Below are 288,358 nucleotides of genomic sequence, written 5' to 3'. Positions count from 1 at the left end.
AGAGAACAGAAGGAAACTAAAAAAAAAAAAGAACTTAGCACAGCCCAGATTCTTCCATGTAGCTCTTTTATTTAATGTGGTAAAAAAACACATAACATGAGATCTACTCTCTTAAAAAATATTTAAGTATATGCTACAGTATTGTTAACTATAAGCATAGTGTTCTACAGCAGATTATAACTTCTTCAACTTGCATGACTAAAACTCTATACCCACTGAATAGCAACACACCATATCTCCCTCTCCCCACAGTGCATTGCAACTATCATCCTACTTTCTGTTTCTGAGTTTGAGCACTTTACATGGCTAATATAAGTGGGATCATGCTATATTAGTCCTTCTGTGACTGGCTTATTTCACTTTAGCACAGTATCTTGAAGGATCATCTATGACATATGGATCATTTTCAGATGACAGGATTTCCCTTTTTTTATGGCTGAATAATATTCTGTTGTATGTATCTACCACATTTTCTTTATCCATTCATTCCTTGATGGACATTTAGGTTGTTTCCATTTCTTCCCTAACATGAATAATGTTGCAATGAACATAGGAGTACAAATATCTCTTTGACATCCTGATTTCAATTCTTTTGGATAAAGACACAAAAGTGGGATGTTGGGATCATATGGTAGTTCTATTTTTAATTTTTTGAATAATTTCCATAGGGTTTTCTGTAGTGGCTGCACCATTTTCATTCCCACCTACAGTGCATGAGAATTCCAATTTCTCAGTGCCAGCCCAATGGCGCAGCAGTTAAGTGCGCATGTTCTGCTTCTCAGCGGCCCGGGGTTTGCCAGTTCCGATCCCGGATGTGGACATGGCACCACTTGGCACGTCATGCTGTGGTAGGCACCCCACATATAAAGTAGAGGGAGATAGGTACAGATGTTAGCTCAGGGCCAGTCTTCCTCTGCAAAAAGTGGAGGATTGGCAGCAGTTAGCTCAGGGCTAATCTTCCTCAAAAGAAAAAAAAAAAAGAATTCCAATTTCCTTACAACCTCATCAACATTTGCTATTTCCTGTTTTTTGGGTTTTTAAATTATAACATACATCCTAACAAGTGTGAGTTGATACTTCATTGTGGCTTTGATTTGCATTTCATTTATGATTGGTGATTTTGACTACTTTTTCACATATCTGCTGGCCATTTAGATGTCTTTAGAGAAATGTCTATTGCAGATCTTTGCCTAGTTCTAAACCAGGTTATTTGATTTTTGCTACTGAGTTGCAGGGGTTCCTTATTTTTTTGTATGTTAACCCCTTATCAGATACATGGTTTGCAAATATTTTCTTGCATCCAGTAGGTTGCCTTTAACACTGTTGATTGTTTCCTTTGCTGTGAAGAAGCTTTTTAGTTTGATATAGTCCCACTTATATATTTTTGTTTTTGTTGCCTGTGTTTTTGAGTCATATCCAAGGAATCATTGTCAACTCCAATGTTATGCATCTTTCCCCTATATTTTCTTCTAAGAGCTTTATATTTTTGAGTCTTATGTTTAAGTAATCTATTTTGAGTTGATTTTTGTGTATGGTGTAAGAGAGGGTCCCATTTAATTCTTCTGCATGTGAATATCCAGTTTTCCTAATACTATATGTTGAAGATACTATCCTTTGCCGTTGTGTAGTTTTGGCACCCTTGTCAAAATTCATTTGACTATATATTTAAAGATTTTATATCTAGGTTTTCTATTCTGTTCCACTGGTCTATATGTCTCCCTTAGTGCCATTAGTATGCTGTTTCGATTACTGTAACTTTGTAATATGTTTTGAAATCAGAAAATGTGAGGCCTCCAGCTTGGTTCTTCTTTTTCAAGATTATTTCAGCTATTTGGGATCCTTCATGGTTTCATGTCAATTTTAGGATTATTGTTTTTATTTTTGTAGGAAAAATGCCATTGGAATTTTGATAGGATTGCATTGAATCTGTAGGTCATTTTGGGTAGTGTGAACATTTTAAGAATAAGTCTTCCCATTCGTGAACATGGAGCGTCTTTCCATTCATTTATGTTTTCTTTAGTTTCTTTGATGAATGTTTTCATTGTACAAGGCTTCCATCTCTTTAGTTAAATTTATTCCAAGTATTTTATTCTCCTCGATACTACTCTACAGGAGATTGTTTTCTTAATTTCCTTTTTGGATTGTTCATTTTTAATGTGTAGAAATGCAACTGATTTTTGTATGTTAATTTTGTATCCTGTAACTTTACTGAACTCATTTATTAGTTCTAACAGTTGTATGTGTGTGTGTGTGGAATCTAGGGTTTTCTAAATATAACATCATGTCATCTGCAAACAGAGACAATTTTAATTCTTCCTTTCCAATTTGGATGCCTTTTATTTCTTTGTCTTGCCTAATTTCTCCAGCTAAGACTCCTGGTATTATGCTAAATATAAAAGATGAGGTCATTCTTGTCTTGTTTCTGATCTGAGAGGAAAAGCTTTCAGTTTTTCACTGAGGAGTATAATATTAGCTATGGGCATGTTATAAATGGCCTTTATTATGCTGAGGTAATTTCATTCTATCCCTAGTTTGTTGAGTGCTTTTATCATGAAAGTCTTTAATTTTGTCAACTTTTTCTGCATCTATTGATATGAGTATGTGATTTTTATTTTTTATTCTGTAAATTCTGTTAATAATCAATCACAATGATTAATTTTCATATATTGAAAACACATTGCTTCCCAGGGAAACATCTCATTTGATCATGGGGTATCATCCTTTAACATGCTGTTAAATTTGTTTTGCTAGTATTTTGTGGAGGGTTTTTGTATCTATATTTATCAGGGATATTGGCCTGTAGTTGTCTTTTCCTGCAATATCTTATTCTAGCTTTGATATCAATGTAATGCTGGCCTCATAGAATGAGTTTGGAAGTATTCCCTCTGTCGGTGTCGCAATCCAAAGTACACATCAGGATAGATGTGGAGAGGGCTGATGGCCACTCTGAGTTTATTATAACCAGCGTTTCAATATATACATAGCTTACGTCTGTTAAACATACACAGGTGTTCTGGACAATGTAATTAGCGAATGCCAAGAATTCTTAGTGATTTCTCAAGGAACCTTCCCTTGGCCTCTGTTTTGATATTATCATGTTATTGCTGTGCTGGCACATTTTATCTCGGAGCAAGCAAGGCCTCCTAGGCAACGGCTCCTCCTGCTCCCGATATCCTGTCTCCACCTGTAGCACCGGGCGAGCGATCCCTGGCTTAGGTTGCCTCCCCTTGGAGGTCTTACCAGTCATTGGCTAACCGGCCTTCTCACCTCCGGGTCAGGTCACAGTTTGCTGGCAAGCCTTTTCCCATGATTATTAACCCTTCCTGTGTCAGGGGCGGCTACACCCTCCTCTTCAATTTTTTTGGAAAAGTTTGAGAAAGAATTGGTGTTAATTCTTCTTTACATGTTTTGTAGATTTCAATGAAGCCATCATCCTGGGTTTTTATTTTGGGGGAGGTTTTTGATTACTGCTTCAATCTCTTTACTTATTATTGATCTGTTCAGATTTTCTGTTTCTTCATGATTCAGTCTTGGTTGATTATATGTTTCTAGGATTTTATCCTTTTTTTCTAGGTTATCCTTTGTTGGCATCTAATTGTTAATATTAGTCTCATTTTATAATCCTTTATATTTCTGTAGCATCATTTGTAATGTCTCCTCTTTCATTTCTGATTTTATCTATTTGAATCTTCTCTCTTTTTTCTTAGTTAGTCCAGCTAACATTTTGTCAATTTGTTGATCTTTTCAAAACATAACTCTCAGTTTGTTGATTTTTTCCTATTGTTTTCTCTTTTCTATTTTATTTCTTCTCTAACCTTTGTTACTTTCTACCTTCTGCTAACTTTTGTCTTAGTTTCTTCTTTTCTACTTGCTTGAGGTATAAAGTTAGTTTTTTACTTGAGATCTTCCTTCTTTTCTAATGTAAGAGTTTATCCTTATAAATCTCCCTCTTAGTATTGATTTTGCTGTATCCCATAAGTTTTGCTAAGTTATGTTTTTGCCTTTCTCAAAATATTTTCGAATTCTATTTTAGATTTCTTCTTTGTCCTTTGGGTTGTTCAAGAATGTTTTGTTTAATTTCCACCTTTGTGAATTTTCCAGTTTTCCTTCTGCCAATAATTTTGTGTTTCGTTCCATTGTTTTTCGAAAATATACTTAGTATGATTTCAATCTTTTTAAGTGTTTTCAGAGGTTTTTTGTGACTTTTCATGTGATCTATACTGGAGAATGTTCCATGTGTGCTTGAGAAGAATGGATATTCTGTTGCTGTTCTGTGGAATGATCTGTATATGTCTAAGTCCATTTAGTCTACAGTGCTGTTCAAGTCTACTATTTCCTATTGATCACCTATATGAATGTTCTATCCATTATTGAAAGTAAGGGTTAAAATCCCCTACTATCATTTTATTTCTGTCTATTCTCTCATCAGTTATGTCAATATTTGCTTCATATATTTGGGTGTTGTGATGTTGAGTGCATATGTAGTTATAATTGTTAAATTCTCCTGTTATACTGACAGTTTTCTAAGTATGTAATGACTTTCTTCATCTTTTGTGGCAGTGTTTGACATAAAGTCTATTTTGTCTGATATAAGTATAGTTACCTGTACTTTTCTTTGGTTACCACTTGCATGGAATACTTTGTCCTATCCTTTGCTTTCAGCTTATGTATGTCCTTAAATTTAAAATCCTTAAATTTAAGGTGAGTCTTTTGTAGACAGCATGTGGTTGGATCTTATTTTTTCTTTCACATTAAGCCACTTTATGCCTTTAACTGAGGAATTTAATCTATTTACATTTAAAGTAATTATTGATAGGTAAGGACTTACTGTTGGCATTTTGCTAATTGCTTTTTTCTTGTGGTTTTTGTAGTTATTTTTTCCTTCTTTTCTTCTCTTGCATTATTCCTTTCTGGTTTTTGTAGTGCCATGCTTTGCTTCCTCTCTCATTTTCTTTGTGTCTCTTCTATAGGCATTTTCTTTGGAGTTACCACAGGGCTTACTTAAAACATCTTATAGTTATTGCAATCTGTCTTAAGCTGATAGAAACTTAACGTTATTCACATACAAATATTGTGCACTTTTATTCCTCCCACCACACTTTGTTGTTGATGTGGCCAATTCCATTTTTATATTTTGTGTATCTATTAACATGTTTTTATAGTTATAGCTATGTATATGCTTTTGCCTTTTAACTTATGTACCAGATTTAAAAGTTAATTGTACACCATCATTGCAGTATTGCTAATTTGTATTTGCCTATGTATTCACTTTACCAGCAAGGTTTATACTTTCATGTGCTTTTGTTTTTTTGTTCAGTGTCCTTTTTTTCAACTTCAAGGACTCCTTTTAGCATTTCTTCTAAGGCAAGTCTACTTGTGAACTCTCTCAGCTTTTGCCTGGGAAAGTCTTTACTTCAATTTAGAAAGATCATTTTGCCAGATATAGTCTTCTTGGCAGATTTTTTCTTCCAGCACTTTGGATGTATCAGTTTTCTTCCTGCTAGACTGCAAGATTTCTGTGGGGAAATATGTTTATAGTCTTAGGCTTCCCTTGTATGTGACAAGGCACTTTTCTCTTGCTGCATTCAAAATTCTCTGTTTTTCTTCAAGTTCTGATGATTATTTCTTTAAGTAAGCTTTCTGTCATTTTTCTTTCTTCTCTCCTTCCAGAACTCTCATAATGTGAGTACTGATCTGTTCAATGGTGTTCCATAAGTTCGTTGGGGTTTTTCACTCTTTTTGTTACTTACACTAGCTAATTCCTAATGACCTGTCTTCGAATTTGCTGATTTTATCTTCTGCTTAATCAAGTCTGCTCTTGAACTCCTTTGATGAATGTTTTGGTTCAGTTAGCATATTCTTTAGCTCAAAAATTTCTGTTTGGTTCATTTCTATATTTTCTATCTCTTTGTTTATATTCTTATTTTTGTTCATGAATCCTCTTCTTGAGTTTGTTGAACATCTTTTGATGGTGTTTTTGAATTGTTTGTCAGGTGGTTCACATACCTCCATGTCTTTAGGATCAATTTTTGCATATTTTTTTTGTTCCTTTTTTGGGCCATGTTTCTTAACGTGTCTCAAAATTACATGTTGGCTTCCATTCATTTGATGAAAAACCCACCTCTCCCAGTCTTTATGGATTGGCTTTGTACAGGGGAAGACCCTCACCAACCATCCTACCTCAAGATTTTTTGGGTCTCCGAAACGTTTCTTTCCAGGATGGGGGGGAATGCAACTTCTCTTGGCCTGTGAATGCAATTTCTCAATTAGAGAGGCTTACATGTCTCTTTTTCCAAGAGCTTGTAATCCTTGCTCCCTCTGGTGCCTGTCTTCAGCTCTGAAAGTTCTTTAGTTCTACAGCACTAAGCCACCACACTTTCCCTTGCTTCAGCGACTACCAACCATCCAAAATATGTTGACTTCTCATCAACACTCTGAATCAAGTAAGATAGACACCAATTCCTCAGGCAACTCTCTAAAAACCTGGAAGCGGGGCACTACTCCAGCCCCAAGCCTTCTCCCCTGAGGGAGGGGCCTCAAAAGTGTGCTCCTTATCTTGATTGTGCCAAGGCTTGGTGGCCACAGCAACCTTCCCCCAATCTTCTTTTTTTCTCCAGACAGTCAAAGTATACTTGTTCCATCAGCACTATGAGTGGGGCAAGAGAGAATCCAGGCCCGCAGGCAGCCCTCTAAAAAGCCCAAATATTGGATGCACTTTCTACTCTTCTCTTTTCCCCCAGGGAGAAGTGAAGAGCTGAGTGTTCTCTCTTGGCATTGAACTGTGCTGGCTTGGGGGAGGGATGGATGTGTGTAAAGTGAAATTGCATTTCTTAGAAATTTCAATGTGACTTTTCCTGGCTTCTGCTTGCCTGGAGTACCGTAACTTCTTAATTGGATTCTAGAATTCTCTTAAAGGTATTTTGATCTTTATGTTGTTGTTAAATCAATATTTTTATGGAGGAGAAAGATCCTGGACATCTTATTCTGGTATCTTGTTGATGTCACTTCTGCTTAGTTCTTAAATCTTGGTAATGACTATGGCATTTAGATACTCTTTAGGAGATGACAAATTAAGATTGCCATACTATTGATTTATTTAAGCTTTTCTTGTTGAGGTGATTACAAACGTGATAAGGGCAAAATTTTAGATTATAAATATGCCAAATCACTACAAGAAAAAACGGTTGCATAAGTTTAGGTTAAAAAAAACAAAGCAAAGCAAATCTTCTATACTATAAACTGTCCCAAATAAATAGCAAATAAATAAATTGTAGAGAAAATGCCATTGCCCAATGAGAAGCATTGAAACTTTATGCTTCAGATGTTGAAAAGTACCGTGCACATATCAAATAATTGGAACAAAATGAATTAACAGGCCTTTAGAGTGTAATACACACATTCTCTTCTCGATAAAGTAGTGCAAATTAGGGGAAAATAGTAAAAGATAATATGAAAATCACCATTACTCTGATACGGAGAGAGTAGAACTACAGATTTATGCAAATCAGAGAAAAGATTCAGAATGTCTCTGTCCCATAGATTTCTTTCAAAACGTACAACACCCCTACAAAGAAAAATTATTCACCCACATTTTCTTTCCTTTGGTAGCAAAGGAGGAAAATCACATGGCTATGTAAAGCAAGGTTTAGCAGTAGCAAACAAAGTCTACTGAGTAAAGGGAAAATTACACACTGGTACAGCAACCCAAAAGCTTATGGTTTAAAGGACCACACTTTAAGATGGTTTCTCACTGCAGTGATGATTTACCCTAAAAAAGGAGAAGAAAACTCAATCTTTGAACTCCACAAGAAAGTATAGGTCTCTAGTTGGTAATGCTAGACCCATTACAGAGGGGTTTATTAATTTATAAATTGAGTAGACCTGAAGTCCCTGTTTGTAGATGATGCTGTCTCTTTTCTAACCATACCAGCAGATAATAGCTGAAAAGAGAATTTAAAGCACCCAAATCCTATGTTCTAAATTGGAATTCATTTATTGCCTAGGTAAATATTAAATAGGTCAGTAAGAATTCACTCATCCTATTTTCAGTAAATGGCATGTGTTGAACTTAAATGAGACAAAACACTTTCTTCAAACCGATGAGTGCTATAACACGCTATTAGCAGATAGTTAAATATTGCTTCCTATGAGTCAGACATTGTTTTGCGCTGTTTTACATTTATGAACTCCCATAATCCTCAAAACAAGCTTGAGATAGGGAGTATTGTTAACATCCCCTTTCAAAGATGAGGATAAGAATAACAGTGTTGTTCGTGAACATACTTTAAAGCCACAGAGCTACAAAGTGACAAGACCACAATTTGAAAGCACTTAGTCTGGCTTAAAAGCAGCTTTATTATTATTAGTTTCCTTAGCTTAAGTATCTTAAAGTGATTGCAAATATCATAACATCTGATCCCTAAATCATTTAGTATTTATTTTCTAAAATATAGAGCCATTTCCTTCTTAGACAAAATGATATAATCACACCTACTTAGCAATAATTCCTTGATGTTATCTAGAAGCTAGTTCATGTCTCTAGTTATCTCCAAAATGTCCTTTACAGTGGGTTTTGCCAATCCAGCAGCATGAATTGTGCCTGGTTGTTATATTATTTAGATGTCTTTTAATTTAGAAAAGTCATTTATTAATGGCACTGATAAACTGTGGAGACCAGTTTAACAGAAAATCCATTTTTTTTTATTTCTATAATTCTTTCCTCCTGAGATCATTTATCTTATCCCCTAAACCTCTACTATTTCCTGAAAACAGGAAGCTATACCTAAGACTTGGAAAGATTCAAGTTAAAATTGTTTGGCAACATTAAGTAATTAATGATATTGTACAGTTCACATTGTATAGTTTATATCAGGAAACTCATTCCATCTGGTTGTCTTACCATCAATAGTACTAAAGATTAACCAGTGATTCCAGGTAGGACCAATACCATCCTTCTTTTGTTATTGAATTGTTTATTTGAATATCCAATTCCACATCAACCATTCTCCTAATGATTTTAACATCAACTAATGAAACTTGTCTGAATGAATTTTCTTAGAGTTGTATATTAATAATTTTCTACTTTGATTGTTTCTTGCACATTTATTAGCTAGCAATTTTTATGTTTAAGTCTATTTTTCCTTTAACAGCTTGAAAAATATGATCACCATGAAGCACGATTCCTACTAGAAAGGAGATTATGTTAAATTTTTTCCCTTTTCTACTTTTCGAAATGAAACATTGGATATAAACATTTTATGTGATGAGAAAGATATTTTTCTGATTTTCTCTTTTTGGAATATCATTTGAAACTTCTGGATATTCATAGAATTTAAAATTTTTCAATCAATTAAAATCCTTGTTCTTTTCTTTTTCAATTATTTTATTGAGGTCGTAATGGTTTATAACACTGTGTAATTTCAGGTGTACATTACTATTTATCAATTTCTGTATAGACTGCATCTTGCTCACCACCAGTAGTCTAATTTTTATCCATCACCATACATGTGTGCCCCTTTACTCCCTCCAGCCACCCCCCAAGCCCCTTCCCCTCTGGCAACCACTAATCTGTTCTCTTTATCCATGTGTTTGTTTATCTTCCACATATAAGTGAAATCATGCAGTATTTGTCTTTCTTTGCCTGGTTTATTTCACTTATCATACCCTCAAGGTCCATCCATGTTGTTGCAAATGGGACGATTTTGTCTTTTTTAAGGCTGAGTAGTAGTCCATTGTATACATATACCACATCTTCTTTACCCATTCATCATCTAATGGGCACTTGAGTTATTTCCATGTCTTGGCTATTGTGAATAATGCTGAAATGAACATAGGGGTGCATAAATCTCTTTGAATTGTTGATTTCAAGTTCTTTGCATAAATACCCAGTAGTGGGATAGCTGGATTGTATGGTACTTCTATTCTTAATTTTTTGAGAAAACTACATATTATTTTCCATAGTGGCTGCATCAGTTTGCATTCCCACCAGCAGTGTATGAAGGTTCCCTTTTCTCCACATCATCTACAGCATTTGTTATTTTTTGTCTTGGTAATTATAGCTATTCTGACAGGTGTAGGTGATATCTCATTATAGTTTTGATTTGCATTTCCCTCATAATTAGTGATGTTGAACATCTCTTCATGTGCCTGTTGGCCATCTGTATATCTTCTTTGGAAAAATGTTTGCTTATATCCTCTGCCCATTTTTTGACCAGGTTTTTTGTTTTGTTGTTGTTGAGTTGTATGAGTTCTTTATAGATTTTGGAAATTAATCCCTTGTCAGATATATGATTTGCAAATATTTTCTCCCAGTTAGTAGGTTCCCTTTTCATTTTGTTCATGGTTTCCTTAGCCTTGCAGAAGCTTTGTAGACTGAAGCAGTTCCATTTGTTTATTTTTTCTCTTGTTTCCCTTGCCTGAGTAGCCATGGTATTTGAAAAGATGCTGCTAAGACCAATGTCAAAGAGTGTACTGTGTATATTTTCTTCTAGGAGTTTCATGGTTTCAAGTCTTACATTCAAGTCTTTAATCGATTTTGAGTTAAATTTTGTGTATGGTGAAAGACAATAATCTACTTTCATTCTTTTTCTTTGGCTGTTCAGTTTTCCCAATACCATTTATTGAAGAGATTTCCCTTTCTCCATTGTATATTCTTGGCTCCTTTGTCAAAGATTAACTGTCCGTAGATGCATGGTTTTATTTCTAGGTTTTCAATTCTGTTCCATTGATCTGTGTGTCTGCTTTTGTGCCAGTACCATGCTGTTTTGATTACTATAGCTTTGCAGTATATTTTGAAGTCAGGGATTGTGATGCCTCCAGCTTTGTTCTTTTTTCTCAGGAATCCTTTGGCTATTCGAGGTCTTTTGTTGTTCCATGTAAACTTTAGGATTTTTTGTTCTATTTCCATGAAGAACGTCATTGGGATTCTGATTGAGATTTCATTGAGTTTGTAGTTTGCTTTAGGTAGTATGGACATTTTAACTATGTTTATTCTTTCAATCCATGAGCATGGAATATCTTTCCATTTCTTTATGTCTTCTTCAATTTCTTTCAATAATGTCTTACAGTTTTCAAGGTATAGGTCTTTCACTTTTTTGGTTAAATTTATTCTTAGATATTTTATTCTTTTAGTTGTGATTGTAAATGGGATTGTATTCTTGACTTCCCTTTCTGCTAGTTCGTTATTGATGTACAAAAATGCAACTTATTTTTGTAAGTTGATTTTGTACCCTGAAAATTTTCTATAGTTGTTGATTATTTCTAGTAGGTTTCTGATGTATTCTTTAGGGTTTTCTACATATATAATTATGTCATCAGCAAAGAGCAAGTGTTTAATTTCTTCCTTTCTAATTTGAAATCATTTATTTCTTTTTCTTGTCTAATTGTTCTGGCCAAAGCTTCCAGTATGATGTTGAATAGGAGTGGTGAGAGTGGGAACCTTTGTCTTATTTCTGTTCTCAGAAGGATAAATTTTAGTTTTTCACCATTAAGTATGATGTCGACTAGGGGTGTGTCACATATGGCCTTTATTATGTTGAGGTATTTTCCTTCTTTATACCAATTTTATTGAGAGTTTTTATCATAAATGGATGTTAAATCTTGCCAAATGCTTTTTCTTCATCTATTGAGATGATCATGTGATTTTTATTCCTCATTTTGTTAATGTGGTGTGTCACATTGATTTATTTGCAGATGGTGAACCATCCCGAAGTCCCTAGTATAAATCCCTCTTGATCATGATGTGATCTTTTACTGTATTCCTGTATATGGCTTGCCAATATTTTGTTGAGGAATTTTGCATCTGCATTCATCTGCAATATTGGCCTGTCATTTTCCTTCTTCATGTTATCTTTGCCTGGTTCTGGTATCAGGGTAATGGTGGCCTCATAGAATGAGTTAGGAAACATTCCTTCTTCTTCTATTTTTTGGTATAGTCTGAGAAGAATAGATATTAAATCTTCTTTGAATGTTTGTTAGAATTCTCCAGAGAAGCCATCTGGTCCTGGACTTTTGTATATTTGATTACCGTTTCAATCTCTTTACTTATGATGGGTCTATTCAGATTCTCTATTTCTTCTTGATTCAGTTTTGGGAGGTTTTATGAATCTAAGAATTTATCCATTTCTTGTAGCATATCCACTTTGTGGGCATATAATTTTTCATAGTATTCTCATATAATCTTTGGTATTTCTGTGGTATCCATTATAATTTCTCCTCTTTCATTTCTAATTTTATTTATTTGAACCTTCTCTATTTTTTTCTTAGTGAGTTTGGTGAAGGGTTTTTCAATTTTGTTTATCTTCTGAAAGAAACAGCTTTCAATTTCATTGATCCTTTCTCCTGTATTTTTAGTCTCTATTTCATTTACTTCTGCCCAATTTTTACTATTTCCTTCCTTCTGCTGACTTTTTTTCTGCTGGGCTTTTTTGGTTCTTCTTTTTTCAGGTTCTCTTAGATGTAGCTTAAGATTACTTATTTGAGATTTTTCTTGTTTGTTGAGGTCGTCCTGTATTGCTATGAATTTCCCTCTTATAACCACTTTTGCTGCATCCTGTAAGAGTTAGTATGGTGCATTTTCATTTTAATTTGTCTCCAGGTATTTTTTAATTTCTCCTTTGGTTTCTTCTTGATCCAATTGTTGTTCAGTAGCATGTTGTTTAGTCTCCACATATTTGTGAACTTCCTAGCTTTTTTCTTTGAGTTGATTTCTAGTTTCATAGCACTGTGGACAGAAAATATACTTGAGATGATTTCAATATTCTTAAATTTATTGAAACTTGCCTTGTTTCCAACATATGGTCTATCTTTGAGAATGTTCCATGTGCACTTGAGAAAAATGTATACTCTGCTGTTTTTGGATGGAATGTTATTTATCTATTTAGTCCATCTCGTCAACAGTTTCATTTAAATGTACTTTTTTCTTGTTGACTTTCTGTCTAGATGATCTATCTATTGATGTAAATAGGGTATTGATGACCCCTACCATTATTGTGTTGCTGTTAATTTCTCCCTTTAGGTCTGTTAATAGTTGCTTTATATAATTTGTTGTTCCTGTTTCAGTAGTAAATATATTCATAAGCGTTATGTCCTCTTGATGGAAAGTCCCTTCACTTATTATATTCCACCCCTCTTTGTCTCTCCTTGTTTTTTTTATCCTGAAGTCTACTTTGTCTGGTATGAGTATGACAACGCCTGCTTTCTTTTGTTTGCTGTTTGCTTGGAGTGTCATCTTCCATCCCTTCACTCTGAGCCTATGTTTGTCTTTAGAGCTGAGATGTGTTTCTGGAGGTGGCATATTGTTGGTTTTTGTTTTTTAATCCCTCCAGCAACTCTGTCTTTTGATTGGAAGTATCAATCCATTTACATTTAGAGTGATTATTGATATATGAGAGCTTAATACTGCCATTTTATCTCTTGTTTTCTGGTTGTTCTATATTTCCAATGTTTCTCCTCCTTTATATATATGACTGCCATTTCATTTTAGTGGTTTTCTGTGATGGTTTTCTCATTTTTTTATGAACTGTGGCTCTGCAATGATTTTTTCTTAGTGGTTACTGTGAGGTTTGTAAAAAAGATCACAGAGATGATATAGTCCATTTGCTGATAGCCTCTTATCTCCATTAGCCTAAGGAAGTTCCATCCCCTCTCTCTTTCTCTTCTGAGTTATTGTTATCATAAATTATTCTATTTTTTGTTGTGAGGTTTGTGACTAAGTTGAAGTGCTTATAGTTACTTTTGATGCTTTCCTTCCTTTTATCTTTTAAGTTATAATTAAGTATTTGCTGCCCTGTTCTGAAAGACAGATGCAGTTTTCTGATTTTGTCTGTCTATTTATCTCCTTGCTCAAAGCTTTGTAGACCTTTGTCTTTTTGTTTCAAGTATGAGGGCATCTTTGATCCTTTCCTGTAGGTGAGGTCTAGTCATGAGAAACTCTCTCATCTTTGGTTATCTAGGAAAGCTTTTATTTCTCCATTGTACTGGAAGGATAGTTTTGCTGGACAGTATTCTTGACTGAAAATTTTGGTCTTTCAGTATTTTAAATGTATCATTCAATTTTCTCCTCACCTGTAAAGTTTCTGCTGAGAAATCTTCTGAAAGCCTGACAGGGGTTTCTTTGTAGATTATTTTCTTCTGCCTTGCTGCCCTTAATATTTTTCTTTATTTTTGGCTTTTGCCAGTTTTACTATTGTATGCCTTGGAGATAGTCTTTTAGCATTAATGTAATTAGGAGTTCTATTGGCTTCGTGTATTCGTAAGTCTGGTTCTATCCGCAGGTTTGGGAAGTTCTCAGCTATTATATTTTTGAACAAGCTCTCTGCTCCTTTCTACCTCTCTTCTCCCTCTGTGATACCAATAATCCTTATGTTGCTTTTCCTAATTGATTCAAATATGTCTCAAAGGCTTCTTTCATTTTTAAAAAATCCTAGTTCTCTCTCCTCATGCACCTGAATCATTTCTATGTTTCTATCCTCTAAATAACTAATTATTTCCTCCATATTGTCAGCTCTATTTTTTAAGGATTCTAAATTATTTTTTATCTCATTAATTGTGTTGTTCATATTCAGAAGTTCTGCTTGGTTTTTATTTATAGTTTCAATCTCTTTGGTGAAGTAGTCCTTCTGCTCATCAATTTTATTCCTGAGCTCATTGAACTGTCTTTTTGAGTTTTCTTGTAACTCTTTGAGTTTCTTTATGACAGCTATTTTGGATTCTCTGTTGTTTAGATTGTAAATTTCTGTGACTTCAGGATTGGTTTTTGGAGACATGTCATTTTCCTTCTGCTCTGAATTGTTGCTGTAGTTTCTCATGGCGTTTGATGAATTAATCCTTTGCTGTTCATTTGTGATAGTATCAGTTCACAGATTCCACCTGCTACTGCTGGCAGGAAGCAGGAGATGTGTTTCTGATCCTGCCTCATGTGCTGGAAGTTGTGGAGTTATGGTGGGCGTTCCCACCAGCAGGAAAGCATTCACATGTGAGCTCAGGGCTACCACTGCCTCTTCTTACAGTCAGGCTCAAGCACATTCCCACTTGTGGGGCTGCAGCAATATGATGGTTGCTCCTGCTGCCTGGGAAATTGTTCACTCATGCACATAGATCTGCTGCCACCTCTTAAGGTTGCACCAGATGCTGTGTTTTGTGGGCATGGCTTCTTCTCAGGGTCCAAGCCTAGGCCACTTTTTGGGACTGCAGAGGCATAATGAGCTCTCTTGATGGCTGAGAAATTGTTTACACATGGGCTCAGGGCTGCTGCTACCTTTTCTTACAGTTGCACTGAGGTATATTCTCACTTGCAGGACCACGGTGGCACTATAGGTGCTCCCACTGGCTGGAAAAAAGTATTTGCATGTACCCACAGGGCTGCCAGGGAAGGGTAAGGAGTACTCATCTATCCCCACTACTTCCCAGGGGCCCAGTTCATCCACCTTCAGATGTATAGCTGTGTGGGTCTCTCAGGCATCCTGTTGTGCTGTGTGGGGATCCTCCACTGGTCAATGAATGTCTATTTAGTTGTAGTTCAAAGGGGGAAGAGATAAAGGGAACAGTTCACTTCACTATGCTGCTGACATCACTCCCCAATCCTTGTTCTTTTGATGATCAAATTGTCACATCTTTCTTCACTCTGGGTCCCTTGAAGTTGGCTTATGGATCCTTTTATCATGGTCCCATTAATCTTTAAAAGGTCCCTTGTTTTCTGTGACAATAAGATATCCCAAGCTGTTGTTCTTTTCCTTACAAAAACCTACTTATTTTTATCTGTAAATGGTTTTGAGGTCCAAAATATGACATTTCAGGTACTAATTCCAAGGGAATGTAGTTTCTAAGCCACTTTAATGTTCAAAGTAAGAAATATGTATAGTTAGAAATTATGTTTTTAATAATATTTTCAGTTTAATTTTAGCACCCAGCATAACTACTTTGATTGCATATTTTTTTCTATTACTGAAAATATTGATTGACAGCATTAGCTTATTTATTTTTTCCTAAAATGTAGAAAACGTATCAATTCCTACATACAAATAAACTGGAAGTTAGAAATGTAGAATGACGTTTAAAAATTTTTGAAGATCGTTTTTGTCCTTAGAATATATCTACATAAATATATACAACTATAGTACTGCCTCATTTACAAAGACTACTTTCTCTGGTTTAGTTTCTAATTTGATGCATAGTTAGCTTCAGATTTGGGGGAATTCTTTTGTGCTTAAGGGATTTCTTTATGTTTGGATTTTTGCCAGTTGAATAGTTGAGAAATGTTATCTTAGTGCTTTTAATCTGTATTTCTCATGTGATGACTGAGTTTGAGCAGCTTTTCATATGTTTAATATCATTTGTATCTCTTTCAATGAATTTCTGTAAATATCAATTATCTATATTTGTATTGGGCTATTCAGAATTTCTGGCTTTTTTATTTTGGGGTGATTACCTTTGTCTGTGATGTAAACGGTAAATTGTTTCCAAGTTACCATGTATCTTTTGACATGTTAATATTTCATGCTTTTGGCAATGTAGAAATTTTGATTTTAGCTAGTCAAATTAATTTTTTTTCTCTTAATACCTTCTGAACTTCAAGTTAGAGAGACCATATACACTTCCAGGGTTTAAAGCAATTTATCTGTACTTTGTTTTACTAATGGTATGATTTTATTTATTTATTTACTTATTTTACTTTTTTTGGATCTGTATGGAATTTATCTTGTTATACATTATGTGGATCAAAATTTACGTTTTTTGAGATGGCTATTAAAGGTTGCAAAATTTTTTATTAAAAAGTTCGTCTTTAACCCAGTGATTTGAGATGCATTGACCATGATCTTGACCAATATTCCATACTGACTATCATAATGAAGATACGCTAGCCGTAAACTTTAATACTTGAAATTAAAATCCATTACCATTTTTAAGTCAAATTTCAGAATTACACCTGCAAATGGACAGATTCCCAACCATAGTGGGAGATTTTTGACCGCCTTCTTTCAGTCTTTAGATTTTCCAGTACACACACACTTAAGAACCTGAAAAATTTAAAACATAAAAAATATGTTCTAGAAGTGGAATACTTTGGATTAATTTTTTTCTCCATTATATATTTCTGGGCATAGTTTTATTCTTACAAAAACAGGCAAGCATTTATATTTATATATTCACAAAATAAAGCTATTTATATTTAATATTATACACACGTAACTTCTGATTTTAAATTATTATTATTATTATTATTATTTTGAGGAAGATTAGCGCTGAGCTAACTACTGCCAGTCCTCCTCTTTTTGCTGTGGAAGCCTGGCCCTGAGCTAACGTCCGTGCCCATCTTCTTCTACCTTCTATGTGGGATGCCTACCACAGCATGGCTTGACAAGTCATGCCATGTCCACACCTGGGATCTGAACCGGTGAACCCCAGGCCGCCAAAGCAGAATGTGCGCACTTAACCAATGCTCCACCGGGCCGGCCCCTGATTTTAAATTATTTTATTGTCTAAAACCTTGGATCAAATATATAAAATTTTTCTTCTATGTGAACATGACTAAGTAATTTTAATAGTAAATTGGAATCTGTGCCATACTTTGGTAAGCCAAAAACAAATGTTTCACTTCCAGAAAAGTGTTAATTGAAAATATTTTAGTTTTAAGGAATAAATATAGATTAAAAATAAGATGCTCACACTTCATTAACTTGGACTGAACCAAGTTAAATTAGCCAAACACCTCAAGGACTTTATGAAAGTCAAGTAATTCTTAGTCACCAATTGCTAAAATTAGGATTTAAAGTAAATCATTTAAAACAGGGAACCTATATTCCCCCAAAGTCTTATCAATGAAGAACTAGGTGACCTTGATGTCCAGTTTTCTTGTTTTTAATCAGTCAGTATTATATCTGGTGTTATGGGATAACTATTTTAACTTGTTCTTTTAGGTTTAGTATTTATAGTTAGTGAAATAGATCTCAATAGGAATGTAATCAAGTGTACCTTTTATTATTAAGGAATTAGTTCAGGAGGAGTTATAAATTTTTTTCTTGAGATTTAACAGAAAATGGTCAATTTCCAAAAGAACAAAGAGAAAAGAGCAGGCTGGAATGCAATGTGAATGCTATGCTTATTTGCATACTGGAATAATAGAAATAAGTAGTATCTGTTTGCAAAAGGATGCAGTGGAAGAATGCCCCTCTGAATTTTGCACTCAAGTTCATAGGAAATTTATGAGTAATAATTCTAAGTTGAAAAACTTATTAAAGAAAAAATTAAATCTATTTCTGTCATTTGAACAAGTATTCTGATAGAAAATCTAACACACATAGGAAATTGTGGGATTTATAGGGCATATTCACAAGTATAAGAAAATACTTGATCTTTGTTTTCTCTCATTCTGTAACTTTAAAAAGTAAAGATGAATTTTTTCTGTCTTCAAATATTAAATAAATAAATGATTTGTAGGTTCATGTGAGGTATAGCCCTGTAGGTTCATGAGAGATACAGTTTATCATTTCAAGTTTTAGAAGGTAAGGCAAGATTATAATGCAATTATTAAAAATCTTGTTTATTATGGTGAGTCAAAGGCAAATGTTATTATAAATATTTGCTAAGTTTTCTGACTTGGAGGCAATTTGAGGCAACAAGATAGATATGTACATAAATAATTGTAATTCATTGCAGAAAAAGAGAAAAACAATGGAATTGTGATCACCAAAAATGGAATATTTGATAATTATTGTTGAATATAAGGAACATTTCTTAGAAATGACCTTTTACTTTGTCTGTGATGCATAAGTTGGATTTCAAAGCTGAAAATGAGACAGTGTGTATATTTATGAGAAAGGGGAAGAGTTGGGTTCTAGCATCAGAGATAAAGAGGATGTGTAGGAAAGGGAGAGTATTTCAATCTTAAAAACAGGTCAAGTAAATATATAGAGACAGGAAAGTTGAGGATGTAATTCCAAGAACGTATGCTGTGCTTGTTATGACCATGAAACAGAGGTATGGGGAAATCTTAGAGAATCTTTCAAGGCTGAAAATGAGGGTTAAATGGTCTTGAAAGTTGACTTTATTGTTATTAGATTATTATCGCAAATGAAAGATCTCAGAGTGTGTTAGTCATGGTTCTCCAGAGAAACAGAACCAATAAGATATATATAGAAAGAGACATTATAGGAGATTGGCTCACATGATTGTGAAGGCTTAGAAGTCCCACCATTGGCTGTTTCCAAGCTGGAGCCCCAGGAAAGCTGGTGGTGTAGTCTAGTTCAAACCCAAAGGCCTGTGGACAAGGGCAGCCAGTGGTGTAAGTCCCAGTTTGAGTCTGAAGGCCTGAGAACCAAGAGTGCCGATAGCCAAGGGCAAAAGAAAGTCAGTGCCCCATCTCAATCAGAGAGCAAATATGTCCTTCCTCCACCTTTGTCTTTTATTTGGGCCCTCCATGGATTGGATGATGCCCACCAGCATTGGTGAGGGCGGTCTTCTTTACTCAGTCTACCAATTCAAATGTTGATCTCTTCCAAAAAGACTCTTACAGACACACCCAGAAATAATGTTTTACCAGCTATCCTGGCTTTACTTAGACTAGTCAAGTTAACATAAAATTAACCATCACACAGAGGTTTTTTTTTTTAAAATTGTAGTAAAATATACATAACATAAAATTTACCATTTTCACCATTTTTAAGTGAAAAATTCAGTGGCATTAAGTACATTCATGACGTTGTACAATCATTACACAATCCGTTAGGTGAATAATTAATAGTGCTATTGTATATTTTAGATATTATTTATAATCTTTCAAAACACTTTGATTATGTTTCTTATTCTCTCTCTACGTATGAAATTTATTTAGCTTATGGGATGTCTTCACATATATTTTAAGAAAAAGCAACACCAGATTTATTTTGAAGGCTGGAACCTAGGATGTTCCACATCCTCATACCTTCTGTGATCATGGATGAGCCATTTAACTTCTCTGGGTTCGTGCTTCCCCATTTGTAAACTGGGAATATTAAAGTACGTAATCGATAAAATTCTGTATATATACAAACAGAGTGTATGACCTGTGCAGTCACAAAAGGCTCCAAGCTTAGAAGGACCTTGCAGTTGGATTAATGCCACCTTAAAATTTTTAATAATTTTGAATAAGAGGTCTTGCATTTTTATTTTGCACTGGGTCCTGCAAATTCTGCAGTCAGTTCTTTATGAAAATAGGTATGAATTTTAGGATTAAATGAGATCCTTAACCTGGGTGAGATCTTTAAACATATCCTCCCTATTATCTTTACCATATAGAAAGTAAATTTTCTGAGGAAAGAAGTGAAAAGAAATAAAAATCTGAAAAATTCAGCTCCTGCACCTCTATTTCTACACACACAGCACTGTATTTAGGACTGAAATTATATCACTTTGATTGGCTGCCGAAAAAAGTGAAGCATTTTGATTTACCAGCCCAAGAGCTTTCTAAATGTTCTTTTCAAGCAGTATCTTTAAAAAGCAATACAGTTATGACAGGTTGGATTACAGCATTTAGCACTTTTCCAGGAGTTTTTAGATTTTACATGCTTTCTGCCTTTCAGAAAGGTCTGTGCCAGACATCTCAGATATGAAATAAATATATTTTATTGTGTATTCTGGAGTGTGTGATGTCACCCAAGCATTGACGGCAAATCTATTTTCTCCTAGCAAGAAAACTTGAGTAGTCAAGTGATCTCAAAACATTCAATTCTCTCTACACATGAAAGTGTAAAATAATCAGTCTGAGAATGTATATTCATTGGCAGAATATGAGCATATACATAGTCTGTATTTTGAAAGTTAGATTGAAATAAGGCTTGTGATAATTTATATCTTGGAATTTGGTAATTAAAGGAACAGTGCTAAACTAATGTGCTAATGAGTAAATAATAGCTTTTGCATGCCTTAGTGAACAGGGAATTATCACGAGTTTCTGCTTGCGATATGAAAGCTGCAGATGGTTAATTACTATTAATACAGAAAGACTTGTTATAATAAATCTGTTATTTTAAATTTCACAAACTTCTTCCCACATTGCTATAGTCACAATGTTTTGAAATAAGTGAGATCTAAGAACATTCACAAACATGTTTCTACCAACTCATTTTGCCTCTTGATATTTCCACCATTTTGAGCAATTTCTTCCCTCCCTCTCTTTCAAGACTACCAGAAATATAGAATAATCCAATATTATTACCACAACTCTTTAAATCACATCCTCCTCCTTAGAAAGCATGATCTCCTTAATGTTTGCAATCTAGCTTAACTATGATTTTCTCTATGACAAGAATGTTCTTTCATTATTTCTATAAAAATTTACTAGGCACTGACCATATGCCATATTTCATGCTAGATGTCAGAAAAATAATGTTGTACATTGTAATCATAGTCTCTGCTCTCAGGGAGCTCACAGTCTAGTTTAAGCACATACAAATCTTTCAAATAGTCCATGACATAATTGCCCTTTTGAAGACACTGTGCAAAAGTTCATGGTAAAATTCCATGTCTTACAAAAACTTTGTGCATGAAATATTAATGTTCTTCCTAATTATTTTGTACATTCATAAGGATGTGCATTCTCTGAATTTAAAATCTTGTCCACTACATTAAATATACTTATTGGTTGACTGATTAAAAATACATACAGGTTCAATATGGCAGAAAACAAGTACTTTGTGATATTTTCAGGTCAGTCTCACTTTAAATAGCTTCCCACTGTGATGGCAAAGTTAATTTATGACCAGTGCAGTATGACCTAGGCATGTCATAACTTCTTAAGACATGTTATACCTTCTCTTCTAAAAGAGTTTAATGGTTGCTGCTGGTCATGTGATCAGAGGGAAATTTTATAGTTTTCCCACAAATTAGATAATCTTGCTGATAGTATATTCTCTAAGGATATTTATTAATAAAATATGTACATTATTCAGATATACCAGACATATTGTAATGAAAGAGTTAGAATGTAGATTTAAAACAGAACCAGTAAGTGAAAATGTATATATTGAATTATGTAAAACCTCAGCTCTACTTTTCTTCCCTGATCCCATCACATAACTTGCCAAGCATATGCTCCATTTTCTCCCACCTTCAGTTAAAGTATAGAATGATTCTCTTCTGGAGAAGTAGAATGACCTCAAAGAAAACTTATACACATCCTGTTAGCTAAGAGGGCTCTAATGAGAAAGTACATGATTACCCTATAATAAATCCCAGGAGTTGTCAAGCCTTACCGTGTATCTAGAACTCCCAATTATCTTTTTAATTCCCAACCACATTGGTGGAATTACCTCAAAATTTGTGATAGAAAAAGCTATTGTGAAATATTCAAAACTCAATTGTATATCATTTTATATATGTATAAAATTTGTATCAGTCAAAGAATATTAAAAGACTATTTGATTCCATCAAGTTAAATAGAAAATTAATTTACATATTTTAGGATATCATAGCATGCACAATTTTTTGCATCATTTGAAAAATATTTTATGTACCTAAAGAGCTGAAGAAATGCAAAAATCTAGTAAAGTAATCAGTCCGAGTGAGAACTTCAGGCTTCTTAAGTGGACAGAAGAATTACGTATACAGTCATGCACTGCATAACGTATTTTGGCCAATGATGGACCACATATATGATGGTGGTCTTATTAGATTTGTACCATGTAACTTAGGTGTGTAGTAGGCCATACCATCTAGTTTGTGTAAGTACACTCTATGATGTTCGCACAAGGACAAAATCACCAAATGATGCATTTCTCACAATCTATTCCATCATTAAACAATGCATGACTGTATATGAATGTAAAATTGCCTAATAACTATAGGGACACCGATTTTATAAACTCCAAGACCAATCCCTCTTGAAATTTGGAAGCCTGAAACAAAGCAACCACAATTTAGAAAGCAATTTCAATTAACTGAGAACTGTTTTTGTTAGTATATAAAACCATGGTAAAGATACATTTGTGTTAATAAGGAAACTGTGCATTGATATTATTACTAAAGCCAATAAGGTTTATTGGAGTATTGTTTACATGCAGAGAACTCTGTAGCAAAGTGCACATGATTCTTTGAGTTCTCATTATCCCACAGAAAACCTTGCCTAAGCCTGTCAGAGAACGAATATGGAAGAGAAGCAATAAAGGGAGCCCATTCCTGTGTCCATGTGTATAATCCTAAGGGGACTGAAAAGGGCAGGGAACACCTAATTGGCTATACAAAAATAGGAGCTCCTTGATGGAGGAAATATCCTTGTTGGAAAGGTGGACATCTAAGGAAACTTGAGTTTTTCTACTGTGCTGCTTTAGACCTGCTGAGCTTTGTATTTGCAAAGATGCAGAAAGGGGAAAGGAAATGAGTCTCCTAGGCTATTTTGGTTTTAACTACATTTATGGTATTTTATACACTTGTAATCATTAAGAGAATTTGGCCTAGTAGAGTGACAGCCTTCTAATTACTATTAAATAACTGATTTAATTTTTTTGATTTAAAGATGTAATCTTATTAAGTGTATACTCAGTATTAAACTCTGAGATAATTTTAGATTAATCATATTCATAAGTTTACTTTATTAGATTTACGAATCATTTAAATACACACAGAGATTTTGTTGGAATCAGACACTTGAAGTAAATTAGAAGGAAATTGAAAATATTACATGTATAAATGCAATTTAAAGTTTACAATTAACTTCATTTGAAATTGAACACATTATTCAAAGATTCCTTCTAAATTTATAATTGATCTATAAAATGTATTTAAAAACTTAAAGAAATTAAAATAACATTAATAAATTGAATATTAATTCTTAAAAATAAAATATTTTCCTTAATAGGCTTTTATGAATATAAAATAACCTCTAGGTCATAAAATCCTCATGACCAGAAACATGGATAACAAGATATTTGAGGGACCCCTCCAACATGAAAATAGGCACAAAACAAGCAAGAAAACAAACAGAAAAAAAGAAAAGAGAGAGAAAAGACAAGTAGCAGAATCACACCTTAAAGAAACCATAAATGAAATCATCATAAAGAAGAACAAGGTATTATGGGAAAGGAAAAAATAATGAATAGAATATGAGAGATCCTTGTGAATTTAAATATGATAGTCAAATTTTTTTACATACAGTTAAAATATAAAGCAGGACAATTAGACATAGAGATGAAAAACATGAGAAAAGCAGAAGCAAATCAAGGGAGTAATTATGAAAATATAAAAATTATATCCATAAGACTTCTACTTCTGGCAGACCTGTGGGTTCAGCACAAGAAGGAAGCAAAGGCTAAAGCAGACTTGTAAATGGCCTGGCTAAGCACTGAAGGATGCTCCAATGTAGAACCAATCTGCAAAGACAAGAAGAGACTTTTTTTTTTACTGTTTTTTAATTTTTGACTCCAGACATTCAAGAAAATCTCTCTCAAAACATTGGCTGACCACAAGCTAAAGGAACAAAGACTTCAGTGACAACTCATCACAATGAATACAGATTTCACAAAATAGTTTAGAAAAGTCATTAAACAAACCACTACAATCACAGCAAGCAACAAAACAAACCCTAAGAGGGGGGGGAAGAATCTGATTTCTCTAGTTAGCATATTGTAATATTAAAACTGTTCAGTTTTCAACAAAAAATTAAAAAGCATGCAAAAAAACAAGAATGTAGGGGCTGGCCCCGTGGCCGAGTGGTTAAGTTCGCGCGCTCCGCTGCAGGCGGCCCAGTGTTTCGTTGGTTCGAATCCTGGGCGCGGACATGGCACTGCTCGTCAGACCACGCTGAGGCAGCATCCCACATGCCACAACTAGAAGGACCCACAACGAAGAATATACAACCATGTACGGGGGGGGCTTTGGGGAGAAAAAGGAAATAAAATAAAATCTTAAAAAAAAAAAACAAAAAAAAAACAAGAATGTATAGCCAACTTATAAACATCTTTATTGAGATATAATTGGCATATAACATTGTGTAAGTTTAAGGTGTGCAATGTGATGATTTGATACAGGTTTCTATTGCAAGATGCCTTGACTTCTGAAGGGATATAAATGCAGTTTTGCAAGCAAGATGCTAGTTGCATGTTAATTTCTCCAAGATCACAGGTATGACAGTACCTTGATAAGATCCTCCTCTGAAGAGTTTCAATTCACACACTTATTCAGAACATATGAATACTCACAAAGGAGCTCACAAAAAAGGAGATGCGCCATTGGCTCACACATAATGCAAGCCTCTATCATCTAGGTTAAGTTTCTGAAAATTATTTGATAAACTGAGGGCATCTTCATCTCTGACACCATCAAGAAACAGTTTTGACCCTCTCAGCACGCACAACATCTTTTAAGCCTTTCTGGGTTTTGGAGGCAACATTTTCCACAATTATGTTTTACTTAAGCCATCTATGCTGTTGAGCCCAACTTGAATGGAACCCTCCAATAAAAGGCTCTAGAATCTGTCCAAATTGAAATACAACAGGCACACCTGATAGTGCCTGAAGGAATCCCAGATACTCCTTCATTTTAGAAGATTTAGTAACAACCTCTCATGCCTCCTGTAATCTCTGGACTTCTCATTATGACCGTAATTTGCCCATGGTTTTCTGAGGAAAGAAACTGTCCACATTTGTCCCATGCTATGTGCCATTAGAGTGGTAATTGCTGTGCATATAGTAGACTTTCCTGGAAATAGAAGCTCTCATAGATTCTAAGCCTGTGACTGTCCCCACCTAGCTGCCTATTACATGTTGGGTCATAGAAGCAGCACTCTATAAGCTCAGCATGGCTACCAAGGCCTCTTCACTACATGATGGAGCCAAACCTGGGTGCTCTAGCATATCCCACCTGCAGGAGGGGACAGCTTCCCCTGTATTCAGTCCTTTGCCAGAAGCATTAGCATTGGAGGACTCTTTAGCTAAACAGACAACTCCTTGGGATTTACTGAGTAACTAGCAAGGGGAGTTCATGTACTTATACGTAGCATCATCACATGTGATGGAACTCAGTAGAGAGTTGCTGTTTTTCATCCCTAGGAAGTCCCTGATAAAGGATGAGACTCAAGGGGCAGTACGAATGGCCTAACTTCAGGCAATCATCTCAGCACTGGGACGTTACAAATAGTTTAGCTGTTGGGTCCAGCCAAATGCAGTAAAACAAATTCTTGTCTAAATTTTCCCTCTTTGGGGTAAAGAGTTTGGGAATTCCTTGCCTCACAGATACTCCAAATGTAAATCAAGGTCACACATGCCTCTCTATATATTAAAGCCATAATACAAGCTCTCACTAAGACATTCCTTATCCCCTTCGGGATTTCAGACATTAAGATCATGACCAAGGCACTCATTTCACTTCTCAGAATACATAATGTTGGGTGCTTGAACAAAACCTTCAATGGAACTTTCACCTACTTTATAGGCTTCAGGCTGAAAGCCTCATAGAGCACCATAATGGCTTAAACAAGTTCAAATTTAATTAAATAAAACATGGCATATCTGGTCATCAGTAAACATCAGCAGTGTAATAAAGAATCTGACTCCATAATTTAATGTTTGACTGCTGACAGCTTTACTCTTCCCTCTTCACATTCTGCCCCACATCTAGACAAGATGATAAGAAAGGCTGCATGCTCACTCTTTTGGTATGAGCAGGAGATTCAAGCCATGCAAGCCCCTGCCCGCATGTGGGAACACTCACCCTGGCCTCACCCCCTAACTCAATAAAAACCCCAAGCAAGTCTCATTTCCTCACTCCCTCAAGCCATTATGGACGTGCTTGGGAAACCTGATCTGATCTTCTCAGAAAGCATCATTATGCAAGTAATAAACATTTTCATACACTCTTGTTATGTGTGTGACATCATAAGTGTTGCATGCAAAACCAAATTTTGGGTGTGGGTCCATTCTGCTTCTGCAGAGTGGCCCAAATACTTACCAACTATAAAGTTGTAGTATTTAAGTCAATGGCATTGGCAAACAGATGCAAAATTAGAGCAAATGAAATAATAGGAGACCTAGAAAGAGATCCACGTAGACATGAATACCTAACACCTCAGAGAGATAGTGCTGCAGATCAACGTGGACAGGACAACGTTTTCAATAAATTTTTTTATTAAAAAAATAAAACCTGCCCTAAACCTCTTATCATAAATCAAAATCAATTTCAAGTAGATTGAAAATCTTAATTGTGAATGGAAAAACTAGAAAGCATTTAGAATGTGATATGGTTGAATAAATATATGAGAAGATGCTCAATTCATTTATAATCAGGTAAATGGAAATTAAAACACAATGAGATAGCATTACATACCCACCAGATTGGCAAAAATTAAAATATCTAAGAAAATTTAGTGTTGGCAAGATTGTGGAACATTGGATACTCAAACAGTTGACTTTAACACATCATTAAGATACACTTTGGCACTAGCTGGAAAAATTGAAGATTCACATCCTCAACACCCAGCAATTCCACTCCAAAGTTCTGCATATATTTAAGAGGATATATAACAAAATTATGTATAAAATCTTCTATCTAAAAATATATGTTTATGTGTATATATATTATATATAAAATATGTGTGTGTGTATATATATATACAAGAATATTTCTTCTATCACTATTTTTATATGGAAAAAATAAAATCCCATCAGTAGTAGAATGAATAAAGAAATTGTGGTATATTAAAACATGTAATAATAAATAGCAATTAAAATGAACAGATTACAAGTACATCCTTCAACATAGATAAATCTCCAAAACAAAACAATTTTGAGCAAAAGAGTAAAATATTCAAGTCACAAAAGACTAACATACTTTATGATTCCATTTTCAAAATGTGATAAAAAATTAAACTATAACTATAATGATTAGCAATACATACACGGATTGTAAGACAAAAGAAAATCAAGAAAGTGATTATGAAAAAATTTTATATAATGGTTACCTCCGGGGAAGGACTATACAGTAATTAGGGAAGGGCACATCACGATTTCTGGAGTGCCTGGTATTGAAGGGAGTGTATAGGACGTGGCTCAGAGTAGGAACTCAATGAGCATTAAATGAATGAAACTGACTAGAAAGCTAAAGTGAAGGATGAGTTTAAAAGTGAGGAAAAAACAGACATTTAAAATGAAAACTTAGATTTTATTCGTCAGGAAAACAAATTGTGCAAAGATATTTCAAATCTTGATTTACATTTATAGAAAGATAGATGTCCTGCATCATAGGAATTCTACTGATTGTTTCTACTTCTTAACTATGATGACCTAAAACAAAGCTAAATGATGTTGAGTGTACTCCTGTTAACTCTAGATAAGAGGCAGTATGATGAAAAAGAATATCCTAAGTAACACCGAACCTCAGTTAAAATTCACTGAGATCTTAAAAACTTATTAACCGTGGCTAGGGCAGGGATTGTTCAAGGATATGGTCAAGATAAGGACATATTTTAGAAGGGTCCACTAATTATATAAAAGATAATTACTACTTATTTCTTGTCATACTTCCTAAAGGAGAAAAGTCATCTTTGAGTAGGGCAATAAGCAGAATATCAGGCAAATATTAATCAAGATATTTTCATAATATCTTGTTTCCTATCAAAGCAGGAAGACTTATTTGTTAGTACTTGTTTCTTTCTATTGGCTAATCAACATACAGGTGTAAGTTTGATTTAGTAATTTGAAAATAAAATTTATACAGAGTCACACTTTAAAATAGGGAAATATTAATTCGGCTTCAAGCCTGATTACAAACCTTACTCAAATTATATAGATTATGGTGTACCTTGGCCTTGACAGCTATTTTCAGGTATTCTAACATGTTTGTCCTTAATATTTTTATTCTCTAATAGGCTATCCCTACTGTGATTTTGTTGACAGAATAAATCAACATTATTTTTTTCTTCTCAATGGTTGGGAAATACACAACTTATTATGCATGATTGGTTCATTTATAGTTTTTGGGAACTCTGATTAAAGGAAACAACTTGCACTTGATTGAAAATGTAAATATACGTAGGAAGCGTGTCCTTTGCAGAAAAGGTGGAAGGGCATTTTATGATGGAATGGATGCAAAACTCTGAGAAGCCCTGTGGTGGCACACGTTTATCCAGTTGATAGAAATCACACACGGGAAATATTGGATTAAAGTATAAATTCAACATGTGGCCTAGGCCATTCCTTTTATAAGCAGATATCTTTGGCTTTTCGCTTTTTCCTTTATTTTAATGTCAATATTTCAAAGTCTCAAAGTTCAACTCAAGTTATACGATAACTTTTAGGTATATTTAGGGAACTAAATAACAAAAGACTTGAATTTTCATGCAGAAATTGAAAGAGTCTATATTTTAAATAAAACACAGTCAAATCAATGGCACAGCAAGTCTGCAGTACAAATCATCCATTATCTTGTCTTTTTCTTCTCCCATAAGGCTCCCTATCAACTCTAATTCTTTATCGAAGCCTATGCTTGAAAACTAAATACTATCTTGGGCCCTAAAAGCCACTAAGTGGAAAAAATGTCTTGGAAGAGTGACAAGGTGATTGGCTACCTCGGATCCAAATTTTTGCCCATTAGAATCCTATTTCACCCTGTCTAGACCTTGCAATCTTGCTTCTAAAATAAACCTAAATACAGTCTATATATTTTCAGGATCTTGAAATTTGTATTATAAGATCTCCTGTCTATGGCAGCTTGCAATTTACCCAGCAATATAAAGTGTTGGAAATCCATTTCCTAACATATTATTGTAATGAAATATAAAAAGTAACCAATAAATACATAACAAGTTGAACACATTCTAACCATCCTACAAAAACACATTCAGTAGCAATTGTAAAAACCTTGATGAATAAACCTTCTTAAAGCTGCAAATCAGAAATATATCTTTTTTACGTTGTCCTTGCCTTTTCTTTTTATGGACTCTTGGGTTACATATAAAATCTGTCTTCAGGTTTCAACCTATTCTGCATTCATATCACTGTTTTGATATAGTTCATGCTTAATCAAAATTATAAAATATTTAACTTGAGTTTCTTAAGTAGAAATCTTAGTTCATGTTTTGATTAATTTTATGCCTCCCCATACTCTTTCATTATCTATTGTCTTGTTTTACTTTTTACTCTGACTTTTAAAAATTCCATTATTTTGACTTGCTTTTCTAGCAGCTGACATCTGGCGCTGTCAGTATATCTGGAAATGGCCCAGAAAATATAGCTGCTAGAAAAAATGGTATATAAGAACATTGTCTCTCTTTTGTAAAGGTTAGGTTCTGATCCTTTCCAAAACTAACTAACCTTTCTACTAGTCCCTTCTTAATAAAGTCATTTTATTGATAAAAATGGCCTTCCTTTAGGCTCCTGTAACTCTTAAAAAAATTGATAGAACATGCGTTTATTATCATTTATTTAATGTTATTAAGATTTAAAACATTATATATTGTTACATAAAAATCTATCCATATCTACGAATTTTATATTTAATGTCTGTTAAATTATGCACAACTAGTATATCCATCAGTAATGTCTGACTTCAGATTCTACGACACCTGCGATGATAGAAATAAAGAGGAATCTACGGTAATTTCTTGCTATAATGACCCATCCATGACATTTCACTTTCAAAGCCAAAGTACTGAATAAAAAATGATTCTTTTAGGCCTTTCATAATAGTACTAAAATATATAAAAAATGAAAATACTTTAGAAAATGTCTTTAATTCTGCATAATCAGCAGAGACTCAAGAATTAAACTTGAGAAACTCTATAGCTGTCAGGGATCATTTCAGGAATCATTTTATGAATTGCTACCATTTTAAACAGAAAGTTATTTAATATAAAGAATTGAATGACTATAAAATAACTGGAGGAGTGGGAGGAGGCTCTAGATTGGTCCCCAAGAACATTCAGAAATGTATGCTGCATCTACCATAGGAAGTGGAATCTGAGGCTAGTACTGGAACCGATCAGTTCAAGAGTATCCCACCATAGCTACAATCCAAGTATTAGAAACCACCACCACCCCTGCTGCAACTTCCTCTTGATACCTACATGGCCACTGACCGTTCATTAGGAGGCTGAATCCTGTCATCACTGCTGTTATACGTGCCTTTATTACCCATGAAGCTGAACACTGGAACATTGCAACACAACTGAACACATCCATGAACTAATTTAGTAATAGCAGTAGACGAAGTGGCAGGAAGTTAGCTCCCAACTTATTTTTACCTTCCAAATATTGTGTTCAGCTATTTAATTGGTGGGAACTAATTAGAATCCAGAAGTCTGTCTGAAGAGGGTCTCAGAATTCCAAGCTTTCTAATGTTGGAACCACAGAAATTCAAACCGAAAGAAATCTGGGGTGAGAACTTGCAGAAGGACTGAAACGTGTTTCTGAGGTTCCAAGAAGGCAAATGGCAGGTTCCCAGAGGATCTTGCTGTAGAGTTAATTGATACAGATTGTTTACAATTGCACCTTACAATTAACCGAAAGAAATTCTGTTATAAAGCATGTCAATAGATTGAAAGATCTTTCCATGTTAGATAAACATTGTGAGAACAAATCAAAGGTGTGATGTTCAAGCAAACTTGATTAGCCAGCCATTTGAAACAGAACTTTTTTCCTGTACTAAAATGATGTGTTTTATACCTGTAATGGAAAAAAGTAAATTTATTTAACACCAGTTATGCAACAGGAACTGAAGTTGTTTTTACCTTACTTCTCAGTACAGTGAGAAACAAGGCAGATTTCTAAATAAGCCAAAAAAAAAAAAAAGAGACTCAATTACATTTGTCATATGACAGCTACTGAAGTAGAAATATAAGCATCTAAAATAGATTTTTTTAAACCACAAATGTGGGGACAAAAAGTATTCTTAAAAATTCTTAAAAAGTTAGGGGCTGGCCCCGTGGCCGAGTGGCTAAGTTCGCGCGCTCCGCTGCAGGCGGCCCAGTGTTTCGTTGGTTCGAATCCTGGGCGCGGACATGGCACTGCTCATCAGACCACGCTGAGGCAGCATCCCACATGCCACAACTAGAAGAACCCACAACGAAGAATACACAACTATGTACCGGGGGGCTTTGGGGAGAAAAAGGAAAAAGAAAAAATTCTTAAAAGTTAGATGTGGATTTTGGGGGTAATGGTTAGAAATTTAATACTTAACCATCCTGTTTACCCATCTGGAGTTTAGAACAAACTGACAGAATTAGGAGTCAGGCAAATAGAGATCAAATATACCTTTCTTATCAAAACTGTTTCTGGTGAACATGATTCAGGTTTGAATTTTTGTTTTTTTCTTTTTAACACCATGAGGGATCCCCATGGGCTTGCCGGGTGCCTGGTCGGGTTGATGGAGTGCGGGGTTTCCTAGGAAGGTAAATAGGGCCCAGGTGGAACCCATAGGGTGTGCTGTGTGACTTTGGGTGTGTTGGGGGAGCAGGTGCAGGTCCTGATGGAGTGGCAGTGTTACAGGCGCTTAGTTAATATCAGCCTTGATATTGGTTTCCCCAGAGTGAACCTGGCATGTATGGGGTTAAAACTAAAAGCATACATTCCCAGTTCCCTGGGTCTTTAGTTACAGTCATATGTAAATATTTGTTTCTTTAACCTCTGGCTCCCTGAGCTTTTCAACCAAATAGAAGTTACAAACTGTTAAAGCCTAGATGGCCTCAAACTGGGCTCCCACTAAAGTTATAGCTAGTCCCAGGACCTTGAAGTTCTTTTACAGAGAAACTAATGTCCAGAGAATATCAAGAAACTGAAGCTTTCCAGGCCCAACTCCTTGGCTTCCTTACATCAGAGTCTACCTTCCATCATGGAGATAAACAGCCCAGGACACTCATCTGAGAAATCCTTTGTCTCTTCCACTGGAAGCAGCCCCAGACACAGGCCGATGGGAAAATGCTGACCAAGAAAGCCCTGGCCCCCCTGCCCTACCTAAAACCCCAAATAAAAACACCTACCCATTTCTCAGTGGGGAACAAGCAATTTGGGGGGCACTGGCCCTTGCTTTGCTCCCTCTGCCTGGCAAAGTAAAGCCCTTCCTTTGCACCAAGACTCTGTTCTCGTTGTTTGGATTGGCATTGGGATCAGAGACCGAACTTTCAGTAACAGCAGGAAGGGTAGGAGCTGGGAAGCACTGAGTGTCAAGGGTGGCTCAGAAAAGGGCAGAATCCGGCCTGAGGTGCTGTAGCTGTGACCTCTATTGCCAGAGGAAGCCTGATCTTGCAGGATCTTGGAAGATTACTCAGCCAGCAAGGGAGTCCAGGGATCAGAAACATTTGGGTGCTCTGGGTGTTGGAAGCCCCTGTCACAGACTTGTCAGTAAGGAGAATGGCTCACACCATCTATCATGCAAACCCCAATTTTTGTGGATGCCTCGTCTCCCGTCACAATAGTCAGAGTAACAATGCAGATGGCAGAGGCACCTCAACCAAAGGCCATGCCAGGTGCTAGCTCTGGCCCAAAGCTATGCAGAGGAGGAACTGCCTGAGGCCGTGAATCGTGGACACCAAATGGGTTTGCTAATCTTTCTGTCCCACAAATTTAGACCTTAAGGCAGCCAACCAAATGGAAAGATTGAGTGTGATACGTTATTGGTATAGTGGAAGAAATGGGTACTAAGCAAATCAAGAAGCACTCAGATCTCACCAATCAGTCAGAAGGCAATAGAGAAATGAATTGAAGATAAGTTCCACTGGGAGTGGCTAAATTAAGTGGGATGTGTACTATATGAATTATGGTTTTCATCCATATTGAAATTGAATGTATCAATTAACTATGTAGGAAAAGAAGGCTATAGTGTATAGGAAACACCCCTTAAGACAAGAGAGTAGATGAGTGAATTTTAAATTGTGTAGTTTAAACCATGAAATACATGAAATTTCAAATATAGGAGACATCACTTAAAGTATAATAATATTGGATTATAATAGAGATAATTCAGTGACTATGTTAGATGCTTTCTACACCTTTTTCCTGTCATTAAAAACTACAGTAGTATTTTTAATTCTCATAATAATGCAGCTGTGAAGGAGTTTTTCTATCCTCATTTTTCAGGTGAAGAAACAGTACTAGAAATTGTAAATGAATTAGGAAATAATTTAAAGTGGTGATTAAAATCTCGTATGTAGAGTCAGACCACCTGGATTCACATCCCAGCTTTGTTATGGACTAATTGTGTCACATTGGGAGACTTATTCACCTCTTTAGATCGCAGTTTCCTCATTTGTACAAGAGAGATCATAATCATAGTACCTATCTCATTAGTTTATTATGAGAATTAAATGATATAACCCTTAGCACATTGTCTGGTAATTAGTAAACCTTCAACAAATATTCATTATTATTCTTATTATTAGCAGAGCTCATGTAGCTAATGTGTTGAGGCATGGATTGAAGCCAAAATTTGTATCTACTACTTATGACCACATTGCTGTTATACAAACTTGCTTCAGTGTATGCCAGGTGATAGATGACCAATAAGTATTTCTTGAACTGTATTAAACTCTGGAGTTGCTGAGAACATCAGTTGAATGAGTCATTTCATTGCAGCCCCTTCCATACACTGTCAACGTAACTGAGGATACCCTCCATGTTAGGATGTCTTGCTCTGACGAGTAGTAGCTTTTTCTGAGTTGCATTATCTGTCACAAAATATATAACCCCATGTATGAGGGCAAAGAGGGCACAGAGGAACGATGTCTGATTTGCAGCAAATCTATGGACCATCCTCTTCCATCATCAACTCTATAGCAGTTTCTGTGGAGAAAAGTCTGTTATAAAACTTAGTTTTATCCAATTGTGCATTTTTGCACTTTTTGGGACTTTTTCTTAAATATGAACCTTTGTTAAGCACGCCTTTCTTTTATCCCTAAGTTTTGCCCTGAGGCTGGTTTAAATTGCAGCTGTCACATTTACTTCCTTAAATGCCACAGCTCTATTAATACGTCTAGCAGTCTCATTGTCCTACTGCCACAGCCTCAGAGAATTTTGAAGAAAATGCCGAGGAGCTGCATTCTACTTAGACAGCGGCCCTTAGATACTGTCACTCTGTGACTTTGACCATATGTTCTGCCTCTAGCTATTGGTCCTTCTTCAAGACCCTGATGTCTTTACTACTCAAGGTCAATAGCCCTGTTTTATTGAATAAAAACATAGATTTATATTTGGTCAAATTATCAATTACTATGATTATTTTACATTTACATCTAGTGAAATTATTTATTTTTATTTCTCTTTCCATGCACAAAAATCTTTGAACATCCACCAGATAGAAGATACTGAGTTAGGCTTGGAGAGATGCACAGATTAATTTAAGACCCAGTTCCTGGTCCAGTGAAATCACAGAATTGTAGGGGAGGCTGAGAAGATGCTTGGATACCTTACTTTGCACCATAAAATTTTCTCACCAAGTGTTTATTTAGTGCTAGCTTTACTGTAAGAAAGGAATTTAATGTAAGAAAAGTATTGAACATTCTCAGTGCATGCCAAAAAGTATTTAAAAAATGTTGCAAAGGCTAACACTAGAAAGACAAGTTGTGCAAAGTTTTGAAGGGCTATATTCCAAAGATATTGCTATAGAGAGTTGTAAAAGAGAGTTGCCAAGAATTGTTCCGGAAAATTCAAGAAAATAAGAGCAGGTTCATTTTTTTTTTAATTCAACAGCAGCAACATTTATCCATGTGTTCATGCACTTACCATTCCATAAACATGGGATGAGCACCTACAAGCTGATGGGTATATAATGGTGGATATAATAGATCTGACTCTGCACTTGTGGAATTTGTAATGTGATGACAGAGAAGAAAAAAAAAGTGAGATGAAGCAGAAAAGTTTTATCTCATCTACAAGTTGAATATCATTTTTGACTCCTTGTCAATTTAATCATCAAAAATTTAGGAGGAATGTTTTAATTTTGAGGCCTTGATATTTTATGAGAGTGTTTGTAGTGAAATTCTTCCTGATAGAGGCTGAGAGGTAAGCCTTGGGAAAGTCTGAAGGTTATCGTAAGAAACTGTTAGTTCTAGTCATGGTACCTGCTGCTTGGTGTCAGATGGGACAGGGGAATACTGACAGTTTAGAGTGCTCTGGACAACTGGATGAGAGCCCACTGTTCATCCCAGACTTCTTCAGTTGTATGTATTAAAGTCCTTCTTTGAGAAGCTTCAGCCCACCCAGTGCCTGGGTTAATGTAAACCAAATTCATACTATATCTGGACTTTCATACAGCGTTTGTAGGCATCACATGTACTTTGGAATTTGGTTTCTCAACCACACCAGTATTTCTGCACAGGCTCCTTGGAGCTGAGTACCTGTTTCCCAGTTCTGGATTTGCATCTAACTTACTGCTAAGCTAGAAGCTGTGCCATGAACTTTAGCCACATCTCTAAGACACTGACCACCAGCCAATTCCTTACTAGCTAACCTACAGGATTTAATTTTTTTGCTAAATGACCTATTTGGGTGTACATCTACTTCAACTTGGAAGAATTCCTTAAAGCTGAAACAATCCCAGCCACCTGTGAGTGCTTACCTCCACTTCAGAGAGATTCTCTTTCCATGTCCCCATCCCACAGATTAGACCCTTTAGACATGAATTCTATCCCTGGTCATATACTCTCTTTACTTGGATATTGTAATGTGAACTGACCATGTCCTTGAGAATACATTACTCGTGGCTAGTGAATCTTGCACCAATTTTCCCAGTTTTTTCATGATTGCCAATTGAGTTTTCATGAAGTTATCTGAACACCAATGAAGCTAAGGATTTGTATTTAGGAAACAAATAGGTCAGGCAATTTGTGGACTTTTATGTCAACCTTTGAGCCTTCTCAAAATTCTGGAGAAAATAATTAACATTTATTGAGCACAAGTGTGCCATTTACTTTGTCATTGGACTGAATTACCTCTTTTAATTTCCCTCAGATTTTTTTTTTTGCAAGGCAGATAAACAAATGTAAAACAATGAAATCATCATAGGCATTTGAAACAACTTCTGAAGGTCATCTATCCCTTTTTACTCTATCTTTAAATAGTATGTTACTGAAGCCATTTGAAAAAAATGTGGGTTTCTTTGAACCGCTGCAAAGTCTGATGTTTGAATATCAAGTTTAGTAAGCTATTTCAAATCAGCAAACATGTGATGTTTTGACCATGATTCCTCTTTGAAATAACTGCACTTGGTTCATTACCAGCAGATTTCAATTGACACTGTTTAAAAATTCAATTTTATATAAGAATATATATAATTCATGGAGATTTAATTTTGAAGTTATTTTCTCTGCTCAAGTCTCAAGGTTAAAGCTGCTGTTCCCAAGCAGTCTGATTCAATGAATACTGCTGTGTATAGTGTATGGTACGCAGTAGACCAATAAAAACAATCTGATTGATCTATCTCGTTATGGACTTGATGGCTTCCAAAGCACTAGCTATAAAATAAGCTAACTGGAAAATCAAAGCTTTAGTGACCTCAGAGGACTCTTCATCACGTAGCGCAGTTTAAATCATGTTACTTTAAATTTAGATATCACATGCACAACACATTTTATGTAACAAACCAGAGAAAACTTGTAAACAGCATTTTATTTTCCACCTTTCCAGGCTGGAACACTTGCACTAGTAAATAGCTTTCCAAGTACCAATCTTCTCTATGTGTTTAAACTTTAGTTTTGGCTGGATTTTCAGACTCTTGAGCCCAATTTTCCAGTACTTCTACTCTGCTTTAAATGCGTCACTCCAAAGAGAACCACTAGTCCTCTCTATATAGTGAGCTCTCTAGTCAATTTATTTAAATCTAAAAATCATTAGTCTAATTCCCAGATTCCAATTTGGCAAACGTGACTGACAGATTTCTTTTCTTTACTATTTGTAACTGACTATCCATAGGCTAGCGGAACAAAGAAAACAGTTTAGTGTAGTGAGATGGCAGTGACCAGTTGGTTTCATTTCCCAGGAAAGGTAGTTATTATTGTAACAACAATAGATAGTTATTAAGTTCTTAGTTGAATCCATTTGATCCTATCAGACAAAACCATGAAATTTACATCATCTCTTAGCATCTGATTTTTAAGGTATCTTTTTTGTCTCTCATAGTGTTCTCACCTCCATCTCCCTCCTCTGATATCCAGTGTCCTAATGGTGTTCTCTACATATCTAAGAACTGCCTTTGCCTATATTTCAACAACTGGGTAGATTCCCTACGCTTAGTGACTTTCTCATACTTCTCTTATTTTCAAAATTCCTCTATTATGTACCCCATTTTTAAGGACCACCTTATCTGCTAGATGGCCATGAAACTGAGTTGTAATGAAATAGCAATGAGTGATGGTGGTATTTATTCATTAATTTATTCTTTTAAATGATGTATTATGAACCAATTGTTACATGAGGCACTGGGATATAGAGATGAAAGACAGATTTCCTCCTTTTAAGGAATTCTTAATGTTAAGGGGGATATAAACAAGGGAACGTGATGATATAGAGGGAATTATTTTAATAGAGGAAGTCACAGACTGATAAGGCACTAATAGACACCAACATCAATTGGGAGATTTCCTAGAGGTAGACAAAATGGACTTTGACAGTCTTGAAGGGCAAATAAGCTGTAACTGGCTGACAAAGGGTAAGAGAGACATTACTGCTAGAGGGACCTCATGAAAACGGCATGAAAGATGAGCGCAAGATGTCAGCAAGAGACCTAAAATATATTTAACATAACCTGAGAGTGTGATATAAGAGAAATGTTTGAGAAATGAAGGCTGGGAAGATTTCAAGGGGCAAGACATGCAGAGACTCGTATGTTGTACTAATAAATTTGAATTTAGTGAGTGTTGACTCTGGAGTCAGATTAAATTTAAATCCTATCTCTGCCACATACTGGCTGTATACTTTGGGGCAAGTTACTCAAGCTCTCTGTGCACCAGTTATCTCATCTGTAAAGTGGAAGTAATATAACTTACCTCTTATAGTCAATATGAGAAATGGTTTAATGCATACACAACTCTTAGATCAGGAACCATCCTATAGCAATCATTCAATAAATCACCATCATCGACATGACAATTATTGCTATTACTATTATTAATCAACTTGGCAATGGAGACACATTGAAGAGAATTCCCCATAATAAAATATGTCTAAGCATGAATCCTTTTTGATCAGATATGTTTTTGAAAGTTCATTGTGGCAGCAGTAAGGAAAATGGACTGTATGTGGCAGAGCGGAAACTAGAAATAGGAAAATCAGGGGCATTTGCAGTGTATCAGTTGAGAGATGATGATGGAAAGAGAGCCTGACCCAATGGTATAACAGTACAGGGAGAGGAAAGAGATGAATACAAGAGATTTTAATGAGGAAACTTTACGTGGTACAGTTACTGATTCAGGATATAGAGTAAGCAAGGCTACCTACAAGGTTTCTGACTAGATGGCGTATCATTCATTAAATCAGGGAATGTAGGAGGGGGAGTAGGTCTGAAGGAGAAGATAATGAGCTGAGTCTATGCAGATATATAGTGACCGCTAGATAATGGGTTTGGAGCTCAGAAGAGATCCTCGGGAGTCATCAGTAAATATATGTTAGATGAAATCATAGGAATGGATTATTAAAGGAGAGCGTGTACTGCAAGAAGATTAGAGGGTCTACAATGGAAACCTTATGAAGCACCAGTAATGAAGACAAGGGCAAATAAATGCTAAAATAATCATAATGTTAGGCCCATTTTCTAAAGGGACATGGAGAAGAGGAAGTGCCAGTTTCACCTTAAAAATGTGAATTAGAAAACCCCACTGGCTTTGATCAGGACACTCCAATAGCTTTCTATTATAATTGGCATAAAATCCACACTCTTTATGTTATCTTGCTTTCACCAAGCTACTCCTTGATCACTCTGCTTCAGTCACTCCATTCTTCTTTCTCTTCTCCAAACACATCATGTTTGTTCGAAGTCTGGGCATTTGACATTGTTGCTCCCTTTGCCAGAAGTGTCTTCTACTAGACTTTCTGCCATTTCTTAGTTCAATAGAATTAGAATAGAATAGAATAGAATAGAATAGCAAATAGAACCTTCTCAGAGCGGCCTTCTCTGACCTACCTATCTAAAATAACCCATACCATACTGGGAAATAGTCTTTCCCAGTCATTCTCTGTCAAGCTGCCCTGTTGTGTTATCGTCATATTATTCAACACTTCCTGAAACTGATTTTTTCGCTTATCTGTTGCTTCATTGTTGTCTGTTTTCCCACACTTGAATGCAACCTTCATGAAAACAAGGACCTGCTCTATCTTGCTCACCACTGGATCTTCTGCCCCCTAGAAAGTATCTGGTGCACAAAAGAAATTCATTAAATATTTGATGAATAAATGTATGTTTGAAGTAGTGGGAAGGGTAGGCAGTAGATAGAGGAAAGCCAGGAAAAAGCTATATTACAACATTCAGAAGGGAGACTAATGGTGCAAAAAAACCATAGAAACAATAGTTTTTATTGAATTTAGCAAAAGGAGTCACAGGCAACACTTGTAGGAGTAGTTTCAGTAGAATTTTAGAAGCAGAATTCAAATACATAGGCTTGAGGAATAATAGAAAACAGATGAGTGAAGAAAACAGATGGATTCTATCCTTTCAAGAAGTTGGACTGTACAAAAAGGAAGGAGATGAAGAAATATTTAGAAGGGTAGCTGTTTAGAAGTAAATACAAATAAGCAAACAATCCAAAAACGACTGTCATAGTGTTAGAGGCACATTCTGAAAGGTATAAGGTCAATGTTTTTGTTTTGTTTTCTTTGAAACATTTTTGAACTTCAAAAATTGCAAGAATGTTTCAAAGAACTCCCATATATTCTTCAATTAGCATCCTCATTCAAGTTTCACCAATTATCCCACATAGTCTTTACAGCAAAAGGATCCAATCCAGGATTTCATGTTATACACAGTTGTCTTGTAATGCTAGACTTTTTTTTATGAAATAGTTCCTCAGTCTTTCCTTGACTTTTATCACTTTGGTATTTCTGAAGACTGCAGAACAGTCATTTTGTAGAATGTCCCACAAATTGGTTTATCTGCTGTTTCTTCATGACTAGACCCACACAGTACCATTTGGCTGGAATATCACAGAAGTGATGCTGTCTTTTTCTCATTGCCTCCTATTGAGGGATACATGATATTGATTTAGCCAATTACCGGTGATTTTAACTTTCATCATTTGACTTTGTAACTATAAAGTCACTTTTTACCCACTTTTGTGTCATGTTTAATTAGAAAACATTTCGTGGGAAGGATCTTTGTAATTGTACAAAATTCTATTTCTCTTCCTACGTTCACCCACTATTCTTAACATTTATTGGAATTTATTTCTTGAATTAATCATTATTTCAATGGTTGCCAAAAGGTGATTTTTCTAATTCAAACTTTCCTTCCTCATTTGTTAGCTGTCATTCTACTGTAAGGAAGAGCAGACTTCCTCCCATTTCTTTCTTTCTTTATATCAATGCACACTCATTAATTGCTATTTCATTTGGTTGTAAATATTACTATCATTATTTATTTTGATGGTTAAATTGTCACAGATTTGGGCATTGGGGTGATTTTTTAAAATAAATAGAGGAATAATTTTGAATGCTTTGTGTTTTGGGAAAATGAGCCAATTAGAGCAGTGGTTTCAAATCTTGACTGCACATCAAAATCACCTGAAGAGCTTTTAAATATTCTGGTGTCCAGGAACATTTCCTACCAATTACATAAGCATTTTTGAAAGTGAAACCTAGCAATAACCGTCTCTTAAGCTCTCCAAGTGATTCCAATTGTAAGCCAAGTTTGAGAGCCACTGCAGGAGAAAGTGGCATCTTAGGAATTCGGGAGAGATAAGAGATAACTGATAAATGAAATGTCTGTGAAGATTGGAGAAAACGAAATTCATATGACAGGAGGAAAAATTTGCCCTGAAAAAGAGGCTATAAGGACATAAATATAAGAGAAGTTTCCAATTGGTTTTCAGTAGAGCGACATTAGGAAGTTGAGGGATATCCCACCTAGTAGCTTCTATTTTCCTGAAGAAGCAGGTGAAATTGTATGATAAGATTTAAAGTTAATGATGATGGAGACTGGTGAGGCTTGAAATAGCTGTTGTGAGGAATTAGAAAATAACATGACCACACCACGGTGGGATCCTATTGAGATGTTGGAGAGCCTTTCTTGGGAGCTAACACAAAATTACTGATACTTTTGCCTTGAATTTGCATTTAGTTAAGTAGATGCAGAATGATAAGAGATCCAGAAACCAAAGGGCTATGTTGACTTACAGGCACTAAGATTCACAGAGAGGAAGTGAGTATAGGAGACTCAGTGTGGGAATATAGGCAATGTCAAGAACATGGACATCTAAACGTCTTTAACAAGAATGGTTGGATTTTCACGCATTGTGACAGGAATTGGATTTTGGGCTACAAGAGTTATTTTCAGCAGCTTTGAGTCACCTTTCTCTTCAATAGACTGAAAGTGGAAAAGAGGTCAGTGTTATCCCATTTGCATATGCTGTGTTCAGGGATCTGCCATGTTTAGAACATCTGAGGTATGCCATAGGCTTTACCTGGCCTTCTGCCTGTATGACTTGTGATTTCATATTTTTGACATCTAAGATTTCTTAGCTTTATCCTTTTATAGTTCCAGCTGGCCCTAATCTGGTTATTCAGCTTTTTGAATTCAGTGTGTCTTTGTTTTTATCATGAGTGGGTATATACTGCCTAAACCTTTCCTGGTAGGTAAACTCCATGGGTAGGCTATTTTAGGAAAACTGCTATGCAACCAACTCTAATGACAATCCAATTGAACAAAAAATATTCTTTTTAATTATTCTTTTTTTAATAAGCTTGTCATGAGAAGACTGATTTTATTTTCTTAGTAGAAAATAAACATTACAGTCCAGGTCTGGGCCACAGTCTGCAGATATAAGATTTCCAGTGTGAGTAGAGCCATCACACTAGAGTTTTTCAATATTTCTTTACAATTTTGTATTATTTATGGATGTCTTGTAAAAAGATAACAGTTCTATTCTGGCTAAATAGAATTGTTTTATGGTCAAAACAAAATCACTTTTTAGCTGCTTTTTAAAAATTTTAAAGCAATTGGTGAGAAGAAATAAAAATGAATAATCACATATATAACTATTTAAACAAAGGAAAATTTATTAAGATCGATATTGGAGAAAACTTCTAAAACTTAGTATCCAAGAATGTGATGAAAAATTACTGTGGCAATGAAGCCACAATATTACTACTGTAGGTAGTTATAGTGCTTCTGTACTACACATAGCTCTGGCTGCTTTGACTTGAGAGGGCAAAGGTACAAACCAAGCTGGACTCTTGAGAGTTTAAAGGATGGAGAATTGCAGAAAGACATGAGCAGCCAGAAAAGACATTGTCCAACTAATGAGGTTGTACAATTAAAGCAGCTGGTTGCCCCAGGGCAAAGAGTCTAGAAATGCTACTATTGATCTGTACACATAAATCTTTTAGAGTGAGTTTTTTTTAAATAATGCCATTTTTCTATTCTCCTTACATTTGACTCTTTTCTTTGGCATTTCATCTGTCAAACATCAAGCAGACTTATCTCAGGAAAATTATAACTGTCATTGGTGAAAATCCAACCTGACCAGATTTTGTAAATTTCTTTTCTGGGTATACGTGGAGTGGTAATTGGGAAGGTAAGAGTATCAGTTATTCTGTAACCATTTTCTGTATTTTGGAAGTAGGACAATGGATAGTCAAGTGTACTCCTATTTTAACATAGTAATGCAAATATCAAATGATGATAAATAGTGGTAGGGCATTTTTCCCTACTAGAGATTTAATCATATATAAACAAAAATTTTGGAGAAAAGATCTTGCTCTGTTGCCCAATTTTTCTCCTTTGTAACCCATCATTTTAATGAACTTCATAGAAATGTCTTTATTATTTTATCCTTTGATCAATAACATCAATAATGGATATGGAAAAAATTTTACCTCCTTAATGTACCAGATCTTATAATAGTAGCTAATACTAATATCATTTACTATGTGATATGCAGTATTCTAAGTGTTTGACGTATGTTCACTCACTTAATCCTCACTAGAATCCAACAAATTATTATTATCTCCATTTTACAAATGAAGAAATTGAAGAATAGAGAGGTTAAGTAATTTTCTTATGATCACAGAGCCCAGACTATATTTTATATGAGATTCTACCAATGGGCTACACGTTGAGTAGGATTAACCAATATTGAAAAAGTATCAGATCATATTTTCATTCTATGATGTAAGAGATGTGCTTGATTTTGATTAATTGGTATTTAATGATGTGTAACTTAGACACAGAGCTTTGAATTGGTGCTTAAATTATTAACTGACGTAAAATATAATATTCATATCCACTTAATATAGTGTGCACAGCTTTCCTCAACGCCTTTTTTTTTTTTGCCAAGGAATATTCACCCTGACCTAACATCCACTGCCAATCTTCCTCTTTTCGTATGTGAGGTGCTGCCACATATGGCCACTGACAGATGAGCAGCGTAGGTCCGTGCTCAGGAACCACACCTGGGCTGCTGAAGTGGAGAAGCCTGAACTCAATCACGAGGCCACTGGGGCTGGTCCCTCAAGGCCTTTTCCTTCTCCCTTTATTCCCTTCAATCCAGTTATTGCTATAAATTGTACCCCTCATCCAAATAGAACAGATAATAGTTGATTTGAACTCAGCATATGGAGAACAAGACCTTTACCTAGTTCCAAGATTAGTTCCCACAAAGAATAAAATGAGCTAACCAGCTTCACAATGATAGAAGACTTCTGAATAAAGAAAGCAGCATGTACAGCTGTAGCTAATTACAAATTTGGGCTTCACTTTTGTTAACAGCAGACTAATGTTTGCATACAAAGCACTTGTTGTAAATAAATAGCTTTAATAAGAGGGGAAAAAAGACAGTAAGCAATACAATGCCAGGGGTAATTACAGCTATGTTTGCAAAAGCCACAAATGCAGTATATAATTATCTTAGTAAGAAAAATGGAGATTATTTCATATTTTAAGCTCTTTATTAGCAATAATTCTAACATTTGAATATTTTAGTATTTGAGCAGTTGTCTGATCCTGACAATTTTCTTGATATGCTACTTTATGTAACACCTAGGAACACAAAATAACATAGCTTTAATGAATAAATCCTTATTTATGAAATATGATATTTCAAAGCACATTTGATTGCATATTTACAGCTTTTAGTTTGATATGATTTAGTTTGCTATGATTTACACTTAACCCAATTAAGTGTAGTATTGAAAGGCTGTAGAGAGGTCATATAGCTCATCTCAAGTATCCCCTCCATTATTCTCCCCTCCCAAATAAAGGTAATGAACACTTTTTATTCTGTCATAATAATAGCAGTGTAGAGCTATTGCATTTCATGGCAAGACTGATAGGGAAACCAAAGACCGCACAATACCTGTGGAGTCAGAGAAAGGGATTCTGTAATCCTCTGAGTTAGCCTCTATCCTGAGAGGCAAACTAGAATTAATACAGAAGATAATTATACATTGACCATCATGTAATAGTAATCATAACTGAATTCGACATTCTGGTAAAAGAAGGAAAAACAAATAAATCCAAAATTATTGGTAAAATCTTATGATTATCCACACAACAACCTCCACAGGAATATTTATAGCAGCTCTATTCATAATTTCCAAAATTTGGAAGCAACCAAGATGTCTCAAGAGGTGAAAGTGATAAAGAAATTTTGATACATCCTTACAATGGAAAACTATTCAACAATAAAAAGAAATGAGCTACTATCTAGCCAAGAAAAGACCTAGAGGAACCTTAAATTCACGCTGCTAAGTCAAAGAAGTCAATAGGAGAAGGCTACATAATGTATGATTCCAACTTACATGACATTTTGGAAAAGACAAAATTATGTAGACAGAGAAAGGTCACTGGTTGCCAGGGGTTCATGGAGAGGGAAAAAGGGATGAACAGATGAAGCACAGATGACTTTTAGGAAAATAAAACTATTCCGTATGATACTGTAATATTGGATACACATCATCCTATGTTTGTCAAAGTCCGATAGAACATTCAACACAAAGAGTGAACCCTAATGTATTCTATGGATTTTAGTCAATAATAGTATATCAGTCTTGGCTCATCAGTCGTAACAAATGTGCCACACTAATGCAAGATGTTAATAATAGGGGAATCTGTGTGTGTGTGCAGGGGTGGGGAGGGTAAGTGTGTAAATATGAGAACTCGCTGTATTTCCACTCCACTTTTCTGTAAACCTAAAACTTCTCTAAAAAAATTGTCTATCAATTTAAAAAACTGTGACTAATATTTTAAAAGATGGAAAGAGATTGTTTAAAGCTCAACAACAGGAAGTCTGAAGTTACCTTATTATGTAAGGTAAAATTAATTTAAAATCATTTCTAGTGACAGTGCCTAACGTTTTCTCCTAAACTCACACTAAAATATTTTCAATAGAAAAAATATTAATGTATAAAACACTGAAAATGAGTATTGACTTCAATCAATGCTCTATTGATTCTGTTAATACTCATCTATTACCGGAAACTGTTATTACTTTTTGTCAGGTATAAGTTCCATGGAACTGGAATGAGAAAAAATTGTACATTTATTATTTTTGCCTGGAAGCAGAGAGGCAAAGGGAAGAGGACACTACTGATAAAACTAATGGATATATTTCAAATTAGACACATAAATCAAATAGTATTAAACAATGCCTTTAAACAACAACAATTACATAAAAAACTAGATAATAAAGAGGAGAAAATTTAGACTTAGGGAAACAGAAATACCATTAAACAGAACTAAAGGTTTGCCTTAATTTTTAATAGGAATATGGTAAAGAAAAATTTCAGTTCAAAAGCAGCCTTTGAAACAAATAGGGTTGCAGCATTAGATCACAAATTAGTATACAGACTTGCTGTTCTAGGCCTAATTAGTAAACTAAATGAAGACAGATTACCTGAGCTGTATGATACCTTTCTCAAAGCTTTAAAGGAAATCTTTTGCTTGATAATATAACATTATTCTCTAAAACAGCAAGAAGCACACTGGGCTACAGAATACCAATTTGTAGGGCTGCTAGATAAAATTCAGGATGACCAGCGAGATCTAATTTCAGATAAACACCATATATTTCTTTTTAATATAAATATATCTCATGAAATATTTAGGGGATTTTTATGCTAAAATTTATTCTTTACTTAAATTAAAATTTAGATGGACTTATTTTTATTTGTTAAATCTGACAACCCAATACTTTGCCAACCTTATACATTTGCAGTTCTTGAAGAAGGTACAATTTTACCATTTAGTCTCATTTGCGCACGTATTCATTTTTGGAATTGTCAAAAATAACGATAATGAAATACTTAAGCACTGATTTTTTGAATGCTTACTTGTTGTAAGATTGTGCATTAAGCTAGGTTGGTAAACAAAGATTCTGTCTCCATAGAGGATGTAAAGATGAAACACAGGAAGATGATTATAACAGACCTATTATTTTTAACTTGATGTAAAATTGCATATAAAGAGGAAACTATTGCATATGATTGATACAGACTTTCAAGAAATCTTTGATAAATGTCTATAGCAAAGGCTATTTAAATAAAAATAGCTGTCAGAAGCTAGGGGAGAAAATCTCACCAAAAAGAATCAAATAGGATAAATAGACACTTCTCTGGCAGGAGCAACATAAATATCAACAGAGACATTCACCAGAGATAAGGATTTGGCCAGTTCCATTTAGCATTTATAGGCACTATTTGTTAGAGGAAATGCACAGTGAAATTCCCAACTTTGATTGAAACGCCAAGCTGAGTAGGATGAACAAGGTATTTTCAGGATACTGTTGAGTATAGTCAAAACATGTGGTAACTGAATTCCAGTGTTGGATATTTCAGTGCAATGCCTTATATAAACACAGATTTAAGTTGTATTTTTAGGTTGGTGCTCTCCAAATTATTTGTTTTGCAAGGTTGCTGGGGAAGAGTCATTGTGATTTCCTGAAAAAAATCAGACCTCTATGTCGCTGTGAACAGAAATGCCCAAGAAAATTCTTAATACCATAAGGTGAGTTATTATAAAGAAAATTAAAAATATTATTCTACACTTACATTAATTCATAGTACATTTATCTCTGGATTTTGATTTAGACTAATGCATCCAAAGAAAGATTTAATAAGATTGGAGTTTGTCCAACAAATTGGGGATGGTCCAAGAACAGGATATTGTTGTCACAAATGACAGGATTTCCTTCTTTTTCCAGGCTAATATTCCATTCCATTTTCTTTATCCATTCATCCCTTGATGGACAGTTAGGTGCTTCTGCGTCTTGGCTTTTATGAATAATGCTACAATGAACATGAGCGTTTGGATATCTTTTAAAAACCTTGATTTCAATTCTTCTGGATATACCAAGAAGTGAGATTGCTAGATGACATGGTAGTTCTGTTTTTAAATTTTTGAGGAACTTTCATACTGTTTTTCATACACACCAATTTACACTCCCCCCAACAGTGTATAAGGGTTCTCTTTAGTCCACATTCTTGCCAACACTTATCTCTTTTATCTATTTTTTTACAATAGCCATACCAATAGATGTAAGGTGATATCTCACTGTGGTTTTGATTTGCATTTCCGTGAAGATAAGTGACATTGAGCATGTTTACAAACTCCTGTTGACCGTTTGTATGTCTTCGTTGGAAATGTCTATTCAGGTCCTTTGCCCATTTTTTTTGAGTTATTGGGTGTTTTTTTTGCTATTAAGTTGTGAGAGTTAATATAATATCTGTTGGATATTAACCTCTTATCATATATATGGTTTGCAAATATACTTGGGAGAAATCCCATTCCATAGGTTGCTTTTTAATTTTGTTGATTTTGTCCAAAAGCTTTTTAGATTTATATAATCCCATTTTTCTAGTTTTGCTTGTGTTGCCTGTACTTTTGGTGTCATATCCAAGAAATCATTGCCAAACCAATCTCAAGAAGCTTGTTCCCTATGTTTTCTTCTAGGAGTTTTACAGTTTCAGGTCTTACATCTAAGACTTTACTTCATTTGAGTTGATTTTTGCGTATGGTGTAAGATAAAGGTCCAATTTAATTCTTTTGCAAGTAGATATCCACTTTTCCCAACACTATTTTTTTGTTTGTTTGTTGGTGAGAAAGATTCGCCCTGAGCTAACATCCATTGCCAATCTTCCTTTTTTTTGGTTTGGGGAAGATTAGCCTTGCACTATCATCTGTGCCCATCTTCCTCTACCTTGCAAGTGGGATACTTCCACAGAATGGCTGAGTAGTAGAGTAGGTCCACACCTGGGATCTGAACCCATGAACCCAGGCCACCAAAGCAGAGCGCATGGAACTTTAACCACTCAGCAATGGGGCCGGCCCCTCTAAACACCATTTTTTGAAAATACTATCCTTTCCCGATATGTAGTCTTGCATCATCATCAAAATTCATTTGACCATGTATTTCGAAGTTTACTTATGGGTTCTTTATTCTGTTCCGTTGGTCTATATGTTTGCTTTTATTCTAGTACCATACTGTTTTGATTACTGTAGCTTTGTAACATGTTTTAAATCCGTAAGTGTGAGGCTTCCAGCTTTGTTCTTCTTTCTCAAGATTGTTTTGACTATTCAGGGTTCTTTGTGGTTTCACATAAATTTTAGAATTGTTTTTTTCTATTTCTGTGAAAAATAACAGGGATTTTGACAGAGATTGTACTGAATCTGTAAATGACTTTGGGTAGTGTGGACATTTTAACATTATTAAATGTTTCAATCATGGACATGAGATGTTTTTCTATTTATTTTTATCTTTTTAAATTTCTTTGGTGATTGTTTTCTAGTTTCCAGTGTATAAGCCTTTCACCTCCTTGGTTAAGTTTATTCCTGTTTTATTTTTTATAATACTATTGTAAGTGGAAGTATTTTCCTAATTTCCTTTTCAGATTGTTTTTTATTTAGTACTGACTTTTGTATATTGATTTTGAAACTGCAACTTTACTGAATTCATTTATTAGTTCTAACAGTTTTTTTAGTGGAATCTTTAGAGTTTTCTGTATATAACATCATGTAATCTGCAAACAGATAATTTAAATTTTTTCTTTGGATTTAGATGTCTTCACATCTTTTTCTTGCTTAATTTCTCTGACTAGGACCTCCATTACTATGTTGAATAGATGTGACAAGAGGGGCATTCTTGTCTTGTTCATGAATGTAAAGGAAATATTTCAACTTTTCACTGGTGAATATGATGTTACCTGAGAGCATGTTATTTGTGGTCTTTATTATGTTAAGGTAATTTCCTTCTGTTCCTAGTTTGTTGAGTGTTTATAATGAGTATTTAATTTTTTCAATTGCTTTTCAAAAAACAACTCCCAGTTTTGTTATTTTTCCATTCTTTGTTTGATTTATTTCTGCTTTAATGTTTATCACTTCCTCTGTTCTGCTGAGTTTGGACTTTTTGTTTTTTTCCTATTTCCTTGAGGTGTAAAGTTAGGTTTGTATTTGAGGTCTTTCTTCTTTTTTAATATAGGCATTATAGACATTTATTGCAATAAACATCACTCAATAATGCTTTCACTGTATCCAATAAGTTTTGGTACATTATGTTTTCATTTTTGCCCCAAGATATTTTCTAATTTCCATGTATATGTGAATTTTCCCATTTTCCCTATATTATTGATTTGAAATTTCATTCTTTTGTTGTTGGAAAAGATGCTTGAGATAGTTTCAATCTTCTTGAATTTACTAAGACTTCTTTTGTGACCTGATAGATGATCTATCCTGTAGAATGTTCCAGGTGTGCTTTAGAAGAAAGTGTTCTGGAGCTCTGGGGTGGAATATTCTGGTAAGTCTGTTAGGTCCATTTGCTCTATACTGTTGGTCAAACCTATTGTTTCCTGATTGATTTTCTCTGTGGTTGTTCTATCCACTATTGCAAGTGGGGTGTTGAAATCTCCCACTCTTACTGTGTTGCTATGTATTTCTCCCTTCAGATCTGTCAATGTTGTTTTATATACTTAGATACTCTGATGTTGGGTGCATATGTGCTCATAATTGTTGTATCTTTCTGTTGAATTCACCCTTTTACCATTATATAATGACCTTCTTTCTCTCTTGGGACATTTTTTACTTAAACTCTATTTTGTCTGATATAAGTATAGCCACTCCTGCTCCCTTTTGGTTACCATTTGCATGAAATAACTTTTTCTCTCTCTTCACTTTTAGACTATGGTGTCCTTAAATCTAAAGTGAGTCTCTTGTAGACAACATATAGGTGGATCTTATAGTTTTATCCATTCAGCCATTCTATTTCTTTTGATTGTGGAGTTTAATCCATTTATATTTAAAGTAATTATTGATAGGTAAGAATTTGTTATTGCCGTTTTGTTATTTTCTGTCTGTTTTGTGGTTCTTTTGTCCCTCTTTTCTTCTTTTGCTGTCTTTTGTGATTTGGTGATTTTTTTATAATGATATGATTTGATGGCTTTCTAGTTTTCTTTTGTGTATCTTCTTTGGATATTTTCTTTGTGGTTCCTCTGAGACTTACATAAACTATCTTATAATTATAACAGTCTATTTCAAGCTAATTATAACTTCAATTACAAACAAAAATGTTACACTTTTACTTCTCCCCTCTCATACACACTTTGTTGATGTCACAATTTTCAGTTTTTGTATTTCATATCCATTAACGCATTTTCATAATTATAGTTATTATTAATATTTTTGTCTTCTCTTATGCTTGGATTAAAAGTGGTTACAAACCACGTGTACAGTGTTACTTTATTCCGTATTTGTCTATATCTGTGCCTTTAACAGTGAGATTTATACTTTCGTATGCTATTGCATTGCTATTTAGGATCCTTTTGTTTCAACTTGAAGAACTCTCTCTAGAACTTCTTGTAAAACAGGTCTAGTGGTTACAAACTCTCAGTTTTTATTTCTCTGGAAAAGTTTATTTCTCCTTGATTTTTAGAGGACAATTTTTACTGAGTATAGTATTCTTGGTTGGCAGCTTTTTTTCTTTCAACACCTTGAATATATTATCCATTGTTTCCCGGTCTGAGAGGTTTCTGCTGAGAAATATGGTAATATGAGTATGAGCCATACGAGGGTTTCTTTGTATATAACCAGTCTCTTTTCTCTTGTTGCTTTCAAAATTCTCTCTTTGTCTTTGATTTTGACAATTTGATTATTATGTATCTCAGTATGGATTTCTTTAGATTCAACGTATTTTGAATCTTTTGCACTTCATAAATCTGTATATCTATTTCTCTCGCCAGATTTGGGAAGTTTCCAGCTCTTATTTTTTAATAAGCTTTCTGCTTCTTCCTCTTTCTCTTCTTCTCCTGGGACTCATAATATGTATGTTAGTTCACCTCTGATGTGCTGTAAGTCTCATAGGCCTTCTTCACTTGTTTAATTTGTTTTTCTTTTTGCTCTTCTAACTGGATCATTTCTAACGATGTATCTTATAGTTCACTGATTCCTTCTTCTGATTGATCAAGTCTGTGGTTGAATCTCTCTGTTGAATTTTTCCATTCAGTCATTGTACTTTTCAGTTTCAGAATTTCTGTTTGGTTCTTTTTTTATGGTTTCTATCTCATTGTTGAACTTATTTTGTTAACGTATTGTTCTTCTGATTTTATTTAGTTGTCTCTCTGTTCTCTTGTAGCTCACTGAGCTTCTTTAAGACCACTATTTTGAATTCTTTGTCAGGCAATTTGTAGATCTCCATTTTTGGGGGGGTCAGTTGCTGGAGTTTATTTTATTCCTTTGATAGAGTCATGTTTCCCTGCTTCTTCATGTTCCTTGTAGCTTTGCATTGGTGTCTATGCATTTGAAGAAGTAGTCACCTCTTCCATTCTATATGGACTGGCTTCAGGAAAGAAAGACTTTCACCAGACAGCTTGACTAGATATCCTGGGGGGGGGGGGTCTCTCAAACCTTCTGTATGGATATAACCTCTCCACTCCTCTCACTGCCTCCTGGGGGACAAGTCTTAGGACTATGTGCCTTCTCTCAATCCCACAGAGCTGTGCTGACTCCTGAGATCCACCAGCTCTTTTTCCCTAGGGCAGTGCTCTGAAATGCCAAGATGTGGGTAAAAGCTCCATTTCTCTCCTTTCTTTTGAAGGAGATATCTTAGGAATGTACATCTTCTCCCTATCCTGTAGAGCTGTGCTCAATGTTGAGAGTCACCTGCTCCTTTTCCTTAGGGCAGTGCAGCCAAATGCCAAGATGATGGACTCAAGCACCACTACTCTCCCTCCCTCCTGAAAGAGCTTTTTCAGAGTTGTGCTCCTTCTGCCAGTTCTACAGAAGTTAAGCTGACTGCAGAAAGCCATACTGGCTGCTGAGATGCACATGCCATCTGTGGGAGTACACACATGCCAACTGTAGGGGCACATTCAGTCTGGTTACTGGGGTCCATGGGTGGGCTACCTTCTGTGGTACTCAGGCTATCCAGCTGGTGGAGTCCACAGGTGGTCTGGCAGGGTCCACAGGCTGGTTGTTGAGATCTGTACAGTATTTCCTGTGAGTTCTCACCTCTTTTCTTTGTTCTTGGCTCCTCTAGATGACCCCGCCATGTCTATTTCCTTGGCATTCTGGATGAGGTGAGACAGAAGAGGACCTCTCAGGCAATACCCTGAAAGACTGGGGAAATTGAATACTCACCTCACTGTCTTTCTCCCCTGCAGGTAAAATCACTGGATAAGCAGGTCAGTCTGAGCCTTGTCCTGTGCTAGCTTGAGGGAGGCTTGATATGGGTAAAGTGAAACTGTTCTTCTTACCCTTTTCAGTGTGGCTGTTTTTGGATTATGTGTTCCACAAGCATGTTGCAACTTCTAAACTATACTTCAGAACTCTCAGAAAGCTATTTTCATCTGTGGGAGTTGTTAAATTGGGTTCCTGTGGGAGAATAAGTGCTGGGACCTCTTACTGATTTTATTCCCTTGCCTGCTTTTCAATTGGGTTGTATTTATGCTTAGCATATTTCAGTGATAATCATTTGCCAAAATATATATATATGTTCTCTTAAATCTATCATTTGTCTTAATAATTCATTTATAATTTCTTTTGTTTATTGAAATTTTGAACTTATTAAAATCAAATTTATCAAACTTTCTTTCTTATCACTTTTTTTTTTTTTTTTGCTGCTTGTGTTCTGTTGAAACCTTTCACCATCCTAAGATATCAATTTATAAATTGGTTCTAATTTCTGTCACAAGTTTGAAAATTTTAGGTCTTTATTCACCTAGATTTTATCTTTGTGAATGTGTATGGAAAGCTACACAACATAATGCATCCAAACAGGATGGCTAAGACTTCCTAGTAAACTATGTCTTTTTATATTATCATTTCTTAAGCCTAAAACTGCTTTTGTACCTTAAATCTGCATCGTCATCTGTGAATGCTGTAAATGTGCTTATAACTATTTTCTTCTACTTAATGTTTGCCTCATATATCTTTTATATAGCTCATAACTGGATTCTTCCCCTAGCAAATCTTCTATGTTTTTAGGCTTCAGTAAATAATAATATAATCTGGAAATATGGATCTTTTAAGAGGTGAGCTTAATCTATTTTCATTTATTGTGATTATAGATAATTTTATTTTATTCTTTACTTTCTTTGTGTCTTTTTTCCTTTTTTTCCAATGAATTAATCAAGTTTTCTTTATTTCTCACCTTTGCCTGCAGATAGATTGGAATATATGTATTTTATTGGTACTTTAAAAAAAAACTGGTTATCCATAATTTTAACTCAAATTTGGCTGAAAATAAATTAATATTGTTGACTCCCAAATGATATAAAGTCTTTGGAACTTTTTAATTCCAATCTTCTGTTACATTGTCACTGTAATCTTATTTGTTATTGTTTTCTAGCATTTTGTTTCCAATTTTTTTCAAATTGCTCAAGATATTTACTATTATTATTTTATAGAATCAATTTTTAGTTATAACAACTCAACTCATACTTACTGATTTCTTTACTCAATATTGCATTTTTGGCCTCATTTTTTCCTTTTGAGTTGAAATTCCTTCTTACTGAAGTTTATCCTTTAGCAATTTTTCCAGTGACAGTTTGTTAGTGTCAAAATCTTTCTTCTTTTGATTGTCTAAACATGTCTCTCATTTGCTGTCTCTATTGAATTATTGTTTACCTCAACTTAGAATTTGGGTTAACATTCATTTTCTGTCATTACTTTGTTAATTTTATTCCATTGTCTTCTCACTTATGCTTTTGCTGATGAGTTTTTTTGTTTGGGTAATTTTATTTTTAAGGTACAGTGATTTTTAACTCCATTTCCCTGAAGATATTCTCTTTGTGGTTTGTATTCTAAAGTTTTGCTGTGATCATCTAGTCATGGATTTATTCTGTGCATCCTATTCAAAATGCCTTGTAAATCCTTAATATGAAAAGTCTCTGCTTGTTCTCTTCAAATATTACCTTTTCTTTCTCTATTATTTGTTTTCAATTCCTTCTATCATCTATTTAATCATTTCATGCATGACAGATAATTTACTATCTAATGATCATGGTAGTTTAATATTAATGTTATTTGTATCTTAGAACTCTCACTCAAGGTTGACAGTTTCACTGTGTGTTTTGAAATTATAGATGGCATCATCTTATTGGGAATTGAAGTGAGAATACCAGGCAACTGGTGGGGAGGGTGCTTCCTTTCACAATAGTTATGCATTTGCTTCTATTCCAAATACTTTAAATTTTTCAAGGGCCTGAGTCTGCTATTTTTGTTCATTTCTTTGCCTGGAGGGTCGCAGACCATGTAGTGTTTAAAATTTAACCCCAGATCTGTTATGGTCAAGTGTATGGTTTTAAAATCTCAGGAGAAGTGTGTCAGAGCACAGCCAAAACAGGCTACCTTCCTGGTCCTTATTTTACCAGAGCGCAGATATTTTTCAGTCTTTCATTAAAGTTGCACCCCTTTGAGGATCCTGCTTTATATGAGAATCTCAGTCTTAATTCCTTGTCTTAACTTGCTCCAATGTTTCATCTCCTGTCCACATCTTGGCATTAAAACATAAGCTCCTGGGTTACTTGGGATAGTGATTCTCAAGCACATTTGTTACCACCCTCTAAGCAAGGTTTGGTTGTCACAATGACTGAGGCCATGGCAGGTGTTCTGAAATTGGGAGACAGAGATGTTAATCATCCTAAAGTCCAATGACACATGACACAGAACCACAAATTGAAGAATTGACCTGCCCTAAATATCACTAGCACCTCATTGAGAAATATTGACCTTAAACCAACAAGTCTTCCAGGATAATCACTGTGTCAGCTCATACTCTTAACACCTTCATTTTTAGTTCTGTCTTCATTTCTGGTCTTTAGTAATATCTAGTAATATCCCTTACTTTCTTGTAAGCTCATCTAGTCACATAAATCATATAAGAAAAAAATTTATAGTGTAATACTTATTATACAACTTGAGCTTTTTCCAACTTGTCTAATCTGGTAGATACCAAAATCAGATTTATGAATGTATACACACACACACACACACACACACACATATGTAGAAATACAGATGAATGAATGCAAACATACATATGAATATACACATATATAGTGTATGCGTGTGTGTTTATCTACTTATATTTTTATCTGTCTATATATCTACATATTTACCTATTTATGTCATCTTGTCTTCCTATTTTTCTGCTTTTAACTATGCATTGAAAAATACTTGTACTTATATTGACCTAATGCTAATAATGGTTATTTATGAGTTGTAAGTTTTCTTGTGATTTCCTTGAGAATTTTGGAGTTTTTTACAATGCTTAAATTCTTTATAATATTTACACATTTTTTTCTTTTAAGACTTAACACTAGTCATGCTGAATGAATATATTGGTTATAATTGAAGACTATAAAATCAGGAAAAGATATGGTGAGCACGGCTATTCATTAAATTCCAGAAACCCAACATTAAAGATATAGAGAAATGCAGTGTGTCCTTTGGAAATGGACAGGGAACAAATAATGGCTCTATCTTTAACTCAAAAAGGCAGTCTTCAAATTTGCCCACCAAAACATCGTTCACAACCACTTCTTTTCCTTGCCTTCCACTCTAGATAGGCCAGGAAACTGAAATCTCAACTTTCTATCATCTCTCACAACTAGGGGATCTCATATGATCTGATTCTGGCCAAAGAGATTTATGTGAAAAATTTCCTGGTAGAATTGAGGGGAGTATACAGAAGTCTGTACTTAAAAGCTAAAGATTGCCAGGCTTAAAGGTATGCCTAGATGATCAGTTTGACTGTGTTTACATGTAAAATGAATTGACCAAAAGCATAAAGACTGCAACCTGGCTATATTTTCGACAGCAGAATTTTTGAAGAAACTCCAGGCCTGGCCAGCTTCAGACTCTGGTTGTTCAATCCCTAATATGAATACTGTATCACTGAATTTACACAAATTGGGAAAAAGCTGATGTAGCGAGTCAGGTCGCAGGAAGGCTATCTCCATCCCCTTTGCCCAAGGTGTTACCTTGAAGGATAACGTAAAAGGAAGACTTTTGCACAGAGGAGACGTGAAAGCTTCTAGTATGTCTCATCAGAAAAATTTTCCATTATAGACCAGAGAGTCTCAATAATCCTATCAGCTAGTTCTGATACATGTTGATTTTTATATGTGATATAGATTGAATACTGTATGTTTTTCATGCTTCCTTTTTTCAAATGGAATTTTTTATTATAGTTACTTGCTTTTCAACTATTGTATATTGTGGATGCTGTGGGCAGATAAGTTATCTTTTAAGCATGCAATCTAGATTCAGTGACTGGATGAAGTTTTAGCTGTCTATCTTGAATAGTGGATGAGAGTGTTCTATGTGATGGGGAAAAGGATATATATGAATTTTGAATAAACAGGATGTAAATAGGTGATCAGCCTCCTGTGAAGTCAGAATTGGGTAGACTTGTTCCAAGTTTGGGTGAAGTGGATGTATCCTGAGTGTAGCTTCTTTGAAAACTTGCTTGATGTAAAAGGATAGACTCAATAGACAGGGTCTCATATACCCTTTGGCTTTTATTTATTCTTTCCTTTAGTTAAGATATGTTATCTGGATATGCAGTAGTCTTGCTGTGAATTTTAGGTAATTAGCACAAGGATAACATCATGGTCTCTTGATGCCATCATTGCACCACTGAACCAATTCTAGTCTCTCTACCTCTGGACTATTAGTTAGGTATTCTATTACATGCAGATAAAAGTATTCCTCATTGAAACATCCTAAATGGAAAGTTTTATTAACTTAATATTATTACTTTTTATTTTGGTGAGGAAGATTGGCCCTAAGCTAACATCTGTTGCCAATCTTCCTATTTTTGCTTGAGGAAGATTATCCCTGAGCTAACATCTATGCCAATCTTCATCTGTCTTGTATATGGGACACTGCCTCAGCATGGCTTGATGAGCAGTAAGTAGATCCATGCCCTGGGCCGCCAAAGTAGCCCCTATCTTAACTTCTTTAGGAGCTCATAGCATGAAGATGGAAAGTATTCTTGGATTCCCAAGACCTATGTCCAATATTCACCTGAAGTTTGAATAGGACAATCACTGAGTAGTGATTGATGCCACTTCTATCCCTTTTGTCTTTCTTCCTTCTTTGTGCATTTCTTTCTTACCCAGTTGAAATATTTATTCACTTAATGATCATCTGTTATCATCCATTATATTAAAATGGTATTTTATAAAAGCATTTTGCTATGGACCTACTTTATCACATCTAGCTCAGATTTGTTGTGAGGATATACATATAACATAATGTATTCTGTTACTTTGCACTTACTTTTGTGTTCCAATTGTAGTCATAATTATTTTTATTGTTAGAGTTTCAAGGGTTATATAGTACCCTTCTTTAATGTATGCCTAACAAATTTGTAAATGAATGATACTCTGAAAATATCATGTATTCCAACTTTAACTAACACTTATTGAATGCTACTTATATGCTACATACTATGACAGAGATTTTTTGCATGTACATTTCATTTAATCTGTGCAACATTCTGAAGGCTGATCTCTCTTGTATATATTATGAAAATAAAATTCAGGAAAGCTGTGACTTAATCAAGATTCTATTCTCTGTTATTGTCAATGTACTAATCACTGTGGGAACAGAAAAAGATTTTGTCCCTGCTCTGTGACCTCATAGTTTAAAAGGGAAATTTGTAGGCAACATGAGGGGTGCAATGGAATCCAAGAGGAGGAGGATCTAATTAGTCTACTTGGAGGAGACTCAGGAAAGGCTCTTCAATGGAGGCAATATTAGAGCTTAATTTTAAAGATGGTGCTACAATTTTACCAGATAGAGGAAGGACAAGCCCTCTCTACAGAAAGAGAGCCATTCACATGCATGACATATTCAGTGAATGGGTAGTGTTTCCATGTAATTAGAGCACGAATGCCAGGGAGGCAGAATGGAGGCAGGGTGGTAACAGAGTACTATAAACTAAGCAGAATGGTATTTTGAACTCCATTCTAAAAGATTTCTATTTGACTGTGTAAAAAAATGTGGTAGTATTGAAAGCTTTTAAAATGAAGGTTGGGAAAGGTACATGATGAAATTTACATTTTAGAAAGAGTCTGGTAATGGTGCAAATATTGAATAGAATATGGAAGAAATGAGAAATTTGAAGACTAGATAAGCTGTTGCATTACTTCACAGAGACCTTTGCAGAGGTACAGTCAATAGGACTGAGAGTGAATGCTTGAGGAAAGTGAGAAATCCAAGATGACCTGAGGAATCCAGAGAGAAAAGCATTTTTAGAATAGAGATGGAAGAAAATGGAACACCTAGATATTTACTACACAGATCAGAATAGGTTCTTTTTTAAGTTTCTACTTTAGAAATAGCTTCTAAATTACCTGCCTTGAACACTACTAGGATTTTACATTTGTAAAATAATATATTCAATTACGTTATGCTTTCTTTTGTGTTTCAATTTTAATCATAATGTATTTTTGTTCTTTGAGTTTTGAGGGGATTTTAAATATACCAAAAATGCATGAGTTCTGACCCAATTGAATAATAAGACACGTACTTGTGATATTAAAAACAAAATATCACTTCATTACACCTAAAGGCAAACAGAGAATGCAATACAGCGTCAAAATTCGCTTGTAAACACTTCTTCAGTTGAGAGCTACCAACAGTCTTCTAAGGGTAAACTGTCTATAGATGAGAAACTCTTTGCCAGATGGCTGAGACCACTGGTCTTTTGGCAAAAGAAGGAGGAAAAAGCCCAATCTTGTCATGCTCTGGGCCTCTGTTAGATTAATTCTATCCACTAGAAAACCATGGGCTAATTGCTATATGCCAACTAAGTAGGAGATTAGTCGCACTTCTTGGAGAAATAAGAGGAGTAGGATTTTTGGGGGGAAATTAATCCTCATAGAACAAAACAGGTGTGAGGCAGGAGCATTCCCTCCTAATGGTTCTCCTGTGGTACTTTCTACTATTTTTAAAAATCTTGGCACATATTGGTGAGCATTCAAATGAAAGCTGTGGTTCAGGAACTTGCTGGATCACCAGGATTACCTGAGGAAAAAATTTAGATATCCTACCCCAGACTTAATGAATCAGAATTTTAAGTGGTACTCGGAAGATCTATAGTTTTAAAAGCTCCTCAGAGACTTCTGTTTTGGATAATCATCAATTTCATATATCAATCTCCAGTCATACAAGAAGAGTGAAAACCTTTGCCTCTCATTATCATTGCAATCATTGGTTCTGCCTGTAATTATCACAATCACTATTGTTCTATAATTCACCTTCTGCCCATTGATAAGAAGTATTGGAATTTCCTCTCTCAGAGTTCTCCTAAGAGTGGACAGAGGAAGCCCAATTCCAAAGAAATGCTTTGAAATTTGAGCATTTGCACATATGTCACCGAATGTGCCTAGTAGGGCTTCAAGTAGAAATGATATTATTCTGGAAGAAAGAAAAACAATAAGTAGAAAACTCAGCATTCCTAAAATTTCAGTTGTTTGACCAGTTTTCCATACTATCTCAGCAATAAATTAATCAAGTTTAATTTTATGGATCAATTCTTGAATACGAATTTAAATTAAAGACAATTTCACATGAAATTTCCCTATTTGTTATCCTAAACTATATTTCCAAGATAATTAACATATGTTGAAAGGAATGATTGTTGATACATTTTAACCTAATACTGTGTTTAATCTTGGAGCTTCAAATTTGAGATATTGACTACATCATTAAAACAATGTATTTTAAAGAAAAATAAATATTAAGGATGTTGTTGGAAATAACATTAAAGATTCATATGGCATTCTTTAATTCCCTTTTTGTTTAACATAATGATATGAGTTTGTCAAGATCAGTGTTTTCTCAAAAAGATGTCCTTTCTGCTATATTTTTCCTGTCCATACTATATCGTAAAATGTCTATGTTATGAAAAGAAAAATTCTACTTACAAGCTAATGCAAACTAAAGAAAGGTTCACTTTAGGTCTTTCCTGACATAAAGAGAGAAAAAAGCAATCTAAAAATCATCAGTCTGAATACAAAATTCTAAGAAGAAATGTACAGTCAAGTAATTATGAGTGGAATTTGAGTACTTGCTCTGCTTAAGTTCCAGGCAAGAATCTGTTTTTAAAAATTTCATTTGGAATCAAACTATCTATTAGAAAGCTAATTCTTCCTAGGTAAGCAAAATTTTTTAAATACAAATAATCTTTTGAGTACTAAAATAAATTCAACTATAGTAGGTAGTAAAAATTTACTAATACTGGCTTTGGCTTCATCTTGGCAATAAGCCCATAGGATAAGATAAACTGTACATCTGAAAAAAAGGTAATATGTTATCTTCTCTAAAGCTAGTAAATTATGAGGATAAGGTACTGATTTGAGTGAAAGGGAGAGGGGAGGGCAACCAAGAACAAACCATAAGAAATTAAAGCCTCGGGAGAATTTAATATACAACTTTCATTGAAATAAAGATATAACTTTTTAAAAGCCAACAAACTCAGAATTTAGGTGTAATTTAATATTCCTCTTTGCATTTGTTCAAGGAGTTGAGACTCTGGAATTGCACTTTGGTCCTTTTTATTGGTTTTTGAATTTTCTAAGATTTTAAGGAAGGGTGCATCATAAAATGGTGACATTCCATGATTTAAATGTTCTCTGCTCTCTGAGGGGACTCAGGTACCTATCTTAGAGAACTTGTCTATTATTCTGGACCAGGGTGTCCATTCCTGAGGCCAAAGAAAGAATGTGGGAGTCTCACAGGAAGTCCTAGCCCTTTCCTTATTTCATCCAGGATTCTTGAATGCCTATATTCCTTAATTTTTAGTAAATCTGGATATCTGGTAAGTTCTCTGACCTATGGGAGTCTGATTTAACAAGCTGATTGTTTGTGTTAGCTCAACTGTCAAGAGCAAAATGACAAGGAGCAAGTCTTGGAGCATAATTTGTATTGATATTTCTACTGATGCAACATTAGGTTTGTTAGCAATAATAGAACTTATTTAGAACCAATAAGGGAGCACAAGATTCGCAACTAATGATATAGCATAGTTGACATTTCTAGACTTATTAATAGAACATAGAAACAACCTTGAAAAATCTATATCCTCTTGCTGATTAAAATTTAGTGAGAAGCATATTATGGTTGCAGATGTATGGTCCTTCAAATTTAGCGTTTTTATTTCTTGATGTTGAGTGTTACAGTACTTTTGAGGAGGAGATAAAAGAGTTCAAATTCTCTTACAGGGAGAAGGGCTATTGCTCCCCCCGCAAAAAAAGAAAAATAATTCCAAACTTTCTTTTCAAAATCTTATTCATTTTCTTCTTCCTTTTTTTTCTTTCAAATTCTACAACCATCAGAAGCGTAATTCTTTGAGTAAGATATTCTGAAATCTGCACTCCGGCACCACAAGGTGAGGCAGGTGTCAACAGTACAGGCACCATGCCTCGACTGGGGACTCATTTATAATGTTTGCCAATCCTTGATTTAAGCTGGTCGACACACCGCAAGGTCAGCTGGAATTAGATAAGCCTGTTTCTGAAAAAAACGTGGTGATCTACCTTCAAAGATAATCTATAAGTTGTTAAGCAATTCTTATTCTGACTTTCAAAGGCATAGACCTTTCAAAGAGTTAGAGAGGAAAGTGAAATAACAACTCCGACAGTAGAATTTTCAAAATAATTTACACAAAATGATTGGAAACTGCAAAAGACTTCTTTTTTTCTGTTCTCACATGTTAGATATTTATACAGCAAATCAAAAGAAACATCTTGGGAAAGAAAAAGGGCATATTATTGAAAAGGCTTTTCCCTCAGCCTCAAGAGTCTGCTCAGAGGAGGCCTGTGTTAGAAATTCCTCAAGAGGAGAGTCCTTTTGAGGTTGGTCTCATCTTCTTAATTCATTTACAGCAAACCTCTTGGAACTTTGGTAAGTAACAGGGTGAGTAACTTCATCGATAGGTCCTGAAATTGTCTACAGGCTGCTGAATATGTGCTTAAGCGGTTTCATCAGAAATTACTTCCTTGGAAAATACTGAGGCGCTTGACTGGAAATCTTTGATATGTTTTTTCCCATTCTGAGAGAGTAGGAAAAGTAACACTGTATTCATAATTGAATATTCTGTTTTAAACATTTGTTTTAAGAGTTTTCTATTTAAGAATTCTGTTTAATATCAGAATAAGACAGATTTGGTTTGAATCCCAATTTGACTGTATGACTTAGAGTAAATGATCTTTCTAGGATTAATTTTCCTCTTCTGAAAATATAGGCAGTTGAAAGACTACCTCATAGGTTTGTTTTGAGATTATAAGAGAAAAATTAATGAAAATAATGTATCAACTACCTTAGCACATGGTAAGAACTCAGTAAACATTAACAATTAAAATTACCATGAAAAATGCCTCCTTGGTTAGGGTTAACATGTTTAATACAGAGTAGAAACCCTGTATTAATTCAGAGTATTCTTATCTTGGAAAGCCAACATGTGCTGATCACCTTGATTTCAGGGAGGCAGTTTAACACAACATAGATATCATTTATTTTATTTTCACTTTTGAATAGTGTTAATAATCCATTGATTATCCCAGTTACCAATAGTATACAACATGAATGTGTATAAATATAGCAATGTATATCATATACAGCAACAACAATCCTTTATTAATGGAAATTGTTTTTTCCTAATCTGGGCTAAAGGATCTTGACCTGATATAGGTACAGACCATACCTAAAGGGACTTATTATAAGGAATTTATTTCAGCAACCTAGTTATTCATTTCTTTTTTCAATCAAATATACTTATCCTGTACCTATTGTTAGTCATATATTGGGGAGGCAATGATTGGCAAAACATGAGAATAATTTGTTAAGGATAAAAAAAACCCCAAAACATCCAGACCATCTTATTATATACATATACAATATACATAAAAAATGTGGTGGTCTGGCATCAATTCTTGTACATACTCATAAAGAATTAATAACGATCTTCACCAGTGTGTTAGGGAATGGCGTTATGATGTTCAATATGTATTCTCTTCTGTATCATTTTTTGTTATGGCTTGAAGTGATACAGTCTCAATTTGTATGTAGCCTGTCTATATTACCACCCTTTGTTTCAATTCCAAAGAGTTAGTTTTGTTTGCCAACCAGAAAAGGCTGCGTAATTGGGTACTTCTGACTCTAACCTACGATTTCTGTCTCTGGCAATTGTGTTCTCTTAGTCATGGGAATGTTTTTGGGTCAGAAAACTGTTATATGATTATAGTCATCTTGATTATAGTTTTAAAGTCATGTGTATTGGGAAGGGATTATTCATTCTTCGTGTCTGAGCCAAAAATGAATTTCACCTTTATGAACACCTTAAGACGACCAACAGTCCTGATTTTCCCAGGACTAAGGAAGTTCCTGTGATGTAGGACTTTTAGTTTTAAAACTGGGAAAATTTGGGGCAAACTGGGATGATTTAATCTTCCCAGAATCACTGTGATACTTTTTGTGTAACATTAAACGTCCTTCTGGATATGAAAGATGTACCCTATATGATAAGTACTTTTCTGCTATATTCATAAAAACTTGAAATAACCCTGTGAAGTAAGTGTTAGAATATTTTAAAAGTGAGAAACCTAAGCTTTGAGAGGTTAAATAACTATCTGAGATCTATCTTTATATATCTAACTACTGTCATGCTGTATATGTTTTTCCTTCCGTAAAGTCTTCTTATTCATATTGAAATTATATGTTTTCAAGTTTGGCTGTTGCTTTTTCATAAAGTCATGGTTTTAGAGTTTTAAACGTTCTTCTTGCCTGAGTACCTCAGTTAACAGAATAGAAAATGCATTATATATACAAATTGAGACTGGATTACTTCAAGCCACAACAACAACAAAAAAAGAAGAGAATACAGACTGAACATCATAACACCATTCCCTAACACACTGATGAAGATCATTATTAACTCTTTATGAGGATATACAAGAACTGATGCCAGCTATTTATATAGGGTTATAAAATTACTAAATAGCATAGCTGGGACCCATATTGTCTTAGCCTAGTTTCCCCAGAAGAAAGGCCAGAGAAAGAGGCTTGATGAGGGTAGTTTATTTGGGAGGTGATTCTAGGGAGTGGGAGAAAGAATTGGGGAGTGAAAGATTGAAGGGTAGAAAGCCACGCTACATTTCATTACCCACTTGGCCACTGCTACGGATCACTGATTCTTGAGCCCAACTGTCTACTCAGGGGCAAATGGGGCACGTATTTATCCATTGGCCTTTATACCCCAATGGTCAAATGTGGCCCTAAGAATTTAACTCCCTCTTATTTCTGTGATGCATATCATGAATGCCAAATATTTTCCCACTGATGTCTCATGCCAGTGTGTCAGAGATTCCTGAGAAAAATGTGCAAAGTAGGTGGCTCATGCAGACGTGAAGCATAGACTTGATCTATCACTCAGAAGCTGATTAAAACGTATGCATAACTGGTGACTATAAACCATGGTTTGGAGAAAGAGGTAAGGCTGAGAAGATTTTAAGTGGTATGTAGAAGCATCTGATCATCATCATGGGTGATTTAATATAAATATAAATCTATATATATGAGTAATCTACTTGTCAATTAAAACTCTTCTCTAGTATATCATGCTGCATCTACTGGATTCCCCAAAATCATTTTCATTTCGCATATTGACAATTCAGCCCATTTTCATTTTGAAATTTGGAGTAGAAATTGCAGTAGTTTTAATGGAAGTCCTGAAATCCATGATGGAAGTCCATGAAATCATAGAATGTTTTGGAATTTTCATTGTGTATTTTTCCTAGATTTCAAAATTTGTATCAAATATGGCTGCACACACTTTTAAATATCCAGTGAAATACTTCACTTATTTTTAACTTACATTGCATTTGTTTTGCCAATCATCCCAAACATTTAACATTTCTTTGTTTCTCACTGACTTCTGCATATGCTTTACTTTTGCACAGGAGAGAAAATGCTAAATTAGTACAGTCCTTCTAAACAACAGAAACTGAAGATCTTTATCTATTCCAATTACAAATGCTTTATCTGTCTAGAGGTTCAAATTGTTCAAACAGACAAAGAAAATTTTCTGATCAAATTCCATATGCAAAGGGTAACCAAGAGCACTATGCTCTATTAGAAATGCAGGTGCTTGACACTGTTTAATGGAACACAGTGGTGTCCCACAACGTCTTGACAACCTGAAGTGTGCCTCCTGAATAGACTTGTGAAAGTTTAATTGGATAGGAGACTACTCCATGAGGGACTGCTAGCACTTTAATAGCTAGCTGCAGACCCCTAGTGAGGTTGAATAATTACAATCAAGGAGCTATAGCCGTTTCCATGACTGCACTTATACTTCTGCGGAAAGGCCCATTTTCCCCTACATGACAGTTCACTTTGTATTAATTATAGATTACATGCTTCAGTCCTCTATCATTATGCTAGCATATTCTCATAAATGATGGTACATTAACCATGAAATACTGTGTTCATTGCATGTATGACTGTTCAACTCCCTGCACTGGGTGTGTGTATGTGGAAAAAAGGGAAAAAGAGGTTACTATATAAATGTCAATGGCACCAGATGTGCAAATAACAAATCAAAAGGTAGCGAAAGAGAGGATGACACACTCTCAAACTAAAACGGAGCTATCACGTGTACTTTACCCTCTATTTCCATTTTCCAACACATGTTGATTCAGAATGCAGCAGGCTTGAAATACAGTTAACATTAGATAATTGAATTATTCCAATTCATTGGGAGTTAAGAATTATCTACAAAGTTACTCCTAACTGTCATCTTCAAACGTCTCTTTCTGTGAACAGTGACCATAGATCTTGGTCTGGGGAAGGAAACTCACGGAGACAATTTACTCTGAGCCCATCACTGAGATAAAGGCTGAGCCTACATAATTTCATTATGAACAACTCTCTCTAAACGGGGAATTATTATACTCACTATACAGTAGGACTAAAGGGAAGCACATCTGAGTTAAACTACATTCTATGTCAGGGGTGAGGAGAACTGGATTCAGTTTCCAGGCCATGTAATGGCAGCATCTGTGCCCATTTTACTGCACCATCATTTGTCCAGGAATAATAAGATTGAGGGACGTAGAGCAGTGTTGACAAATTTTCCCTTAAGTTAGTAAAACAGGCTCTATGCATGATAAAATTGCATCATGATTTCTAAAAATGGAACTCAGTAGATCAATTGGGTTTTAATACGAATGTTTTAAATGTACTGTGTCACAAGTATTTCAAATGTATCTTAGCTATCTCAGTGTAAAAAGTATTAACATTTCCTCAAACTTTTCAAAAAAGTTTACCCTAATGCTGTTTTCCTCTAATAACATATCATGTTGAGGGTTAGGCAGGTTGCTAGGTATTTTCTATCAAGTTTTCTATATCTGTCTTTATCTTTCTTATTTCTGAATAACCATTTTCCAGAGAGGTGTCAAAATCAGATATTGTAGCTTTTGAGCAAAATATAGTTTGGTCAGCCAGCCATTATAATTTTATAACAAGATCTTGTTTTCTACATCCAGAAAATTTCTGTAACTTTTTATTATAAAAAATTTCAAAAGCAGAGAGAATATTTCAATGCTGATTTTCCCATTTACCAATTTTACCAGTTGTAGAATAACAAATTGATTCATTAATGTTTGAAAGTAATACTATAAACCCATAGATTTATAATTATAGATAGATTTCAATACGTTATAGCTATGTCTTTAATGATGCTTGAAATGTTCTAACTTTGGCCTGTGGAAGCTCCTCAAGTTATATCAAAAGCCCCCTGGCCATAAAATCAGTACTCTTTTATAATTTCCTTGGTTTCTGGAATAAAAACAGAGTCCAAGCTTGTACTGTAGATTCTTGCCACAGACCTGGGTCAACCATTTCCCCCAGAAAGCCCTGGCAGAGAATGGTATTTGGAGACTACAACCCTGGCCATAGAGATGATGTTTGCTCATGAATTTATTATTATTTCTTCATCTTTTGAGTTGCCAGCAATAAGAAATCTGTATTATTTAAAGGAAAATGTATCATGAGTTCCTACAGATATTTTCAGTTCAAATTTACATTTATGGAGCTTTTGCTTAATTTTGTTGAGTTTTTCAATTGTATTTCTTGTCCCATATCTGAAAATTTTTGTTTCTAAGGGCATTGGTGTAATTCTTTATCACAATACAATATCATTATCAGTATTAATGATATAATTACTGAAAAAAATGTAAGGAATTTGAAGTTTTTGAACTTTAAAAATCTCACCATGTGGCCACAACTCCCCTCTGTGTGATTTGCTACCAACTCTGTACACTATAAGGCTCATTTGTTTCATTTTTCTTTAATTTTATTGTATTTTATGGATAGACATATGTGTGTGTGTATGTATATATTTCATATATACGTTTATATTTCACAAAATGTAGACATTTATAGGTTCCGAATTTAAACCTACAATATAAGTTAAAATTAAAAAGAAGTCTCACTTTTTATACTCATCCCCCTTCACTTGTACCTATTTATTCCCAACTCCAAGGTAACTTTTTTTTACAGTTCTTATGTATCTCCACACTTTCTTAGAAAAATAGTAGCTTACTTGAACTTACTACACACATTTTCCTCCACCTTGATGTTTTTCACGTGTATATCAGGGAGGATCTGTATAGCAGTAACTAGAGATGTTTCTTATTTCTTTTTACAGCTGCAGAATACTTTATTGTGTAAATATTTCATAGTTTACTCAATTAGCCTCTTATTGATGAGCTTCTGGGTTGCTTTTAATTTTATCTGTAATGGTTAGTTATTCTAGCAAATTTTAAACATCAACTTCTTGACTCAAACTCATCTAGTTGTTTGTAAAGGCAATGGTTGGATGAGGTCATCTATAACAGATTTGTTAGATAGTTCAGCTCATCCTGGATTGATGACTGATGAAATTCAGTAAAACATGTTTCTGTAATAGTTGTTTGTTTTTACATTTATATATTTAGTATACCTGATGGGCAAGTAATGCAGAAATAAAAGCTACAGAATTTGTTGGACGGTCTGTCTTTATCACGATCAGATTTGCATAGATGATTGCTAAAAGAGTGTCTTTCCTTTGTTTAATTTTATAAAGCAAAAGAACGTGAATGTTAGGAAGGGCAACTATATTTTTCCTTGATTCTGACACTGTTTCTATTTCCTGAGGGAAGAGTAAAGGGATATTAAAAAAATCAAATTCCTCCTGTCTTGAAGAAAGGTTAGGCAAAGTGTTTCTTGCAGCAATGGATAACCAAACACTAGGGAATCTCTTCTTTCTTTTTGGGGGGCGGGGATAGGGGCTGAGGAAGATTGGCCCTGAGACAACATCCATTGCCAATCTTCCTCTTTTTGCTCGAGGAAGATTCTCACTGACCTAAAATCTGTGCCAATCTTCCTCTATCCTGTATGTGGGATGCTGCCACAGCAAGGCTTAATGAGTAGAGTGTAGGTCTCTGCCTGGAATCTGAACTGGCAAACCTCAGGACACCAAAACAGAGCATATGAACCCAACTACTATGCCACTGGGCTGGCCCCAAGTTCTTCTTTCTTGAGATGAAATTTTTCACTAATGGGGTTGCAAACTGATCATCTGATTGCCAAATTCAGCCTGCAGACATGATTTGTGCAGCCAAATCCCGTTGTTTTCATTTCTCTTCATTTTTACCCACAGCCCTCACCCTTCCCTATTACTTGCATTCTTGCTGCTTCATGTGTTTATTATAAGTATCTGTCCTTTACAGGCATTTGAGTTTATAAAGTATGCTTGAAAGAATTAGAGTTTCCCTCAGAAAGTGTGAAGTTAAGAAATTATAAATTTAGATTCTACTTTTGAAAACTTGATGCAACTTATGACACAGGATTTAGTGGTGGAACTTAGTGTATAACTGACATAGTACTTCATAGAATTAGATCCTGAGGGTGATTCTCATTAAGCATGATGTATGGACATTTAGAAAATTCTCTAGGTATTTGGTTATTGGAATAATTTGAAGATTTACTAATTAGGTAAATGTTATTTGTGAAACTTTTTTTTATAATAATAGCTCAATATAATTTTATATGTAAGCCACCATTCTAAGAGCTTTACCTAAAATAGTATTCAATTCTTTCAACAACCCTATGGGGTACTATTATATTCCTTATTTTATAGCTGAGGAAAATAAAGTATAGAGAAGTTAATTAACTAGCTCTCAGTTGACACAGCTACATAAAAAGGGATTTGAACTCAGGCATATTTGATTGAGAGTCCATGCTCTTAGCACATCACTATGCTGCCTCTTCATTTATTTCATAGTCTCAAGTTGAAACAATTCTGGTTAATTCTCCAAACATGCCAGTATTCTCTTTTTATGGCTCTGCTTGTGAAAACATTGCTATAGCAACTGTGAGGTACGTGATAGGAGAAACTTCACAGATTTGACTCCGTTAATCCCTTCCTTCTGTTCATGGCGTTAACATTTTAAAAATATTTCCATTAAGAAAACTTAAGTGTTAGCAAGATCAAAGAATAAGAATTAGTCACTGCCCTTTCAGGAATTGAGTTATTTTACACAAGCTTCTTGGAAGAAGCAAATTTTATTATGGCTCTCCTCAGAGTGCTTTCAAGACTTTCTAATCCAGGGAACTCAATGTAACTTCCCAACATGAGCCTTCTATCTGAGAAGGCTGGCTCCTTATTTCTCTTTTGACTCACTTTCTCACCATGTCTCCGTGCCATCCACCAGACACTGCCTCAACCTGAAGTGCCCTTTCTCTCATTTATATGCTTATCAATATCTAAAACCATGTTTTTAAGTTCAGGAAAGTCTGAACTTTATTCTTCTTAAGTCTACATTATTTTTCCTCTTCAAAATATTAGGATACATATTGTTTATTTTATTCGATTATTCTGTGTCTTACAAACATGCTTCTCACATTTTTATTTAACTACTCTCTGGATGAATGTCTCATCTCCTTTGTAGGCATCTTCAGGTGATTAGATATATCTTATTCTTTTATCTGTGCCTTACCCCATAACTAGTGTAGTTACCGTGATGAGGATACATTCGCTAAAACATTAACTTTAATTGAAAGGAAGATTATTTCTCAGTGAGTTGAATTAATTCCATTTCCAGGCCATATGTGGAGCAGATATGAAAGTCATGACCGTAAACACCAGAAGATTTGCTTTTCAGAAGGTGTAGTGTGTGAGTATGGAATTATTTGGCTATTATTTATATATATTATATATAAATTCACTTTTCAGAAAACATGTATTATGTATATCTACCACACACTCCCTCAGCATCCACTCCTTCAGAAAAGGTATTTACACATATATCTACCATACACTGTGTGTGTATTTATACACATGTGCACATACACACACACACGCATATTCAAAGAGTAGTAAAGCAGAGTAGGGATTATGCCAGAACAAAGCCCGAGCAACTAAAAACAAAAAAGAGCTTTCATAACCTCTTATGTTGGCTATCTGAAAATACCACTCTTTCCACTCACAGCTGCATTGCTAATTAAATTGAATGGGTTCAATTTTAGCTGAACATTAATGGTATAATTGCATTGCTGTAAGTAATTAAAACCTTATCCTACTTATCCTGACAGATGGTTTGGTTGAAAGTTTCAATTGCAAAGGATGAAATTTATATAAGTGGATTCTAGAGAATAGAATCATTTGCTCATATTTTGATTGCCTGGGAAACAATTCCATAGACTTTCATCCCACTGAACTTTGCTATAGGAGGTAGTTAGATTAAAACTCCTCAACCAGTAAGACTCTACGGATAATCGTTTCTTTACATGAATTGATTTTACCTGTTTTGATAGCTTCACTTATTGTGATGGCTCAAGAATTAATTTACCATGACACTAAATTTGAATCTTAGAACTCAGTCTAAGGGAAATGTTCTTGTTTAGAGGAACAAGCATTTTATTTCACATTACAAACACCTCTTTGACTCAACTGTTCTTCCAAACTTGTTTATTTTAAACATGTTAAATGGATTAAAGGAAAATTAGCCCTGTATTATATTAATGGAATGTTCCAGTCTCTGTGGAATTTATTCATCAATTGCACATGGTACCAAATTTGCACCATCTTATTAAAAATGTTCTACTCTATCACACAGTTATTTTACAAAAATCTTGTTATTTTTGAACGGGAGATTTATTTTCCTATTATATTGAAAATGAGAGCTAATAATTAGATTGAAGTATATAAAACCTTAGAATTACTTTATTCAGTGTGTTGTGCGGGACGCGTGTAATACAGCCCATGGCGACTTCTCGCTCTATCCTTCTTCTCCTTCCCCTGTCTTTCTCTCTCTCTCCTTCCCTCCTCTTTCTTTCTTTTTTTTGATTTACTTTAATGTACTGCATCAGTATAAATGCTGAGAGACAAATCACATCTACCCAGAGGTTTCCAGATCTGTCCTGGAATTTGAAGTGTGTGAGAAAGGGTCTGAAACACAAAGAAACCCATAGCAGAAAGATAGCCAAACTGAATAAGCACAAAAACTATCGAGTTCTCTTCCAGGTCATTTCACATTTTTGTCTAGTGAAATCTCCTCTAGATCTGGATCTTGTTTTTTAAAATTTGGTAAAACTTTCTTCTTCTCCTTTAGATACCTTTTAGAAATCTATTATAAAAATTCTGAATAACATTGCTGATTTTTAGTCATCACCAGGAACATAAAGTTTAAAATCAACTATGAAAAAATGGGGTGATTTTAAAATATATATAATATTTCTCTCTTAGTAATCGTATTGTAAATGAGTCTTTTATAATTAACTTCCTCAATTTCTGTATAGACAAAAACTGCAAAATTTTTCGCTATTTTGCTAGAATTATAGGGATTAATATAGTTTCTGGGTATATTTTCTTGTGATTGTCATCTGAAACATTTGAAAAAACACTAGCAGATATCATCAAGAGCTTTGGAAAAACTAGCACATTCTTAGATGTTAGCTCAGCAACAAGCTTCCTCAAGCAAAAAGAGGAAGATTGGCAATGGATGTTAGCTCAGGGTCAATCTTACACACACACACACACAAAAACAAAAAAATTAGTGCATTCTTTCCAAAGTATTTCAAAAATGAACTTTGGAATACCCATAGTATAGCTAATAATATCTAATTTGCTCTTCTTGGAATTGTGCATAAAGTAATTGAATTTAAGCTTTTTCTGTTTTGTTTTTCTGACAAGTTGCCAAACTATTCCATGTAACCAGATGATAACTGCAAGAGAGACTTTAGTAATGGGGAATCATTCACATTTAATATTCTGATAAGGGCACAAAAAGTGTGTAAATTGTCCCTGCTATAGTAAAGCATCTCAATTAAGTCCAAGAACAGAAATTCAGGCATACTTTTATGATGAAATTATACTAGCATCTGAAAGACCTCCAATCACCTATTAATTATTGCAATTATACATGAACTGTTAAAATAGTCTTTCTGACAGGCACAAATAATATGCATGCATGTATTCTTTTTTCTAGAAATATAAATTTCTTGACTGCCTGTCATGATTTGTAATCTTTCCATGAGCAGGTTTACTATTTTAACTATGTCCATTTACTTAACTGTTGGGCACTCAAAACTTTTACTCCCATACAAATATGAAGATCAAAAATATCAGAGGCTGGCCTGGTGGTGTAGTGGTTAAATTCATGGGTTCTGTTTTGGCGTCCAGGATTTGCAGGTTCCGATCCCAGGTGCAGACCTACACACCACTCATCAAGGCACGCTGCGGTGGCATCCTACATACAGACTAGAGGAAGATTAGCACAGACATAACCTCAGGGACCCTCTTCCTCCAGCAAAAAGAGGAAGATTGGCAGCAGATGTTAGCTCAGGGCCAATCTTCCTCACCAAAACTAATGTATATAAAGATATATCGGAATGTTAGTGTTTGTTCTTCGTTCCAAACAATTGTGCTACACTTATTATTAAGGCAAAATAGGAAGTTTTCTTTTAACCCTTTTATTCTTGAGTTGAACTGGATTTATCACAGTGACTACCCTACTTTCCTCCAAAAATGATTTGTAATAAATGTAAGAGTCAGTTTAAGGAAACATTATCGTCTTAAGATTATTTACTATCCATCATGAAATAAGTCTTTTTTTTGAGTACCTACTGTGTGAAAACCACTGGTATTTAACTGAATAATATGAAGATCAAGGCTTGGACTATTGCTTTTAGAAGAATTATATACTTCATTTGAAACGAGTTGATCAAAATTCTATCCCCACATGAATTTCACACATACATATATGACTACTTGATATTTGTGCTTTAAAAATATGTCATTTGAAATTCATGGTGCAACCACAGGATATGATCAATTATAAGAGGGTAGTGTTATCTTACTACTGCCCACATTCACTGACCCATATAACTAATATTTACTAAACACTTACTATATGCCATATAACTAATATTTACTAAACACTTACTATATGCCAGGAACCTGGATGCCAAGAATAAAATGAGAACAAAACATCCAAGGTCACTGCCATAATAAAACTTACCTTCTAGTGGAGAAGACAAGTACTAGATGTAAGCAAACAAGAGCTTAAGATAGAAAATAATGAGGGAAGAGTTCCCTTAGATGTCTATATGGTAATGAAGGAGTTCTTTCAGGGTGTTTGGTAAGATGAGTGACATGTACCAGTACTAATAATGTCTGTGGGCAACTATCTACAAGAAGTTTGAAAAAGTTGCTTGCTCTGAGTAGGTGAAGTAAAATGCAGTTCTCACTCTGAAAATGCCTACTAGAGCCCGAATATTTTTACTCAAATGCTAAAAGTAATGGTTAGGAAATAAGGTGGATATAGGGGAAAGTAATTTGATAGAGTGTGGAAAGACTGACTAGGGAGTTTGAAAACTGTTTTCAGAGACACTATTGATTTGTTTCACAAAGGAAAAGAGTAAAACCAAACACAATCATTTGAGGAACAAACGAATCAAGAAAATAGTGGGAAATGAAAAGACAGCTATTATCAGCGTATAATTCTCCTTCAATAATACAAAAACCTAATCTTTCTTTTTTAAACATGATTGGATGGGTAATTCTATTTGTGATTCTTTCTCTCAAAGAGTGCTCCTCCAAATCCCAGAAATAAATGTCTTTAAAGAAATTTCGATATCTATAATACCTTATTTGCAAGTTGGGATAAATTAACTTAAATTAGCCTACATATAATAAACCTATTGTAATGCAAGTTGCCCTAAATATCTTGTTGCAAAGATATTTATGTATGCTGACCAGTAAATTATTTAAAATTGTTTAAATGTGAGCATAATAATCAGAAATAAAATGGAAGAATATTTTAATTGGGCGGACAAACTGAGAGAAATCTACACCTGGAAGTCATCACATTTACTAGATACGGAAAGACAATTCACTTTTACAGCCAGAGTTTTTACCCATATTGAAATGGCAGCGGTAGGATCAGTTAGACACGTGTTTAATAATAGAAGTACATAATGTGACCATAGGAGATCCTAAGAGGAGACAACAGAGCAATTATTATATGGGTCACTCAAATTAAAAATTGAGCTAATTAGGCTCTCTTCATCAGGAAAGCCTGTCTACAGGTATTGGGGCTCCAAATACCACAACAGAGATCAGAGATAAGATTTCTATCCCTTAGAGAGAAACTGGCAAGAAAATCAGAGGGGCTGTTTCAACATTTTGTGCCCTCAGGAACAGGAGTCTGGGTATGAAACTTGGACCATAAACAGAACTATTAGCAGAACTAGATTAAGTGCTGTGCCAAAAGTGGTAGTGATCTTAGAATACTAAAGAAAGTTACAAATTAAACCAAAAGCAGAAAACAAATTATTGAGATTTGGATTCAAGTTTGGGAGTAGGTTAACATTTGACACTAATTCCTAGAATGTGTAGCTAAAGGATCTTAAATACCTGTGCTTTCAGGTCAGGACTGGTCCTAGGAAGTTGTCATAGAATACTCACTCTACATAGTCTCACCCAGCAACTTTCATCTGCTGTGCAATACTCTTGGTAATAAGGATGCAGAGATAAAATAAGTTGGTCTCTACAGACTAACAGCCTATACATAATAAAATACAAAACCGGCTCTTATTTTGTGTAATAACCATTTTTGTTCGTGTGTCCTGGTTATTACTTATCTTAGTAGCTTGGGCTGCTATAACAAAATGCCACAGACTAGTTGACTAAAACAACAGACATTCATTTCTCACAGTTCTACAGGCTGAGAAGACCATGATCAAAGTTTCTGTGGATTAGGTTCTTGGTGAGGGCCCTCTTCCTGGCTTGTACACACTGCCTTCTTTCAGTGTCCACACATGACACAGAGAAAAAGCTCCAATGTCTCTTTCTCTTCTCTTGAGGGCAGTAATCTCTTCAGGGAGGTTCCACTCTCATGACCTCATCTGAACTTTATTAACTCCCAAAGGCCCCATGTGCTAATACTATCACATTAGGGGCTAGGGTTTCAACATATGATTTTTGGGGGGATGCAAACATTCAGTTCATCACATTACTGGAAACCCACATGGTAGACAAAGACATTATACATCACCAAAATTCAGTACAAAAGGACCAACTCAATGCATACATAGAAAAAATACTCCACTTATTAATTCTCACCATACTGTGTTTAAAAAACAAGAGTTCTCTTGCTTTGATTGATCAGCACTGCGTTTTGGGGGAGATGGTTTCTACATCTTATGTAACTTGACATGGTAGCTAAAATATCATGTTGCACTCAGTTGGAGCTCTGTAAATCCCTGAATAATTATAACTTTTATATCCTTTGATTTCCTAGCAAATATGCATCTATGTGCGTAATAGTTCCTGGGTAATTTCATAGCATTTATACAGCTTCAAATACTTAGGAAGAAAGTCAAAAGAAATATTCTCTAGGAAAAGTTCCTTTAAAGAAAAATATTTTCTCTCCTGGAAATAGAGAATTCTCTTAGACAGGATTGGCTCAGAATTTTGTGTAGGGAAAAAAATGAATACTGAGATAATGATTCTTTTTCTGCCAATAAGATTTTACAGAGTACAAGGTAATGCTATACTTTTTCTGACTTCTCTGATTCCTCAATACACAGAGTGCAAGAGTGCATTTGGTTTCTTAAAAAAAATGTTAAGAGGCTGGCCTGGTGGTGCAGTGGTTAAGTTCCCACGCTCCGCTTTGGCAGCCTAGGGTTTGCCACTTTGGATGTTGGGCGCGGACCTACGCACTGCTTGTCAAGCCATGCTGTGGCAGGCATCCCACATATAAAGTAGAGGAAGATGGGCACAGATGTTAACTCAGGGCCAATCTTCCTCAGCAAAAAGAGGAGGATTGGCAGTAGATGATAACTCACGGCTAATCTTCCTCAAAAAAAAAAAGTTAATTCACATTAGGTTCAGGATCTGAACAAATGCAGTCTTAATTATAAGTCCCAGGGATACGTTAGAAGGTGAGCTTACTTGATATACAGTGTAAGAAATGGGCAATCACAGAAGGGAGTCTTTTTTATCCCCTCTGACTCAGGAAAAGGGGAGAAAATCCTTTAAACGTATCCTTTAACTGTGATGAGGGTACCAACTGTTCAGATTTGCCTGAGACTGAGTGAGGAAGAGTGTTTTTGTGAAAACGATGACTGGATCAATTGCCTATTGTTGCAGTGATTCTGCATAACAAACATCGACAACATTTTAGTGGCATTTAACATTACACACTTATTCCTTAATCACAGGTCTGCTAGTCAGCTGGAGTGACTGTCTCAAACTGTGGGTCTCTCGGCTTAGCTCTACCTGTTTCATTGCACAGGAACATATTCTTTTCCTAGCAGAGGGTGGATTCTCCCAAAAGGATAAGTAAAGGCATTCTCAACTTCTTAAGACCTAGGCTTTGTCACAGTGGAACTTGCACACATATGGCATCAACCAAAGAAAGTTAACTGCTCAAGTCCAACTTCAAAGAAATGGAGCTGTGAATATCTGCTAAACAACTATCTAATTTACAACAATGACAAAACAGATATCCTAATTCAAAAGGAGATATCTTTGTTGTTTTATTCCCTAGTAGATTAGTATACCAAAATGTTTTGTGCTTCTTTAAGCAGTAATTCATTTTTTAATTTACAAGATTTCGCTACTCCTTACATGTATTATTTCTAACTAATGTATTATTTCTGAGTTTAAATGATTTCTTGATGTAGTTATCTGAATTCAATTGCCTTGAAGCTATCTAAAATTTTTCCCTCTCAGTTAGCACTGCCAGATAAAATATAGGACACCCTAGTTAAATTTGAATTTCAGATAAATAAGGAATAAATTTTTCATATAAATTATGTACTGAATTTGTGGTGTATACCTCAGATTCAAATTTAACTGGACATCCTGTATTTTTATTTGCTAAATGGGGCACCATACTCTCATTTAACCAATGTATTTGACCAACATCCTTTCGATTACTTAAGTTCTCACAAAAAGTCAGATACTTCCAAGGATACAGAGAGTACAAATTTCTGACCTCAAGAAACTTAAACTGAGAAATCCACGATTACACTACTATGCTTGTGATAAAGTCTGTGAATGGCTTAAGTACATTATGCTATCAGAGCACATGAAGAGGCACTTGACCAAGAGTGAGAGGTTAGGTAAGAGTCTTTTTTCGTGTATGTATTTTGTGAAACACATAGGACAAATTAAATATCAGGTATAACCGGTACGTGAGCCTAATAGGCAATTCAACTGTCCATGACAATAAAACAGTTAATGATTTATGCTGTAGAAGGTGTCACTACATGTTTATATGGCAAAAATATTTTATTACTAATTGTTATGTAGAATGTTGCTTTCTTAAATTGTCAAGATTGAAAATTTTGTTTGATTGAGTTCCAGAAATCTCAATTTCTCCTTCCTCTGCTTCTTCTTTGAGATTGTCATCTTCTTGGGGTTTTGTCATTGTTGTTACAGTTTACATTACCATGACCGTTGTTCACTTTTTACTGGTATAATATTTTAAAAGTGACTTTCATTTACATTATTTAATTTAACTATGAAATAACATCTCTGTGAAGAAGCAGAGAAGTTGAGTATTGTTATTGCCATTTTGTACTGAATAAGCCAGAAGCCCAGATAATCTAAAAAGTGTACTTTTATTCACAAAACAAATATGTCTTAAGCCTTCATTTTAACTCAAATCATCCGATTTAATTAACTTTGTCCTTTAAGTTACGTTATAAGATCTTGATTCTCCCTCAGCTCACAGTATGATAGTCCTACAAATATGAATCATATGAATTTGGGGATATTAGTCAGTGAAGAGAATAACCAAATTTCTTTTGCAAAATTTGGTTCCAGACACCAAACATAGTATGCAGCACTCATCAAAATAATTGGACTTTTATTATTTTCAGCTGTCAATCTCAAAGCAGCTTAGTTGGTACAAATGTAAGAAAGGAGAAAAAGGTTTGTGATCTCATCAAATTTAATTCTTTGCTGGGCTGGGATTATTACATTTTACCAACCCTATTGCATTTTTATTCCCCTCTTGGATTTTTGTCTAATATATTTTATGACATTACTGTAGAATCAAGATCTAAAGAAATTATCGGAAGACTACATGTAAAAACCAATTTTGAGTGGACTGTGATACATTATCTTAAAATTTCATTTTAATTGTTAACTGCCTTAAATGAAACTGAGTTCCTCAACTTACAGAAGTAAAATCTAGAAATATTATCTAATGTGTTTAATATTCAGAATGCATAACCCAGTTTAATCAGTTGTGAATGCTAGACATTCAAATGAATAAACTGCACATACATAATCAACAATATATTATTTCTAATTGACTTAAATGCCAAAATGAGTTTAGCTTATTCTGCAATGTTGAAAATGTTTGTAATTTACTTTGAAATGAATTCTTCTTTACTATGGGCAGAATTATGAGAAACTAGATTTTGGCTAATCATATGGCACTTCTATTTTTTCAGAGTTATTTAGTTAAACTACAGGAGCTTCAATCGTGCAGAACACTGTACAGTACTTCTATACATTAAATTGACACCTTACTAAAAGCATACATTTTAATTGAGATTCTTTAGTTCTTTTATGTTCATTCGGGCTTCACTAAATTTCTCTTCTTTCCTTCCTTCTTCTTCCTCCTCCTCCTCCTCCTCCTCTCCTCTCCCTCCCGCACCGCACCGTCTCCCTCTCTCTCCTTCTCTTTCTCTCTCTCACTCTTGCTTTTGTTTTCAAAATGTTGGGTTTTGAAATATGAAGTGAGTGATTACACATTGTGACTTGGTTAAAGTTTATTACCTCAATATTTGTTTTTAACTTTTAAGATTGCAATATGTCCCTATAAAACCAGAAAAATTAGATGGCTGAATCGATCTCCCTCTTGAGAAAATATTAATGTCTATGATTTTATCATTTGCAATCATTGTCCTCAAAATATTGAAGTGGGGCAAACATTTCTTATGCTGTTAACAAAATAGTTATTAGCATTACATTATTAAGGGATGATTCATTCATGTGCAAAATGTTATGAGCTTCTCTAATGTTAAGAGCACAGTGGGAAATATTGTAAGGAACTTAAAAATGAATAGGACATGATCCTAAATTCATGAAACTCACATTCATTGTTCCAGTAAGGGCTTCTGCAGTTTGAAAAAGAAACGTAAACACGGAAAAAGACCAGACATGCCAATGGTAATAATTACTGAGTAGGATAAAGGAGCTTAGTGGAAAGGGGGTAGTATATATGATGTAGCCTAGAGAATAAAATGTACAGCATTTTTAATTTCACTGAGAATATTTCATAAGTAATGAGTAATGTTAATCAGGAAAAAATCATCCTATGAATTGTGAGATATTGGACTCCATTTTCAAAAAACACTATGAAATTTTCTTTCAAGAACTTTTACAGGTTTATGGCTGATTATTATATTTGATAATTAAAAGCTATTCAGTTTAAAAATCTATTTGAGTAATACTAAGTTGAATGCTTTGAGAAGTGTAAGAGAGACATATAAAAATGTCCTGTTATGACCTTAAACATTCATGATGTCACTTAAAAATACAGAAAATGAAAAATACAAAGTAATTTACCACTGAGTTCCAATAAGTATGGTAAAGAAAAAGCTGTAGGAGATCAGGGTATGGAAAAAAACTGAAAACTATTATTCACAAAATATTTGTTAAGTATATACTAAGTGCAATCATTGAGATAGATGAAAAGGATTTTTAAAATCTAATGCACTCTCATTTTATAGATGACTGACTCAAAGATCTTTTTGACAGTCTCCCTATAATAAAAAAAAGAAATAAAACTTTTGTGTTTTGCTATTAATGATAATATTCAGCCATATTTAGACTCTCAAAATCCCCACTGGACCTAAAATCCTTAGACCAATTAGTCTTGCAGTCTTTCACATTATGTGATATGATAGGAAGAGATGTCTGTAGAAAAAGCTCTCCTATAGTTATCGTCACAGAACAATTTCTCTGGTACAGCAAAAGCACTGAGAACATACTAGTGATATGGTCTAATTCCTGTCAACAGAGAATTCGCCTTTCATTAATAGTCCAGCTTAGAATTTGTGAACTTGAGGGATGGGCAGTAAGAGATCTCTTCTTTAGAAACTTCAGGGAAATATCACTTCAACTATCAGAGCTCAAAATGAGTCATCTTCAGATCTCTAATATCAGAGTTTTTTCTGTTGGAGACCGTGATTTTTCTCTGATTAGATACTTGCATACACACTCACTTTTTCCATAGGTCTATTCTGAAATATTCATCAGTTCTCTTTGGTATTCTAGCCTGAAGAATGCACCAAGCGAAGTGACCTGTTTCAAGCTTAGTGGAGTGAAGTAGTGATGTAGACCTGATCGAAAATATACTAAATGTTAAGTCTCATATTTGTTCTACCTCTACCTGAGTAGCGTGCCATTAATTGCTCTTTGAAATAATGACCCTTTAATAATAGATTACCATTTAACAGAATTAAAATAAAATTTGAAAATGTCATCATAGTGACCTTATAGATGTAAAACAACTATTCCTGAGATTCTTTCTTATTTTTAGACAGTTTACCTAGGCATAATCTGGTTACTTGAGCACTGTTTGTTACACTAAACTACTAGTTCTATGCATTTTTACTGAAACTTTGTTACATGACTACAAGAAAACAGAACTCAAAATAGTGTTCTGCACTTGGACTTCAGCAAAAGGAAATTCCCTGAATAGAATAACTGACATAACAAAGTAATTTCATCTACAATATTAGAAAGTCAATGAGATTTGATGGTAGGTGTAGTTGACTAGAGTCAGGACTGGGTTCCAACTCTTACTAAATTTATATTGCTAAGTAATTCTTGTAGGCTTCCCCTTTCATCAAGAGTAATACCTTCATAGCTCAAAGAATTCTGAGTCTCAAATGACATGGTGTATGTTGACTTGAAAACTGTAAAGTACATCAAATACACATTACTGCCATCCATATTTTTACGGAGAATCTCTGTTGCGTAGATCTCGAGGAAAATTTCAATGAATCTTGAACTTGTTTGATGAGAAAAATTACTAAAATCTAAAATGTGTGAACACTTTATATTACAAATTCATTATTTATTTCCTGAATGCTACTAGTTATTTTATTTTCTTTCATGATATTAGCTTCCTATCCACTGACATAGGAAGACTATAGTTTAGTTCTGTAAAACAGATGGAATAGAGATCAAACTTTCTTGGACTTTGCTTCTCTTAACTATTTCTTAATACCATACAATGTACTAAAAAAGAAACAAACAGTGACCACCTAGCATTAAACAACAATAATGAGCAATGTTGAATAGACTCTAAACCAAATTGCATTTGTCTTTTTCTCTTGTGGTAAAATGGGAAGATTCCTCAGGGTGGAGCCATTTCCAGGATTGAATGCGAGTTTCATTATGTTGACTTATAAAATAAGGCACCTGTGAGATTAAGTGGGTATACACACATACACACATATTCACACACATCAAATGTAAGTTAATAATTAATTATTTTAAATTTTGGGAAACATAAATATATAATTATAGCATCATATAAAGTAATACCCAGAGCATTAAACAATACCAAAATCTCTATCGGATCCAAATTGTGGAGAAACTTGTAAGTAATATTGAGATTGGATAAACCCACACACAATATTGAGTTTAATCTGCAGAGTCTGACAGTAGTAGTTGAAATCCCTTGACTTTGATGCTCAGATTTCTCTTTTTTGCCTTTCCTTCCCCTGTGTACCTCTATCCTTTGATCATCCCTTAAATGATGATGTTTGAGGACTCAAACCCTTTTTTACTGTTCTGTTCACTCTACATGGTGCCTTTAGATGAGACAGTTTTAAAAACTGTGTCCTCCCCAATGACTTCTCTGCTGTCTTTCAGACCAATATGACCCAAGTTCTTAATATGTCTTTTAAAATATTCTATAGGCACATTTACGTGTCTAGAATGAGTGAACTATCAACCTTCCTCTACTATTTTCTCTTTCTGTATTCATAGCTTCATTGGTGAATCCAATGTAGTGGTATTTACCCTCATGTCTTTGGATAGATTCATGGAACCCACGAAATAGCATGAATCCATTTTAGTCATAGGACATGGGTTAATCATATTCTTAAATAAGTCTATGACCTGCAAAATATTAAGAACAGCTGTGTTATAGAAATAAACTAGAAACATGGAGCTATTCTACTATACTCCATATCACTAAATCCTTATATTTTATCAAGTATCAACATCTATAGATTAATATCTGAATCCTCTGCTATATTCCTATCATCACAGTCTTAACTGAAACTATCAGTACCTCTCATTTGAATTAGTGCAAATGTCTTCTGACCAATCTCTCTACTGTCTGCTTCTTTGATCTATTCTCATGCTATAGCTAAAATGCCCTTTCTAAATTTCATATTTGACTATATCATTTCCCTGCTCAAAAATCTACCAATAGGCCCCATTTAGCTTTCTGAAAGTACTTTAAAAATCAGAAGCTCTGTAGTGTCTGAGATTTCCTCCTGTAGAATCATTGCTATAACGAGATGCAGGTACTAATTGAAGTATGTATTTTTCAGGTGAGATATACTGGATAAAAAATGAAAGATAAGGTTACTCATATTATTGGCCTCTGCCCACCTCTGTAGCTTTATTTCTCACCATTTCTCACCAGATTTATGCATTCTTTCATCCAGTCACATTGAACTTAGTAAAGTTCTTCAAATTGATCATATTTTTTCACTGCCTTTCAATGTGTTGTTTCCTCTGGGCATGTCCTTCCCAAGATTATTTATCTACCTAATTCCTAATGGTTCTTTACATTTCAGCTTATGGTTTTCTTCCTTCTCTAGTCCTCAGTATTATTTAGGTCCCCACTTATGTGCTCCGAGAATAATGCCTGCATACTTGTACCACTGCACTTATTACTGTGTTGTGATTGTGAATTAATATTCTTTGTCCTTCAATAGACTGTAAGCTGAACAGAACAGAGACCTTGGTATCTGCAGTAATGTTAGCACTCAATAAATTTTTGTTGAATGAATGAATGAATTTTGTTTTATCATTCATTGACTATATAACCTTAGGTAAAAACCTAAATTCACTCAGTGTTATCTTTCTCAATGCTATTTTTCTTATCAGTCATATGGAAATAATAATAATATTTGCTTTAAAGAGCTATTTTAAAACAAATTAGATGATAGCAATCTATTATGAAATGTCACACCATCACTTTCTAATAATGTTTGCAAGTGATTTTTACTACAAATTAGAATAGATTCAAGATAATCATTAGATATTTTGTCTTCTCATTCACACATTGTTATTTGGAAGGTGGATGTAGTTAAATACTAGATGTTCCTGAAATGCACACCAGAATGAGCCACATAGGAACCTTTTCCATCTCCTGCAACATAGCAGGGGAAAAAACGATAACTGCTTATCTGCCTTATGATTGTGCTCCTTAAAAGTGTGTTATTTCCTCCTGTCCTTTACAGCCTTATTTCACTTTCTCGAAAAGTTTTATAATGAACAAAATATGTTAAATGATTATTAACACTGCAGAAGCATTTGTGAGAGTGGAGAGGGTTATGTTTGAAAAGCAACTGGAAACTGATGTTAACAATGATGCTTTTCTTAGCTCTTAAGTTGCATACTTCAAATTTCAACACTTTAGCCAGATAAGGAGATCCTACAAACTGGTCCAATTACTTTAGAATATTTGAATCTCCTGATAGTTTTTTTTTTACTCAGCTTCAAGAACAATGAACAGATTTTTTTTTTAACATTAAGTATAGAGACATAAAGAGAAGACAGATAAAATGAAGGAGTTGGGTGAAATATAACATGAGATAGGAATAGGAGTGAGAATTTTGTGAGCCTTGTAAAGCATTGGTACCTTGACATAGACCACAGTGGAAATACGTACATCATGAAAATTGGCAAATACTACAAATCAGGAATTCCCTTTCTCTTTCCAAGAGCCAGTTTACCAGCACCACCACTGACAATTAGGAGAAATGGAAGGGACATTCTGAAGAAATAACAACCATGGCTAAATCTTGAAGAATCTGAATTCCAGCAAACTTCATTATGCCAGATATATACTCTTGGCTCTTCCCACCTAGAGTTTTGTTTATAGAGGTTATATGAGCTTCAAACTCAGGAGTTGTTTGCCTAATAAGTATACCGTAACTCAACTAAGACTACATTATGCTTTTATGCGTATGGATGGAAAATAAAAGCTACCCATTTCTGAAGAGTTACCTAAGAGGAAAGGATAAGAAGACAAACTCGAATGATTTATCTTGACCTATGTTACTAGTAATTATCATCTTTATAACTTTATTTTTTATAGCAGCTTTAGGTTTACAGCATATTGAGCAGAAGTACAGAGAGTTCCCACATACTACCAGCCCCCAAACAGGCACAGGCTCTCCCACTATCAATATCCCGCACCAGGGTGGTACATTTGTTACAATCCATGAACCTACATGTATTATCACCTAAAGTTCATAGTTCACATTAGGGTTCACTCTTGGTGGTGTATGTTCTATGGATTTTGACATATGTATAGTGACATATATGCCCCATTATAGTATCATACAGAATATTTTCACTGTCTCTGAAATTTGCTGTGCTCTGCTTGCTCTTCCTTCCCCCCCACCATCTAACTCCTGGAAAACATTAACCTTTTTACTGACTTTATAGTTTGCCTTTTCAGAATGTCATATAATTGGAATTATACAGCGTATGTAGCCTTTTACGATTGGCTTCTTTGACTTATTAATATGCATCCATGCCTTTTCATGGACCAGTAGCTTGTTTTTTGTTAGTGTTGAAAGTATTTCATTGTCTATATATACCACAGTCTATTTATTCACTCACCTACCGAAGGACGTCTTGGTTGCTTCAAAACTTTGGCAATTATAAATAAAGTTGCTATAAACATCTGTGTGCCAGTTTTTGTGTGGATATAAATTTTCAACTCATTAGGGTAAATACCAAAGAGTGCACCTGCTGGATTGCATGGTAAGACTACATTTAGTTTTATTTGAAACAGCCAACCTGTCTTCCAGAGTGGCTGTACCATTTTGCACTCCCACCAGCAATGAGAATCTCTCCTGCCCCAAATTCTTGCCAGCATTTGGTGTGGTCACTTTTCTGGATTTTTGGAATTCTAATAGGTGTGAAGTGGTATCTCATTATTGTTTTAGTTTTTATTACCCTAATGACCTACGACATTAAGCATTTTTCCATATGTTTCTTTGCTATCTTTATATCTTTTTTGGTGAGGTATCTGATCAGATCTTTTGCCTTTGCTAAAAGTAGGTTTTTCATGTTTTTATTGCTGAGTTTTAAGAGTTCTTTGTTGATTTTGGAGAGCAGTACTTTATCAAATACGTCCTTTGCTAATATTTTCTCCAAGTCTGTAGCTTGTCTTCTCATTCTTTTAATCCCTGATACATTTTACTCTGCCTTCAAAGATTATATATTTCTTCTTGTTACAAACAAAAAATATCCAGCGTATAATTTAAAAACGATATTGAATACTAGAGTTCCTAAAGAAATATTGGTTTGAACCATATTAGTTTGCTCTTTTTGTAGGTCAAAAAATGATAGAAAGTCTTAGTGTTTATGAATTTAATTCTCTAAGGTTTGGAATTTTGGATTTCTTAAGTAAACAGACTAAATTTGAGGTTTGGATTAAACATGAAAGAAGAAAATATTCTAAAGTAGACTTTCTTTCCCTTGGCATTATTGACATTTTGGACTGAATGATTCTCTTTTGTGCAGGGTTTTTCTGCACTTTGTAGGAGGTTTAGCTGCATTCCTGGCCTCTAGGCACCAGACACTTCCCACCCAAAGTTCTAACAACGAAAAAGAGTTTACAGAAATTGCCAAATGCCTCCTGAGGGATAAAATCATCCTCAATTGAAAACTATTTTTCTAAAGATAACCTATTTTGATAATGACTTATTTTTAGAAACATATTCTTATCTATCACACACTTACAAGGGCATTTCTAAACAATTTTTTGAGCTCTTTTAGATCTTAACCAGGAGTTCTCAATTTTTAGGAGTAAACTAATTAAAGCACTTATCTCATCAATGTCTTTAAATCGAAAGGAGACTAAAGGAGTTGGTAAATTTTGACAGTTTTGGTCTTTGGCTTTTTTCCTATAATACATATTGTTTATTTTTTTCAGCATTATTAAGGTATAATTGAAAAGTAAAATTGTGATGTACAATCACTAATTTGCAACATGACGATTTGATATATACACACATTTGGAAAGAATTCTAACCATCGAGTTAATTAACACATCCATCACAGTATTATCAACCACAGTAAACATGTTATACATTAAATGCTCAGACCTTATTCATCTTATAACTAAAAGTTTCTACCCTTTTACTAGCCTCTTCCTATTTCCTCATCCCCCAGACCCTGGCAACAACCATTCTACTCTCTGTTTCTATGTGTTCAATTTGTTTTTCTAAGATTTCACATATAAATAATTCCATACAGTATTTATCTTTCTCTGTCTGATTTATTTCTCTTAGCAGAATTCTCTTCGGTTTCATGCATCTTGTCACAAATGGCAGTATTTTCTTCTTTTTTAAGGCTGTGTACATATATATTCTTCATACACACCATTGAGTATGATGTTTAGTGTGGGCTTGTCACATATAGTCTTTATCATGTGGAGGTAATTTCTTCTATTCGTAGTTTATTGAGCTTTTTTTCTTTTTAAATCATGAAAGGGCATTTGATTTTGCCAAATGCTCTTTCTGTATTAATTGAGATGATCGTATGATTTTTATCCTTTATTTTGTTAATGTGGTGTACCATATTTATTGAATTGCATATATTGAACCATCCTTGCATCCCAGGGATAAATGTCACTTGTTCATGGTGTATGATCCTTTAAATTTTCTTCTGAATTTGGTTTGCTGGTATTTTGTTGAGAATTTCTTCATCTATGTTCCTCAGGGATATTGGCCTGTAACTTTCTTTTCTTGTGATGTCCTTTTCAGGCTTTGGTATCAATGTGATGTTGGTCTTGTAAAATGAATTTGGAAATGTTCTTCTATTTTTTGGAAGATTTTGAGAAGGACTGGCATTAACTCTTCTTTAAATGTTTGGTAGAATTCACCCATGAAGCAATCTGGTCTTGGACTTTTCTTTGTTGGGAAGTTTTGGTAACTAATTTAATCTCCTCATTAGCGTGGTCTGTTCAGATTTTTTCTGTGCTGTACCCGCGAGTATAGCCTTGGGGGGGTGCCTCTGCACACATTTAAAAACTGGTCCTTTTTTATTTTCTATAGTCCTTGGGACTTGTGAATGAAAGCCCTGTTGACTGTCAGAGTTTGGTGATTTTGGAACCCATCCCTCAGATGGCAGTCATAAATATTGGAGCTCTAGACACATAAACGTGCTCTTTCCAGGGGGATACTGGCAACCTGTTTTTGTCATCTGAGCAAGCTGGAGGGAGAAGGCAGGGAAAGTGTCCATCAACTCTTTTGTACTCTGGGAAAGAAGGCTTACAGTCGGGACCTAGATGCATGCTAATTAAAAGCTGGACCCTAAGGAGCAGTTTGTAAAATATGCAGTCAAATCTCTTACAAGGAAAGCTCCCTCTGTGCTGCCATGATGAGTATTCATGCCCCATTAACAATTGCTTCTTTGCTATAGTCCTGTGGGACCATGAACACAAGCCTTGTTGGCTTTCAGATCTCAGTGTTTTACGGGCCATCCCTTGGCTAGGAGCCTTAAAAGTCAGAGTGTGAGGTGTGTGGTCCAAATCTTTCACTCCTCAGGGAGAAACAAAAGTCGGGGGTTCCCTTGGTGCTGTGCTGGGGGTGGGGTTTGCGGTGATATCGTGTCTCAGCCTTTCCTACCCATTTCAATGTGGATATTTTCTCACTTTCCCTCTGTGTAGAAGTTACTAGTTAGTTCCTGGATTTCTCTCAGAGGAAATGTTCCACGTATACTGTATATTTGGTGCTTCTGTGGGAGGAAGAAAATTCAGCAGCCTCCTATCTGGCTATCTTGACCCAAAATCTGATAGTTTTGATAATAAGTGCTTTATCTTCGTAATAGAGAATTCTCTATTCTTCACCTAGCCTGTTTTCTAAATAATATCTCTATAAATAATTTTGCATGAGTCTAAAGTAAGAAATCAATACAACTAAAATGAAATAAGAACTTACCACTTTTTTAAACTCAACACTAAAGAATTTACTCTTAACTTGATGGCAATCTAAATTCTCTCTTTCTATCTGCTATTTGCCATATATAAGAAAAATATATGGCCTGTTTCCTCATTGTTAGGAGCCCCATACATTGTCATTGATATTTCAAACTATATATAGGTGTATACTATGAGACTTGGGGTTTTAACTATTTCTTTAAAATCTGCGAAATCTTTTAGAGATAAGGATGCTGCTTTGTGGTCATTACTTTCAGTCCAACTAGGCATTAATTTCTGAAAATTCCCATTACCAAACACAAAAAGACAATGAGAGATAGGAAAATAATTTAAATGTTCCTGTGGTGCTTGTAGGATGGCAGTGCTGTGCATCCTTATTTCACTGCAGACAACAATTCTAGATACCAAGAGGATAATTTTTTTTCAGGAGACTCCAGCAGATAAATTTTTACTGGTGTAAATAATTCAGCAGCTTGTTATAATGAAACCACTTCACACTAAGCATTTCCTTGCTCTGTCTTAAATGACACAGAGATATTCCACTGGATACTACTAATATCTGGTGCAAACTGGAGGTTTCCCAGTTTATGATGAGTTGTAGCTCTTCAAGGAACTGAGCCCATTGCTAAGGGACTTGGTTAAGCATTTGCCAGAAAAAGAAAAGCTAAGCAGACTGTAGAATAAAGGAACAAAGAAAATAATAGAGCTTTGTTGGTCATTATGTTGATCTGAGAGATTTCACGGGCACAGCACATCTGGAGGTTAGTTTTCAAGTTGGTCCTTTAGGGACCATGAAGGAGATTAAAATTTATATAAGACAAATATAATTCTCAATAAAATTTAAGGGACAGTAACAAGTATCCATATTTGGTAACTCTCTTCTTAATGCTATCATGTATAAAATGGACAATATACAAAAGCAAACTTTTTTCTTCTCATATATAAAGAAGAGTTCATTTAAAATCTGAAAAACATGTTTTTACGGTAGTCTATAGAGTTCTTCCTGATTAGCAGCTTAATCCTGTAAATCTTTTTCTGAGAACTTTTTCTCTGAGGAGGTAGCACACTTGCCTAGTGACAAGTTCTTCTTGGCTTGAGTTGCTCTCAGCTTTACTGGCAGCATTCAGACACTGATCCTGGAGGATCTATTGCCAAACTTTCCCCAACAAGCCTGTCCCCTCCCTACTTTCATCACCACTTTTGACTTACAACAGGCTTCATACTGATTCCTGGCATACTGTAATTTGAGTCTTGTTTAATATTTTTGTACTTGTCTAGTTATCACAGGAGACTCTCAGGATGAATTCCCAAGGGGGACATTTCAGCAAATTCAAATACACCTCATAAATATTTTATTCAACTTGTGATTTAATGTGATATCTGGCTTGCAGCTCTTGATGCCGGCTTCCTTGACTTTCCATAAGAATACATTAAAAAGAGAAAAGATATCAATATTCCTAAGACTGACAGTTTACCTAAGGCTGATATCTGGGAGAAATATAAAATACATTGAATGTTCGTGAAGCCAGATTGAGAAAAGCATGTTCACACCACCTGAGAAAAGATAGATGTCAGAATCCTCCTCTATTCTCTACACCCTGACTCAGCGTCTTCATCAACCAGAACATTAAGCAACTGTACCTATGCCCCTCAGGACCCAATTTCTGAAGCAGTCTGATTAGTATGGACCTCCCTGGCCAGCAGTTATTTTTAATTGCGTTAGTAATAGACAAAATCTATTTTCATTTATGAATTCAATGTCTATTGGTAAAAGAAAAAGATTAACTTGTCTCTTCAACCACATTCTCCCTGAGGTAATCCCTGTTACTAATTTGGTATGTCATTGCACATCATTTTACTCTGCATTTACATATATATGAATATGTGTACATAAACAAAGATACAATAGTATGTTTTTATATTTATATACGTACATATATATACACAACAATTCTTTGTTTCATAAATAAAACCATATAGTATGCATTACTTAGTATCATTTTCTTTGCTGTTATTTTTTATTAATAACATATTTAATGTCTTGGGGAATCTTTTTGCCAATAGAAAAGAACTTCTATCAATGTCCCATGGTTTCTTTAACTACTGTCTCGTTTACATAAAGACTTTAAGTTGCTTTCTAATTTTTTTAAATTACAAAGATATAATGCCTAAGTCAAGACTTTTAGTTTGCATGCATAAATATTTCTGTAGGAAAAATACCTATAAGCTGCCTTGTGAATCTACCTTCACCCCAGAAATGAATGAGAATATCCATTTATCTGTATACTTACCAAAATAGAATCTAATGAATATTTTTCTACTTTTGCCAGTCTGAAAGCAATAATACATGTTTTAATTTCTTTTTTGTCAATTTATAATGAAGTTAAGCATCTTGCCATTCGTATCTTTTTGTGTGTTTGCCTGTTGATATTCTATGTCCATTCTTTGATTAGATTATTTGTTTTTTTCTTACTGATTTATTAGGATTCTTTTTAGATTCTGCTGGTTATCTTTTATGCCAATCAGAAATAGTAATTCCCAGAAAACAACTAACAGGAAACGCGGATGGGGGTAGGGATTGGCAATAACACATTATATTCTGGGAATTTTAGCTCCACAAATAAATCATCACAAGTGGGGGTTCAGATGAACCACAGTACCAACTAGACCTGGAAATGAAATGTTTTATGAATTCAATTTATTCAGTGTATGAGAAAATCAAACAGGAGTGAAGGAGAAGACCCACCAAGCAAAACATATTTGTTCATGAGAATTGGATGAGGTACTTATTATACATATCCATTTTCCCTCTGGCCATAAACCTGAGTGGAAAAGTCAGCTTTCATGAGTTGAGACTAAAACAAAGGGTGACCCTTCTTATTTGTAGATTGATAAATAGAAAAAGTTTATGTGAGCAGAGAGTAAAAACACATCATGACAACAGGAATACTAAGAACTTGAAATTTTCATAACTAAAATTGGATTTAATTCAATTAATATATTAGGGACCACTGTTGACTGTATCATGATACAATTAATGTCATCCATACAGGGGGAAAAACAGCATTGTTTGAGTCATTTTGTGCTTTTAAATGATAATGTAGAGAACTGTGATAAAGATGATAACATATAAGGAGGACTGTACTAATGATTGTGGTAATGGTGAGAGGAAAGAAAAGCAGTATCGTAAATAAATATACTCACAAGAACCGATTTTCTCTCTTAGCTCTGATGGTCAGAGCAGAGATTCTCAAACACTAGTGTGTATTAGCGTCACTTAAGAGCTAATAAGAAACACAGAAACACAGGCTCAATGAAATAGGATGGAGGCTGGATCTTTGTATGTTCACCAAGTTTCCTAAGTGATCCAACACTTACCAAGGTTTAAGAAACACTGAACTAAAGGAATATGGTTTTTAAAAATCATTTGAAAATCTTAAAAGAATGTGGCCTGGCCTCCTATTTTCTAATATCCCACCCATGAAGTTTACACAGAGGAGAATATTCTGAAATCTAGAGGAGCCTCACTACATACATTTGGGGAGCTTAGGGTTTATGTAAAAGTAGCACAAGTTTATGCAAGGCATCCCTTGCCTATAGTTAATCTCATGCTGAGGAAAAGATCTTTTTTCTGGATGTTCATCTTGTCCCTTTCGTGGAAGATACTACTCCCATTTATTCATTATGTGGATGCTGTGGTCAACTGACATCACCGGTGCTGAAACGGATACAGTAGTTAAAACAATGAATGTTGTAGATTAAAGCCTTTTAAATGTTGGTTTGCATAAGAGTCTCTGGGTAGACTGTTAACAAAGCAAATTTCAAGATTCCATTGTCAAAATTCTCATTTAGTAAGTCTAGATGGGGCTCTCCATAATTTGCATGTAAAAAAAAAATCATTTTCTACAGAAGCTTCTTTGAACCAGGAACTTCATAAACCAGTTTCAGAATCACTGTAATAGCAATTCATCAATACAGATGAGCACCTAATGATGGTAACATAGCAACAAAGTAATGTCAATGACTTGCTATAAAAGTATTTTTGAATTAGGAAATTGGGAATTCCAAGCACCAATTCAAAGAAAATTTTGCTTTTTGTTTATTTTGTTTTTTAACACTGTAACAAAATATCAAGAAAGAAAAGAAAATCTTAAAGCCCAGCCTTAGAATACTTAATTTCTTTTTTAATAGAAGCTCTGGATCTATACTGCCCAATGTGGTAGCCAATAGATAGGCACATGTGACTATTTCAATTTAAATTAGTTATTGAAAGAAATTAAACATTTTAATTAGTGGCACTATCACATTTTAAGAACCCATTGCCATATGACTAGTAGCAATTTTATTGGAGTATTTCTGTTATCACACAAACTTCTGTTGTATAGCACTGCAAAAAGAGAAAGGAATAATTAAATCTGAACAAATAATACAAGAAAATATTTCTGAATGGAAGAAATTTTGAGAGTTTCAAATCAAATAATTCAATTTTATGTCTAATTACTTCAGTAAGGTATACTCTAAATGCATGCAAGCTTTTTCTTGAAATTAACGTTGTTTAATATGAAAAAAGCACAAATATTAAAAAATTAAAATGACTCACATTTATCATTGACAAACATGAGATTAATTTTGCGACTGTATCATTATTTATCTTGTAATTATGAAGTAATGAAACTGAAGGCAAGAAGCCACAATGGAATTTGTCCTATTGCACTATTTCATAGTTTTATGTCTGTTATAAATTTGCTTTTCTGATCAGAGCAGACTATGACCAATTTTTAAGAAAGCCTTTATTAAATATATGCCAGAGAGAAAAGTACACAAATCAAAGAATAAGAATTTACGAATTTTTGCATAAAGAACACATCCATGCATCAGCACCTGGATCCACAGCTCAGCATCTGGATCTATGCATCAGCACCTTCATCCACGATTCAGCATCTGGATCCACGCATCGGCACCTGGATCGGCACCTGCATTAGAAGAGTGTCAGCAACTTGGAAGTCACTCTCACCCACTTGTTCAGTCATCATCACCCAAAAAAGGGTCACCACTAATATTACTTCTAACACCATTAGTTTTGGCTGTTTTATACTTTTATGTAAATATACTAATAGTTTTCTTTGGTTTAATATTATGCTTTTGAGATTCCTCCATAGCATTGCTTATAGTAGTAGTTTATATATTTCATTGCTTCATAATACTCTATTGTATGACTAGATCACAATGTATCCATTCTACTATTGGTGGACATAAATGTTAGGGCAGTTTTTCATTTTTAGCAGTTGTGGATGGTCCTGGTATGAACATTCTGGGTCATGTCTTGTAGCTAGGAGTAGAATTTCTGGGTTAAAGGGCACGTATAAGCTTAATTTTAGGTAGATATTATTTTTCCAATATTTACCCTTCCACTAGCAGATACTTGGAATGGTTCTATGTACTTCCTACCATTTGATAATGTCTTTGCTATTCTTGATCGGTCTTGCTAGAGGATAAAAATTGTATTAATCTTTTCAAGTACCACCTTTTCACGTTGTTAGTTTTCTCTCTTTCTTTTTCTTTGAGGAAGATTAGCCGTGAGCTAACATCTGCTCCCAATCCTCCTCTTTTTGCTCGGGAAGACTGGCCCTGAGCTAACATCCGTGCCCATCTTCCTCTACTTTATATGTGGGATGCCTACCACAGCATGGCTTGCCAAATGGTACCATGTCCGCACCTGGGATTGGAACCCTAGAACCCCAGGCCACGTAAGTGAAATGTGCAAACTTAACTGCACACCACCAGGCCGGACCCTAAAGTATTCTATTTTTTAACAAAATCATTTTGAATTATAAATTTATCATTAAATTCTTTTTTTCTAAAGCCCAAAACTTCTGATATGGTGTCTGTCTGTTTGCTTTTCCTTCAACTGATATATTTTTTAATTGCCCCAAAGAATTCTTCTTTTATTCATGGATTTTTTTAGAAGACTGTTGATCTATTTTTAAATATTTTGGGATTTCTTTGATATCTTACTGTTGTTGAATTTTCATTTAACTCTCGTGATCAGAGAACATTCTCTGATAACACTCTTTGACTTGAATCAAAATCTACTTTTCTAATAATAAAGAGTAGCCATGTCAGCTTTCTTTTTCTTACCTTTTGCTTGGTTTATCTTTTCCTAACTTTTTACTTTCAAAGCATGTCCCTTATATTTTAAGTGCTTCTTTTTGAAAAGCATATAGTCGGACATTGTCTTGTTTTGTTTTTTCTTTTAAATTCCAATCTGATATTCTTTGAATTTAAATGGAAATGTTCCGTCCATTATCTTAATGTGATTATTTATGACTGAGAATAAGACCACAATCTTGCTGTTATTTTCTATTTTTTCTAACTATATTTTATCCTCTGCTCTTAGTTTCCTGAATTGTTTCCAATCAACTTAAAATTACTTAGTATTCAATTTTCTTTCATCTATTGGCTTTTCACTAATACCTATTTTTATTTTTTTTAGTGTTGTACTAGGGATTACCATATGAATTCTATCACATTCTACTTAGAGTTAATATTGGACTTCACACTAAATGGAAGAACTTACAGAAATACACTTCTGTCTTAACCCCGTTCTTTTTGTTATTGTTGTCAGACATCTTTACTTAGACATACATGATGACTCTCACAATAAGATATCAATGCTTCAAACAGTCAGTTGTCTATTGAGCAAATTAAGAGAGGGGGAAAAATAAAAGCAAAGATAACCTTTCAGAGTTATCTATGTATTTACCATGTTTGGTGTTCTTAATTCCTTTCTGTACATCTGAGTTTGCATTTGGTATTACCTCTCTTCAGCTTGATGAACTTTCTTTGGCATGTGTTATAGTGTACATCTGCTGGCAATGGATTATATCAGGTTTGCATATTCTGAAAAGTCTATATTTCACCCTCATTTTTTTTGAGGAAGATTAGCCCTGAGCTAACTGCTGCCAGTCCTCCTCTTTTTGCTGAGGAAGCCTGGCCCTGAGCTAACGTCCATGCCCATCTTCCTCTACTTTATATGTGGGTTGCCTACCACAGCATGGCTTGCCAAGTGGTGCCATGTCCGCATCCAGGATCCAAACCAGCAAACCCCAGGCCGCCAAAGTGGAGCGTTGCGCACTTAACCGTGGCGCCACCGGGCTGGCCCCTCGCTCTCATTTTTGAAGGATGTTTTTGCTAGCTATAAACTTCTGGGTTAGAAAGATATTATTTTCCTTTCAGCACTCTAAATATTTTGCCTGTTTGTCCTATGGCTTGCATAGTTTCTCAAGAGAAGTTAGTCGTTCTGCTTAGAGTTGTTTCTCTCCATATCATATGATTTTTTTCTCTGATTGTTTTTACTATTTTCCCTTTATCTTTTGTTTCCAAGAGTTGAAATACTGTATGTATGTGTGATTCTTCATTCTTAGGGATTACTTCTTGGCTCTATAGATTGTTTCTCTGAACTTTGGGAACTTTTCAGCAAATGTTGTTTTATCAAGTATTTCTTTTGTCTAATTCTCTCTTCTTCTTCTGAAACTGACTCGCATTTCTTATTTTCACTCTATTTCTCATGTCTCTTATGAATTTTATGAATGTTCTGATTTTATTTATTTATTTGCATCAGTTTGGATATTTTCTATTGATCTATCTTCTAGTTGTATAACCCTTTCTTAAACACAGCCAGTCCTTTCCTAATATTATATATTGTGTTTTCTCATTATATAATATTCATTTTGTTCTCTTGCCTTCAATATTTTTATTAAGGTATAATTTAAATACAGTGAAATGCACAGATCTTAACATATAGTTCAATGAGTTTAGAGAAGTCCACACATTCATGTAAACGGTGCCCCATCAAGATATAGAATAACATCATCTCCTCAAGAAGTTCCCTTATGCCATTTCTGATGCATCTATGTTCGTGTGGGTTAAAGTATGTAATTTTCTGTTTATTTTTTTAGATGCAGTTCCTTGTGAAATACTCCAACTTTTCCTTTATATAGTCCACTTTTTCCTCTATTCTCTCCAGCAGATTCTATTAAAGTGCTTCTCTGCTCATTCTTACATCTGGACCACTTGCAGTCTGTTTGTAGTTTATTTATTTCTCTTTGTATGGTCCTGTCTCTTAGCATGCCCATTATTATTATTTTTTTTGTTGCCAGATATATGTTGAATATAAGAAAAAATTGCAGAGGCTTCAGATGGTCTTCTGATTTTACTAGAGAGTATCCATCTTTTACTCTGCTAAGCAGATAGATAGAGACTGATTCCCTTAATCCAGTTAGAGGTAGAACTGATTTGAGGGGGGCTTGCAGTTTGGGTAAGGCTCAGTTTCTCTCTCTTTTAACCTTGTTTCAAGGTCATAGCCCCACAGACCTTTCAACTGAAGGCCTGACTTTTTCACTTGGTCCCTTTCCTCTGGCAAGTCCTAAACCTAAATCTTTGTTTTGACAGCACTACAAGATTGCCAAAAGTTCAAATCTTTATTTTTTCAGAGTATGTCAGTTTAGTCTTCAGCCTTCCTTGTCCTTATGGCTTTAGAATTCCACAAATGTCTTCAGAAGGAAAAATGTTCAAGGTTGAGACCCCCATGTGTCCAATTTTATCTTCCTCCCTGTTAGAATGCCAAGATTAAGGTGGTCTCTGTTCTTCAGGAGTCACCACTGTTTAGTCAAAGATTGATTTCTCAGCCTCTTGCCTTTTGCTTGGAATTTGCAAATATTCCCAGCAAATAATTATAGAATACCAGCTTCTCTCACATATCTCCACCATCCAGAATCTTGTTCTCTGTAGTCTTCTTTACTTTCCTGCCTTTAAGTATTTTGTATTGTACTTTGAGAAATATTGGTCTGCTACAAAGTAATCCATCCTATGTTGTCCAGTTGAAGTTTTAATATGGAGATATAAAAACTAGTGTAACTGGGGGCCAGCCTGGTTTTGTAGCGATTAGGTTCACGCTCTCTGCTTCCGCAGCCTGGGGTTCATGGTTTCAGATTCTAAGTGCCGACCTACACACCACTCGTCAAGTCATGCTGTGGTAGCGTACCACATACAAAATAGAGGAAGATTGGTGCAGATGTTAACTCAGGGCCCGTCTTCCTCATCAAAAACAACAACAAAACTACTGTAACTGTTGTTATTATAATATTGTAAGTTATTAGACAAAAATTATACCAATGAATGGCAGACTGGCAACAGAGCTCTGATCAGAGTACAAATTCTTGAAAACTAGCTTTATGAGAGATACGAATTATGAATATAGAATTATATATCCACTTATTTTTCTTTGAATATATATGAAAAAATATTTTACTATGCAAAAATCCATAAAATATGTGGGAATGTGTAATGCCTCTGAAGAGAATAAAATTAGGGAGACACCCCAGCTGAATGAATAAAAAGAAAGAATGAAATACTAGAACAACAGTATGTTGAAATATAAATGAGCAATAAAACTTGTAAAACACAATTCTATATAGTGTTTAGTGATATACGTGTAAAGGTAAAAGTGATGGTTAAGAGATTTTTATTTTATTTTATTTTCTGTGAGAAATATTGGCCCTGAGTTAACATCCATTGTCAATCTTCCTCTTTTTGCCTGAAGAAGATTGTCAGTAAGTACCAATCTTCCTCTAACTTATATGAGATGCCGCCACAGCTTGGCTTGACAAGTGGTTTGTAGGTCCATGCCCGGGATCCGAACCTGAGAACTCAGGGCCGCCAAAGTGCAGCACGTGAACTTAACCACTACATCACTAGGCCGGTCCCAAGAGATCACTTTTTAAATCAAAGTTATATTACAGGGCAATTTTTCATGATATCAAAACACAATTTTATAATATAAAGAATACAGAAGTCAAAGGGAGGACGTAAGTTAGGTAAAATTATTCTTCAAGTATTGTTTTCTGGAGGGAGAAAGAAGGGCTTAAAATGTATTGAATAGTCACAGTGATAGGAAATAAAAACAGTGATTTCCATTAAAATTAAAAACAAATGTGCCACCAACAGCACTCTTCTTCCTTTTCCTATTCTTTCTGTTCTTCCTCCTATTTATTACTATTATTATTATTGTTATTAAGGTTTCTTTCATAAATCTTTATTCTAACAGGGAAAAAAATAAAATTGTCTCTAATTATGGGCACTTATAAAGAATTCAATTATTTCGTTGATATATTATTTTTTCTTAATGAGAATCAACTGAGAGTTATTAGCAATGATAATATCAGTACAAATATAAAAGATTTTTAAACACATGGAAACATACAAATTAACAGCTTTGCAATTTACCAGAAATAAACCAATACTATTAATTTGAGGAAAATGCTTAGCATTATAGAAAGAAAAAAAACCCTTACAACAATTAGAAATAAACCTTATAATAAATGTAACAGAACCATGTATTATAAAAATTTATTAAAGTATCTTACATAAAACAGAGATAAATGGAGAGACCTACCATTTTACTGAAAAAAATTGTTTGAAGTCAATATTGTGGAAAAAACTCGTTTGTGATTGATTATCCCATATGGTCAATTCAATTTAGGGATGAGTTGTATAACTTAACAAATTGACAAAGTTCATCTGTAATTTATCAAGAATATCCAATAAATTGGAAAAACAGACTAATTAGGGACATCAATGAAATACCACTAAAGCTATAGTTAAAAATAACTAAAAAAACTCCTGACACAATAAAATATGCAAAGCAGAGGGTTTTAGTGCAAGAATGTAAAAACAAATGGAAAGACCAAAAATAGAGCAAGCGTAGTTGAAAATTTGGTGTGTGGGAAGGGTAGCATTTTGTCTTTTGGGAAATGTTGGCATTCCCCAAAGTGTGATTTATATAACAGCAAAGGTAAACAAGATTGTTTTATGTGGTTTAGAGGAGAATAATTTAAATTTTAAAAACCATTTGTCATTTTAACCTATATAAGAAATTTATATAAGTGTCTCAGCTCACCTGTCCACCCAAAAATCATGAACACTATAATTTAGAGCAAAGCTATATGAAAAAAGGAGTTAAGTTAAAGCTGATTTACAGAAAATATTAAATAAGTTATTGTGCAGATGAGATGCAGATATATTAAAATGGTAAATATGTATATAATGATAAAGTTTTAGAAGACTTGCAATATTTACTGAAAAATGATGAGCAGCCACCATTTGGAGAAATTTTGATTTATGTACATACTTTAGAGCGTATATCAAATTTGGTCCAGAAGCAATAAATTTCAAAATATATTGATAATATACTACAAATTAACAAAAAATACAGGAGACTCTTTTTATGGTCTTGGGAAAGACTATATTTCAGACAGACCTGAAACTCATGTGCCATATAGAAAATAATTGCCAGACTTTACTCCAAAAACATTTAAACATATTATCTGAGGAAAAAGATGAGCGTAGTTAAAAGAAAAATATAAAACTGGGATAAAATAATTGCCATATGTAAACAGAAGAATGAGTAATTGCTGTGCTATATAAAGAGTTCTACAAATGAAAAAATACATAATTAACCAAATGGAAACATGGACAAAGCCTTTGAAGAGGTTATTTACACAAAAAATACCAATGACAATAAGCATACAAAAGATGTTCTGTCACACAAATGATAAAAAATGCAAAGCAAAGTAAGAAGATACTATTTCACTAATAATATTAGGGAATATTACATTCTTAACAAAACACAGTGTTAGGAATGGTGTGGAAACAGGTGATCTAATACAATGTTGATAGAGTGGATAGATTATTACACGCAAAGCCAAGGGTCTTAAATTCTTATATTAAATTACTCTCAGAAGCTGGCATGGGTGTACACACCCAGGATTTAACTTTTTACTTCATACATTCTGTATCAAGGTACTTTCAAAATTGAGATTTTTTTTTTGGTAATTAAAAATTCTAAGTCTGATAAAGAAAAAAGCTAAGAAAAAATGGCTAATACATGAACAGGGTATTCACAAAAGGTGAACTTTGTAGTAAATATATGAAAAGGGGGCAATACTTCACTAAATATCAATTAAATGCAAATTAAAACAAATATAATTTTCAAGTAGCAGTTTCTCAAAGACATGTAAAATTGAGAATATGCAATATTCTTATCTTGGTGGAAAGAAAGTAATTTCATTAAAATGAAAGAGTAAACTATGCCTCTATTTCATGAAGGCAACTGGCAACATGTATAAATGAGTTTTATTAGATTGACTTTTAAGCTATGTTTTACTTATGCAAAAGAGTACTAGGAAAACACAGGGATGTCCAGTGTAGCATTTTTGTTTGTTTTTCTGTCATAAAATTTACATAACATAAAATTCACCATTTTAATCATTTTAAAGTGTACAATTAAATGAGTTTTAGCATATTCAAACTGTACAGTCACCACCTCTATTTAATTCCAGAACATTGCTATCGCCCCAAAAAGAAAACTTGTATCAGTTAACAGTCAATCCCAATTTCCCCCTCCCTCCATTTCCTGTCAGCTACTAATCTACTTTCTGTCTCTATGGTTTGCCTATTTTGTGCATTCATAAAAATGGAATCATACAATATGCGGCCTTTGTACCTGGCTTCATTTATTTAGCATAATGTTTCCAAAGTCTTTTCATATTGTGGCATGTATCAGAGCTTCATTCCTTTTTACAGCTGAATAATATTCCACTGTGTGGATACAGCTCATTTTGTTTATCCATTCTTCAGTTGAAGGACATTCGGGTTTTTTCCACGTTGGGCTGTTATGAATAATACTGCTATGAACTTTCGAGGAACTGCTTAACTGTTCCCACAGCAGCGTCGCCATTTTACATCCCCAACAGCGATGTATAAGGGTTTGTATTTCACCACACCCTTGTCAACAGTTGTTATTTTTGGTTTCTTTGTTTCAATTATTATTATACTTCATTTGGTGTGAAGTGGTCTCTCATTGTGGTTTTGATTTGTATTTTCCTAATGGATAAAGATTTATAATATCTTTCCATATGCTTATTGTCCATGTGCATATCTTTCTCGGAGAAATGTCTATTCATGCCCTTTGCAGATTTTACAAATTGGGTTTGTCTTTTTATTGTAGAGTTGTAAGAGTCCTTTATATATTCTAGATACTAAACCTTTATATGAATTGCAAATATTTTCTTTCATTCTGTTGGATGTCTTTTCACTTTCCTGACAGGGTCCTTAGACACTCAAATGCTTTCACTTCGATGAAGTCCAAATTATCTTTTTTCATTTGTTGCTAGTGGTTTTGCTCTAACGTTGAAGAAATTTTTCCCTAAGATAAGACGATGAAGATTTACATGTATACTTCTTTCTAGGAATTGCATATTTTCAGCTCTTACATTTACATCTTTGATCCATTTTGAGTTAATTTTGGTGTCAGGTCTGAGGTAGGTATCCAACTTCATTCTTTTGCACGTGGATATCCAATTGTTCCACCACCATCTTTTCAAAACATCATTCTTTGCTCATTGAATGACCTTGGCAATCCTCTCAAAACTCAATTGACCATAAATACATGGGGTTTTTTTCAGATGACCAGTGCAATTCCATTTATCTGTATGTCTATCCTTATATTAGCAACCACACTGTTTTGATTACTGTAGCTTTGTAGCAAGTTTTGAAATCAAGAATTGTGATTCATCCAATTTTGTTCTTCATTTCCAAGATTGTTTTGACTATCTGATGTTCCTTACATTTGCATTTGCATTTCACGATCAAATTGTCCATTTCTGCAAAACGGCAGTTGGAATTTTGATAGGGATTGCATTGAATCTGTAGGACCATTTGGTTTCTGTTGCCATCTTAAAATGTTGAGTCTTTTACTCCATGAACACGGTCTGTCTTTGCATTTCTTCTTTTAACAAAACTTCATAGTTTTTAGTGTAGAGGTGTTTCACTTTCTGATTAAATTTATTCTCAAGTATTTTATTTATCTTCATGCCATTTTAAATGGAATTGATTTATTAATTTCATTATTAGATTGTATACTGCTAATGCATAGAAATACAATTGATTTTTGTTTATTGATCTTGTGTCTTGCAACTTTACTGAGCTCATTTATTAGCTCTAAGTTTGTGTGTGTGTCTGTTCTTCAGAATTTCTATATATAAGATCCTATCATCTGTGAATAGAAATAGTGTTACTCCTTTCCTTCCCCCTGGATAACTTTATTTCATTTTAGTGCCTAATTGCCCTGGTTAGAACTTTCAGGACAATGTCAAATAGAAGTGACAAGAACAGATATCATGTCTTGTTTCTGATCTCAGGGCAAAATTTTCCATCTTTTATCATTAACTATGATGTTAGCTGTGAGTTTTTCATAGATGTTCTTTATCACATTGAAGAAGTTACCTTCTATTCCTAATTTTTTCAGTGTTTTTAATTCACTTAATTTTGTGTATTTCTGTGTTTATTGAATGCTTTTCTGTATTTATTGAAATGATTGCTTTTTCTTCTTTTATTTTATTAATATGGTGTATTACATTAAATATTTTTCATGTCTTGAATAAACCTTGCAAACTAGGATAATTCCCGGAAGGTCATAATCTCTAATCCTTTTGATATGTTGTGGGTTTCAGTTTGCTATTGATTTTAAGGATTTTTGTATCAATATTGATAAGGAATATTGATCTGCAGTAGTTGTTTCTAATTTCTCCTGTGACTTCTTTTTTGCCCCATTCATTACTCAGGGTGTGTAATGAGAAGAATAATATCCCTCAAAAAAACAAATGTTGAAATCCTAACAGCCACTATTGCAGAATGTGACCTTGTTGGCATGTAGAGTTGTTGCAGAGGTAATTGGTTAAGTTAAGATGAGGTCATACAGGAGTAGGGTGGGCCCCTAACCCAAGATGACCAGTGTCCTTATAAGAATACAGCCAGGTGGAGAGAAACACACGGGGAGAATGCCTGTGAGAATGTGGCACTGATTGGAGTTATGTAGCTGCAACTAAAGGAACACCAAAGATTGCCAGGAGACTGACAATAACTAGGAAGAGTCAAGGAAGAATTCCCCTACTGGTTTCACAGGGAGCATGGCCCTGCCAACACCTTGATTTCAGACTTCTACTTTCTAGAGCTGTGAGACAATAAACTTCTGTTGTTTTAAGTTTACGACACTCTGTTACAGCAGCCCTAGAATGTGTGTAATACAGACTGTGTTGTTTATTTATTTTTATAACTTTATTGAGGAATAATTGAAAAATATAATTGCATATATTTGAAGTGTATGATATGATGATTTGATAGAGATTACACTGTGGAATAATTACCAAGATCAAGCACCTCACATAATTAACATTTGTGTGCATGTTATGTGTGCACGTGTGTGTTGAGAACACTTAAGATCTACTTTCAGCAACTTTCCATTATACAACACTGTATTATTAACTACGGTCACCATTCGGTACAGCAGATCATTGGAATTTATGCTTCTTATAACTGGAAGTTTGTACCCTTGACCTAAATTTCCCCCCTCCTCAGCCCCTGAATCACCATTCTGTTCTGTTTCTCTGAAATAGGCTTTGTTTTTTAGATTCCACATGTGAGTAACACCATACAGTATTTGTCTTTCTCGAATTGGTTTCATTCACGTAGCATAATGCCCTCCAGTTTCATCTATGTTGCCTCAAATTTCTTCTTTTTTATAGCTTAATAATAACACATTGAATATATATATATCACATTTTCTTTATCCATTCATCCACTGAAGAACATTTATGTTGTTTCCACATCTTGGCTATTGTGAATAATGCTGCAGTAAACATGAGAGTGCAGAATCCACTAGAGAGATTCTTATTTTGTTTACTTCACATATATACCCAACAGTGAGATTGCTGGATCATAATTTCCACATGTGTGTGAATTTTTCAAATTCCCTTCCTAATAATTTCTAATTTAATTCTATTTGTTTAGAGAAATGCTTTTAATGATATTAATCTTTTTAAATTTACTGAGGTTTGTTTTGTGACCTAATATATGATCTGTCCTGGAGAGTCTTCCATGCATACTTGAAAAGAATGTATATTTTGCCGCTGTCAGGTGGAGTGTTATATAAATATCTGTTATTTCTAGTGAGTTCATAGTGTTACAATTTGCTGTTTCTCCTCTCAGATCTGTCGGGTTTGTTTAATGTATTCTGGGACTCTCTTGTTAGGTGCATATATGTTTATAATTGTTACATATTTCTGATGTATTCACCTTTTTATCATTATATAATGTCCTTCTTTGCTTCTCATAACAATTTCTGTCTTAAAGTCTCTTTCGTTTGATATTAGTATAGACATAGCCACACCAGCTCACTTTTAATTACTGTTTGTATAAAATATCTTCTTTCTGTCCTTTGCTTTTAATGTATTTCAGCTATTGAAAATAAAAAGAATCCTTTGTAGATAGCATATAGTATATTCATCCACTGATTATAGCCAATAAAAAGTACTATGGAACATTTTATATTTAATTTTATAAATATTTGTATTGTTTGAATGTTTTAATCAGCATTGATTACATTTATAGGAGGGAAACTAAGATATTTCTATTAAAACAAATAGCTTCTAAAGCACAGGAGAAGATGAAAGCAAGGTAACACAATACAGATAACAAATGTTTGGAAACAAAGAGAAAAAGCATGGATGCAGGAAGAGAGTAGCAAAGAAAATGACAGATGTTGGACCAAGTGTTCACATTAAAGCAGGCATACTCTGCTGTTGACTAGTGCCAAAGGGAGCCCTTTGTGGGGGCCTTCAAAAGTAAAATTTGGGGATGTGAACAGATCTGCCACCTGGCCAATGACAATGAAAACTTACTAGCTACAGTGATTAAAATGATGCACATATGTGTTCTGTGTCTATAATATATTATTACTGGAGTAAAAATAATGTATCATGCATCTGTGTGATTTTTCCTTTCTACTTCATAACTGCTAAAGATCTTAAGGAGATAGGTAAACTTTAAAACTTGTGAAAAATTTAATATTCTACATGGGGAGAATTGAGCAGATATGAGTTTCTGACATTCTTTCTATGTGTTTAAAAATATCAAAATAACCTTGGATTATTATAGGATCCTTAATGAAGAAAAGAGATATGAAACTACATGTATATCGACTATCTGCCTAGGAAGCCAGATGTTTTGTTCTTTCTGCTATTAGGTTGCATACTTGATCCTACTACTGTCATTTTACCATGTTTTTACAAAGGATGTCTCAGATTAGTCTTTAAGAAAATGTTATCTTTAATTTTATTTTCTGTATTTATCAATAGATGACATTTTCCACTTTAGAAATTAAAGACTAGTGGACAAAAGACAGAAATCTGATATCTGATACTAAAAGTTTCTTGAAGTTTGTCTTGTAATAGGTATATAATTGTTGTGAATAAAATATGTTATTGATCATTAAGAAAAGTTTACAACGGTATATTTTACTTTTAAAATTAGAGGATACTTAATATACTATTTAATGTACTAATATAATATCCTTAATTAAAATATCATAATAATTAATCTTTTAACAAAATTTTTTAAACAAAGGAGTAGGACATTACAATAGACATGGAAGTTCTCTTTTTCCCTTTCCTTGGGCATATCCCCCACCATCCCTAGGGGAAAACTCTCTGATTATACTTGTATATACTCACCCAGTCCATTTAGTAATATATATATTTACATAAATGGTGGTGTAATATATGCAATTTTAGAACTTGATTTTTTTCAGTCAACAATTTCATTTTCAACGAACATTTCAAAATGTTATATGCTTCTAGTTAAACGTGACAGATTAAACACATATATTAATTTCTATTTCTTCCTTAAACTCCAGAAAAATTTTAGTAAAGCAATATACCCAAAGAACAAAGGGAATGTAAATTTTGGTGATAGCAAAGAGAATGAGCCAACAAAATGTGGGTTTAAAGCAGATGGGTGAATGATGGCTAATTTAGCAAACTGGTAAAAGGTAAAACCTAAGTCTTCGGGATGATAGAATGGGGGGATGTCCAAAAGAAGGACTTCAATGAGGCAAAATCCTGTACTGTTGTACCTCTGTAAGTATGGATTTAGGCTGAAAATAGATGAGAAGCTGAAGGCCACTGTAAACAGCTGATTAACCTCCTCATCTCATGCTCCATCCGAGGTCCTTAAAAGACTAACGTTCCTTCACTAATGCAGGAGTTGGAGGACAGGTAAAGGATTGATTATGAAGAGGCCTCACAAAGGAATCTTTGGAGTGATGGAAGTCTTATACGCAGTACTAAGGTGGTAGACACAGGATCCTGTCCATTTTTTAAAGCCCATACACTTGTATACCACAAAGAATGGAGAAAAGAGCAATAATAACAATCTGATTTTAGGGTATACAGGATAGAATGCAGACTGTGACAAATGACTATTATAAATATATAATATAATCTTACTGAAGGGAGTAGAAATAAAAGCTGATGTAAATCACTTTGGAAAGCAGTTTTTTAACTGTATATTTGAAGACTAAATGTAAAAGATTGTCCATAAATACCACACTGTCACTGGTACAGATTTTTCTTGCAGTAATTCTAAAATTACATGTATACGAGGAATGAACAAATACGTTAATAAATTATATTAATGGGAGCCAGGTTTCTCACCTTTGGGAAGGGGGAAAAGGTTAAATTAACCCTTTGGTTCTCACTGGAATGAATTTGGAGACCCATATGAGCTCATAGAGATACAAAACACAGAAATAAATATAGATGTGTGTGGATGTGCTTTCATGGGTTAGTAGACATCATATATTTTCTAGATCTCTCGACTGACAAAGCCTAGAATCAATGATTTCTTGCAGAAATGGTTGAGTCTAGCACTGTGGAAGCAAAATTAGAAAATGAGTCTGGGGTATAATTGTATTACCAAGAAGTAAAGAGAAAAAAAAGATGCAGAGCCCCCCCAATTGCAAAATCTTGGATGATTTAGTCAAGAAAACAAAGACAGTATTATATCTCAAATAATAAAATAATATCTATGAGTGCATACTGATATAAATGATTACATAGATAAACGAGGAAGAAGAGACAAACAGTCCTTACAGAAGAAATGCAAATGACATATGCAGATAACTTTCACCTCTTCTTACCAAAAAAAAAAAAAATCCGTTAAACTTAGTGTGATTTTAAGAAAACTTCAGTCAAACCAAACTGAGGGATAGTTTGCAAAATACCTGATCAGTATTCTTCCAAAATGTCAGGGTCATGAAAAACACAGAAAACCTGAGAAACGTTCACAGAAAAGAGGACACCAAGGGAACTAACACATTACTGCATGATTGACTAAATGCAATATGGTGACCTGGATTAGATTCTGGAATGGTAAAACACAGTAGCTTAAAAACTGATGACATCTGAATAAAGGTTGTTCTTTATTTGATAGTATTGTATCAATGTTATTTAGTTAGTAGCCTAATACCAATGTTAATTTTTCAGTTTTAGGAAATATACTATGGTTATGTATGCTGTTAAAATTAAAGGAACTTGGGCGAAGGGTATACAAGAAATCTCTGTGCTACCTTTCTAACTTTTTGGTAACTAAAATATAAATATAAATTTTGTAATTCCAAAATAACAAGAATGAAAATATTTAATGTAGGGGTGGGAGAAAAGTAGTGCTATGAACTGTAGTATCAAATAGGAGAGTTAGGGAAGTACTTACCGTGAAGTTGACATTTGCATCAAGACCTGTTTGAGGGAAAGGCATAAGTCAGGTGGAGACGATAAATGTCAGAGGGCAGGAAGGAGATCTGTGTGTCTGGAGAGAAGTGAGAAGAACGAAAGCAATATTAAATTGTATCCATGAATGAGTGGGGAGCGTTGATGGGAGAATTTCATATAAAGCCTTCAGGAAGTGTTTATTTCGTCGGATTTTATGTCAAGAGAGAGCAAGTCAATAGAGGGGTTTAAGCAGAGGAGTAATGTGACCAGACTTTATATTTTTAAAGTATTCTTCTGGCTGCTCTGGTAAGAACAGAGCATAGAGAGGCAAGAGTGGAGGAAGAAAACTAGTTAGGAGGTTTTACATACAGTAATCAAGACAAGAGATGATGTTTGGGCAGTGGTGGTGTGAAGTACGTCATGAGAAGTGGTCAGATTTTTTTTTTTTTGAGGAAGATTAGCTCTGAGCTAACATCTGCCACCAATCCTCCTCTTTTTGCTGAGGAAGACTGGCCCTGAGCTAACATTTGTGCCCATCTTCCTCTACTTTATATTTGGGATGCCTGCCACAGCATGGCTTGCCAAGTGGTGTGTAGATCTGCACCCGGGATCCAAACCAGTGAACACTGGGCCTCCAAAGTGGAACATGCAAACTTAACCACCACACCACCAGGCCAGCCCAGATATGGTCAGATTTTGTATGTATTTTAAAGGTATGTCTTTGGGCTGCTGCAATAAAAAGTAAAGAATTGACATCACCAAAACAGAGAAGTCTATAAGTAGAACAGGATTTTGAGGGAATATTTTTAAGTTAATTTTGAACACGTTACATCTGAAATAGTTATTATAGTTCTTTTTTTTGGGGGGGGGGGTGAGGAAGATTGGCCCAGAGCAAAAATCTGTTGCCAATCGTCCTCATTTTTTGCTTGAGGACAATTGTTGCTGAGCTAACATCTGTGCCAATCTTCCTCTATTTTTCTGCATGTGGGATGCTGCCACAGCATGGTTTGATGAGCGGTGTGTAGGTCCACGCTCTGGATGCAAACCCACAAACCCCAGGTCTCCAAAGCAGAGGACATGAACTTAAACTCCGTGCCACGAGGCTGGCCTGGTTATTATATTTCTAATTGGAGATATAGAGTAGCCTGAAATTTATATTTCATGGGAAAGTTCCACACTCAAGATCTATATTCTCAAGTTTTTTAAAAAAATATAAATGTCATTTAAAAGGTTGATATTGAATCTGTTGACCAAGAGAGTGAGAATGAGTAAAGAGAAGAGATTCTAACACTTAGTCCCAGGTACACTAAAGTTTAGATTACAGGGATTTGAAGAAGAACCAAGAGAGAAGACTAAGAAGAAACAGCAAGTATAGTAGGATGGAACAGAATGCTTGAATCCAAGCGAAGAATCTGATTCCTGGAAGGAAAGAGCTGCTCTGTTTAGTAGTTTCCGATTGACAGGTTGTGTACAACGATGGCCACTGGACTGTGGAGGTCATTGCTGACTTAAGAGCAATTTCTGTGGATTAGTGTGAGGCAAAATCCTGATTAAATTGGGTTCAAGAGAAAAATAGAAGAATTAGACACAGTGAGTACAGATCGCTACATTTACTATCTGTATTAAATATAATGCCGCATCAACATGATTATTTCTTGCGAAAACAGTAGAAAATGTCTCCAAGTATTTTAAGAGCTTACTAAAAATAATGCTACTGAAATTAGGTTGAAGATAAATGATGCTTCCTATTTAATGAAAATAGTAATCTAAATAGTGATTCCAAATTCACAAAATGAAGTAGGAGGATTTGATAAAATCTTACATTTAAGTTTAAAGTTGATGCTTAACTTGAAGTCCTATTCAAAAAGCATTTTCATTGAAGTAGATTTTAACAAAGAGATCTATCTTTGTCCAATTCACAACTTATGTATAACCTTGACAGCTCGGCCACTGTAGTAGTGGGAGAAGAAGAATAAAGTGAAAAAGCTGGACAGTCAATAATTGAATTTTGCAAATATGATGAGAAACTGATCATGTGTGAAAATTATGACATTTAGTTTCCAACACATACTTATGTTATACATCTCTCAAATCCTTATTTAAAAAGTGACTCAAGAACAGTTAAATGGATATTTCAAAAGCATTTCAAATGGCTGTTTTGTATTTATTTTATTTTTAAACTTTTCATTAGTTGCTAATGAGTTGAAATCATGTAGTTTTATATAATCCTCACAATTTTGTCAACGAAGGACATCTCTTTTGCAGAAGCAAAATATGATATTTCCTCCCCGTATCATAGTGTTTATGCATTCTATATAAGTTGAAAGTTAAAACATTTTGTGAAACATATTAAAAGTAATAATATAAGAATTTTTAGGGCATTAGTAGTATTGAATCTTTAACTTTCACATTGAAAGTATACGTAAGTGAAATATAATATATTAAGAGCTTTGAATGAACACCTCATATTGCTAAAGTGTTATATTTGGTCAAGACACATTATAATCCTGACATTCATTTTTAACAAAGAAAGGTGGGTCAAAGATTTATAAATGACTAACATACTTCTTTAGCTAAGTCTAATAAATACACAATTATTTGTGCATATTTTAACTCTTCTGTTTTTGTCCTAATGGTTCATTTACTTAACTAGAGTTGATTTATAAAATGAGACTGGGAAATTTTTTCATGCTTTGGCTGTTGTGAGAGGACTAGCTTCAAACCCCACAAAATCATTTGTGAGCTAATCCTTATACCAAATATACTAAGGGAACCATTCTCAAAAAGGCTGAGTACCAGACAGCTCCATTGAGCTAACTGTGTGTGAGTCAGGATGGTGATTGCTGTATGTTGGGAAAGAATAAGCAGATCAGGGAAAAAATGCTTTAACAGCATATTGACACACACAAGAAAATAACATAGTGTTTTAATAACTACATAGAGATTCTTAATGTTGTATTTGCCTTGTTACAGATGCATTTCTAATTCCAGATGCTGCATACAACAATTACCATGGACTTGTTAACACTAAGCTGCATTTTAAAATTATTTTGGAAAAGAAAATCTTAAATTTGTGGGTTATTGAAAACCACTTTTATGAACAAAATGATGCACAGCTTTGTAACGAAGATCCGGCACACACACGCACATATTTTTCCCCAGAAAATTCAAGAAATGATGGCATAACAAAAGCCTATTTCATGAAACACATATTATTTTGGCATCGATGCTTCGGTAATTCCTGATGTTTCTCCTGATAATAACTCAGATTGTTGCAATGGAGACGGTATGTTTGATTATTTGGATACCTGTCATGCATAACTGGAGGACGGCTGTAAAAAACAGGATTAATCAAAGTAGGATTATAATTTTCTGCAACACCTGTTTCGACCAGCTGCCTCTGATTGTAGATTCTATTCTTCTAGTCCTCCCAAATTACACAATAAAGCAATTTAGAAATCAGTGGAGAGTCCAGTGTCACCGTGCCAGAATGGAAGTCAAACATTAGTGCAGAGGAACCTTTGAGCTACCTGATTTAATTTGTTTAGATTATTCCAGAAAGAGAAGCACAAGCAGATGATATAATATATTGGAATAGCCCCCAAAAAGTTTTCATTTAAAAATGTTTATACCATTTGTTTCTTTTTTCTTTATTGTTAACTTCAATTTGATTTAAGAAGTAACTTTGATCACTTGCTAAATACTGAGTTATATAAGTGAAGTGTGTGGCACAATGTCAGTCCTGAAGCTTACCACGTTGCTGGGGAAACAATAGTTTAACAGATATATCAAATATTCCAGTTTACGTGTACCTAAAGATGTCAGAAGAGAAGAATGAGTGAAAAGGATAAGTAAGATTTCTTATGTAAAGAGCACAGTTCGTGTTTGAGGGCCCACACTAAAATGGATGCAGTGCCACAGGAGTATCTCTTTGCTCCTGACATATGGCATAATTGAGCGTTCACTGTCACAAATAATTTAAAGTATATTAAAAGATATTGAAGATTTCTGCCATATGTGTGAGATCTATGACCTGTATTATTCATCTTTCTCTATATATGTGTATATAAAAAGAGAGATACATGTATATGAAAGTGGCAGAATTAATAGTCATATATTTTAATTTTAAAAATTTCACCCCCATCTATTTAATATGCTTTCAAATGACATAATGTTAAAATGTCAATCTTCAATTTATCTTGTTTACTGGTCTCTGTGTTTCATATCTTAATTTAATTTGGAAGTAAACAAATATTCTCAAGTGCCTAAACCTACTGTTCTGAAATGAATCACATTCATATTCTTTCCTATACTTTCAAATATGAACTAATATAATTGTCTTTTTTAATATGATAAAAATGCTAATTATCCAGTTAGCAGAAACAGTGATTGGCAAAGAGATAGGTATATTCAAGAACTGAGCTAAGATTTTACTTTACCTCATTAGATTAGTGTTTAGTGTTGCTTCTATTATAAAACTACCCCTCCTTTTTGTTCATTAGCCTCAAAGGATGAAGTGAAGAATAGCCCTTAGCATAAGTGCATTTACAATTCCTAGTTGCTCCCTATGATCACAAGTATGTGGACTATGAATTCAGTTAGTCGTGAACTGAAAACATAGGGTTGCACTTGAAATGTAATTTAGAAGAAAATTCAGAAAACACAATTTTCAGATCTACTTTATTTTCAAAAAATTAAATTAATGATAGAATTTGAGTTGTATAAATTTCTATTTCATTTTTAAGGTGAACAATTTGGACTCCATAATATGCTTCTGATTTATGGACACTTTTGTAAATTAATTTTAAATATCGATGTAAGTAACAGACTATAACTGAAACTAACTTTCTTCAGAAATCAGTAACATAATATATTTGGACCTGTTTAGATAGCATATATTTAGCCTAGTTGTTAATTACATAATTGCCTCAGGGAAAATCCTGGGGTATAATGGAAAGACAACTGCACCCAAAGTTGTGAGACCTGTATTCTTCGCTCCCTCTTTTAATTTGGTATTCATTCAGCATACATTCCACAAATATTTGGTGAGTGTGTTTCACGTCCTTTTATGTGCAGTGCACACAGTCAAGGTAATTCTCATATGCGTGTGTGTGTTACACTCTGGTTTCCTCACATGTGAAGAAAAAAAAGGATTTGACTTAAATCACTTTAAGATTCTCTGCATTGTATAAGGGTGAGCTCAGAAAATGGTAATGTCTTAAATCTTGTTGACAAATTAAAGCACAATAACATATCTAAATATATCTCCCAAGAATGGCTTAAGTTCTACTCAGGGATCTGTGAAAAGAGAGACTATGTTAAATGAGTTTCCAGAGTAATATACACAGGAAATGAAATGCAGAATATTGTGTGTGTGTATGCACACACATGTAGAGTATACTAAAGTTTAAATACACATCATCATTTCACCGATGTATTTTCTTTATTCATGAATCCGCCACATACTGCCTGCATATCATAGTGCCAGGTACTGCTAAATAAAAATGACAAGCACAGCAGACTGGGGCCAGTACATAGAGCTCAAAAAGGAAGATCTCAACTCTAGTTGACACATCTATCAATTAGCTTATTCCTACATTCTCCAAAAAAGTCTACTTCAAAATGTCTCTGCTTTCAAGTTTCTTACCAAAATACACCATCACTTCCTCTTAGCACTCAGCAAATCATGTATTTTTTCCAGTTTCAATGAAAATTAAGACCTGTAAGGCAAACATTTTCTCAAATTCTGAGGATTATCGTGCTATGCTCATATAATAATATTTTTATAATTTCCAGGTTTTTTAATTTATTCAAATTAATCTAGTATAGAATCCCTTTTTTCTAAAGGTACCCTGATGTTGGAAACGATCAATCTTCCTCATTCCTTGAAAATTTTAGACCTTGTTCATGCTAACTCTCTCCAATAATTTCTTTTGTTGTTTGCTTGTGTGTTTTAAGTTTTTTTTTTATTGTGGTAAAATATGTGTAACATAAAATTTGCTATTTTAAAATGCCACAGTTCAGTGGCATTAAATATATTCATTTTGCTGTGCAATCATCACCATCATCCAATCAATCTCTAGAACTATTTCATCTTCCCAAACTGAAATTCTGTACCCGTTAAACAATAACTCCCCATTCTCTCCTCCTCTTAGCCCCTGGCAACCACTCTTCTACTTTCCGTCTCTATGAATTTGCCTACTCTAGGTACCTCGTATAAGTGAAATCATACAATATTTGTATGTTTATATCCGGATTATTTCACTGGCATAATGTTTTCAAAGTTCATCCCTGTTGTAGCGTGTGTCATTTTTTTTTCTTTTTAAGGCTGAACAATATTCCAGTGTATGTATATACCACATTTTGTTGATTCATTCATCTATGGAACATGGGTTGATTCCACCTCTTAGCTACTGTGAATAATGCTGCTATGAATATGGATGTACAAATATCTACTCAAGCTGTTGTTTTAAATTTTGGGGGGTATATACCTAGAAGTGGAATTCCTGGATCGTATAGTAATTCTATCGTTAATTTTTTCAAGACCCTCTATATCATTTTCCACTGTGACTATACCACTTTACACTCCCACTAGCAATGCACAAAACATTTCAATTTCTCCACGTTTGCCAACATTTATTCTATATTATTTTATTTTTAATAATAGCCATCCTAATGGTTGTAAAATGGTCTGTAACACTTTCTGCCACAAATTTTGTTGATTTCAATGTCCACTTAGATGACATTTTAAAATAATTGTCCCTTTAGCTCCTTCTAAAGATCTTGTTTACCCTCTTTCTTTAGGCGCTCACTCTTATGTTCCTGATCATTACCAATGACAACAACCTCTACATGATCTTAATCCAAACATCCCAATCTCTGCCTTCCACTTCCTGACTTTTTAGCTCACTCCTAGTACGTCAACTTTTAAAATCCTGTGACCCTACTAGACCTATAATCTATTGATTCTATCTTCTTTTCCCTGTCCTTAATCCCCATGGAGGCTCGCTCTTCTTCTACCCTAGCTTCAATTTCATAGATAGTGATTTATATCATTTACAGTATATACACTTTTCTATCTTGATCTTCATTTGCTTTGTAGTCCTCACTTGCAAAAGTCAAAACCCTGCTACTAAAACCAAACTCTCAGCTACTTTGTAACCTCACCTGGGAAGTTAGGGTTAGGGTTAGGGTTATGACTGGGTTAAAATACACAAATCATGTTTACTGACTTTAAATTTGCAAATTCCACATACAAGTGGACCATTAAAGCTATCTATCAGACCATTTTTTTTCCTTGTCAATTCATTCTTTTATTCTCCAAGATAACTATCTTAACTTATCTTCTCTTACCTCAAATTTTCAATATTTGCCTATTTTTGCTCTCATTTAATGCCTTTAATTCTTATTTTATGAAAAATCTAATAGAATATTGGTTCCTACCACTGTAACCACCTCCTATGTGCATCCCTACCCATATATTCTATGTGATCGTATGGAGAGGTTCCCGTTGCTCCCAGCCCACGTCAACATCTCCACCAGAGCACTTAATCCCTCTTCATCTCCTCCTGTTCATTGTTCCACCAAATATCCCATCTCTTTCTTCAGTTATTTTCCCCTCACAGTAATCAATCGTTCCTTTAAAATTCTATTATTTCTCTCATCTTTAAGCAATGACAACAAACATTTCTCTGGTAACCCAATACTACTCCAGTTACAACCCTGCTGCATCTCTTCTTCCCTTACAACAACTACAAAAATCTTTGAAGAAGTTTTTCCTAAACTGTGCTCCCAATTCACTTCCCATTCAATTTTTAAACAACTCCAGTCAGGCTCTTGCCCCATGACTGTTCTCATCAAGATCACTAGTGAATTTTGCATTGCTAAATGCATAGTCGTTTTTCAGTTCTCATCTTGCTTAACCTAACAGAAACATTTGACAAAGTTGATCCTCCTCTCATTCTTGAAATACATTTTCACTTGGGTTTCAGTAGTCTTGCCAAGATTAAGAACTCCCTCTTTGGATGCTCCTTATCAGTCTCCATTGGTGGTTCTTCCTAATCTTCATGACATCTAAACATTACTGTGACCCATACATCAGTTTTTTAATCTCTTATTTTATGTACTTTGTTTATAATCTCATTCATACAACAGCTTTAAATACCACCTACATTCTGATGAATACTGTATATTTATCTCTATAGTTGACCTCTTCTCTAAACTCCAAATTTGCATGTTCAACTGTTGAGTTGATATCTCTGGAAGTAAAATAAGTATTAGAAGTTTATATGCCCTAAACTAAGGTACTGATAGTCATAAACACCTTACCCCTCCTCCACACTTGCAGATTCTTCCATTACAGTAAATGAGAACTCCATTCTTCCTGATGTCTGGGCATAAATCTTGGATTTATTTATTTATTTTGAGGAAGATTAGCCCTGAACTAACTGCTGCCGATCCTCCTCTTTTTGCTAAGTAAGACTGGCCCTGAGCTAACATCCATGCCTATCTTCCTCTACTTTATATGTGGGACACCTACCACAGCATGCCTTGCCAAGCAGTGCCGTGTCTGCACCTGAGATCCAAACCAGAGAACCCCAGGCCGCCAAAGCAGAATGTGAGAACTTAACTGCTGCACCACCGGGCTGGCCCCTGGAGTTATCTTTTGAGTATTTCTCTTGTACTGAACTCCCACTCATCAATAAATCCTTTAAAGATATCAGAATATGACCACTTCTCACAGTGTTTACTACTGTCACCCTTGTATAAACCAGCAATATTTTTTGGTTGGATTATTACAATAGTCTTTTAATTGGTTTCCCTTCTTCTGCTCTTTCCCCCTTAAGACAAAAGTATTCATAGTGATTATGTAAAACACAAGCCAGGTCACTCTCTCTTCTACTCAATACCTTTTAGTGGGAGGTAGGATTCTGATCTGGTGTAGTGAGGAGCTTGGCAAATAATTTTTCCAGATAACTATAAAGCTAAACAAAATTAACCAACAGTCATTTTAAGTCTCGAGATTGACCAATGTCAACAAGAAATTTAGAAGCATTTATTCATGAAAAACTTCTGATCTCCAGGTAAGAACAATGAGTGTCTGTGGCTTTCTTACCTGGTGTTGCTCCCACTCTCACCAGCTGGTAGGATGGTAGTTCTACCAGAGTGAGGTATGCTGAGAAAGCCAGTAGCTTTAGTGCTAGAAGGATCTCACTTAATTTAGAACAAAATTTGGGTGAAAAAACTGAAAAAAGGAATATCTGGTGGCATTGTCAGTAAAAGTAGCAATCTCAGTGCCAGGCAAACAAGGAAGGCTAGAAGTTATGTTAGTCTGAGGTTGCATTACCATTCGGGACAAGCAATGGACTATCAGACTAGCCAGCTATTTAATAATAACATCCTGGAAAAATGACAGCTATATAGACAATGATAGACTTTCTTCACATACGACTGCCTTCTGTGTGCATGTGCAGGGAAGAATGGAGAGGGTCAAAGCTGTGTGCATATTCTTAGCTGATCAAAAGTATGCACACACAGGCACAGGAGACACATACAATCCACACACAGATCTATCAGGAAATAGTAGGTATACTATTGGCTTGAGATATTTAAGGACAACAACTCACCAGTCACTGGTTGACTCTGAAGCTTTGCATACAGAAGGACACATTATAGGAATCCAGACTTAAACAAATAAATGAAGTGGAGACATCAGTGGCCAGTCACTTCAAAGGAGACAGACTCCGCAGAATTAGTCCTGATGTATTTCTACAGCAGCAAGCAAACAAAAAGCAACAAAAGCAATTCTTAACTGGAAGAGAAGAAGAATCCAGGGTTATTACAATATATTATCTAAAATGTCCACTTTTCAACAATAACTTACAAGACATGAAAAGGAATAGGAAGGTGTGATCCTTACTCAGAAAAAAAGCAGTCAATACAAATAGTCTTTGAGATGGCCCAGATGGTGAACTTAGCAGACAAAGACTTGAGGAAGTTATATTATAACACGTTCAACAATATTAGTGAAACCATGTGCACAGGAAAACATGATGACATTGACTCAATAAAAAGACAGTTTCAATGTCAAGACTGAAAGTATTAAAAAAGAGTCAAATGGTAATTTTGGATGTGAAAAATACAACTGAAATTTATAAATGCAGATTTGAAACAGGGGAAAATAGAATAAATTAACTTGAAAACAAAATAGTAATAAATCTAAATGTCCTAGAGAAAAAAAATGAAGAAAAATGAACAGAACCTCAGAGACCAGTGAGACATGGTCAACATACATGTGTTAGGAATCCAATCAGGAGAAGGCAGGGGGAAGAGAATATTCAAAGAAATAATGGCAGAAAACTACCCAAATATGATTTATAAAAAAGAGTAGTCTACAGATGCAAAAAGAGCAACAAACTCAAAGGACGATAAAGATATCCACATGTAGACACACCATGCTCAACTATTAGAGCACATGCATGGGAGAGAGACTGAAAAGCTTGAAAGCTGCAAAGGAAAACAACCTTTCAGGTAAGTGGAAGAACACATTCAAATTGCTGAAAAAAATGTTATTCTGGACTTCTGTATCCAGTAAAGCTATCCCTGAGAAGTGAAGGTAAAATCAAGATATTCTCAAAGATGAGAGAATTTGCTACACACAAACTGCTTTATGAGAAATACTAAAGACATTAAAAAATCGTGAACATCTTGAACTCCTGATTTATGATTATTTTAAAATAAATGCATCAGATTTTTAAAATAAATGTATCAGAAATTATACATCTGGATGAATATTGATGGCTTCAAAGTAGTTGCCTTCCAAAACTATATATTTAATCCAACAATCATCTCTCTTACAATTTTTGAAAATTTCCTTTTTGCATTTTAGAAAGATCTATGTTTCTTCCATTTGAATACTTTAAAAGCATTGTCTTTGAGGATAAATTACTGATTTTTTTAAACAAAGTCATTATAACAAAGCTAATTAATAAAATATGTGATCATTTTAGGCAATTGGTTTTTTTGTGGCAAAAATCAGGGAAACTGTGATAATAAGACTGATTCTCCAAACCCCAGGTAGAAGAGATCACTCTATTCATAATTAGATAATTTTATATTATATAGTCGTATTACATGAAACAGTATAGTAGCCAGAAAAAAAACAACTAAAATTTTAATTCACTGTATATTGATATGGCAGAGAACTTTAAGGATTTAAAGTATATTTATATTAATGTAAATTTTCACTTTCCGTATTCATTAAATTTTAACCAGTATTCTGATTTGAAGTGTCTCTTGGTAGTAACAAGTAGAAGTACCTTATTAACCTTTTGGAACTCATTAATGAGATAACATAATTAAGCTGTGTTTTGATAATTAATTAAATGTGTATTCTCTTCGTGGTTTAACCAAGAACCCTTTTAAAAGGTGAAATGTTACATCTCTATTATAAAAATGCATTATTTTTTTGTACCATTCTTCCTCAGGTAAGAAATGATGTTGGTCATATGATAAAAACTTTAAAAAGGAGGAGGATTTGGGGTTGAATGTTGTTTCTTCTTCTTTTTAGCTATATAATTTGAGTATGTTACACAACCTTCTCTAAAACTCAGTTTCCTTATCTGTAAAAGGATAAATGAGATTCTATGCCTTAGAGTAGTGTGGCAATTAAAGTATATACTGAATGTAAAGCTCTTAGAATACTGCCTGATTTTAATTTTGTTTTCATTTTGTGAAAAGGGCAGAATAGTAAAAATTTTCAGACGCCACGGAGTTTGGACTATCTAGTCCAATTGTGTAATGCCGATATTTATTTTCTAAATGTCTTTTATTTCATAGTTCCAATTGAATTAAATTTAAAGGAATACTATTTTTTTCCCCAGTAGCATAAATTTAACTTGGAAGAATGAGTGAATAAATTCAATTTGAGAGTAACAAATTCACTTTTTCACTTTCAAGTAAGGGAAGAATAAATAGATTTCATTTAGATAATCAATTCTATTTCTAAATAATTTTCTTTTAAATTTACTTTTCTATATAAAAACATCTTAATAACAAAGTCGAGCTCTTAAAATAAATCATTACATAAGCAATATAGTATTATTAAAATAGCCACAGACTAAGAAACCACGTGATTTAGAATCTAACTTTAGTTATCTCCCTCCTTGACTTTGGACAAGTTATAAAACATCCTGGGATTTGCTTTCTTTATCTGTAAAATGGTAAGATAATTTCTAAGGCCTTTTTCACAACTAACATGCATAGTTCTTACGAATATGGGTTCTGCACTAAGAGACACCAAGATATTCTAGACCTGTTACTAACTTAACTTCAGGCAAGCGACTTAATGTGCTTCTCTAAGCCCTGGGTTTCTTATTTGTGAAATATGATTAATAATACTTCCTATTGCATAGGTTTTGAGGATTAAAAGAGGTAATGTAGGGGCTGGCCCTGTGGCTGAGTGGTTAAGTTTGCACACTGCACTTTGCTGGCCCAGATCTTCAGATCCTGGGCTCAGACGTGGCACCGCTCATCAGGCCACGCTGAGGCAGCGTCCCCCATACCACAACGAGAGGCACTCACAACTAGAAAACACAACTATGTACTGGGGGGCTTTGGGGAGAATAAGAAGAAGAAGAAAAAAGAAAGATTGGCAACAGACGTTAGCTCAGGTGCCAATCTTTAAAAAACAAAAACAAAAAAAGAAGTAATGTATATGAAACATTCAAAATGGTTCATGAAACTTAAAAAATGTTTTAAAATACCCTTATGATGACAATACATTTATTCTATCAGCCATGACTTTTGCCTTCATTTTTTCTGTCCACAACATGAGATGAATAAAAACAGAAATACTCATTTCTTCAGATAGCCCAAATGTAAATGACGTTGGCAAGCTACCTTTAGGGTAGAGAAGGTTGGACAATTATAATAGTTTTAGTGTGGTATTAATGGCTCTGAAATCTTGATTTTTTTGGATGGTACTGTTGATCAAATGTATTTTAGTTGATAATGGATCAGGTTTTAATTTCTTATTTCCAATGACGATATTTTTGGAATTACTTACTTTTAGCAAAATCATTTCATAAAGACATGAGGAAGGTAGTGGTAATAGTAGCCACTCTTTGTGAAGCTGCACATTTAGGGAAATGTCCAAGTTCGCTCACACTGACTGCAGAATTTGTAACTTGGATGATTCTGTTGAATGTATGTTCTAGTGTTCCTCTCTCTGTTATAGACAATAATGCAATTAACCACAAGTACCATAGAAAAGAATAGCTTATTTACATGAAATATGTCATAATTTCACTCTAAATTCTCTAGAAATTTTATGCTTTTTTTATTCTAAGTTAATTATTATTGTAAGCCTATAGCAATATAGTAACTATGTGGCTTTGTTTAAGACACATTCATTCATCATTCACATCCCTGAAAAACGTGAATAGCAATAAGTTAGTTTAGACATTTGTCATAGTTCTAGAGACATGGTGTTTATATTTTGATGTATATATTTATGTATATACTTATACATATGTGTACATATATCTATAGCCTTCCTCCAACCCATATCTGCTATTATTATACATAACAGAATCTGTTCAACTTACAAAGGAGAATTCTATGAGTCATCATTCTTTATAAAAACAAAAATAATCAAATTTTAGAAGTTTGATTGCAAGGAACTATAAAGTTTCATTTGATTATACATAAGATGAGCATCACCTTTATTATGATTCCTATTTATTTTGTGCATCATTCAATGTAACTTCTGGGAATCAAACTTTCTCTATTTTCTATTCTCACTTTGCAAATTATTATAAGGTTAATAAAGATGTTCACAAAATCCCAATTCTAATTATTTAGTTATCAGTACCACTGATTTCCTTGGAGGCTACCAAGCTAACTATTTCCTTTTTTTATTTTTTCATTAAATATCATTATAGTTTTTCTAAACTCTAAGTTGTATTTTTAACAATATCTAGCACTTCATTTATTCTTTAAAAAATTTTTGAAGTTATATGTAGAGTTTAATGAATTATTTTCTTAAGATAGTCTGAACATTTTATTAGAAGCATAATATATGAATCTAAGGATAATCCATAACCTATGAAGATATTTAACATTTTAACACAAAGAAACATTGTATCTGGATTTTTTTATATTGAAAGCTTTATGTTGAAGGAAAATTACTCTAATTTGTAAACCCTATTATTAGTTACTACTTGTCCAAAATAATACAAACGATTCTTATCTAACAATACTCAACTCCATGCTCCTTGATTATTTATTGATATTGATTAAATTGGATAATTTAAGCTAAAACTTCTGAGGTAAATTCTTTCTTGTAATATATAAATGTGATATATTCCTTCATTCTTTACTAAAAAACCCCTCCTATTTTAAAAAGAAACTGATCTTGACAAGGATAAATATCTCACTTCAAAAAGCATTATATTTAAAAGTAATTTTTTCCTATAATACCACAGTAAATAATTTAGTTGTGAATATAATCTGTTCACGGAAATTTTTCAGTAATAACTTTTATAATAACCAAGATATTTTATATTATACAGGCATTCAAAAATACAAATTGGAAGTTTGAAAATAGTGTTTGCAGTTCCTATACCCAGACTATATATCAAACTCATACCAAAATCTTACCAATTTTTGTCAAATCAGTGGTTGAAAATATAGGTAAGGAAATTTGAAGTTGTCATTATAAATACAGGTATAATTAGATATTTCAATAAATAATCCTTTTGGGAATTAAATATAATTTTTGTAGATCCATTTTAATACACACACATTCTAATTTTAATAAATAGATACAATTAGAAATCAGTCCTTATTATTAAGGGCAAATACAAATATTATTTTTATTACTTTTTAAAAGTCAGGTTTATTAAGGCATAATCCAAATATAAAAATATTTGCCCTTTTAAGGTGTATATTTCAATTAGTTTTGATAAATATATACAATTGTGAAACCATCATCAAAATAAAAACATAGAACACTTTCATTAAAACAAAAAGCACACTCATGCCACTTTAGAGTCAATACTCTCCTCCAAATCATACTCCCTGACATGCTTTTATCTATTTTCCTCCATTATAGATGTGTCGTCTATAAAACGTCAAATAAATGGAATTATACAGTATGTAACCCATTGTGTGTAGCTTCTTTCACTTAGCATAAGGCTCTTGAGATGTATCCATATTGTTGCAAATGTCAGTTCATTCCTTTTTCTGAGTACTATGCCATTTTATTGAGGTCCTACAATTCTTTTATTCAAACAAATTGTACTTACGTTTATGATCCATTTGAAGTTAGTTTTTATATATGGTGTGAGATTGAGGTTGATTCTTTTCCATATGATTATCTGTTGGGGCACAATTGTTTGAAAAAGACTATCATTTTTTTCCCATAAACTTACGCATTTAACCACACCATTTGATCATATATTTTTGGGCCTACTTTTATCTAAACGTTTATACTCATGTCAATATCTCAGTCTTGATTACTATATTAAAATCAGAGCAGGCAAGTCCACCAACTTTGTTCTTGTTCACAATTGGGTTATTCTAGACATTTCTATTTCCACATAAATTTTGCAAACAGTGGCAACTTTTACAAAATGATATTATTTTGATAAGGATTATGTTAAACCAACCAAAATGGGGAGAATTGGCATCTTAACAATATTGAATATTCAGATTCTCTCTATTTAGGTCATCTTCAAACTTTCTCAGCAATGATTTGTAGTTTTCAGTGTACAAGTCTTTCAGATATTTTGTTAAATATTTACTGAAGTATGTTGAAATTTTGTTATTATAAATGATAAATTTAAAGTCATCTTGAAATACTCATTGCCACTATTTAGAAATACAGTTGATATTTGTATATTAACATTGTATAGTGAATTGTACTAAACATACGTACTAGTTTTACTAGTTTAAATTTTTTTTAGATTCCTTGGGATTTTATACATTAAAAGTCATCTTGTCTACAAGTAAAAGGTTTTTAATTTCCTTTTCTTGCCCTTCTGAAATAGCTGGAATCCATTATACAATGCTGAATAGAAGTAGTAAAAGCAGGCATCCTTGTTACTCCCAATCTTAGGAGAAAACATTCTGTCTTTCCGCATTTTTAAGTATGATGTTAAGTTGGGTTTTTCATAGACGCACTTATCAAGTTTAGGTTGTGCCCTCTAACTCCTAGTTTGTTGAAAGCCTTCCCTCCTTTCAATTAAGAATCTATGTTAATTTTTTTTCAAATGCTTTTTTGGCATCTTTTGAGTTAATTACACTTTTTAAAATTTTTAGTCAGTTCGTATGGTAAATTACATTGATTTTTGAATGTTGACCCAAACTTCCATTCTTGGGGTAAGTGCCATTTTCTTGTGGTATTTATATCCCTTATGTATATTGATAGATGCATTTTTTCAAATCTGTTAAGACTTCTGCATTTGTATTAATTAGAAATTTTGGTGTGCAGTTTCTTTTCTTTTAATTCTTTGTCTGATTTTAGAATTAAGTTTCTTTAGTCTCATAAAATGCATCGGAATAGGTTCTCCTATTTTTTAAGGGATATAGGTTTTATTTTTCTTCTAAATGTTTCCTAGAATTCACTGGTGAAGATATCTGATTCTGGAGTTCTCTTTGTCAAGAAAGTTTTTAACTATGAATTTAATTCATACATATGGAGCTATTTAGCATGTCTCTTCTTGAGTGAGTTTTCGTAGTGTCTTTCAAAAATTAATCCATTTAATTTGAGTCCTTGAATGAACTGGCATAAGGTAACTCATAATATTCTATTCTTTTTTTAATATCTGTAGAATCTGTAGTGATATCATGTTTTTTTTCCCCCTGATATTGGTAATTTGTGTCAACTCTCTTTTCTTATTAGTCAAGATAGAGATTTTAGTTCCGTTGATTTTCTCTATTATTGTTTTTTCCCCATTGATTTCTGCTCTTTTCTTTATTGTTTCCTTTCTTCTGCTTCCTTGAGTTTAATTTGCTTTTCCTTTTCTAGCTTCTTAAGTTGCAAGCTTGAATCATCGGTCTGAAACCTTTTTTACTATTCCATTAACAGAATTTAATGCTTTATTTTTCCTCATAAAAACTATTTATCTGCAACCCACCCACTTTTATAAATAGTTTTAACTTTCATTCAGTTCATAATGTTTCAAATGGAATTTTCCAGGTGTATATTTGTTATTGGCTTTGAATTTTTTGCTTTGTTTCCATGTAAGAAATTATTTTCTATGTTTTTATTCCATTTGAGGTTGTAGAGATTTGTTTTAAAGCTCAGACTATGGTTTATCTTAATGGGTGTTCCATGTGCACTTAGAAATAATGTATATTCTTGTCAGATGACTCATTCTACAATTGTCAATACAATAAAGTTAGTTAATAATGTTGTTCCTGTCTTCTGTATCCTTACTGAATGTTTCATCTGCTTGTTTTATCAATTACTGAGAGAGGTGCACTGAAATCTACAATTATAACTGCCGATTTGCATCTTTCTCCTTTAATTTTATAAATTTGAACTACTGTCATTATGTACATACACATTTACAATTGTTTTGTCTGTTTAATGACCTCATCTCATTATCATTATGTTGTTGATATCTGATAATTTTCTCTTTTTTGTGAAGTCTACACAGCTTGTTTTGATGAGGGTTTGCATACTTTTGCCACCAAATAGGATGTCTCTTAGTCTTCTCATCAGTACTTCATAGAAGACCACTGACAAAAGCTTATAAATTTTGTTCAGGGGCTCCTCCAGTTTCACAACTGTCATGCTAGCCCATATTCTAACTTTAAGAATTCCCTAAAATTTCAGTTACTTTTGTTTTGCCTGCTTTTCTGGCTTTCACCTCCTCCTTCCATGCTCTGACAAAGGTGACATAGTTCTTAGGTCCCATCTCTCCTCAGAGTTTTATCACCCTTTAGAATTCCATTCATATGTCTGCCTCACCAGCTCATTTCTCTAATGGGCTAAAAAGTGTTATAATTTTGTAGATTATCTGGGATTTTATTGTTGTTAGGGAGAGAATAATGGTGTTTTTTTGTGTATGTGGATTTTTACATCCATAGTGAAAGCAAAGACACAAACAAAAATACTCTTTCAAAACAAAATTGTGTTATTATGTAGTATATTTGAATCAAGTATGTTATCTTAGTAATTCTCTATTTCTCATATATTAAAAGGTTGACTATACTACCAATAAAACTCAATAAATTGCATGTTCATAAGAATTCTCCCATCAACACCTTCAATTGATTTGTTAATAATATTAACAGCTAACATGCCTGAAGTGCCTACTCTTTGTGATACACTATACGTACTACATTAACTATAAGTTTGTTAGTTCATTTTACACCACTGAAGAAGTTCCTATTATTATCCTCACTTGATATATAAGAAACTAAGACTTAAGAGTTATCAAACCTTTTGTCTATATAGTCATTAAACGGCAGAGCTAAGATCTGAATTTGGGCAGTCCATCTCCAGACTCTAAGTGTAAAATAAAGATGCTGTGCTAGCCTAGAGAGCGAGAATTTAGAAACGTAGGTCTTTGATGTGGTTTTAAGTAGTATTAATGTAGAGACACATTGATATACTTTGTTGGGAACCATGTCTTTCTACCAATGCAAGATCTGAGCATTTTAACTTTGGGTCCCTTCTTCCTAGATGCCCTAAGCAGTGGCATAATAACACAGCATGTGTTCTCATGGATAGAGGGAGAAAAAGAGTAGTAAGAGAGCTTGCTCTTTATTTTAATTAATGTATTTGGACCTTGGCTCATTATCCTTTGTTTTTGATTCTTTAACTACCAAATATGGCCAAATATTTTTTTTAGAGCAGTGACTTTCAAACTTTTTTTGTCTACTATTTATGGTAAGACATACATTTTCACTCATGATCCATTTCACGTCTAAACTAGTAAATACTTATGTAATGAAGGCTTCAGGAAATAGCAGTTCCTTTTCCATATATCGTGCATCATTCTGTTCCATTGTAGTTCATTTAAAAAATGCTGACTGCAATCTACCAAATTTATTTTATTTTATTTTTCTATTGAGATATAATTGACTCATTCTGTGTAACATTGTATAAGCTTAAGGTGTGCAATGTGTTGATGCATTTATATACTATTGCAATGATGATTATTACTGCAGCGGTAGCTAACACTATTCTCATGTCACATAATTATTCTTTTTTTGTGATGAGAACAATTAAGATCTAGTCTCTTATCAACTTTGAAGTTTATAATACACTATTATTGACTATAATCACTATGCTATGCATTAGATCTCCAAGACTTATTCTCTACTAGTTGCAAGTTTGAACCCTTAAACAACGTATTCCCCAGTTCCCCCACCCCCTGTCCCTGGTATCCACCATTCTATTCTCTGTTTTTATGAGTTTGGATTTTTAGATTCCACATAAAAGTGACATCATGCAGTACTTGTCTTTCTCTGTCTCATATCTCATTTAGTATATGCCCTCAAGGTCCATCCATGTTGTCATAAATGGCAGGACTTGCTTCTTTCTCATGGCTGAATAATATTCCATTGTATATGTATATATATCTAATCTTTTTTATTCATTCATCTATTGATGGACACAAGTTGTTTTCATATCTTGGCTATTGTGAATAATCCTGCAACAAACATGGGAGTGCAGTTATCTCTTCAAAATCCTCTGTCATTTCCTTTGGATATGTACCCAGAAGCAGAATTGTTGGATTATATGGTAGTTCTATTTTTATTTTTTTAAGGAATTTCCATACTGTTTTCCAAAATAGTGGCAGAACCAATTTACATTCCTACCAACAGTGTACAAATGTTCCCTTTTCTCCATATTCTCACCAACATTTATATCTTGTCTTCTTGAGGATAGCCATCCTAATAGGTGTGAGGTGAAATCTATCTCATTGCGGTTTTGATTTGCATTTCCCTGATGATTAGTGATGTTGAGCATCTTTTCATGTGTCCATTTGGATGTCTTCTTTGGAAAAATGTCTGTTTAGCTCTTGTGCTCATTTTTTAACAAGATTTTTTTTTGCTATTGAGTTGTATGAGTTCTTTAGTTATTTTGGATTTTAGCCGCTTATCCAATATGTGGTTTAGAAACTATTCTGCAGGTTGTGTTTTCATTTAATTTATTGTTTCTTTTGCTGTGTATAAGCTTTTTAGTTTGAGGTATTCCCACTTGTTTATTTTTGCTTTCGTTGTTTATGCTTTTGATGTCATATCGAAAAAATCGTTGCTGGGACAAATGTCAAGGAGTTTCTTCCCTATGTTCTAGGAATTTTATGTTATGAGTTCTTATGTTTAAGACTTTACCATTTTGAGTTAATTTTTGTGAGTGGGGTAAGATAGGGATCCAGTTTCATTTTTCTGCATGTGCTGATCTAGTATTCCCAAAACCCTTTGTTGAAGAGACTGTCCTTTCCCCATTGAGTGTTCTTGGTTCCCTTGTCAATTAGTAATTGACCATATATGCAGGGGTTTATTTCTGGGCTCTCTAACCTGTTCCATTTTATATTTATATTAGCTACATCACATAACTACCCTTATAAAGTGCCTCACATAGAGTCTATATATAATGATTAACTTTATTTTCTCCATTATTTCTTCCCTCCTTTCCTTTCGGTGTATACCATATGTCTATTAATATGTTATCCAACTTACCAACTTGGCTAATTTAGGTGATCTGACTGGAGAGAGAGGCAGCTATTTTCTTCAGTTGTTTGCCGATCATTGTATCTTTCTCTTTAACATCTTCCCTCTCACAACTTCTGTTCATATTGCTAAACACATAGGAAAAAAAATAGTACTTTTTATTTGTAAAGTGGCCATTCTTTGGTCAAAAGTAAAGAGTATAAAACATTTGATGACCAACCATGCTTTATTTTGTTTGTATCACTAAGAAATATGCTTTATTATAAAAATTGTTCATCCCTCAAATATCTGATTTATATTTTGATTTATGATTATGATTATATTTCATTATGATTATGATTTATATTTATATTTTGAGCTATTCTTAAAGATATATTTCACAGAATATAGTTTGCTATAACTTTACAAAATTTTGGTGAACCATACTTACGTCTGACCTTCAATAATATGGTAATTTATTTAAATGTGCTTTACTAATTAAGAATATTTAAAATAGGAGTGCACTTAAATTACTCTTACCAATTATCTATATAAGAAATTATTGAAATGATCAATTATCTTAATCAACAATCATTACTGAAATAAGATAATAAGCATCTTCAAAATACCGTCTGCCTGAATTTTTTTAAATTGTTTTTTTGGGGGGGATTTGAATTTGTTCCCTAAGCACTTTCCTTTAGAAGGTTTATGGACTATAATTTTTATATCATAACACGAACCAAATATTCTACTAATGTCCCTAATGTTTTTCAGGCAAAAATGATAAATATATCAAAAAGGAATATATGCATTTTCTCTTTCAAGTGTGAATTTTTATCATCCTTGTACTTGGAAATTGAAAGAATGTAAGGATCTTAGTCTCATATCCTCCCTGCAGGCAGTTCTAATAATTGAAGCAGATTGTTGTGATTTTTTTCTTCAAGCTCTTCAGGGACCCAAATTTTATGACCTATATCATTAGCCACTAAGCTATTTGTCCCTTAGTCAGTGACTTGAGTTTTTTTCTGCATATCTAATGGAATCTCTCTCATTTTTAAAGAATCATGTCATCTTACTCAGTGACTATCATTACCATTACCATAATAAGCAATCTTTCATATATTCCAAAGCAGTGATTATACTGCCAACTGGCCTTCTCTATTCTGAGCTAACCAATGTATGATTTACTTTTCTATCTTGTGGACTTTACCCATTTACCCAAAGTTTTCTAAAATTTTTTTCATAGGCTTCAATGAGCCAGTGGTCTCAAACTGAATAGTATATAATTCATAGACAGTGCAGCAAACAGGTATCATTCTAGATATTTGAAACAATATGACTGCAATAATGTAAAGACATTTGGTGCTTCCAAAATGGTTACAAAGGAGAAGTCATGGGATATTACTGGAGAATATCACCTCATGCAATCCAGAGCTCAAAAAGTTTCCACAGTCCCCATGCTATCATCAAAATCTCTCTCACGAGCATTGACTTGCTGAGTCTGGACAGCGATTTTGAGTGTGGCTGCTGCAGTTGCCTCCCAACTCTCACACGTCCACAACTTTGACAGCTGGCATCAAGAACAATAAGAATATGGCCTCATTTCACTTCCTCCTCCTAAACCTCACATGAGTGCCTCTAATGGGTGAAACTTAATTTGTAAGTTAGGGTTAAGTCTGCTAATTTGTGAAGATAAAAAAAAAAAATACAGCAATTGGAGAGAAGGGCACTGGCAAGGCAGAGCAATGGCCAAACTGAGACAGAGTGAATAACATAGGGTCAATAGGTATGTGGTCAATGGGCATTTCTCTGACATGACGCGTTTCGCTGTGTTATTATGATCAGCTGCTACTATTTGATGTCATAGAATATTAATGGGCTGAAAAGTTCATGCAATGAACCAATGAGTCTTCTATATTATATTGACATCATTCTACCGTGTGCCAATTGTATTAGCTAATTAATTTATCAGAAAAATAAACAGTATACAATTAAGATGTTAGTGCAAATTAGTGGAAAATTAATTCCAGAAAGATAACATGAAATAACCAAGTATTAGAATAAAATATAAGTAAATATCTGTGTAATCTTAAAGAAATGTGCCTAAGTACCTCATTAAAACTATAAAACACATTGGCAAACACTGGAATTGACTGCATTATAAATTTCACTTTAGTATTGAAAGTAAATCAATTTTTGATTTTTATTAAAGACAATCAACAAATTGTAAATGAGTTTTTGAAATATAGTTGGAAAAGACTGACTGCCCTTCATATATAAATCACTTCTTCATTTTAGTTAAAAAGAGAATATTGCTCTTAAAAGATATAAAGTTACACAAGGAGAAATAAATGCATAAATATTTTATGTTTTAAAAAAGTTTAATCTCACTAGCAATAATACACATACAAGTTAAAAAGTAGACGTACTTTTTCTTTGATTATTTCATTCTAACATCCACATGTATATTATTCAGTGGATGTTAGAATTGGTAGAAAGCAATTTTGTATTTATATGGAAATAATTTATAGAGGAACTCTTTATTGAAGTATAATTGACATTTAACATTTTATTAATTTCAAGTGTGCAAAATAATGATTCTATATTTGTATATATTGAAAAATGATCACCACAATAAGTCTAGTTAATATCAATTACTTACAGAATTACAATTTTCTTTCTTTTGATGAGAACTAAAGATCTACTCTCTTAGTAACTTTCAAATATGCAATATAGTGTTATTAACTATAGTCACCATGCTATATTGGTATATTACATCCCCATGACTTACTGATTTTATAATTGGAAGTTTGTACATTTTGGTCACCTTCACCCATTTCATTCACCGACCCCACCCCACCCCCAATCTGTTATCTGTACCTATGAGCTCTTTTTTTTTTCCTGCCTCTACATATAAGTGAGATCTTATTTGTCTTTCTCTGTCAGACTTATTTCACATAGCACTGTCCATATTGTTGCAAAGAGCAAGATTACTTTATTATGACTAAATAATATTCCATTGTATGTGTGTGTGTGTGATATATATATATATATATATATATATATATACTACATTTCTTTTATCCATTTGTCTATAGATGGATGCTTAGATTATTTCCATATCTTGGCTACTGTAAATAATGCTGCAATGAACATGGGGGTGTGTATATCTTTACAAGTTTGTGTTTTTGTTTTCTAGGGATAACTACCCAGAAGTGGAATTGCTAGATCATATGGTAGATCTATTTTTAATTTTTTGAGGAACATTCATACTGTTTTCCATACTGCCTCAGTGCACATACTTCAACAGTGCACAAGGGTTCCCTTTCTCCCCATCCTCACAAACGCTTGTTATTTCTTGTCTTTTTGATAATTCTAACACATGTGAGAAAATATCTCATTGTAGTTTTGATTTGCATTTCCCTGTTAATTAGCAACATTGAACTTCTTTTCATACAGCTGTTGGCCATCTGTATGTCTTCTTTGGAAAAATATCTATTCAGATCCTCTGCCCATTTCTTTTTCCTTTTTTGTGAAGAAGATTGGCCCTGAGCTAACATCTGTTGACAATCTTCCTCTTTTTGCTTGAGGAAGATTGTCATTGAGCTGACATCTGTGCAGGTCTTCCTCTGTTTTATGCAGGATGTCACCACAGCATGGCTTGACTAGCAGTGCTAGGTCCCCACCCGGGATCCAAACCTGGGCTGCCAAAGCAAAGCAGACAAACTTAACCACTATGCCACCGGGCAAGCCCAGCTCTACTCATTTCTTAATCAGATTGTGGTTTGTTTCTGTTTGTTTTTGTTTTTGCTTTTTTGCTACTGAGTTTTATGGGTTCTTTGTATATTTTGGATATTAACACCTTATCATATATATGATTTGCAAATATTTTCTCCCATTCAGCAGATTTCATTTTCACTTTGCTGATGGTTTTCTTTGTTGTGCAGAAGCTTTTTAGATTGATGTAGTCCCACTTGTTTATTTTTGCATTTGTTGCCTTTGTGCTTTTGGTGTCAAATTCAAAAAATTATCACCAAGACCCATGTCAGGGAGTTTACCACCTATGTTTTCTTTTAAGAGTTTTATGATTTCAGGACTTAACATTCATGACTAATCTGTTTTGAGTTAAGTTTTGTATACAGTGTAAGATTGTAGTCCAGTTTTCACAACACCATTTATTCAAGAGCTTGTCCTTTCCCCATTATATATTTTGGCTCCTTTGTCATAGATTAATTGACCTTGTATGTGTGGGTTAATTTCTCGACTCTCTATTCTGTTCCATTGATCTATGTGTCTGGTTTTGTGCCAGTACCATACTTTCTTGATTATGGTAGCTTTGTAATATAGCTTGAAATCAGGAAGTGTGATGTCTCCAGCTTTGTTCTTCTATCTCAAGATTGGTTTGGTTATTTGAGGTCTTCTGTAGTTCTACACAAATTTTAGGATTATTTGTTCTATTTCTGTGACAATGCCATTGGAATTTTGGTAGAGTTTGCATTGAATCTGTAGATTGCTGTGGGTAATATGCACATTTTAACAATATTAATTATTTTAGTCATGAGAATAGAATATCCTTCCAATTATGTCTTCTTCAATTTTCTTCATCAACATCTTATAGTTTTAGTGTAAAGGTCTTTCATTTCCTTGGTTAAATTTATTCCTAGGCATTTTATTCTTTTTGGTGCTGTTATAAATGGGATTGTTTTCTTTATTTATCTTCCTGATGGTTTATTATTAGTGTATAGAAATGCAATAGATTTTAGTATATTGATTTTGTATCCTGCAACTTTAATGAATTTTTGTTGAATTGTTCTAACAGTTTTTTGGTGGAGTCTTTAGGATTTTCTATATATAATATGATGCCATCTGCCAATAGTGACAGTTTTGATTCTTTATTTCTAATTTGTATGCCTTTTATTTCTTCTTATTGCCTAATTGCTCCAGCTAGGCCATCCAATATTATGTCGAACAAAAGATACTAGGGTGGGCATTCTTGTCTTCTTCCTGAAGTTAGAGGAAAGGCTTTCAGCTTTTTATCATTGAGTATGATGTTAGCTGTGGGCTGTCATGTATGGCCTTTATTGTATTGAGTTACATTCCCTCTATACCCACTTTGTTGAGAGTTTCATCATAAATGGATGTTGAATTTTGTCAAATGCTTTTTCTTCACTGTTGAGATAATCATATGATTTTTATTCTTCATTTTGTTAATGTGGTGTATCACACTGATTGATTTGTGGATGTTGAATCATCCTTGCATCCCTGGAATAAAATCCCACTTGATCATTATGTATGATCCTTTTAATGTATTATTGAATTCAGTTTGCTAATATTTGTTGAGGATATTTGTGTCTACGTTCATCAGGGATATTGGCCTGTAATTGTCTTTTCTTGTGGTGTCTGACCGTTTTTAATATCAGGATAATGCTAGCATCATAAAATGAGTTTGGAAGTGTTCCTTCCTCTTCAACTTTTTGGAAGAGTCTGAGGAGGATTTGTATTATTTCTTCTTTGAATGTTTGGTAGAATTCACCAGTGAAGCCATCGGGTCCTGGACTATTGTTTGTTGGGAGTTTTTTGATTACTGATTCAATCTCCTTACTGGTAATCAGTCTGTTCAGATTTTCTACTTCTTCATGAAATAGTATTGGTAGGTTGTATGTTTCTAGGAATTTATCCATTTTTTTCTAAATTGTCTAAAATGTTGTCTTTCTCTCTGTATGGTTCTCTTTTCTCTCAGTCTCTGCATATACACAAACACACACTCATAAGCAAATAAATATGTGCTCAAAACAAAGACTGGAAGGCTGTACATCGAAGTGTCAGTGGTGATTATTTCTGAGAGTTTGAGCCATTTCCTGCTTTTTCTAATTTCTCTATTGTTTTAAATTTAATTAATTTAATGTGTCCTCCTTTGTAAATTAGAAAAAATAACTTCCATTTTAATAAAAGTATATTCTGGAATTATTGAATACAAAAGAAAATAACCTAATTAATGGATAATTCTACAAGCTTATCCTTTGAAGAAATTAGTAGAAAACATCAACAAATCCAATTAAATAAAAAGATTTAAAAAATCAAATATAGGTGACAGGGAATATAATAACAGATATGATAGAGGTTAGAAAAATATTTAAAAATAACACATTTTTACGGTAATAAAATAGAAAATACATACACATTATTTCCCTTTAAGCTGATTCAATACAATATAAAAAACCTTGAGCAATAACTGTAAATATTGGTATGAACATTCAGTTAGATAGAAAAATGGTACATTACATTTAAAGGAAATTATTTGAAAAATTTTGAGGAACAGGCTAAATTTCCTTTCAACAGTAATAGGAAAAGATGAACACTATGCAAACAGCTGTATGAACACTATTATAATGTAATTGTTGAACCTGACAAAGAAGCAAACACGTAAAAAGTAACATGGTAAATATCACATTGGAAATGGTATTTTAGGAAAATGGATTTGATTAAGAAGTGTGAAATGAATTTCATGTGGGGGAGGTTAAAATAAGAAACCAACTAGGAGTCTCTGAATTAAAACTGAGTTGAATGAAACAGAGGAATAAGAGAGGCATTTTGGGAAAAAACACAGCTGGAGAGTAGGACATTTGACTAAGTTCTGCTGAATAAACTTGGACAAATCATTTTTCCTCTCCATGATCAATTACTTCTAATACAAAATCTGAGTTGCATGAAATTGTTGGCTTTACACTTGAGTTCTCAGAGTTCCAAGAGATCTATGGGTTTAGATTAGTATAACTACAACTGTCTTGGTATGTGTGGTGGGTAAGGTGAGGTTGAGAGGTAAGACAGAGTAATGGAGGTTTCCATTCCAACCTCAGCCAAAATAGGACAACTTTTACTCATTTTATATAATAGTTTTTGGTATATATGAGGGTTTTTTGGGGTTTTTTTTGGCTGGGAAAAATTCTCCCTGAGCTAACATCTGTTGCTAATCTTGCTCTCTTTTTTTTTTCATCTCCCCAAAGCCCCACTACATAGTTGTATATTCTAGTTGTAAGTCCTTTTAGTTCTTCTATATGAGCCACTGCCACAGCATGGCTACTGACAGATGAGTGGTGTGGTTCTGCACCTGGGAACTGAACCCAGGTTGCTGAAGTAGAACATGCCAAACTTTAAGCACTAGGCCATCAGGGTTGGCTCAGTTGTTTTTTGGTGGTCTATTCTTCCCTGAAAGGGTCAAAAGTTCAATGATGGAGATACTGGCTAGAGTTTTCACACAAGAACAATTTTTATTCCCTCTTGAAAGCCATCATACCTCATTTCACCTCCACTCTGTCTAACAACTTACCTACAGCTTGCTGAGCCTGCTGATATAGAGGAACTTATGTTTTTTTATTTCTCTATCCTTTATATTTTCTTGAGCTCTCTCCCTTCGCTGTCTCTTTCCTCTCCTCTCTTTCTTTTAGCACACATGAAATAACTGGACTGATTAGAGACCTCCCTTATTTTGTCACATAGTAAAATCTGGAGTTCATATATAACCCTTCTTTGAATCTATTGTATTAGTTTCTCCCTCATCCTCCATTCATCCCCTGTCTCCTCTAACCAACTACTATTATGGTTTAATTTTATATTTTATTATTTTCCCATTCATGTTTATAATTATTTTATTACATTAATAGATAAACATTATTTGAATAAAAAATGATACTCTAAGGCTAATAACCTTCTTATGTATTCCCAACTTTGTTTTCTTTTTATCTCATCTTTAATCTGTTTACTCTGATAGATACTTCCATATTTATAAACAATATTCTTCAAGTACTCTTTCTATTGATCAATTTTTGACATTTTTAATTGATTTCCTACCAGAGTAATAAGAATTTAGCCTGCTTAACTACTACCCTGAAGTTCCTACTGAACCCCCTTCCTCTTCCCGATAAAGTATATTGAGATCTTTGATTAAACACATATGTATTGTTGACCTTATATTGACTATGACTGACTACTGTCAGACATTAATGTACTAATGTTTCTCCTCCTTTATTTTCTGCAGTTTACAACCACTTGCTCTCTTTGCTTCATTTTTTATGTAAATTCTTCCAAAATTTAGAAGAGAATTGTAAAACATCTCTGAATATTATCTTACACATATTTAAACACATTGGAGATTCTACAGGGGCTTTGTGTGTTTGGTTTTTTGTTTTAGATTTTGCTGAAGACATTTTTCTTGCACCCTACTTCTAATCTGGTGATCTGGACTGGTGATTTCATACTATGTCCTTCTGTTTCTTGGTTTATATCCTACTTCTATGAAGAACTACCTCTGGAAATTCTGGAGGTAAATTTTTGATAATTTGCTTATCAGAAAACAATTTTAGTGTACTTATATGCTTAATTGATTATTTGCCTATTTTCACATTTCTAAGTTAATTTTACCCTCAGAATAGGAAGGCAGTAATCTGTTGTTTTGGTCCTTGTTCTATTTTCTCTGGGATTTTTTATGATCTTCTCTGTGTCCCTACTATCCTGAAATTTCATGGTGAAATGCCATAGTGTAGTACTGTAGGACCTCAGGGACACTTGCCAAATCCTTTAGTCTGAAAACTAACATCCCAGGAAATTTATTTAAACTCTTTCCTTAATAATTTGCTCTCCTTTATTTTTGTCTTCACATTTTCTGTTATTCAGCTTCTGATATTCCTGGCTGATGCTGTAATTTCTCTAATTTTTCTCTACTTTCCATTGATTTAATTTTTATTCTAATTTTAAATATTATTCCTCAACTGTATCTTCTTTCTTAAATGTGCATAATAGGGCTTATGAGTAGAAGGTTTTACTATAGAAAATTCTCTCTGACACTTTTCAGTCTCTATAGGTCTTTCTCTTGGGCCAGTTTGCTTCTCCAGAAAGGATGTCCCCAGTTCTCACTTGGAGGATATGAACTTGAATTCCAAAATTCTTGGAACATCATGGCATAAGTGGCTAAGCGTGTTAATATTGTGAAAAAAGAGGGACTGGATGAGTTTTAAATTCTAGAATTCTTTGTCTCTAAATATTAAAGCTAGGTGACTGATGGAATCAAACCACCCATAACAGAAATATGGAAATTAGGGATTAAAACTATTTTGAGAGCAAGAAAAATGTCCTTCACTGTTGCATTTGAAGTGATGTTGAGAAATCAAGTGAGAATATCTGTCATCTGGAAATAAGTTTGGGCGTATGGGTGTTACTTAGGCAGGATTAAATTTAAAGTTAAAAAGATGCTATGTTTATTATTAATTACTTACGGTTATCTTAAGCTGTGTGTGACTATTTTAACGGTTAACTATTCTTTTTCAGTATGCACTGATGTCTTCAAAAAAAGCATGCCTAACGTATTTCTTCTCTTAAATACATACACGATATTCTAATGGCCATTAACAGTAGATATTATCTCAGAGTACTACTTTATCTAATTATAACAAAACAATGAAAACACCAGAAAGCAAGGTTTAAAATAGAAAATGCACTGGCAAATTAGTGCAAAGACTGATCCATTTAAGCTATTAATATAAAGACTGTGGAGCCTTATTTTCACATGAAGTGTTTAGTAGCATCAGAACATCAGGGCAGCATGCACAGAGGGCATTCTTTCTCAGCAATGAGGATTATCCTCTGCATTTGGCCACTGCTACAGTTTAGATGTTCACTGTGATGCCATCTGTTAAGGTTGATTGTGCAGTGACCTTAGGCAGTCTGAAACCTGTTCAACTGAGCCCATATATAGAGTTCTGGGTGCAAACCAGAAGGACAGATGGTAGGGTTGGAGATGAGGAACTTGTTTGTTACAGCTGATGAAAATCATTCTTCTTGCCAAAGCCATTAAATGTGATATCCTTGGCACAGCATTTCTCAACAAATAGGGTGTCCCACTTGCTGGGTTAGCTGCAGGTGAACTGAAGCATTCAACAGTCTCCAACTATGTAGGTTTGCCTAGTTCTTCACTTTTATATCCCTGATATCCTAAGATTAAGTCAATATTCAGTAACAAGTGCTGAATATTGTTAAGTGCAGTATTTCACATACGTAGTTTTTAAAATATACACATGCAATGGGTATTAGAAACTGGACTATAATTCTGCAGCCAATTAAAAGAGTTTATGAATATCTTCAAATGAATGGAACCAAATAAAGAAGAAAAACTCTTATAAGGAAACTGAATAAAACATTCAAATAAATCAACTCACTTTTCACATCCATGTATCATAAAGACTTCTCAATTCTAATTTTTTAAGAAAATGCATTCAAATCATTTTATAGGAAATAAATGTGTATGATCAGACAAAATAATTACTTCAAAGTGGTTTTTACAACTTAAGGAGCAAAAAACTTTGCCCACCCACATAGCCTTTCCCTCTGCATTTTGACAGCCGTAAAATGCTACTCTCTGGTAGAATTCATATCTAGGCTTTGTAACTAAAGGATAATTTGAAAGCATTTTCTTAAGAAAACTTTTTTAAATAAAAAATTCAAAATTCAATATGAAAAAACTGAACATTATAAATTATATTAACTTCTAGAATTAAAAAGAAAACAAAGTCTGGAAGTGCCTTTCAATAAACAAATCTTCTGTTTCCTCAGAGCTTTTACCTAAAGCATATCAGACATAGGTCTTATTTTAAATATAGCTAGGGAAGTAGTATGACAACAGTTGGGCAATATATTTCAGGAGTCTGTATTTAAAAACAGACGTATGCTACCAAAGAAATACATACTTCATTTAATTTTTGTGCAAATACCTTTATATTATATGTAACTTTCTTCCCTTTGATTAATATATCTTGGATATCTTCTTGTCAGCCCACTGAGTTCTTACTTTAGTCTTTTGAACTGCTGCATTCATAGCATCCATAGGAGGATGTCATGTAATGTATTTAGCCAGGTCCATGTGAATGCGCATGTTGGTTGTCTTCAGTAACTTTTCCTTTTCCTTTGGTTATTATTGACCATATTTCAGGGATATTCTTATATATGCTTATTGTACACGTATTTGAATATTTTCTAGAAAAAACCACATAGAAATGTGATTTTTCTAAAAAAATATAGATGAACATTTAATATTAGTGTTTTAATATCTCCTGCCAAAGTGGCTCTGTCAGTTTTAAACTCCCAGCAGCTGTGGATGAGATTACTATTTTCCTGCAAAGTTGCAAACAACTAATCTTAACAAAACACTTTGATTTTTGCTAATTAGATGTATGAGAAATACAATCATTGTTTTTATTTGCATTTCTTTATTAAGTGGAATATGTTGCCCTTCCTTCTTTAACTGATTAATGTGAAAGAACACCCATTTATTCATTGGTATGTGTGAACATTCGTTATCTGTTGACTACCTATTTTGTATTAGGCACAAATTATATAATGGTGAGCAAAGTAGGCAAAGCCTGACTTCTTAGAACTTATAATGCAAAGAAAATGTTAAAAAATAAATCAATTTTATTGATAACTTTACTTTATTTATAAATATTTAATCTTCTCCAACCCTGTGGTTATTTCCATACTTATTCTGTGATAACTGTGGCTTTGCTATTTTTTTGCCCTTGGTTTTATTTAAGAAATTTTGTGATTTCTATGGTTCTACTCAAAGAACAAGCTCTCTATTTTATATTTTATTAGCAAGAAATAACTAATTAATATGTTGTTTTTTCATTATTTTCTTAATTTGTTTCTGTATTTTATGCTGTTCTTTCTCTAGATTCCTTAATTTGAATACTTCATTAATTTTTTGATTGTGTTTTGGTATTCTAAGTTTATTGTTAAAAATAATTTTTTGATTATAAATTTTCCATTGTAAATTTGGTTATTTACTCCTTTAAATTTTTATTAAATTCTCTGCTCAGGGTCTTTCTAGAGGTTGTACTCATTATGTACGCCAAGGCTGCAGTCTGAAGGGGCTGGAGGATCAACTTTATGAAAAAGGAAGAGAAAGTAACACCTCACTAACTCTAATGACCTAGTCTTCAAGACATATACCATAACTCTGCCTTATTCTAGTCCTTAGAAGAAAGCCACAAAATCCCATCCCTGAAATACCAGGAGGCAGGGATCAGAGAGCCTCTCCTGGAGGCTAGCTTCCAAAGTGTATATGGAAATTTTGTTTCTCTGAATTTTGTGAGGATAAGTTGGAATCGTTGTGCTCCTTCACCCCTAAATATTTCAGCATGTAATTCCAAAGAACAAAGACTTTCTCTTTCATAATAACAGTACCTCTATCAAAATCAGGAAATTTGATATTTGTACCGTACTATTATCTTATGCACAACTCTAACCAATATTTAGATTGCATGAATTATCTCAATGATCTCCTTTACAGCTTTCTAAAAACATCTAAGATGCAAAAAAGAATGCAAAAATCTAAGATACAAAATTTGTTTTAGTCTTGCCTCTTTGGTCTCTTTTAATAGAGAATATCCCTCAATTTTTTCTTTGTTTTGTTAACCTTGAAATTTTCAAGAATAAAGGACAATTACTTTGTATGCTGTCCCTCAATTTGTTTTATTTGATATTTCTTCATTACACCATTCAGTTTATGCAAGAATATCACAGAAAAGGTACTGTTTCCACGTGGAGGCACATGATGCTGGTTTGTCCCAATGAAGTTATCATGTTAATTTGGATCACTTTCTTAAGGTGGATATTGTCAGGTTTCTCCTGAAACTTTATTGTTTCTTTCTCTAATAAATAACTTATGGGTAGATATTTTGAGACTATGTAAATATACTGTTCCTCATTCATTAAACTGACATTCAGTAGTTTTATCACCTTATGATAGTTCTCTAACTTCATCTACTGCTATACTTGTTATCCAGTATTCAATAGTAAGGAAAAAAGTATTCTTTTCTCCCATATTTACTTGACTTTTCATGCATTTGCTTATAACAAGGTAGATTTATATCTTTCTGTTTCTTATGTTGGGTTATTATTCATTACTGTAATTCTTTTCATTATCAAATTTTCCAAAATTTAGGCAACAGGAGTCCCTTCAAGGTAACTTTTATGTCCTCTTTATATTTCTAGATCATTTGGGGAGCACTTTCTAATTTTCACATGCAAAAAGTTATTCCAGGCTCATTGTACTTACCCTCTCCCCTAGCCTTGAAATCTTGTTTCTCCAAGGAATCCTGTTTCTTTTTAATGAAATGTGGGATTTAGTAAGCAAGTGCTAGATAAGTTTAATGGTACTTGTGTGTCATTGTCTCTAGACTTTCAGGAAACGGAGCTAGGCTATACACATAGACATTACATGTATTAAAAACCATGATTTTACACTAATACATCACCTCTGACTCCAAACAGCACAGAGACATTCTAGTATTCTGCTTTTTCATATTTGTAACACTTTTTTTCCAACTGCAAGAGACATAGTTCCCATAATCTTTAATATATTTATTTATTTGCTCAGCTGATAATACACAAAAAATGGTTTCAAATGTTTTAAACTTGCTACTTTGAAAAGGAAATGTACTCAATAGAGTTCAATGTTTCTTTTCAGGAGTTTTGTTAGGTTAAAATTATATAAAGTGAAATGCGCAATCTTAAGCTTACAATTTGATGAATTTTACAAATATATACATCAGTATAAACCATACCTTTTCAACATAAAAATATTTTCATCATCCTTGAAAGTTCCCCTTGCCCCGTCTGACTTAGTAACAACCACTGATATGTTTTAGAACTTCATATAAATGAAATCATACTATACTCTTTTGAGTCCAGGTTTTTTTTTTCTCTAGCATGTGTTTGAAATTCATCCATGTTGTTGTGTGTTTCTTCTTTTTATTTTGGAGTAGTTTTCTATTTTACAAATATACTAAAATATTTTTATTTTGGGGCTTTTGTGTTGCTTTCAATTTTTCTATTGTGAATAAAGCTGCGTCGAATATGATTTTACAAACCTTTTATGTAGGTATATGTTTTTATTTCTTTTGGAAAGGTAACTAGGAAAAGAATTACATGGTCATAGAGTAGATGCATGTTTAGTTTCATAAGAAATTGCGAAAATGTTTTCCAAAGTCATTGTACTCTGTTATGCTACTACCAATAATATATGTGGATCTTCACTAAAAATTATTGCTGTCAGTCCCTTTAATTTAGCCATTGCTGAGTGCATGCGGTTTTATGTCTTTGTGGTCATAGTTTGATTTTCTCTGATGGCTAGTGGTATTTAGTACATTTCTATGTGCTTATTGGCCATTCATACATCTTTATTTATGAACAGTTTGTAGAAGTCTTTTCTGCTTATTTTTAAAGGTTTTTTTTGCTCTTCATTATTGACTTGTAGGTGTTCTTCATATATTCTGAACATAAGACCTTTGTCAGATATGTGTGTTGTGAATATTTTCTCCTTGTCTGTGGCTTGAGGTAGCAGTTGGCATTCCTAATAGTAATAATGATAATTATAATTATAATAAGATAATTTATCATTTAGTGAAGACATTACACACCAGATGTTAGAATAAGTGCATCAGACACACTATGTCATGTAATCTTCATGATATCAGAAAAATTCTGAAAATTTAGTTGAGAATATTCTTCATTATTAATACAAATTTGGTCTTATTTTAGTTATCACTTCTATTTTTTCCATAATACTTCTTTATTTAAAAAATTTTAAGTTTATATTTTTTGAAAGGATAGAATTCTTTCTTTGAGAATTTTTCTCTTTTTAGGAAATGGTAAGCACATGGATTTTTCATGCTCATAGTTTTTTAATCTTGTCTATATTCTGCAATAATTTATCATGCCAATCTTCACTGTTTCCATTAAGTATTGTTGGCTTAAGTCCATTGAGTCTATTTTCTCAGCAATCATGTATTCATCTGTGTGATTGTCTTTTCTTAGTTTTTTCCCCATAACTTCTTTTTTTATATACATCCAATTTCCTTTTGAATGACATTGAAAATGTGAACTCTAGGACAGTTTTTTTCATTTCTTTTGCTAAGTTCTTTTCGAAAAGGGACATTTGTTAGGATTTTACATATTAGACTCTCCCTTTAAACTCCTGAATCAGCCTGCTCCTTCTGTTAGAAAAGGGTCTACAATTGTTCAGAATATGGAATTGATGTGGATTTAAGATTAAGAATCTTAATCTTGCATAGACAAAAGGAAAAGGCAACTTTCTAATGATTTTCCATCTGCTTATGAATTTTGTAGTCTGTACTGAGTAAGGAAGGATATATAGGAATGGAGAATACTTCCAAAGTGGTTGCCTAGTCTTCCAAGATTACCGTAGAAGCCTAAATTAAATAATGTGATATTCCCCCTTTAATTGCCCTTAACAGGCAGCATCCATGGGAAGGCTGAACATTTACAAGAATGTTGTTTATAATATGTGAAAGATGTAAGTACTGCGTAGAATAGGGTTCAGAACCTATCCAAACTAGTGTGCTTAGAATAATTGTTATAGATTCAAATGCAACAGATCCAATATTTGCATTCCACTCCCTGCCTTACTTATTTAGCTCCCCATACCCTATTCTGTAAGTCATGGGCCCTGTCATTATCTTAGGAATAGCAGAAAAACAAATGTTATCAGAGTTAGAAAAAGATGCTTTGGACAGACATCCCTCTGGGGTGATAAGGCCCTCCCCGCAAGGCACACGGGCTTGGAGTGCAATCTGGATTTCAAAATCCGAGATTTCAGCACCCAGTCTGACTTGAGCCAGCATTTTATATAAGCTATATTATGACCATTAGTGGGAGTCCCTGCTTTTGACCCTTAGTCCCAATGCTCATTTTCAGGCAGATTCCTTATTCTCCTCTGCTGATTGTTCTATCACTCTGTTTTAATTTATATCCAATTTCTTGAAATGTCAATATTTGGATGATAGGCTTTGGCTTCTTGCTGGACTATATAATTTGTCCTATTAAATTTATTTGATCGGTTAAGTGGATTTTAAACACATGAGCTCAAACTTTTATTTTGGACAGAAAATACTTTAATATGCAGAGAGCATTTTATAGAATGTTATTTTTTCCTTGCAATAAGTATATTTTAGAAAGATGTTTTTGACTCAGAAAGTTTGTCCTCTATTAACTGTCATATTTTCTCATGAAACTAGTGATTTTTCACTGCTAGCGACTCCTTGTATAAGGAAGGCCGTGTTCACCTAATTTTGACTTACAGTTAAATTGGAGATTTGCGTAGGTTGAATATTTCAAATTTAAAGAGGAATATAATCTTGACAGTAACTTTGCTTTATTATTACTGAGATCCAGAAGGCTTAGAGAAGTGAGGAGACAGGTGGAAGCACAGAAGTGCCTTAGTCTCTGTTTTCTGGGCTTGGTAGGAGTGCTCACTAAAAGAGCAAGGGTTAGCAGGAATTGCTCTCTGCTCAGGATGACCCTCACTGGAAGAATAATTCCTGGGATCATAGACCCCTGGTGGGATCTAAATCTTATCCATTTCCAGAGAGCAGGAGAATTGTGTGTCTCCAAAGGACCCTGCAGCCTAAACCTAACTCTCTGAGTTACGAGATGTCAGCTAATTGCTACCAGAGTCTATGTCCTTGACTTTGTAGTTATCTTGCTTTTCACAGAAGGATGGTTTTTCATTAACCCACTGTCTGTTGTTTGAATGTAATATCAGCTGCAACCAATTTGCCAAAAAGTCCCCTGAAGTTCTGATTTGTGGAAGGTACTCAGGCAGTTTTGAGTTCTGGAATGGAGCTGGAAACTACTTGTGTATTTGGTTTCATTGGCAATAAATTATAGAGGTTACATAGCATGAATTCTAAAATTTGACTGCCTCCATCTGAATTCAGGCTCTGCATGTTATTTAGCTGTCTGGACTTGGGCAAGTTGTTTAATCTTTCTATGCCTTATTTTCTATATTTGTGAAATGGGCATAATAACCATATAATAGAGTTGTAAGGATTAAATGAGTCTATTTAAATATACATATATGTACATGCCTATATCTATCAGTGCGTAGTACATAATATATGTTATGCATTACTATTTTGATCATTCCCGCTGGAATTTGAGTTCACAGAACATGTGGACCTCCACTTTCAACTCAGACATGTGAAGAGAGCTTGGGACAAATCAAAATAAACAAACAGACACACACACACTACCTAGGCATATCATATTCAGACTGAAGAGACCAGAGACAAAGAGAAAATCTTGAAGGTAGCCAAGGTGAAACAAAATATCTTAACTGTAGAGGAACAAGGATAAGAATTGCATCCAATTTCTCTTCAGAAACCACGCAAACAAGAAGAGGGTAAAGTGATATATTTAAAGTGAAAAGAAAAAACCCCATAAAATAACAAACACAGAAAACCCTAGAATTTTGTATGCAGTGAAATTATCCTGTAAAAATGAAGGAGAAAGACTTCCCCTTATAAACAAAAATTGGAAGAATTCATCATTAAGAGGCTTGCCCTGCAAATTATGTTAAAAGAAATACTTCAAAGAGAAGGAAAATGATACAGACCAGGAATTTAGATCTACATAAAGAAAGGAAGAGTGTCAGAGAACAAATGAAGGTAAAATGCAATCCCTTATTTTTCTTACTCAATTTTATCTAAAATATAACTGTTTACAGCAATAACCATTGCAATGTATTGGGTGATTATATCATTTGGAGAAGTGGAATGAATGACGGCAATGTAACAGGGATAGGAAGGAAGAATTGGGAATACTCTGTTATAAGGTACATATACTAGATGTGAAGTCATAAAATGTTTTTGAAGGTGGACTTAAATAATTTAAAATGCATGTTGTAAACTCAAAGGAAAACAGAAAAAATATAAAAGTATAAATGGAATGCTAAAACAGCAGATGCAATTGAATCATATTAAACTCAATTAAAACTAGAGAAGATTGAAAAAAAGAAACAAAGAAGAAATGCAACAAATAGAAAACAGTTACAAGATGGTATATATTAATCTGACTATCTTAATTATCCCTATAAATCTGAGTGATCTAAACACAGCCATTGAAAGACAGACATTCTCAGATTAGATAAGAAGATGCTCTACAAAAAATAAAAAGTCTATTAACTCAGATAGGTTAAAAATAAAAGGATTGATAAAGACATACTATGCTAATACTAATCAAAAAAGAAGAATATGCTCTTATTATTGCCTTATTCAGAACTCTGACATACTCTTCCTTCTTTTGATGTTAGGGAAAAGTTACTGATGTATCTAGTATCATCTTTGAAGTTACTCTTCCTGCTTTTCTTTTTTAAATAACGTCATCAAGATTACTCATAGTTGGTTTTCTGATCTGCTTCTGACAAATTGCTGCATTATTCTTCGTTGTTTTTTCTTAAGCTTAAAATTTATGCCTTCTTGAAGTCTGATTTAACCACTTTCCATACATAAACTAGCTAGAAGTTTTAATAACTGTGATTTCAATGAGCGTCAACAGTGTGACATGGCTGTCAAAAGACAGCTAATGCATTATTATGTTCTATTAATAGAAATGTAGAGTTCATAATAAAAACAAATGGTTCTATTGTCTTGTCCATTAATCGTACATCATCTAGAGTATCATTTCCAGTTCTGGGAACATTTAAGAGGATATTGGCAAGTGCATAAACATGTTCTGAAGTGGGTGACCAAGATTTTGAAGCCATTTCAAATGAAGACAGTTTGAGTAATTGAAAACTGAAATATTTTAGGGAAGGAGTATTCAATGTCTACATAAAATCTGATGAACTGCCATTGTGGAAAAGCAATTATACTCAGGTGGATGTAATAAGGGAGGAACTTTCATCTCAGAATAAGGAGAAACTTCCTAATAATTATAATTGCCCAACTTTGGAATGGACTATGTTCTAAGATAATCATGAGCAACCAGTCATTGGAAGCATCCAAACAGAGAATGGATGCCAACATACCTGGGATATTCCTATACGGGTTTCTTAGCAGCATTGTAGAAGTTCAGCTTGATGACCTTGAAGGTTTCAACCAGCTCCAGTGCTCTGTGGTTGTATTTGGAAAGCCTTTGATTCTCTGCATTTGTGTTGTGTGTTGCATATACATGTTTCTACTCTATTCAAGAGACTATCTTTCATAAAGTAATATTGTGGAAAAGATTCTTATGCTTGAATAAATAAATGTTCCTAAGTTTCCAAGGGAAAGATCTACCAGTCAGGGTTCAAAAGAATCACTAAGAAATTAAATAGCTAGATGGATCGTTAGCAAGATATGGATATAGATCCAATATAAATATAAATGCCCATAAGTATCTCTGTATATTATACTCAGTGTCAAAAGTTAAAAACAAAGAGAGAATCTTAAAAGCAGCAAGAGAAAACAACTTGTTATATACAAGGGAACCCCCATAAGACTATCAGCAGATTTTTCAACAGGAACTTTGCAGTCCAAAAGAGAGTGGCACAATATAGTCAAAGTGCTGAAAGTAAAAGACTTCCAACCAATAATACTACACCCAACAAAGTTGACATTCAGAATCGAAGCATAGATAAACACTGTTACAGACAAGCAGTAACTAACAGAATCATCATGACTAAACCAGCCTTACAAGAAATATTAGACTTCTTTAAGCTGAGAAGGAAAGGTGCTAATTAGTGAAAGAAAAATACATAAAAGTATAAATCTCACTGGAAAAGGTAAATATATAGTAAATGTGATGGAATAATCTCTTATGAAGCTAGTATGAAGGTTAAAAAACAAAAGAAGTAGATATAACTACAATAATTAGTTAAGGGATACACAAGATAAAAAGATGTAAGTTGTGATATTAAAGACATAAAACATGGGGATGAGAGTGAAAATGTAGACCTTTAGAATGCATTAAAACTTAAGATGTTAGCAACTTGAAATAGACTGTTGTAAATATAAGTTTTTACATGTAAGCCTCATGGTAACCACAAAGCAAAATCTGAAGGAGATATACAAAAGATAAAGAGAAACTATTCTAAGCATACAACTATAAAAAATCATCAAATCACAAAAGAAGACAGAAAAGAAGAAGGAAAAGAAAAACTACAAAGCAATTAACAAAATGGCAATAAGCCAATATCTATCAATAATTTCTTTAATTGAGAATGAGACAAATTCTCCAAGCAAAAGACATAATAGCTAAATGGATAAAAAACAAAACAAGACCTACCTTTGTGCTGCCTACAAGAGGCTCAATTCAGTTATAAGGATGCACACAGACTGAAAGTGAAACGATGGAAAAAGATATTCCATGGATATCAGAGAAAGATGGGGTGGCTATACTTATATCAGACAAAATAGACTTTAAAACAAAGACTGCAGTAAAATACAAAGATTGGCATTACATAATGATAAAGAGGTCAATCCAACAACAGGATATAATATTTGTAAATATTTATCCACCCAATATAGAAGCACCTAAATATAGGAAGTAAATATTAACAGACCTAAAAGGAGAAATAGCAGCAATACAATAATTGTAGAGGACTTTAATACTCCATTTACAACAATGGATAGATCATCCAGACAGAAAACTAATAAGGAAGCATCAACCTTAAATGACACATTAGACCAGATGGACTTGACAGATATATACAGAACATTTCATCGAAAGCAAAGAAATACACATTCTTCTCAAGTGTACATTCTGAAGATAGATCATATGTTAGGCCACAAAACAAGTATTAATAAATTTAAGAAGAATGAAATCACATCAAGCATCTTTTCCAACAACAATGGTATGAAACTAGAAATAAATTTCAAGAAGAAAACTGGAAAATTCACACACATGTGGAGATTAAACAACATGCTACTGAACAACTAATGGGTAAAAGAATCAATCAAAAGTTACCTTGAGACAAATGAAAACGGAAATACAATATCCCAAAACTTATGGGATGTGGCTAAAGCAGTTTCTACCTCACAAACAAGAAAAATCTCAAATAAACAATATCTAACTTTACGCTTCAAGGAACTAGAAAAAGGAAAGAACAAACAAAGTCCAAAGTTAGTCGAAGGAAGGAAATAACAAAGATCAGCATGGGAATAAATGAAAGAGACTAAAAGGACAACAGAAAAAAATCAATGCAACTAACAGCTTGTTTTTCGAAAACATAAAACTGACAAACTTTTAGCTAGATTCTCAAGATAAAAAGAGAGGACTCAAATAAAATCGGAAATGAAAGGTGAGATGTTACAAGTGATACCACAGAAATACAAAGGATCATAAGAGACTACTATGAACAATTATATGCCAATATATTTGACACCTAGAAGAAATGGATAAATTCCTAAAAACATATAACGTACTAAGTCTGAATCATGAAGAAATAGATATCAGAACAGACTAAATTACTACTAACAATACTGAATCAGTAATCAGAAACCTCCAACAAACAAAAATCCAAGAACAGATGGCTTCACTGGTGAATTCTTCCAAACATTTCAGGAATTAATACCAATCCTTCTCAAACTCCTTCCAGAAATAGAACAGAAAAGAACACTTCTAAACTCATTCTACAAGGCCAGCATTACCTGGATACCAAAACCAGACAAGGAGGACACAAGAGAATAAAATTACAGGCAATCATCCCAGGTGAACAGAGGTGCAAAAATTCTCAATAAATCATAGCAAACCATATTCAATAATACATTAAAAGGATCATACATCATGATCAAGTAGGATTTGTTCCAGAGATGCAAGGATGGTTAATCATTCAGAAATCAACCAACATGATACACCACATGTACAAAATGAACTAAAAACCATATCATCATCTCAATAGATGCATAAAATGCATTTGACAAAACTAAACACCCTTTCATGATAAAAACTCTCAACAAACCAGGACTAAAAGACATTACTTCAACATAATTGAGGCCATAATTGACAAGCCCACGGTTGCAGTCAATTTACAGCAAAGGAACCAAAACAAGGGTACTGGGAAAACTAGACAGCCACATGAAAAGAATGAAACTAGACCACTATCTTACACGATACAGAAAAATCAACTCAAAGTGGATTAAAGACTTGAATGTAAGACCCAAAACCATAAAACTCCTAGACAAACATCAGTGGTAAACTCCTTGATATCAGTCTTGGCAACGATTTTTTGGATTTGACAATAAAAGCAAAAATAAACAAGCATAGGATGTCAGCAACATGGTGGAGTGAACAGTTTTCTTTGTCTCTCCCCCTTCAAACTACAACTAGTTGGACATTCTTTGATCAACGGAGGATACTCACACAGTGCTTCAGGATATCTGAGAGACCTGCACTACTATAAATCAGAAGGTGGATGGACTACCCCCATACAGGAGGTGAAGATAGGTGAAAACTCTCTGGCCCCCAGATCTGTGAATGACTCTCTCCCAGCTGACACGTTCATAGCACCACCATGGCAAGGAGGGTGAGTGTGAGCATTTGTGGCACGAATGTGGAAACAGGTGAGAGCCCTAAGCTCCCTATGATTACTCCTTGGTCCAGTGGGAAAATCCATGGCTTCACAGTGGCCACAGGGAGAGTCTCTGGTCGGCCCTAGTGGTGAGACCCCACCCACCAAACACAAAGGCTGGGAGGCCTTGGGGCAGGAGTGGCTCAGCCAGGTGAGCTACCCACTGGCCCTGCTGTGGCCCCAAGGGGGCAAGTGAGATCCAGTGGGACTGCGCATGCAGGCAGTGACAATCCAGAGCCCCAGCGTGACTGCTCCTTGATCCAGGGGGGAAATCCATGGTCCCACAGCTGCCACAGGGAGAGTCTTTGGTCAGCCCTAGTGGAGAGGCCCCACCCACCAAACACAAAGGTTGGGTGACCTCGGGGCAGGAGTGGCTTGGCCAAGAGAGCTACCCACCGGCTGCACTAAACACCCACAGCTCTGCTGCAGTGTCAAGGGGGCAAGTGAGACCTAGCAGGACCATGTGAGTAGGTGTGGACAATCCAGAGCCCCAGCATGACTGCTCTTTAGTCCAGTGGGAAAATCCATGGTCCCACACTGGCTGCATGGACAGCCTTTACTCAGCCTTAGAGGAGAGGTCCAACCCACGAAGCACAAAGGCTGGGCAAACTGTGAGCAGAAGTGGCATGGCCTGGTGAGCTAACTACTGGCTGCATTAGATGCCCAGAGCTCTGCTGTGGCCCAGAGTGGGCAAGTGAGATCCTGCGAGACCAGACAGTGGCAGAACTGTGAGGCTAGGTGAACCAGCTCCTGGCTGCCATGAAAACCCATAACACTGCTGCAGACCCTAAGGAGGGAGCTTCTCTAGGCGTGTCTGTGAGAGCAGGCACCAGCAACCTGAAGCCCCCTTGTGACTGTTCCCACAGCTGATGGGAGATCCCACAGGGCCACTGCAATCCCAAGAAGGGGCCCAGGCTTGGTCAGGAACAGCTGACAGGGATCCTAGTTGGTGCAGGTTACACAGCTGCTGCCCCCTCCCCCACAATGGTAGCAAGTGGAAGTAGTAACCAAATTCTATCTTTATGTGGAGGCACAAATCCATGCCATAAAGCAGTATACAAAATATATTAAATCTCCAGAACAGAAGGAAAATGACAAGTACCCAGAAAACAATGCTGAAGATACAGAAATCTATAACCTAAATGACAAAGAATTTAAATAGTTATCATTTAAAAACTCTATAATATATAAAGAACTCACACAACTAAACAAAAAAAAAATCAAACAACCTAATCATAAAATGGGCAGAGGATATGAACAGACATTTCTCCAAAGAAGATATACAGATAGCCAATAGGCACATGAAAAGATGCTCATTATCACTGATCATCAGGGAAATGCAAATCAAAACTACACGAAGATATCACCTTATACCCATTAGAATGACTAAAATAACCAAAACAAAAAATAACAAATGTTGGAGAGGTTGTGGAGAAAAAGGAATCCTCATATACTGCTGGTGGGAATGCAAACTGGTGCAGCCACGATGGAAAACAGTATGGAGAGTTCTTAAAAAGTTAAAAATAGAAATACCATATGACCCAGCCATCCCACTACTGGGTATCTATCCAAAGAACTTGAAATCAGCAATTGAAAGAGATCCATGCATCCTTATGTTCATTGAAGGATTATTTACAATAGCCAAGACATGGAAGCAACGTAAGTGCCCATCAACTGATGATTGGATAAAGAAGATATGGTATATACACCCAATGGAATATGACTCAGACATAAAAAAGGATAAAATCATCCCATTCACAATAACATAAATGGACCTTAAGGGTATTATGTTAAGTGAAATAAGCCAGATAGAGAAAGACAATCTCTGTATGACTCCACTCATACGTGGAAGATAAACACATGGACAAAGAGAACAGGTTAGTGGTTACCAGGGGAAAGGGGGCGTGGAGGTGGGCACAAAGGGTGAAGTGGTGCACCTATAATATGACTGACAAATAAAAATGTGCAACTGAAATTTCACAAGGTTGTAAACTATCATAACCTCAATAAAAAATAAAATTAAAAATAATAAAGTATTACTATATCAAAATTTACTGTTTCTATAATCTGATAAATTAGATCTTTCATAGAAATTAATTACTAATACATGTCTGCATGCCACTATGGAAACACAATTATAGTAAAAGAAACATAAAAGGAAAAGTTAATTGCATATGTAACACCAAAATGATGTAGCTGTACATGTTTCCAGAGGAAATGAATAGATTTCACCCTGATGTTTTATATGGGATTGATTTCATAAGATTTCCCTGTGGCAGAGTTTTGTACAGAATTTTGAAGGGAAGGTAGAGGTATGAATTTGCAGAAGAAGGAGACAAAAATGGGTGGTGGTAAGGCTTGTAGGAGGGAAAATACCATTTGTTGGCTAAACAAAAACTTGGGCTGGAGCTTATAATTATGTGCTAGAATACTGTGAGTTTATATATTTACTAAACGTACAACATTTGACTGAAATGCTATATGCAGTCTATACTTTCATAGTTATTTTTCATCCCCATTCAGAGGTTCGCTAGCTGACACAATCTGAGAACTAATTTTCTGTTTCTAGTAAACAAAGCAAGCAAGTTCTACGCTAAACAATAAGGTAGAATTATTATAATCTTTTTTTAGAGTAAAGTTGGAGTTGAAATTTCAGCTCAGCTTTTCAGTCCTTCAGATTTTCAGTTGCTTTCCACTGTGCTCCTTGGGGGGCCCCCATGCATTCATCTTTCAAAAGTTAGTCAAGAATTTGAAGTGAGTTTATTTGTCAATTTTCAACCTCCATTCCCTGAACTGTCTTCCTCTCTGAGAATTTTCCTCCTCAATTTCCAGCCTTCTGGCATTCCCAGATTCTTTCCTCTGATGCCTGAAGCCAAAAAGTCTGGAGTTTTCTTCTTGAGTTTAGCTGATCCATTCCATGTGGACTGAGAAGTGCCCTCTGAACCATATAAATATAGCCCTTACTCTTATTTTGTTTCCTTCTTTCAAGGGTCAAATCAACTCCAGTTTCTGCCAGTATTTAGTTGCTCTCCAATGCCTTCAAGTAGCTGAGTTTTAACATATTTTGTCAAGAGTTTACAACTGATATCAGAGAAAGGTTTAGTCTGATATAACTTATTCTTCTATTACCAGAACCTGAAATAATTTTTAACTTTGCACATATGATACAATTGCCTTCTGAATTCCATTTTTCGCTAATGAGCAATACACTTTAGTCTAATTATAATTCTTATAGGTAAGTTCTGATTGCTTTTAAATTGCACTCATTTTCATTGGTTTTCTTCAGTTCCCCTCTAAAGTGTTTAGCTTTAAGGTGTGTGTGTGTGAAAGAGAGAGAGAGGGAGAGATGACTCAGTATACTGTGTCAGTCTCAGGACTAATTTCTTTCTTAATTCTGCAATGTTCTTAATTATTCCTTTGAACACAATCTCTCCCAGTTTTCACTGTTCCCTGTTTTGGGAATTAAATTACTGTGGTAGCCTTATAACTGGTCTCCAAATTTCTACCTGCCTTCCCTCAATGATCCACTCCCAATATACCAGCTACAATGATCCTTTAACATAAATCAGGTCTCAGATCTATTCCTTTGCTTTTCGAGACCCTCAAATGCCTCTATAAATAATTGAATCCCTTTATAATTCTTACAATTTCTTACATCATATGGTATCTGACCCCATCTTCTATTCCTGTTTCTCACCATCTCTCTAATCTGACCTCCTTGCTCTTTGTTTGAACACACCGTGTACGCTCCCAACATAGGGCATTTGTTCTAGTGCTTCCCTTCTGCCTGCAGTACAACTCTCATACTATCAATCTGACTAAACCCCTTAGTCCTTTCAGGATTTCTCTCAAATTTCTTCTTCTCAATGAGTCCTTTCCTGAACACCCTCTTTAATACTGGTTAGGATGTAAACTTCTCAAGTATAGGACTCTGTCTGCTTTGTTCACAGGTGTATTCCAAGTGCTTTGAATGGAGGCTAGCACATAATAGAATATAAATGTCTATTGAATAAACAAATGTGTGACAGATCTCCTCAATATATCCACCATATCTCTTAATTGTTCTTTTATAGTTTTCATATCTATGTGTGTTGCATTCTGAGTGATTACCAGAGCTGTGTACCAATGATCTAATTCTTTCTTCCCCGGATCTAGTCTGCCATTTAGATCATTAAGATATCTAAAATATTTATAACCATTTTATAGCAAGATTTTCCCTTTTTTCTCCATGTTTTACTTTTGGTTTCTATGTCTTGTTATTTTTTTTCTTGTGGATGTTAAATATACTTTATTTTGTTATCTTTCAAACTGTTTTATGATGTTTAGTTCTTGATGTGAGGGTTATTCTTCTTTGTTTCTCCAAAGTGTTCCTTCTTAATAGTGATATTTTTCATAATGTGGTTTGTAATTTTTGACTGTGAACTCATCTTTAGATGAGTTATTTTGTATGGAATTACCATAGTTGCTGTGTTCTAGTGGCGTTTTTATCACCCCTATATGATTGTGTTTATTTCCCACTGCCAGGATTCTGTGTATTTACTCCATTTCTGAACTGGTTTTGAATTAATTTATTTGCTTGGGATAACTAAAAAATACCTCCTAGCTTTAAGCAAGCATGAGGAAAGAGCCTCTTTTGTCTTTAAAATACTAGCTCTTTGCTCCTGAGGTTTGTGCAAAGTTTCACTAGCACCGTAATCTTATAGGTTCAGTCCTCTTAACCTTATTTCTCCCTGGCACATGGAAGTTCCTATTTCTTGGTTTAATATTTGGCTATGTATTTTTGAAATACATTTTATTTTATTAAATATTTCTATGTGTTTGAAGTTTGAGGATAACTTTTCCTCATGAAAAGTTTGTAAAAATTCTCTTCATAGTAATTCACCTATCTGTTTAGCTACACATTGTTATAGCTCCCAGTGTATACCGTTGGCACAATATTCTGCAATCACACTAAACTCATTTTCAAAAACATCATGAGCATTCTTTCCATTATGACTTTATACATGCACTTTACTCTTCCTCTAATTGCTTTCTTTAATTATCTTTTCTAAATTCTTCTTGGAAAACTCATATGTATCATTAAATACCAAATGAAAAGACTCCTCTGTAGAGGAATCACTGAATCTCCCAAGTACAGTTAATTGCCCTATACCTGTTATTTATTTGTCTGCTGTCGATACCCTAAGAGCAAGAGAAAAATGTTATGCTTTTCTCCATAACTGCTCATCACAGTTACTCAATAAATAACGAATAAAAAATAAAAATGCAATTTAAAATGTAAATCAATTTTGGGAAGCAATATTAGGAATAGCTCCTCTTCCTTCAAATTTTAACTATTATGGAAAAATGCAGTTCTGAGAAAGAACATTCGTTTGTATGTTCTAGTTGTTGCCATGTTTGCCTTTCTCTTTGTAGAAATTATAAGCATGCATTAACTTTCTAACATGAACTCAAATATTAAATAAAGGATAATATTTCTACATATCCCCAAAGCTAGAGGAAATAGATAGTTACTGATTATTCTACCTCTGTACTTGTTATGTACTGTACAAAAATGTTAAAGAGAATAACAACTCTAGTTTTTTCCAATATTAGCAAAATTAAGTGAAGGCTTAAAAGATCCAAAAAGGCTTAAATTTGGATGCAATTTAAATTTATAGAATTAGAACAGATTGCCCCCAAATATAGAAGCACGGTATATAGATTGCCATTTTCAAGTAACAGGAAAATCAAGCTCTTTTTATTTTAAATACAAAGATATTGACTACCTTCTCCAATGATAAATTTGTTTCATGAGAAATTTTAACTTCACTTTAAACTGATCTCTTGCTCCAAATGAAAAATGAAATAACTAGGTACAAAAGTTATGTTTTAAGAATTATTCCGAGGCTACAAATGTAAATGTACTTTTCATTTCACATAGTAAACTCAGAGTGAGTTTAAAGAGAAGACTTTGATTGGTTTGGACATATCTCAATGCATAATATCAAACACATAATGAAGACTGACACGTAGGCTAATGATGATGAAAAAGGGTTATATCTACTGTGCACCCAGGCATTTCCATAGAGTAACATCAACTTAAATACTTATATATGGACATTTAATTTGTCAGTTTATGCAAAACGACTAATATTCAATTTCTCATTAATTAAAAGTTATCTTAGTCAAATCCCTATAATATTTATATGTTTTTCACACATAGTAAAATTACTATATCTTTGTGTTTATGTGTATATGCATATATATATGTACCCAGAGTCAAATCAATAACTGAATCGTGGAAAGGAAGACAAACAAATATGGCTTTTCCTTACCCACTTCCAAACAGATTCTCAACCTTATCACCGCTGTGGGGAAGTGAGATGCCAGACTGTCTTTAAGTGGTTTGGAGCACCTGTGTTGGGCTTTCTCTCCAGGGCACTGGGTCAGAACCCAGAGATATGTGTCACAGAGGACAGAAGAAAGAGCAGAAAGCTGGAGATACTGGGAAGAGGTTGAAATACAGAGACCTTTGAAGCTGTGAGCAAAGATTCTATAGGCTCTACTGAAGGTCATCATTTTCCTTGGTCCCTAAGAGACCATTGAATGGATGTACTGGGTTCTCCCTATTAATAGGAATTACTGAAACTCAAGGAGTAGTGGAAGATAAATTCTTTTCATACTATGATATAGGAATTTGTGCTTTATTGATGACAGCAATACAAGAAAATGTAAATAGCATAACAGTAGAATAAGAGGCTTCAAAAATTAGAAGGGAAATAGAACAATTAGAATTTGATCAAACCATCATTTGTATTTTATTGAGGTTATGATAGTTTCAAACCATTATTTTTTTTAAAAAAAAAAAGAAGTGAAGGGCTGGCCCAGTGGCATAGTGGTTAAGTTCACGTGCTATGCTTCAGCAGCCCAGCTTTCCGGGTTTTGATCCCGGGTGCAGACCTACACACTGCTCATCAAGCCATGGTGTGGCAGCATCCCACATGCAAAACAGAGGAAGACTGGCACAAATGTTAGCTCAGGGACAATTTTCCTCACCAAAATAAAAAAAAGAATAAAAAATGAAAACAATACTAACACAAAACTTTTAAACGTGCATTTAGATAGTAGCAATAAATCTAACGTGTGTCATTACATCACATATGAAAGCTTTGGATTTTCTTTCTGACAGGAAAAGCTACATTGCATTAAAAAATAAAATGCAGGGGCTGGTCCCATGGCCTAGTGGTTAAGTTCAGCATGCTTCACTTTAGTGGCCTGGGTTTGGTTCCCAGGCAAGGACCTACATCACTTGTCACCAGCCATGCTGTGGTGGCAACCCACATACAAAATAGAGGAAGACTGGCAAAGAGCTTAGCTCAGGGCAAATCTTCCTCAGCAAAAAAGGAAAACAAAAAATAAAATGCACTTCTATACTGTTACCAAAAAAACCCCAGTTAACACAAGTAGTAGAAAATGTTGAAAATGAGGAGATACCCACAAACCCTTAGCTGTCTTGATTTCATTCTTTGTAATATATTTGATAAACAATATCAGAAGAAGAAATGGTTGAATAATTCATGATACGTTGATGCTAAAGAATACTGCATCCATTATAAAGAATGATACAGTGCTATATCACTGATTTTGAAGGATGTTACCAAAATATTTTTATTAAGAAAAACAAGATGCAGAAAAGTATTCATATTTGGTCACACTTTATATATAAAAAAGTGATAGAAATACTATATATTTGCATACTTTGTGTAAACATATGAAATACATAATCACAGCTGTTAACATGGGTTACCAGGTGATGAGGTTAGAAAATCACTGAAATTTAAGAACAAAATTAATAAATTTTTAAGAATTAAAATTCTCTCCTAAAAATTGACTAGCTAAACTATTTAAGAGAAATGTAACCACAAAAATATTAACATAGAAATAAAAATTATAAACAAGAATCAGTGGAATTTTTAGAATAGGAAAACATGATATCATAACTAAAAAGTAAACTGGGTGAATTAAATAGCAGAAAAATAATACCTATTGTTTAATTAAAGTGTTTAATTCATTAATATTTAGCACCTAAATATATAAGACAAATATTAAAAGACCTAAAGGGAGAACTAGACATCAATACAATAATGGTAGGGTACTTTAATACCCAAATTTTATCAATGGATAGATTATCAGACAGAAAAATCAATAAGGAAACATTGATCTCAAATGACACCATAGACCCTGGACTTAACAGATAGGTACAGAACATTCCATCCAAAAGCAACAAGATATTCTGCAGGATTGATCATATGTTAGGCCACAAAACAAGTCAATAAATTTAAGATTATAATTATATCATGCATCTTTTCCAACCAAATCATATTAAACTAAAAACCAGTTACATGAAAGAACTGGAAAATTCACAAATATGTGGAGATTAAACAACATGATACTGAACAACTAATGGGTCAAAGAAGAAATCAAAAACTACCTTGAGGGGGACGGACCCATGGCACTGTGGTTAAGTTTGCATGCTCTGCTTTGGCAGCCCAGGGTTTTGCCAGTTAGGATCCTGGGTTGCAGACGTGGCACTGTTCATCAAGCCATGCTGAGGCAGCATCCCACATAGCACAACCAGAAGGACCTACAACTAGAATATACAACTTTGTACTGGAAGGCTTTGGGGAGAAGAAGAAATAAAAGATTAGCAACAGATGTTAGCTCAGGTGCCAATCTTTGAAAAAACTATCTTGAAACAAATAAAAATGGAAATACAACATCCTAAAACTTATGGGATGCAGCAAAAGCTATTTTAAGAGGTAACTTGGCAGCAATAAATTCCTACCTCATAAAACAAGAAAAATCTCAAATGAACAACCTAACTTTACAGCTCCAGGAATTAGAAAAAGAAGAACCAATAAAGCCCAAATTTAGTAGAAGGAAGGAAATAACAAAGATAAGTATGGAAATAAATGAAACAGAAACTAAAAAGACAATGGAAAAAATCAATGAAACTAGGCTGATTTTTTGAAAAGATAAACAAAATTGGAAAATCATGGCTAGGCTCATCAAGAAAAAAAGAGAAGAGAATCAAAGAAAATCAGAAATCAAACAGGAGACATTACAACTGATACCACAGAAATACAAAGGATCACCGATCATAAGAGACTACTATGAACAATTATACACCAACAAAGTGAACAATCTAGAAGAAATAGATAAATTCCTAGAAATATACAACTGCTAAGACTGAATCACAAAGAAATAGATATCTGAACAGACTGATTCCTAGTCAAGACATTGAATCAGTAATCAAAGACCTCCAATTAACAAAATTCCAGGACCAAATGGCTTCACTGGTGAATTCTAGCAAACATTTCAAGGCGAATATCAATCTTTCTCAAAATCTTCCAAAAAACAGAAGAGGAAGGAATAATTCCAAACTCATTTCACAAGACCAGCATTACCCAGATACCAAAAGTCAGACAAGGATGCCAGAAGAAAAGAAAATTACAGGTAAATATCCTAGGTGAACACAGATACAAAAATCTTCAATTAATATTAGCAAACTGAATTCAACAAAGCATTAAAAGGATCATACATCATGATCAAGAGGAATTTATTCCAAGGATGCGAGGATGGTTCAACATTCTCAGTCAATTAATGTGATACACCATGTTAACAAAAGGAAGGATAAAAATCATGTGATCATCTCAATACATGCAGAAAATGCATTAGACAAAATTAAACAGTCTTTAATGATAATAACTTTCAACAAATCACAACTAGAAGAAATTACTTCAACATAATTAAGGCCATATATGACAAGCCTACACTATATCATACTCAAGGGTGAAAAGCTGAAAGCCATTCATCTAAGATCAAGAACAAAATAAGACTGCTTCCTCACACTGCTTCTGTTCTACATAGTACTAGAAATCCTACCCAGATCAATTAGGCAAGAAAAAGAAATAAAAGGCATACAAATCAGAAAGGAAGAAGTAAAACTGTCACTATTTGCAGATGACATAACATATAGAAAACCCTAAAGACTATGAAAAAACTGTTAGACTGAAACAAATTCAGTAAAGTTGCAGGATACAAAATCAATATGCAAATATCTGTTCCATTTCTATATACTAAACTATCGGAAAGAGAAATTAACAAAGCAATCCCATTTACTAGTGCATAAAAAATATAAAATACTTAGGAATATATTTAAGCAAGGAAGTAAAAGATCTGTACCTTGAAAACTCTAAGACATTGATGAAAGAAACTGAAGATGACCCAAATAAGTGGAAAGGTATTCCATGTTCATGGATTGGAAAAATTAATATTATGAAAACATCCATACTACCCAAAGCAATCCATGGATTCAGTGCAATCTCTATCAAAATTTTGGTGCATTTTTCACAGAACAAATAATCCTAAAATTTTTATGGAACTACAAAAGACCCCAAGTAGCCAAAGCAATCCTGAGAAAGAAGAATAAAGCTGAAGGCATCACACTCCCTGATTTCAAACTGGATTACTAAACTGTAATAATCAAAACATCAAAAAAATTGTTTTGGCATAAAAACAGACACATAGATCAATGGAACAGAATAGAAAGCCCAGAAACAATCCACATATACATGGTCAACTAATTTATGACATAAGTGCCAGAATACACAATGAGGAAAGGATGGTCTCTTCAATAAACAGTGTTGCCAAAACTGAACAGCCACATGCAAAACAATGAAACTGGACCAGTATTCTACACCATACACAAAAATTAACTCAAATTGGATCAATGCCTTGAATGTAAGATATGAAAGTATCAAACTCATAGAAGAAAGCATAGGGGTAAACTCCTTGACATTGGTGTGGGTGACGATTTTTTGATTTGACCCAAAAGCAAAGTCAACAAAAGCAAAAATAATCAAGTGGGCCTACATCAACCTAGAAGCTTCTACAGAGCAAAGGAAACCCTCCACAAAATGAAAAGGCTATCTACTAAAGGGGAGCCAATATTTGCAAATCACACATCTCATAAGGGGTTAATATCTAAAATCTATAAAGAATTCAACAACTCAATAGCAAAAACACCCCAAACAATCTGATTTAAAAAATGGTCAGAGGATCTGAATGGACATTTTTCCAAAGAAGACATACAGATGGCCAACAGATACACAAAAATGTGTTCAACATTGCTAGTCATCATGGAAATGCAAATCAAAACTACAATGATGTATTACCTCAAACCTGTTAGAATGGCTATTATCAAAAAGACAAGCTGTAATAAGTGTAGGTGAGGATGTGGTGCAAAGGGAACTCTTGCGCACTGTTGGTGAAAATGTAATTTGGTGCAGCCAGTATGGAAAAAAGTGTGGAAGTTCCTCAAAAATTAAAAATAGAACTATTATATGATCCACTAATTCTACTTCTGGGTATTTATCTGAAGAAAACAAAAGCGCTAACTTGAAAAGATATATGCATCTGCATGTTCATTGTAACATTATATTCAATAGCCAAGTCATGGAAGCAATTTATTGCTCATTCACAGATGAATGGATAAAGAAGTGGTATGGCTATACAATGGAATATTGTTCAACCATAAAAAAAATGAAATCTTGCCATTTGTGACCACAGAGATGGACTTTGAGGGCATTATGCTAAGTGAAATAAGTCAGACAGAGAAATCTCACTTATATGTGGAATGTAAAAAAAAAATAAAGCTCAAAGATACAGAGAACAGATTGGTGATTGCCATAGGGCTGGGAGGTGGTGGTAGGCAAAATGGGTGAAGTGGTCAAAAGGTACAAACTTCCAGTTATAGAATAAATAAGTCATGGGGATTTAGCATACAGCATGATGACTATAGTTAATAAGACTGCATTGCATATTTGTAAGTTGCCAAGAGAATAGATCTTAAAAGTTCTTATCACAAGAAAAAAAACTTTTTGTTAAGCATGTATGGTGACAGACGTTAACTAGACTTATTGTGATGATCATTTCACAATATATACAAATAGTGAATCATTATGCTGTATACCTGAAACTTATATAATGTTATATGTCAATTATATCTCAATTACAAACGAAAAAATTTAAATAATTCATTAACATTTAATGTAGTTATGACTCTGGATGAATTTGGTTTTAATTATTTTATTATTTTTCTGTGTTTGACCCCTTTCCTATTGTTATCATCCTCCTCTATTTTGTTAATGTTTTCAAAAACTAGCTTTGCTAATTTTCTCTATTGTTTGTTTTCTATTTCACTGATTTCTACTCTTATCTTTCTTATTTTCTTCCTTCTAATCGCCTTAGGTCTGCTTTATTTTTCTGCCTTCTTAAAGTAATTTTAGGACTTTTTAATGACTTTTCTTCTTTTCTAATATAAGCAATTAAATATATATGGTCATTGAGCATAGTCATGAGAGTTGCTTCAAAATAGTTGTCTGGGTTATGTCAGGTCTGACATTCTTTGACTATCTTTTTCCTTGAAACTTAAGCACGTTATTCTGGTTCTTTGTATGCCACGTACTTTTGAGTTGTATTATTTAAATCTGAATGTTTATTTGTGGAGACTCTGGCTTCCTATTCCTTCAAAGAGTGTAGATGCTTTAGTTTTAGTAGACAATTAACTTTCTTAAACGCACTTTGCAACTTCTGTCTTTCCTGTCATGAGCAGCAGTTAAAAAATCAGCTCTGTCATTTTTACCTTGGGTTAAGCTGATTTGATCTGTTTCAACACTACAGCATTTGCAGCTCACCTAGAGAGTTAGGAAGAATTCATACAGAATTATTTGGTACTCTTCTCTAGGTCTCTCTTTTTTCAAGTCACTCCCTCTTCCCTTTCTCGCTGTTCGTTACCGTGGTCTCTGTCCTCTGATCTTTGAGATTTGAAATTTGTAGGGCGTACTATTATCTGAGTTTTTGTATCCTGCACTACTCCACACCTATTGTCCGCCCTCAAGAAAAAGTCAAAACTTGGGAAACTCATCATTTGTCAGATCCTTCTTCAAAATTGAGACTCCTCTCCAAAATCTACCTGCTTTTTCTTTCAAGACATTGTGCAGTTTCACTTTGTATTTTTTCCAGAATTTGTATTTATCTTTTGGAGTTGCTTAGTTGGCAATAATCTGTGATACTAGAAACCAAAATCTGGGAGCAATTCTTTAAAATTATCTTTTGTAGAGAACATGGCATTTTCCCACATGAATTATATAGGAAATAATAATAATATACTAATGTCATCCTCTAACACCTAAATTTATTGACTTTTTAAAATCTATTATAAGGTAATCTGTGTATTGATTTTTTCCAAATGGGAATAAGAGATATTAAAGCAATGTAATCTGGAAAGATGATGGGTTTGCTAATTCATCTGCTATTGGAAAAAATATATAATTGTGGTCTCTGTAGTATAGAGCTACCTATATTTCTTTGGAACAATGTTGGACTTCTCATTTTTACCACAGTAGCTTAAACAGTAAGCTTTAAGGTGAAATATCACAATCATGTTGAAATTTAGATATTCCATTCACTTGCATTAATACAAACTGCATGTAAAGTTGAATTGAATATATGTAGTAAAATATATAGTAAATTAATACATAAAGTGGTATAAGAAAGGGCGTTCTTGGTATACTAGCATATATTCTCATATTTAGACCCCTATAATATTATTTGGTGATATGTTCAAACTCATCTAGAACATAGAAATAATTTGTAGTTATCATATGCAAATGCATAATTGTTAATAAAATATTATTTGAGAACAGTTTTACTTTAGCAAAAATTTATTCTTGTCCAATATTAAGTTTTACAATTGTATATGAAAGACTGAGTTTCAATTTCACATAGTTAACAATTTTCAGTTTTATGAAAAATTATTCTTTATCTTATAATAATTTCTTCATAATTTATGAAAATGAATCAAGATTAAAAAAGGAAGAAACTATAAGCCATATTTGGGCATAAAGTATTAAACTACACTACTAAATTTAGGCTATTTTAATAAAAACATTCTCATAAGCATTTCATCGATTCTTCTATTTAATTCTGTTCCAGTGGAATACAAAATGGTATCATGGTAGAATCAGATGGTCGAAAGCCATTATGTGGGGAAAATAACTCATTTTTATTTGAGATTAGAATTTTTAAAAGTTTTATTTGCTTCAAATTAAGATTATTTATAATATTGCAAGCATTGGAATGACTTACCTTCTTAGGCAAGATCACAATGGAAACAACAAAGTTGAGAGAAACATTGTTTTTAATAAGAGCTTTCCAAAGGACAGGCTTTGCCATGTGTAGATGGGTGGACTAACTGAACTAAGCACATTATTATCTTCTCAGACACTGGTTGAATGTCAGCCAAAAATCTTGACACATAGCCACTGAGTACAAAGGATCAAGGACTAACCATTCCATACATAAAATGGCAGTTCATTGTTTTAAGACATAATTCTAGTGAATTGTACAATTTATAGTATCTTTCTTCAAGTGGTGGTTTTAGTTAAGTCCCATATGTGGCTGTTGCATTAAAAATTTTTTTAATTGCATAAACAAACTCTTTACCCTACCTTGCTGTTTCTCTATTGTTATGTGATGAATTTTTCAGCTAAGAATAGAAATTGAAAAGCCTCAAAATTGGCCTTTTTGTTTTGGTTTTTGGCAGATGGAAAAAAAAACAGCAATGAAAATAAATTGGGATGTTTAGCCACAAGATAGCATCAACACAGGGGGAATAGAGAATATAAATTTCTGCTCAAATTGATATAATAAGAAAGGCATAATAGCCAGATAGACTTCATCTCCACTTTAAGCATTCTTGCTAATTGGAAATGGAGTTTAAGTTGCCTGGAATAAGGTCAAGTTATATGATCCAAACATAATGGTGTATAACACTTGAAAAAAACAATCTGCTTTCTAACATGACAAGAATGATTTGCAGTTAATAATAGAGGGGAAAAGGCCAGTCTTTTCAGATACCCTTGACTTCACCTAGGACAAAAAAGAAATCACTTCTGCTGCTGTGAGCTACTTACTTTCTTCCTGGTCATTATTGCTTAGTTATATTTTAGTGATGAAATCTATCATTACTGACTTTATTGACATTAAAGTTGATTTATTTGTGTGCCTAGTGAATAAAAACAGCCTTATGCCTGCATTCATATTGCTGAGTACTTGAGAAAGCAAGTGTAGCTCCAATTTAATTGTCTTTTGCTGGTTCACTTACCCCCTAATTTCAGTTTGAAAAAAAAAGTATTACTCCTTTACCAAATCAAGTGATAATGGAGAACTGCCAGCCCTAAAGTGTTTGCTTCTTGTTGTTGTTTGATGCTGTAGATCAAGGAATGTAAATTCATTTATAATTTTCAAATATTACCACCAGAAAGCCATACTTATTTTTAAGAGAATTCTGTGTTTTAACTCCTTTCCAATTATTCCTTAGATACCAGAATTTGGTAAAAGGTAAATAATAAATTGTGGCCAAATGTCCCAATTTACTTACATTGTTGTATTTTTCTTTGGTCTAATAAAAAGGCCAATTTTTGAGGTTTTTCCACATCTATTATTAGTATAAACAAACAAATATGTATTAATAAAGAATTAGTGACTTTTCTGGTTAAGAATGAAGTTATTAATCTGTCAATACTTGGCTTATTGGATAAATGGATGTTTGATCTCTTCCTATTAATGTTTCTGTGGGAGGAAAAATAAATTTCTAAGAATATACTCAAAGAAAAGCGTTCCCAAATCAGCCAGTTCTGAAAATGTTGGTAGATTTCGTAATAGATTTGACGATGGAGGACATAGATATTATCTAGAGAATTTACTTTAAAGTTACGTTTCAGATTAAAAGGGAGGCAGCTGGGATGACTGGAATAGCCATTAGACCGTGGTACAAGAGTGACTGTCTCAGTCTTCCTAGCTCTCTCCTATTTTCTTTCACAGGCATTTATTTCCTTTATTAAAATTTATTCAAATGCAATTCTGTCTTGGCATCTGCTTTTTGATGAACCAAGACCAACTTATCTACCATGCCATATTGATTTCAGAATTCCTAAGGGAAATCATGAGACTAGTAGTGATATTAAAAAATACTAGTACAGTACAGGCATAAGCAAGTTAAAGTGGATGCCAATCAATCAAAACAGCTGTAAAAGACTCTGATAGCTCAACTAGTGAAGAGTGTCTTAGATAAGAATAATTATTGTGAGATTTGAGAGTAAAACTGAGCAGAAAATACTGAACTAGATGATTTCAAATATTCAGTCAAGTGATGGAATTTTATGAGCAATATCAATATTATTTTTGCGTAATATTAATAAATTTCAAGGAAACACTCCTTTGATGTAACTTGATTTCATTGTACATTCATTTTCTATTGTGCTTGAAAGGGTCTCACATTTAGTGACCTGCCAGCCATTTCTCCAGACACTCAAATATAAATCTTGATTATTATATAGGGAAAAAGGAGAAAGAGAAAAAGAGAGAATGATAATGAATGAGAGAACTAAAACAATCATTTAATTGACATCAAAATCCGATTCTCTAACATCTTTGCTCAGTCCTCAGAACAAAGCTGCCTCTATTGTATAAATCTCTAACATCATTTCAATTCTTGATGAAATTTCAATTTTCAGGTCGCGAAGGCTGAGAATTAGGTGTTCACGATATTCTGTAATAACACAAGAGTCCATGCTGTGAGATTAGACAGAACTGGTTTGAAATCTTGGCTCTCTGATTTAGTAGATATATGGCCCATGGCAAGTTACTTAGCTTCTCTATGCCTCACTTTCCTATAAGTAAAATGGGGAAATAATATTGCATATTTTTAGATGTTTTTTGAAGACTAAATGAGATATTACATGAAAAATGTAGAGCACGGTGACAAAATACATGTTTAATGCTAGCCGTCATCACCGACATCAGCATTATCATCATCAGCATCACCATCATTTCATTATGCCATCTAGCTGAAACATGACAAAGAATATTAGTCATATTTATCAGAAATTTGAAATTCTGAGTAATAAATAACATTGTTGCCTGCATTTGAGCCAGCTAAGGACAATAGCTACTCTCAGTTTATAATAGACAGTATAAAGTGAGGTTCATTTTTTTCTATTTGACAAATACTTTTTTCTATTTAAAAGACTCCACGTTCAATTTCCAAAGAAACGGTATTAAAAATTTTTATTCTTGCTGGTTTAAACTTAAGAATTTTCCAAGTGATCTATGTCTAAGAAAAAGAAATGGAGACTGATTTTACAATGAACTTTCTTAGGCAATTCAAAAAAAGTTTGGCAAGTATATTAGTTCATGGCAGCCAGAACAATGGAAAATAGAACGTTTTGAAGGAAATGGTTCATAGGAAGTTATCTTTACAGTCCTGGTGTTTTGTGATGCTTTCATCTGTAAAGAGTATAAATGTTATTGAGTGTCTAAGATGCATGGGCTTTTAAGGAACAACATAACTAGAAAAAATACAAATTTGAATAAGGAATATGGACTTGTCTATTCCATAGTTGTAAAGGTTATATCTATTGTTTTTTGGAATGCTGCTTGTGCTTTTGCATAAAAAGTAGGCTTAATTACTTTCCAAGTGCTACCTGAAGATCAAAACCCTGTTTAATCTTGAGTCAAACTCAAAAGGTACGATCATGTCCTAGATCTTCCTTTTAAACTTGAAGGAAGTTCTAAGGCTGTTATAGGTTACTTTGTTTATTCTATTGTAGGATGGTATTGGGTTCGTAGACTCTAAACTCAAAAGAACCAGTACTAGACCATGAGAAGACTGCAAAATCCAGGGTGACTTAATTTGTTTGCTGGAGCTTCTCACTACTGCAGACCAGACTGAACTGCTCCAAGTTCCCAAAGGCTGACTTGATGCTGCCTTAACCTGTAAAGAGTAAATTACCATTCTCCTTGACGTAGTTTCACACTTGGAAATTGAGAAGCTAGGCACGTCAGTGAATAAGTGATCTAAAAGAAAACATATATCACAAAACAACAATCGATATTGACATTTTTATTAATGTATTAATTAAAAAATGTTTGGATATTTCATACATGAAAGGCATTGTGTTAGGCATATTATTTTGTTGTTGAATTTGGACTATTTTTTGTTGCTATACTAACACATATGATAACATAATGTGTAAGGACTAAACACCAGTATGCATTTGACAAATATTCATCAAAAGTGTCTTTCACATTAGGTCTGTGGAATGGGGAGAAATTGAAAATCATAATAGATCCTGCCCTCAAAGAACTTGAAGGCAAATGAATGATGAGATAAGACAGCAATATACTGCAAGCAACACAAAGTAGGCAATAATAAGTGTTGCGGGAGAGGTACTTAACCTGATGAAGGGACAGAATAGACATCAGGATTACTTTGTGGAGATGCATAAGAAAGGTAAAAAGGTAGAGATGAAAGAAAGTGTCATCTAGGTTGTGAAATATGGATCGTATGGATGCTCATGGCACATGTGTGTACCAGAAATATCATTTAGTTGGAGTATAGAATGCATGATACTATATATGACTGATCATTAAGGATTTCACCCAGACTTCACCAGCATCCTGAAATATCACAAAAAGTGCAGTAAAAACTCTGTATAAATTCTGTATTTTATTTTGTATACTGATAGGGAGACACAAAAGATTTTTGTAGATAGCACAAACATAATAAGAGATATGCTTTAGCAAGATTAATCTGGTAGCAGTGTGTTAGATAAAACTGGAGAGGGTAGAAATTAGAGGCTAGAAACACAGAGAAGTAATTATTGTCAAAACAAGATTAAACTTGGGTGACGGTAGTTCCATGTTTCACGGATTCACATTTTAACATATCTGAAGTAGCAATACAGTTATCTTTTGAGGGCATATTAAAAATGATCCTCTTGTAAGTATTGGCATCTAGAGTCATAGTTTACATGTCTGTATCTTCTAGAAGCAAGTACATGACAGTCTCTAACCAGTGATCTATTCTCAGCCATAATTATGTAAGAGGTATTGCCAAGGTAATAGCATTCTGCCTGCCTAGTCTAGTCTTGGTCAATTCTGCTTCATTGTGCCAAAGTCCAACTGTGTTTTTTGTTTTTACTATTATTAAAGTATGAAGAATATAAGCATTTATATTTTCCTCCTTGTTTTCTCTTTCTAAACATTGTCTTGGTGACTTGTATAATTCCCTGGAGTTCACTGATGTCAAAAGATGAATCGTGACACATCCCCTTACTGTAATATAACAAATTTAAGTTTTGAATACTGTGTACACCCAAAATTTTCCTATTTTTAACATATCTTTAAGAATAGAGCCAATTTTTACTTTGTTTCATTTATTTTTCATCATATTATTTTACTGTCATGTCTGATTACTAATACAAGAGTGATGCTAACTCTATTTGAGAATTATTCAAAATAAATTACAGAAAATATCTTCCAAAGAATTCCCTTCACACCTCTGGAAACAATATCTTTTGATTACCATAAATAATTTTGATCTACTTTTTTCCTCTCATTGTTGGGAGAGTGCCAGTCACATTCTCTCTAAATTTCCTCTAAAAATGCATTTTCTTGCCACTTTGCTTTAGTGGATGGACTTTATCATTTACTTTTTGTTTCGGTCTCTCCAAATGCCAAAAAGAAGGTTTTACCCAGGGCAATTAAAATGTCCTTATATTTTAAGATAGGAATAAAAACAATTTGCGGTTTGAATGCTTTACAATTAATTGCATTATATATATATATATATACTCCAATTACCACTTACTACGAATACCTAAGTAGATTCAAATAAACACACAGAAATGATATCCAGGGTCTACAAACCATGATTTTCAAGTGGAAACAAACAATAGACAGATTTGAGAAATGGAAGGGCTCTACTGAAATCAAGGTTTATCTTTGAAAGATCAAATGTTAGAAGAAGTTCAAATCACAAAACAAAAATGCAATTATATTTAAAACACAGTTGAAAAGATAAAGACTTCAATACAAATTCAGGAGACTTACCATGGGAAAAAGAAGAAACAGGAAACAGAAGAGGAAATCATAGATAATAAAATATAATTTCTCTGTGAAAAACTCCATTAAAAACTGAGTTTATAGATCAAAGTGGCTCATCAAGATCCAGGAAACATTGATAGATAAATATTTATGCCTCAGCATTTTCTGGTGTAATTCCAGTGTGTGTGTGTATGTGTATATATTATATGTACATGTATGTCTCCCTATATATTTTGCCAGTGCAGATTTCCTACAAAGGAAAAATAAGCAGATAGTATCAGACTTCTTATCTGCAAATCTGGCAACTAGAAAACAGTTTGGAGCAATCATAGACTATTAAGAGAAAGCTATACATACTCCACATGTCATTCACTTGTCAGAATAAAAGGTATTAACAGACATGAAATGTTCCAGAGAGTACACCAGTTGCTTCATCTAAGAAAATTCTTGATAAAGAATTCTAAACAAACTACACATGAATTACATCAGAGACCTTGAGGTAGAGAAGAAGAAAATGAGATAAAACATTGAAGGATGATATGGTTGTATCTCAAATATATGAGTATACTCTCTTAAGTCAGGATACTAGAGAGGAAATAAACATATTTCAAGAAAAATTCTAATAATAATAATTAAATATGCTAAACTGTCTCATAATGACAGGGAACAATAATATACTTCAAATGTCTCATTTGCAAAGCACTAAGAGAAAAGTGGGAATGAGAACATATTCTAAAAGGCTTACCTTATTTGAGGGGAAAGCAAAAAGAGCAAACAGATTAAAACACCTTTGTGGGGGAAATAATTGGTATCTTCTTACTATGCAATAGTAGAGAAATATGTATTTTATAATGAACATCATGTAGTTCTCCTGATTAACAAGGGGGAAATTCAAGGGAACAGCAACTTGATTCAATCAGTGAAGAATAACGGAATAAAAGGGAAAAAATCCTTTAAAAAGTGATAAACACAGAGTAAGATGAAATAAAGAAATTCTTTTAAACTAAATAAGAGAAGGCTGAAAGCTCCAATTGAAATATGGAACTTAATGGGTTGTCTAAAAACAACTCAGCTATAAGCAACAGAATTAAAACAAAGAGATACAGAAAGATTGAAAATGAAAATGTGGACAAAGAGGTACCAGTTAAATGAAAACAAAAAAAGCAGCAGCAGTGATATTAATATCAGATAAGATTACATTGAAAGATAAATGATAAAAAGATATATAAACCTTTTTCATTAGCAGTAAACATAGTCATCCATTTATTCAACAACTATTTACTGAGCATCACTTTGTGCTAGGTAATGTCCTTGACACTGGAGGTACATCTGCAGGAAAGATCAAACAAACAAAAATCCCTGTCCCTATGGAGTTTATATAATAATGAGTATCACGTGAAAGTGTATTAAAGGACAAATAGAAATTTATTTGGTTTGACAACAAAACAATCTGGGGGAAGGTAGACCTGGCATTGTTTTAGCGATTCATGATAAAAATCATGTGACTATCTCAGTAGATAAAGAAAAAGCATGTGACAAAATTAAACATCTTTCATGATATAAACTCTCAATAAATTACAACTAGGAGAAATTACCTCAACATCATAAAGGCCATATCTGACAAGCCCATAGCAAACATCATACTCAATGGTGAAAACATGAAGCCTTTTCTCTAAGATCAGGAACAAGATTAAGGTGCCCACTCTCATGGCTTCTATTCTACACAGTACTAGAAATCCTAGACAAAGCAATTAGACAAGAAAAAGACATAAAAGGCATGCCAATTAGAAAAAAAATTTAAATGTCTATTTTCAGCCGACATAATCTTATATATAGTAAACCCTAAAGACTCCACAAAAAGAAAAAATTGGAACTAATAAATGAATTTAGTAAAATTGCAGGACACAAAATCAGTATTCAAAACTCTGTTGCATTCCTATGCACAAATTATAAGCTATTAGAGAAATTAAGAAAACAATCCCATTAACAATTGCATCAAAAAAATAAAATACCTAGAAATAAATTTAACCAAGGAAGTAAAAAATCTGTGCACTAAAAACTACATGACTTTGATGAAAGAAATTAAAGACAGACAAATGGAAAGATATCCTACGTTCATATTGGAAGAAATAACATTATAAAAATGTCCATACTATCCAAAGCCATCAAAAGATTCAATGCAATCTCTCTCAAAATTCCAATGTCTTTTTTCACAGAAATAAAAAAAAAATCCTAAAATTTGTATGGAACTATAAAAGACCCTGAATAGTTAAAGCAATCTTGAGAAAAAAAAAGGACAAAGCTGGAGGTACCACACTTCCCGATATAGTCTGTACTACAAAGTTGTAGTAATCAAAACAGTATGGTATTGCCATAAAAACAGACAGGTAGACCAATGGAAGAGACTAGCCCAGAAATAAACTCATGCTTATACAATTAGCTAATTTTTGACAATGGTGCCAAGAATGCTCAATGGAGAAAGGGCAGTCTCTTCAATAAATGGTGTTGGAAAAACTGGATAACCACATGCAAAAGAAAGAAATTGGACACCTAAATATTCACAAAATGGATTAATGATGTAAACCATAAATTAAATCATAGATTAAAAATATAAACCGTAAATCTCCTAGAAAAAAGGCTCCTTGACATTGGTCTTGGCAATGTTTTTTTGGATTTTTTGTATACACCAAAAGCACAGGCAACAAAAGCAAAAATAAATGATTGGGACTATTTCAAACTAAAAAGCTTCTGGATAGCAACAGAAACAATTAACTAGATGAAAACATTTCTATGGAACAGGAGAAAATATTGGCAGTCATATTTCTGATAAGGGATTAATATCCAAAATATATAAAGGAACTCAAACAACTCAATAGCAAAGAAAAAAATAACCAAATTAAAAAATGAGCAGAGAACCTGGATAGACACTTTTCCAAAGAAGACATATAAATGGCCAACAGGTATTTGAAAATGTTCTCAACATCACTAATCAACAGGGAAATGCAAATCAAAACCACAATGAGATATCACCTCACACATGTTAGGATGGCCATTATCAAAAAGACAAGAGATAACAAATGTTGCCAAGGATGTGGAGAAAAGGGTATCCTTCTATAGTGTTAGTGGGACTATAAATTGATACAGCTATTATAGGGAACAATATGGAGGTTTCTGAAAAATTAAAAATAGAACTATAATATGATCCAGGATTCCTACTTGTGGACATCCAAAGGAAATAAAAATCAGTACCTCCAAGAGATATCTGCAGTACCATGTCATTGCAATATTATTCACAATAACCAAGACATGAAAACAACCTAAGTGTCTATTGACGGATAAACAGATAAAGAAAATGTGCTATACATATATATTATATATGTGTGAATACATATATATATATATATGTATGTATAATGGAATATTACTCAGTCATAAAAAGGAAGGCAATCCTGTGATTTGAACCAGAATAGAACTGTGGTTTCCAGGGGCTACAAGGTGGGGAAAGTGGGGAGATGCTGTTCAGTGAGTACTAACTTTCAGTTATAAAATGAGTAAGTTCTGGGAATCTAATATACAGTATGGTGGTTATAGTTAATACTACTGTATTGTATGCTTGAAAATGGCTAAGAAAGTAAATCTTAAGTGTTCTCACCACACAAACACAAATGTGTTAATTATGTGAGGTGATGGATGTGTTAATTAACTTGATTATGGTAATCATTTCACAATGTATATATATATTAAATCATCACATTGTACCCCTTTAAAAAAATCACATTGTGGGGCTGGCCCCCTGGTCAAGTGGTTAAATTCACACGCTTTGCTTTGGTGGCCCAGAATTTTGCTCATTCAGATCCTGGTTGCAGACTTGGCCCTGCTCATCAAGCCATGCTGAGGCGGCTTCCCACATAGCACAACCAGAGGTGCACACAACTAGAATATACAACTATGTACTTGGGGGCTTAGAGGAGAAGAAGAAGAAGAAAAACAGAAGATTGGCAACAGATGTTAGCTCAGGTGCCAATCTTTAAAAAGAAAATCACATCGGACAACCTAAATATACACAATTTTTATTTATACATCATTCCTCGATAAAGCTCGAAAAAATAAATAACGAGTATCTTTCTTGTTACTTATTTATGGAAACATTTACAAAAATGCCATAAGGAAGATTTTTATCATTTTTAAAGTAGAGATTTTATAGCCCCATTCTTTGAACACAACCAAATATAATTAGAAATGCATAAAAAAAGATAAACACAGAAATCTTTATTAATTGGAAATTAGAAGCAACCTCTTACATAACACTCAGATCAAAGCAAAAATAAAATAATTAGCACATCTCTAGAAAGCAATGAAACAAGGAAAATTTCATCCCAAAATTTGTAAAACAAAGAAAAGCCTGTACTCAATGATAATGTTTAGTTTAAATGCCTTCATTATTAAAAAAGGGGAGGTCTCAACATAAAGGAAACTGATATTTGTCTTAAATTAGAATTAAAACAAACAAACAAAAAACAGCTAAGAAGGATAATTTAACAAATTTTGAATAAACAAAATAGCAACAGTAAAAGTGGTAGACGGAAGTATCATGTATAAGAGATTAGCTGGAAATGAGAAAATGGGGGACTGCAGATATTTTAGAAATCAAAGAAAAAAGAAGAGTCTGAGAAGGATCAGTCATAGAAATAAGAGCAAAAATTAGAGAGCCAAAGAAAGAAAAGGGAGAATGTGAAGACAAGAGAAAGTCAAGGGTATAGTTTCATGGTGAAGATGGATAAGAGAGGTTACCACTATTTTTCAAAGGAAATTACAGCCTATTAGAAGAACTCTATATCATAGAATTTATAGTAATTTATGAAATATATTTATATGAACAGTTACTTTATGATGGATTAGAAATACATTTTTAAATAAAAGTATTAACAATTTTCCAACTTAGAAAAGTTAGTAGGTAACCTTAGATCCTTCTCCTTCTCCAATATATATTTGCTTCATGTATTGGCAAGAATTAGGGTGATAGTTGTAGTGCCTTGGCTTTTGGACAGAGAATATTATATTCGAATAACTCATTGAAAAACTATTATGATCATAATGATAATGCAATTATATGAAACGTGTACACTGCATGGAAATAGTATTCCCTTATCAGTTCACGTTTTGTGAAAACTTTTTAGTGTTTCAGGATAATCAGCACGTTCCTGACTCCACTATAAGTAGAGTAGTCAAGGGAGGAAGTGAAATTATCATTAAACAGTCACTGACCAAAATCTATTAGCCCACCTACAACATTAATTAAATAGCTGGCCTTGTGTGGTGAGCAGCCCTTGATATGTACCTACAATGTCAGAAGAGTGAGATATAGTGAAACGATATGAACTTTGGTGTCCAACTAAACTCCAGTAAAATGCTGGCTTAGCCCCTGATAAATTGAACTTGAACAATATGTATAATTTATAATCTTATTTTCCTTATCTGTAAAAGAAATATAATGACCATATCATAGAGCAACTGTGAAGATTTAATTGATCTCTGTTGTCTCTAACACACAGTAGGTGACTAATAAATGGTAATGGCCTTTTTTCCCTCTGGTGTATTGGGTAGTGTAAGATGTTGTCATTGATATAGATTTGGGTTTTCACAGGGAAGGAATTTTACAATGTGGAGTAATGACAATGTTCCCCTTTTTCTATATAAGTATAAACCTCCATTTGAACATATTGTAAACATTAATAAAACATACAGTATCTGCATTTATGTGGAGCCATCAAGGGGAAAGCCAATTTGGTTCTGTTCTCTTCATTGCCCTCCTCAGTTCTGTTTTCTTTCTGATTTCCTCTACTTGCTTATTTTAATACTGTATTGCCAATAAAAGCCAACTTGTAGCCTTTTTATCTTTGAAAGCCTTGCACAAGATTGCGTGGAACCCCTGCCTGCCCTAACTTGGTTCCATGCCAGTGTTACCTTAGTATTGACTGTGTTGTGATTTCTCCTGCTGGCCTTACCAGAGAAGATTCATTTAACTGCATTTATTAGACACCTGCTAATTAAGTAATCTATGGGAAAGGATCCTGCCTGGTATTTTGTCCTCTGGCTTGGTTGAGTTTCTCTGGTGCTTTCTTTAAACAGACATTCGCCCACTCTTTTTTGTCTCTTAAGAGTTGTGTGGGGACTCTGCATAAAAGAAATTCTATATAAAAGAAAACTTGACATGTTAACTGAACTCCATAACTTCTGTTAGTCTTTCTAATCTCATTTTACAGGGAGGGCTTACTTTCTAATTCACGTGAACCTTTTAAATAATATTGTAAAGAGAACTGAACAAAACTGTTTTAAGTTACAAATTTGTGGAGTTTTCCAGAAAGTTGAAGTCTTAGTTCATTTCTGTAGGAGTTCACGGTCACTCATGAAGATGCCAGGGAGGGAAGAGTAATTCTTTGCCAGCAGCACTGTGATATTAACAGATAACTGTTGCAAGGATCAAATATAAGCATCTTACAAATTTTGTCATTGTATTGATATTTTCGCAATGGTCCTATAATAGGGGCTATCAACTGCATAGCCCACTTGGTAAGCTCAGGTCTGTGATACTCACCAGGCATTATTCAGTGGCAAGTCAGGATGTTGGGTGAAGTGTTGATGAAAACCCACAGTAATAAAAATCTCACAGATGTGAAGTCAATTACAGTATCAAGTGAAGTTTGTTATGAAGAGATACTTGTTATTAAAGTATCCACGACTCAACAAGGCTGACCTTCTCAAACGCTAGGATGTCACAAGGCATGAGATTTTTAAAAAATCCAATAACAAGTTTCCCCACTGTGGTTTCAATTGCCTTTTCAGATCTCCCACAGTGTTCTGTTTTAGTGTGAGATAATGCAGACGGTTCTGGTCCTCAGAGGGTCAAAGTGGCTTGTATTTTAGCTAGAGTAATCATAGAAAGGATTTCTATGTCAATCAAATTATCCAGATATATTTTTACTTAAATCTTTCCTCCATTGGGCTTGCATAGACAAAGTTTTGAACTGCAGAAATTGAAAACTTTTTTATTTCTGTATTTTTCCTAATAAAATTCCTCATACATGCTAAGGGCTCAAAAAATAGTTGTGCCATTCTATTGAGGAAGTTTACAAGAAGACTCAGATCATTTGACACTTCATAGTATTGCATAAAAATAAGCATATGTATACCTTAAAATGGATATGTTCAGTTATTTCTCCTGTTTGAAAAGATCTGGCTTTGAAAACAGAGAGAAGTGGTGCGATGTCACCCAGAACACCATGACCTTTACCCACCAGTGTCATTTACATGCTCCTCTTCAGTGCCACCCTAACAAACCAGTGCATATCTTCATTATAACCTTGTTATACTTTGTAATAATTTTCAGTTTACTGTTGTGAGTCTCAACTATATTCTAACAATTTGGAACAGGGGAAATATTTTGTTTTCTTATATTTTCAGAGTTACATGCCGAACATACTGTAGTCACTTCATAAATTTTTGTTGAAAAACAAAATAGTATTAAACAAGAAAAATATTTATTAAATGATGTTGAATGAGTCCAGGACAAAACTTATATTTTAAGCTATGAAACTCCATGTCTATTTAATTTGCTGAATAAAATTGTCTATTATAAAAAAAAAAAATTGAGATTTTTAAAATGTGCTAAATGGAAGTTGAAGAAATGATGACAAATCTGAAGGATTTTTAACTTGGCATCTTAGCTCTTAAAATTTGGAATACCACTTGTCTTGGTGAGTCCAGGCTGTGCTAGTTATAGCCTATGATACCATAGACTGAGTGGCTTAAGCAATAAACATTTATTTCCCACGTTTAGAAGGCTAGAAAGTCCAAGATCAGGGGGCCTGCAGATTAGGTGTCTGATGAGAGCCCTCTTGTTTGGTTTACAGAAGCCATCTTCTGGTTGGTATCCCACAGGGTAGAGAGAGAGAGATCTCTAGTCTCTTTCTCTTCTTTCAAGGACACTAATCCTATCATGAGGGCTCCATCCTTGTGACCTCCTCTAAAGTTAATTACTTCCCAAAGGCCTCACCTCCAAACATTATTACACTGGGGACTAGAGTTTCAACATATAAACCGTAGGGCGATACAACATTCAGTCCACAACAACACTTGATTAGAGTGAGATACTTCTGGCTTTGTGTGTATATATGTATGTGTGTGTATGTGTGCGTGTGTGTGTGTATATTTTCCTGTGTTACTCTTTCTTCTTAGTAAGTTATAAATCCTGGAGTAGACCTCCCAGTAGATTGCCTACATGAAGCAGTGAGTGTGAAGTCATAGGATAATGGGACTCAATTCTCTTCCTCTTATAAATGCAAATACCTTATTCAATTCTGTCAGGGCAGTGGATTCCAGAAGGCACTAACTAAGCCTGATAAAATTCCACCTGCAATTGTTTAATATCACAGAACAATGCTTTTCTCTTGCCTATAGGTTCATTGTTGTTGCTGTTTACTTCCCTGTGCTCATTCTCCAATTTTTCTAAAATGACATATTCTACGTGTATAATCATAACAAATTGAAGGCAATAAATTTAGGAATACAGAACCATCAGTAATTGTCTTGAGTTACACAGTGACTGTTGTCTATATGACTTGAATACAAAAATAAAAAAATTAATTTTTAACCTCCTGTGATTTTTTGAGTCTGAGCTCCCTGTTTCTGTTCAGAAGTTAAGAACATATTCTTGCCATTTTGGAGTATGCACAGACTGATCCAGAGATATTTTACTAATTGCATGTTTAGGAGATTAAAAAACACTTCTGATTTACCAGCAACTTCAGTATTTGTCAATCTTGTTGGGGTATTTTGACCCAAAGCAAAAGAAAAGAAAAATTTTCTAAGTCTTTTGTGAGAATCCCAAAGATTAAATTTTAAATGGACAGAACTGTGTAGTAAATAGAAGAAAATTTCACAATTAAAGAAATCTTTTTAGAGCTTGAGAAAGAAAAGAAAACATTAGAATGCAACCTTGCAAATACCTCCTCACCTAGGAAAACTAATGACTCGTGCCAGATGAGGAATAAAGAATTTCAACTTCATTTACTACTGTGGTTTACTTCCTAAAGGGATGGCAGCCTGGTTTAACATGTAGTCAGTTACGAATGCAACATAAATAAACAAAACTCAAATTCTCCCAGATGAGACATTCAGATAAGGATGCAGGTGGAGAGCATGAGGAGATATACAGAGCTGAGTGGTACCTAACTCAAAGTGATAGTTTTGCAGAGAAAAAAATCCCCTTCACATACAAAAGAAACAAGCATTAAGAAAGAAAATAGGAGGTATCTATATTTTTTCTGTCTCTACAGATGATTAATAGAAAACTCTTCTATATGTTTTTAGGAATTGGAAAATAAGATGTATAAAAGTTATTAAATGTGAAACAAAGTGGATATTGGAGACTTTTGTATATCTATTTAATCTCTATACACCTTCAACTTAAAATGTTGAACAGCTATGTGGCTGGCATATTGAAATTAATATCATCATTTGTAAACTTGGAAGGAGTTTCTGGTCAAGTATTTTAAAATGCCTAAAATTGCTTTTTAAAAAATGTTAAGATAATCATGATGATAAGAATGAATTACTTTTGCAATTTAATAATACATTAATTGGTAGTGAATAATAAGGAATTAGGTAGTAAAAAACTCATCTCTTTCTATTACTATTTTTAAAGGGCAAAAAAGTTGTAGACACCTAAATGAGGAACAGAGTTTAATTATTTATAATATAGTCTAGACACTTTACGGACTGCAATATACCAAAATCACAGCACTTTTGTTAGCTGTGATCCTCAAAAATTGGGATTGAATGGAAAGGCAACCCTGAGACTCATGCTGTTAGTTGTTAAGTTCAATTGCACTGAGACCAGCACAGCTTTTGGTTGGGAGAGACTTTGGAAAATAAGCTGTTTGTCTCCAGACATTGCCAGGCCACGGTGAAACAGGGCAGGCTCACAGATGCCTTTGCAGTAGCCCCTGGCTGTTGTAAAACAGAAAGTCCCTGGTTCAAAGGTTGTTTCATCCTGAAACTAAGATGCTTTCATTTTATTCTAGCTGAGAGAAGCTGAGTGTTCTTTCCCATAAAGGTGGACGTTAAACTCATTTAGGAAGATAGTGAAATCAATCTGGGAGAGAAGAATTTGACAGGTATAATTTTGGCTGATAGTTTGAGGTAGTAAGCTAGAATAAGCAGGAGTCGAAGGAAATAAAAACCATTCCCAGATCTATTTCTCTAACTTACCAGCCAAAGGTATTCTTCCATATAGTTCTCAATCCACAGAAATGAAAAGAAAGGGAGAGAAAGAAAATTGCATAAATTTGAGTTCGGTTTTCTTTGTACTTCTGCAGAAAATTTAATTTATGTAGCATCTTTTTGCCGTTATCTTGCATATTTTTTTAACTAAAAGAAACCCGATGAGAAGGTGTGCTTTTGTTAACACTCTAAATTCAGCTTGTGAAATAATTTTAATGTTTAAAAACATTCTTGAATTTTGACGTACAAAGCTTGTTAGTGTAGTTGGTCAAAAGAGAGGACCCTGCAAAATTTCTTCAAATTCTATGCCCAAGGTAGAGAAAGGAAGCCTATCTATTCTGTAGCACTGTTCCCATCACTCTTTGCTGATTTGCATGCTGCAAAAGCCTGTATCACAGACTTCCATATTTGGTGAATCACAAAGCCTCTGTCCTCATCAATCTTATTTTCATCAGTGGTTAAGACAATATGAAAATAAGTCAAATTCTAGGTCTCCAATTTGGAACTAGCCATGCAGCACACTGCCACAAGGTGGGAGTAAAAGGTTTGATTGGTTTAAGAATCAGCCTTTGCTTTTTTTTTTCCCCCTCCAGCTCAGTGTGAACAAAGACATTAAACAGGCTTACTTTAAACTTGAATGAAATAACACCGGTTATTTATACCTTGTTGCTAATATGCATACCTTGAGAACTGGAATGTCTTTTTACTAAAATTTGAGGATCAAATATAATAAATACAGGTATAGACAGTGATTTAATAGCGATTTCTTTATTTCCTTTCTTTCTTGCCAACTTTAGTGCCTTTCCAAACTATATTTTAAGGACCAAAAGTAAACCATTTGAACATAAGCGCTACTAAAACATTCCCCGTTTTATATAGATGATAATGAATATTACTAATTCTCTGTACTAATGAATATTTTGAAGATAGTCTCCCTTCATAAATTTTTCCTATCATTTCCTATCTGCACAGTAATGAAGGCAGCCGTGTAAATGGTAACAATAAATTAAACAGTCCAAGAAAAATATATAATGATCTTGACCTTTCTGAGGAGTTGAATGATTAAAATGAGTTTTTAAATATTGCTTATTCTAGAATAAATACAATGCGGGGCCACTGCAGACAGTTCTATTGCTTTTGCTTGCTTTGTGTTTGAATAGATGTACTAGTTATGCTTTGTGTGGTGTGTGCTTATTAAATTCACTTTGAAATATTGGATTCAAACTTGGCAATATAATGTGTTTACACTGGGGTTGTAAATACAGGTAAACACACACACACACTTTGAGATAGAATACCCGACACTTAGGCTAGCAAGATGAGACATCTCAAGGCAGTTGAGACTCACCAAGGTGACAGCAACACACTCAAGGGATCCTGAGAGGTGCTAAATGGAAAGGGCGCCATATCCCTCGAAAAAAAAAAATGAAAGCTGAGAAAAGGCATAAATTGCCTTGCCAATTTCAATTCTTTGCCTCCCGCTGCATATGAATCAAGAGTGGGCTAAAGGATGGCACTCTTATCACTACTACTGATGTTAGATTTTCTGGAAAGATTTACCCAAACAGGTCTTTTTATCCTACTTAGTTCTGAATCTGAATACACAGCAAACCTAAGGCCACATTACTTACATAACTTTTTTCAATTTTTCCTCCAATGATAACAATGACAAAAAAGACCAAAAAATGCTTAAGTTCATGGAATTGATGCTTTGCTGGATGGAAGTTCAAATAAAATAATACAAAGGTCTCAAGCATAAATTTCACTGTCTAAAGTCAAAAATAATATTACATTTGTATACCAAAAAATTTTTCCTGACTGGGTAGATATTTTTAAGGTTTAAGACACATGGAGAAAAATCTATTCACCTAATGAAATACACCTAGCATACAGTAGGTAATTTTGGATGTCGCACTATAAAAATCCACTTGAGTCTCTCGTAGTTAATGTTGCACAAATCACTGAGTATTGTGCTCATGATCTGGCAGATATAGTCTATTCCAGAGTCACTGTTTTCTCTCCTAAACATGTAATTTGGAGAATTGACTTATAGGAAAAAACAATTGGCTTAAAAATTTTACTGAGTGGCTGAGATTGAGTCTGGGTAACTCAGGAAGGATCAAGAGCTTCAAGTGTTAACCGCTGCTTAAAAAGGAACATTGCACATAATCTGACCAGTGGATTCTCCCTAAATCTGACATATTCTTTGGTATCTACCTACCATGTTTATTGACTCTAAGATGTCATTAATGGTAAGATGTACCATTATTTTTTATGTTCATTAAGAAAGAAAAATCTTATTTATTAAAATATGAGAGATCATTAATTATAAGATGTATGTGCATTTCATATATGAAAATGTAGAAAGAAAGAGAGAAACAAAGAAAGAAAGGCCTTAGAAACCATGACGTCAAGTCACTGATAGAGCCTGAAATAGAATCAGACTTGCTGGATTGTTCTAAAGTCTCCCACATTTTGGCTGAAACACCTCATTGCAGGAACTAGAATGGTCTTTCCTGAAGCCTGTGTGAAATGATGGGGGATAGACTGCACAGTGAGATTCATTTCATTCAAACTCAAAAGTTTACCACTGTATCTTAAAAATTAAAATTTAAGAAAGTGGTATAATGAAATGTCCCAGTGTTTAAACTTTCCATACAGGAATCTCATTTTACGTAACTAAATCAAAACTCAATTATAAAGCAGAGTTTTAATGTATGTGAAAAAACGTAATGGTCTTGGAATCAGGGAATCTTGAATCTACAATTAGCCATGAAGGGGTACTACTTTTCATATTTTGGTTTGTACTAAATCGTCTCTTCTAGTTCTACTTTTTACATCAGTGCATGATCTGTTTAAGCTGTATCATTATTTTTTTTCATGTCAACATGTCAATTAACATTTGTTGTCTACATTTTTAAAATTTCAATTATTTATTAATCAAGTAACATTTTACTTCCTGAACAATAGTTAGGAAAACGAAGCAAAAACATTTAGCTCTTAAATTCCATGTCCTGAGATAAAATTGCATTATACATCCCAGAGAAAACTTGTACTAGATTAGCTGTCATTTAATTGGTTTAACAAACTGCAGATGGTTTACTTTTATGAAAAACCCCTTAACAAAATACCTAAAATACCAGATCACTTGTACCCAGCTAGGTATAGCTAAGTGAAAAGTCAAAATTTGAGGAACCCAGGGAGATGAATTAATTTGAAAATTGGACTTTCCTAATGTGGTTAAAAAAAAAAAAAAGGAACACAATCTTTGCCTCAAAATGTCAGAGGAAAAATAACCACCATTTTATATCATTGATAGTAGTGTTTTGATTTATTACTTGAAGTAAAAGATATTCTTCATAGTTAAATAAATTCCTATAAAAATATTAGGCTATTTTCCCCAGTATCATAATTGATTCATCCACCAGAGGTTGCAATAGGGCTTTTTGCAGATGAAAGACGATGGGAAATAGCAGGACTGTGCAGAATATGAGAAAGCTAGACATCTGTATACTGCTATGTATCCACCTATACATCTTTGTAGGTAGAACAGATCAATTAATAAGTAAAAGTGACAACTCCCTTAGACATTAGATTTGGCTTAATCTAATTGAATGAAACATGAATTAGCAAGACACAATCACCTTATACTTATTTTGAGTTCTGTTTCAGATATCATTCTTTTTTTACAGCCAAGCGTGACTTTCTAAAATTCATTTAGATTTTTAACCACTCTTTTGAATTACCAGAGAGCTAATTTTTATGTGAACCACATTTTGTCTCACCAGTAATTTCTGGCCCCTGTGGTCTGAATGTGTGAGAAACATTATTTTTTGCAGCATGAGGAAAGAAGAGTATTTCCAGGATACCCTGGGAAGACACTTTTAAAAGAGATTCTTTTTTATTTCTTTTCATGCAAAGTATTTGTGAATAAGTACACATGCATTTGCTGAAAAGAAAATAAAACATTTGGTCCCAGCCCGTATTCTCAAGTCATTTCCTTATTGTGAATTATCATACAGATTGAGTTGTTGGTATCAAAGCATATTTGAATTTTTTTGATAAAAAGCTCACATCCAATTCAATAGGAGATAGGAGATACATTTTGTGCTTAATAGCATTTCTCTTTAAAAGTGCAACTGTAATGAGCAATGGGATGAAAAAAGACAAAAAAAAACCCAACTATCAAATATTACAACAACCAGACACAAATTAATCAGAAATACTGCCATGGACAAAGAAATGTAAGCCCGGAAGCATTAAGTTTCTATGCGTACACAGTAGCACTTTTGGATAGCTCCCAAAGGCATAGGGCTTACTACTTCCAAAAAGTACCCACTATTAAGGTGACTTAGGTCTCGTCCCTTGAGCCTCCTTAAAGAAACAACAACTGTTCAGTTGCAGTGTAACAGATGTTAAAAAGAATCATTAGCAATCTAAATGTTTTTCTGAGCAGATGTCCCTCTTCTGCGATGGTTAACTTTGGGGGGAGTGAAGTAGGAGGCAGTGAGAATGAGAGAAAGGATGAAAAGATGAAAGGAATCCATATAAAGCCGATCTTCATAAGAGTTACTCATTTAATTATGTCAAAAAGAGGATTGAGGTGGGGTGTTTTTTAATTGCTGCTGCTTGATAAAGAAGGAAGGTAAACAAGCCAAGGGGAGAATTAAAACTCACTTTGCTCCATTGACTTGGCAAGTAGCTTTGGATCAATGAGGGGAAAAGAGACAAGCAGTAGATAAAGAAATTTAATGCTAAAATTGCAGTTATGTACTTTTCAATAAATATCAATTGGAATCAGAGGCTAAAAAAATCATTGAAAAGAATGAAAATGAGGAAAACCAGTCCACCTGTGAGAGGAACCTATGAAAGGAATAAGAGAAGTTATTAGATTAGGTGACTTTGGTCGTAACTTTATTTCCTTAGGGGCAAAGACAGGAAGATTTTTCTCAAGCATTATTTTCCCTTGAAATACCTGAGCTGGGAAGAATTCTCTATGTAGAGAATTTGCAACTTCAGCGTCCTCATCCGAGTCTTTCCTTATTTTGAAATGTGCTTTCTACCCAAAGAAGACAGAATGTAGAAATGTATGTTAATTAATTATTCCCACCTTCAAAGAACCTTTCCTTTAGTGTGTGAGAATAAAGGGGAAAAAATACTGGAAGGGTATAGTCTTTCTTATAGTTCTAGCTTTCAAATGAGTAAGCAAAATAATTAAGGCTATAGTAAGCTCATGGTCATTTATACTATTGGAAACTCAGTGAAAATATAAATTATGCATTTGAGATATTTTATGCACCATGAAATGCATTTAGTAACAGTTTGACTTTGTGTGTACTCAGATCTCCGATTCAATCATTTTAATAAAAGATTTTATGGCAGCAACAGAAATTATTTCCAGAATTAACTAGACATTTTTATACATTTAAAACGTGACTATGGATTGTATTTGTAAAAATTGAAGAACCCAAAAGGCAAATCCCAGTTCTGTAACAGAAATTCACATTTACTAAGTCATATTCTACCATTTCACTTTTTGCTGTCTCAATAATAAAAGGCATGAGGACAGAGGATCATGTTAACACCATATTGGGGGAATAAGTAGTTTTAAACATCGATTTTGAGTGACAGATGACATTTATTCATGCAATCATTCAACAAATACTTATTGGAAACCTACCCTACACCAAGCAGTGTGTTAGAAGCTAAGAATTACAAATATTAAGAAAATGTTGTTACTGCTCATAAGTGGTTCAGAGTCTAATGAATGAGAGGCTCCAACCCTAAGCAAGACAATACCACAAATGAGTCATGCACCTGGGGGTTAGTGAGCTCCGAGATTGCAATGGAGGCCAGATTCCTCCTAGAGCAAGTGAGGAAGGACTCAGAGAGAGAATGAAGTTTCAGTTCTGGTAGTCAACTGAATTTAAAGTTAGCTGAAATGTGGAAAGTTTTTGTAATTCATCATAAATAATATATCAACTTCATTAAAACACATCCACCAAACTCCTCAAAATACAATCTTTTAAAAACAATTGGATCTTGTTTACTTTCAACATTGATGTTTCTAGTAACTCTATCCGCACTGTTTGAGAAGTGCCACCACACAAGAGAAGCAATGGTGGCAAGATAACTCAATTGTTTAAATTACAAAGTCCTCTATGATTTGCAACTTTCTGATTTCTCCAACATTACCATCCTAATTTAGCAAAGAAAATGCAAAAACCACTCAATTACTGATCTAATGTGGAATCTTAATATGGCATGGTTTCTGAAACTGGTATTTTTTTGAAATGTAAATAATTGGAAAAATAATTCAACATTCTTAAAATTAGCGCACTTAATAAGAACTGCCATAATAATAACCATCACAATAATAACAGCAAAAGAAGCAAACACTTAAACAATACTTAGCATGTGCCAGGTATCCTTCTAAATGCTTTATATACATTAATTCATTTGATCCTCACAACAGCCCCATAAGGTAGGTGCAGCTATTATCTCCAGTTTATAGATAGATAAACTGAGGCAGATTGGTTGGTGTTACTTGTCCAAGGCTACGTAACTAATAGCTGGTGGAGTTATATTTAAAAACCCAGCCTGGTTCTAAAGTCTGTGCATTCAACCATTTCACTGTATCTCTGTGCTGACTAAAAGACACAGAAATAAAAGAGGAAAAATCCTCCATTTAAGGTAAATATGGGTGCTAGGAGAAAAATAGAGTGCAAGAGGAAATATTCACCCTATAACATTGTGGAATATCTCTTAACTGTTGTCATTATTTAAAAAATAAATCGAGCAATGGAATATGTAGTAAAGGAAGATTATTTTTAGAGATTTAAGCAAGCTCACTAAGGAAAGAATATAATAAAATGCAAGTTCTTTTAAAGTTAAAAATTTGTGGACAGGTCCTAAACACCGTTTCTATTCTCTAACCACAATTCCTTGAAAAGAAACTTTGGATCTTGAGATGAAAAAAGATCTATTAGGTCATCTTGTCCATCTCACCGCCAGCAGAGAATTGCTCCCGACAGTAAAGAAGTTAACTTATTGACAGCACTCTTTAAGCAGCAATTTACCAGGTGAATCCCTAAAGGCAAGAATGACTTGTCTGGTTTATCTTTGCCTTCTTATCATCAGTATAGTTAGGAGACCCATTCAATCTTCTCTGCTGGATGAGGAAAGGGGACAGGATTCTTGAAAATGTTTCTAAACTGCAGTAGATTAAAAAATGTAGTTTATAGCACTTTAGTTTAATCTAGGATCATTGCTCATCTTGCATATTTAGGCCAGCATGTGCACATGTGTGTGCACATTTACATAAGAAATATTTGACAATAGAATTCTACAATATCAAAATTTATTTTATAAAATAAGTTTAATATTCTATTTAGTGACTGGGAAAATAAAATGTAAAATGAGCTGACAAATATGGGAAAATGAATGGCTAAAACACGTTCTGAACAAAGAAGTCCCATTTTCTAAATTGTGAATTAGTCCTTTAGAATGATAAGAAATTAGAAATGTACTCAGATTCCTTCATTCAGTTTAACTTTGGTGCTGCTATCATCATTCTCTCTATCTATATTTCATGGGATTATTTTAGGCAAAGCAGTTGCAAAGAAGTAGATTTGTTATAGCTGTTCAAATAACACTAGTTTCTTTAATTTCAAGACCCTTTTTTTTTAAAGGTGAAAACAGTACCTCAACTCTGACTGGATGGCCTAATCTCATTGTCACTGCTTAGATATGTTTGGTTTTAACTCCCACTCACTACTCTTCAGAAAGTATGTTAATAAAAGAGCCAGTAGTCTATACATTGGAACAAGAAGCTATACATATGCTATATGAACTGCCGAAAGGGCTTCTTGCTTCAAAATATATTATATTCCTGCCTGTTTTTGAACTAATGCATTATATCCAGATACAGCAATAAATGTGAATATTATACATTGATCCCATATCTTATATATGGCAGACTCCCAGGCTACTGTATAACATTAGCAGAGAATGAAAGAATCTCAGAAATAATAGTAGGGAGATGGGGCAAGAGAAAGGTAATGGGCAAGGGGTTCTTCGGGAAAGGATTCAGATGAGTTTCAGAGGAAGGAACAGGATGATGAGTAGGGAAAAAGGAAGAAATGAGAGTGTTAAGAAGAAAAATAAAGAAAAACTTTTTTGCTTGTATTTTATCTAGTACTTTACATGAATGCCAGGAACTAGAGCCATGAGATTGTGGGCATCAGTCACTGAGGTTATAACCAAGGTTACGTACCTTTTGGTTTTAGCTTTAAAATACTCAAGGACTTTGGATAAGACTACAATGACTTTAACCTGGGAAATCTCCTTCTCTCCCTACCTTCACTTAGCATTTGGTTACTGGAATAGGATTGTCCCTGGCTTCACTTTAATTGCTCTTGCATGACTACATAATAAATTTATAGTCAACAGCACTTAGCAGTTTCATGCACTTACGACAATGTTTCAGAAGTAGGGTAAAGATTGTTATACCATAGAAATACTTGTTTCCCAGTGGTTATTTTTCCATTTCTTGCAGGGGTAACTGCAATAGCATCATCATCTCTCCGTGGTCAAGCAGAAGGATGGAGCAAAGGGATAAGTTGTAAGTCGATTTCTGATGTCAATATTTGCTACCATTCATATTTTGGTAATAATCTAGAAGACGGAAGCAAGGATGATTCCAGTTTCTTGCCTTAGATTAAGCCAGTATCATTAAGTGAGGCGACACATAAAGAAGGAGAAAGAGCACTTAACTTCCTTTTGTATATATATAGTGAGTGTGAAGTTCTTGGAAGATATCTAGAGATAGATTTCTTGTGTATATTTTACTATGGTACTAAAAGAAAAGAGATGATGATACAATCACCAGATGCAGGAAAGAATTGACAATCTGTGAGATATAAAGTAGTTTATAATGAATCACTACTTTGAAAATATTTCAGATCAATTTTTTTTTTTTTGGTTGTTTGCTGGGGAAGATTTGCCCTGAGCTACCATCTGTTGCCAATATTCCTCTTTTTTGTTTAATATGTGCTGCTGCCACAGCATGGCCACTGACAGATGAGCAGTGAGGTTCCATGCCCGAAAACTGAGCCCAAGTTGCCAAAGTGGAGCGCTCTGAACTTTAACCACTAGGCCATGGAGGCTGGCCTCTCAGATAAATTTTTATAGTGTATTAATAAGCATTCAGATTCAAGAGAAGGACATATAGAGGCTATATGTGGCAATTTTAATAACTGGCAGGTTTTCATAATTGTTTTTTAAAGAAGATTACCCATAACTTTTTAAAAGTCACAAATTCAGGGCTGGCTCGGTGGTATAGTGGTTAAGTCCAGTTCACTCTGCTTTGGTGGCCCAGGTTCTCAGGTTTGGATCATGGGCACAGACCTGCACCACTCATCAAGACATGCTGTGGCAGCGACCCACACACAAAATAGAGGAAAGATTGGCACAGATGTTAGCTCAGGGCCAATCTGCCTCACCAACAAAAAAGAAAAGTGACAAATTCAGTGGAATTTTTTCCAACGTTCACTTTTCAAAAAGGGAAAATCATAGTCATGTTACTGATCATGGTTTTGGTGACTAATAGGAGTGGTACACCTTTTTCATTTGGAAGAGTAAGAGGACATGTCACTGCTTTAGTTGGAATCATTGAAAATTCTTATTTGCCAATTCGCTATGTAAAAATACCATGAGTAAATTCTCCATGTGATAAACTGAACCTGGGAAGCGAAAGCAGCACAATGATCAATAATTCTTGGGATTATATTATTTCCTGTATTGCCTGCCATCTATTGGAAAGAGGGCCTCTGGAAGTGCACCAAGGTCAAATCTTAAGTGAGGGCGTAAATCTAAGCCCTGGTGTGTACCCTATAATCTAACGAGGAGAAGATATTTGTTTTTACAATGAGTCCTTTTTGGAGGAGATTGAGTCCAACCTTAGACCTTGCTTCCTAGGTAGGACGTCAGGTGCTGCTGCTGAGATAACAGGGCCAGCGCAGGTGACCTCTCCCAAAACTCTGAAGGAAGAGAAGACTTCTTCTTTAACACTTGCTGTGTGATTGTGGGTCAAAAGAGGCCCTTTTTCAATTGTCTCAGAGATTAAATTCCAGTTCTGAAATTGTCCTATCCCTTTGAATCAGAGAGTCAGCTTACCCTTGATTGCTAAAAATGAAAATCGTAGTCTTTACCAGATTGAATAGTATGGCTATATCTGGTTCATCTTGGACAATATTTTGCTGATGTCATTGTATAGTGGTCATTGGTCCTCTCTCTGTCCCGTGTATGGCTCCATTAGTAAGATTTCTGTAAAATGCAGCATTGTTCACATTGATCCATTAAACCATATATCTGCATAACGTCTACTAGTTAAAGCATGGAAAGGTGGTGAAGTCCTAACTAGTCAGCCATCCTCTTGAATTAGACATAAACTTGCAACAGACAACCAGTATGGATTGTGTCCAGGGTCCCCTAATCAACGTTAGGGGGCCAACACCCCCCTCCACACTTGGATTAATGGATTTCTTAGCATTATTGAAAACTAGTTCATGGCATAGAGTAGAAAGCTGTGCCCAGTAGTGTATGTGCTTAACAAGTGTTTGAGCAGAATAAAAGATGGGCATTTTTAACCAGTGCTTCACCTTTAACAGCATATTATCACTAAAAAAAGAAAATGACATTTTGCATATTCACAGTTAGGCATTAGATTTGTATTTTAAGTTGCCAATAAAATCAAAGTTAGTACGTGATAATTCAGTGTTTTTGATCTTGTGGTCCTTTTCGTTCTTCAAATAATTTTATTTTTTGCTTGAGAAAGATTAGCCCTAAGCTAGTATCTGTGCCAATCTTCCTCTACTCTGTATGTGGGTCACTGCCACAGCATGGCTGACAAGTGGTGTAGTCCACACCTGGGATCTAAACACATGAACCCTGGCCACCAAAGTGGAGCATGCTGAACTGAACCACTGTACCACCGGACCAGCCTCCAAATAATTTTTTTTTAATCTAAACTTTTGTACACCCTAACAGGAGTAGCTAACATTAAATGTCAGCACACCATTTCCGCTATAGCATAACTTGTATATACTAAGCAATATCTCAGGAGATGCCTGTCTGTATCTATTTCCTTTTAAAGAGAAAGAAAAATACCTTTTATTTTTAAAGATTTTATTTTTCCTTTTTCTCTCCAAAGCCCCCCAGGACATAGTTGTATATATATTTTAGTTGTGGGTCCTTCTAGTTGTGGTATGTAGGACGCTGCCTCAACATGGCCTGATGAGCGGTGCCATGCCCTCGCCCAGGATCCAAACCCGTGAAACCCCAGGCCACCAAAGCAGAGCACACGAACTTAACCATTTGGCCATGGGCCGGCCCTGAAAAATACCTTTTAAAATTTTTTTATTCATTGTTCTTTTGAGAGATGCAAAAATGTCACTTGAACTCTGAGTAGAAGAAAGAGCACTTGATGAGGAATCAGGAAAACCGGGATCCAGCCAGGCTTCTCTTCTGATTCTGTGGCTTGGCCCAGGCTCTCTAATGACTAAATTCATTCACCTATAAACTTTTAATCTTAGGAATCATTCAGTAGCAAATTATCAGGCAGGACTCCTTTTCTGTTACCCCCGTCTATAAAGTCTGTTTGTGTGGGGAGAGACTGCATACTCTAAAGCCGAGTATTCATGATTCTGTCCAAAATAATTACCCAAGGTAAAACACCTCTATAAAAATTCTATTTTTGGTCAATTTGCAAATATTTTGAGAATGAAAATCCATTGTATTAAATTTTGTGTTTTAATTGGCTAAAATGGCAAATACAACGTTAATAATAACTATAATCTAAAAACTCGGTTACCTATCAAATATGCTGATGAGTAATTGAATTTGAATATCTGGAAAGTTTAAGACTAACTTAGTCCATGTTTAATTAAGCAAAACTTCAGATGCTTAACCCTGGACACTATGAGTGTGCAGATCGTGTACTTTTTTTTTTTTTTTTTTTTTTACAATAAGCCTATTGTCTTTCTCCTCATTGATTTAATTTGACAGTCTGTGTGGTGAATGTAAATCTTTTCTTCTATGCTCTTTATACACACACGTTTTTGTTATAGACATTTTTCAAAGCAGATCATTTTATATTTATTTCTTTTTATGGGGTGGGGGTTGCTTGGTATGAGTCTTTCCTGTCACTGAACAAACGTATACCTGTGAATCCAATCTGGAGAGAGAGGGAGGAAGAACACAAAAGGGAGAGAATATAAAGCATATCTGTGTTTAGCAGAGGACAATCAATTAGATTCATTATCTGCTCTACATTCCAGTCACTTCTTTAAAAGAAAAGAAGCACATAATACCATGGCAACAGTTAGACCTGCAGTCCGTTATGGTATATAATCATTAAGAGGTCTTCAGCCTCGCCTGAAAATAGATATGAAAAAAATTCACAGTGGCTGCACAAACTCCCTACATTTATGCTGATTAAATGACAAGTTTGTAATTTACAGGTGTCTTATTGCCATGGGAATGCAATCATACAATTCCATTTTAGAATTCAAGGGCTTTTGAAACATGCTGCATGACTGTTAGCTGGGCTGCAAGCTAAGATTAAATTGAAAGGGTGGCATGTAGATTTTAGAACATGGTGTTGACATTTACTGGCCAATCACATTTTGCAACACTCCTGCATGACAGCAGATGTTGACCTTTCAAGCTTTCCCTATCTGCTTTCACGCATTACCTGCAGACATTAACATAACTCTGCTTCCTGCTCTATGCTGCTGTTAATGTCTTCTGGGAATTGAGATTCATGAATTCAGTTATTACCCAGGCTTGAGACCCATTTTATACTCTAAGCACAGAACTAAGAGCTCCTGGGAGCTGGTATTTTTGGATGTTGCTTCAACTACCTTTGTGGTTGAGGGATAGCTAGAAGCTATGGAGTAAAAAATGTCATAGGGAACAAGAGGAGAAATACACGGAGGAGGACAGCTTCAAGGAGAATGCTAAGGGCCAAATAATTGCAGAAATATGGGATAGGAGAGCTTAAAACACGACAAGGGTACATTTTAAGTAAATCAAATAATGGTGTGAGTTTCACTTCTCTTGTTAACCGAACCATGAAAATGATACCCCTTAGAGTCTGTGTGCAGTGAGCTTCAGGGTTTGCTCCACAATGCCTGGGGCCTCTATTATCTATGATTTAGGAGAGAAACAATCTGAGATAAAGATGTCATAGGTAGCCCTCAGGAGTTCTGTGCATAATTGTGAGCCACATTCTGCAGTGCTTCCTTCTAAATAATAATCCTACCATTCTCTATCTTGTCAGCTATTTTTTGTTCAGTTTTTCCTAAGCAGAGAAGCTTTGCTTCTTAAATATTTGGAGGGGACAATTCAATGGGGGAATGAAATTCTGAGATACGTTATTTTCTGGGACAGGAATTAGCACTTCTTATAAGTCCTGTTAACACAGATATCATTACAATGTCATATCTCTAGAAATTGGAGGACAAAGTTATAGCATTGTTCATCAAAATTTGCACACTGTAAAGGAGGATTCTGAATTTTGTTTAACCTCTTCTCCAGGTTAGCTATATGGATTTAGTAAATTTCCTGTCGTTCTGTCTTTTAAAGTCCTTGGAGAGCATCTATGAAATATCTAAGTCACAGTTCTGTGGAATCTAGTCTTTTGAGATACAAGCAGTTGCATTTATCTCAAATAGGAATTGATTAACAGAGCTCAAGATGTCACCAATGAGATATGCATATACAGGCTACTTCAATGGCATTCCTCTGACTTACCCTCCAGCAAACATTCTGTGCTGATTTGCATGTTTCAGCCACGGTGAATTTTCCAGCAGTTTCTCTGAAACCAGCACCTTTTACTGCATATATGAAATACACAAGCAGCATGATTTGAAGGGCCAAGACCCACGCTTTAAAAATATCTTTCCAACTCATTTCCACTGTGCTTAAGGGTCTATGTTTTGAAATTACTTTACATGTATGAATTAATATTTTCCAAAAATTGCTTAAATGCAAAGGAATGCTCCTGGGATGGGTGATAACAGTGTTGCTAGTATTTTCCTATGAATAAATTGGCCTGGTTTCTTTCTTGAGAGGAAAGACCAGTGAAGATACAAATATCCAAATTCCAGATGGACATCCCCAACTGGATATCCCATAAGCACCTCAAATTAAGGGTGTCAAACCTGAGCTGATCATCTCCACCCCACCTCACTCATTGAATTTACTTTTCCTTCTAAACCAGAGAATGTGAGGTACACATTCATCTTTGTCCTACACTATACCAGTTGGACTTTATCCTGAGGAAAATTGAGAAGGATTGTAAACAGGGGAGTTGCATGATAAAACTAGCATTAAAAAATTATCCTGAATTATAGGCTGAAGGATTGGATGGAGATGAACTGAGCATGGGAATGCCGCAAATAAGGGAGGGACATCTGGGATGTTATTGAAGTAACCCAGAGTGATGATTTCCTCAAACAATTTAGTAGAGTGGTGATCCTGAGAAGTGTCCAGGCTTGAGATTTAAGAAGGCTGAATGGAATTTGAAGGTATATATAATGGGTGATATGGATAAGGGTGGAGTAAGGGATGAATTCCTAGTTTTTCTCCTTAAAACACAGTAGCTGCTGGTGTTTCTCATTGAGGAAGGGGACATATAGCAAAAAAAAACTTTGGGGAAATATGTTTATTTCACTTTTAGACATGCAATTTTGAAATCCTATAAGATAACCAGCTGGACCTAATTCTTTAAGCTCCTCCAGCCAAATACATTTTTCACAAACCACCACATAAAATGGAATCTCCAGCATTCTTTTTGTTCATGGTCCAAATTGGCACTTGCTTATTCCAGGCCCTTCTAGAAGGCGGCGTTCTAGTGTGGCAAAGAAGGGCTTGGGTTGTGAAATGCAAAGTAGTTGGACCCAAGTCCCTGATCTGTGTTTTGCTTGTGTGATCTTGGATGAAACACTTGGCATTTAAATTTCTTTATGTTTAAAATGGAGCTGTTACAACTCGTATTGGCATATAATGAACACTCAAATAGGATATTTTCTATTTTTTAATACTCATTTTATCTTTAGTGATTTTTTTTCCTTTTGGGGGGGGGGCTTGTTTTTGTGTTTTTGCTTTCAGCCTGATCTCATCATCAACTTTTGCAGGCAGGACCATCTTCTAGATAAGACTTTCTAGGCTTCCACATGTTGCCCAGGCAGTTCCATTCTGTTGCAGGGCCCTCTACCTCACTGCTTAGCTACCCTCAACCCACAAAATAACACTTTAACAGGATTGGATGGGAACTATTCTGTGTAACTAGAGGTCAAAGCAAGTAGATCAGACACTATAAATGTAGATTCCTAGCCTGCTAAACTTTGGTTGTTTATTGAATCTATCCAAATGAGAAATTATGATTCTGTATATGAATTTAAATTTTATTGCTGTCGTAATTGTTTTTTTCCTATTTTTCCACTAAACAGTACTGAGAAGAATAGAGATAATATAATTTTATAAGAGGAATGTAAAGACATTCTTCTAATCTATGGATCCTGACCAATCGTTGATTATATACAACATTATGGAGATGCACCATCGTCATATTGATTTGCCTTTAGCAGCTTCTAAAATATTTCTTCTAATGAAAATGAGCCCCTCTATACTTTTCTAGACCTCTTAATCAGGATTGTCCTACAAGAGGACCTGATTTTGGAAGGCAAATAATAAAGCATGTATATACTAAGGCAGGGCTTTAGATAGGTCAGTGTTTCCTAAGAAAAGAAATGATTGGGTTTGCATGGTCTATGTCAGAGTGTAATTAATTAAGAAGTATTTATGAACAAATGCCCAAAGTAGGAAGTTACATAAAAATAAAGTTCTTAGGTTAAATTTTCAAGCGTGATTTAGTTAATTTTTGGAAGTGACTTTCCAAAATGTCTCATTGATATAAATGTTGAAATATGTAAAAATAAATTATCTTTAACAGATATGTATTTAGTGTCTATTATAAGCCAGGTGGTAGAGAAGGGAAAATCCCTTCCTTTCTTCCCACATTTCTTCATTCTTCAGCAGAAGACACGTTTCATGTTTCTACTCTCTTTCCCATGCTTCACCCATACCGTCTACCCTCTTACAATGTTCACACAAAACCTGATTTCTAAGATCAGCCATGTTTTACTAGTGTGATTACTTTGCCTTAGATGTCAAAGCCTATCAGCAGTCTCTCTCTTGTGCTGCCCCCCATGGAGCAAGCTCACTTGGGCAGAGCCTGATCATACTCTGTCTTCTTCTATCTCTTATTCACTCACAACAGAGTGAAAAGGTGATGCCAGAGTTACCTAGGAGACTTGGCTATCTTTTTTATAATGGTACAATTGGTTCATGACATTATATAAATTTCAAGTATACATCATTATATATTTTGATTTCTGCGTAAATTACATCATGTTCACCACCCAAAGACTAATTACAATCCATCACCACACACATGTGCCTAAACACCCCTTTCTTCATCTTCCCTCACTGCTTCCCTTCTGGTAACCACCAATCCAGTCTCTGTTTCTGTATTTGTTTGTCATTGTTTTTATCTTCTACTTATGAGTGAGATCCTACAATATTTGACTTTCTCCTTCTGACTTATTTCACTTAGTGTAATACCCTCAAAGTCCATCCATGTTGTCACAAATGGCCAGATTTCATCATTTCTTATGGCTGAGTAGTATTCCATTGTATATATATACCACCTCTTTATCGATTCGTCCCTTGATGGGCATCTAGGTTGCTTCCAAGACTTGCCTATCTTAATTGCTAGAGGAAGGGGAAAGAAGGAGAACACAACCTAAACAGCAATCTCCTTTCCAAGTGTATGGAAACTCTTTATTCGGAGGGATGAGTACTTCCCCTGCACTTGGTAAAGTGGTATTTTGCTTCCATTTGATTATTGTTCTTTGAAAATAGCTTTCTCAGCAGGGAACTCCTAGAATAGAAGGGTTTAGCGGTAAGAACATGAAAATCTCTTCTGAATCTTGTTATCCACTGTGTTTTAACCAGCATTAGGCAGAAACATCCAAGTTCAGTGGAAACAGAGCAGCAGCTTATTCCCAAATTTCCCTACTTTTTTGTGTGAAAATCATACAAGACCAAAAAAAAAAACCTGAAAAAATATAAACTACTTCTTCAATGAGACTAGTGCATGCAGAACATCCACACTTTAAGCGTGGTCAAAAACAAGACAAGGACACTTGATGTGGGCAGCCACAATTGTGTGCCAGTGTGCTAGGAAGATCAGCGTGTGTGTAGGGGCTTAAGATTGAAAGCAAATATATTCTCCTGGAAGATACATAATTTCTGAGTCTGAGGTGTTGTGAGACAGATTGAATCAAACAGTGCTCAATCCCTGGAGAAGTAGGAGAGAAAGAAGAGGTAGAAGGAGTCTGGGGTCCAAGACTTAACTCATGGAAGAAAGGAATGCCTTAGAAAGTAAAGGGAACACTTGAAAAATAGAGGGTATCCCTTTTGTTAGCCCAGAGCTTGAGATAACGTAAGAACAGAAGGTCTCCCAATCCAGATCAGATCTAGAGTGAGAGGTAAACGTTACATGGTCACCCAGAACGGCCATCTTTTAAAGAATGTGTCATTATAGCAAAAGAAGAAGATGTTGAAGAGAGAAACTTGATAAAGTCTGTAGCCTCTTCACCGTTTCGGTCATATTATCTTAATATATGACCCAGATAAATTTAACTAATTAAAATACAAATAATAAAAAAGTATAAATATAGTATCCTTTAAAAAGATATTACAAGCAAAGCAGAAATAATAGCATCCAGACACCAATGAATAAAAGCAAAATTCACTAGAAGTGTATTTCATTTGAAAGGCATACAAAAAGTACAGGCAAAATATGCCCACATAACTTTTAAAAAAATACACCTTAGTGAAATCATTACTAAGAAGTAAGTTTTTAAAACAGAAGTATAAACACTCAGGGAAGATATGGCTAGATATCAGAAAGAAGGAACCATTAAGATTTACGGAAATAATGGAAAAAATAAAAAGACCAAACTGTTTCATAAATTGTCTAAATTAAAAAGGGGAATATGGAAAATAAACTCCTGAAAAGCACAGGAAAGAATTTGTGAGGTAAAATTGAGAAAAATCAACAAAATGAAATAAGTGATATTAATGATCGGGCAGAATATGAATTTCAGAATATAGTCAAAGGACATTGATTTTCACACAAATGGAATCCACAAAAAAGAAAACTAAAACAATAAAAGTAAATAAATGTAATGCAAACATTTTCCTTAAAAAATTTGAATCTTTATTAGGGCACAAAACATTAACCAAGCTGAAATATTTTCTAGTAAATTTAGTAGGTTTATTAAAAAAATCCTTTGGACAGTCAGAAAAATAAAATAAAATTCTCTTGTAGGGAATGAAAATCATCCTGACATCAGATTTCTTCACGGCAACATTTAATGTTATAAAGCACTAGTGCAACACCCACTAGACGCTAAGGAAAGAAAACGTGAGACAAAGATTTCACCACCAACCAATCTCTCCTTCAATCGTATGGGCTATAGACAAGCAGCTTTGAACCTGGAACATAGCACATAGAAAAGACTCTGTAGGATATGGAACATTCTCTAGCATGATTAAGTGAAAAACAAGTTCAAAATAGTGTGTGTATGTGTGTCTGCATATTACATTTTCATAAGAAAGAGGGGGACTAGAAATATATATTCATATATGCTCACATTTGCTTAAAGAGACTATAGAAGGATGCACCCGGAAACTAACAAAATGGTTATCTCTGGAGGTGGGGGATGAGTTAGAAACAAGGTAGATGGGGCAGGATGAGCCTAAGACTTTGCAATATATAATTTTCTTATGTTATTGTGTTTTTTGAATCACATAATGTATTACTTACTTTGAAGTTAATCTAAATAAAAACAAAAGCAAAATAAAAAGTGTTACACAGTTTTGAGGGATAAAACATGTACTCTGCTCTCAAATGACATCTATGTAATCATGAAAAAAAGATGATTAAAAATTATTGTAATACATGGTGAAACAAAGAACAAAGTGCCATGAGATTTCATCAGATAGGTATTCATATCTGGGTAAGGATAATAGAAATATTCTTAAAGGAAAAGTAGCATTTGAGGAGGACCAGCTTCACAGGTGGGAGACCTGTGCTGTTATTTAGAAGGGCCCTTCCCTTGGTTTAATGCTCCAATGTTGCTATCTTGAAATTCTAAATAACTTTTTAATAAGTGGTCCTATATTTTTGTTTTGAACTGGGCACTGCAAATTATGCAGCCAGTCCAGCACTGGAGACAGAATTTGGAGTTAACATTTCCTCATTGATGTCGCCGAAATCTAGCATCTCTGAGAAGCCCTCTGGACTAATGTATAGGTGTGCTATAAAGGGAAAGCAAGAACACGAAATATTATGATTCACATTACTCGGTAATTCTGATTATTAGAATTTTATTTTAATATCTGATTCCTATTTTAAAATCTTTCTTACCCATTCTATACAGTACTTACATAATATGACATGGTAAATGACAAAGAACAGAACGCCTACAGGTATTTATTATTTTTAACAATGGAGGTTAGAAAGTCAGGACTCCAAAATTTATATTAAGGGGAGACATAGGGGCAACAGTGGGATTAAAAGGGGGTGGGTCTGCTGGATTTCTTTCAAAGTTGTATTTGGTTAGCGATCAAGATCATCTTAAAGTCCCCTTCAAGGTTGAGTAAAATTTAGACAGGCTTCCTTCTAATTCTAGACCCCTGATTTCCCTTATCTTAGAGAATTTACTTTAGAAACCTTGTCATTGTAAATTCTTTCTCTGCCCCTTTGAGATGTACATCTTTTCAAAATCTTCTCACCAGTTCTACAACCCAGGAACATCTTTCTCAATGACTCCCAGATAGCCCTTTGAAATGTGAACATCAAGGAAGATAGAGCCCCTATCTCTCAGTTTCTGCGGGAAGATAGGAGCCTAATTTCTGGAAGGTGTCTTGCTCCAAGTTGTAAAACTACTTCTTGTAATGAAGATATAACAAAGTTTACTTTTCCTTTGGGTATAACCAATTAGCAAACACAGATGGCCTGTGATGCCCCGACACCAGCTTTTAAAAACTTTCCAGCTTTTCGTTTCAGTGAAGTTGAGCTCAGACTGAGTTCCGATCTCTAGGCCCTATTGCAACATCCTTGAGTAAAGTCTTCCTTTTCTGCTTAACTTTGTTCTTTATCCAGGCAGTTTTCGCTTTGATACTAGCATTTTACAAAGGTTGAGAAAATGTCAGTTGTCCATGTCAAAAGTGAAGTGCTGATAAAGATTATGGTTTTGTAGAGGGGATGTGGAAATTGGGCTAAAACTTTATCCCCATATCTGATAAATCATGTCTTTGAGTACCCTGGGGTGTAATGCAATTTTTAAAAGATTTAATATGCTAATAATTAAGCAAATATTTTATTAGTAATACTATCTAAGACATCCACAACGTTTATGTTTCAAAGCAGATTGAAAGTGAAACGAGATTAGGAACATTGTCCCAGCCTTCATATGAGATGGTCCCTTTCCCGGTCCTTGTAGCCAAGACAGATCAAAGAGTTTTGTTTCCTGGCCTGCTCTCTGCCAGCAGTTGCCTGCTGGTGATTTAGCTTTCCTCTCTGTGCTTGATGTGATGCCATATTTTTCTTAAGGTCCTCTGCATCTCAGATGTGATTTTTCAAAGCATTCGTTTTTCAGGCAGAGCTTTTTCTGCAGGTCCCCCCTCCACTTTCAAACACTGAGTATTATCCTCACTGCTCCCAAGAAATGGACCTCATATTTCAACACCTCATCTAATAGGATTTTTGTTTCTGCTCTGATGAAATGTGGCTTAGATATATTTATTTTCTGTACTCCTCTGCCTGCTAGGAAAGTGCATACCAAGTAATGTGAAGGCATTCTTCGTTTCTGGATTGAAGAGTGTTTACAAAGGAATAAGAGGGACTTTGTATGCAAATGAAATCTTTGGCACAGAGTTCCACCTAGTTAAACACCTAAATATGCCCCCTGCAGAAAATTAGGTACTGAATTGTGCACCAATGTCCTTAAAGGCATTAATTAGACCTTTAATGTTATCATGTGGGAAATGTGCTCCAGTCAAGAAACACCTGGCGAAGACAAATTGGAAAGGAAACAATCAAATTAAAGTGTCTCAATAAACAGCACCAAAATATTAAACAAAATGCATGTGCTTAAACAAACATGGAGTTACAGAGGTAGAGGAAAAGGAAAGAAAACCTATACAGAGGCTTCGAACTTCAAGTAAGAAATAAAAAAGTGAATTGCATTGTTAAAACAAATGTTCCCAGAAAGGAAAGAATTTGCCCTAATTCTTGGGGAAAAATTCATCATGGACTCATTTAAAAAATATTAATACCTGTTATTTAACGGATTTTGGTGCCCTCTCCAATTTAAGTGGCCTTTTTCTCTTGTTTACCTAATACAAGTAGGTGGTTTCTTTCTACTGAACTTAACTAATATAGAAATTATTCCTACTAAATTTTGCTAATACAGAAATTTAAGAAATCCTTCAAGGCAAAACAGTTATGGTAATTCAATGTTTCTAAATATAGTAACTAGTCAAGAAAGAGTAATAGTAAAAATATTTTCTAATGCTAAGTATATGCAAACCATATATGTCCACATATATGTATACCATATATACATATACCATATATATACATTGTATGTCCACATATATGTATACCATATATACATATACCATATATATACATTGTATATACACATATATGTATGCATTCATTATTGTTACTGGCTTTTGATGGGGAAAGTGATATTTCTGCATGTTATTTAATGTTCTAAATTGTGCAAACTCCACTCCCCAACCCCATCCCTCTACAATCTACAAATCATGTGGGCGGCATTCCCACTGAAGGGCAGAGGCAGTTCCAATATTGGGACTCCTTAAATTATCTTCAAAAGATATTAGTAGGGAAGGAACACAGGTGGGAATCAAGTTCCTCCTCAGAACATACGTTTATAACTCTGGCTTTATGAAATACAGTAACATCACATGTCCCAGCAACCTAGAATACCTTTTTGAACTTAAGATGTAGTTTTCTTCATTCTTTTACTCATTTCCTTAATTTCCTTCATTCTTTCTTCCAGAAACATTATTCATTTTGTTGATTTATCTAAAATAGTGACTTCAGTAACCTCTTGGTATTGAGATTACTGCAATAGCATTACAGAACAAATAAGGGTGGAAAAGTCATATGTTTCATCTCTGTAAATAGAGGTTGCAACTCTATGTAAATGAAATACTCCAGATACTTAGATATTAATAGGAAAAGGCTATATTTTAATATAATTTTCACTGTTTTGATTGCTGTGTCATTTTTTAGCAAAGGAAAAAAATTATTTCTAAGGCAGGATCAGCAAACCTTTTACTAAAGGGCCAGATAATAAATTCTTTAGGCTTTGAAAAAGGCATAAAGCCCTAGGCCTGCTGTTTGCCACCCTCTGTTTGGTTGGACTGAGGGGAGTGATGACCAATGATGAGGGAAATAAACAAGCCCACAGAAAATCTAGTTCATTGAGAAACTTGTTGTGTCGGTTAAGTTGCTTTCCTGAAGACAAATCAAGCAGAAATGGCTTAAATCTCAATAGGTTGGATTTAGGTTACACATAAGTATAAGCCTCTCATCAAACGAGGTCTCTCATCAGATACATTGTCTTCCCTAATAAAACTTAACTCAAAATCCGTAGCATCATGTCCTACATGACTTTGTTCCTTCCTATCCTCCCACCTTTCGCTGCGTACTCTTTCATTTAATGCTTTGTTCCACAGTTCTGTTTATTTGCCATTATTTAGATTGCCCCAGTTTAGCTCACACATGCCATCCCATGAGTTAATATTCTGGAATAGTATCAGAACTGATGGTTTGCCTCTTTTCATCCCGTAATATTCTCCTTATAAGCTAACTCCACTGGAAGGAGGCAATGTTTACAACCTTTCCAAATTGGATTAGGTGTTTCTCTTAGCTCCTCTAATAGGGTATTTATGGGTTGACATGTCACTTAAAAAAATTTAGAACAGTTTTAGATATATGGAAAAATTGTGAAGACAGTACAAAGTGTTTCTACATACCCACACCAAGTTTCCCAGATTATTAACATCTTAAACTAGTATGGCACAATTTTTAAAACTAACAAATCTATATTGACACACTATTATAGACTAAAGCCCATACTTCATTCAGATTTCCTTAGTTTTTCCTAGTGCCCCTTTTCTGTTCCAAGATTTCATCCAGGATACATATGACTTTTGTTCATCATGTTTCCTTAGCCTTCTCATGACAACTTCTCAGACTTTCCTTGTTTTTGATGATCTTGGCAGTTTTGAGAAGTACCAGTCAGGTATGTTGTAGAATGTCCCCCAGTTGAGATTTGTCTCACATTTTTCTTGTGGTTAAATTGAGGTTATGTATTTTTGGGAGAAAGACCACAGGGGTAAAGTGTCATTTTCATCACATCACATCAAGGATACATACTGTCAACCTCGTATCATTGTTGGTGCTAAATTTTATCATGTGGCAGAGAAAATATGGATCAGATTTCTCTAACAGTAAAATTACTCTTTTATCCCTCTTTCGAGACTGCACTCTTTGGAAGGAAGTCACTATGTACAGGCCACACTCAAGGAGTGGTGAGTTGAGCTTCACCTCCTTGAAGGATGTGGCAGGTACAATAAGGCCGTCCACAGACATCCATGTCCTAATCTCCAGAATCTGTGAATATGTTATTTTACATGGCAAAGAGGAATTAAAGTTCAAATGGATTTAAGGTCACTAATCAGCTGACCTCAAAATAGGGAGATTATCTAGGATGATCTAGCTGGGCTCAGTTGATTAAAAGAGTCCTTAAAAGTGGAGAAGAGTCAGAAAAAGAGATGTGACTACGGAAGAATAATCCTTGAGATGCAATTTTGCTTGCTTGGATGATGGAGAAAGGAGCCATGAGCAAGATATGTGGGGTGACTTCTAAAAGCTGGCAAAGACAAGGAAAAGGATTTATTCCTCGGAACTCCAAAAAGGAATGCATTCCTGTTCACACTTTGAATTTTACCCAGTGAGACCTGTGTTGCACTTCTAACTGCAGGACTGTAAGAATGCTGGAGTATCTACATAAATTATTTGGAATTTTTCTGCACGAGACAATTATCACTTCTCCATTTACTTATTTACTCAGTCACATATATGAGTGTTGACCTGTAGATGTTTTATATTTTGGGTTATAATCCAACATAATTTTATTTATTTTAGTGTCCAACTGTCCGACTTTGATCATTGGGAGTTCTCTCAATTGGCTCCTATGTCCCCTTGACATACTCGCATTAGCGTGTGTGTGTATTTAGCACTTCCTATGTCAGACATTACAAGATATTTCACTCTTGTCTTGTATATTCCCGGTCCAAATCCTAGAGTCTGCCATTTCTACAAAGAATCCTGTTTTCTTTTACTGTAGAACAGTATTAGAAATCAAGATTTGGAAGGCAATTGCTTGTTGCTACTGGAGTGTCCTTCCTTCTAAGTTCTCTGCCTGACAAAGCAAGGATATATATGTGTGTATACTAACCTGTGTGTATAAACGTATCTATGAATATTTCTATATGTAAGCAACTATACTAAGGTGAACATGAGCTTATACTGATGTCTTCAGCTTAGATATATTAACACACAATCTTTCTAGCTTTCTCTCCTTTCTTGTAACCTCCCACTCCAACAGTGAGAAACATAGCACCCAGCATCTGTCATCATTCACTTACTTGTTTAATTCCAGTACATATGTATATTTGTATCAGAATTGTTAACCTATATCCTCTTGGAAAACAACTTTACCTGCTACAGTATGGTGCTTATATGCAATTTATTTTGCACTGAGTCTTAGAGATTCTACTCATTTCCAAAATAACTTAGCTTGGCATGTTTTTTCCCCACCCCACGCAGTGAGGTTGTTTCAGACATTTGTAAGTGAATGTTTTTTCAGGTCCCATAATATATTAGCATCAAACATGGCATGGTGAAAATGTACAGGATACACTTATATTAAAAATATGTCTTCCATTGTTTACCTGAAATTCAAATTTAAGTGGGTGTCTTGTATTTAATCTGGCATTCCTACCCCTTCTGTTCTGTGAATGCCTCATGTGCATTGGTAGTAACTTCGATCTAAACCTAACCCAAGCCCTAATTACATCCACAAAACACTAAATTTTATATACGTATTGACTGAATGCATCAAGGAATCCTGACTAAAAGAAGGGAAATTCCCTTAGTGTGGTTTCTCAAAGTCCCACAGAAGTACACTTTTTTAAAAAACAAAGAAATAAATAAAAAAACAACATACCCAACCATAATTTCCTCATAAATATAAGATAATTAACAAGAAAATTAAAGAACAGCTTTCTTGACCAGGAGATTTGCAAAGATGTAATATCAGTTGTGAAATTTCCCAAAAGGATATAATAAATTAATGTCCCTAGGTGAAAATTAAACACAGCATAGGTTGTTCGAGTTAAAATCATTAAGATAACACAAAAGCTTTTCAAAGCATAAGTTGATCAGTGGAAATATTTTCCCATTAAATAAGAAAGAAGACTAATAAAGTTCCAAAAGTTTTTTAAGCTTATTATTTCAGAAGTTTTTGTAATAAAATGATTAGAGCATAAATCCCTATGAGAGAAAGTGAAGGGAGTCAAGCTGGAATAGGGAAGATTATTATAATTTTTTTAAATGTTGTGTTTAAATCATCAGTCTCTGGTAGCTTTGCTATTGTTGTTTCAAGAAACTGACTATGTCATATGACTTCTAGATGTTATTTTTGACAGTTTTCTGGAGGTGGCCTAAGATTCCTAAGATTCAATATGAGTGACTAGAAAATATAGGACTGCTCACTAAATTTGGCTACAAAAAACTAAATTCAGTCAATCAATGGATATGCCTCATCTGCAAAGCTCTAAGCAAGAGGCAATATAATTGTGTGCATAAAAATTAGGAAAATTCAATGCAGTTGAGTAGGAGTGATGAAGCGGAGTTAGGAGGTAAGATGGTGAGGAAACAGCAGACTTCATTCTGGTTGGGGTAGGGTGGGTGGGTGAGTGGGTGTTGTTGAATTCTCTGTTCCAAGTATTTTGAAGCTAAATGGAAAACCACTAATGTGTCATAGATATTCAAAAGTTTCCCCTGACTGTATAGTTTCATTCTTTCTAACTATTTGCTCTTATCTGAAGGGGGTTATTTACTTTCCATTGTTTTGAAACTATTCTTGTTTTTCTAGAAAACATCTAAAAATAATAAAATTGGGCAATCATATCCAAAGCTTTGAAAATGTTCTATTTAAAATAACCTCTTCAACAGTTCACTTACTTATTTTGCCTGTAAAATTCCAATATCGTGCAGAACAACCAACTGCTCATATATCTCTCCCAGATGGAAAGTTGAGACAAATTATTATTTAACGGCAGTATAACAGTGCTTTAGCTTTTCTCTTTGACCTCAATATCTGTGGTGAGTCAGTAAACAGTTTTTTTTACATAGCCATGCTGTTGAAAAATGTTCACTTTCAAACATTAAGGGCACTCACTAGATTTCCAGACTAGCTGTATCCCTTAAATATATTGAATGCATTAAGCAAATTTTAAAGAATTTCTTTTAATGTTACTCTTATGATTTGAATTGTGTCCCCAAATATTCACATATTGAAATCCTAAGTCCCAGCACTTCAGACTTTCTTTTTAAATAGGATCATTGCAGATGTAATTAGTTAAGATGAGGTCATACTGGAGTAGGGTGTGGCCCTAACCCAATACGACTGGTATCCTTGTGTGAAGATGGTCCTGTGAAAACAGAGAGACACCCAGAGAGAATGCCAGGTGAAGCCAAACGATTGAAGTGATGAATCTACAAGCCAAAGAATACCAAAGATTGCCAGCAGACCATAGCAGCTAGGAAGAGTTAAGAGAGGATTCCTCTACAGTTTTCAGAGGGAACGTGGCTCTGCCAACATCTTGATTTTCGACTTCCAGCCTCAAGAACTGTGAGACAATAAATGTCTATTTGTGGTACTTTGTTACAGATGCCTTAGGAAAGTAATACAGGTGTCAATATATTATGGATGAGTTTCTGGATCTTCAGGTTTTGTCCACTGATCTATTTGCTATCTTGACATGAATAACATTCTGGCTTAGTTATTATAGCCTTATAATAATGTTTTATATCCATTTGGGTAAATCCTTCAACTTCTTTTTTTTTCAAAGGAGAGGAAAAACTTGGCTATTCCTGGTCCTTGAGAATTTTATATAAATTTTTGAATCAGCTTGTCAAGTCCACAAAAATAAACCTATTGAGATTCCAATTTAGATTGCATTGGCTCCATAGAAAGTTTGGAGGAGAATTGATAACTATACAATATTGTCTTCCATAGTAAGAAAATAAGTTTTATTCTCTGTTTATATCTTCTTTAATGTTTTTGTATATTTTTAAATAATTTTTCTCACGTGTGACTTTCATTAGATTCACTTCTATGCAATAAAGTTGATGCTAATTTAATAAAATTTATTTTTTATGTTTATTATTGATAGGATATAATTGAATTACAGGAATACATATAGTTAATTTTTATATACTAATGTTATATCTTAAAAATTGCCATCCTTTAAGTTAAATTTTCTGTTCCAAAATTTTTTGTATAAATTATTTAAGTTTGTAAGTTTTTGTTCCAAATGTATAGTGGATTCTCTGTAAACCTACTTATAACCTGCAAATAATGGCAGATGGTTTCCTTTTTCCTAATTTCCTTCTTTTTCTTTTCTTAATGACCTGGCTACTACCTCCATTACAACGTTTAAAGGATGTTATGTGAATAAGCACCTTTGCTGTACTTCTGATCTCAAAGACAAAGCTTTCAATGTATCAACATACATAAAGAAGTTTGTTTTAGGATTTTGAAGACATCTCTTTTTTCAGGTTAAGTAAATTCTCTTATATTCTTAGTTTGATAGGAGTTTTATTGTGAGTCAATGTAGAATCATTTTTTTATCTTTTGAAACTACCGTAATATTTTCCAATTCTTCTCCTTAAACTTGTAAAAGTGGCATGTTGCTGTTTCCTGCAGATGTTCTCACACTAATTTTTTTTCAAACATTGTAAACGTATTTTACATTCTTTACATTATTGTGATCATTTTGATATTTGAAGTTTTAGGGGATCTGTTTATGCCAGCTTGGGTTTTTCGTTTTTCTTATTGTTTTGTGTTTGGTAATATCTGACTATGAACGTCTGACCATTTCTCTTGAAAAACTGTCAGCCTGACCTCTTAGAGACTTAAAATGAAGGTTCATCCTCTGTAAATGGTTTGCGTTTGTTTCTCCCAGGCAGCTGGATACATTACTAGTCTAGAAACACTTTAAACTAGAAAAAAATTGGCTTAAAGTTTTTTTTATACTACTTAGTAGATGTTAACTGAGGCTTCGCGTGACATTCTTTGGTCAATAAAATGTAAGCAAAAGTGACCTATCGCTTCTGAGCAAAAGCTTTCAGAGTAAGACCGTAGTTTCCCACCTTCCTTTCCCTTTGTCACAATACTCAGCAATGTTTCGCATTGACTCTGCTCTATCAGCCCAGGTTCCAATAGGAAGAAAACCTGGATGCAAGCCATATTTTACCTAAAACACCCTTGTGGTGTGAGTAAGAAATACATCTCCGTTGATATAAGCCATGAAGGATTTGAAATGGTTTGGTACTCCCACATAACATAGCCTATTTTTGACTCATAGAGGCAATGACCAAGGTCAATAGGGAGGCACAAGAGGATGAGTCTTGGTACTCTCTGAGGTGAGAGCTAATAGACCTCCTACTATAATCCAGAATTTTTCCATCTAAGTACGGTTGTTTGTGAGAAGATTGCATACTGAGGCTTGATACTATGTCATGTAATGGGGCTCCCAGGGCACGACTCCTGGAGCATGGAGACTTATATGTTGCTCACAGGAGTCTGCTGTGGCTTTTAAAGCTTGGAGAGATGCATGGCTTTTCCCAGATGGTAGCTCACCAAAGCTTAGCTCAAGAAACCTTCTGAAGCTCTTCTCCTTCCATTCCTTAATGCAGACAATAAAGCATGCAAAAAGTCAGTTACTTCACTATTAGACAAAAAGGCACACATAAGCATATTTTCCAGCTTCTCATCTAAAGCCTCCCTAAATCTGATAATCATCCATGAAGAATAACTTCTAAAATATAAAACATTCATTTTTCTTCATGTAAGTGTCCCATTTCTTAACACAATGCTCTTTAAATCCCTAATTTAAATTAAAGTTTTTGCGATAATTATTTTCATAAACATAAGCATAAAACATAAACATAATTTATGTTCAAGACATAAAGGGTCTCCATTTTTTGGCTCTTTAGTTTTGACTCCTGTGTTTTCCTTTACATCTATAACAATGGAAAAAAAATCTGTCAATATAGATAATACAATTTTTTTTCTTTTGTCACTGTCATGGCCTGCCCTTTATAAAAGGTGAACAATACCTAGAATCTGAAGGACTGTGCCAGCCTGTGATCTCCATTCAGGTTAGTTTCAGGGGAGCTTTATCCAGATGGGTTCTTTGAATTCCAACAGGCAGGTTGGCCCCCAGCCAGTGTAAGTCTATGGAGCTGCAGCATTAGGCGTTGTCACCAGCTGCAGAATCGCGGTGCCTGTTTGCAGAAGCTGTCAACTGTCACCCGTTCTGAAGACCACTTCCCATCTTGCTTTTGTTAGCAAAAAATAAAATTCTATGTCTGCCAGTTAAATATGAGTGAAATTCAACAAATGGCTGCAATGTTATAATAAAAACGTCTGCTCCATGGCCAGTATTTGAAAGGAAGAGAGACTACCTGAGAGATCAGTGCTGAATCCATGTGTGTGAAAACACCTCACTGTCCCTTTGAATTTAATCTGTGTCAATGGTGTGCTGTAAGAAACAATTCTGAAGGAAACGGTTTCGTGTAAACAGTTACCCATTCTTATAGTAAAAGATGGAGAAATATCATTTGCCTTTTTTTTGGTTTAGGTTATCTAAATAGGTACCACAATAGGTGATGAAAGGAACAAAATCTGAACAGAGGTAAATTGAATTTCTATGCCTAGAATTTTATATACAGTTTTATGATTTCTTCATTAGATATGTAGTGCTCTTGGTTCTAGGTTTCTATAAAAAACAAGTGACATATACATAGTCAAACATTCAGCAGTAATCACTACCAGTTACTCAGGTTTTATTGAGTGTCAGCATTATACTAAGCACTTTATAGCTCTGTGTTGGTGCAGAGATTCTGAAGCCCATGTGACCATCAGATTGCTTGCTTGGTATGATCATCATATACGACACAGAGAAACAGCACTGATCTCTGTTGTATACTGTGATAGCTGCTGTGTGAATTATGGAGAAAACAATGAAAGAAAAAAAATAATTCATAAGCGTGTTTCACTTTGTTGTTATTTTAGATTATTTCCATATAGACACTTCATTACTATACTCATAATTGAAAATTCTTTTAGAAATACTTATTTTGGGGGCCAGCTTGGTTGCATAGTGGTTAACTTTGTGTGCCCCACTTCTAGCGGCCCAGGGTTCATGAGTTAGGGTCTCAGGTGTGGACCTACACACTGCTCATTAAGCCATGCTATGGCACATCCCACATACAAAATAGAGGAAGATTGGCACAGATGTTAGTTCAGAGCCAATCCTCCTCGCTTAAACAAAAAATTATAAAAACATTTATTTTGAAGTCAAGATTTACAGGAGGAAAATCTCCCATGTATACCTAATTCTTTGCTTACATGCTAGCAAACTAACTGCCTATGAATTTTCATTACAATAATATTCACCAGCTTCAGGACAAATTGAATGTAAGGCAAAGTAATCAGTTAAATTTTAACTCTTTTCAGAATTTTAAATAATGTCAAGAAGTAAAATTTTTTTCCGCTATCTCGAAAATGCAACAGTTTTTGATGGGCTGAAGCTTATTCGTCAGTTAAGGTTGCTACTGAAGATCACAGAGTACAAAGCAAGTCCTTGGACCAGTTGCACACAAAGAAAGTCCAAGACAAAAAGTTGGTGTTTGCAAAGAGAAACTATGTTGCTTATAAATGGGAAAGTTCCAGTTTATGATGGCATACCGTGACCATGCAATATCTGTCAAAGCAACTGTAGTGAGACAAGAAGTTTTGTCTTATTCATAATTCTAGCTCCACCATCCAACCCTGTTTTGGATGGTGTTAATACCAGCAGCTGGTCCACCTGCTAAGTGAACAGATGAAGTAATGCCAGTAGCTGCTACATCTGTTAAAATGGCAAACAACTTTCATTTGGCTCTCGCCATTAACTTTGCAAACCTGCATTCCTGCCACTCTCCAGATTGCTGCAGCCTTCCAGGAAAATGTACTGCTTTGTCTGTTCCCCTGCTCGGTAGGCTAGAGCACAATTAGTGGTGGGAAGTAGCACCAGAACAACCAGTTTAAGCCCTTAACTAAAGACATGGGATTAGGTAAAAAAAAAATAATAATATATATATAATATATATATATATATATATATATATATATATATCTCCAGGCTTTGGAGTCTATTTGGGTTCAAATTCCTGACCTTACACTTTTTAACTGAAAATGTGTGACTCTGGATCTAGTTGTTTGAACTATTGATACCACAATTCTTCATCTGTACAATGAGAAAACACATTTAACTCACAATGTGTCCGTGAGGGTTAAAAAAGAACATGTACATAAAAGCATTTGATATTCAAAACCAGAAGCTCTTTCACAGTTATCATGGTGCCAGTTCTCTAGCAGGTCCCACTCTTGACCTGAAACAATATCAGCCAAGGGTAGACATTTTATTTTATAGGATACAGTTTTAGGAAACATTGTAAGTTCACAAACCAAATAAAACAGAAGTTTTTGGTTTTTTTAAAAACTTTTGCTTTTTAAATTTTTTCTGGGAAGGAAGGGTGACAGAAGACAGGAAAGGCAGCTAACAATTGGCAGGAGATCAGAGCCTGGATTGCAGAATAGGTGGTTTCTTTCTTTTTTTCTGATGAAGCTTCATGCTGAGCTAACAGCTGTTGCCAATCTTCCTCTTTTTGCTTAAGGAAGATTCACCCTAGCTAACATCTATGTCAATCTTCCTCTGTTTTGTATGTGGGACGCCACTACAGCAAGGTCACCAACAAGTGGTGTAGCCCCAAGCCCGGGAACCAAACCCAGACTGCCAAAGTGGAGAATATCGAACTTAACCACTAGGCCACAGGACCAGCCCCAATAATGGTTTCTTTTAAGGAAAATTATCAAACATTCATTTTTAAATTATTTTTATTTATTTAAAGTTATTTGTGATAAATCTTTTTTAAATACAGATATTCAATAAAGTTTAATAAACAAATGTCTTCTATGAGTATATACATTTCTGTGTGTGCATGTGCATGCATGTATTTATAAAAGAAGGAAAAGGATTTCATTCCACAGTTGTGTTTATGCAGTAAGGCACAGTGACAACACATATGTCCATAGATGTGTGGTTCTATTTCTGAGCTTTCAGCTCTGTTCCATTGTTCTGGGTGTCCGTTTTTGCACCAGTATCATGCTGTTTTGATTACTATAGCTTTGTAGTATATTTTGAAGTTAGAGAGTGTGATACCTCCAGCTTTGTTCTTTTTTCTCAGGATTACTTTGGCTATTCAAGGTCTTTTGTTGTTCTAGATACATTTTAGGACTCATCGTTCTATTTCTTTGAAGAATGTCATTGGGATTCTGACTGGGTTAATAATAGGGGAAACTGAGTGTGGGATATGCCAGAATTCTTTGTACTATTTTTGTACCCATCTTATAAATTAAAAACTGTTCTAAGATAAAATGTTTACTTAAAATGATAGGGAAATTACAGAAGAAACATTTTCTAACTAATGTTAAAATTTAGAACACTTCTTCTTTAACCACTGAGTAATGTACTATACGTTAGATCTTTGCACAAAGTGTTACACGTTTTATCCCATTCAATCATCATCAAAATCATAGGAGACTAAATTAGTTTGCTACTGCTGCCATAACAAATATCATAGACTGTGTGGCTTAAACAACAGAATATAAAAATATAATTCCATGTAAAGAGTCACTTTACTTATTAAAAAGATGTGCCTGGATTCAGTAGTCAAAGGATGGTCTTATTAACAAATATTTTTGTGTCAATTGAATGCCATGTTATATAAAAGCATCTTGATCTTCACCTCACATAAGGCACAAATGAACACTGGGTGAATTTTAAATCTACATGTATATGGTAAAACAATAAAGATCCAATCTAAGTGATAATGTTGAAAAAGATAATAATCTTGAATTATGCAAATATATGTTAAACTAGTAAACAACAGCAATAACCATAAAATAAATGTTATTAAATTTATTAATTTCAGTTATCAGAAGATACATTATTAGAGTATAAAAAGGCAAAACATAGAGCAACAGAAATTATTTGTATCACATGTATTCACAAAGAGCTTATATCCAAAATATATAAAGAACTCCTACAAAGAATAAGATAAAAGCAAATATTTAATTTAAGAAATGAACCAAAATCTCTAATAGGAAATTCATCGGAAGGATAATGTATGAAAGCCTCCTTATTCATCAAAGGAATGAAAATTAAAAGCATATAAGATATCACTAATCATCAGAATGTCTAGATTAAGTTTTAAAAAGACATGAAAACTTATAATATTAAATATTTGTGAGAGTGTGAAATAACTGACATTTTCATACTTTTCTGATAAGAATATAAACTGGTACAACAACTTTGGAAAACTCTTTGTTAATATCACTAGAGCTGAGCATGAACATGTCCTATGATCAGCAATTCCACTCTTAAGTATATTCTCAACAGAAATGCATTCACATGTTCACCAAAAGACATGTATCAAAATTTTCATGGCAACACTATTCAAAAGCACCAAAAACTGGGTAAAAAAATCAAATATGCACCAAGAGAACAATAAATAAATTCATTGTGGTATATTTATTTAATGAAGTAATAATATAAAGCTATGAGAATTAATAAACCATAAGAGCACACAATATAGATTAATCTCATAAATTAATTTTTCAGTGAAATAATCTAGACACAAAGTAGAACCATACTGTATGATTCAATATATAAATTTCAAATCAGTCAAACCAATCTAAGATGAAAGAAGGACTGAAGGGAAGATAAATATGCTCAATTTTGTTCATCTTGAATTTTTTTTTTTTTTGCTGAGAAAGATTCACCTTGAGCTAACATCTGTGCCAATCTTCCTCTATTTTGTATGTGGATTGTCACAACAGCATGGACACTGACGAGCGTTGTAGGTCCACACCCAGGAACCAAACCAGGGCCACCAAAGCAGAGTGTGCTGAACTTAACCACTAAGCCATAGTGCCAGTACCTTGTTCATCCTGATTTTAAGAGAAATGTAACAAGAAACAATAGGGGAGAGATAATACATTTTTCTATATCAAGAATTTCCAAACATTTCTATTTTCTTCCTAGCTACTCCCTAAGAGACAAGAAGTTACCAACCTGATTGATCACTTCAGGATATTCATTGAGCTATACTTTAGTAAATTGGGTAACAGAGAATTAAAAGGCCTTTTATTATGTGTTGCTTCTCTTCTCTTACAGTTCCTGCTTCCATGCCATCTGTTAAGGAGAACTAGGCAGGGCCTGACAACTTAAGTTCACAAGTGATCAAGTGCCATCCTTTCTTCTTTATCAACTCCTCTTGCATAAAGTGGTGGATATATACTACAGACCATATTTATTCATTGTGCAAAATGAAATAAGATTTTGCTCAATGAACAATGTGCTCAGAGAAATATTCTCTTCCTAGACTGTCTTACAACTTGCAGTAGATCCTTGTGTCAAGTGGTTAAATTGTAGATATATTTTGAAGCTGGATTCAAAAAGATTTCTACCAGGTATGATATGAAATACGAGGGGAAAAGTAACAAAAGATGATAACAAAGTTGTTGAAACAGAACAATTAGAAGGCTGACTTTATCAGCAACAATGATAGAGAAGAAAATGATTGAGTAGGTTTTGGGGAAAAAATTGGGTGTTCCTCTTCAACATGTTAGGCTTGAGGTTTTTATTATCTAGCTAAATGGAGATGTTAGGTAGGCAGTCAGATATACGAGTCTGGAGTTCAGAAGAGAGAAGTGAAACCCAGGGAATTTCAGCATTGACAGGCTAAGGAGAAGATGAAAATCCAGGAAAGGAGACTAAGAAGAAGTGATTAGTGAGATAGGGAAGAAAACAAACAAACAAATAAGAGATATGGTTTCCTCAAAGTCATGTGAAGAAAGACGATCAAGGATCAGAAAATAATCAACTATGCCTAGTGCCTTTGTTGGTAAAATAAGGTGAGGACAGAAAATTCCTCATAGGAGTTAACAAAATGGAGGCCATAGATGATCTTTTGAAGACGTTTCAATGGAATGGCAAAGGCAAATGGCTAATTGGAGCTGAGTTTAAGAGAAAGTAGGAGATGAGGAATTTGCACAACAGTCTTAGCAACTTTTTTGAAAAATCTTTGATACAAAGGGAAAAATGGGTGGAAGAAATTAGGCCAAGAGAAGTTTGCTATTGTTGTTGTTTTTCTTTAACGTATTTCAGATAGGATAAGTAATAACGTGGCTATATACTAATGGGATGATCCAGTAGACAAGGGAAATTTTCTGGGGATGGAAAAAAAGGAAAACATGGCTGAAGCATTGCCCTTGAGTAGGTGAAAGGATAATGCATTAAAAGGGAAATTAGTTTTTTAGAAAAGAGCCTGAATACGTCCTTTATGGAAACAGACACCTATGGGTGTAGATGCTCGAAGCTAGGAGATAAGGTGGTGGAGTCTATAAAAGCTCTCTTTTGATTGATTTCTTACTCCTCCCTAGTGAAGTAGGAACAAAATCATCAGCTAAGAGTTAGAGTGGAGGATGAGGTGTCAGAGATTTGAGGGCAAAGGGAAAGGTGTGAAATAGTCATCTGTGCAGAAAGTATATTACAGCATTGGTACATCGGTACATTAGGAATGGATAGCACGATTGCCAGGTGCCACAAAAGGCTCATTTGAAGTTTGTGTTCATGAATGTAATTCAAGACCAGTTAGTGCTATCTCTAGCCCTATTTAACTGAATGAATTCAGAAACCCAGTAGATGGAGTTGGGTTGTGCTTTGTTCAAGTAAGCAGAATAGAGCAAGAGAAGTATAAAGAGTGTTTGTATTGACTGGGGATTTAAACTAGGTAAAAAGGGGAGAGAGGAAATCAACAGGGTGAGGGGCTGTGAAAAGGTGATAGAATCAATGCATTGGCTGTGTTTTTGGATAAAATGATTGTTCGGGATGAGGTAAGAGAGTGACTTGCTGATATAGGAGGTGGTGATCTGAGAGAGGGATGCATGATTTGAGATTACAGAGGGATTGAACTTATGGGAAATGATAAATCTATGGTATGAGCATGACTGCAGTGAGATGGAGGACAAAGTCATCGGAGGAGAAGGGTTCAACACATTAATAAATAAGCAGTTTGTATGTAGATATTATCAGGAATTGAGATAGAAATAATATTGAAGAGAGTGAAATTGAACCAGGACCAGGCTGGTAGGTATGGCAGTAACAATGAGGAACAGTCACTGATAAAATCTGTTGATAAAGACATTGAGAAGTTGGAGGTGGGGTGGGGGGGGGGGGCGGTGCAGTACCAAGACCCAAAACCCAGTGCATGTGGGCTCCTTAGTCTCACAAGGGATGATTTGATGATTGCGGCAACACGTCTGGCTTGACAATCCTTCAATTGTTCTACTGACTATTTTCATTTTCCACATCAGAACACAGAAGTAAGTAATATGATGTTCCAAGGCCATGTTATACCATTTAAAAGATTGTAAAGCTTAAAAATGTCTTACACTACCTTGTAATAACTATCCCATTTGTCTTCTGGTTCAGCCCCATTTCAGCATACTGACATCACATAGCTCATAATTAGCAGTGGAGTCTCCTCTTGAGAGAACCGAATATTGTAATTTTTGCTGCTTCTGTTTTGGGGTTGTAATCAGAATTCTCACTCAAATTCCAGGCAATACAAAGAAAATAAAAGGAACTATTTGGGGAGGATGAAAAATTTGGGCTAAACCAGGGAAGCAGCTTTGAGAAATTTAATGACCGCCTGTGGATTCTAGACAATGTGTCAAAACAAATGAAAAACCAACCCTAATTTTACACTTCCACTGTAAACATTCTCACTAACCGTTACTCAGTTCTAAATATCAATGTTTGGCACTTGCTACTATGAACTCCATCCCCCTTAAGCCTTACTTTAACTTTTTTTGCTTTACCTTCCTGGCACAGTACTCTCTCCATCCCATTTTCCTTCTCTAATCCTTTCTTCTTCTGACTTTCCTTCTATTAATGATTAGAGCCTGATCAAGTTACTCAATCTCACTGAGACAAAATTTTTGATCCATCAAATCTGCAAAATTACTTGTTCTATGGAAACGTTGGGATGATTAAATGAAGTAATGGAGGCAAAACGCCCAACACAGAGCTGACCCATAACACATTTTACTTCTGTCTCTTTTCCTTTCTTTCCCTGGCTCATCCTCCTTTATTTCACTTACTTGGAAACATTACCCATGTCTCTGTTCTACACCTCCATCTTTCTCAGAGAACTGAGTTATTTGAACAGCTTAAATATTACGTAAATGTGAATGATTCTTTTTTTTTTTTTTTTTGAGGAAGATTAACCCTGAGCTAACTGCTGCCAATCCTCCTCTTTTCACTGAGGAAGACTAGCCCTGAGCTAACATCTGTGCCCATCTTCCTCTACTTTATATGTGGGACTGAATGATTCTTAAGCCTACATATCCAGTTTTGACGCAGAAACTCTGGCCCCATAATCTCTCATTGTCCATAAAATTTTCACTTTTGTATGCCAGTCACCTTCACACCAATATTAAAAAAGTCAAATTAATTATGTCATTTCAGCCCTGCCAAGTCAATCATCTCTCCCTTGTAAACAGCTTATTTCTCTCAGTGGCACTCTCATAACCTCAGTAACTCAGGCTGAGGCTCCTAGGTAACTTTTAGTTCTAAAAATGTGATTTTAATTAAAAAGACAGAAGAGTTGGTAGGGTATTTAACTTTTATTTGTAGAATAGTTAAGCTTCCATTCTAATGAAACTTGAATGTTCAAGTAAATCAACTACTGAGTTAAAATTTAAATACAGAAGGGTTACTCATTTGAAGTGCAGAAATAACTCATTCGATATATTGCATTTTAAAATAAATGCTATCTCTTGAAGGGCAGAAAAAATGGTGTCACAGAGCAAAACAGATACCCTGCTGAAAAGAATATCCAAATTCAGAAATGCCAAGCTGTAGAGCACTGAATATGCTGAAAAGACAATTACACATAATTTAGAGGTATTTTCTAGTTTGCTGTGTGGATCACGCAATAACAAGAGGCTTTGTGTGCATTTATAACTGCCTGGAGAATAGACTAGAGTAGAATGGTAATGTGTGTATATTATAACGAGCAATTCTTTTGATAAACCTGGGGAGGAAGATGGAGAATTAGAGAGGCAATGAGAGGGCCTTCTGTGTGCTGGGAATAGCTGATGAACAGTGCCGCTATTGCTTCCATTTGGATAATGAGGCTATCTCTGACCACTGTTATCTACTCTCAGGGCAGCTGGATAACAGGACAAAGGTAAAACCACTCTATTTCTGCATGACAGAAAAGTCTCTCTAAGCTCTCTCTCTAACAGCCACTGAGTCTTTCCAAATTGCAGTGAGAAACATCACTCATCTAGTACAAGCCTACTTGCCGTACACAGTAGCTTTGAACAACTCCAATATATTCTCCTGAAACATACAGACATGTGCTCACTTCTTCACAATGCTCTATCATTAAAGGAAAGTCATGGAAGATAAAATGCAGAATAGCTGGACCTATAATGTATAATAGCAGGCATCTCTGTAATAGCCAAAGTGCCGCATGTATTAGAAGTCGTTTTCTGTAAGAGCTCACAGTGAAAAGGAAAGGAAATTATAACATGAAAATGAAGGTGCAAAGTGGACGATGCTTTAAAGCAGTGATGTGCTGTTCCACGCCGTTGGTTCACCTCACCTGTTTCTTTTTTAATGCAGAGTGAAAACTTAAAACATTTACTCAAAGTGACTGAAATGAATTCAGACTTTTTCTTTTCTTTCTTTCTCCCTCCCACCTATCATTTCTTCTGCCACGATCATTTGGAATACCATATCTGGGAAGAGGCTTGGGGAGTACTAATTCTCGTCATTTTGAATATGCACATATAAGTATGTGCACACATGTTTATGCATACATTTGTGAGTATGCACATCAATAGTTCACACACAAACATACATTTATTCTGAACGAAAAAAGTGTGCGATTTTAGGGAGAAAGAGTGCCATGGAGTACATTGAGCCTGGTTAACACAACTGGCCATTAGTTGTTTTTATATTTTAACTAAAGGGCTAGTTTGGAATAAGAAGGGAGAAGCTACTCATAGGGAAATATATAGAAAGTACTTTATAAATTTGAGGATATTTGGTGTTACTTTTTTAGAAGATGCAATGCAATCACAGGACCAATTCAGACTCCTATCTGAACGAGGTGACTAGTAATAGTAAATGTGATGATGTCAGTTGAACTACATATGGAAGTTTGCAAAGGAGCAATGTTAGAAGGTACACACAGGAATCTGTAATCAATAATCTATAAAGTTCTCTTTTTCTATATATTCGTGTTGCTTAAATGTATTTTGATCTCTTTTTTTTGAGGAAGATTAGCCCTGAGCTAACATCTGCCACCAATAGTCCTCTTTTTGCTGAGGAAGACTAGTCCTGAGCTAACATCCATGCTCATCTTCCTCTACTTTATATGTGGGATGCCTGTCACAGCATGGCTTGACAAGCAGGACCATGTCCGCACCCGGGATCTGAACTGGCGATCCCGGCCGCCAAAGCAGAACATGTGAACCTAACCCCTGTGCCACTGGGCCAGCCTCATGATCATTTTTTATTTTATTTGTATGTAGGAAAAAGTGAGAATTACTATGGTCCCAATCTGAAAATATGGAGAATTGAGGCCGAGGCCAAACACCATACATTTTGAATAACTGCCTGTGATTCTGTTTACATGTTATGGTCAACATCCTTCTGAAAATAAATTTTCAGGATTTTAAAGCAATGTTACTTTTATTTTATATTTATAATGTATCCATCGATTGCCTGCTGCTCAGAGAATTTGTTTCACATATTCCTTTCTATTTTTCTGCATCTTCTCTTCTTTTATGGAATAAAAAAAGAATAGCCACAAGCTCAGTTGCTTTTGTCATTGATCTGAACCGCATATGAGATGTTTACCTCTTCCTTAATCAATCAAATTACTCTGTATCTCATGGTTCTAGTGAAAATCGTGTCATAAAACAAGGCAGAGTGAGTGAAGCTTACAAATTAATTTCTCATTCAAAAAACTTTGTGGCACTTTGGAAAAACAAGTATTTAAATACTACACAAGCTCTATACATTAAGAGCAAGTATTTGAAAATATATATTTTTTCATAAATTGGGAACTTAGCTTCTATTTTTGCCGTTGTTTAAACTTTGATGAAATATTAAGAAGCCCTTGTTATTAGAGAAGAGTCGTGTTGTGGGCCCCTGGTTCATCAAGGAATGATTTAATTACAGTTCATTGGGAAAAGTCAGTCGTTACTAATATATATATAGATATAAATGGATCGGTGTCTGGTTTATAGTTGAGGTAATGAGCTCAGAGGGTGCTTTGAAAGTGACAACAAAGGTCCATTAGGTTAGCTAAGCAGAATCTATACCTCTTTAACAATTAGCCAGTTTAATATCTTCACCCTTAAATCAACTAACCAAGTCGCAAATAAGTCACCATCAGTAATACATATGAATCAGACTGATTCTAAATTATTCCATGTGTGGTGCATATACTCACAGCATGCCCATCATATTTAAAAATGTCATCCTTGTACAAATTGATTAGTGACCTTGAGATGGCCAAGATCATGATCTTCTTGTGACCCAAAGACCACTAGGGCTTCTGACTTAGTATTCATTCATTCATTCATTCATTCATTGGTTCTTAATCACTTATTACATTTTGGGGACTGAGCTAACATAGAGCATAAAACAATGAATAGAATATGGGTACCATTTTTCAGGACTATAATTCTAAAAGGGAAGACATTTTTAATCCCAATATTATAACGTCAAGTGATAAGTACTTGAAGAGATACTCATAAAGTGCTATGGACATATAAATTGGTGACAACTGTCCCAGAATTCTCAAGAATAACTTCACTCAAGAGGGGACACCAACAGATTCTAGATGAAGGGTATGATTTTCCAGGCAAAGAAGCTAGATGAGGACTTAGGAAGTGAGCATTTCAAGAGGAAGGAAGAGTTTTATATACATGCGTGCATGTATGCATGTTATGTGTGCATACACGCAGGCCTGTATGTATTTACCTAGTCTGACAGCAAATACAGTTCTGAGTAGAGGCTGGTTATTACTAACAAAGCATCTTAGCAGCAGTTCCTATTCTCCAGTTACCCAAAGAGTAATGCAACGAGGGCCAGATAGTCACCTGTGTTTGCAGCAGGGTTGCACCACTGGAAAGGATTCTAAAATTATGAAACCCAAAGCATATATAGGGAGGCTAACACACCTCCTCCTCCTCCCCTCCAGAAAGAGGGAGTAAGAATGAAAGACATTTATTTTGGAATATAAACAAATGTTTTCCTGTTAGAGGAGAGGAAGTTCTCTACTCTGGAATGAGAGCAAATAAATCTGGAGAAGATAAGTCTCTAAATCTAAATTGGCACAATACGTTACCTCTAACTTCTAAGGCATGTTTCAATCATTCTTTAATCTTGTTTTTCAGTGCTCTTTGCTTGGAAATCCTGGACTGTGCAGAAACATGAAAATATTTGTGGACAACTTCTTCCAACAGTTACCACATGGGAAAAGACATGAAACCTTGGAGTGCTACTTGTATTTAAGGAACATGTTTCAGTGCTGACACAAATGATCCATATGGTTCTTATTCCATTCTGGAATAATATTTGAAAAAAAGAATGCAAGATATTTGAATTCAAATTAGAGAACATTTCCAATAATTTCATGGTAGTTTCTTATCCTTTCAAATGAGTCATTTGCTGTATATAATGTGCAATAAACACAATCAACCCAAATAATGTCTTCACTTTTGTGTACCTAATAAGTTAATTTTGGGTTTACTTTTTATCTAATGGCAATAATTCTCATAATGTAAGACATTTGAAAAAATATGATGTCATTGATGAAAATAATCCATAACCAATCTATAAATTAAAATTGGGTTGAGTTTATTCTAAGCCAAACCTGAGGACCATATAGCCCAGGGCCTTCCTTCCCCAAGGAAGAAAGGGCACTCAAGAAGTCAGGTGTACAGAGTGGTTATACACCCTCAAAAAGCATGTTTCACATATGATTAAAATGTCCAGTTTACAACAGTCATGAGACTGCTCTGTTGGCACACAGCTATAGATGGACACAGCAGGTAGTAGGTCTGCTGTCTCAGTGGCCACAGCAGGGTGGCAGTTCTGTTGTCTGGAGCTGGGTGGTCACAGGGGAGCACAGCAATCCATTCCTAGCCTAGGGAAAGTTGCTTATCCTTAAGGAAATGCCAATGTAGGGGAAGTTGCACCTTTATCTCAAGGGCATTTGTTCTTGTCTGTGGGACATAGCAAATGCTTAAACAGATATACAGTGCATGTTCAACGGCCATGTCAGGCCCTTTTGGAAAAACAAAGTCAGGCTGGATTAAGTTTACACCAAATGGCTTCCTCATATACTCCAGTATATCCTATTGCTTGCCGTTTATTTGTCAATGTCATTTTAGTAAATGAAAATATGAGAAGAGGAGAAAGTCAGCCTGTGAACATTGGCTGCAATAGCTCTTTGCTATCAATGTAAATCGATAGAAATTGTATTCATAAGTCATCGTGGTAAATGTGGATGCAAACTTAGCTTGGACTCAATATTCTTTGATCCAGCTTCCTTAGAAGATAAGGGTAAGATTTTAGCTATGTTACCAAAGGTATTTCCTTGACCCAAGCCATATGTTAAAAAGGGAGTGAGTTAGAGGTAGGAGGCAGGGTGGAATTATGATGCTGAAAACTGGTAGACATAAAAGAGATTCTGACCTCGGGCATTATAACAGATAAGGTTATTTAAAGGAAGCCACATCTCTGAGCAAGAAGGCAAAAAGCAAAAGTTAATCTCCACATCTCCTATTTTTTCTTTTTTTTTTTTATCTATTCTCAATTTTTTTTTCCCTGAATCCATTTCTGTTTCCTTTTATACTGAGATGCAGCAACACGGGTAAAAAGAGCACTGACCTTGTCTTTGTACTTAGCACAGGTTTCTTATCTATGTGACATCTATGGGGGTATTAATCACTTCTTTACAGTGTTGATATGAGAATCAAATGGGATAACAAATGTGTAACCAATATACTGAATGAACACAGCTCATGTGGTATATTTATAAAGCATCTCATTTTTATCTCACACTATCATTCTAAGTTTGTTCCCAGGGTCCAGTCCTGTTTCCCTAGATGAAAATTCCAACAGGGCCCATGATTTTGCTGTTTCTTTAACTCAGTGGTTCTCAGTGCTGGCTAGAAAGTAGAATAATACAGACAGCTCTTAAAAACACTGATGCCCAGGCCCATCAACGGAACAATTAAGTCAGAATTTCTGCATGAGTTTTAAAAACTCCCAAGGTGCAGTTAAGGTTCAGAACCACTGTTTTTACATAATAAACTATCTCACTATCACTTTCATTCACAAAATACAATATTGATTCTGATATGTCCAGTCTAACACATCAATCAATATTCTTAACTGGATTTAAAGTTAAATTTTCTCTTCTCTTCTTGCTTGAGGCAGCTATGCGTGGGTAACCCTTTGTAGGGAAAGGCATACAGTTGGTTGCTTGTTTCTTTGCAACCACCTTCTTCCTGACTTGTTCAGGACTAGAGGGCAAGAGAGGTGGTGGGGAAAGAACATTCTGAATAGACTAACACCACAGTACTGACCTAGCATATAGCATCATGCTATGGCCTTGGCAGATGTCCAAAGCTGGATCTCCCTCTGTCAGTGATGCCACCATTGGTCAGAGTGGATACATTTCTGTTCTGTTAGGTCACTCGCTAATTTTCTATTTCTTCTGCTCCAGTCTCTACCAGTTGGTGGTTAACTGCTTTCCAGCCAAAGCCCTTAGGCAGACTCCACACAGTTACTGACTCATTTCCGGTTCTCACATATTTTCTGTGACATACTCAAGCATTGTTTGCCCTGACAAGACCCAGTGTGCAGCCCCATCTTCAGTTTGGCCATTTGTGTTCCATCCGGTCCATTAGAATTAAGCCAGTTTGTCTCTTGACTTCAAATTTTCCAGGCAGGGGTCAAATACTAGGTCACCCTCTGTCCAAGCATCAGGGGACAAGCGTTAGGTTGAAGCCCCTTTCATAGGTCTGAGGTGAGATCTACCTTCCTCCTTGGGGCTGCCTCTTACTGGGAACCAGAGCACATCAGCTCCAAAATCCTGATTCACAAATCCTCCTTCTAATTATCAGATCCACATACTTACACAGCCTCAATGTGGATAAGGGGTTTAAGAGTCAAGTTTTTGAGCACTGAGATTTTTACATTCTCACCTAAGTCTGGTACTGCATTGTGGAAACCAAATAATATGCAGATTCCTAGAGTTCTCGCCAGAATTTTCACTTAAACTCCTATTACGTATGGAAATCGATTAGCAAATAATGTCATCAACAAATATTAATTACTGACAATAACTATCATTAATATGTTTTATTGACTTAGATACTGAAAATATTAATCATGAGTAAGACTATGTTATAAAAACATAGTGCCAGTGTCATTTGAGAAAATAATATGTAAGATTTATCACTCATTGGAGATTTATAAAATTCAATGCAAAGATCAACAGTTAATATTCTGACACAGAGGCACAGTTCCTTAGAGATCTTTGAGGATTTCTGGTTCTTTTTGAGTATTTCCCCTGGATTCACAAGCAAAAAAGGGCTTTATTCAATAAGCTACCAAACATCACTGCTACCATGACATCCCTGCCTTACTAAAGTAACAGGTACCTACCATTTCTTTAAATAGTCCTAATTGTTTAAACATTTAAACATCTATTCTAAGATGTGAAGGTAAATGGAGAAGAAATATCCACATGAGTTTTTACAGTGAAAAAGGAAAATTAACATATGTACAAGTATTCCTCTGAAGCATCGATGGAGAAGTCTTCCAGGATTTACATTAATTTATCTAACCAGTTGACTCCTGTTCCTAACTAGTTGATCCAAGAGTAAATTAGGGCCAGCCCCAGTGATCTATTGGTTAAGTTCAGCATGCTCTGCTTCGGCAGCCATGATTCAGTTTCCTGGCGTGGACCTACACCACTCGTCTGTCAGTAGCCATGCTGTGGTGTCAGCTCATATACAAAAAGAAGAAGATTGGAAGAAGATGTTAGCTCAGGGCAAATCTTTCTCAGAAAAAAGAAAAGAGTAAATTAATGTTATGTGAAGAAAGAGTAAGGGAAATAAGAATCCATTACTGTATACTTTTGACATGACAAGAAATATTCCATATTAATCACTTATGGAAGTATACCAAGGGCAATTTGCTTTAATAATTCCCTTTTGTCTTTTCACAGCCTTTTTTCAAAGGAAAATATTTTGTCTTTGAACTATTTTCCAGTTTATATTTGAAAAAGACAAAACGTATGCTAGCAAATGAATAAACAAGAACAAAGTTGATATCAATGCACCCTTAATATACATTAAATGGGGTTTGCCAGTCTATTAGTGGGAGGTCGTAATTGGGTGGGGCAGACAGCAGAAAGCAGTGGGAGCAAAAGAGAATAATTAGCAAAACCACAAATAAGACTAAAAACTAATGACTCTAAAACTGGTCATCATGCAACCACTCCTGCTTCATTTTCCAAACATTTGGTTTGTAGCATTTATTTATAAATGTAAGTTAGCTCAAGGGAAATAAAATTAAAAAGTAGAAAGAATGTCTATGAACTGGTGACAAATACATAGATCTTGTAAATATTTATGTAATTTCTTTAAGAGCATCCTTATTATGCCTTCCTGGATTACAAAGTCAGTAGATAAGTAAATTATATAACTATTTATCTTAAAATTTCTTCTTCCTTAAACTTACCTCCTCCCAAAATAAGGGGGCTTTACAGACTACCAAGAACTTATTTCTGTTTTCATTGCTCTTGAAAGCATTGATACTTTATACATGTTAATAAGTACAGTGAGTTAATAAGCATATGTCATTGTATCCTATTAACTGTTCATATTGTCACTTTATAATTTTCTATTGTCCATATCACAAGAGTTTCTCATTTAATTGGTTGGTTTTCTTTTGGTGGATTTTTGCTGTCAAGGGTGTTATGAGACAAAGTGAATGTTTATTCAATTCATCACTTGAAATGTCGTGGATGCATAACCAACAAATGAAATTACGCTGAGGCAATAAGTAAACTCACATACATTTTTTTTCGCTTTTTCTTCAGCAAATAGGAAAAAAGACACACCTAAAAGCTAAGTATCCTGCCAAGTTTGTATCAGCATTATTTTAATAATGGCAATCTTTAACCTCAGGTTATTTTTCAACTTGAAGATCAATAATCAAAAACCTAACTACTCAGTGCAGAGATCTCATGAGTGTGTGGAATGACACTTATTGTGAGGATAAGCACCCATCTTCCCCCATCTGGGGATGCCTCGCTGCTGTCCAAGAAGAAAGCGGGCACATCATTGCAGAATTTTCAGTCTCAGAACTCAAGACTCCACTCTGCTCTCCTTTCACCTGAGAAAGAGCTTTGTCTACTTCAGGGCAGGGCATTTTCTTCTGTGGAAAGTAGCCATGGTGAGGAAATATAGCTTTGTTCGGTCTCTGTAGTCATCTTTAAAAAGAGAATAGGAGGTCCTATTCTCTTTGATACTCTATCATCACTGCTTTAAAGACATATATTAAATTTATTAATGTAAAAATTTTAAATGTCTGTGAAATATTCATTATTTACAGAATTAGTTGACATAGGGTAGGTTGTTTAAAGAATCCATTCTATCATTTATCTTTTGACTAATCAAACACAAATAGAATCATATGAATGCCAATAAGAATTTTGTTAAATCTAAAGTGGGGATAAAAAAATATATTCAGTTTTAAATATTAAAACATTGTGTCTGATGTTTACCATTTGACTGCTGGCAGATAAAGAAAAGTAAAAGATAAGTCTAAACCCATGTTTCAAATATTCCATTAAATGTTTTCATTTTCTACAGTATTTCATAATAATAGACACATTTTTGGAATGTATTTCCTTTGTTCATATCATTTTACCTTCCTTGATGTAAATGTCCCAAACAGACTTTTTTTTTGTAGGACCAGTTTAATCTTAAAAAAACAAGGATGATTTTATAAAGAAAAGAATATTTTAATAAATTTATATTATCGTAATACATAGCTTCACCAAAAATTACTAAAAGGTGTACGAAGACGACAAAATTTTATAAACACAATTCCCCAGTGGGATTCATGCAGATAGTGTGAATTTATATAAATATATATTTAACAGCTACTGTGTTTCAAGCTAGGTTTAGGGGATACAGCAGAGAACAAAACAAATCTAATGTGACAGTTAAAATAAGCTTTGCTGCTAATAGCAGAGGATAGAAATAATAGTGGCTTAAATAGGACAATCTCATTTTCAAAATAAATCTGTGAAATATGCATTTTTTATCTTCATTTTACAGATGAGAAATTGAGACTTAAAGAAATGCATTTGGCTCTACACGACAGCAACATCACTCCAAAAATTTGGGGAGTTGGTTTTTCTGCCAGAACAAGAGGTCAAGAAGCAGACAGTTGAGGGGTTCATGCCCTTGCTTGAGGCAGTCCTCAGGACTCAGCCTCCTTTTATCTCTCTTCTACACTACTCTTGACGTTCAGTTTCATCTTCATAGCTGCAAGACTTCGTTCTTCCATTAAATATAAGACCAACATTATAGGCAGGAAGATGTAAATGGGAAGAGGTAGAAGCAGGTCCTCTATCAAGAATGCATTTTCCAGAAATCACCCAGCTGACTTCTGCTATTGACCTCATTGACTATAATTGCATCACACAGTCACTCCTACCTGTAACAGAGGCTGGGAAATGGAGTTTTAAGTTGAGTGTGTTGATGCTTTAATGAAAATCAAAATCAGAATTCTATTAGCAAAGAGAAGGGAATGGTGTTTTGTATGCAATAGCAGTGTATGCTGCAGGAGACTAAGAAAAATGCCTCTGACGCAAAACTGTGGTGCTTAAAAGTGGTCAGCTAACATTTAAAAAGGGAGTCAAAGGGCCATCCCGGTGGTGCAGCAGTTAAATGCACTTGTTCTGCTTTGGCAGCCCGGGGTTCGCCAGTTCGGATCCCGGGAGCAGACATGGCACCGCTTGGCAAGCCATGCTGTGGCAGGCGTCCCACATATAAAGTAGAGGAAGATGGGCATGGATGTTAGCTCAGGGCCAGTCTTCCTCGGCAAAAAGAGGAGGATTGGCAGCACTTAGCTCAGGGCTAATCTTCCTCCAAAAAAAAAAAGTAGTCAAACTCCTTCTTATAAGGAGTGATTTGGTTTCTCCACACCATCACCAGCATTTGGTATTATCACTATTTTTTTTAACTTTTATTATTCTGATAGGTTTATACTGAAATCTCATTGTGGTTTTGACTTGCATTTTAATAATGGCACATGATGTTGAACGTCTTTGTCTGTGCTTACTTGCCGTCTGTAACTTTTCTTTTGGTTGAAATTTCTGTCCATATCTTTTGCCCTTTATAATTGGACTGTCTGGGCAAGTATTTTTTTTAATTTATTTAAAATCTGCAAGAAAACACAGGATACACTTGCAGAGTCAAATACAAACAATAAGAGGATTAGAAATCCATTCATCACTATCTCCCAATTTCAAATATTTATTGTTCCGATTTTACTGATGTGCTCAATAATTTAGGGAGCCTTGAATAGTCTTCAGTGCAGAAACCCTCCATATTATCAATCTAATAAGCTAAAGCAGTGCTAGTACTAAGCATTCTTGGTATTCTTGTGATCACTAGTCCTCTTACTAGAGCTTCTGATTTGGCTGGATATTTTTTCATGGAATAATTTTTTTTTTTGCAGCTTTCTGGAGTGCTCTATTCCATGATAGTTTTTACATTTTGAAATGAGTGCTTGTTCCTTTTCTACTTTATTGACAACTTGGCTGGATACAGTACACCTGAATCATACCTTCTTTCTCTTAGTACTTGGGAGACATTGATCTATTAACTTCAGACAAAGAATGTGGCTGTAGAATAGTTTCCCCTTACCCAAATTTTTTTTCCTATTTTGCATTTCTCATCTTGGATACCTGAAGATTTTATATTTTTTGAATTGAATCACATGACTAAGATATAGCTGAAAGTTGATCATTCTGATGCAATATTTTCCAGCAATATTGAAGACATTTTATTATCTGCTATTTCTGTTCTGTTGTATTCAGGAAAATTATCTTCTATTTTAACTTGGCATTCTTTTTCAGTTTTAATTTGTTGGACTCTCCTCTTCAGAGAGTCCAGTAAATCTTTTGTGACTCTCCTCTTTTGTGCTACATAACAATTATCTTCTCATTCATTATTTTAAAAATCTTTTACCACCATATTATGCGATTTGCCTCAAAACTTTTGTCATTGTCAGTAATCTGCTTTTGACTTATGTCTATTTATTTACTGTTTTTCATTCTCAGTCTTTTAACTGTTTTACTTCTATTTGTCTACATAAAGTTTTAAACCAACCATAGGCATCCATTCTTCATTCCATATTCTTTCATTTAATTTTGAATTATTTCAATTGAAAACATTTTCATAAATTCTTTTATAGCACTTAAAATTCTTGGAGATGCTTCTTATTTTCTTTGGGTTATATTTGCTTTCATAATATATTCATAATCAATTGAAAATTTCTCAATTTGGCTTACTCTGTTACTTCTTTTTGCTTTAGTATATTTGCGTAGATGCCCTGTCACGTTTCCCCAAATTACTCATGCTTAAAATGAACAGCCGTTTCTAAGATTTTCTTTTTGTTGACATACTGCATGTGAATTTTCACTGGTTTCACCTTCTGTTTCTGAATTTTTCATCTTTTCTTAAAGGTTAAAGCTTCAGCAAACGGTACGTGGGTGAGAGCATGAGGCACAAGTATGGTGAGGGAGACAGCTCAGCCAGCTTTGAGGGTCACACATCATCTCTCCTTTCCTTTACCTTTAATATTTTCATGTGCCTAAGCTCATGCCACTCTCTGCGTGTCTCCTTCTCTAATACGGAACATCCTTAGATTTCAAGATTTCCTAACAATCTCTGCAGAGACTTAGAACCCCAGCTTCACCCACGGTCCTATACTGGTCTTCTCCTCTCCCTCTTTTCCAGCTTCTCTCATCCTTTTTAACAGCAACTTCTACATACCAAACTAGAAGAGGGAAAACGTTCATTTTTAACGCTATGTTCAAACTTTAGAAAGAGTTAACACATAAAGGTAAATGACCTGCTTGCACACCGGGGATGGAACAGTTTTTATCTTAAGGCACAGAGACAAGAGCAGTGGCTGGTATGCAGTTTCCTTTCGCACCTTGCCCTCTGGCATTCAGCATTCATTTTGGTGTGTTATTTGGGCAGGAAGGAGGGGAAGCAAGAAGGTCCAGGTGTTTCCAATTTGTCTCTAACTCTATTAATGGCTCTTACTCAATAGGTCAGGGAAACAATGTAGGGATTCCATCAGTTATCAAGTATTTCTCTTGCACTACATATCCTGGAAATGGATGTACACACACACTCACACAAACACACACACAAACATAAATTGGATGGGCCTGTGGTCTCTCTGGACCCAATACGGGGTAGACTCAAGTCAAGACTTTATGTATCCCCTGACTTCTATAAGCCCCTATTCTGATTGGTGGATCATAGTGGTGTTTTGTTTCTCCAAGGATTAGCATCAGTGCAGAGCCAGTATTTAATAACTGCCCAAAGGTCTGGATATTTACCTTACCCTAGTAAGAGTCACATGTATTTTGGGGGAAGCCTGGGGGAAGAGTCAGGATTACACCTGTATCTGCATTGAAGATTCCTTCCTTAAAGGGACAAGCCTTCCCCTGTGTTTGGATTTGTAAATAGTTTAGCTTTAGAAACTGGGTAAAAGACCATGAATTCCCATTCTGGCAACTGAGTTAAGTGTCTTTCCATCAGATCTAGTTTTCTGCTTGTGTGTGTTAGACTAAACTTCAGCCTATTTTATTTCTACATACTCCTTGATCACATAGTCACTGCTATAAAGCCTTTCAAGTCACAGTTTCTCAACCTCAGCAACTGACTTATTGGACCAGATAACTCTTTGTTGTGAGGGGCTGTCCTGTGCACTGTAAGATGTTCAGCAACATCATTGGTATCTATTTACTGGATGACAGTGGTACCCCACACGCTACTTGTGATAACCAAAAATGTCTCCAGACATTGCCAAATGTTCCCTGAGGGCAAACTCTCCAGCTGAGAACCACTTTAGGTCAGAACACTGATTAATGACCCATTCCTTGGGGCATATATTTGCCAAACCTCTGAGAGTGAACAGCCACCACTTGGCCTCTACCATTCTGGGATTACATTGTTTACATTAAAATCTGAGAATCCAATTCAACTGCTGACTCTCCCACTGACATCTCTTGCCCAGAAGAATACCACTAGAAAGAATTTCCAGGATGCTGGTGTTCTCGTTGCTTTTGACATTTCTTAATAACTTGGTGAAGGGAGTTTATTCTGATCCATCTCTAATGGGAGAGACTAGTTTGGTTAGGAGATATCTAAGTAAATTTCAATGTAAATATTCCAATATTCCCATCTCTCTGTCTCCCAGCTCCTTCCTCTACAGCCCACCAGGGAAGTCCTCACATTCTAACTTCTCTCATTGTTGCTATCATGGAGGCCAGGCTTCAGTTAGATAGCTGAGTGAACATGGAGGGTTAAAGGACAATATCTAACACAACAAATCAAAAGGGAGATTATCTTAGATGGATCTGACTTAATAACCTTAGCTCTGAAAAGAGACAAGGAACATCAATAGGCACTCTCCCTTTGGCCTGGTAGAAAGCAAATGGCCATGTTGTGACCTGCCTGTGGAGTAGGCCATATAGCTAGGACCTGAGAGCAGCTTCAGGAGCTGAGAGCAATCCCTGCTAATAGCCATCAAGAAAATAAGGTTCAGTCCTACAACTATGAGGAATTGAATTCTGCCAACAACCTGAACGGGTGTGAAAGAGAACCTGAGCTCCAGATGAGAATGCAGACCTGCTGATGCCTTGATTTCAGCTTTGTGGAGCCCCTGATCAGAGGATCCAGTTATTCTGTGTCCAGACATGTAACCTACAGAAACTAGGAGATAATAAATAGGTGTTGTTTAAAGCCACACACACACACAAAGAATCACTTTGGATAAATTGTTAAAAATGTAAATTCCTAATCCATTTCTGTGGAGATTCTAAGTCCTTAGGCTTCTTAGGTTTGAGAGAGGACCAGGAATCTCTATTTTTAATCAACATGCCACATGATTCTGATACACATGGTCTAAAAACCACATTTTCAGCAAATACTTATCATTTTAATATTCAATGTTGTTTCCTGAAAAAGTGCATAGAGTTCATATTTAACTTAGAGTCCTTTGATTTCAGGAAACTGAGATCCAATTAAGGAAACATAAAATACACACTAGACATAAAGGGTAAAACAACAGCTTTCTCTGGTGTCTTACTCTCTATACCTCACAAACTAGTACCTTTGCTGGACCACAGCTGGCATTTGTGCTGACATTGCATTTTCTCTATGAATATATTTTATCCCTTATGGTGTCATTTCTGGGTCACACCTCACTAATAATATTGCATTACCACTAGACCTCATGCTTTCGGAGCCTGGGAAACTGATGGGAAATAGAAGAAGGTGATCCCTGGGTATATACCACCATCTGAGGCCTTTGGTCTGATTTTTGAAGCTGAATATCGAGGCCTCATCTATTATTCTTACTCTACAATGTTGTTTTTTTTTTTTCTCTGCCTTTTTTGCCATTTCTTTTTTTAAGGACCTTTCATCTACAGCTACCATTTCTAATTGCTTTATTCTCTCCATGTTTTTCAATTCAGATTTCATAGAGAAATATGGATTGATCAAAATCATGCTTTGTTTTGTTTTTATCCAGGCACCATCAGTTCATTCTTCTGCCTATATGTTCGCTATCTCTGTGGCAAAAACCCCAGGCTAATCTAACAAATCGTGGCTGGGCCAAAACATTGACATAGGGTCTACCTTTCATTAGGGGACATGGACGGAGATCTTTCACCTAGAAACAGCTGGCAAGACCATGACTGAAAATCTAGTTTACTCATGAAATAAGAGGAAAGGAATATACCATCAATTTTATTTATCATTTTTTTCCAAGTTCATTCTTGAGGCCAAGGTCCAATGTCAGAAAAACATTCTGAACTAAATTCAAACAGAATGACAAATCCTGTTAGCTACTGAAAAGTTCTGAAAGTTTCCCACAAACCGAGAAACCAAAAGCAGATAAACTACTGTATATGAATCTGGAACCAAGCAAGGACAAGAAGGTGAAAGCAAGTGTGGCATTGCCTGGTACAATTACCAGGCATTTTTCTTTTATATCCATTCAAAATTGGGAAATGAGAGGGACCATTGAGTTTCAGATGAATATTAAGGAAGACATATTTAATTTTTCACTAGAGAAAAGCAAGGGTAAGCTCACCAACATGATAAGTAGGAAAAGAAAGAAAACAAAAACAAAAACAAAAACCAGAAGCAAAGAGAAATGGAATGTCTTATAGCAGTATTTTTTTAAAATAGGACTAATATGAAGCATTCTTTTTTATTATGCTGATTAGAATATGAAACTAAATTTCATTTGAAATAATCAAGAATAAACCTTCAGAGTAAGAGTTTATTTTAGAGTAAGAGTTTATTTAGGAGATCCACCCATTTGTGATTAAATTCTGCTTTTAGTAGTCAATGTAATTTATGCACAATTGTATGTGGAGAGCATTTATATGAAAGCATTTAAAATGTTCAATGACACTTTGTGGTCTATTTCAAAATGGAGCAAACCAACATTGAAAATTTTATAGGCATTCCCACTGATAACATTTCTCAGTTCAAATGGAAGAGAATTAATGAGTTTGACAAGCTCTTCCTTCATTGATAAGGGACAAGCTGAAGAAAGAGATTAGAAATAAAGTCAGAATACATCCAGTCTCCAAAGAGGAAATATTTTCATCTACAGATTAGATGATGACACTGATACAGTGTTACTCTACAACATGGGTTTGGCTGATGGGCCAGGGGAATCTTTTGAGTCCAGAGCCTTTGGGAATGAAATTCAGGAGAGTGGCTATGACAACTATCTTTCTCTTTTGTAATCTGTTCTGTGTTATTGTGTTTAGATTAATAGTATGCTTTCTGCTAGACCACTGGCCTATGTCAACAGGCCAGGGAGATAATACTAAAGTGAGATTTTGAAGACAGGCAAACAAAATGTGTAGCAGATGAAAATGACAAGGCAGTGCTGATAACTGGCATAGTAAAATGAAATCCATTCCCAATGTCCCTTAACAATAAATGTAGTATCAGAATGCTCCATTCTGCAGGCATGTTGGTCAAAGTTGATGAGAAACTCTAAAACTCTGAAAATCTCTCCACCAATAGCGAATTCGTAGGTGACCTTACAGCCCTAAATGTGCTTATCTCTTTTTCTCCATAAATCGTATTTCTCTTTTTCACCATAATTTATATGAATGCCGATTAAATGTTTCAGCAAAATAAAATTCAGTTTTACGATACATGACACATATGTTAATGGAAGAGTGTTGCATATTGATAAGGATTTTGCTGCAAATGTTTTAGAGAACGTTTCAAATTTCACACTTTCAGTTACATAAGCTTCTTGATTTTAATCATAACGGAAAACCATTCTACAGTTATTAATTAAACACCTACTATGTGTAGAATACCATGCTTGCTACTATGAGGTTATAAAGACAGCCTCAGGAAGTTAGCTCTTCTAGTAACCACAGGATTATTCATTTGTGTTAAAAAATAAAAACTTATCAGTGCACTTCAATATACCAGCTATACTTGTATTTCAGATAGATTGACAGCATGTAGATAAATCACATAGCGATGGTTTGAGAAAATTATCTAAATAACCCAGGTTATAAAGTAGGGAGTTATGAAGAAAAGAGAAAAGGGAAAATCCAACTTAATAATTTGTACTTATTTTCAACTGAATTTGAAGTAATGATTTTATAGTACAAATCTAAATTTTCATTTGCTTAAGCAGAAGATAGTACTTGTTCTATTTTTTTAACATAATACTTTATTAGAAAGTATCATGCTTGATTTTTTTAATTAGTTGACCTTTGAAAATGTTCAGTTATGGAGAAGTTGATTTCAAGTTTCTCTAAATTATTCTTTAAATATGATCTTCTATTAAATGTAAAGTTCTTAAAAATAAATAGTGTGAGCTACTCTTGGTTGTGCAATGCTCTTTGAAGTGAGTTGTGTTCTAATTCTTCCTTCAAAAGGAAGATTTCCTCTTCTCCATATTGAATGTGCACAGATTGTAAATTCTTTTTTCTATTTTATTCTTTCCTCTTTTGCTATTTACACTAACAATCCTAAAACCAAAGAAAGTTTCTTCTCCACTTTTTGGGTTACACTGGGGATTTTTGTGATTCCATATGCAATGAACCTTTGTGTTTATTTAGGATTAGGAAAAAGTTTGTGGGGATTGAAGGATAGGAAGACAATCCATTGTTTATTCTCTTTTTCCCCAGCCACCAATATATTACACATATATCCAAGCCTTTTAACGGGAAATTTATAAAACTACATAATTAGAGCAACCAACCATCTTCTAACAGCAACATGCATCCTTCAAAATGAAATCTAAAATGAAGAGTATTTTTCTGCTGAATTTGTAGCCAAAGTCAATACATAGAAAAGCTGAAGTGATTTGATAAAATCTTGTCTGAGAAATAAATGCAAGCAACCAGTGTAATAGAAAGACAGAGTGTAAAATATAAGATAAAAAAAATCTTCAAAATCTTTAGAACAATCACCTCCAAGAGCCTATATGAAAGAGCCTTAGGGAAATATCTCAGATTGTAGGAAAATATTCATTGCTGTATCACCCTCATTTTATGACTGTCTCATTCCCATATTCCTGATTCTGACAGAGAAAAATCAGATCCTGATTTTTATCATGCTTCAGTCTCCGTAGACTCACAAGATATTTGAATATGTTCCCATTACCATTTGAACCCAGCTTCTGACTTCATTTACTTGCAACTTCACGTCTCTTGGCATAGCATGTGACATTGTTTGAACTATAGTTTCAAAGCTCACTGAACAAAATCTGTTGACCACAACCTCGAAAACACATATAGGAAGAGAGTTTACAACATTCATTGCCAAGGGAACTAATGAGTATGTACGCCATTTTTCCCATAAATATATAGCAAATATTTATTGAGTGATTCCTATCCTACATGCTAGGATCATAAAGATTAATCCCTCTATCAGTTAAAATAATTTTGACTGAAAATAAAACTCACAAATGTATGGGGTTTGTTAAATAATAAGAGGGAATTATTGTCTCATGTTAAATTGTAAAGTCTGCAGGTAGAAATAATCTATGGGGAGAGTTGATCCCATGGCTCAACATGGAATAATTTTCTCTCTCTTGCTTCTTTGAAATCTTAGTATTAGATACATTCAGAATTTAACTTCCTTCATAATTTCAAGACAGCTTTCAGGGATAAATGTTCCCTTTTCCTTGCCAAAGAAAAAAGGGTTTTTAAGCCAGCACTGCTAGTAAAATTCCTGAGTCTGCTGACAATGGCTTATGTCATATTTCCTTACAGGGATCACCAAACTATAGCCGTTGGATAAAATCCAACCAGTGACCTGTTTTTCAATGGGGAAGATAAGAATGACTACTACTATTTTTAAATAGTTGTAAGTAAAAAGCACGAAGGATATGCAACAGTGAATTTTGTGGTTTACAAAGCCTAAAATATTTATCATGTGGCCCTTTTCAGAAAATGTTTGCTGGCTGTTGCCTTGAACAATCAAAGTGGTTGGGTAACGTGATAAACTAATGTGCTTACGGTTGGGGCATATGCCAATATACGTTGCCATAACTTATGTTGATCAAAGTGTTGAGTTGTGCTGATAGGAATTGGGAATCAATTCCATGGACACTGAATGGCTGAATTAGGGAAACAGGTAAGTTTCCAGGCTAAAAGCAAGCATATAGATGATGGACAAAAAGTGAAAAGTTGTCCACTATGCCACCCTTGAGGGGTTTCTGTAGTGCTAGATAAATAAATAAACACAACAAGTAAAACATGACAAACACCATGCTGGAAGTAAAAACAGGATGCCTAGTTTTTTAATTCAGGTGAAGGAAAAAAGAATTTCATACAGATAAGACAAGCAGATTTCATTTGGGGAGACAGGTAGTTCAGAATTCAGACTGAATGGATAAAGATATGGAGAATTCAAAGGAAATCTTGAGAGACATAGAAGATAGGTGGAAGGAGGTCTTAAGTATTCACAGCTAACTATACTGTAGTTGCAATAAACAGTCTTCCAAGACATCAGATCCAAAAGCTGTAACCTGCTTCTGCTTTTACAGAAAGATCACAGGAGACATCCAAAGCAATGTGGACTAGCTCTTTGGTATCTGGGTAGGTAACTGAAGAATCTGGGCATAAACATATTCAACCTCTTCCTTAAGACTGTTTATGGAAATGAGGAACTAAACCACATGTTATAATAATGATGTCAAATAACATGTTTTACGGATCGAGTCTTTAGTGACCGAAATCATGGTTTCTATAAAGAAATAGAGTATTCTTCATAAGAACTAATAGGAATGTCTAGGAATAGAAGGGACTTTCCTCAATATGATGGAAATTTTGAAAAATCCACAGCTAACATCATATTCAATGGTGAAAGATTGAAAGCTTCTCCTCTAACATTAAGAACAAGAAAAGGGTGACGACTCTCACCTCTGCCGTTCAACATTGTACTGGATGTTTGAGCCAGAGCAATTAGACAAAAAAGAGATATAAATCACCCATATTAGAAAGGGAAAAATAATCTCCATTCACTGATGACATGATTCTATATTTAGAAAACTCTGAAGAACCCATAAGAACTAGAGCTAATAAATTCAGAAAACCTGCAGGGTACAAAATCAACAAACAAACATCAGCTGTGTTTTTATACACCTATAATGAACAATCCAAAAAGAAAATTAAGGAAGCAATTTCATTTACAATAGCATTTGAAGAATAAAATACCTAGGAATAAATTTAAACAAGGAAATGAACGACTTATACACCAAAAATGGAAAAACATTGCTGAAAGAAATTAACAAATACCTAAACAAATGGAAAGATATCCATATTCGTGGGTAGGAAGACTTAATGTTGAGATATCAATACTACTTAAAGCAATCTACAGTTTAAATGAAATGCTTATCAAAATTCCAACAGCCTTTTTCACAGAAATGAAAAAGCCAATATTCAAATTCATATGGAATCTGAAGGAGCTCTAAATAGACAAAACAATCTTGAGAAAGAAGAACTAAGTTGGAGGACTCAAACTTCCTGATTTCAAAACTACAAAGCCACAGTAATCAAGATAGTGTGGTACTGGCATAAGGATAGACACATAGACCAACGGAATAGAATTGAGAGTCCAGAAAAAGACATACATAAATGGTCAATTATTTTTGACAATGGTGCCTAGTCCACTCAATGGGGGAAAGAATACCTCTTCAACAGGTGGTGCTGGAAGAACAGAATTTCCACATGCAAAACAATAAAATTAGAACCCTACATTTTACCATATACAAAAATTAATTGAAAATGGATCAACAACCTAAATATAAGAGCTAAAATGATAAAACTCTTAGAAATATGGGTAAACCTAAAATTTCACAATAGATTAGATAAGACACCAAAAGCACTAGCAATAAAAGAAAAAATAGATAAATAGAACTTCATCAAAATTAAAATCTTTTGTGCCAAGGATATCAGAAAGAAAGTGAAAGACACCCTACAGGATGGGAGAAAATACTTGAAAGTCATATATCTGATAAGGGCTTAATATTTAGAATATATAAAGAACTATAATTCAACAAGACAAACAACCCAATTAAAAATGGGTAAAGGACTTCAATAGACATTTCCCCTAAGAAAATATGCAAATATCCAATAAGCACATGAAAGATCCTCAATATTCTTAGTTATTAGGGAAATGAAAATAAAATCCACAAGGAGACATCACTTCATACCTACTAGGATAGCTAGAATATAAAAAAAAAAAACAATATAACAAGTGTTGGTGAGTATGTGGAAAAATTGGAATGCTCATGCATTGCTGGTGAGAACATAAAATAAAGCAGCTGCTGTGGAAAATAGTTTAGTGGTTCCTCAAAAAGCTAAATATAGAATTATCATATAACCCAGCATTCTACTCTTAGCTGTACACACAAATGAATTAAAAATAGAGACTCAAAGAGATACTTGTATGCCAATGCTTGTTGTAACATTTTCCACAATAGTCAAAGGTGGAAGCAACATAATTGTACATTGACAAATGAAAAGATAAGCAAAATGTGGTATATAAATACCATGAAATATCATTCAGCCATAAACCGGGATGGAGTTCTGATACCTACTACAACACGGATAAGCCATGAAAACATTATACTAAATGAAATGAACAAGACGCAAAAGGACAAATTTTGTATAATGCCACTTACACGAAATATCTAGAATAGGAAAATTCCAAGAGACAGCAAGTAAATTAGATGTTACCAGGACCTGGGGAGAGGGGGGAAATAGGGAGTTTTTACTTAGTGGGTACACAGTTTCTATTTGGAGTGATGAAAAGTTTTGAAAACGAATATTGGTAATGTTCACACAACAGTGTGAATCTAATACCACTGAATTGTACACTTAAAAACAGTAAAAGTGGCAAATTTTACGTTTTATATATTTTAACATAATAAAATAATAAAAAAGACAACTAATAGGAATATGTTGGCAAAATCATTGCAGACCTGATCGAGACATTTTGAAAAGTAGTTTTTTCTATTTATCATTATATATTATATAATATATGCATTATCATTGCAAGACAAATAGAGAAAACAGATAAATAAAAAGATATAAAATTACATGGAATCTATTTCCATAAATAACTACATCTGTCCAGGCTTGTTCTTTTTCATGTATGTCTGTGCATGCACACACACACAACTATGTGAAATGAACTTAATAAATCCTGGGTCTCCACATGACCTAGTTAATGGACAGATCCATATTTAATGAAAAAAAGTTTGACTTCATGATCCAATAAACTTTGAAGAATTACGTAGCCCTTTACTGATTTTATTCTTAAAATGTCCTGTCTGGGGGATTTTCAGAGAGAAATAGAGAGCTTCCTAAAAATCCTCAATAAGTTGTTTCTACTTCTGATATTTCCCAGTCAGGAAAACTGCTGGAAGTCTCATCTGTGCTCTCTTGTCCACGGTGTTGCCATATTAATCTCTTGTTCCATTCTTCGATTCTACATTTCCCACATATGCCATATAGTCCTCCTCCTGGCTGGAGGCAGCTCCTAAGACTTTTGTTTCCCACAACCTCTCCACCCCAACAAGACTTTTCTAACAGCACTGGGATTGCTCCATACTCTCTGTATGACCTTATTCTTCCTAGAGTGAAATGGGGAAAACTTTAAGAAACATAGCCTTGTCACCCTTTGAATCTTATTCTTGATTTTTAAAAAAATTATCACAAAATAAATCAGTTGGAAAGAAAACGCCATATAATAGCTCTTTCCAATAAAAACTTGGTGGCGTGTGCAGCAGCGAGCATCATGCTTGTTTAGGACTTCCAGGGGCTCTTCTATTTAAAGTATACCTGATTATCTCTTTACATTCTTCACAATGTGATGCAAAAGACAGTGGTGAGCTAAGCTTTATTGTATCATTTACATTTGCTTCTTGAAATTTTTGGAGCTGGGGAATGAAAACAAAAACCTAGTGTGCAATTATGTTAGTATTAAAATTTATTACCCCTATATCATAGATTTGTGTTTCCTGTAAGTTGAGGAGTATGCTGCAGCCACTGAGTTCTTCCTGTCAGGAAAAGAATTACATTATTTTAGGTCCCCTCGAGGAATTTGTATGTAATTTGTTTATTTAGGTGGTTATCCCTAGAGGCACAGTAGGGAAAAAAGTGAGAAAGAGAAAACAGAAAGACAACAAAATATGTATTAATAATCAAGTCACCACTGTGGGCCACTAAGAATGAATCCCACTGGAAACCCTTAAAGAAGCTTTGTAGAGTAGGTCTCATAATTTTCCTACAGAGCAAAAATTTAGTTGACTTATTTTTCACTTTTCCAGTGACTCCCAATCTTCACTAGTTGAGGATTGTTCATGGGGTATTAAATACCTGACGTTTCTGAAATGTCATAAATGTGATATGACCAAGCTCGTCTGGCACTGAAGAAATCCCCAAGATGGTCAAGCAGAGAGACACAGGGCCTAGAATTGGGAAGCCATCAAGAGTGCTAGCAATGTTTACCACACCTGTTGGTTAACTCAGAAGTGGCCTGAGGGGATAGGGAGTGTGATGTCAACAGAGAAGTATCTCTACATAGTCTACTCCACCCTGTCCTTTGCTGCCACACTTATGGCAAGTCTGGAGTTCTCGCCAAAGCCAAAGTTTGAAAATTTCAAGAGTGATCACTATATTGGTCCCAATTATGTGCGTGGCCCATGAAAACTTAGGGATAATTGTCTAAGGAACCAAAATAATTTGGTTTATGCATACATTTCTGCCCAGAACCTGAAAATTAGCAACCTTAGGTTCCAACTTAAACTCAGGGCTGTTCCTTGGGCCTTTCAGATTGAGATTGTCCCCACCCATCCAATAGCACTTCACTTGTCTACTTCAGTCTCAAGGGATTGGGGCAGACATTCATTTTCTTATGTTCCCAACTCTGCCTTGACAATATGGGTAGGAGCTCCATCCGCTGGTTTTGTAATACAGAGTTGCTAGTGTTCCTTTTCCTCTTCCTGAAACTTGATTAGCAAACATCAATATCAATCACAAGTAGGGAGTCCACATTTTGAGACTCTCTGGTCTACCTCTGAAGAGCAATATTATATATATTTTTGTTTGCATAGCTGAGCTCAACAGAGAGTAAAAGAAGTATTCAGCAACATAAAGCCTTATATTTTAAGCTCTTGAGAAATTACTGGGAAAATAATGCATTCAAAATACTGAAATAGAAGAACGGGGGACTTCTAGTTTCATCTCCAACATTTAAAGAGCTTGGAAGTTGTCACTCTTATCCCTACCGCAAGAAAAGCTGAACAAACTAAAACTCACATCTTTCTTGTACCCATCAGAAAACTAAAGCCTCAGGGAAAACTGCCACGCAAATAATCTGGAGGGATAGAAAGATCCAGAGAGATATGGAAAAGAAGTTTGCATTCATGGAGCAGAAACCACTGTAGCATAAAATCACTGGTAGGAATGCTAAAATTGTAATTTTTAGGAATTGATAGAGGCTGAATGTGAACTCCCATGAGAGTGAGAACTTCCTGCAGAACAGTCTTAGAGGAGCAACCATATGACTATGGGCATTACCTCCTGGAATCCCACCAACTTCAAACATTGTGATAAAAAAAGATCCCATTGTGGCCCTTGCAGGGAGAAGGGAAGGTTATCATTATGAAATAGGCCCAGGGCCTTCTCTATGAGAAATGCCTATTATCCAGGGTAAAATAATTTAGTAGAGCCTTATCAGAGCTAGGGAAAATGTCCTTTCACCAAACCTTTCTTCTCTTACCCAAAGGAAGAAGAAAAAAATAGTCAACTGGGGTCAAAACTTCAAATAAATTGATTGGGAATCTTGAAGTCAGGGAAGAGAGTAGGGGTCAGTAGGGAAAACAATCTAAACCACTTGTAAACCACTTGTATGTTTCACAGCCCCAGGACCCAAGCCCACTAAAACACTGAGATGTAATCAAAAGATTATAAAATATTCCTCTTCTTCAAACCATACCACCACACCAATTAGGTCTCATTATAATAACAGAGGATTATAACGGAGAGACTTGCAAGACACAGATTGTCTCTGACGAAGAGTGCTTATGGAAGCAACATATTAAGAGTGGAGACAAAAACACAAACACTAGAAGTGTTTGAAGCCTCTACCACCTCTAGTTACAGAAAACATTAAACATAGCCCAACTCCTAACCAGATTAACATAAAATTTCACAGAGGAGGCCTATTTTCCTTAGTTCCTATTAGCTAATACAACGTCTTACTTTCAATAAATAATTGAAAAGAATACCAAAAGATAAGGAAAAAAACACAGTCTAAAGATACAAAACAGGTATCAGGACTAGACTCAGATGACACAGATACTGGAATTATCAGACAAGGAATTTAAAATACTAAGATTAATGTGTTAAGCACAATAATAATAAAAAAAGTAGACAACATATAAGAACAGATAGGTAATATAAACGGAGAGATGTAAACTCTAAGAAAGAATCAGAAAGAAATGCTAGAAATAAAAAAAAAAGAAACATAGTAACGGAAATGAAAGGAGTTCCTGATGGGCTCACAAGTAGATTAGATAAAGCCAAGGAAAGAACCAATAGGTCTGAATATGAGTCATTAGAAGCTTTCCAAACTGAAAGGCAAGAATCAAAAAAACAAAGTGGGACATCCAAGGGCTATGGAACAATTTCAAAAGATGGAATATACATTCAATTGGAATTCCAGAAAGAGTTGAAAAAGAAAATAGAGATGAAATAATATTAAAAGTAATAATGAGATAGAACTTTCCAAAATTGACAGACACCAAACCACAGATCCAAGAAGCCCAGAGAAGACCAAGCAAGATAAATGCCAAACAAAACAAAGCCAAAAAAATAGGCATAACATATTCAAACACAGAAAACTAAAGAAAACTAAAAGCTTGAAAGAATACAGAGAAAAATAAGAAAACCTTATCTATGGAGAAAAAAAGAATAAGAATTATAATGGACTTCTCATTAGGAATTATGCAAGCAAGAATAAAGGGAAGTTAAATATTTATAGTGTTCAAAGACAAAAACTCACCAACCTAGAATTCTATATGCAGAAAAATTATCCTTCAAAGATGAAGGCGTACTACTTTCTGAAACAAACGAAAGCTAAAGGAATTCATCCCAGCAACCTGCAAGAAATATTTCAATAAGGTCATGAACCAGAAGGAAAATAATGTAGATTAGAAATTTGGATCAATATAAAGAAAAGAAGAGCATCAGAAATGGAATAAAAGAAGGTAAAATAATTTTTTAATTCTTAATTGATCTAAAGGATGATTATGTTTATAGTAATAATAGTAATCGTTTATTGAGTGATTTTAGCAAACAGATATGTGAAATGAATAAGTGTCACATAAGACAGTTGGGAGGAATAGGAAATACCCGTTATAAGGTAACTGTACAACATATAAAGTAGTATAGTGTTATTTGAAGGTGGACTTTTAGATTAGACAAAAATGTATTTTGGGAAATTTAGTGCACCTAACAAAAATTAATAAAATAAGTATAAAGGTATGCTAAGAGAGTAGGTACATAGAATCTTATAAAATTCTCAATAGAACCTGAGAGGGCAAAATAAAAAGTGGAAAAAAAAGAAAAAAGAACAAACGCACCTACAGAAAACATGAACATAGTAGATATTAATCCAACTGTATCGATGATACTTTAAATGTGAATGGCCTCAAGCGGCAACTAAAAGAAAGAAGTATTAGAGCAAATAAAGAAAGCAGACCCAATTATATGTTGTCTACAAGAAACACAATTTATTAACAATAAAAATATAGACAGGTTAAATAAAAAAGGATGAAAAAGATATAACATGCTAACATTAAAATAAAAACAATCAAAAGTGGCTGTATTAATTTCAGAGAAAGCAGACTTCAAAACAAGGATGATTCTCTGGGATAAAGAGGGGCATTACATAACAATAAAGGGGTCAGTTTTCCAAGAAGGCATAACAATCCTTAACAAGAATGTACTAAACCAAAGAGAGTCAAAATACATGAGGCAAATCCTGATAGAACTGAATGGAAGTTAGAAAAATTCACTGTTATATTTGGAGACTTCAATATCTCTGTCACTAAGTGATAGATCAGGCAGATAAAAACATCAGCAGAGGTATAAATGATCCATTGGCTCAATCAACATGATATAATTGACATTTTTAGAATACTCCATCTAAGAATAGCAGAATGCATATTCTTCTCAAGATTGCATGTTTCATTCACCAAGGTATACCATAAAGCACACCAGAAAAATTTAAATAAATAGAAAGCTTAAAAAACATGTTCTCAGACCACAATGGAATTAAACTAGAAATCAGTAACAGGAAGATAGCTATAAAAATCTCTAAGTCTCTAGAAATAATCTTTTAAATAATCCAGGGGTTAAATAAGAAATCTCAAGAGAAATTAAATAAATATTTTGAACTAAATAAAAGTGATTAGATTATTTGTAATCTAACTGTATTACAAATGTATGAAACAATCTCACTGAAGGGGATGGAAGAAAACATGGTGTTCTATGCAACTTCGAAAAAGACTGAAGTGAGTAAGACTAAAAGCAAAATTGCTGTTATCAAAAAGATGAGAAACAACATGTCTTAGTGAGAATATGGAGAAAAGGGAACCCTTGTGCACTGCTGGTGAAAATGTAAATTGGTTCAGCCACTATGAAAAACAGTATAGAGTTTACTCAAATATTTAAAGATGGAATTACCATATGATCCAGCAATCCCACTTCTGGCTATTTATCCAAAGAAAATGAAAACTAACTCAAAAAGATACATGCACCCTCATGTTCAGTACAGTCCTATTTACCATAGCCAAGATATGGAAACAGCCTAAGTATCCATCCATGGACCAATGGATAAAGAAATTTTGGTATGTGTTATTCAATGGGATATGATTCGCCATAAAAAAATGAGATCTTGTCATTTATGACAACATGATTGGACTCTGAGGGCATTATGCTATGTGAAATAAGTCAAATAAGAGAAGACAAATACCATATAATCTCCTTTATATGTGGGGGGGGAAAAAACAAAAACAGAGCACATGGATACAGAGAACAGATTGGTGGTTGCCAGGAGTCAGGTAGGGGATGGAAGAAATGGGTGAAGGGAATCAAAAGGTTAAAAAAAAAAAGATAGAAACTGGCGTGACATACATATTTAAACTGTTACTCTCGACTCTACTGTTTGTTCTAAAGTAGCAATTATTTTAAGCTATTTAATAGCAATTAAGACTAAAGTCTTAATGTCTAAGAAAAAAAGCAGAGAAATTATGAAGCTATTTTATCAATGCAGGATAGACATTCATGGTAACTGTTGAGGTGATAGGCACTGGGATTTAGCTAAAAAGGTATGTTTAGCTCGCCCTACTGATTGATTGGGTTTGAAGTGTAATAAGATTATTGGATTAATTGAGATTGACTCAAACTTTTTACCTAATTTAACTTGTGAATGGGGGTGCTAGTTACCAGAATAGAAAAGATCCTTTGATAAATCAAGATTGGCATGGATGGTGACTAGGAATCAAGAGTTCTATTGTACACATGCCAAACTTGAGATGCCTATTACACATCCTCCGTAGGTATTGATAAGCCAGTTTGATATATAAATCTAGAGTTCACGGTTCATGGAAGTGGTTGCTACTACAACTAGTAACAGATCTCTTTGGGTCTCCTGAGCTTACTTGTTAAAACCTATAATGAGAAAATTGTCTTGAAAAACAAGTTTTGTGGCAAGAATAGCTTTTCTAAATGCCAATAATTTCCTTCACACTCTTTTAATCTAGCTATACTCTAAAGTAAGAGGTAAGAATTAACTCATATAAGACTAGTTCCCTGCCAGCTAGTCTCTAAGAAAAAGAGTTAGCCTTTTGTAAAACCTAATGGAACTTGGTTATGACTCAGAACTTGGACCTCAGACCCCTGACCATGTCAGAAGAAAGCCTAATGCCCTCTCTTCTCTTTCTCCAACCATGTATGAACATTGTATTGAAAGGCAGCTAAAGCAAAACTTTGCCATCTTAAATTTTTATTTTATCCTGGCCTCCTTAAGTCAAAAAGCCAGAAGTCAGGGTTTCATTTCCAGAGTCTGATGCCAATCATGCTAGATATCTATGTGGTGCCTCAGAATGAAAGGGCACTGGACACCTGCTCTGATCACTCTATGAGTTAACCCAAAGAAAGGCTATTCTACTAGGTCTCATGCATATTCTGTCAAGTCATTTACTGTTAGTTGTAATAACATACAAGAGGTAGAGAGGATATAGAAAGTGAGGTAAGGAGAAAAAGAGAATGATAAACCTTCTTGGAAAGAGAGAGAGAGTAGGTATAGGGCAGAAGAAACACATATTTTCTGACTTCCCACAATGGATGTGGAATAAAGAACGAAGGCAGTGAGTGGTGAGAAGAAGGTTGCTGTCTGAAAGAACAAGATATTTTCAAAGAATTGAAGAGGAATAGGGCTTGTCTTTCAGTTTTTCAAACCCAGACAGGGAATATTTTAAGTTTCCTTAGATGAGCAAAACATCTAAAGGGCACCACCTCAGATAGAAGATTGGAAAGGAAAAAACAGCACAGTTAGATGACAGAAGAAATTATAATAACTCCCAAGTTTCTCATGGTTGGATTAGCCCCATGAGGTTTCCTAGGTTCTACATGGGCCTAGTAAAGGCTGTGCATGGGGATTCCGTCATAAGAAGAGAGGCTATCCTTTCTTCTGCCTCTGAGTTCAGGAGGCTACTCAGTGAAGAGAACTCAAGTAGAAATTGTAGGATGCACTGATTATAGGAACAGAGGATATAGAGCCACAATTTGATAAGATCCCCGATATTAGGAAGCTAGAGAGGGCAGTCCCAGCAAATTTCCCGAAGGTTATCCAGGATTTCAGCAATAAAGCCAATCAGCAGTGTCAGGCACCCCAACCAAGTATGGTCCTCAGCAGCCAGAGCCAATGGAATGCAGTTTACGTGTTTCAGCAGCCACACACTTTAGTGAGAGCATAGAAAATCTTTTAGATAAAAGCAGATGCCATCTCTCAGACAATGACGAATGAGGTTCAAGAGGACACTCTTGAATGTGAGTTCTCTCTACATCAGGCTGATGCATAAGCTTTCACCTACATTTGCATACCAACCAGGATAGGAGAAGGGTAGACAGGAAAGACAGGAACTGTGAAAAACTGCATATTTAGCCACAGTAAACTTTGTTAACTTGAAAAAGATTGCTTTAAAGAAGGAGACAGATGTCTTTATGGCAATTTCAAGGCCCATGTAACTCTTACTTCAATATCTGGTAAGAGGATAATTGTATGAATAAAGATAAAGGCAATTATGTAAAAAAAAAATCAGTCATGCATCACATAATGACATTTCGGTCAACAACAGACAGCATATACAATGGTTCTCCCAAAAGATTAGCACCATATAGCCTAGGTGTGTAGTAGGCTATACCATCCAGGTTCGTGTAAGTACACTCTATGATGTTTGCACGACAAAATCACCTAACAACACATTTCTCAGAATGTATCCCCATCATTAAGTGGCACATGACTGTACAGTGCATACTTTCAAAGTCTCAGTTTTAGTCTGTAAAATTTTGACCTCTTTATAAGTTATTCCCACATGAACTTTATTCAGAGACCTCTAAGGTACCAGGTCTTTTCAAATAACCTCTAGTGGACAGTTAAGGAGTAATTTTTTTCAAAATGACTACAGAGTCTAAGGCTTTTTCTCCCTAGGAATGATGCCAATTCATGAATGTGACCCATAAATTCCAGCAACTGTCCATTCTTCATAGACTCGATCTAAGGTAGGGAGGCTGTGCCCTAAAGAAACAGAATTTTATATGGGTTTGGTTCTATGAGTAATGCCAGGTAGTCAAATCTGCAGCCCCAAAATGACCAACTAAGGGATTATCTGCAGACCAGATTTGGTCTACAAATGTGTTTTTGGCAAACCTATTATTTTAATAATTTTTTTAGCTGCCAATATATAAAGATTCAAATATTTCTCACAAAATCTGGATTGCTGACTTCTGGCTTTATTAGAACAGATGTCAAAACTGGGCATGTATTCCTTCATAGCAACAAAATCTGTTGCACAGCAACTTCCTCTTTAGCTACGGCAAGAAATACTAAGTTCACTACTATCTCCACCACTCCCTGTTAGATTAGACTCAATCTTTTCCTTATTTATACTACCTGCCTGGCCCTTGTAGGCATATAAATTTGTGGACCCTTGGCATAGATCCTCAGTTATATGTCAGTGTATCTCTGGACAATTTTTAGTCAAGTACTGATGATAATCAAAGTCCTATACTGAGTTTCACAGCATGATATTTCCCATTAATTTCTGAAGTTTATGAGAGAAATTTATTTTGTACCATATTCCCATAGCCTCATTTATCATAGGTCCTATAGTAGCTGCTAGATTCTCAGGAGTACTCAGTCTCAGGTGGAGAATCTGTTTAGCAGTCTGGACCTATTATGAGAGTACCTGACAAAGACTTTTCTTACTATCAAAAACACTATTTTTTTTCCCCTGATAAAATTTGTCACTTGAGGTGTGGGTAAAAAACAACTTCATAACATCGCCTGAACTAGATCTGTGATGTGAAACGTCCTAGTGCTATCTAGACCATAGTACTACCAAAACAAATTTATTTCTGAAATAATTCTGACTCCACTGTCACCAACTCTGTGAAGTCTCTTTGACTTTTCATTTGTATTTACAAGACTCACGATAGCATGTATCTAATAAACCCACACTCCCTTTACCTTGAGCTTTCCAGTTGGAAAGTCACAATCAAAGACCCTCTTAGCTTAAGTATAAGGTTAAACATTTAACCTACGAGGTCTCTGAATACGACTTACAAGGTGTTAAATCCAGACATTAGCCCCCAAACACAAGTCTAATAAATTATAGGGTCCTTTTCCTAGTTCACAGACATATTCAGAAGAAACGCATATCTGACTGAAAAGTACCTTGAAAATTAATGTAGATATTAACAGGTTTTCTTTAAGGGTTCAATTGACTTGTATGCTGAGCACCCTTGAAAAAAGTTTCCTAGATATCACATCTAAACTTAGTTTCCTCTCCCAAAGCCAACATTCTTGGCAGCTACTTATCTATTTCACTCTTGGTCAACCATGAAATTTTCTCACCTCCTCTGGACACTTAATTTTACCTCCTCCATTCTTCCTGTCACATTGCACCCTTCCAGACCCTCATTTCCTTGCCACCATCTTTCCTAGTCCACTGTAGCATGACAGAAGGGTGCGTCTGTATCACTAGGTCTTATCTGCCTGTAATTGGTACTAGACCCCAGGGCGACTAATCTAAATTTGGGGGCCACAGCCGTTGACAATGAGAATAGAACTGCTAGAACCATTACTTAGAAAAAAGATCCACATAGAAACCAGATGGCAGGCAACATAGGATAAATAAAAGACCATGGTACGAGGGAGTAAAATTTTGGAAAAGAAAATGGCACCAATTATTAAAGAAAAGAAAGTAGTCCATAAAGACAGAGAAAAAAAATCAATATAGATAGTTATAAAAGACATGTGATGAGTTGCTTTACTTCCTGTAAATTTTTCTGTATTTTTGAGTTTGCAGCTTTATTCTCTACCTGTCCTTCCAGTTGTAGATGGAGAAATATTCTGAGATGTTTAGACGTTATTTCTCTCTCTCTGTTTCCCTTTCCCTTATCTATATTCAGCAAATATACAGGTCTGTGCACATTACTTCAAGAGAGGTATGGGTCTCAATAGGGTAGAAGGGAGATATAGCTTAGAGGTATATGTGGTTTTTTGTTTTTATCTTTAGGTCCCAAAACTGTATATCAGGAAAACTTTTTGAGTTTTCTGGAGGAGTTAAGGGGAAATGAATATATGGGCATAAGTGAGGCATCTTGGTCACAAAAGAGAAATAATATGTAGTTATCAAAAAAAGTAAAATAAGTCTACCTTTCCTATTACTCCAGGTTGTACAGGTGAGAGAGAGAAAGAGAGAGCAGTAAGTCTGTTCCTTGGCACCCATATGACCTCATTTTAATGACCTCTATAAAGCCCACGTCTTCAAATATAGTTACACTCAGAGGTACTGGAGGTTATAAATTCAACATATGAATTGGAGGGGGATATAATTCAGTACCCAAAAGACCTAAGAGTAGAGGAGCATGTGTATTAAGAACAGGCAGTGCCACCAGGAAATTTGAGGGCAAGCACCAGAGACGATATACTATGTAGCATGTCTTGACAGACAGGTCCACAGCTACACAGACGTCTTCTGCCCCAAGAGTGGTTTTCAATTGGCAGAAAGGCAAGATCTGAAGGGATCTAAGCATCAGTGACAATGGATGTCCCAGTAGTAGCAAGATGACTGATGATTGAGGGCCTGATTGTTTCCCTGTCTCCAACATCTTGACACTATAGAGGACCCTGAAACGGTGACATAAACTTGGGGAAGTGAAAGAACTGATGTTACAAACGTTATATTAGTTTTATTTTTCTCCAGATAAAAGGCAGCACAGGGTCAAAATTTAAGTTATTTTTAGAAAATAAACACTTATAGTTCTTTTAGGCCTAAGTTTAGGGACTGAAATTGAAAGCTGGTAACATAACAGGCTCCTTTAATACTTTGAAGTAACTCGAGTAGGCTTTATCCTTACAACCAAATGAGTCTAACTAAAACAGAAAATGAAATTTATGGAAAGTTGTTAACTACATTAGGTGGGGAAGTGGACAATCAGGAGATAGCCCTCTCAATCCCGTGCCCTCAATATATGGTGCAGTAACTAGTAATTAAACCGTGCACCTATAGTGTAAGATTCATGTGCCCGTTGAGTGTACGGTTCTGAAGAATCTTGTAGCTAATGTTTTAGAGAAGTTCCAAGAGAACAAGGCATGCACTGGTGAGAAACGGATTAACTGCCGATCCTGTTGCCTGCTGGAAGCAGATAAGAAAAGGCAGAGATAGCTTCTGACTCTGTTTCTAGAAACATTTTCTGCTTGTAGGGAAATTCTGACATCATTAAAAATTCAGGCCAGAAACAAATTATGTACATTACTGAGTTCAAACAAATTTCTATTTCTGCTGCAATGGGTAAAGTTGAATTCATAGTTATGCTGAAGACTATAATCTTGGTAAAGAAGTTCATGGGAGGGGTTAGACTCCCAGAAAATTCCAGCCTTTTTGAAACCTCTCTATCCTAACATATCTTTTGTACTAGGAAGGAGCAGCACAGTGAATGAAAACCTTTCTTTTTCCACCAGTTCAGCAACCAATGCATCCCTGATAAATACGTGTTTCAAAATTTATTGGTTAGGGTCTAAGACTTGAATATAATGAGAGCCAAGGAGCAATAGTTGAATATAAAGAAAGGCTCTCTGATGCTGTGTCTGCAAATCACACCCTTGTTAAGAACCCTGGATTATTTACATTACTAGAAAGATGGAGTTTTGAGGACTGAGTTGTCCCTAAGTAACACAAAACTTGTGGATATAATACTCCAGGCCCCTCAGCCACAGTTATGTTTCAGTGGTCAAATGAATATGGTTACGTGATGCATAGTTTACTGCATCAAAAGATTGACTCAAATCTTTACCCAAATCTTTATCAAATCTTATATGCTGTGCAATTTCTCGACCAGGTTATAAGAGATGCTTTCAGCAATCAAAAGTCAATACTGGCTGTAGAGGGGCTGGCCCTGTGGCACATAGCAGTTAAGTTTATGTGCTCACTACCAGGGCCCCTGGGTTCGCTAGCCCGGATACCTGGTGTGGACCTATGCACCGCTCATCAAGCCATCCTGTGACGGGTGTCCCACATATAAAGTAGAGGAAGATAAGCACGGATATTAGCTCAAGGCCAATCTTCCTCAGCAAGAAGAGGAGGATTGGCAGTGGATGTTAGCTCAGGGTTAATCTTCCTCAAAAAACAAAAGTCACTACTGACTGTAGAGCTGCCTTGGGAGTGGTGGGGAAATCAATCTCCCAAGTGCATGGAACTTGGGAGAATTAGCGCTGTGGACCAAAGGACAGACTCCACTGTCACTGAAGTGAGACAAAATCCGATACCCATGGGATTCACCAGTCTTATACTGTGCCTCAACATTCAACAATGTTGATGTATTAAATAGGGGATCACATTGCAAGGCAAGTTATTATTCTTTGGGACAGAAATTCAGGTGGTTTCCTTTATATATCTTCAAAATGGCATTGTGCTTTATTTGAAAGATATATTAGTAGTGGTTAAATTTCCAATTTAAACATCACCTTTAGACAAGGTGTGGAAAATGTACACAATGATTGTTCCAGAAAAAGAAGATATATGGACAGCCTCTGGAGAGTGTGCACCCAGAGACTGACAGCAGATATCCACCTAGCCTGTGACTCTGCCTCTGCTGTCATCACAGCATTAGCCTTGGACTTCTCTTTCGGGAAGAGAGAGTATTTCAGTGATAAGTAGATCCTGTTGAGCAGGGATACATATGGGTTTGTTTTTGTGAAGTGAATAAAGAGTGTATATGGACAGAACAAAGGAGAATCAATCAATTCCTATCTAGCTCACGCCATCTTCAAAGGGAATCATCAACTGTCTGCTTCCCCTGATCCCTAAACAAACATATTCTTCACGATGTAACTGAGTCTCCCCTAGGCCACAGCTGACTTGACTAAGGGTTGGGTACATGAATTAAGGAGAGTCAATCTATAAATTGCCTTCTGCCGTTTTTGTGTAAAATGTGCACAGATGAGGTAGGAGGTCAACCAGATTCTTTCTTCAGACTTTGGACTTGGCACACTAAGAAATTGTCAGTAGCAGAGTAGCTGGAGGAAGAAAGATTACGTAGAAAGAGTATCAAAGAGAGGACTGGATGCAGTAATTCAAGGCTATGTGAAACCAAATACAAGGGAGCAGAATCTATGGGTGAGTAGAGAGAGGCAATTGGTGTAGAGAGGAGAATGTAGCAGGGAGATGAACTAAAGCAAAGAGACTGGGCCACACGACTCTGGGCTGCCTGTGCCATTTCTAGTCCACATGGTTCCTTAGAATAACTGCACTTCTGCCTGTCTCCGCTTATATTTCTTGAGGAGGTTTTTTCCCCCTTTTTCTGATCTATTCTAAAAACTAAAGCATACTAAGTAATGATTCTGTTTTTTCTCATGTAACCACATATAGTAAATGTGTCTTCATGTTAATATATACACATTTCCTACTCATTAAATGATTGTTTCTCACCCAAAAAATGTTGAAAATGTTTCTGTCAAATTTAAATTTGGAGCTGAGAGAAATTGCCTACTTCTAACCATGTAATTGGACACTCTGAATGGAAATATGATATTTAAAGAGAAACAACAGATGAGGAGTCCAATGATTGAAAGAAATATGTTACATGAGAGAAGATGTAAAAAGTATTTATATACTCAAGTCTCTACAGGCCACGGTGCAGCAATGCTGCAATAAATCCAGAAAATTTTTTTTCTTAAAGAAGAAACTATAATCCCCCACTTATCACTACGACTTAACGAGACAGATCCATGGGTCAAATTGCATGATGTGAGGTATCTCATGTTCCAATAAAACACATCAATTAGAAAGACTGAGAGTGAAGTCAGTATATAACAAAAATATAAATCTTATGTTGCATAGATGGGTCTAATATTTGGTGGCAATACTTAGATTATAATAAAAGAAAAAAAACAAGAGCAAGTATTTTGGAGAATAGAATAAACAACACTTGATCAGATGATGGGTATGGATGATCATTTCCTAATTAACATAACAAAATTTTAATCCATGCCTTTTAGACATTATATCAGTGTTAAACTTCTAAATATTATTAGGATGAATGACTATTTTAGCAAAAGCAAACAAAAGTACATATATTTTTTAACTTGCCCTTTGATGACAATTTACTTTCTTAAGACATAATAAACAGCAAGAAAACCTGCCAATTTGAATTTTCAATAAAATTAAGAAAAACTTCTTGATAAATTAGAAAATAGAAGCCTGGCAATAAAATGATCATGAAATTTTAATAGTCATTAACTTAGTAAAGGATCTGTGAGCATAGTAGGGCACATAAATTCCACTATAAGAAAACAGATTTTTTTTTTTTTAATATGAGTAGGTAGCTAAGATTCCACGGTTGAAAAAGTGTAAGAGTATACCAGTACTCTGGAGATTCTCAAAAATAGATTTCTAACAATACATTTAAAAAGAGCATAAGGAAAGAAAACGAGATGGAGACTAAAAAAATAAAAACAAACAAACCAAAAACTAGAGAATTCCCTGAATTTAAATTTAAAAGTACACGTATACCAGGTTTATATGCTAATGTGCATTTAACCAAAAGGGAATCTAAGACTGACATACGAAGTTTAGAGTATGTTGTTAGGGAAAAAAAAAGCTGGAACAATCTAAGGATGGTAAAACAGTGTTCTTTAAAAGCAGAGTCCAAGGCAAAAGGGCAAATAAAGGGTAAGACTCACTTTATTGTGATGATGAGATAAAGCTAATCAGTGGCAGAATGAAAAGAGAATTACCCACTACTGTTTCTGAGAGAATAAATTTCAAAACTGGAGAGGATAGAATAAGCACATTTCAGAAGCAATTAAACCCATGAGAATTGAGCAAATAATATGAAGTTTCCAAACTGACTTCAGATTCAGATGAATTATATCCTAGACAGAACATACATTTATGAGAGTTAAACTATTGTCATCCATTCTTAAAGAATCACAAAAAACAGCACAGCATTTGACAACTGGGAGTCGAAAGAAGTTGCCTTTTTTTCCAAAATGAATGAAAAAAAAAATAGATTCTCAAATCTCTAAAATAATGAACTGCTATCAATCACTACAGAATAATTTAATGGAACTTGAAAAGTACATGGTTTAGCATAAAAGAAGGCAGCAGAACAAACACAAAGTAAGCCCTAGAGAGAGAATATCTACCCTCAAGAACTGGCTACTCCAACTATCATTTGCCCTGGAACAAATTTAGCTCCCTGTGCCCAGGTTGTCTCATCCGTAAAATGGGAAAAATAATGGTACTCAAGTCTTAGATTTGTGGAAAGTATTCAGTAAAATAATCAAGGTAAGGTGCCTAGAGCAATGCTTTGTATGTAATAAAATAGTCAATAAATTTAAGCCATGACTGTGAGTACTGTAACTATCACCTCTACTCCCACTCTCACCATCACTGCTACTAGTGCTAGTACTACTACTACCACTATGGTTTTTAAAAGTATGAAATATTTGATACTAACCTAGCTTTTTAAAGTAATATCCACAGCAAATTGTTTTCTTTCGGTAGTGATTCCAGGAAGGGATGTGAGAAATATACTACTCTAAAGGCACAATATATGTAGATTTTAGCAAGGCAGATGACCAAATTTCTCAGGCTATCCTTTGTAAATAAGCATATATGTAGCTTGGATGATAGTATGGCTAAGCTGATTTGTAGTACATTGAATTTACCTACAGGCCAAAGAATGTTAACTAGTGTATCAGTGCCCAGTTTGAGACATTGTTTGAATGTTATATATAGCAAATGCAAGCTGTTGCTATAGGGAGAGTTTCCTCAAAGGAATGCATAAGATTCAATGAGTGGTGTGTTCATAAGAAAAAACAAGAGAGAAGAAAAAGAGAGAAAGAGAAAAAAGGATGAAAGGGAGAAAAGAGAGAGAAAAAAGAAAGGAAGGAAGAAAAGAAAGGTCTTAACATGTAGAGCAGTTGACAACTATCATTGTTGTAAATACACTCTAATGGTCACTTTCAAACTACCAAACTATCAACAGGACCTCACTGAATGGGCAGTTGGTAAGAGATGCACGCAATTGGTTCTCATGAGCCAACATGAACTGGCAGTAGCACACTACTAGATTCAGTCATCCACAATAAAATTTATAGTTTTATTAACAGCATTTAGAATAAACTTACCGTAATCCAGATACTCTGTGTTATCTCATTTAATGCTCTTAACAACATTAGGAAGTATAACTATTAACATCTTCATTTTATAAACATGGAAACTAGAGATATCTAGATTAAATAACTTGCCTCAGGTCACTCAGTCAAGGGACGAGCCAACAGCTTTCACATTCAGGCCCAAGTTCTTGAGCACACCACTCTAAGTTTCTCCATGCTTGTGGTAATTTGGGCTTGTCAGAACCAGTGAGATGCTAATATATTGTATTATATCATCAAGTGGTCTTGATAGGTTGCAATTATGGGCCATCAAAAGATAAGTTAAAAATGTAAGGCAAACATACATCAAAAATAAAAGTTGTACAAATAAGGGATGCAGAAGATATCTTTTAGAAATTAATGTGAAAATATTGAATTTTATTTCCTTCACCTCAATATGAATCAGCCATATGATTAGACAATTTAACAAAATCATGATATTTTTAGTGCTTTTAATATAAGTTAGACAAAGGAGCCATTTGTTATTCGGTACATTTGGAGTACTTTTGGGGCATGGTGCTGTTTTGGTTGCCATATTTTAAAACTTGACAAAAGTGCAACAGAAATGGGAAAGATAGTAGTCTGGATAATTGCGCCATGTAGAGAATAGTTGAAGGAAATGAGGATGTCTATCATGAAAACAAACAAACACAAAAGATCTCATAAGAGATTATCCTCAAATGTGAGATTTTAGCATAGAGAAGAAGAAAACAGATCTATTCTGCACAGGTTAACACATAAAAAAAATAGGTAAGTATTTTAGGCTTAATATAATGAGGAGTTGAATATATACATTTATCCAAAAATTATAAAGAATTATCTTAGGGTAACTAAAATCACCATTCCTAGCTGGGTTCAAACAAAAGCTGAAATCAACACAATGTATTAAGTATTCTTGCAATAGAAGGAGGTTGGAATGTATGATTTCTATGATCCTCTCAATGATTAGTAGAATTGGTATATTTTCAATGGGTTATTAGTAAATGTATAAATGACTCTGAAATGGATAAGTGTGATGGCTGTATATTTAATGAACCAAGGAAAATATGATCCACTCAAGCTTGGAAGGGTCAGATGTGACCATTCAGGCAGAAATTGGTGGCATCTGTTGTCAGTTCAGAATTTCACAAGTACTGAATATTATCGCTTATGTGACATATTAAATGAATGTGCAATGCTCACTGGGTAAAGTGATGAGAACTGTTATATATCAAATTTCTCCCTCTGTTAAGCCATAAAATATAGTTGATGATCAGTTGATTGTTAAGATGCTCTTAATGAGATCTTAAAATTTTGCATGAAGCTGAAACTAACACTGTATAGTTGATTTCCTAATTATTTCACATATATAAAGGATGAAAAATCCTTATAAGTAATAATAATTTGTGGTAGGTAAGTGTGTGTATGTGTCAGTATGATGCAAAACACGTAATTCTTAATTTTTTCTGATTAAACCCAGAAAATTTCATAAAAGTTTTCCAGCTATGACTTAAATGGCAATCTTGTTTAAGTTACTTTGTTATGTTCCTGGGGCACAAGAAATCTATGATGGCATGATTCATTAACATCAAGAAATTATTAAGAATTGCAAAGCGAACAGAATATAAACAGACTAACTGCTGTGGAGAAGGAAGTGGACATAATTTGGGATCTTACAGTTGTTTTCTAAACTTTTGGGTGGAGCAATAAATGTATTTGAAAACAATATTGAAAAATAGCTGTTTACAAAGAATGGTGATCCCTTTTTTAAAAGTGGCAGAATTAGTCATCTTTGCCACATTCTCTTCTCAGAAACAATCTTCAAACAAGCAAGAAAACAAGAAACTGAAATAAAAACCTCTTCTTTGAAGAAACTATATCTGTAGTCCCAAACCAAAATATTATAGGCTGCCAAATACAGGGAAAAATCAAGTGAGTGTGGGAAATGTCAAGAAAGAATGATAGCAGCTGATTTCATATAGAGATGGCAGAGCACAATTCCGCAAAGCAAGCGGTATACCCTGAGGGCCAAAATAAGCATAGTGTGCACAGGCTGGTACTGAACGCTTCCCTGGACCCTGCTGGGTATCACTGAGTAATAGGAGAGGTGGCGCTGAATGAGTCAACACAAGTCACAATCTTTTTTAGGATTCAGCACATCAGCAAGGTCATTTTCAGTTGGTAGACTAACCAGAGAACAACCCTACAAATGCTAATCTCTTTTAGGTGGAAGAAGCAAGGATTAAAAAGACTTCCCTACGCACGCAGAAACACATCATTTGCGTTTCACAGGAAGAGTATTGTGTAATACAAACTAGTGTTAATTTCTCCCAGCTCTATCAATAAGAACTCAATTTGTTCAAAGATAACATACTGAAGAAACAGATCTACACAAATACAACATAAGATAAGCTGAGCAAAAACCTCGGGAAAGAGAAAAAGCAGACAAAGAACAGATCAGAAAAAATATTGCCACTGAGCAAGTGGAAAGTGTACAAAAGCGTGTCACCATGAACAAAGTTACTAAAGAAACCACTAAAGAATTCAAAGCAAGGAGAGAAGAATTAATGGAAATACTCAAGTTTTTTGCCCATTTTTATTAAAAACAAGGCTGTTTAGTTTTTTGTTCTTGAGTTGTAGGAATTTTTTATGTATTTTGGATATTAACCCTTTATCAGATATACGATTTGAAAATATTTTCTCCCATTTTAGGTGTTTCTTGTTCACTTTGTTGATTAATTGTGTCCTTTGATGCTCACAAGTTTCAAATTTTCATGGAGTCTAATTTGTCTAATTTTTTCTTTGGTTGATTGTGTTTTTGGTATCACATCCAAGAAATCATTGCCAAATTCAACATCATGAGATTTTTGCACTCTATTTCCTTCTAAGAACTTTATAGTTTTAGCTCTTATGTTTAGATCTTTGATCCATTTTAAGTCAATTTTTGTATGAGGCGTAAGGGTCTGACTTTATTCTTATTGCGTGTGGATATTGAGTTTCCCCAGCATCAGTCATTGAAAAGACTGTCTTTTCTCCATTGAACTGTCTTGGGGCCCTTGTTGAAAATCATTTGACCATATGTGATAGAATTTATATCTGGGCTGTCTGTTCTATTCCATTGGTCTATATGCTTGTCTTTATGCCAGTATCACATTTTTTTGATTACTGTAGCTTTGCAATAAGTTTTGAAAGCAGGAAGTTTGAGACCTTCAATTTTGTTCTTTTTCAAATTCCTTTGGTTATCTGCAGTCCTTTGAGATTCCATAAGAGTTTTATGATGTATTTTTTTATTTCTGCAAAAATCACCATTGGTATTTTATTAGAGATTGCATTTTGAATCTGTAGATCACTCTGGGTAATACTTCCATTCTAATATTAAGTTTTTCAATCCATGTACACAGGTGTCTTTCCATTTACTTCTGTCTTTTTAAATTTCTTTCAGTAATATCTTGTAGTTTTTATGGTACAAGTGTTTTACCTCCTTGGTGAAGTTTATTCCTAAGTACTTATTCTTTTTGATGCTATTGTAAATAGAATTATTTTCTTAATTTTCCTTTTGGAGCACTCATTGTTAGTGTATAGAAACACCAGTGATTTTGTTTATTGATTTTTATTCTGCAACTATGCTGAACTGGTTTATTAGTTCTAACTTTTTTTGTGGAATCTTTACAGTATTTCCACATATAAAATCATGTCTTCTACTAACAGAGATAATTTTACTCCTGCCATTTCTATTTGGATGTCTTATGCTTTTTCTTGACTAATTTTGCTGACTAAGACTTCTAGTACTGTGTTGAACAGAAGTGATGAAAGTAGGCATCCTTGTCATGTTCTTGATGCTTCCGTGTCTGAAAGATCATATTTATATAGAGTAATCCTAAGTGAAATATAATGATCTAAATTTATGACAAAAATCAAAACAAACAGGATAGTAGTTGTTTTTGTACTAATGAAGAGGTCATCAATCCAATAGGACAGAGGTGTGTAAAAGATTACAATGAAGCGAATGTCAAGCAGTTTTTACATAAGCACCCAGGATCTTGCCTTAGAATACATTTTCAAAATGTCTACATTCATTATTTATTTGACATAATACTGGGTTACTTACAGGTTATACATTTTGTTATTGCTGTTGTTATCACTAACTTTAAAACAGTGCTCAATGTGATGAGAACACACTTTGGTAAAATATGGCCTCCCAGCCACACAGTGTACACATATTGCATTTGCTGAACCATTCTTGTGTATACTGAGATTCATTTTACTTCCTTAGGGGTAGGCTCATGTTTTAGGGAGGACATTTTTCACTTCCATTAAAAGCCTTGTGAGCCTGTCTAGATAATGCACCAACTGGTGAGTGATCATACAAAATACCATTAAAAAGCATATCTAATCACCATTACCAATATGATTTTGTTTTATATTTTCACAAACTTATTACATATGTGTGTGTGCATACGTATATAATACCTCAGCATCACCACTGACATATGTCTCAGGATAAACCTGAGCAATTTTATTTAGAAAAGTCATTATTAACAACATCTTTCTTTCAGGAAGGGTTAAGATCTCAAGTTGATGTGGTTAAATTTTTAGAGTTGCATGAAAATTAAATTCTGGAATTAGCAAAGAGTGTTGAAAAGAATGATTTGACTTAGCATATTATAAGTGCCAGTTGACTTCATTAACCCACTTGAAAGCAATACTTTATTCTTCTCAGAAGGATGCCTGTGTTGCAAGAATGCTTCACTGGCTAAAGACTATTTCAAAGTATTAGGCTTTTTCTCTATTGGAATAGTTTATGAGAGGCCCCTTGTTCACTTCATGTGGCTATCTAAAGGAGAAAAATAAGAAAAAAACAAATTTCTTCTTATTTATTTAGGGAGTCCTTGCCACACAAAATAATTCATTTTAGATACTATTTTCTCAGCTGATTTAGGCAATTGAATACCTCCCTTAAACTCTCATAAAATTTACCAATGGAGACCCTCCCCTCCAAAGAGAAATTAACACGAAGCTTTTCTCATCAAATTATCCAAAATCTTACCCTCAAAGAAAATGCTACTACTCAGTTAAATTAAATTCAATACATATTTGTTAAGCACCAACAATCCTTTAGACACTGGACAAACTGATGCAGAGATAATAATATTAATAAGACAATAAATACCCTCAAAGTATTTAGGGAAATTAAATAAAGCATACAAAAGAAAACATTAAAAGCATCAAATTAATGTTGTGAGAGAGGAACAAAAGTGTAATTTTACCAAAACATCTTGAGACATAGATATACTACTTAGACATTTATATAAGATAAAATTCAACTCCCAGAGATGACATCAGGCTTTGTGGTCAATACTATATCCACCTGCCAGTAACAGTAAATGCAAGCATGTAGATAAAATCTTAGTCAATAATAAATCACTTTACAAAGATGGTCACTTATGATTATGGTTATGATTATTATTATGATAGTCTTCCCTTAATGGATCTATCATATACTTCTCTTAAACACAGCAAGGAAATAAAACACAGCATTTCTCAATTTCTTAATGGCCCATGGAATATTATGTTTTTAAACAAATTGACAGCAATAATCCAGAACTTTTTTTTCCTATCCACAGAATGGAAGTTAATAGTATTTGTCCACCACAAAGAAAGGGACACTGAGATATATTACATCAGCCTCTCCCCCAACATTGTAATATCCAAGATAATTTGTAGGGTTCCTTTTTTTCCATTTTGACTCCTCAAGATAAGTACTTTTGCAATAACGAAGGTTAAAAAGGATCTTGGTGGAAAACCATAAAATAGCATAAACTCTTATTCATGTCATGAGACAGGACAGTTATAAGAGAAATTCATTAAGTGCAAAGATTACTCTGATCAGGGAAAAATCCACCGTGAAGATAGAGCCTAGCATCAGGTTGCTACCCTGAAGAGGCATGATGCATCAAAATGCCACTATTGTGTGCTATTATGAAGTGATAAAGAAATTGGTTTAATAAATCAACTTAAACGTATACATGGTCACACATAACTAGCTCAGCATGAGGCACTGTAAGAGCCTACACCTTTACTTTACATGAACATGCTTGAGATTAGCACTTTTTCTCATGTCCGCATTTTCAGATCTATATGATTTTATTCTCTCCAAACATTTAGAGTTCCTGATGGTTATACTTTTACTATTCCTTATAGGGGTCAAATATTTTTCCACTTTTTTTCTCCCCTTTTTCCAAATATTGCCTTTGTATCTTTTTCTGTTCCCTCATTGGCCATGACCAGAGCCACATCACATGCAGTCCATATTAAACTAGTTTTCCCAAGTACTAGAAATAAATACAAGAAAGTAAAGATATAAAATTGTGATAAGCCCTTTGCAACCTGAAAAATTCCATTGGCTATGGCAACTCAGTGACCTATGTAGAGAAAATAACAAAAATAATACCAAATTAATTTAAAAAATCTATGAAATGGATATTTACGCTCTTGATCTTCACATGCTTTAGAGGTACAGTGTGGAACAAGATGCTAAGTGTTATTTTCTCAAAATGAGCTAAAGACCACTAAAATCACCAAAACAGCTTGGCTCTTACAGCTAATAGTACAAAACTCCTAAGCTTGCCGTTTACAGAGGATCTGATCTTATTCATAGAGATTCTATCAAATTACAATTGCATATGAATTCACTTGTTTCTTACACAGATTTGACATATATTCAGTTGATTTTGAACACACAAATTAGACTTTGAAATACATGTTCTATTTACCATATGTGACACCCTTGAATCTCAGTTCCATAGAAACAAAAATCTCTATCTTTACAGCATAGACAGCCACTTTCTGCAAAAGAGATAGTACAGTACTTCAAACACATTGCTCTGTAATACAAGAGTTTTCATTGGGAGGAACATAAATGTGAGCCAGTAATTTTTTCTGCACTTTCCTATTTTGACAATGGCTGCAAAACTTCAGGCGATATTCCCTCAAATAATATAATAATCACAGCTATGTAAAAATCTTGACATTTTAATCTTTTTCTTCCATTAGGAATTACTATCACCTTTCGCTCTTTGATGAAAAATCTTGACAATTGCTCGTTCGAGTAAATTTTAGTTTCAGTTTTACTAAATAACGACAAGCCATGTTCATGCTGGTGTCTTTTAAAGTACTATCTACAGTAATGCTCAAAGACCGCTTTAGATGAACCCTTGTTTAGATAAACCCTTGTATTTATCCTACCTTAGTGGCCCTATAACCAAAAGCCTAATTGCCTTGTGTGGTTATTTCTTTATCATCTTATACGAGTGTTAAAATGATAATGCAGTTTTATAATTCATTAGCATTTAATTTCACTTTAATAAATTACAGAATTCCCTCACTATCTAAGCTAAATAGAAGAAGAAAACTTGCCAGTTGTGGATTTGGTTGGTTGTGTAGGGTACCAGATCAGTGTGAGCTGCTGGGACTAGCCAGATTCACTGGGGCATGGATAGACTTGCAGGGCACCAGGTAACCTGCAGATGTTACAGTATATTACAGTACATGTGCCTGCAGGCAGAGCACAGCTTAGGGAAATAGATAATATGAATTCACTCCAAACTGGCAGGAATTCAGGGATTGGACTCCACTCTTAGAAGGAGATGGCTGACAATATGACTGTTGGATGGAAGGATGGATGAAAGATGGCATGACCTACTTATACTTGACTTTCATACATATTTTAAAAAATCACCTAGCATCTAGGAAACAAATATAGGTGTGTATTGAAAACTATTCAGAAAATAGATTAGAATAATATCTGCATTTACGGTGTGTTGGTGTTGCAATCCAATGTACACATCAGGATAGATGTGGAGAGGGATGAAGGCCATTCTGAGTTTGTTATAACCAGCATTTCAATATATACATAGCTTACATCTGTTAAACATACACAGGTGTTCTGGATGAAGTAATTAGCAAATGCCAAGAATTCTTAGTGATTTCTCAAGGAGCCCTCCCTCAGCCTCTGTTTTGATATTATCATATTATTGCTGTGCTTGTATGTTTTATCTCGGAGCATGCAAGGCCTCCTAGGCAACGGCCCCTCCTGCTCCCGATATCGTGTCTCCATCTGTGCCCCGGGGCAACAGATCCCTGTCTTAGGTTGCCTCCCTCTGGAGATCTTACCTGTCATTGGCTAACCGGCCTTCTGACCTCCGGGTCACAGTTTGTTGGCAAGCCTTTTCCAGTGATTATTAACCCTTCCTACGTCAGGAGCGGCTACATGGTGGGACACAGAGACAATTGATTACTTTATCTGTCTGTTAGTGCTTAAATACAAGAGTATGTATTTAAAAAATTGAGCTATTGTCCTTTACAATTAATTGAGCAAAATGTCACTTAGACACTATATTTAAATTATGTTATATTAAGAACTTCAAACCACTAATTGTCCTTATACAAATTATTTTAAATCTGTAAGGATGTTCATTTAAACATGTATATTCAAGAACACATCACTTAAAAAAGTAGACATTTTTAGAAAGGTGGATTAAGCACTATTAATTTTTGGATTTGTATCAAAAAGGATGGCAAGTATTTTTTTTGAAAATAGACGCTTTAACTGAATTGTATTTAGAGAGATTTAGATTCATGAAAATGAATCAGCATTTCTTAAGAATAGTTAATTTAGCAACCATGTGTAATTGATAAGTAAACTATTAGACCCGCATTTTACATTGTCATATGAAATTGAAATATAATCTAAGTAGGTTACACTGAAACTCTCTGCTAATTGGATTTAATAAAATATTTTGAAGTTAAGTAGGCTTAACGCTGACCAGAAAATAAAGTTAAAATACTCTAAATTACTGTGGTTTCATATAAGCTTGAGTAATTGTACAGTAGAAGTCACCCTACTATAGTTCCATACCATTTAACCCTGCAGTCTACAGAGAATGCCATTGAAATTGGTTTGGTAAATGCTTCCTTGATAGGCATATCAACTGGTTATTAATTAGCTAATGAAGGGAAGAGAATGGAATTGTGCTGGGATTCTATAAATGCTTTGTACCGCATTGGGTGGCAAACATCTTCACGTGGCTACTATGAGACTTTTGTTGCTGTTAGTATTTCAAGAGGATACAATAAACAGAGTTTGTCATTTCAATATATGATTTATATGCATTTAGTTATACTACCCCTTTCCACTTTGAAATGCGTAGTTTCTGGTGATATTGGGTGAATTTAGATGCTTGCATTGGGACACTGAGCTTTGTTTTATGGAACTAGTGCACTCCTTAGATCTTCTTTAAGAAGCCCATAATTTGAAAAAACTGAATATTCAGGATTAAAATATTTATTTACTTCAGAAAAACATAATTTGACTTCATGGATATTGAGACTTATCCGATGCCCTGTTTTATTTAACGCTCCCCAAGTATGGCAGGCATGAACACTTCTTTGTTAATAACTTTAAAGGAGATTTAAACACTTGCAATAAAAATGTCAAGGGAGCCAAAGTTATTGAATAGATTAAATCTTTGTTTCTCTTAAACAATAAAAAGGTCTGTGTTTTTGCTATAGTGGGCAAAATTTCATAGATATTCAAATGAAATTCATCGCCCTTCCCAGAACATTCAAGAGAAGACTATATTAGTCTTACCTCATAGGATATATTTTTTTCCACTAAAGATTGTGCCATACTGTACAGGTCATCACTCTCTTCATTCTCAGAGAGGTTTTTTCTTCTGTTTTATTGAGTGAATTGAGGTTAATAGCCATGAGCTTCCTGATTTCTGCCTCTTGAAGCTTTTTGCCTTCCTCTCTCATACTTACTTCCATTCTGTCACAGCTTTAGAATATGAGCCTATACTTATGTTGAAGGCCAACTTTCTAACTAAGCTCTGCTTCTTTCTCTTTTATCCCCTCCAGGATTACACCAGCACTCAGTCGCTCTCCTTTCCCATCTTAGACCTCTTCTCTATGGTTCTCTAAACATGACCCACCACCTTAGAACAAAAAACAAAACCCAGAAAAACCTACACAACCAAACCCTCTGTATCCTAGCCCCACTTAGTTGTTATTAAAGTATTTTCAGAATTGCTTACAGAACACACACAAATGTGCGCAGGGAAAAAATAAAACCAATATAATGTTTATTTACAGTTCTTTTTTTCTTCAGCCTTCAACAATCAACTCAAAACAACTGTTTTACAAAGTTAATTAGGTCAATTCTATTCCTCCTTATACCTTCCTCAGAATGGCTTCATCACTCATCTGGAATACAAGTGGATTTATTTGTCACAGTCTGCATTCCCTGTTGGATTCTCCCTGACATCCTTGTTGATTTTTTTTTTTTTAATTTGCATACTGTAAAACTCACTGTGCTCAGTTCTAGGGTATTTGACACGTTAGGGTCATTTCTCTACCACCACATTCACACACAGAAGAGTTCCATCACTCCTCAGTTTTCCCCACGCTAACTCTTTGTAATCAACCCCTCTCCCACTTCACACCCCTGCAACCACTAATCTATTTTCCATTCTTGCACTTTTGCTTTTCCAGAATGTCATATAAATGGAATCATTCAACATGTACTCTTTTGTGTCTGAGTCATTTCACTTAGCATTTAAGATTCGTACATGTTTTTATGTTAAACAATAATCTGTTCTTTTTTTATTGCTGAATAGTATTCTATTATATGGATATAACATAGTTTGTTAATCCATTTAGCTGATGAAGGGCATCTGCGTTGTTTCAATTTATTGGCAATAATGAATAAAGCTGCTGCACGTATGTGTACAACTTTTTGTGTGAACATAAGTTTTGAGTTTATTTGTGTAAATATCTTGAAGTGGAATTCCTGGTAATAGGTAATATGGTAAGTATATGCTTAACTTTTAAAAAGCAGCTAAGCTGTGTTCTAAAATGTTATTCCATTTTGCATTCCCACTAGCAACGTATGGGAACTCCAGTTGTTTTGCCTCCTCTCCAACACTTGGTATTATCTTTTTTTTTTTAGCCATTCTAATAGGTGTGGTTTAATTTACATTTCCCCGATGAATGATGATGTGTATCTCCTCATAAGCTTATTTGCCATCTGTATATCTCATTCAGTGAAATGTGTTTGCTAGAGAGGATTCTGTGGCAATTCTTTATTCCTTTAATGTAATGTGTCTTTTTCGTCTGAGTGCCTTCAAGAGTTTCTTTGTAGCTTAGGTTTTTCATTTTTTTTAATATAATATGCCTAGATGAGTTTTTTAAAATCCTGTTTTTGATTTATTTTGTTTTGCTTTCTATGAGTGATTGGATTTTTAGTTTGGATCTGTTGTTATCTTTGGAAAATTCTCATTATTTCTTCAAATATTTCTTCTGCCTCATTTCTCTCTCTTGTACTGGGATTCCAATTTCACATATGAGAGACAGTTTGATATTGTCCCAAAGGCTTTGGATCTACTCCCCTCCTTCTCTCTCTCTGCTTCTGTTCACATAATTTCAATAGACATTTTAAATTCTCTGACTCTGTCCCCTACCAAGACTAATCATGAGCCATCAAATGTGTCTTTCATCTCTGTTACTATAGTTTTCATTTCCAGCTTTATCACTTGATTTTTTTTATATAGTTTTCTTCTCTCTGCTGAAATTACCTACATGATCTTGCATGTTGTCTATCTTCTCCATTAGATCCTTTAACAGATTAATCATGTATTTAAATTTGCTGTCAGACAGATATAATGTCTTTGTCATACCTGACTTTAGTGTTGACAACTGCTTTGTCTCTTGGGAGTGTATTTTTGAATGCTTTGTCATTTTTTGCTGAAAGATGGAAAACAGTATGGAAGTTCCTCAAAAAATTAAAAATGGAACTATGATATGATCCAGCAATCAGAGAGAAATAAAAACACTAACTTGAAAAGATATTTGCACCTCCACAACCACTGCAGCTCTATTTACAATAGCCAAGACATGGAAGCAACCTAAGTACCCATTGATGGAGGAATGGATAAAGAAAATGTTTATATATATATGCATATAAACATATATTATATATACACACAAATATATATATGCCCACACACATACATACACAAATACATATACACATGCAACAAAATATTATTTGACCATAAAAAAGAAAGAAATATTGCTATTTGCAACAAGATGGATGAAACTTGAGGGCATTATGATAAGTGAAATAAGTCAGACAGAGAAAGACAAACACCATATTATCTCATTTATATGTGGAATGCAAAACAAACAAACAAAATCTGAGCTCATGGATACAGAAAACAGATTGGTGGCTGCCAGAGGTGGGGGTTAGGTAGTGGGAAAAATGGGTGAAGGAGGTCAAAAGGTACAAACTTCCAGTTATAAAATAAATAAATCCTGGGGATGTAATGTACAGTATCGTGACTATAGTTAATAATGCTGTATGGTGTATTCGAAAGTTGTTAAGACAGTAGATCTTAAAAGTTCTCATCACAAGAAAAAAAAGTTTATGACTATGTATGGTGATACATGTTAACTAGACTTATTGTGGTGATCATTTCAAAATATATATACATATCAAATCATCACGTTGTACCTCTGAAACTAATATGTGATATGTCAATTATATCTCAAAATTAAATAAAATTTTTAAAAGTAAATGGTAGGCATTGACCAATTTCCCCCTAAAAACTTCAGTTCAATGTTTACTTTTTCTTTTGATGTAAAATTTACATGAAATGAAATGTAAAATCTTAAGTGCACATTTCCTGAGTCTTGACAAATATTTACCTGTGTACCCAAACCTTTATCAAGACATAGAACACGACTGTCACTCATTTCCTTATTTAAAAAAATAAAGAAAGATGACACCTTGTGTATGATAGTAGAGACTGAGGCAAACAGCTTTTATAACTGGAAATGGGCATGTCATTTCTTCTGCTAGGCCTTTCGTGTGGGAGGTTAGAGTTCATCAAATTAGGAGTTTTGGGTCTGTTGGTATGTTTGCCTTCAGTATACTATAGGTTTTAAATTCCTTCAGCTATTTCTGGCATGGGAGGAGCTGATTTGCTAGAATATTTTTCTTTCCCTTCCAACATCTGTTCTACCCTCAGCTTTAGGTCTCTCCTTTGTGCTCCATGTCAGAGGACTGTCTTGCAAGGTATATGGTACAAGGCGATTTTTAGCCTGAAGATGAGGATATGGGTGAGAAGTGTGTTCTCTCTTGTTTTTATTGAGTCTCTGTTTTAGGTAGGCACCCCCATCCTACAGTCTGCGGAGGTGGTATTCTTTGTGCTCCTGCTACTCCCCTGGCATAGTTCTGAGCCCAGAATGGGATAGAAAGTTTTGCTTCTTGTTCCCTTTGCCAGCTGCAATGGGCTTTCGTAAGTGTACTAAAGGCACCAATGTTTGTTGCCCTTATTCCCATAGATTAAGGATTTTGTTCCATAAGAGATAGTGGAAAAGATGTTCAGGTGGAATTTCTTTACTCTCTCCCTACTGCTTCTCTGAGCTGTACCCCTCACCCAGTTCTGCGGCACAGGAGAGATTTCTCAGTACTTTCCTATCATTCATCCACCCATCCATCCATCCAATCATCTATCCATCCATTCTTCCATCTAACTACCTACCTCCTTATCTATCTATCTACCTATATACCTCCACATCAGTGTGTGTATTCATTCATTTATATGTATCATCATTATTTTAAGCACCCGGTAGGGTTCAGAAAATGCAGACTCATATTTGTGATCACCAGGACCTTCTCCTCTTGCCACATGCTCAGCTATTCTCCACTGATTTGCTAATCACCTTAACTGAACTCTGCTTACCAGTGTCTGTCTGCATCTTGCCAAGGTAAGCCTGTGCTCAAGTCTTATGTCTCCCTGCAAGCGCTTATATCTCCTTAGATTTGGAGCTAGTTCATTATCTTGTGACTCCAGAACTCTGTGATGGGTTCAAGAAAGTTGTGAACAAGATTTTGTCTGGCATTATTATCATTATTATTATTATTAGACTGTAAGACAAGTTTTATTTTCCAGTTTTCTTCTTTTCCAAGCTGAAACCAAATCCCTGATTTTAAGACATATTTAAATATATATTTTTTCCTGATCTGAGGATACTGTAATAAAACCAATATCTCGTTACTGCACTGGCTTTACATCCAGTCTGCTGGGGTTTCCAGCAAGGCTCCATTATTTACCAGCTCTGTGGTTTCAGGTCACTTCATGGCGTTGGGCCTTAATTTCCTTAAGTGAAAACTTAGGCTTATAATATTTCTTCTGACATAGAATTATTATGAGCATTGAATAAACCAATATATGTAAAGCACTTTGAATATTAAAAGCTGTGTAAATGTTAGCTATTATTATACTAATATATATTATATATATTAGTATCTAATAATAATATGTTAATTATATATTATATAATAATATATATATTATTATACTTACCATACTGTAGTATAATTACCTATGTATATATGCCCAGGTAGAATGCCTGTTTTTTAAGAACAGATATTTTATTCATGTTACCAATGTCTAGCACAGCACTAGAATGCAGGAGATGATTGATAAATATGTCATCAACATATTAATATATCATATTATTTCAAACTTCCGTTTTGTTGTTATGGTATATTGAAATTAGAGAAGCTAGCCACTAACTGTCCACATAGCCCTCTCTATCTCTTACCACTATGTGACCTTAGGAAAGTTATGCAACTTCTTTGCACCTCAACTTTTTATCATTCAAATGAGAATAATGATAGTTTCTATGAAATAATTATAGTTCTTATCCCTTGGTTGAGGATTAAATGAGTTAATGTGTAACAGTGCTAGTACATATTAAGTGTTCTGTAAATATTAGAGATAATAATAATGATTGTTAATAACACAGTATTACTATTCATATAATAATGATAAATTGAATATATTAAACATTTATAAATATTAATATATTATAATTATTAATCATTAATAATAATAATTAATATTATTTGCTCTTGTTCACTTTGGTTCTAATGTTTCTCTTCTGCATCTGAGTTAGCTGAAACACTTTTCACCCTTTAAAAATGGTATTTTTTCTTTAGTTAATAAAGTGCCTCACATTGGTGTCTTTCAACTATTTTTTTTAACAGGACACATTTAAACAGTTTTCTACACGTCCTCTCTTCTTGTTCACTAGTTAGAGTGTAGTTGAGGTAGATCCTCAGATCCACACCAAACCTTCGCTGGACTCTACAACAGTTCTTGAAATACTTCTGCAGACCTCACCAAGCTCTGTACAGCCATACAGTAGGAAGTTTCTTTTCACTAGAGGTGTAAGATAACATTCTCTATATTAAGGAATCAAAATTTCCATTATTACCCATAGGAAGTTTTTTCTGGCTTTTTCACATTCACTGAGGAGATGATTGTCTCAGCGAATGGGAAAGTGATTGTCTGCAAGCCTCGTGATCAAGCGCTGTCTGAGCTCTGCATCTACCTGGGGCAAAACAATGCATCAAAAGAGATATTAAAAGCTTGATTTTTATTTATTTTATTGGTTGTAGGTTAATAAATCCCATCAATTGAGCAGACCACTTTGAAAATATTACTTAAAAAAATCCTAAACAATCAAATCTAGAAATACCAATTATAAAACATAAGAACTCTTTCATCCATGATCGATGGCTCACAGTACATGCCAAAGCCACAATGTCACCTTTGAACTGCAGAAGATACCATACCCTTTTGAATACTTTTATGACAAGATCCAGGGCCTAAGGTCCATGACACTATTTCACAGTGTTACTTTAGATATTATTATGTTACCATCAAGCATAAAAATCTTCAATCTTTTCTCTGTTATATACTATCTTCCCATATGCTTATCTCAACAAGTTGAATATGGCATTAATAAGTAGAGTTCAATAGCCTAAAGAACATTACATGGTCATAATAATTATTCTAAAACACATCCTGTTCACAAAATCATTTAAGAGTTTGTTAATGTATTTTAATATATTAATTATTATTTCTTCAGTCCCTGAATCAAAGGCTAAACTGGAGACATCTTTATGTCTGTACCTAGCTACATTTTGAATGGCTATAGAGATCTAGTTACAACTGAAATGGAAATATGTGTCACTTCAAACCATTGCTCTTTGATGCTGTATATCCACGTTCCAGCCCTGGAACTTTGTTTTCCCCGTCCTTTATCAGATCCTTTAATTTTTTGAGATGGTTCTTGCATTATAAAACATAATATTATGTCAATTATACCCCAGTATGTAAAAACATAATGTTAATACTTTGCTGCTATCAGAGGATAATCACTGAATCTAAAGATATAGAACTCCTTAGACTAATGGTCTGGCAACTATTTGAACAAAAAACTGAACAAAACAACAAACCATATCAAAAACAAACATATAAAATCATTGCTATACCATGCAAAATTACAAACCATCTATTTCACCATCACTTGATACAAACGTTTACATCTTTATTATTGTCTGTTAAAACTTCTTTCATCTCTTTATAATTGTGGCAGTTTATATTCTACCTCAAAGCAAAAATTACTTGTGATAACTAATATCTCTCTTTGCCAATCTCTCTAGCCACATACATTCATCTTTATATTCCAAGATAAGTTGCTATAATTCTCTGGATATTTTTCCTTGGAGCAACTCTGCTTTTGAGCATTTTTGTTAGTCTCTGCACAAAAAAATAGTGCTGGGAATTATGATATTATCTGACTGCAAAATGACAATTCCTGGTTCTACTCCATCAATACTTACAGCACGATTCTATCCACTACTGTGCAGAAAAATGCCATTGAATGATCAAGCCTAGCATCATGATATCCCACGAGAACATAGCTTTGTTACAACTACAGCATTACAGAATGAGTGGGACATAGTTGCACTCTTTTAGCAACTCAGATTCAGAACTATTACCCATGGTCTGCTGCTTGAGGGTTAAAGTTTTAAGGGGTAAAAGTGGAGTTATAGGAAAAGAAATGAGTTTTCATAGACAAAAAGTACAAACGCCTTCTAGGAATAATGTTAAATATTTTCCCACGCTGTCAGATGTCAATATTTTGACAGCATAGGAAAAAGTATTAAACGTTTTCCACTTCGTCAAAATTTTGACATTTTTCAAGACATTCACTAGACACACTAGTTTTGCCTATAGAAAGATACTGTGCTTATTATATACTAAGGGAAGATTTAATCAGAAAGAAGAAAAATAAGAGAAACAGCTGACACCCAGTGTCATCACAGAGTGATACAGAGTACAAGTTATACATAGAATGTGACAATTTAGAGATTATGTGACAATTTTATGTGAATATCTTAAGGGAGAGATTTATTATATAATTGACTTTCAATCATCCATGTTAATGAGAAAAAGTGAAAGCAGGAAAAAGGACCACAAAAATTAAATCCTACTCTTTTACTTGTATAGAGAGTTTTAATTGCACCAATTACTATATCTAGAACAATGGAAAAAGAAGAAAACATTATTTTGAAGATTTTCTCGTTTTCTTGTTTCCTCTTCTAATAAATTATAAAACAAAAGATATATAAGTGGTAGGGAGAGTATGAATAATAATAATCAGCCTTTAAATCATCAAGTGTTGTATCTCTGTTTTGTTTCTTTCATTTTTAACTAATGAACTCTATATTGTCAAAATAATATTTTTTAAACAATTATAATATACAACCTTTCTTTATTGGTAAATATTCAGTAGCTTTCTGGGAAAGTAACACCAAAAAATTTCTGACTAAAACTTTTCAAAAGTTTCTCATTGTTTGTGAGTTTTTATGCCCAGAAGAGTCATTTGAAAGTAAACAGCTTTCTAATGCAGTAATATTAGCAGTGCCTAAAACTATTTTCATATCTCCATAAGGAGACTAAATTAAAACTGTCATTTTAGGCTCCAAATGATTCACCACAATAGTTTGTTACTGGCAAAGTATGTTTTATTCAACCTCTTTAATATAGAACAAGAATATAAGAATATAAATATTAAAGTAAATAAATCTACATTTAAATTTTAATTTTAAGTAAACATCTAACTGATGCATTTCTCTTGTACGCAGTCTGACTCGTGTACTCCTGTGTTGTTTTAATACAATATGGCATGTTTTATCATAAATTAATATTTCTGTTCTGCATATAAAATATTCCTAGATATATTTCTTTTTACATTCACCAAGGCAAGCATATTTCGCAATCATTAGTTTTGAATTACAATTGAAATATTCAAGTAAATTAGTCAAACTTAAACAACCACTTAGCTTTGTAGAGAAAATTGAAAATGAGGATTAATAATTGAAATTTCACTTAGAAGAGGTATTAAAAATATTTGGTTGTGAAGAAACAAAAGATAATACTTTAATTCATATTTTCCTTGTAGGGAGGAAAAAGAAAAAAAGCTACTCAGGTTTGTGCATTTTAAGATAGATTTCATAAATGAAATAATCTAAATAAGGAATAACCTTATTTAAAAGACATTATTGAAATCAGGAAGAAAATACAATGCAACTGTACTTAAGAGATCCCAAGAGACAGTGAATTTAGGTTAATTATAGGGGAAAACAATAATAAACACCTGAGAAAAAGTATAGGCTACTCTTCTTTAGGAGCCCGTAAAACAATACATTGATTTAATTTGCACGGTTGAGATTACTCACAGGTTAGAGATTTGAATAAAAGACCCCTTATCTGATCTATAACGGAGTTGTCTTGTTTACACGTGGGTACAATAGAAAAATAGTGTTAGATACTTCCAGTAGGCATTTCTATTCTTACTTCCACACATAGTAATAACGATCCTAATAGTGCTTTGCCATGCAACCTCCAAGACTATTTCTGTTTTCTAACTCCCTGTGCAGGCATGTGCTGATGTTCTGATCATGACAATCTGTTGCTTCCTAAAAACTGTAATGTTTCCTGGAATTTCCTCATACTCAAATCTATTTAAATATGGCCTAAACAAGAGGGGTGTGTGTGTGTGTACACATACACACACACACACACACACACACAAATATATGTATAAAGCCTCTATCAGGGAGGAAAGATTTACCAAAGCTGAAAACAAAGCATATGGTCTGTGAAGGATGAAACCCTCTCCTGTTATATACGTATAGATAGATAGATAGATTTCCTTATGTTACGAAAGATATTGTCATCAATAACAACACAAAATGTCCCATTCCCTTCATGGGTTTTAAAAGAAAAGGGAATCAGAAGGAAGACTTTCTGATGGAGAAAAATAACAGTAGAAATGGATTAGACTCATTCCTCATGGCTTCTACTTTACCCTTAGTTTAACAGCGATTATCATCAAGCTTGGCCAAAACAAATATATTGCCTATTCTTTTTCCATTAAAATCTTGTACTGAATAAAATTTGGAAGAAGCTTCCTAGAGGTTGACTGGCAAGATGGGCCAAAATTCTTATAATGTGCATGCCTTTCAACTTTGAATTCTACTTTTAGGAATTTATCCTAATGAAATTATCTGAGGTCCATGCAAGTAATAAACTGTAAGTGTGTTTGTCATATTATTCATTGAAGAAAAATTAATTAGAAAAATGTAAATGTCCAACGATAGGAGGATATGCACAAAATAGAATACCATGCAACCTGGAGAATTACGTTCTAAGTCACAAAACACTTCTGACAAACAGAAGAGAGAAGAATTGTATTCACGATCATTTACAAATGTTCACATGACAAAAATACATTTAAAAAGCACATTTAAATTTCCCTATGTCTCTTTCCACCTACTCAAATAAAATAATTTACATTTTGAATTGCTTTACTCTTTTTTCTACTCCTGTAATTTCTTGGAATTGACTCTGAATCTGAGGAATTTTTGTCTAAAAGATTATTGGCCATTCTCATAACTAACCTTTACTTCTGTTCCAACAGGTATCTTCTCATGACGAAGGATAGATGACTTTAAGTGATTTAGAGAAACTTTAAAAGGGATTCCTAGTCCCACTGCCTTGCGTGATTCCTAGAAAATAAAATATGCTCAATGAAAATGATCCAATATCCAACTTCTTTTTAAAAAACATTTAAATATAAAAAGATTTTCAAGATTTCTAGGTAAATGATCAAAGCAGAACGTAAAAGCACATCTTAATCTCATACATTTGTCAATATCTGTGTAGTAGTTCTAGAAGGATATTGATCAAGGCACTAAAAGTAGCTCTCTGCTGATAGGGGTGATTGTTATTTGCTTCTATTTGCTTTTTTAAAATAAACATGTAAATAAATATATCAGTTTAAAAACTTGTTCAACTATCGATTAGACATAAAAGTTCCCTCAGTTCTTCTCAATATTACTGACAGAAGCTATCATTTTTGAAACAAGCTGTTCAAATATTAATAAATAATAAGAAATCAGCAAAGAAAATTTAAAATTATGAACACAGTCAATCTTATGAAATAAAATGATTATGCATGCATTGACATAGAGAAAATTAGGAATCTAGAAATGGTCAGAGAGGCACTTGGAGTTCTAATTCTGATGAAAGGATGATAATAATGAATTCTTGTGGGTAACAACGAGGAAGACATAGAAACAAAGAAAAACAAGATAGTGACCAGTGTTAAATGAGTGGGATTGCCAATGCCTTTGGAGAAATTAGTCTTTGAGCTTAAAGAGTTAGCAACCACACCTGGCATATGCATTCCAAGAAGGTAGAAATAAAACATATCTCAATACACTTAGGATGCAGGAACAGAGGCAGCTGTAAAAGGAGCAGATGACAAACCAGTGGGAACAAGAACTTTGAGTATTTTTCTAGCTGATTAAATGCTTTGAGTAGGGGTTAAAGAGAGGGAAGGATGACCCACACAGACCTCCAAAGCTATCTCAAGGAGAGTCTAAAGACAGATGGCAAGATGCACATGAAAATGACAGCTGAGACAAGCTGCAAGTATATGACCCAAACAAGAAAGGCAGTGTGGCTCAAGCTTCAAACGCTGCCCTCAAGGAAGGGATCAAACATTTTTTGCCACAAGTGAGAGTGTGGGACATGGTATTACAATTATTGATGATATTCAGGAAGCTACAGTACTATCGGCTAATAATGTTTGATATGTGTTGCCTATTATCTTGAGCTACTTAAAACTTTCAAACTACCGAAAGTTAATTAATTGGCTTTCTGCATTTAAAAGAAATACATTTCATCTAAAGGAAATTTGGGAACTTTGAAAATTATGAAAATAAAAATTATCATTGTCATGTGACTTTTCCCCTAGACATTTTAGATTCCATGCCTCATCATTTCAACCACAGTCTGCAAAATTTATGCCTGTTGTGCCTTTTTCCTTTCAACACACCTGCCTGGCAAAACTGCAGAGCTGGACGAATCCAATTATCTGCCTTCTCTACGCTTGCACCTGGGTAGTTAAACCCAGCTGCCAATATAAATTTCTGGTTCAACATCAACCAGATTTTCAAACTTTCTGGCAACCGTTCTGTTTCTCCTAGTCAGGTGCATCTTTCATTCTTCAAAATAACTATTTCAAACCTCTTCTTTCTTCAATTGTTCACCTTTTATTCTATTCAGAAGATGGCATTGCCTCCACTTCCAAAATAAAACAAGCCAGAACAAGGGGGAGAAACTCACAACACTACATGTCATATTTGCAAAGCAGCTTCCCTCTGCCCTCATCCTATCCTCTTTCATCTTTCTCTTGCCATGCCCACACCTGGGCTGCTCCTCCACCTCCTAACTGGCCTTCCTCAGCATTCACACATATTTAATTTTCTGAACTCGTAAAAGCACATACATATTTTTTTCCCAAACCCATACCCTTTTCTTCTACTCTTTTCTTGGTTTTCCATTGAAATGTGTCAAAAAAGATGCCTTTTCCATTCACTTTCTTCTCTTGCCATCCTCCAGAAAAAATTACAGCACAACTGACATGTCTCCTAAGATGTCACTGATTCTAAGGTATGCTTTTCTATCTTTGATCTTCTATCATTTTCACATCTGAATAATCTTTGGAATACTGATCACATCTTCCTTTTCAACTCACTCACTATTTTTGGCTTCTGAGGAACCCACTGTCCTGATTTCTTCTACTCCATGCATTCTCTCTCTCTTTCTTTTGTTGACTTAGTCACTAATCAGTTTTTCATTGCTGTGGTTTCTTAATTCTCTTTCTAAGGTTATCTTCTTTTGCATGCACCCAACTCTGTGGTGCATTTATAAATGCAAATCTTTCAAGCTCTCCTTTGAATTCCAATTCCAAATAGCTCTCTAATTATCATCTGCATGTGGACTTCTTTCAATTACTCAAAAGAAGTCTCTATTCTCTACCTTTCAAACCTATTTTCCATTCAGCTCTGGTTCCTATCTCAATCCTCAGCACTAACATCCACTCAAATGTTCCAGCAGAAGACCTGAAAATCTTCCACCTCCTTCCTTTCGCTTCTAAAATCCAATCAATCTTTATACCTTGGTGATGCTATTTCCTAAATACCTCTTCAATTATCAACGTATATTCATCTCTTCTACCTTCACCATTTGCCCCATCCCACCTTTACTTCCTCTCAGAACTCCTGCAATAATCTTTCCAAAAATATGCTGTATTTTGTAATTCTCATGCCTAAAGTTTTTTAATATCTCCTTATTTCTCTTAAGGATAAAGACCTAAGTCTTTAACAAGAAATACAAGCCCTCCAGGATCAAGCCTCAGCCTTCTTTTTTGTGTCAGACATTGTGGTTTAGATAACCCACGACTCTTTCCAACACAGTTCCTCCTTGCTGGAAAAGCTACTCACTGTACCAGCCTCTCTCGCAGCTGGGAGGCTTTTCAACATGGGCATTTTTCTACACATATAGATATATGTATGTATAAATTAAAACTAAAGTCACCAGCGTGACATATGCTTTTTGTGGGGTGGGTTCTTAAGATGTCAGTGAGGTATTTAAGAAACAATAAGATTGTTTCACCTTCCTGATTAAAAGGGGGTTGCCACTCCCTTCTTCTTGCCTTGAATGTGGAAATGATGGTTGGAGTTACAGTGACTGTCTTAAGACCATGAAGCATTAAAAGGGCAACAGCCAAACATTAAGAATGGCAAAGCCAAAAAGACAGAAATGGTCCCGGTAGCTCATGACATATTTGAGCAGATAAGCCAAGGTGACAGTAATTTCTTTTTAAGTGAGAAAAATGAGCCTCTTTTTATTAAAAAAGGCTTGCTATAAACACATTCCCAACAATACGTTATCAGATTTCATGGCACTTTCTCCTTGCCTTTCCGCTTTAGACATACGGCATTTCATTAAAAAATATATATTAATTTGTAAATTTAATTTTAATTTTTTTTTTAAATTCTAAAACATAATACTTTTTCTCACCTAAGGGCCTTCATGCATGAACTTACTCCTGACTGGGACACTCACCTGACCTCATTACTCATACTTTTGCTCACTCTTTAAAGTATCCATTTAAACAAATTACTATGGAAAGAACTTCCTTGACCATAAAACTAGGATAGCTCACCTAAAATACACTATTTGTGGACTTCATACTTTCTCTTTCTACAGCATCATCACACATATTTATAACCCTCATCCTCCCCATTATATCTAGACAGTGTGATCTCTGACGGCACAAACTAGGTTTCTCTGTTCCACACTTGATTCTTAGCACCAGCAGGACACCTAGTATCCTATAGACCTTGACACTACAGGCTACACACATTACTTAATCTAGCATTTCGATTGATAATTAATATTACTGTAATGACAATCTTATTGTTCCTTAAACACCTAACTGACATCTCACAAATATTTTTGAATGTTTTTTCTCATTGATTTGTGTTCTCACCTTTATTACATTTCAAATACTGGAATATGATCCCAAACTATTCATTCTGTTCTGTTGATCTTTCAGTCTAGTCTTATGCTAGTACCATTCTCTTTAGGTTATAGCTTTACAATAACTGCATTTTTTTCCTTTAGATTTTTCTGATTGAGGCAAAATTTAATAGAGGTAAATGCACAGATCCTACATGAACTATTTGGCCTGTGATCATGAGCCACTTTGGCCTTCCCAGACTCTCAACTGTCTCACCCGAGGGAGAACCCTCACTTCTCTTGGGTTCCCACTCATTTCTCTGTAGCCTAGACAGCATCTCCAGACAGTAAGCTGGAATAATTGTAGGGCTCATTTTCTTTCCTTGTCTGAGGAATCACTGTTCTTCACTATCTGATGCCCAATGTCAGATACCTGTTATTTTTTAGATTTTCAGTTGTTTCAGCTGGGAGGGTAAATCCAGTTCCTATTCCTTCTTATTGCCCAGAAGTGGAGGTCACATTAACATGAGTTAAGTCTACCATCTTGCTATTTGATTTCAAATTCTCTCATTTGCTTTTTGTTTCCTCCCTGAGTGTGATGCCTACTTTGGGCAGCTGACAGACATATTTATACAGTAAGGGAATAAACTACTGTTAGGTATGTCTTGGGCCTGTGCCTCCTAAGACTGGAACACTTTTGCATGTTGTAGAGAGGTGCGCAATATTAAAGTCTATTGACTATTTCTTATGGCCTAAATCAAGGTCCCACAAGACTGACAACCTCAAATCCACAGGGGCTCATGTGTAAGAGCAGAGAGGAACTAGGATAATTTCTAACTTTGTTAAAGGACATGTTTTCTCTTGTGGTATAGGATTTGAAATCAATCAGTGAAAAACATTATAATGTATGAGGCCAGATTTCCTTGCAAGCTCCTATTAGTGTGCTAATGATGAAACCATGGGCCCATGGCCATTTGAGTGGCGACAGAGTAGCTAAAAATTTCAGTGAAATCTGATAATTCCACATATCAACTCTTGCTGTTTCCATCCTCTTGGAATGATGTATCTCTTTGTAAAGGATAATCAAATCTAACATATCCACTAAGGTCTGAGTTAACATCATAGAGTATATGAGCTTGAAAATGCTGGAATTTGCCAGGCTTAGATTCACAATGTGACCCAGCAAGGACAACCATTAGAAATTCAAGATGAGGTAAGTACAGCCTCAGATAATGTATTTTAAAAAAAATTGCATGATTCCACAAGATTTCTAGTTTAGTTTTTCACAGAAAATTCTCAGAAATGGGAATTATAGACAAGTGACAGAAGTTTTATGGGAGTTATACTGTCAAAAAAAAAAAAAAATCAGTCCTGGTAGATAAGCTACTTTCTCTTACAATAAAGCCTTTAAGTACCCAACCCCTAAGGAGAAGATTTCTCACCTGAAGCTCCCGGATTTAGTTTGTCTTGAGGCTCAACTTCATTCCTGCCCTTTCAAAATCTTGTTTATTTTTTGCAATTTTCTATGATATACTCCAATGTCACCAACTGGATTCACCTATTTCCCTTTCAAGAAGTTGGAAATGGGTTCCAATCTCTTTCTACTAAAAAACATCTTATCTTCCATTTCCAATTTTCATTTGTCTTCTGTTTCATAAATTTACATTTACTAGAATCTTGTCGATTAAATTTTCTTAAAATAGCTCTCAGACTTATCAATTCTAAGTTTTCTCCTGTATTGTAATTTTTTGCCCTCATATTTGCATTGTGTTTCCTTCCTTATATACTTGTTTGTTCTGTAATTACCACAGCTAAAGGTAGTTAGTTTCCCTTTCCTTTAAATAACTAAGGCATGTAAGACTGTGATTTTACTTCTAAGGGAAGCTTTGGTGGTTCGATTTTGACATGATTGGTTTCATTTTTTTCCCAACACATCTTTCACTGCATATTTGATCTCTTAATATGTTTCAGAAAAGCATTTTTTAATTTAAAAAGGTTTTTTTGTTTGTATGTTTTAAAATAATGTATTGGCAAAACGTGGATTTTATGCATTCCTTTTTTGCATTTAATTGATGTTTAATAACATGTGCATGTTCAACATAAAGTTTGATTCTTGAACTTAAGTTATAGAATTTACTAAAAATATAATTCTCTTTTCTATTAATTATGTTCTCTATGGCTCCTATTTCCCCTTTATATCTTTGTCTACTTGAGATTCCATAGACTAACATTGAAATACCAGTATTTTCCCCAATGGTTTTATTTCCTGCCAGTTCACCATGAATTTTGTATCAGTGTTTTTCGTGTAAGTGACATACTATAGCAAAAGTAACCTTTCTTCAGCCCTGATGCCTCTTAGGCCAGGTTTCAACATTGGTATTCTGTGGTTATAATTTGACATTATATAATCTTACTTCACATTCTCTGTGTATTGTGTTTTTCAGTTTCTACTTTTTGAACTTGGAATCTTTTTTCCTTTTCCCTGGATGGAATATATCCAGACTTCCATGGTTTTGATTTTTTATATTTGATCCATCATTTTTAGTCCCTCTTTTCCTTTTTACTAAGATTTCACAATTTTCTTTGTCGAACACTCAAAACAAATACTGTAAAAAAGTTTATTCAGATTCAAGTAGTAATGAATGTATCTTTTCTTCCCAGTTTTATAATAGCACTCCTCTTTATGTTGTAAAGGAATTCTCTTTTTTTTTTAGTAAAGCCATAAATTGCCTTTTTTTGCCCTTCCTCCTGTTTTACTCAGCCTTGACTGAAAAGAGATGTTTCTGGGTCTTGTTTTTGGCATCACACCACATACAGATTTCATTGTTTTCTCCTTACTGCCCTACTTCCTACTGGCAGCTTCCTCCTCTTAGTTGTTGACCATGAGGCTAAGAGGATATACATGATCCCAAATCAAATTACTGGTGCCCAACAGACAATGGTAGATCCAGGTCTTATGGAGCCTGAAAATTATACAATTTTAGGGCCCTTTTTTAAGAAAAACAATATGAAATTGCAAACATAAAATTAGTTACAAAATTGATGTATAGAGTATTTTGAATGAGTAGATAAAGAAATCAAAACAAATTACTGGCACCTTGGAAATCTGAGTCTCTCTCCCTTGAGCTAACTTACCAGAAACTACATGGAAATACCCTCTGACTTCAAGTCACTAACCCTTCCCTCTCCCATTCTTTCAAGTCACTAACCCTTCCCTCTCCCATTCTTTCACCACCACCACCATTACAACACACTTTCTGCTACTCAGTGTGATCCATAGACCAGAAGCATGGGAATTTGTTCAAAATGCAGAACCTTAGGTCACCACTCAGAACTACTAAATCAGAACCTGCATTTTGACAGAATCCTCAGGTGGTTCATGTGCACATTAAAGGCGGAGAAACACTGGCTGACCCAGCCAACTCACAGCTCCTGAGTGGCCTCTGCAAGTGAGGGTCCCTGAAGCAGGCATTTGTGGAAATCAGCTTCGCAGCAAAGATAACTTCGGCTCATTTCCGTTTCTTGGTCTTCCTGTTATGAGGGGAGTTTATTTCTCAATGACACAGGACAGTTGTTCTGCACAGGCTCTGTGCAGTGCAAGAAAGCATACCTACTT

The 288,358-nt window shown here is 34.6% G+C and overlaps 1 long non-coding RNA gene across 1 annotated transcript; it reads left to right on the top strand.

The window, feature by feature from the left end:
* Positions 1-53,654: 53,654 nt before the first annotated feature.
* Positions 53,655-225,805, top strand: LOC139084681 (uncharacterized). The gene is made up of 3 exons (XR_011542250.1): positions 53,655-53,759; positions 191,938-192,003; positions 225,506-225,805. It is a non-coding gene; the product is annotated as an uncharacterized lncRNA (long non-coding RNA).
* Positions 225,806-288,358: the final 62,553 nt, after the last annotated feature.

Source organism: Equus przewalskii, chromosome 1 (genome assembly GCF_037783145.1).
Source record: "Equus przewalskii isolate Varuska chromosome 1, EquPr2, whole genome shotgun sequence".
Taxonomy (NCBI): Eukaryota; Metazoa; Chordata; class Mammalia; order Perissodactyla; family Equidae; genus Equus; species Equus przewalskii.
This window is presented reverse-complemented; position numbering and strand designations above follow the sequence as displayed.